General features: G+C 39.7%; 9 protein-coding genes and 1 pseudogene across 15 annotated transcripts; 7 read left to right on the forward strand and 3 right to left on the reverse strand.

The window, feature by feature from the left end:
- Nucleotides 1-216: 216 nt before the first annotated feature.
- Nucleotides 217-1570, forward strand: LOC103479348 (uncharacterized; the record flags this gene model as incomplete). Its single annotated transcript, XM_008433717.2, has 3 exons — nt 217-265; nt 453-601; nt 723-1570. Coding segments are annotated over 3 exons (858 nt in total), but the record flags the coding sequence as incomplete, so codon positions are not given.
- A 584-nt stretch (nt 1571-2154) lies between these two features.
- On the forward strand, nt 2155-10618 carry LOC103479324 (dynein, cytoplasmic 1, intermediate chain 2a-like). Of its 4 annotated transcripts, none has more exons than XM_008433690.3 (17): nt 2155-2295; nt 3326-3434; nt 3515-3638; nt 4091-4226; nt 4606-4668; nt 4896-5023; nt 5106-5195; nt 5958-6120; nt 6222-6321; nt 6800-6925; nt 7014-7160; nt 7240-7353; nt 7433-7566; nt 7659-7803; nt 7893-8033; nt 8202-8327; nt 8821-10618. In XM_008433690.3, the coding sequence occupies exons 2-17, from the start codon at nt 3327-3329 to the stop codon at nt 8920-8922; spliced, it is 1947 nt and encodes a 648-aa protein (XP_008431912.1). In that variant the 5' UTR covers nt 2155-2295; nt 3326; the 3' UTR covers nt 8923-10618. The 4 variants fall into 4 exon arrangements, with proteins under 4 accessions (XP_008431912.1, XP_008431913.1, XP_008431914.1 ...); XM_008433691.3 differs by having other exon boundaries at nt 4142-4226; XM_008433692.3 differs by lacking the exon at nt 4606-4668.
- Nucleotides 10619-10624: 6 nt separating this feature from the next.
- Nucleotides 10625-20356, reverse strand: LOC103479323 (electrogenic aspartate/glutamate antiporter SLC25A12, mitochondrial-like). The gene is made up of 18 exons (XM_008433689.3): nt 20231-20356; nt 19508-19561; nt 18088-18233; nt 17617-17732; nt 16509-16648; nt 16261-16407; nt 15722-15860; nt 15537-15630; nt 15311-15395; nt 14615-14696; nt 14371-14529; nt 14027-14079; nt 13503-13583; nt 13189-13329; nt 12939-13077; nt 12348-12506; nt 12173-12263; nt 10625-11621 (listed from the first exon to the last, which is right to left on the reverse strand). Exons 1-18 carry the CDS (start codon nt 20240-20242, stop codon nt 11408-11410), a joined length of 2052 nt encoding a protein of 683 aa, XP_008431911.1. The 5' UTR covers nt 20243-20356; the 3' UTR covers nt 10625-11407.
- A 9087-nt stretch (nt 20357-29443) lies between these two features.
- On the forward strand, nt 29444-34046 carry metap1d (methionyl aminopeptidase type 1D (mitochondrial)). The gene is made up of 10 exons (XM_008433694.3): nt 29444-29589; nt 30744-30904; nt 31269-31418; nt 31497-31645; nt 31911-31953; nt 32053-32216; nt 32319-32416; nt 32553-32600; nt 32691-32769; nt 33614-34046. Exons 1-10 carry the CDS (start codon nt 29502-29504, stop codon nt 33696-33698), a joined length of 1065 nt encoding a protein of 354 aa, XP_008431916.3. The 5' UTR covers nt 29444-29501; the 3' UTR covers nt 33699-34046.
- An 8927-nt stretch (nt 34047-42973) lies between these two features.
- On the forward strand, nt 42974-60127 carry LOC103479349 (integrin alpha-6-like). Its single transcript, XM_081598242.1, has 26 exons — nt 42974-43264; nt 50674-50801; nt 51675-51754; nt 51890-52151; nt 52373-52504; nt 52820-53033; nt 53132-53325; nt 53406-53503; nt 54173-54300; nt 54378-54467; nt 55195-55256; nt 55396-55565; nt 55642-55785; nt 55869-55984; nt 56128-56284; nt 56373-56456; nt 56540-56619; nt 56733-56810; nt 56890-56992; nt 57121-57288; nt 57639-57734; nt 57812-57922; nt 58364-58462; nt 59078-59203; nt 59368-59439; nt 59987-60127. The coding sequence occupies exons 1-25, from the start codon at nt 43083-43085 to the stop codon at nt 59434-59436; spliced, it is 3171 nt and encodes a 1056-aa protein (XP_081454368.1). The 5' UTR covers nt 42974-43082; the 3' UTR covers nt 59437-59439; nt 59987-60127.
- A 3768-nt stretch (nt 60128-63895) lies between these two features.
- Nucleotides 63896-79355, forward strand: LOC103479330 (integrin alpha-6-like; annotated as a pseudogene). The gene is made up of 26 exons (XR_014084243.1): nt 63896-64236; nt 66879-67006; nt 67129-67208; nt 67319-67574; nt 68797-68928; nt 69030-69243; nt 69342-69535; nt 69616-69713; nt 70130-70254; nt 70349-70438; nt 70841-70902; nt 71909-72063; nt 72152-72295; nt 72381-72490; nt 72599-72755; nt 72835-72912; nt 73286-73353; nt 73440-73517; nt 73594-73696; nt 74063-74233; nt 75187-75276; nt 75384-75494; nt 75862-75960; nt 77327-77452; nt 77542-77617; nt 78679-79355. The product of XR_014084243.1 is annotated as an integrin alpha-6-like (transcript).
- A 50-nt stretch (nt 79356-79405) lies between these two features.
- On the reverse strand, nt 79406-93902 carry LOC103479329 (uncharacterized). Its single transcript, XM_081598241.1, has 20 exons — nt 93547-93902; nt 93108-93181; nt 90216-92196; nt 87817-87949; nt 87594-87714; nt 87412-87516; nt 85945-86032; nt 85676-85846; nt 85026-85079; nt 84510-84610; nt 83094-83222; nt 82912-83008; nt 82759-82828; nt 82384-82514; nt 82102-82307; nt 81941-82006; nt 81533-81734; nt 81263-81361; nt 80921-81109; nt 79406-79954 (listed from the first exon to the last, which is right to left on the reverse strand). The coding sequence occupies exons 3-20, from the start codon at nt 91956-91958 to the stop codon at nt 79751-79753; spliced, it is 3909 nt and encodes a 1302-aa protein (XP_081454367.1). The 5' UTR covers nt 91959-92196; nt 93108-93181; nt 93547-93902; the 3' UTR covers nt 79406-79750.
- Nucleotides 93903-98518: 4616 nt separating this feature from the next.
- Nucleotides 98519-125390, forward strand: LOC103479350 (rap guanine nucleotide exchange factor 4-like). Of its 3 annotated transcripts, XM_081598243.1 has the most exons (30): nt 98519-98688; nt 105954-106096; nt 107442-107530; nt 109038-109184; nt 113665-113737; nt 113923-113978; nt 114710-114816; nt 114914-115035; nt 115596-115779; nt 116045-116129; nt 116495-116555; nt 117453-117529; nt 118079-118225; nt 118438-118532; nt 119080-119165; nt 119895-119973; nt 120443-120593; nt 120694-120782; nt 120863-120890; nt 120990-121065; nt 121543-121689; nt 121788-121885; nt 121970-122095; nt 122196-122374; nt 122466-122556; nt 122686-122736; nt 123404-123491; nt 123696-123760; nt 123872-123926; nt 124259-125390. In XM_081598243.1, exons 1-30 carry the CDS (start codon nt 98621-98623, stop codon nt 124384-124386), a joined length of 2991 nt encoding a protein of 996 aa, XP_081454369.1. In that variant the 5' UTR covers nt 98519-98620; the 3' UTR covers nt 124387-125390. The 3 variants fall into 3 exon arrangements, with proteins under 3 accessions (XP_081454369.1, XP_081454371.1, XP_081454370.1); XM_081598245.1 differs by lacking the exons at nt 98519-98688; nt 105954-106096; nt 107442-107530; nt 109038-109184 and adding exons at nt 111375-111894; nt 113218-113329; XM_081598244.1 differs by lacking the exons at nt 98519-98688; nt 105954-106096; nt 107442-107530; nt 109038-109184 and adding an exon at nt 111375-111894.
- A 1262-nt stretch (nt 125391-126652) lies between these two features.
- LOC103479332 (uncharacterized) lies at nt 126653-141120 on the forward strand. The gene is made up of 11 exons (XM_008433701.3): nt 126653-127421; nt 129852-129939; nt 130483-130584; nt 132703-132768; nt 132883-132911; nt 133001-133138; nt 134631-134717; nt 136425-136499; nt 136594-136700; nt 138331-138511; nt 138596-141120. Exons 1-11 carry the CDS (start codon nt 127263-127265, stop codon nt 139586-139588), a joined length of 2025 nt encoding a protein of 674 aa, XP_008431923.1. The 5' UTR covers nt 126653-127262; the 3' UTR covers nt 139589-141120.
- Nucleotides 139458-183276, reverse strand: dnah9l (dynein, axonemal, heavy polypeptide 9 like). Its single transcript, XM_081598246.1, has 92 exons — nt 183023-183276; nt 182621-182933; nt 182203-182346; nt 179792-179982; nt 178736-178931; nt 177815-177914; nt 177370-177581; nt 177054-177287; nt 176635-176802; nt 175985-176101; nt 175636-175773; nt 174934-175058; nt 173915-174110; nt 172693-172797; nt 172399-172590; nt 170446-170646; nt 169711-170046; nt 168929-169006; nt 168801-168856; nt 168594-168714; nt 168328-168497; nt 167703-167925; nt 167496-167612; nt 167216-167302; nt 166945-167103; nt 166744-166827; nt 166482-166640; nt 166226-166348; nt 165926-166048; nt 165284-165508; nt 164973-165191; nt 164632-164799; nt 164433-164558; nt 163030-163137; nt 162811-162942; nt 162567-162727; nt 161554-161710; nt 161291-161436; nt 161071-161187; nt 160850-160988; nt 160390-160482; nt 160080-160274; nt 159916-159993; nt 159571-159703; nt 159038-159165; nt 158717-158865; nt 158470-158620; nt 158249-158380; nt 157978-158151; nt 157692-157896; nt 156430-156595; nt 156221-156323; nt 155951-156088; nt 155749-155850; nt 155386-155547; nt 155141-155224; nt 154778-154887; nt 154529-154691; nt 154264-154387; nt 153825-153967; nt 153565-153726; nt 152834-152893; nt 152576-152749; nt 152344-152490; nt 151485-151598; nt 151188-151331; nt 150793-150975; nt 150458-150559; nt 149646-149780; nt 149317-149490; nt 149096-149228; nt 148886-148988; nt 147789-147911; nt 147481-147685; nt 147176-147340; nt 146218-146358; nt 145911-146081; nt 145712-145834; nt 145424-145617; nt 145124-145272; nt 144829-144956; nt 144577-144714; nt 144343-144432; nt 144053-144244; nt 143854-143973; nt 143238-143297; nt 142875-143057; nt 142519-142701; nt 142272-142387; nt 141829-141941; nt 141569-141709; nt 139458-141429 (listed from the first exon to the last, which is right to left on the reverse strand). Exons 2-92 carry the CDS (start codon nt 182921-182923, stop codon nt 141182-141184), a joined length of 13503 nt encoding a protein of 4500 aa, XP_081454372.1. The 5' UTR covers nt 182924-182933; nt 183023-183276; the 3' UTR covers nt 139458-141181.
- Between the last annotated feature and the right edge of the window lie 95190 nt (nt 183277-278466).

Below are 278466 nucleotides of genomic sequence, written 5' to 3' on the forward strand. Positions count from 1 at the left end.
TGCCTTTAAATGCATGTAAAAGATTTTAAGCATGAAAGAAAAAACAACAACTAATAAGACACAAGAATCTTTGTCCTTATTCAAGCTTAGAGTCATTTTAATGCCTTTGTTGTCTGCTTATCTTGAAGTCTTGTTCATGTAGTCACAGTGTTTACTGAATGTTTAATTTCATTTTCTTTTATTTTTGGCGCTTAATTTAAAATCCCTGTCGTCCCTTTAGGTTTCATAGGAGCATCGTCTCTGACGAAAGTAAAACCCCCTGATGGTATTTCATCTGCTACCATTTCAAGCTGTGATCAGATTCATGTGTAAAAGTGAAAATAAAAGAAATACCTTAACATGAGTACACTTCTCAAGTCCACCGAAAGATTTTATCTGTAATTTTTTTTAAAATCTGAAATCTAAACCAATTTTAATTTTGTCTTCTACAATCCTCTTTCCCCCCTCCAAAGGAAATCCTGTCAGGATCAGTTCTGCTAAAGCCAACGATTTGTTGGCGAACTTTCGACCCAAGAGGAACGTGGATCCTAAATGGTACCGAGGTGACCCCGACTTTCAGTCCTACTACAGCTTCTACAACAGCATCGGACACGTTGAAGGAGTAAGTTGACGACAAGCAGAGCCCTGATTGAAATAAGCTTGAACGATCGCTGTATTTCATGGGTTTTATCTGCGTCAATGTTACATTTTTCCTCTAATGTCCCTCTTGGTTTCTCCGTCAGCTTTATGAGATAGACCGGATCCGGATGTTGTATCAGCAGATGCGTCACCTGGAGCTGGCCTATGGGCCCGACGCTGCCAGCTACCAAAACAAAATGGGTGCTGCAACCAGCACCGCAGAACCAGCTACAAGAACTCGCCCTCCTGCACCCCCCACCGCCCCGGTTCCCACTCCAGACCCACTGGAGAACGCTGAGAAGTTCTATCTGTGCAACCCCAGGGACCCTCTGTGCAAACCTCGGGTCGTCTACCTGCCGACGGGAGCTGTCCCAATACTGTGTGACCCCAGGCTCAACCTTGCATGCAGTGCTACAGAAGAAGAGGGGGTTAGAAATATTTCTCCATCTCAACCAACACCAGCCACTCCTGCTCCTGGAAAGGCCGTCCCACCCGTCCCTCCACCGGTCACCAAGAAGGGGATGGAATACGACTGTGACCCATACTGGGATCCAGACTGCCTCGTCGACCAGCCTCCCCATCCTGCACAGGAAGCATCATCACCAGTAGCACCAGACGAAGAAACAACAGATGAAGGGAATGTTCCTGTTGTTTTAAATGTAGCTAAAAAGAAGAGGCCCAACCCTTATTTTGACCCCTATGATTTCAAAAGTGACCTGTATGACCCCTACCGTTATGCTGAGCCAGCTCCGGATCCACAATAAGAACAGACTGTCCACAAAAAGATGACAAATCGATTGACAGCCAGACCAGAACTAGAGTACGGTTCAGTAATGCAGGTTAAGCTGCAAATATTACACAATTTCTCAGATGAAAAACAATACAGTGCCTGTACAATGTGAGTGACCAATGCACAATAATCTCTGTTCACATGAAAACATAAATGAATAAAAATACCTATCAGATAAATGTTATTACAGGGGTTTTTATTTCTATCCAGTTGACAGAACATCCCTTAATATTTTGAATAGCAGTAAAATAAAACAATGTCTTAATTCTAGCAACTTCTATTTTTTCTTTCTTTTTCTTCAAATGTGTAAGATACTTCTTCTTACACATAGATTAGACAAAAAAAATCTATGTGTAACACAGGAAACTACAACTTTAATATGTTTTGCAAGGTACCGGACATCAGTGTCTCTAAGACGGTCCGTTGTGCATGAAACCATGATAATCATGGCGTAGTTTTCTTAAAGTTGTTTGGGCAAATTATCACAGCAACAGGCAGCACTCGTTATCTCCAATCTAAATGAGTTTGAGCATTTTTGCAAAGGAGAAAGTCAATCTCAAGACACGAGATTGCACGAGATTTTTAAAACCATCACAACTTTTCACTGGTGCTTTACACAAATTCCTAATAAATAAATAAACGGAAAAAAAGTGGAAAGTAATGACAAAAAAAGTGAATTAACTATTTTGGTAAGAATGCCTTTACTCCACCAGGAGAGGGCGGTAATTCTCTCCTGCTGTTTTGCGTTCAACCATTAAAGACGAAGATCGACGCAGCCTCTTCCAGCATCATCATCTCCACCCTCCATCATCTTTTCTTGGGAATAAGCGGCCACAAAACTGGATTCTTTCTTCACTTCGGCACCCAAACCTAACTTCCGACATCAGGTATTGAATTACTTCCTCGTGACTGTGGCATTTCATTCCTTTGGTCTGGAGACAGAAAACAGTTAAACTGTACCGTCGCTTTGTTGCGGTTGTAGTTAGTATTGTGACAGTAGGCCCGCAGCCGGGGCTACCATGGAGATTAGCATGCTAGCACGGCTAGCTGTCCGGTTTGGAGGTGTAGCCGCCAGCTGGATTATCAACACATTAGCCCCGCTAACCAGAGATTATGATAAAACGTGATTCAAATCAGCGAGTTATTGCAAAGAGAGACGATAAAAATGCTCACAGCTGCTACTTTTCCTGATTTGTCTGCAGTTATTTTGAGCAGTGGGTGGAGTGAGTTTAGCATATTAAATACCAGCAGGGTTAAACTTTAATAATATAATTATTTGTGGATGTTATAATATTGTTTAAGAAGCTCCCGATATTTTTTTTAATTATTATCATAGCATATTGTACTTACTATATTTTTAATAAAAAATAATACACCCCTGGTTGATCTATGGTGTTAATAAAGCAGATAAAGAGGACATTGTTTCCAACTGCAGGCAGCTTTTTCCACATGTTACCAGTGTGACAGGCCCAGGGCTACGATGTACATAAATAAAAAAGAAGAGAAAAACTGGAACAGTGACATAAGAAAAACTGGACATATAAATAAATTACGATAATTCAATTAAAATGTCATTTACCATAAAATTAGTTTTGAACCGCAGCCATCATGCTTATTTTATGTCTGATATATTTTGTGTATTTATATATTTGTGCATCACAATATCTGTTAATGATTTTTTTTTACTAATATGTGATACATTGCATTGAGTAGAAACTGAGACAACTGCAAAATTCTCTCTATTTATACATGTACCATTTGTCCATAAACCTTTTATTGAAGAATTTTCTTGAAAAAAAAAACGTGTCCAATTTTGATCAACGACCAGTTAATTGGTGCAGCATAATGTAATAAATGTATTATTTGCATGTGCTGTGGTTAGTGCTTCTTTGCTGATGGCCTTCCCCTCGTTTGCAGCATGTCTGACAAGAGCGAGCTGAAGGCTGAGCTGGAGAGGAAGAAGCAACGGATCGCCCAGATCCGCGAGGAAAAGAAGAGGAAAGAAGAGGAGAAAAAAAAGAAGGATGTGAGGGACGCCTCGTCGCTTTAGCGGCTACGTTGCGAGACGTTGCCATACTGACGGTGAGCCTGTTCCTTGCTCCGCAGGGAGAATCCAAACGTGGCGCGGAGGGAGGGCCGGCTGGCGGCGAAGACTCGGATCTGGAAAGGAAGAGGAGAGAAGCCGAGGCCCTTCTCCAGAGCGTTGGCATCACCCCCGACGTCCCGCACGGTAAATGTACAGTGTCGTCTCGCTCCTTTATCCCAAACTGTCATTTTTAACAGCTCATCTTGTTCCGGCCATTCGCTTGATGTTTTTTGCAGCGTTTTTATAAAATGTCTGTCTTAATGTTTTTCGTTTTTGTTTTGCCCAGCTTTATATCACTCTCATTTCCTCTCCACGACACACACACGCACACACAAATATGTGCACATGTTATATGTTCTGCGCATGACACCTTAAAACCTGCCTGCCATTTATTTTCATTCTCTCTTCTCTCCCCTCTGTCTGTCCTCTTGTGTTTCGTCCTCCTTGCTGCATGAAAACTCATCCACTCACACCTCCACGCGCATCCCTCCTCGTCTCCCCCCCTTCAAACATTCACTGTCTCCCTCACTCACTCACTCACTCACCCACTCACCCATCCGTTGGTCACGTACTGCGAAACGCACACGCGTTCACAGCTCAGCCCCTGAGGGTAGTAACAGAAGATACGTGTCTGTTTCACTACCTAGTCCCCGCCCCCATGTCTCCCTCCAACAAATCAGTGGGCAGCGATGCTGGAAGCCAAGATTCCGGGGATGGAAACGCAGGACCAAGGTCTGTGTGGGAGTCTGTTTGTTTGAGACATAAGAGATTGAATTTGCTGCTTTTATTTTATATAGTTTTTTTTTTTTTACAAGTACCTGCATGGAATTTTATGTGCGTGTGTGTGTGTGTAAACTTTGCAACGATACATGAAGAAATTCTGACCTTTCTCTATGTCTTCTCGCCACCATGCTAATGTTTAATGCCATTTCATTTTTGTTTCCGGGTCTTTCTCGCCCTGTTTTTTTTTATTTTTTTATTATAATTTCCCCGTCTTTCCCATTTTTAACATCTGATATGTTTTGGCCCTTCATCTTTGTTTGCGTTTCTCTTGTTTACTCTGTCCTGCATTTCTCTTTACTAACACCGTCTGGTGATTTGGCTGTATAAGGACTTTGCATTGGGATCCTGACCCCTCCACTCTGCAACTCCACTCCGACTCTGAGCTGATGGGGTACTGCTCCTCCTCTTTCCTTTAGCTCGTCTTCCGACTATTTGTGCTTTCATCTTAGATTTGTCCAAACGTGTTAGCTTTTTGCATCAAATTTGTCTGTATACCATTGTTTATGTCCATTTGAGAAAAGATTTAAAATGTAGTATATATATATATATATATATGGTTTTTTTTTATACCTACTTCCAGTCTAATAATTCAAACTTAATTTTATCCCAATCGTGTAGACGTGGAACGGTGAGACTTGGGATGTCCAAACTCATCCAGGTGGATTTTGTCCCGAAGGAAATGGTGTCCTACTCCAAGGAGACGCAGACGCCCACAGAGGCGTCGGCTCACACGGATCAGAAAGCGGGTAACTTGCCGCTGGCGTGGTGTTTCTGTTCTTGTTTCCCTTTACTCAAGTTGATTTACGGCGTTCTGCGTTCTGTGTCTAGACGAAGAGGAGGATGAGGAGATAAGCGCTCCCCCGCTGACAGAGGACTCCCAGGATGAGAAAAATGAGCAGAGCGAACAGCAGGAGGAAGGTGAGGACAGCGGGTTATGTAGGCGTACAGAAAACAAATTTGCTTGCTGACAATTGGACAATTTTCAGTTTGATCGGTTGACTGCCTGGTCCGAACCTCAAAAATCCGACCTTTTCCGATCAGAGATCGCGTTATGTTCTGCAGGATTTCTGCAGGGTATAAACAAGTCATGAGATGAATCTTAATTTTATGCGCTAATTAGGTTGAGGTTTTTCATAATAGTTTCTACCTATAGTTGGTAACATCTTGATATTCTCCATTAAATCATTCATTGCTTCTTTTTTGTTACTTTTTTGTAGAAACCAGGCATCATTTTATGTAGCAAAACAGAAACTGGTGTTGTGTTTATTAAATTGCAAAACATTCACCTTACATGTTACTAATGACTAACAAGGAGAGTTTTCCCCATTGATGTAGCTCTGAAATTGAAACGTTGAGGGTCTCAAAAGCTACGTCAAAGGAAGCCATTAGCTGCTCCTGATTCAGGCAGCTAGAGATTAAAAGAGAGTGAGACTTCTGCAGAAACAAAAAAAAAAACCTGAAAGGATTTCAGATTTTTCTTCTTTTCCTTTTCTGATTTTAACTTTGTGTCTAATTTATGTTATTATTAATTGCTACTTGTTTGAACCGTTTTCTTCTCCTACTATACGTTCCAGTCTTAACCGATCTATGACAAGCACAAAGTGTTGCCTACCAAAAAAAAAAAAAAAAGAAGCTTTTTCTGTATCTTCCTTCCCGTAACGTTTATGTATCCGTGCGCAGACACCCCTAAGGAGCTGACAGAGGAAGAGAAGCTGCAGGTCCTTCACTCTGATGAGTTCTTGTCGTTTTTCGAGCGCGGCAGCCGGATCGTGGAGCGAGCTCTGGCCGAGCAGGTGGACGTCTGCTTCGACTACAGCGGGAAGGATCTGGAGGATAAGGAAGGGTGAGGCATGAGGGCAAAGCGACCTCACAGTTGTCGAACGGTAATTTTGCTGCAGTTGTTAACATTTAAAAAATATATATATATTTTCCTGTCCTTTTCAGCGACTTGCAGGCAGGAGCAAAACTAGTTCAGAACAGACAGTTTGCAGATGAGCGCTGGACCAAGAACCGAGTGGTGACCTGCCTCGACTGGTCTCCTCAGGTGGGATGAATTCAGACAAATCACCTGTCCAATTAATTGGACTTTGTCATGACAGTGATAAATTTAAATAATTATCACGATAATTGATAAATGATATGATGAATGCCTACGGTTAGGGTTTGGCCAAACACAGCAGGAGTTTACAAATTCAGTTTCTAATTAAACAAACAACTAACTATTTTGTGTGTATCTGGATCTATAGGCAAAGCTATACATTCATGTAAAAGATTAGCCATCTTATGACTTGTGGACATAAAGAGTTTGTTTTTGGGAGGGTAGATTTTATCCCAGTCAAAAACCGACGTGTCATTTTGTAGCTGACAGACTACATATAAGAGTTTAATGTATTTTGCAGAAAATCCGAGGCGGTAGTTTGAAACGTACCTTGACGCTTTGAAAGGAACGCTGTCGGCTTTGGGGGAGAACTTGTTTTGGTCTCGCGTTAACGCCTTCCCGCTGCTCTGATTGATTGTCTCAGTACCCAGAGTTGCTGGTTGCCTCGTATAACAACAACGAGGACGCTCCGCACGAGCCGGACGGCGTGGCTCTAGTCTGGAACATGAAGTACAAGAAGGCCACGCCGGAGTACATCTTCCACTGCCAGGTACGTGCTCCGCGTGCTCTCCAAAGAGTCCCTGCAGTCTGAGAAGAAGGACGTGTTTAGAGGCTCTTTTGTGTCGCCTTACTTACAGTCTGAGGTGATGTCGGCTGGCTTCGCAAAGTTTCACCCTAACCTGGTGGTGGGCGGGACTTATTCCGGACAGATAGTCCTGTGGGACAACAGGAGCAACAAACGCACTCCTGTTCAGAGAACTCCCCTGTCGGCGTCAGCGCACACGGTAGCGCTCCGCACCGCGCCTCCCTCCGCCTCTTCAAATCTGAGCCGCTTTTATTGAAAGTTTTGTGCATTTCCTCCAGCACCCGGTCTACTGCGTGAACGTCGTCGGAACCCAGAACGCTCACAACCTGATCAGCATTTCCACCGACGGCAAGATGTGCTCCTGGAGTCTGGACATGCTCTCCCAGCCGCAGGTTTGCCACTCTTGCGCTCGCAGAGATGCTGTTGGGAGAGGATCCGAGGGGTCTAAAGCTGCCCGTGTCTGGCCCGCAGGACAGCCTGGAGCTGGTGTTCAAACAGAGCAAGGCGGTGGCCGTGACGTCCATGGCGTTTCCTCTGGGGGATGTGAATAACTTTGTGGTGGGCAGTGAGGACGGCTCGGTCTACACCGCCTGTCGTCACGGCAGGTGAGGCCTTCGGAAAAGCAGTTCCTTTATGAGCGACTGACGTCCCGGTAAGGCCCTTGTGAAGTCGTTTCCCTTTCTCGCGTGTGCTGCAGTAAGGCGGGCATCACAGAGGTGTTTGAAGGCCACCACGGTCCTGTGACTGGACTGAGCTGCCACAGTGCTGCAGGACCTGTTGATTTCTCTCACCTCTTCATCTCCTCCTCTTTTGACTGGACTGTCAAACTGTGGAGCACAAAGGTCAGACATCCCGCTGGTCACTTGAAGGTTTTGAATTTTTTGTACACAACTCCTTCGCTAAATTTCTCGTTGTGATTGTTCCGCTGCAGAGCACCCGTCCTCTGTACTCGTTCGAGGACAGCTCCGACTATGTCTACGACTCGATGTGGTCTCCGGCGCATCCCGCTCTGTTCGCCTGTGTGGACCTGTCCGGACGGCTGGATCTGTGGAACCTCAACAACGATACCGAAGTACGCACCCAGTGGTCATCCGTTTTTTTGGGCTACGAAACTTTAACCGTTTGCCTTTTTAACCCGGCGAACGCATCGCAGACACTCATGCCTGGAATGTAGTGGAATCCGCCTGCAGTGTAGTTTATGCTCCTTCTTAGTGAATGATTGTGTGTGTGTGTGTTTTAGGTTCCAACTGCGAGTGTGTGTGTGGAAGGGTCTTCGGCCCTGAACCGCGTGAGATGGTCTCACTCTGGAAAGGAGATCGCCACCGGAGACTCAGACGGACAGGTGCAGGTGTACGACGTAGGGGAGGTGAGTTTGAGTTTTCAGCCTCTTGCTGTAAAATGTTCAGGAACGGTGCTGGGAAACCGAGTTTGACTTCAGCTTTTGATTTGAAGCTTCAAATCAAAGCTGAACAATCTGGCATCGAGGTTTAAGGATTTTCCGCAGTATAAATTTGACCCATTTTGTGCTTTCTGGGTTGTTCTGGAACATCCTTGGCAATTTCTTTTCATCTGAATTTGTTACGTTTCAGGAAACCAACTAACTGAAAGGAGCACTACCATTACACACACTCTTTCTGGCCAGACTTATTCCAGAAAGCATGTGTGTGTTGCCTCTACAACTTGCGAAGGGACACTTAACCTTTCAAAATTCAATCTTCGTTGCATCATCATTGTTCTACCTGGGAGGAAGAACTATATCTAAAAGCCCCAAACTATTCTGGAAAAATCTTTCAGATGTCACTCTAGAAATCAGTTGTTATTGAGAACTTAACCAGACGTTCTTTTCTGTCTTCCAACAGCAAATCTGCGTTCCCAAAGCCGACGAGTGGACACGTTTCGTCAGGACTCTGGCTGAGATCAACGAAAACAGAGACGAGGCTGAGGAGCTGGCTAACGTCTGAACCTGCGACCACTCCCTGCTAACCATTATTAGATTCCTCTCCAGTATGTTACACATCTATAGCACATTATATAAGACACAGCCAGGGGGAGTCGCACCGTCTTCTCTGATTTCCAGCTTTTCCTTCCACCAGAACTTGGGCCTGAGGAGATGTGCTGAGCTAGACAGACAGGAGAGTTTTAGATTTAGGTTTTAGAGGAAAAAGGGGTTTAGAGTTCATGTGTAGAGGTGTGTAGTTGAGATGAATTTAGGAAGGGATACGCGAAGGTGATTTTCAGTCCGATCTGGACTTCTAGCTTCGACCGCATCCTCAGGGCTCCAGAAACTGCTCTTCTCCTGAGGCCTTGACCATTTTTTTTACATATGCAAAACCTTTCTACTCGCACCTTTTTATTGCCATTCGGGTGTTTTACATATTTTACAGACACGCTTATGCTGAAGCTGGCACACTATTGAGACAGATTTGGAAGTCTGAACATCTGAGTTGTACATCTTCGGCAGGACAGTGAATGTGCTCACACACATACACTCTCCAGGCCTGAAGAGTGTCATGCTTACATTCTAATTGCTACTCTATTTAATATTTATTACTGTGGCTGCACTTATTTAAATATTTTTATTATTCTAAAAACGTTTCTTTGTACTTGAGGAGTACAGTCCTGAATTTGGCACTACAAGCTTTTAATATGTTGGTAGTTTGAATTTAATGACGCTACAATTGTTTCTCTCTGTAACCATGGTTAGTGATTAATCCTGTGCTCTTGTACTAAAAAGCAGGATGTGTTTGTTGACTATTCTCTTGAAGAGAATTGTAAAATATGTTCTTTTAAATGAAAGTGTACCACTGAGGTTGGAAGCTTTTTCTTTTTTTTTTTTTCTAGAGATGCACCGAGAAATTTTGTCTGATTTTCAATATGATCCACTGATTGGAAAGCCAATAATGTAGCCTGGTTCTGAGTACTGAACCAGGCCAACTGTTTCCAGGTTCATTATTATAGCAACAGCCTTCAGTGTGGATGCCGTTGCTGAGCGCAGACTCAAAAGGTCAAGTGAGGCGTTTCTAAAAATGAAATTGGGACAGAGATTTAAAAATCCATCTAGAGTGTTTTATACAGCACAGTTGTGACTGCGAAACAGTGAGAGAGCGAGCCACACTTTTAGACGATAACAGGAAGGCTGTATTACAGACAAGTAGCTTTCCTTCATAGAGCATAGTGGATTTGGAAATGTCCATCTCTTGGAAAGACTGAGGCTGCCGTTTTTAATGTTGGCCACAAGTAAACATGCTACATGTAATTCTTCCTAATTTTGTCTTCACTTTAAAATGAGAAAAAAAATTAAAAAATATTTTTACCGAGACTTTTCTCACAGGGTGACTTCATGTCTGCTCCTCCTATAGTTGATTGATTCTGTAAAGAGATACTAAAATTGGCACAGACAGGGTTATAGCTTTACAAAAACAAAGGATTGAAAGTCAGTCAAAAATCTGATTGGTGCATCTTCTGCCCCTTCCTCCTCCATACAGAACCTCATCTCCATTTCCCCTCATTCATTATCCTAGAGTCTACTGAACTAACCATGCCGGATGTATTGTATATACAGGATAAGTTCTTTCCAAACACTTTCATTGTAATGATATTCCTGAAACAAGAATTGCTCTCCCCTTTTTTCATTGAAATAAAAAAAACAAAACTGAATACAGATAAAGATAAAACATATGGATTATTTATTTAAAATACAATGAATGAATCGAGATACATTTAATTTAATAATACCTAATTCTCTGCTCGTGATTCTTGTTTTAACAAGAAAACAAAAAGGAAAAGCTCTGTACATCAGTAAGAGTGATTCTCAGAGACCAGGACCAAAAGGCCCCACTGTTGCCATGGCATTACAGCTGCTGTGTAATGATACAGGCTGATCTTGTAACTTTTCCTCAGTACAGTTATACAATATATACAGTATGTAGCATCCCGTGTAAGGAGTCGCGGTGAGAAAAAAACCCCACACACTGCACACGTCAAATCGGATATATCCTATGCCCACCGCCCGAAAAGAGAAGTCCTACTCATACTGAGTATCAGACAAAAAAAGAAAAAGAAAAAAAAAATCATCTACTCATGAAAGACAGAAAGGAGTGCCCGAGGTTCAGCTTTACATAAACGTTTTGAAAGAAGGAACACAAAAAGATGGAGTTCCCAGGAGCACACAGCCACTGAAGATGCAACACATTCAGCGTTCCTCTCCTGACGCCGGCTGACCGCCTGGTGGCCTGCAGCCACTCCCGTCCGTATCCATGCCCGCAAGCTGACCGCTGACCACTGGAGCATACCGTCACCCTGGAGAGGGCAACAGGCTGGTGGTGGTTGATCCTATGGTAATGGTCCCCAACGTGTGGAGTTGTGTGTGTGTGCGTGTTTTTGCTTGTGTTTTATCTACGTGTCTGGCTCCTGGTAGTGGAGAGGCGATATGAAGCTGCTTGGCACTTATGGTGCCGTAGCTGGACTGGACACAGCTGGCTCTGGGTGATGGATGGAGGTGACGCCAGATGACTTGAATTTGGGGAGGTGGAGGCCAAACTTGTTCTCCACTCCGGCAAAAGTGGCTGCGGCCAGGCGGTAGCCTCCGATGTGTTCCTTGTTGATGGGAGGAAGATCTAGATTGGGAGACTTGGGTGACGGTTCTCTTCCCGCCGGGCGACTGCAGAAAGCAGAGATGATGAGTGGGTCACTTGTGCATTCTAATCTATATATAAGCGACGAAATCAAAATCGAAGCAGAGTATCACTTTTCAGTTCGACTCCTACGCATTTTGTGTCCAAATTCAATACTTTTCCTGATTAAAGTTTGTCCAAATAGGACGATGGGGTCTTAAAAAGTTTATCATGATTATTTGTGAGATTTATTGTACTAATGAATTAAGTTTTTTTTTTTTAAATCAATAGATTTTATGACTTTTGAGTTTTTCAGTTTGTAAAACATCAATATGCAGAGTTTATCACATGAATTACATTTTATGATAATTTAGAAAATGGGACAGAGCATTGAGAGTGAAAATACATATATGTTCCCACACTTTATCTTCTTTTATCCATACCTGAAAAATCCTTAAATTAAAAATCCAGACTTTTCCCGGGCTGGAATCCTCAATATTTTTATAACATTTCTGTCTTAATCAGCTTTGCTTTTTTAGGAAAATAACACACACAAAAAAAAACTTTAATTACAGAACAAAAATTTAAAAAAACTTACTGTCCACCAAAATCAACGTAGAACCACCGCTGCAAAAGTTCGTAAGTCACCAGAGTCACACCAAACTGAGGGGAGGACCGACACATTCGAGCTAGAGGAGGAAAAGATACGTCACATCTTAAGTGGGAAGGAAAGTTACAAGTGTGTGTGTTCAGGTGTATGGAGAGAAACGCACCTCCTGCTCCCTTCCACAAAGCGCTGAACCCTTCCTCCCTCATGATCTTTCTGAAGCAATCGATCACCCCTGAGTAGGTGGTCTGTCCTGCTCGTGCTGCGACCTGCAGACGCGTTTTAATGACATCAGCAGGTGTAACGAGGGAAGCCGCAGGGATACCTGGGGAAACAATTAAATATTTTTTTAAATATAGTTTTTATTTATATTTTCTCATTTAGTACTCAAGGACAAACAGATGTTATCAAGTTTGTTGATGAAGGAAGTATTTCTGATAACACATCCCAGCTAACACTAGTTGGCTTTTTTTTTACTTAAACCTACCCAGTTTTGAAGTAATCCTACACTGTGTTTATACACAACCTCAACTTTTGAATAATACAGCTACACAGATTAGGCCAGAGAGACAGTCAGTTCTGCAGTGCAGAGTTAAAATAGAAACCGTATTTTTAGCAATATTCCTCCAGCTAAATAACCGGCTTTGCTTGACCTGATGAAAGAACTTGTTTTAACATCATCATGAGACAAATTTTTTCTCAAGCTAAATTTAAGCACAACACTTAAGTTACTGTAACAACTGTAATTCAATGTTACCTGCGATTGCTCCAGCAGTAAGAAGCTGCAGAGGTCCTAGTCCGCCTTGTTCATCGGCAAATTGAGTCTTAAGGTGAGCGTATGCAGGGAAGTAGATGGCCGAGAAGGGAATGTCCCTTAGGAAGCAAGCTTTAGCGCCCTGAACAGACAACATTAAGATACAATGAATTCCACAGGGAAGAGGGGAGATGAAGAAACAGCGAGTGTAAATGCCAGAAGGAGGAAAATACTAAAAGATCTCTACACTGACCTTATACAAGCCGAAGAAGCCAAGGTCACGGACCACGCTCAAAGCGCTGACTCGAGGCCCAGTGGTGATCTCACCTGCGACCTGCAAGCGAATCTTCACAATCTCCAGAGGGTTGGTGAAGATTACCTGCGAGCCTCCGGCCTGAATTAAAGGAGAGTCCCGGGATTATGATTCCTTTTTATTTAAAAGAAAACGACAAGCTGTGAAGCAGTTCTTTAAAATTAAACTTCACTGAGCTCTAAGGGGAATATTGAATTTAGATGAAAGCTTTACGTCGCCTTCTAAGGCATGTAAAAAACCTGTTTGGTACTTACACAACCACCAGCCATAATCTCAGCAAAGAAAGGAATTGTGTCATCTTTGTCGGTGAATTTGTCTCTTACAAAGTCATTCACCTGTGAAAGACAAATACAAAACAGAAGATTACACTTTAATCCATTTTATTTGACATAAAACGCAATACATAACTGAAGTAGAAGGAAAAGGATTCATAGTTCTCAGAATCTGAACTGCGATGTGCGTTTCTATTCAGTAAACCCTGATCTTTTTGTTTTCACTTCACAATAATGTGCTACTGTGTGCAAAACACAATAACGTTTCTGGTTTTATCAGCACTAAATGTGAAAAAGTTAATTATTGAGCAATACCTTCACCTTGCAGCAAGAACAGCAAAACTAAACATAACTAAGCTGTACTACACACATGATGCCAGTAGAAACAGGAGGGAATAAATGCGACAGCATCTCTGACAATCTTGATTAAAGGCTCTAAATCTGGTGTCTTATCTTTAGAATAATATAAATATTTTAAAAAAAGGAAAAAAAGAGCAGACACTCACAGTGAGTTTGATAGCCTTCTCAGGCGCCACACCGATGAGCTGAGGAACCAGACCTGTGGAGTGACAGACGACGCTTAGCCCATTACCAAAAACAGAAAAAAAATAGCAGTGTAGGCGAAATTAAGAAGAAATAAAATGAATCAGTAGTTGAGAACATTGAAAGGTGAGAACAAAAAGTTGCATGGTGACATTATCTCTAACAAGATAAGGTAATAGAAATAAATGCCGACTTACTACTATAATAAATCCGTCATAAAAACACAAGCATTGAAGTTCATATGACTAAGAAAGGGACTGTAATGTGAACAAGAGATTAGATAGAAAGCACTGGCAGCACTGCCTACCTCTGTAGAAGCCAAAGAAACCTTCGTAGCGGAGAACCTTCTTTGCGCAGTCGAAGCTGTTCTTGTACATCAGCTCTCCGACAAATGATCCGGTGGATCTTTGGTTCTGCATTCGGGTCTTCACCAAGTCGATGGGATACACTGCTGTAGCTCCGGTGGCTTTGAAAGAAAAGGAAAAAGTTTTTAAGGTCAGGCGCAACTCATCCAAAGACATATTAGACTGACCGGTCCGAGGATAACCTACCGCCAGCGATGGAGCCCAGAGTGAACCTGTAGGCCGACTCTGCAACCTGGAGCCACACAGGCCTGGACAATTCCCCTTGGGACTGATGGAAATACAACAGGAATGTGACTTTACACATGAAGATCAACAACTCTGAAGTTTTTGTTTTTTTAATATATACAAAAGTATTTTGCTATCAATACTGAATGCCTTCTAAAGTGTGAGAAGCTTTGCTGCTTCAAGATATTTAAACATACCGGTAAATAACCCCTTTTTTGACCACGATGCACTTTTAAACCTTTCATGCTTTAAATTGGAATCAAATTCCAGACTGCGCAAAACACATCTCAAGTTACCTTAGCATTGTCCTGTCATACAATACTCACATGAAGTGCGGGCAAATAGGGAACAAAGAGCAAAAAAAAAAAAAAAGGCATCCAAAGAAGCATTTAGAAAATGCTAAAATGATGTCAGAAACTAATGGGTTCCTCTCTCCAAATAAATTAACTCTTATTTGTCAAAAATTGTTTTTGTTCATGAGACATCCTGTGTGAGGACAGAAGGGCCTAATTACAGGCATAGGATAAATATTTTAGCCAATAAAGATGTATACCTTTAACAGCTGACTAATGTTTTTGCAAATCAAGTAGCATCGTTTAATTAAACAGAAAAACAATCTACAGTGACAATCAGAAATGCTTGAACAGTTAATCCCACCTGTTTCTGGGATTCAACCAGATTATATGGGAGATTGCCCTCCTCTAGTGGAGCTATCCTTTCAATGTCGGCCAGGTTCAGACGTCTGAAAAACATTTGTTTTATTATTTACCTACATCACAGTAATGCACAAAGCTCAGAATATTTCCTGGAAATTCCAGTAAATTTAGTAATGGTATATTCAAGATGTAAATTTGCCAGATTACGTGAGTAGAAGAGGTTTTACCCAGAAGCAGAGTGCAGGCCTGATAACTGGTACAGAATATCAATTTCCATAGGAGTAATTTGACCAAACTTGTTGGCAGCATGAACAAATTCCTCTGCAGAAACGGAGAAAGAAGGGAATGAATGACTGCTAAACAAGATTTGTGAAATACAAAACTTTAAAAAGAGACCAATGTGGTCTCACACCTTTAGTCACTTCTGTGTCCTTCCGTGTGCCGGCCATTGTGCTGTAGATCTTACGAATCATCTCCATGTTGTTCAGGAGGGAGTTGAAGGCATTGAAGTAGGAGAAGCTGACCACGTGAGCAGTGCTGCCCCCTGCAGCCTGGAGGGAAAAAAACAAACAAACAAACAATACCACATTTAATTTATTCATTTCAAAGAGAGTGAAATTAATCTACCTGCCACATAATTGTGGGTCCTTTTGAAAAGAACAAAAAAAAAATGTTTGGTTTATTATAAAGACACGAGGTAACACATTTTAACGTGTCAAAAACTCAGGACTGATGGGGGCAGAACTTGGAGACAAGGTCTGTAGAGAACTTAAAAGACTATCGCAACAAGATTTTCTCGAGGATCTTAAGAACTTTTATCAGAAGGTTAGTGTGGGGAATTGTCGAAAAAACAAAAAAATCCTACTATGAAGTCATGGTTTCTGCTTTGACTTTTGTTCATCTGTCTTGTAGGCTTGAATGAAGACATCAGTGCACGTAAAAAACACTCACTGAGACGAGATTCTCCTCCACGAAGGATGTGAGCATGTGGTGCCGGATTGTGGACATAATGTCACTGAAGTCCAGCGCGGAGATGACGCCATTCTTCCCCTTGTCCTTCTGGGCAAACGCCTGCCGTGCGTGCTCCAGCTGCAGTTCCTGAAAACCACGTCACGAGGCCGAGTGTAAGAAAAGTGTAACGGAAACTCAATACGGACAGGGATCGAAGGTAAAAACAAGTGTGTGCACATGCGGCGAACCTGCAGGAACTGGGTGAACTCCAAGTAGCTGAGCTGTTTCTGGCGGTTGTTGCCAAAGTGGAGACGGATGAACTCGCAGTCCCAGTTGAAGGGAATATGGTGGTGCACTGTGGTCTGGCTAAAGATGTCTCGAACATTCTCTACAGCGAAAACACAAGGCACAGATAAAATTCCGCGCATCTGCAAAATGACAGAACTTTTTCAGGTTACAAATCGTCCTTAATCAGAGTTGATGGGGTGTCTCTGCGAATGTCAATTTTTCAAGACTTGCAATAGGTTTCCAGTCTCCACTTTGACTAGACCATTCTACCTTGCCCGTGTTGAGGAAAAATATGCTCACAGCATAATGCTGAATGTTTCCTAATAAAACTTTCCGGCGGCTACCGAACAGATGGATTTACACTGAGATTAAATGACACACAGATGAACTTTGTTTAGACACTAGTTGACCTCTTTCAACAATTAGTTGCACTGCGTTTTATTTAAGATTTTACCAAAAGGTACAGGACATAAATTCACAGTATATTTGTTAAAACTTTTTTTTTAATTTAATTTTTCTTCCACTTTACAATTACACACTGCTTTGTGTCGGTTTATCATATGAAATGCCAGTAAAATACATGGAAGTTTGTAGTTGTAGAATGACAAAATGTGAAAAAATTCCAAGGTGTATGAACACTTTTGCCAGGGCATCATTTTCTAATTTAACTATATTTGACTGATCTTATTAATGCCACAACAAAAAGCCTGTGTATAACACAGGAAAGTAAATAAAGTAGGAAAGAAACCGGTCATGAGAGTGATTACAAAATTCCACTCATGTGCCCACTGACTAATCTGGTTAACAATTCTATGCTGGATAATGATTTCCACAAATATATAGTCAGGTGAAAATGAAAGTTATAAAGTTTAACATAAGATAAAGGGTCACTTCACATAAAAAAGTGTATTTTCGACACCGGATGTTATATATTTTTTAATGGATACCTAGTCAGGAATCTCAAATAATTCAAGAAAACTTTAACCAAAAGCTTCAGCGATAAGAACAAGCTTAGACCAAAGCACTTCAGCGTCGTACAGTATTTTTTGTTAAGTGAAAAACACATACCAAATGAAACGGTGCCGGTTCCAGTGTTATCAAACAGCTGGAAGGCGACTATGAAGAGGGCGTCGGGCGCACACAGCACCGATTCAAAAGCAAGAAACTCCTGGAATGAGATCAGCCTACAATTGGGTGTAGGTTGAACAAAAGGAGCACAAAATCAATTATCTCATAACGGAAGGCAAAATTAAAAAAGGGAATGAACAAAGCTGGATCATACAACACTGTCAGACAAAGAACTCTCTGTTTTCACGTAGGCATATTAGCAAAAGAACACGGTTAAACAGCATGTTTCAGCCATATACAGCAACAGTGTTGCTGTATATGTAAGACACAAGGCCTGCTGCTGTGTCACAGGTAGTGCTATCTTATCTTTAAGTATAATTACTGCTACTGACCTGCAAATGTCATAAGAAATGAATTACTAATGATAAGCCAGGGGTTTTGTGTGTCTGTGCGCTGACTGCAGCAGCTTACCCGTCCTTCGTTGTGTCGGCTACCGCGGCGATGAGCTGGACCGTTTTGGGGTTGTGGTGAATCCGTGTGTGCAGTCCAAGATACTTCTGGACAAAGTCTTCCGGGGTCATGAACCTTTCGCCATCCTTGTCTTCTATACTAGCGTACTAACAAAAGAGAAAAGACGAACGACCCTTTTCAGTAATACTCAGGCATTACATTTGAAAAACTGGAGTAGCTAATACAGTATTTGTAGCGCGGCAATGACCGCACGCAACTTGGCACATCTGAAGGTTTGCAAACAAATGTGCGCTGATGCTTTTGGCTCGAGCTCTTCGTTTATCTGACCTGTTAATGTCAGGACACTAAAATCTGCTGACCCGCTTAGAGATCACACGCCGGGTCACACACTCGTCATGCAGCGGACAGCAGAGCAAGGTGTAGGCACACAAAGCAGCACCATGATTGCACAGAAAGTCTCATGGTATAATTACCGCGAATAGCAATTAAAACCAAAACATTTGAATTTGCTTTTTTTTTATAAAGTAAGGTTGCTAGAATAAAAACAACATTTTAGGAAATTGTAATCAAGTCATCTACAACATTTATTGTTGTTATGAGTTCGAAACCAAAACTGAAGCAAAAGGATGCTAAGTTTAAGAAAACATAGTAATTGGACATAACAGCATCTAATATTGCCATTCTACTTTTTATAGAGTAACATAAATGTAACAAGTTAGTCAAGAACTTTCAGGCAGCGGACGGCAGCAGGTTGGGAGGGGAAGTGCTTAAACTGCTAATTTTAGAAACAACAACGTTGATGCGGATTCTGTCACTGCCCCGTATTTGCTGTGCATTTTCTGATAAACAGCAGTTTTAGTTTGTAGTATTTTTTATTTAAACATTGCATGAGAACTGGTGTGACGTTCTTTACTGGCAGGTTTACAATTCAGAAATGATTTTTTCCCAATTTTGGATAGAGTGCCAGTTTTAAGCTATGCTTTGCAGCATTCAAGAACCAGTCAGACACTACTGTTTGATAGTATTGCATAAAAAATAAATGCATTTAAGTTATACAAACTACAAAAATCACAAATTACACTTTTCAATGGAGACTTTCAACCGATTTGTCTGCAAAGGGCACTTAGTTCAACTCAGTTTATTGATGTAGTGCTAAATTATAATCAGTGTCATCTTAATTCAAGCACAAAAATCAATCATATAGCCCTATTTATACCAGTTTGATCAAGGTCTGTTGATCATATAATGTCACAGGGTAAAAAGTTAAGGAGCTCAGTAGATTGCAACGTCATTGACTCCAAGGACAACTGGTGAAAACTTTTACTCATCTAAGAAAAGAAAGCTACTTGCAAACTGGTAATATGTCGTTTTGCACAACCGATTATAGTTTTATAGGAATAAAACCTGTTAAAGCTATTACCTTCTGGAAAATGGTCTTCAGCTCATTTGGGTCCCCACGTTTGGTAGAGTGCACCTACAAGAAAACACACAGCACGAATAAGCAACCCAACAGTGACAGTGTAGGTTGTCAGGTTTCCAAGCAAGCAAGCTGCTGATTCAGTCAGGTTTTTTTTTTTTTTTTTTACAAGGCGCTGCACTCATTGCAGCAGAAAACGAAATGAGCTAACTCCATTCAACAAAAGCAGGAAATGTCACAGGAATGTTAAAGAAAGGTGCTCGTCCTCGCCAAGCTGGAAAAGTTAGGTGGCCAAAATTATATTACACTCTACTGGCAAAGACCTAGAGATGGAGAAACCGGGTAGCAAGCTAGCATACAGAGGCAAACTGCCACGACATGTTAACGTTTACGTCCACGAAATGTGAAACGAAGAATACGAGCAAAAGCCCGAGTCTACACAAACAGTGCCACTTCTGCTGCTAACCAGGCTCTCATACAAGCGGTTTCTTATGGTTTCCGGCTAATTCTGAGTCGTTAATGTCTCATCAAGGCCAACCGCCGCAGGGACGGCAGTTAGCTCTAGTGATGCTACAGAGTCGGACTGCACCGCACCCGAGACGCCCTCCCCGGACACGACCACGCAGCGGAGCTTCAATAACTGACACGCGGCAAAAAGAGCAGAAAAGACGAACAGTCATGAGAGTAAAAGTGGGAAAATGGATAGAAGACCAATGCCCAAGTCACCTTGACCGCCATGCTGGTTTGACGTCACACGCAGTGGGCGAGCGAGCAGCGCAGACGCACCTCAGCTCCAGGTCTGAGGAGGAAAGTGAGGAGCGACCGGTAAAAAAAAAAAAAAACTTAACGCACAAATCATCACAAAATAACCAAAACAGAACAATTTCGGATTAAATGTGACTCAGGGGTCTTACTATACTTCTATAATGCGATAACACTCAAATACAGAGGAGCTTATGTGAGAAATCTTACATCACTCAAAGCGTGTGTGAACAAGTAGCGGATTGTTGCCTATTTTTTTAATACCTCGACTATTAGTCAACAATAATGACCTGCGTCACCAATACTCTACAACAAATCTGAAAGTAGATCAGCGCAACCACATTTTAGAAGAAGGTTCAAAACATTAAAATAACAAAAGTTTAAATTTAACTATATCTTGATAAAAATTATACAATGCTTGTAATGCTTAAAATCAAGTTTGACCCAGAAACACTTGGAAGACTGCCCTGCAATGTCATGAACCACTTTCTCCTTTCAATTAAATAATTAAGGAGTAAAGTATGTTCCAATATAGAGTCATAGGTCTTCTCTAGCATAGCTACATTCCTTCACAGATGTTCCTATTATAAAGTCATAACTAATTATAATCAGATTATGATTACTTAAGAGGCTGGAGACACTTTACACTTATCAAATTTAAAAAGAAAAAAATGAAAGTAAATAATTTTAATAAGCTACATTGTATTTGTAATTGAAACTGTATTCTTAGCACACAGGTTTTAGTAAAGGTTTTAAAAAATATTATTCAAGCAGAAGGCCAAAGTGTATCACTTACTAGTTAGACTAGATTTTTTTTATTCAGTTAATTAAATGTGATTTTTAAGTTTGATTTTTTATTATAACATACATTTCATTTATTAAAGTATTTTTAGGATTTCTTTTATTAAAAAAGATATTTACAACAGTTTATCTTTACTGACTGTGGCTGTGTGTTCATAGGTGATATGACTAATGTTTATTTTCACTGATAAGGCTGTGACCTTATCACAACCCCTGTGACTTACCAGGGGTTGTGTTATGTAACTTTGCTTAAAATAGAGGCAATGTCATCTAATTTTAGTTGTTTATGGTAAGGATCAACAAAATGGGTCAAATATACTACTAACCTCAAAATTTAGAATCCGGTATCACAATAGCTTAGTGTAATCTTTTAGTGTCCATACAATGTGTAGTGTATGATAAAGTCCTAGCTTTATATAGGTGATTATGTTTGATTATTTAGAAATTAAACAATCAAAACAACTAAAATAAAAAAGACATTTTATTTATTTGCTAATTAGGCAGTAGAAAAAAGGAGGAGATGGCAACTTCTAAAATCTACTCCTGTTATCCAGTGGTGGAGAAAGTACTCAAAAAATGTACTTAAATAAAAGTACTCAAGTAAAAGTAAAAGTACCACATTAACAGTTTACTTAAGTAAAAGTAAAAAAGTACTGGCTTTTAAAAATACTTAAGTATTAAAAGTAAAAGTACTTGCTGAATGCATTACCTAACCGCTAATATCATTAAGTGTACCGATCGTATTTAATTTTAATACATCAGAAATGTGCCATTTTAATGAACAATGCCACAGATAAAGCATGTTGCGTTTACTCTCTGTAACATAGTTTAGGCTTAGATATGTGATTCTATGCATCATAATTTCAGGGATGGAAACATCTTGTCTCCTGTCCTAACATAGCATGAACTTCACCTTTTTTTGCCACTACCGGCATTTATTTTGAAAGAAATCCAACTGAAAGGGTGGGCAGGGGAGGACATGGAACCAAAGAGCCACGTAGCAGAATTGTAGTCTAGACCACCGAACCCGAGACTAAATCAAGACCAAGACCAGCACCCCGCGCTACATGACACAATAAAATTAAGTGCACCTATCAAAATTGTTTCTCAAATTAATCTGAAAGATCCACATTCCCATAAAAATACTTAGATATTAAATACTTAGGGCTGAAATAAATTTAACCAGTATCAATTCAAACTCTTCTTCATTCTGTTTTGCTTTCATCTCTGTGCCACAATCCGCAGAGGTCTCCTGCCATCCCTAAAAAAAAATAACGTCCTGGGCGGTTGCCCATACTGCACATGTCAGAAACCACAACTGTCTGCAACATTAAACATAGCAATTAACGGTAAGCAAGGCTCAACTATGCACACTGTCCAAGGTGCAATAAGCAAAAAGTAACCAAGGCGAAGGAGCACCGTTTCTGTTCTCATCCTCCCTCCTGCTGTTTTCGCCACCATGACAGGTGACGAAAACAAAAAGGAATGAGCATGCTCTGTGTTCTTGTGTTCTGTTTTATTTATTCGCCAATTATATATATACATATATATATATATATATATGAAATAAAATAGCTACTGCAGTGTATTACAAGAGAACACAGAACGTCTCTCAGTGAGGCTTCAGTCCTATGAACCTTAGTAAAGATCCATCCAGAAGAATCGGATCGTTCCTGAATGTCATATTACTATATTGCACTTTGGACACAGCGTTGTCCCATATTTGCGACACCTCAGTCAACACCGCCACACAATAATTCAGCGCATGAGTGACAACTTTTTTCATGGCAGATGCAACATGTCTCTCTGTACAGCTAGCTAGCTTTGCTAGCATCACATCCACAGATCTTACCTTTCTTTAAGCTTTCCTTCCAAGTGACGCTAAAAGTTGGACTAAGTCCCCACCGTCTGTGCAAGCAAAGCGCTGCTAATTTTACATGTCACCATATCTATGATTTATGCAGCGCTATTATATTACTGACATTAGACAGACATCTTCTCCCACTCAGAGGAAACCACTCTGCGTGCGAGTAAAGGGGGAGGCGATGGGTGACAACAGACACGTAAGTCACGTTATTGCTTGGATTTTACGGCGTCACCTTAAGTCCCTGAACGTCACATTTTAACGGAAAAAAGCACAATGCGACTTGGATGTAACGAGTAACGCGACACTTTTGTAGAAATGTAGTGAAGTAGAAAGTACAGATAGCCTACTGACTGTAAAATGTAGTGGAGTAAAAGTAGAAAGTATCAATTATTAAATATACTTAAATAAAGTACAGATGCATGAAAATTGTACTTAAGTACAGTACTTCCCACCACTGGCGATGGGTGACAACAGACACGTAAGTCACGTTATTGCTTGGATTTTACGGCGCCACCTTAAGTCCTTGAACTTCACATTTTAACGGAAAAAAAGAGCAATGAGACTTGGATGTAACGAGTAAAGCGACAATTTTGTAGAAATGCAGTGAAGTAGTTGTTCTGTTCTCCGATATGTATCTTCAATAATATCTTGAGGCTACACAGAAGCACGCTTGAGCCAACTCCATCTTAGCAAGTACCTTTTATTCAGGTCCGCCCCCAAACACAATACAGCACCAAGGTTCCTACCCATAGATAGCCTGATACTACATCCCCCTTTCTGAATAGGATTTGTTATGAGGGTTTATGTAAACACATGTAGAAATGTAAACTTAAATCATACATAACAAAGATGCATTCTGTGGAATACCCAAAATTAACTCAGTATTATACTAGTACTTTTCCACAACAGAATGTGCTAGAACTTACTATAGATTTATTCTCCACTAACAGTGCACAACTTAAATCTCTTTCCAATCACAGTTCACCGTTAGAACCCAGATGTGTATAAATCTCTGAACAGTAATCTCTGTAACATTTAACTTTAACTACTAAGAGGAAGGGGTGGACTACCCAAATCCTCTACCTGAGTGTGGGGATTATTCTGCCCCATGCAGGAAACTCACTCAGTTCCTATGAACAAATATAATCATCCAGATAGGCTGGAGGTCTCCTAGTTCTCAGTGAAGCTCGACTCTCAGGTGGTGCAGTCTGATGGCTAGTCTCCTGCTGGTCTTCATCTGGATCAGGTGTGTGTGTGGAATTGTGACTATTTTCTTCAGGTAATGTCTTGTGTAGAACAGCAGTAGTTTCAGGTGGAACAACAGATGTTTCAGTTGCTCTAGGAGTGTGTGCAAGGTGGTAGCTATTCCTTCTCAGCATGCCTCTGGGTGTCTCGATGATGTAGGATCGAGGTGAACCTGCTCCAGACACTACTGTTCCTCTGGTTTGCAGATCTGTCACCCACACCTTCGCACCTGGATGTAGGAGTGACATGTTGCGGGCCCGGTGTCTACGGTTGTAGTTTTGTCTTTGTTTCTGTCTATAGTTATTCTCTGCAGTCCTCAGCTTTTCTGTATCAATATTCTTTGGCATCAGCTGCGACTGAGTAACAGGAACAGTCGTCCTTATCCTCCTTCCCATGAGAAGCTCAGTCGGACTGAATCCATTTGCCAATGGAGCGGAACGGTAGGCCATAAGAGCGAGATACGGATCCCCCGACTTCTTAAGGAGAGTCTTGATAGTTCTGACAGCTCTCTCAGCCTCACCATTGCTCTGAGGAAAATTTGGACTGGATGTTTCATGACTGAAACCCCATGCTTGTGCAAATCTTCTGAAAGAATCTGAAGCAAACTGTGGCCCATTATCAGAACGGAAACGCTCTGGTATGCCATGGCGTGCAAAAATGGACTTACAGTGGTCAATCACTCCCTCAGATGTTGTGGAGGTAAGCTTTGCTATTTCAAAAAATCTGGAGAAATAATCCACAACAATCAAATATTGTTTGTCCTTAAACTGGAAAAGATCAGCCCCCACCATGACCCATGGTCGCTGTGGAAATTCAGTTGGCAGCAGTGGTTCTTTGTGTCTAGTTCTCTCCCGACAACATGTTTCGCAGGTCTCCAACAGCTTAATCAGATCGCTACTGAGACCCGGCCACCACACTGAATGTTTGGCCCTTTCTCTGCATTTAGTTATCCCCAAGTGACCCTCATGTAGTTTTGACAGAATGTCCTTCCTGAGGGAAGCTGGAATAACTATTCTGCTACCATAAAGAAGTAGGCCATTTTGAACAGTAAGTTCACCTGAAAACGGTAGATAAGGCTGGAAACGTTTCTCAGTAGAGTGTTTATCTGGCCATCCTTCCACACAGAACGTTTTTAGCTGTTTGAGTATGTCATCGTTGTCTTGATGTCTTTGGATTTCCCTCAGTCGTGGTTCCGTGGCAGGTAAACATGCAACGACTGAGTCAACATACAAGTTGACCTCTTCTTCTTCTTGCAGACCTCCTGGCTCGCTGAAGATTGGAGCTCTGGACAAAACATCAGCTGTAGCAATAGTTTTGCCAGCCACATGGGAAATACTGTAGGAAAATCTCATGAGTCGCATTCGTAGTCGCTGTATGCGAGGAGGAAGCTCGTTTAGACTCTTTGACCCCAACAACGGGACTAATGGCTTATGATCGGTTTCAATGTGGAAACTCTTCCCAATCAGAAACTCTGCGAATCTCTCACAGGCCCATGTTGAAGCGAGAGCCTCTTTCTCAATCTGAGCATACCTCTGCTCCGTGTCGCTAAGAGACCGTGATGCATATGCCACTGGCTTCCACCCAGTATCAGTGTGTTTCTGGAGGAGAACTGCACCGAGTCCATACGACGATGCATCTGCTGACACACGTGTCTCTGCATTCGGGTCATACAATGCTAGTCCCGGTGGTGTTGTCAGATCTGTTTTAATAGCATTGAATGCTTGTTGCTGCGGTGAACCCCATGACCACATGTTTGACTTCTTCAGAAGATCTCTCAAAGGTCTGGTTTTCTCTGCCAAGTGGGGAAGGAACTTCCCAAGATGGTTCACCATACCCAGAAAGCGTCTCACCCCACTTATATTTCTGGGCTCCTCCATGGCTCTTATAGCACTGACTTTATCCGGGTCTGGACTGACCCCTGACGCATCAATGATCTGTCCCAAGAACTTTATTCTGCGTTTCGAAAACTCACATTTGTCATTTAGTGTTACGTTTGCTTCCTGGAGTCGAAACAGTGCCTTTCTCAGTCTTTCATCGTGCTCCTGCTGTGTCGTCCCCCAAATGAGGACATCATCCATCTGACAAAGAACTCCATCCAGGCCCTCCAGAATCTGTGACATGCGCTTCTGGAAGTGCTCTGGTGCTGATGAAATCCCAAAGCAGAGCCGGTTGTAGCAATAGCGCCCAAAAGGTGTAATGAAGGTGGTGAGCAGGGAAGACTTCCTCGACAGTGGAATCTGCCAGAATCCCGCATTGGCATCCAGTTTGGAGAACACTTTTGCTCCCGCTAGCTGTCCGAGTGTGTGCTCTACTGATGGGAGAGGATGTTTTTCTCTCATGACATATTTATTCAGTTCTGTGAGATCAATGCATATTCTCACCTTGCCTGAGCTCTTGGGGACAACCACCATCGGTGCACACCAGTCTGTTGGCTCCTCCACTTTGGTGATGACTCCTTCCTGCTGCATACGGTTGAGTTCCTCCTTAACCTTCGGCAGTAGGGGGAGGGATATCCGCCTCGGCGTTGACAGGGAGAAAGGCTGCGCATCTGGTGACAGAACGATGTTATACTCGCCTTCCATCAGTCCTAGTCCTGTGAAAAGTTTTGGAAACTCCTGCTTCACAGCATCAATTGAGTCTAAACTAATTTGGTTTACTCTGGCAACCAATTTTAATGCCATTGCAGCACGTCCACTCAGCAGTGATGTACATAAATCCTTCACAACATAAATGTCTTCCTTAGTACAAATGCTGTTGTTGCTGAGCGTTGCCGTAAACATGCCTTTCACCTTCAATCCAGTGCCTCCCGGTCCCTGTAAGATTTTCTTTGGTTTATCCAATTTGCCAAATTGGTACCGAGAATACAATGTTTCTGGGACAGCAGTAACATCAGCTCCTGTATCTATTTTGAATACAGTCTTATGTTTGTCCACCAGTATGTCCGTCATCCATGGATTATCTTTAACTTCTGTAGAAAGAGATCCCAGGAAAGCAATATCAATGTCTGTATCTGTGCTTTCTGTAGCGAATCCAGCATTCACTTCACATATTTTCTTATTTCTACAGACCCTTGCAAAATGTCCCTTTTTCCCACAATAATTGCAGGCTGCTTCTCTAGCAGGGCATTGCTGCATACTGTGTCCTTTCGTGTCGCCACATCTTCTGCACTGTGTCTGTTTAACCTGCGTTGCTTTTGTGACGATATGTTTGTGCGGCGCCTTCGGTTGTCTGAAGCGCGCGCTCCCGCTCGCGTGAACGCGGTCCAACTGCGCGCCAACAATGTCCGACTTGAAGTTAGCATGAAGCATTTCCTGTTGCTTTTTCACTAGCTCGCTCTGACGGGCTCTGTTTAACGCCTTCTCTAGCGTCAGTTCAGCGTCCATTTGTAGCTGTTCTGATAATCTTTTATCTCTCAGACCCACGACGAATCTGTCTCGAACCATCTCATCATGTAAAGTCTCGTATCCACAGTATTCAGCCAAACAGTGTAACGCGGTGTGAAAGCCGTCAATGGATTCACCCGTCTCCTGTTGGCGCTGATTGAATTTCGCCCGCTCAAATATAACATTCCGGCGGGCTACGAAGTGAGCATCTAGCCGTCCTCTAACAGTCTCGTACTCACTCGCTTCTTGCGGAGTTAGATGCAGGGAAACCAGTATATCTTCTGCCTCGTCCCCCATGGTGTAGATCAGCGTATTTACTTGGTTTTCGTCCGCTTGTGTCTCCAAACCAGACGCGATACGAAACCTCTCGAAACGCTTTATCCATTTCGTCCAGTCTTCAGCTCTGAACGTGAACTTCTCCGGCGGGGCGACTTGAAACTGGTTCATCTTCTTCTACTTCTAAGTAGTCTATACTTCTGACACCATGTTCTGTTCTCCGATATGTATCTTCAATAATATCTTGAGGCTACACAGAAGCACGCTTGAGCCAACTCCATCTTAGCAAGTACCTTTTATTCAGGTCCGCCCCCAAACACAATACAGCACCAAGGTTCCTACCCATAGATAGCCTGATACTACAGTAGAAAGTACAGATACTTACTGTAAAATGTAGTGGAGTAAAAGTAGAAAGTATCCATTATTAAATCTACTTAAGTAAAGTACAGATACACGAAAAATGTACGTCGTTACTTGCCACCACTGCTGTTATCTGACATTTTGGGCTAAATCTGTGCTGGTGGGTTTGACACATTTGACAGTTCCCCATAATGTTCAATAGAGGGCGCCAAAAAGGCTTAAACATTTCTGTAGCTCAATCATTTGAAAACTACAGGAGTAACAACAGACACTTAACTCTGTGGTTTGACTGAAAGATGAGAATGCATATGCCAAAAACTGAGACTGAACAATGAATTGAACTTACTGAGAGGCTGAAAGAAAAACAACCATTCAAAAGGAATGATTGTTTCAGGTTAAGTCAGTCATGTTATCATGCCAAGACAATTCAAATAAAAAGGGGCTATGTCTTGATAAATCCAGGGGCCATAGTAACAGATAATTGTAAAAATATAATGGAGGAGGTACAATACAGAAAATTGGGTCTATAAGACCTGATTTTAATGTGAGTTAATTTTCTAAGCTTTTCTCAGATAAGAAAAGATTATCAAAATCTTGATGTCATTAAGAAATCAAGATTTTGATTTCTTAATGAAATCAAAATCTAGTGTTTTTTTATGTTTAAGATTAACTAAAATTGTGGTAGTTTAATATTGTTATTATTGTTTATTCAAGTATTATACTTGGAAAAACCTTGGCCTTCTTTACCCTCCAACTTGTACATAAAAAAAAATACTTACCACTGACATGAAAAGTGGGATAAAAATACAGGGGGTCAACTGACAGCTGGTGTCTTGTTGCTGTTTGTACTTTTCAGTAGGAGTGCACCGATTGCAGTTTTCTGGCTGATTGATCACCAGTCTTTAAAAAACCTGACCTACCGATTCCTGCCGACACTGATTATTTTTGTCTGAAATGTTGCACTATTCAGTGGTGTTTTGTTGCATAGTTTTGTTCCATATGTTAACACAATACATTTTAGCTAAGAGTATAAAAAGTGATGTGAATCTGAACATTATTTGCATAAATTTATATATAAATTGTGTTTAAATTCGTAGTACAACAGACAAATACTTTTAGTATTGCAATAGAATAAGAGATAAACGCAGCATTTTAGGAATTCGACACTCAACAAGTGTTGGGACACAACAAAGCAAGCAAAACAAAAATCAACTGCAAGAAAAACCAAAGCACAAGACCTGAGTTACACAAGACTTGAGTCACGTGACAGTCGCAAAGTTAACCAGTTATGGTCACGTGACCAATGATTTTTCGATCACGTGACCACAACAGGTTATATTTAATGGCGGCCGCCGTTGCTCGCTGCTTTGTGGGGCTCTCCAGCAGGAAAGGTACTTTGTGAGCATTTTTATGAACTTCGTTTCAGCTACTTCAGTGTTAGTCGGTTAACATTAGCGGCTTAATTTAAAACAGTTACATATAATCTATGGCAACCTTTACGAAAATCCCTTTTGAATACAGTGTAAATTAATTATTTAGCTTTTTTATGAGCAGAACACTATTTTAATCTATATTTGTATTGATTGCTATGAATAAGGTAACGTAAGAACAGCTTTTATGCTACAGCCTCCAATTCTGATTTTATTACTAGTTTATGTGAGTGATACAGCGGATAATCGTAAACTGGATGGGAGAAGATGCATAGTTTTGATATCAAGTGTTTCATCCAACTTTTCTGTGAAGGATCAGGCTTATTTGTGACCAAGCAGCATTTATAAAGACCAAAATAACACAGCAGAAAGGTCACGGCTGACGGCTTTAGGTTGTAAGAGGCTGCAAGACAATTTAGACCAGGATAGAGGTTCACCTTATAGCAGAACAACAACCTTAAACAAACAACCAAAACTGCTGTGGAGCAGTTTAGATAAAAGCATATCTATGTACCACAATGGTACAGTCAAAATCCAGTCTTAAAGTGTGTTGAGTCTTTAGCAAGACTTGAAAACAAGTGTTTATAGATATTCTTCATGTACTGACTGAGCGTGGGCTCACTGTACAAAGAAGAACGGGCAGATAGTTCAGTCTGTGGATGTGTAAAGCCAGCAGAAACCTACCCCAAAAAACTTGGAGCTGTGAAAAGTTCTTCAATAAAGTATTTGACTCAGACGGACAGAATATAGACTTTTTAAAATATTTTCACATATACCAATTTGAAACCTATTGATCATTTTCCTTCCACTTCAAAATTGTGCACTCCTTTGTGTTGGCCAAAAACATAAATAATCCTGTTATAAAACACTTAGGTTTTTGATTGCGACATGACAAAAATAAAACAACAATGACCAAGGGATTTAAATAGTTTTGCATAGCACTTTATATTCGAGTTGTATACTTCCTTGTCACATGCATCATTCAGTAGTTAGAAATGTAAAGAAAGGACAAATAAGTAGGAATCTCAAAAGTCTGAACGAAGGAAACCATCTCTATTCTTTTAACAAGAGCATGAGCTTTTTATTAAGAACAATAAAAATAATGTTTTTTGTAGGAGTGGGTTGTTTCCTTCGAAGAGTTTCATCTCTCGGAAGGTGGAGTCGCTCCAAAGATCTCCTGTGTGAGCAACATCGTAGCTTTTTCTGGCGGAAGTGGAAAAGTTCTCACAACGTGGTTCGGCCTGCTACTGTTCGGCCAGCCTACGCAGTACCTAAGGTATCATTACACTCTGAAAAAAAAGATTTTTGATTCATTGATGGATCTTTTACTTCAAACTTCTGCTTAAACGTTGAAGCTTCTGAACAATAAAGCCATGCGTCAAAAAGTAAACGCAGATGAGTTGAATAGACAAAAATGAAAGTGAATGCAAGGTGAAGGACGTTTTCTCAGTTATCCATATTGTAACAACCTACATGTTTGAATTTCACATTCCTGAATCCTACTAGTCTGTTTTTTCCCTTTAGTTTTCAACTGGCTTCATTTATTTATGCTAGATTAATCTAAACAGAAACTATTTAATTTCAGAGTTCAGTTCCGTTTAATTTACATGCATCTCTTCTTATCTTCCCTCTGACTGAAGCACATCGTGCAGCCTGACTACGTCAGCACTGGGCTGGTCCCAGAATGGCCAGACTACATCGAGATCAAGAACCAAGAGCAGATCGAAGGCCTTGCTAGAGCATGCCAACTTGCCAGACACGTACTGCTACTTGCTGGAGGCAGTCTGAAAGTAGGAATAAAACCGTCTTGTTTAAGTTTATGTGTCATCAGAATAGAAACAACAACGTCTGTTATTTGTGGCTTTTAGGTTGGCATGACAACAGATGAAATAGACTTTATTGTACACCAGGAGACAATCAGGCACAATGCTTACCCCTCCCCTCTTGGATATGGAGGTTTTCCTAAGTCAGTCTGTACGTCTGTGAACAACGTGGTGTGTCATGGCATACCTGACAGGTAAGCGGTTTGAATAGTTGCTGAATTTCCTTTTAAAGTCAGGCTAAATCTTTAGATTTATTCTGTTTTCAAAGCAGTTTTTTTGTTGTTTTTTAAAAAAAAAAAACTAAACTCAGGTAACATCTTTCCACAATGTCAAATCTTTAAAGAACAAAAACAAACAAAAAAAAGTGCTGGATAAAGGGAACTTCCATGAATTCCACGCGTAACAAGGTAGCAAATGTAAGCCGTTTTAAAATGTAATGCGATACCTTCTGATCTGCAGCCGCAAACTTGAAGACGGTGACATTATCAACGTCGACGTCACAGTAAGTTTACACAGTGTTCCACGTTTTATAAATAAAACCTTATGCTGCAGATGTCAACAACACAACCCACGTTTCTTACCTCGGCTTTGTTTGGAACAGGTGTATTTGGATGGTTACCATGGTGACACCTCAGAAACCTTCTTGATTGGTCAGGTGGATGAGGTCGGGCAGCGGCTGGTAGAGACGGCGAGGCGTTGCAGAGACGAGGCCGTCGCCGTATGCAAACCAGGAGTGCAGCTCTGTGTTATAGGAAATACTATCAGGTATACTTTGCGGCGAATACACGCGTCAAATGTTTACATACAACTGGATGTTGTTCTTTTTCTGTTTGACCACTTAACGTTAAATCGGTTCTGTACCTGCAGTGAAATATCCCAGTCCGATGGCTTTCAAGTTTGTCCGTATTTCATTGGACATGGAATAGGCTCGTATTTTCATTGCCATCCTGAGATTTGGCACCACGGTAAGTTGGTCCCTAATTGCAGTAATGTGATTTAGACAATGAGATTTTTTTATTACTATGCATTTATTATTATACATTCACAAGAAAAAAACGGCTTGTATAAGTCCAGTTTGATAAAGAATGCTTCTCTTTTCAGCTAATGATAACGACATAACCATGGATGAAGGGATGTCTTTCACAATAGGTAGGATAATCCAGGGTTTGTTTTCTGTACATAAATATGCAAATGTCTGGAATCAGTGGTTGTTAACGTCTGTTAATCTCGATCTGTTAGAGCCTATAGTGATGGAGGGGTCTCCAGAGTTCAGAATCCTTAAGGACAAATGGACCGCGGTGTCGGTCGACAATAAAAGGTAAGAAGTGCTTTGCATTTGTAACGTCGTATTCCACTGAAGCTGAATGAGAGTGTTAGGAAATAGCAGTGTACTGCTGAGCTTTGTTCAACATGTGGCGTGCAGAGACTTCTGGACCATACTGAGTAAGATATGAACATTTTTAGGAGGGCTTAACTGGGGAGTAAGTTATGCTCAGCTTGTTACATTTTTTGCAGGAGGTTGTTACAAATCTGCAAATCGCCACAGAATAAACTCTGAAGTTTTTGCTCACAACATAATTTGATACACACAAAAAAGGTTGACAGCAGAATAAATAGTTTGGATTTTAGACTGAATACTGTGCCTTTGACCTTAAACACTTACGGTAATTCATGGATAGAAGCTGATGCACTATTAGTTCCATTAGTTCACCATTCATTACTTTTATGCTCATTTAGACGAAACTATATATAGGCCTAATGTAACCTTTTGAAAAATACATATACTTTAATGTATCTAAATGGATTTAGAGAACAGACAAATATACCACGTGGTGTATTTTGCTTGAAAACAACATAATTTAACTATATTAAACTAAACAAACATACTAGAATAAAGATGATTAGTCTATTTCAAAATTAAGTGCACTCATTACATTTGATAATACATAAAAAGTTTACATCACAGTTGTATTTGTGCTTTTGTAAATATAGAAAATATTTACACGTGTTAGTTTACTTGAGTACGCATATTTGATAGAAACAATCGGGTTACCCTACTTTTTACAAACATAGAATTAAGGGTGAAAGATGAGAGGAAAGGGTTATTCTGCTTAAAATTGAATTTGCTCCTTACAAAATGTTGTTTAAATTTGGTTGTACAGGTCAGCTCAGTTTGAACACACGGTGCTCATCACATCCGACGGAGTGAAGATTCTCACCAAACTACCAGAAGAAAACAATCTGTGATAGAAACGGACTGCTACCTCGAATGGTACATCAGTTGTGGGTCTAAGCTACTTTTTATGATTTTAAAAAAGAAAAACGGTTATGCTCCCAGATCTTAACGCTGAATGGCAAAGACCAAGGTTTTCGATCACTAAGCAACACAGACTTGTTCCGTGTGTTATATTGGAGCTCGAGTCTTACTGCTGAAGCTGAGCTGATTATGTAGTTGGGGTATTTCATTGTCTTACAAATTACGTTTTTCTTAAGCTAAATGCCAGTTTTCCCTCACATAAACCTTTAATGTTGTAATGTTACTATTTAAGTTACATTAAAAAAAAAATAAAATAATGTTCTTTTTTTTTTCTTTGAGTTTTACTCCCTTTGTGTGTTTAAGCTTGAAATGTATTTTTCTTGAAATACTTGGCTCTGAACTCTTCCTATCCAAATTCAGAAGATAAATGCAGCCAGGAGGTGGCAGCACAAACTCAAGACTTTGCCAATAATGTTTCACGCCCTTTCAGTCTGTTAAATAGAAGCAGCTCTACACCCCATTTGACCCTTTTGTATTTGTTTCTCATTGCAGGGGTGGGAAAAAGCCGTGTGTAAATCTGAGTTTAAGCAAGCCTGCCTCTTGACACTGAAGTCTCTATGTTGACATTAATCTAAAGCAGCTGTCATCAGTTATGCACCATCCCCAAGTTGCAGAGCCTGAAACTAATTGCTCAGAGGCTTGATAAGCACTGCAATGTAATGTCTTGACTTTATATTTTAGTTAAAATTAAAAAGGAAGGGGTTAAGTGTTTGCTCGGTGGAAGTAAAAGCAATTTATTGACTTTTCTTTACTGTGACCTGTCTCTGCATCCAGTCTTCAGATTGATGTAATGTTGAGCAAAACGCGAGAACAAGCTCAGACGAGGCTCTTAAAAGTATCTTGAGCACAACTAAGAGGTCGGCTACTGCTTTAGACGCTACACCGCTATGAATGTTTGTGTAAATGCTGATAAATCTCAAGAGGCTCGGTAATGTGCGATCCCAGCCCGTTGTAAGGGTGTGTTTTCATTTCCTGCTGGTGTGTGTGTGCGTGTGCGTGTGTGTGTGTGTGTGTGTGTGTGTGTGTGTGTGTGTGTGTGTGTGTGTGTGTGTGAGGCAGAGAGGGTATGTGTGATCATGCCAACAGTTTGTGGGCGAAGCAGGAAGGATTAATCAAATAAAGGTGGGTCGTGTTCAGCCAGGATATGATTCAAGTTTTAATATATTAAATGATTAATATCAGGTGACATAACTCACGTATGTTTTTGTAACACTTTCATTTAACGTACAGAAAAAGACCCTCCAAATTCCCAGACTCCACATTTGATCACAGTTTTAGTTATTTGTTAAAGATCTTTGATTTTCAGGGTGGGACGTGCAAACCTGAAGGAGCTTGCACTCCCTGTGAATCAGATTGTGATGACGCATACATTTTTTTTATAATCGGCCTCCTGCAAATGATTGACGAAGAGCCTAACGTTCAGCTTGAGCATGGGATTTTTATGATGATGATAGATTCAGCAAAAGTGGAGAAGTGAAGGCAGTAGAGATACTTAGAGAAGAAGTAGATAAGAGAGGGGGTAGAGGGGTACTTGAGGGAATTTTTACTGCTGTCTTTCGTTATTTTCCTGCATGTTGGGACTCAATCCCAAACCCTTCCTTTGCAGTTTTATTGTAAAATCCTCAGCCGGTGGAGAAGTGGAAATCTTAACACTGAGGAGCGTAAGATTTGTTTGTTTTTTTTTACCCAGCTTTTATAAATGTGTTGCCTAAAGATGTTCCTCCAGCCTGTTTCACATTCTAGGTGCGCATACCTGTCTCCCTGTCTTTCTGTGAGTGAAGCTGTTATATTTCACACCTTTCTGGGACTTTTCACCGTGAAGCACCACAGACATTTGTGATTTCCCTGGTGATCTGCAGCGTTGTGACATTAACAGAGTGACGCATCGTTCCCAAACCTGTGCAGGCAGATATGTCTTATACACTACAGACAAATGTTATCTGCTTATTCATACTCTGTAATGATTTGATTCATCAGTGAATCCAAGGGCTAAACTAACACCTGAGCTTTGCTGAACCAGGACATGTGGCCTCAGGCTGAACCAGACTGGGTGACGCCCAATTCCTGAGGGTTTCTACAAACTGGAGGATAAGAAAGTGGAAATAAAGACAACAAAACATTCAAACACATCTTTTTGTATTTGCATTCATTTGTCAGCCTGTATGTTTTTAGCTGAGACTAGATTTAATTGATAAGTCTTTTTAATTAATTTTGTTAACTAAACATATGTACGCATGGATTTAAAATTAGACCACATGTTCTAGCAAACAAACTGTTAAAACGTGGGTGCGTGGATATGAAAAAAAAAGTAAACAGATCTGCAGACAAGCACAGAGTGTTTTCTCTGATATTTACAAGGTTTAAAATGAACTAGACTTTGAATTTGACATTTCTGGAGTCTTAGTACAGTGTAAATCTTGCTGTGAGCTCCTGGAATAAGCAATTCATCTACTCTCCCATTGTGTTGCCATGATAACTGTTTATATCTTTTCAGTCTGTGTGAGTCTTTGTTCCTCTGAGAAATGTCTTGATCCTGAACAACCAAAGCAGCTTGCCAAACTGAACAGGAGCGCTGTGTTACATGTGTGTGTGTGTGGATGGTATGCATTGCCCGAGGCTGTTCCAAATTACGTCTTGTTTCTATTGTTTAGAGATTCACATCACTTAAATGTTCACTAGGAACACAGCACTCAGTGCAATCCTCTTTTTCTTTGGACTAGACAAAAACAGGTTTTACAGCTTGTATATATATATATATATATATATATATATATATATATATATATATATATATATATATATATATATATATATATATATATATATATATATATATATATATATATATATATATATACACACCACATTAGCAGTAACCATTTCTATTTATGGACTGATGATGCAAGGAACTGAGTACACTCTTTGGTCATATTAGATAAACCTAAAAGGAACAAAATCCTTTACCCAAACCAGACACATTTCCCTTGATTGGTTACATCATTTTACCAAGTGAAACAAACTCATTTTCAATAAAAATTGTTTTGTGGCACAAATGTACTCATGGTAAAAAGAACATGCAACCTCTCTGTTAATTTCAAAGGTTTTGTGTGATAAATGATCTGTGTGATGGTGTTGTTTTCTTTGGCTTTTGAGTTTTGGGTTTCAACTTGTACAAAATTGCAATCTATTCTGAGAAGAAATGTGTTCAAAACATGGATTAGTAAATCTCGATTTGCTGCAATATACATTAAGTTGATCTTACGATAAAGAAATGCCATGAGCTCAGATAATATAATCCTCTGTGTGATGTTTAATTTGCCTAGGTTTTTACAGTGAACAGTGGAAAGTACTGGTTTCCACCGGGGCGTGTGAAGCTGCAGTATCAAAGAAGTGATGCATCATCTTCAGACTTGTTCAGGCAGATCTCTCTCACACAAAGCTGAGTCTGACTGAATAATCCATTAAGCACGGTAGAAATCAGAGTTCCTCAGGGCCAAACAAATGGTATTGTAGCTTCTTTGATGCATGACGTCTGGGTCATGCATCAAACTTTGTGCTTTCAGCAACAAAATTGAAAAGATCCCAGTTGTAAAACAGGCGATGGCTATAAAAACGGCACTTTGGAGAGGATAAAATCCTTTTGTTTTATGTGACAGTTTGAAAAAAAAAAGAAGACAATCAGTACTGATGAGCCTGTTGTGACCGGACTTGGTCCTCATCAGTCATAATCTGCTGTGGGATATGCTCCTGTTCTGTGTTACCTTGACAAGCTGATCGCAAAAACAACTGTGCACCCAACTTACTGCTAGTCATACTGTAGCGTCACATTGTGACAAAGAAGAGAAAGAGTAGAGAAGAAATAAAACATATATACTGCAAAGCTAAAAAGTGAACAATATTTGCAAAAGGGGGAAAAAAATAAACCGCCTAGTACAAAAAAAAAATCAAAGACAGTCCCTTTCAATCACCTTGGAGAAGCGTGTCATGTCTTTACATAATATGATGCCATTTCATAGTCAGTTGTCAGAATAGCATTCCTGCTCTCCGCTACTACAAGAGCAGGTGTAATCTTTCTCTTGTCAATCCTAAAAACATCCATATGTGCATTTTAATCTGTAGATGAAATGCACATATGTATGTTTTATTTGTTTTATTTCTGCTGTATATGTCATTCAATATACTGTTCAGATTCTGAAACTGATTCAGTTATGAATGCAACAGCAAAGACTCTGATGAAGACCAAGCTCGGTGACATATTAATATCTGTATTAATATAATTGTTAATTATACAATTTGTCTGTTTTTTAGACTGGATTATACTGAGAAATTTTGATATAGAACATAGAGTAAAAAAAAAAAAAGTTACTTTTAAAATGAAAAGTGATATCCAATGGAGAATGTCTGGATTTTATGCTAATGCAAGCTGCTGTTGGCTAACAGAAACAATGTAACAAAACAAATAAAATGTTCTTCCTTTGGTTTTATGCACTTTACTCCCTGGAATATGTGATCCATCTTAAGACTGACTTACCATTGAGCTCAATAACAAGTGAAATGGTATTGCTGGTATTAATGAAAAAAAAACACACTAGTTGAGAGAAAAGTGGACATAAAAAGTGGGAACAAACTTAACCGTTTCACCCTTCTTTGCTTTCCAGCTGCCAAGTATCAGAGCTGAATGTATTATGTATGTATTATATTTAGTCAATAATGCCTTTGAACAGGGACATTTGACCTTGTAATAACATCTATCTTGATTTCTTTGACTATACAATCTTTCTGTTATAAAGCAAATTACTGCCATTTTTCAGGGTAGGGTGGACACTCATTGTGTCAGAGTAAAGCAGTAATTAAGAGAAATAACGTTAGACCTTTTGATGATGTTCTAAAACCTCTTTCACTTTAAAGGAGAGGAGAGAGCTCACTCTTTGAGGAAACTGCAACATTCATGTATGTCATTTTTGATTGGCAAGATGTCTAATAATGTGCATCTTGTGCAGATTTTAGATCATAAATGTTTCTTTTTTGAAAATCCCCCCACATTGTTCTAAATACTAGAGCACAGATCACAATAACAATATGACTTCCCTTTATAACGGTTTACCTTCTCTGAAAATGAGATAAGTTTAAAGAGCATAAATATGAGAAGATAAGGTATAAAGACAATGCACCTGACAACACATGAACCAAACATTATCTTTTCAGTAACATTGTTTCTTAGAATGTGTTTTTCCTCCACCAAATGAACCTTTTACACTTTGTGAACTGCTCAGATTACTTTTTTTTTTCTTTTTTTTTACACCTGGGCCCATTAAGATTGAGGCCCAGCCCAACAACAGCAGCTATCTCGTGTTACATCCCCTGGCCAGGCCTGGGACACACACACACACACGCACGCACGCACGCACGCACGCACGCACGCACGCACGCACGCACGCACGCACGCACGCACGCACGCACGCACGCACGCACGCACGCACACAGTTAACTCCCAAGGTAAATGTACAAAGAACTGTGCCCTGAAGGTGTTGCGGTAACCACTAGACTAGACCAGACAGCTGCAGTTACTTTATGTCAACTGTAATCAAAGCGCTCATTAAAATCTCTAGTTTAGCCTGTTTAGCTTCTACTATCATATTGAATCAATACAGTGATATGAAGCAGGATGTAAATTAGGTTTCACCTAACTGCTAATTGATAAAGCCACTTTTACTCTGTTTGATTGTACATAAGACACCCTAATCCATTCGACACAATGTTTGGTGTGGTATTAATGCCAAACATCCTGATCTGATAAGCAAATGTCAAAGCATGATTATAGAGACAAACTTTCACATGAATGCAGAAGGGATATATATTCCTAATGTACTCATGTAACAGCAGAAATGTTCCTCTGGCTTTAGAAATGTCGAAATAGGGAATACGTGTTTGCCACCTTCAGTTGGTGTTGTTCTTACAAAAACATTGCACTCTTGCTTCACTGCAAGAGTGCAATGAGCCGGCTACTGTTTTTGAACAGACACAGTTCAAAGTTTCAAGGTTTGAAACCCAGAAGAACACTCAGCTTGTCTCTGGTCAGAGCCTTGCAGTCTTATGCCAGATTTACGTATGTTCTGAAAGAGATTCATGTTCAGATATTTCAAATCTCAGGTGTTTCACTCGTTTCTTTTCCCAGATATCTCAAATACTAAGGTGAGGGAGAAGAACTCAGGCAAAGTGCTGTGTTTTAGTTTGCCTTAGTTGTGAAAGAGTCTAGATTTGGAGTTCAGTATGAGTATTTAAGTTGATAAAACAGCCCACAGTGAACTGTGCTCCACCCTCAGGGGAGTTTCTTGACTTTATTCTGAGCTGCGGCTTTAAGGACAAATAAAGGGCTATGATTCAGGCAGGTCCGGGCGCTGCCTCACTCCCCCACCCCGTCCTGTGTGCTTTGTGTGTCAGAGGATTGCTCTCACCATTACAGCTATTCTTCAGCATCTGAGGGAATGCTTGGGCGCCTCAGCTACAGAACGTGCTGTATGGAGAGGGGAGTACATGACTCCGATCTTCAGTGGAAATCAGTGGAATAATTTGCTTTTGAGTAAAATAACGAACCTTAGTTTCTATAGGAAAAGAAATGACTTGTGAATAAAGCTAGAAAATTGATCACTGTTAATGTTTTGGACTCAATCTGTCACTGTGAATATCCTGTTAATGTGGGATATTTGATCAATTCAAATGAAAGTAATAATCATCATCTTTGACATTGTCACTGTTTTTAATGATGCATCATTCTTCGGTTCCCACCAAAGAATGACGCATCAGACCTCTGACTGATCAAGAAAACAATGTCAATGGCTTGTCTGGCCCGGCTTCCATGTCCAGGCTGAAGAAAAGCCTCCCCACAACATAATACTGCCACCACTGTGTTTCACAGAGAGCATGAGGTTTTCAGGGTTCTGTTTTCTTAAGCTCACGGACTGAATGGTGATTCTTGAAATGTAGAAACCTTGGTATACTTCTTTATGACCTAACCCTGCTCAGAACTTGAATGTCTTTATCTCTGTGGTGTTGTTTGTTCACTAATGTTCTCTGATCAACCTCTAAGGCCTTCAGAGAAATGCAACATTTGTGAGATTAAATTACTCTAGAAGTAGGTAACGTCTTAAGTTGGTTATTGGCACTGGATTTTCTTTAGGGTGACTGGAGTAAAGGAAAAGCTTCAAGGGGCGTGAATACTTTTGCAAGGCAAACATGATTGAATACCAGCACAGAGTTAACAGGTAAGCGGTCTCCAGACTTTGGAATTCCACAAAAATTAGATTTTGAAATGATCAGGACATCTGTCTAATGGGGACAAGAAGAATGTGTGATTCTGATTTCATTAGTCTTCAAATATGAATCAAACGGACCTTGTTTTCCCGGAATCTAATATAAGAAGTCAGAAGTCAACTTGAAGTTGAACTTCCAACGAGTCGATACTAAATTAATCTCATCCTGTTAACGAAGACTTAAGTAGATAACAGATGTGCAGAGGGACTGCATTCCTCCTCTGACCTTTTTGTTTTCTACAGTGCCTTTTTCCACAATTATTTGGGCCTTTTATAGAACTATGTGAGGGCAGTTTCTTCCTCCCTCTCCTGTTCCTCTCGGCCCTCTTTCTCTGTGCAGACAAAGCCGGCGTTGTCCGCTGAAATTCTGTGTTGCTTTGGGTCAGTATCTAATGGAATGCCTCGGAAATCGTCTAGTGAAGGCAGTCTCTTAAACGCGTTGGTCTGTGCCCTCTTCAATATCGCACTTCTTCTGGTTCGGTGACTCACGCATCCTAAAGAGACGACATGACAGCTATGGCAATGCTTCGTTTCGAGGGATATTTCAAGGGGGATTGTTATTTCAAAGAGCGACACATTTTGAGCATTAAATATTTAAAGGGTGGTTGTTTCTTCTGCACTTCTAAATCTGATGTAAATTTGTTACAACGTTAAATCTTTGAACCGCTCTCACCTCTGTCACTTCCACTCTAGATCATTGTCTCTGCTACTGTTCTCCGGAGGAAGAGAGTACAGATTGGTATTTATGGCAAAATGAACATCTAGAGCAACATAAATGTCTGATGAGGGACATGCGGGCAACAATCAGAACAAGAAGGCAAATTATTTTTGCCAGCATTTTTCTCTGCCGTGAAACTCGTGTGTTTATGCCCGTTTCCAAGGGAGTTTAAAGGCAGCCTTTACTATGGTGTTACATGGAGGAGATTTACTGTCTGAGGGTGCCAGTGTAATCTGAAGCACCGTTTCAGTCACTGCACATGGACAATGTCTTGTCGAACTTGGACTCTTTCCCAAAGATTGTCGATGATGACTGCATGTTTTTCTCCGTTCTTTTTAGCTAAATATCTGAAGTCCAGTCAGACTGAAACTAAACAACCTTGCAACAGTAATTTTCAAGGCCAGCTGAAGAGTTTAAATTGGATTTATGTCTGGACTTTTGACATCATACAGAACAAAACAGAGTTAGATCAACACTGTATGTGTGGAATTATTTTTACTTTTTAAATCCCAAATAGTATTTTGGATGTTGTTAAAAAATTTAAAAAAAGGTTTCATTTTGGTTTCATCTGACTGGAGCAATTTCTTTCACATGTTTATAGTGTCCCAAACTCGAAGCATTAGGGTTTTTTATGGTTATCTTTTCTTCTTGCCACTCTTGAATAAAGGTCTATGACTAACCCTCTTTACGGATTATTTCAATAGACAGTTCTCCTGTCTGCTTTTCTTCATGCTCCCTTTACCTGATCTTACCTGAGGGCGATGGATTGAGCAGCTCCCTGATAGATATTTAAATCTTTCAGTACTCTATTTTAAACTCGGGAACAACTTTGCCCCTGACTTGTCTGCTGTTTTCCTTTGTCTTTAATGCTGCTGTTTCTTCATTAATATTAATACTCACACATACTTTGAGGCCTTCTTGAGAAAAACTGTATTCATACTTTAACGACACAAACGTAGATTTTGTTTAGGTGTTGTCTGAAATGAATTCATCTAGTAGTATCAGAGTTACAACATGCTTGTCACAAAGCTCAGATTTTTTTTTTTAATTTATGAAAAATAATAAAAAATGTTACTCTAAATCCTGCCGTTTCCTCCCGTTTTGTATTGCCTTGTTTTGTTGTGTTGTTGTTTTGAGGTGTGGTGGGCTGGTGAGTGTGGCAGAAAGACCAGTAGGAGGGGCTGCCTGTGGACTACACTCAGCCCTCCAAGTCCCTATCTGTCGCACTCTGCACCTTCTGCACCAAAGACTCACCTTTCTTCTCGTCGGGGAACTTGCACTCTCTCATGGAGGGCAACAACACCACCCGCGGGCTGCGGCTGCTCGCCTTGTTATTGGCATGTGGCGGGCTGCTGTCTGCGTTTAACTTGGACACCGAGGACGTCCTAAGGAGAGACGGGGACCCGGGCAGCCTGTTCGGATTCTCTCTCGCCATGCACCGGCAGCTTCATCCGGAGGACAAGAGAATGTAAGAAAACAATGTCTTGTCTTAGAGGGACACCATTGCTTGCGGCGTCCTACGAGTTTGAACTGCGTCTTTTTCTTCTTTTATTTAAAAATAACTTTAGTATCCATGTAATTAAGACGTCACTGCAGATTAGACCGCAGTTAGTTTATTTTAGGCTCTTGAAGTGTCTTCAAGGCCAATGAACTCGTTTTAAAAACGAGCCTGGGAGCCAATTAAGTTTCAACAGAGAGCTATAACACAGTAATGTGAGCTCAGGTATGTGACAGGTTGTTAAAAGTTTTTTTTCTCGCCTCAATGTCTTTAAACCCGCCGCATTCCATCGCTAATGTAGCTCCTTCTGTACATTTGAGCACCTGTCGTGAGTTAAACACCAAGTATGCACTTGTTAATATTTCCCTAGGTTACTCATTATCAGTTTTTATTGGACTTCCTCCAAAGGTTTCCAATACGCTTGCGCAAAGGATTACCCCTTTTCTGTCTTCTGATGTTGTGTTTAGATGAGGCCATTTTTTAAGTGACTATAAGCATCTTCTTAGAGAAAATTTTAAGAGTTTTGAACAGTTATTCTGCATAATCACTCAAGTTTATTTGTGTAACACATTTCAGCAACAAAGGAGTTCAGAGTGGTTTACATAATAAAAAACACAAAAGGTACAAAGTCATGAAACACATAATCAACAATCGAAGTGTGAGATTTTGTTAAATTCAACTTGCTTTCAAATAGATGCTGGATGTGACCAGAAATCACAGCAGATAATTTATTTGATCTGGACCACACTGAATATTGTATTTTATTTGTATGTTCAGTATCTGAGGAAAGCCTTCAAAGTTTGACTAAATGTGCTTCTAGTTAGGATTGAAAAATACTGTTACTAGTCAAAGTGTGCTAATTGATATTATATATTTTAATTGTCAAATATCTTGGAGTTAATTCCATTTGTCTGTGAACAGAGATCTTCATTTGGTAATGTAATACATGCAGGTTTTGAACATTTCAGACAGACTGTATTTACAGAGAGTGGTACAAACCATGTTTGAATAATGTGTAAAATGCTTTTAGTTGCTGCTTTTAATGCAGAAATGATCAATACTCAGGCTTTTCCGTCTGCTTTTTTAGAGTACAGCATCTCTCAAAAGTGGACAAACCCCTTTAATAATGCCAGGTTTTTTTTCCTTGGACTGCTAAATTCTTCAAAAACATTTTCCGCATTTAATATGACACATATCCTGTATACGTCAAATAAAAACTAACAAATCTGTTTGAAGGGAAGTGTAAAAAGTTGCAGGAACCGGGTTGCATAACTGTACACACCTTTAAACAAATACGTTGTTGAAACGCCTTTTAATCCAACTGTATCATTCAGATTTCTTGATTTCACAGTTGTCGTAAAATTCAAACTCCATTCTTTAAGGGCATCCTGCAACTTTTATGTCTCTCTGCTTCAACACATCTGGCTTCAATATTAGCTCATTAACATAACTCTGTGAAGCTTGACTGCGTGCTAGTGAGGCAGTTTAGACATTTAATTCACGTGTGTATGACAAGGAATACATCTAAATGTTGCAGGGTTTTGTTTATGTGCTTACAATGATCAGTTCTTCCAACCATCGTCCAGTTTGGACCCCGAAACTTCCAGGTATTTGCTAGAAAGCTGAAAGCGGTGAGAGGTTTCAGTTTTGGCATCACAGTGAGTCTGAGCGTACATCCAAATAGTCGAAAGATGACTGCGGGCAAGAGATATATCCTGATAATCTTAGCAGATTAGAAAACTTTCTGCAAGGTAGAGTGAGCAAATAGTAGCGAGTCAAGATGCGACATGCTGATAGACTTTTACCTCGGATACACTAGTTGGGTGAAAAGTTGCTTCAACAAAGTATCTGTTTAAGGGTGGGAACGCTTTTATTTTAAGTTGCTTCTTCACATATTCCCACTAACAGATTTCTAAATTAATCGGCAGAACTGCACAGGATAAAAGCCAAATTAAAACCTTAAAATAAATTTTAAAAAAATAATAACCCCCCCCCCATAAAACTACCCTTAGTGGAAGTCCCAAATAAGAATCTACAAATCCAAAAAATGGATAAAATAGTAGCAAATCAAATGGCAACCTCAGGCAAATACAGTGCACTGTCATATTTTCTTACCATGGTTGCACAACCTCAGGGAATACCACATTGCTATTGTGGTAATATGAATATGTACAATAGAAAAATGCAAGTGACAAAGAAAACAAACAAAAAAAACCCTTCCAACTTTCAAGTACACAGGCCACACCCCGGGCTACCCCGCCCTGGTCAGTGAGCCGCATTGCTCATATCAAAAACCGCCACTTTCTGAACAACAGAACAGATTCTCCCCCGGTGTAACTTCCTTTGACCTGTTTACATTCAGATGTGTCTAAAGCTCTCAAATTACCTCATGTCAAATGTATCATTTTTTACATTCTTTTACTGCAGCTCTCCACACCACTGCTTTTATTCCAATCTGTGTTTAAATGAAAGACACATGGTCACCAGCATGAGACCGAGGCGAACACAGAGCCCCCCCCTCCTCCTCAGGTTATAAAGTTAAATACTAAACCACTGAGCGCAGACGGATCTGCTAAATTGGAGAGAAATTAGCCAGCCGTCGGCTTGTTCTGGCATCTCACAACGGTGTTTATTATTATTGTCTGTGATGAAAATCAATCTTGGAGTTTTGTCTGGTTCTCATGAGATTTTTTTAAAAAGAGCAGTACAACTATTGTTGTTTGCTAAACTGCAAATACAACTATATGTCAGATTACTGTGGGTTGTTTTACCAAAATGGTGCATGGTGCTCATGTTACTGTTATAAAACTGTTATCTCTGATATGTGTAATTTTCTGTATCACTATAAGCTGCTTTAATGGTGAAATCGAGCACTAATGTTGCAACTGAGCACTAATCATATTTAGCAACATTTTAGACCCCTCACTGTGCTGCTTTGTGCATCCTAAGGAAAAAGAAGAGGAGAAAGTTAAATTATGCTTAATGTTAATAAAAGAAAAAAAAACAGTTTTCCCCCTGAGTGTTCTTGGAGGTCTTTTGCAACAGCATGTATGCTTAAGTGTTGGCTTGTTTTACAGCTGGGTGTGCTTGGTGAGTCACAGCCCTTTCATTGCCCGTCATTCATGGTAGCGCTTGGTCACACTTATATCCTTCACAGCCTCTTATTTCCTGAAATGATGACTTTCATTTGTACCTTCAGGATAGGAGAAAACCTGTATGGGTGCAGGGTGCTGTAAATATACGCACGTGTGTTTGATAATTAAAGGAAGATAGAAGACGAGCAAGAAGCACAAAGCACTCAGATAATGTGCTGTTAGACAGAGGAGAAAGCAACGCAGCCAGTTGTGGAAACTGGGAGGTACCGTGAATGTTTGTGCTGAGGTTAGCGTTATATGGGGAAACATGTGGTTTGTGTATTTGATAAAGAAGAAGCACGAGCATCAGATTTAGGCCTCCGTCCCTGTGGCCTCCGGTTACTTAAGGTTATCTACCATCAAAGGGGAAGGAGCTGAAGGTAACTGCTTCAGGAATGTTGAAAAGACTGTAAATCAGTTTTATATCTGGGCACCAAACCCAGATATTATTCAGCCTGTCAGATCCAGCAAACTCAATGCAGACAGAGAGGAAAGTTGGGTAACTGTTGTCATGGATTTGCGGATCTGCAACCCATTTGGTAGTTCATCGAGAGCCACAGGATGCTGCTAAGCAACACACTCTGTCCAAGAAAGCAGAAAGTCAGCTGTTATACAAACGACATACCTCTTTCATTAGGATGTTTCTCCAGTGGGCACTGGAGCCAGTCTGTGCCATGCTGCCGCCTCTGAAAGCAATCACTTTATCAGATGATACTGTCTAGTACATGCTTCTGCGTTTTTTTCAAGATTCAACGAGGTGTTTCGATGCTTTGCTTTTGGTCTTTATTGACATGAGAGCATCAAGCAATTGTGGATTTGTCTTACTCACATCCATGGTATGAAACTCCTGTTGCACTACCTTTCAAAGGTGCTCTACTGAATTGAGATTTGGTCGTGGTGGAGGGGTAGTAAACTCACTATCATGTAGGTATCAGTTTGTGATGATTAGAGCATTGTGTTATGGTGCATTAACATGGTGCATGCAGTGATTAAAAGATGAGTACACTGGTTAAAAAACCAAAAGGTTCCCAACATACGCTAAAAAAAGGGAAAAAATCTTTAAATCAAGTGCTTCACTGAAAATTTACAACCAACAATTAGGCTAAAGTTACAATTTAAAAACATAAAAATTTTAAATAAAAAATATATATGAAAAACAATTTAAAAGCAAAAAAATGGAGTAAAGTTATGACAGAAAATGGCTACATTTCATGTTGTATTCACCATTTTAAGCAAATGGATCCTCAGTTGTGTCTCAAACATCTGGAAGTAGACTGTTCCACAATGTTGGTGCACAAAATGTAAAAGAATGAAATGTAAAAAAAACCCCAAAAAGCAGCCTGAAATGTTTTTACTACGATATGCGAGTTGCTAAAACCAGCTGCCACACAGACAGTTCATTCCTGCAGGCTGCCTCTGTGATGGACACAATGAACACCTTACAGACTGAACAGTCATTTACTCCTCTGTCTAACAAAATAAGCACATTTTTATGGCCACAGTTTACATTTCTTTTTTTTCACTTTTTAACATAAAAAATGGCTGTACATACATATGCATACTATTACTTTATCCTTCATTTTATTTCCAGCTGATTCTGATTCTTGTAATGTTGATGGGTAAATGCATGGAGTGGCTGCTGTGGGATTGGCTGTATCTCTGTTAACAAGGGTGCCTCATAAAGTGGCTGGTTAGGGTTTGTGTGTGTTAGGCATGCTTTCACTTGGGCCCAAACACTCCTGATGTGGTCAAAGCCTGCCTCTCAGGGCTGCCTCTGCTGGTGGTAAATGATAAGCAACTGAGTGGCTGTCAATGGAGCAGTGGGTCAGTTTTATCACATCTTGCCAGCACTTCAACCCTTTGTCTCGAAGCCTTGCGTACTGATAAAGATGCAATGTGTCTTTTGGCATAGCCTCTGTTCCTTTTCATAAGTTATTGTTCTGAATTATACAATGACATATAAAATAATTACATGTTTATGAAGTAATTTATGACTGTAGTTGTTTTTAATCTGCATAATATTACAGCTGAAGCTTGGGAGATTTTTTAAAATATGTTGAGTCATTTTTGACATACCAAACATAATGAACAAGATTCCTGCCTATGCAGAAATAAAGTTTTTACCGCTGCTAATACCATTATTGGAAAAACTACACTCCAACTTTCATTGGCTTATAGAACCATCTTTAGCAGGAATTAGAAGTGGCTATTCCATATGACTTAATGATTCTCACACATTGCTGTGGGTAGTTTTTGCCCAGCATTGCTTCAGTTTCTTGTGGCTTGCGGGCATTTGTTTTCGCACAGCTCTCTTAAGGCCCCGCCACATCGTTTCAATCAGGTTGAAGTCTGGACTTTGACTGAGATGTTGCAATATGTCATCCCCCCCCTTTGTGTTGTCAATTTGCTGCTGTGTTTGTGATCATTATGTAAAGGAATTCAAGTTTGATTTTTGTCAATGTGAGGTTCCCAGGTTCTGTGGCTGCTAAAAAAAATAATATTTTTGCTAAACATGGTGCTGTACATTATGATCTTCAGTCTCTACTGTGGTGGATCTTGTCTTATGATTCATTCACAGGCAGCCATGCAAATCTAAGTTGCGCTGCCATAGATTTTCAGAAAGAAACAGTTTTCCATTTTGACATTTTCTTCTACTAACATGTATCTAATTTGACACTTTTTCCATTAATTATTCTCCCCTCCCATGTAGACACGGTTTGCCGTCCCACATCTCTCAGATGAATGTTTATTGTCCAGGATAATTCCTGTTTGTTTACTCAATGTGTAGAATTGTCTCCAGCCTCTGTGATATCAAATTTCAAGTCTCACACAGTTCCTGCTTCCAATTCAGAAACATGTTTGATTGGACACATGATGGGTGGATGAGGACACAAATTATAGTTGTGTGGTTCTGACACAAGGCCAAACCCATCCAGTGGTGAGAAATGGGATAAACATTGTACACTTGTCTGTTTTGCAAAAAAAAAAAGTCTGTTCCTACATGCAGTCGCTTATCTGCTGCCTAGTCTTAAAATATTAACAAATCCTAAAGTGTATATATACAAAGGGACTGTTAGCAGCATGTGAAGTGTTCCCTAAAAGGATTTATTGTTTTTGCTAACTCTTCTGAGTGTTCGGTATGTTAGCATTTATCATAATTTATGCTCTCTGAAATGTAGATAAATAGTTTCATATCTCCCAGACTGAAAAGTAGACAAGTTAGGTCTGTGTTGCAAACATGCTAATTGCATTTGGTGGGTCGCTGCTCTACAGTACAGCCATTCTCAGCAGATTCTCTGAGGATGCATTGTTTTCCAGCTAAAAACAGTTTATCTGATTTAATCTAATGAAGACAGTATGGTGCATAGACTGTATGCTGTCCATAGATTGAGAGTTGTTCATTAAGCATGTGATTTGTGTATTTGATACACATATTGTTAGCTGAAATGAGACATGGTCCAATATTATATTATATTATTTTAATTATAGTCTATGTAATAATTTTTCAAGCAGTTTTTCTGTTTGTGGAGATCCGACTGTATATATAGTCAGATGAAATGTCAAAAGGACTATGAAGTGTGTTTCGCTATCAATTATACCATTATTGCAATAATTATTACAAAATAACACTCAAAAAATGGAAACATTTTATCACGCTAGTAATGATAAGTGAATCAGGTATTAAATGCTATTTAAAAAAACTTACAGCTTTTTTAATAGCATTGATGAAAGCAGAATAAGTTTGTGAAGTCTACTTTGTAATTGTAACAATTATTACTTTTCCAACTAGCTGAAGCTACGATAGTAAGAGAGTTGCGTGGTGCTCCACTAGTTTTAATTTTGCTCATGAAATGTTTTTAATTATTTGTTTTCTTGCAAGTGAGGGAAGATTGTAGTATTTCTTTCTGGCAGCTGGTCAGTAGTGTGTAGAAGCATTTGCATTACTCTTCAGATAAAACTCAAGTCACTCGGGTGATTTTCTAGCATCTCATTAAAATCACTTGAAGTAATATCAGGACTTGCAGCTATTTAAAGCCAAAGTACACTGTATTTGACTGTTTTTGTAGTCATGAGTGGGACAGTTTTCCATACAAAGAATCCACAGGAGAGCACTGTAACACCATGGCGGCCGATGTTCTCACTCATTTGTGTTTCTTCTCCTGACTACCGTTTGAGGGGAATGCAAGAGACTGCTTTGCACTTATAAAAGAATAAACTGTATTCACGTTTATGTGTTTATTGCAGACTGCTGGTTGGAGCCCCACAAGCCAAAGCACTGAATGGTCAAAAATCTAATGTGACAGGAGGAATCTACAAATGTGAAATGAGCTCCAACTCTGATGCGTGCTCAAGAGTTGTCTTTGATAATAACGGTAAGATATAGCTTTAAATGCACGTAGGGAATTATAAATACAGACGGTTGATCGTTAAATGCATCAAAAATGTTATTAGTCTCCTTAATATATATTGGTATATTACTTTTCTCTCCCAAATCAATAAAAAATAATGAGTAAATTCACTTTGTCAATAAGCCCTCATTTTGCTCACTGATTTATAGTTTTTTGAGAATCACACTATTGGCCCTTTGACATTTTTAAAAGTAGTTACCCTAATATCTTCATGCTCTTTTATTGAGTTTTCATGTACTTCAGCTTCTTCCCACAGTTCTTAAGCTTGACCTCTGAGTTAATTGGTTGGTTGTGTGATGTGGTCTGGATCCTTTGTTGGTTTCTTTTTGTGAATTTGGAACCAAATTCTAAACGACTGAAAAAAATGAAATCTTATTACGTAATCCAGATCTGTTCTTTATTGCAGGCAAAACAAAGCCAGACTTTCTGGTACTTCATAAGTTAGATTGTGACCCTAAAAGAAAATAATAAAATGTTATACAGCCATATTTTAACTTGCCATATTTAACTGACTAATGCTAACTCTGAGTTAGCATTAGCCACCAGGTAGAAGCAGCACCATTGCAATGTTATCAGTCATGGATCAACCCCGCCGAGGGAATTAATGCCACAGCTAATAAGTTAGCCTTTTAAAAAAATACATTTTACTGTTGTTTTCTAACCCTGTTTACATTTTAAGGGTTGTAAAATAAACTGATTTTAAACGTAAACTGTACTTGACTCACAAGCTCAATCTGTGGAATCAACACATGCTATCATCAAAAGATATCCCACTTTTGGATTTGCTTTGTTAAAAACTTTTTGTCCGTCTCTCGTCTTTTTTCTCTCTTTTCATAGAGGATTCAGAAAATGAAAACAAAGAGAACCAGTGGATGGGGGTGACAGTCAACAGTCAGGGACCAGGAGGCAAAGTTTTAGTAAGAATCTAATTTCGTCATCACACTTAGACCACAGCAAGATCAACCAACTTAATGCACACACACACACAAAAAAACAGACTTCTTAAAAACGAAAACCTATCCGGCCTCACCTCTAACCCCTCTCTCTGGCAGACTTGCGCCCATCGCTACAAGCGGCAGAGAAACGTCAATTCTCCTCATGAATCTCGCGACATCATTGGCCGTTGCTATGTGCTGAGTCAGGACCTAACTATTGATCCCAGTTCAAGTGAAGATGGCGGAAGCTGGCATTTCTGCAACAACCGGAACAGAGGCCACGAAAGGTTCGGCTCCTGCCAGCAGGGCCTCTCTGCCACATTCGACAAGGACTTCCACTACTTCATCTTCGGGGCTCCCGGAGCTTACAACTGGAAAGGTAGTTCAAGTTTACAAGGCACATAAACAATGTCATAATTTTTCTTGAAGCTCAGTTTTATTGACAGATGAATTTGCTACTCACTCACATGTTGTGCCAAATGTTTGACATTATGCTTCATAAAAAAGAGCTTAGATAGAGAAATAGATAGAATTTGACTAATTTTGATTGCAAGTAAAATCATCTTTTTCTGCTTTTCTTCCTCCGCTGATTGCTTTAAGGCGTGGTACGACTGGAACAAAAGAATGACACCTTAATAGATATGGGCATCTATGATGATGGACCATTCGAGGCAGGAGATGAGACTGAGAAGAAGCCTGACCTGGTTCCCGCTCCTCCCAACAGCTACATGGGTAAAATACGCAGTTATATTAATACCTATTTAACTTTTCCACATTTTCCCATGTTTCAACCAGACACTTTTATGGAATTTTTTTAGATCCAGGAGTATCTCCTGTCCTTGCCACTCTGTGTTGGTCTATCACATTACCTACTAATAAAATAGATTAATATAATTTTTTTAAAATGGCTGTGTTGGGACAAAATGTGATAGATGAAAAGGCAGCAGTATGAATAATGCAATATGATGCTGCAACAACACCATATATGTCAATGTTACCAACTTACTTCCCTCTCATGTGAATTATTTCATAAACTGCTTGTTTTAGGTTTCTCTCTGGACTCTGGACAAGCTTTGACAAACAAGGGTCAGCTGACGGTGGTGGCAGGAGCTCCCAGAGCTTACTTCAGTGGAGCGGTGATTATGCTAAGGAAAGGTGGGGAATTAAGCAGGATCCTTGATGAGGAGTTCACCCTTAAAGGCGAGGGCCTGGCTTCCTCTTTTGGATACGACGTGACTGTGCTGGATCTCAACGGGGATGGGTAAGACTGCAGAGTTAACCAACACATCCTTAACATCTGCCCTCACTGTCCACAATTTCACTTTACTCCTCTGAGTCTGTGATCTTCTTCTTTGTTAGCTGGGACGACATAGTTGTTGGCGCCCCTCAGTACTTTGAGAAGGACTCTGAGATTGGAGGAGCTGTCTACGTTTACATCAACAAGGCTGGAAAGTGGAAGGATGTCAAACCAAAAAGAATAGATGGACCCGCATATTCTATGTTTGGCCTCGCCGTGGAGAACCTTGGCGACATCAACCAGGACGGTTACCATGGTAAGGAGGCATTATTTGTGTGTCTGTGTGTGTGTGCGTGCGTGTGTGTGTGACGTTGAAGCTTACTGCCCTGCTATCAGATTTTGCAGTGGGAGCTCCTCATGAAGACAGCGGTGCAGGCAAAGTTTACATTTACCATGGATCAGCCAGAGGAGAAATCACAGGCAAGGCATCACAGGTACGTAAAATAGTGCAATGTATTTTGTGGCAGAAGCAGCTGCACAGAATTATAAACGGTAAACACACAAAATAAAAAATAGAAAAAAACACTGAGATGAGCAGAGGTCAGACATTAGTAGTTATCAACACCATCATATTTCAGACGATATTTGTTAAAAATTGTGTTTTTATCATGACAAAATCTAACCAACATTTATTGTATCTTTATCTAAGATTGTTTCACTGTCGTTATAAGTTTACATGACGCAGTCAAATAAGTAACACTTACAAAACAAGGCAGCAAACAGCACCGTGAATTTTTTAAACCATGATGTCCATCTGTTCTTTCTGTGTTTTGGGTTTCGATATGTTTGATTCAAATGACTCTTGAGACTCTTGAAAATGTGTTCATTTTATTTGTCAGCATGTCCACATTGGTGTTTTTTTTTTTTTTTTTTACATACAATTCTTAACAAGACACGTCTGATTTGTTTCACATTTTAAAACATATTATCTTTTCCATGTTTTAATGCTGAATTACTGACTTTGCCGTTACCGTTCAACCTACAGTCGTGTCTTTAGTCTTCAAAACAACGTAGTTAGTATGTTGTTTCCATTGGACACCAAATGCAGATGTCTTTTTTTTATCCGTTAGGTAACCCACACCTTAACAAAGCTTGTGTTTTAGGTTTTGTCCAGCAACTCTGCTGGAGTGAGACAGTTTGGCTATTCATTAGCAGGCAACATGGACCTGGACAAGAACTCATATCCAGACCTGGCCGTTGGATCCCTCTCAGACTCTGTCTTTGTCTACAGGTGAGGAAGTCAAAGCTGATGCACTGATGGACTGCCGCTTAGTGTATTTTCTCAGATTGTTTGTTGTTTCTTCACAGAGCCAGACCAGTTGTAAACATCCAGAAGAAAATTACGTTTTCACCAAGTAGAATCAACCTCAGCCAGAAGAACTGTGGCAACACTTTCTGGTACGGCTGACTCGTTTGTTTCTTCTTCAGTCTGTTGAGAAACTTTACTTACCGCAAACCCCATTTCTTAAAAAAAAACGGTTGCTTTTTTAAACAAAAGCTTCAATTTCTTTATCTACTAACACAAGGAAATCTCTCTCACTAGTCAGTATGATACACAATATGGGGTTCATGAAAATCAGATGGTAAAACGGAGAATCTCCATTTCTTTTTTTTTTTTTTACAAATAGAATTTTTTTTTCCAAATTTATAGAATCTGTAGACTGGTGAGTCTTCATGTGATGTGTTTTATTTGGTTATTCGACAATCGACTTCTTGTAGCATGAGAACATTTCAGGAATCTCCCAGGAGGAGATATGTTTTTCATCTACTGGCTGTCTGGACAAAATAAGGATACTGTTTTTATATATATATATATATATATATATATATATATATATATATATATATATATATATATATATATATATATATATATATATATATATATATATATATATATATATAAGAGGAAATTATCCATGAATGTGCTTTTCATGCCAGACTCTCCTATTGTCACCTGTCAACAACTAACCTGTTGACTGTTAAAAATACCTTTGGGTCTGTGTTTGGGGTTCAAACTAGGTTTTAACTATTATGCTTTTTTATTCTTTTAAATCTTAAAAAACAATATGTTTGCCAGATGTTTGCTGGTTCTGATTGTGGTTTAACTTCTCTGTCTCTACAGCTTGAAAGTAAAGACGTGTTTCACCTACACTGCTAACCCGAGCAGTTATGCTCCAAGACTAAGTAAGCTGACAAATATTGATGCATTTAGCAGCTTTGAGCTAAATTTTATTATGTTTTTGTGCTATTTAAAAAAACAAAACAAACCTATAGTCATTTATTGATTTATCTTGCGCTCTGTACCCTCTCCTGTCCTGTACAGCGGTGGGTTACTCTCTCGAGGCGGATGCTGACCGGACGAAAACCAATCTTTTACCAAGAGCAATCTTCACAGAGCCTTCTGACTCTGATAGTGACTATATATACAAAGGGACCATTACCATGAACACAAAAGGAAGGGAACAATGTTTTACACGTCAACTTGCTATACAGGTAGGTTTACTTTCGGATGTGTGATAAAATATGTCCTGGTTTGGAAATCACTTTGCGCAATGTTTCTCTCTCGCAGGAAAATATTAAAGACAAGCTGCGGGCGATCCCCATCGATGTTTCTGTGAATATTCAAGACGCTCGCCGTAAACGCAGGCAGACCCAAACTCCTCAGCTTTCACCTGCCCTTGACGCCAGCGATGCCCAGCCAACTAGAAACAAGGTGTTTTTACAGAAACCCGTCGTGTGAAGTGAAATAATCGAATGTGGCTGTAACGTTGCACTTTGACTGTGACGTGTTTGCAGGTGGAATTTATTAAAGACGGATGTGGCAATGATAATGTGTGTCAGAGCAACCTTATGATAGAATATCGCTATGTCTACAGAACGACTGATGTCGATGAATTCACTCCTTTGAACATGTAAGCGGATATTCCCTCGTTTTTCATGTTGTCTGATTGATCTAGTGAGTGTTGCCAGAGAGAGACAATACAGTGCAATCGATGGAACTGTGTACGTCACAGGCTCATCAGAATATATATTCAAAAATGACTTTGTTTTAAAGGGAGAATGGCGTGCCAGTGTTCTCATTCACCAGCCAAAAACACATTGCCCTGGAGGTGACGGTGACCAATCCACATGGAGACGACGCATACGAAGCTTCTGTGACTGCTAACTTCCCCAGTTCGTTGACATATTCTGCTTACCGCGTCTCACCAGAGGTGTTGCATATTCTCTTAGGACTTTCTGTGTCATACAACACCAGGGTCCCAGTTTCTGGTTCTCAGTGTGCTTTATTACCAATTGCAGAAACTGCAAGTCACCTGCATAGCAAATAAAAACGGATCTATGGCTGACTGTGAGCTTGGGAACCCGTTCAAACGTGACTCTGAGGTAAGACGTTGTTTTTAAATACCTTTTAATTTCTTTTAAGCGTATCGGAAACTCTTTAACATTTTTGATGTGTGTGTTTGTAGACAACATTCTACCTTATTTTGGGTACCGCGGGCATCTCTGCCAACACTTCTGAACTGGAGGTCGAACTTGTACTGAAAACGTAAATACCTGATTCTGCCTCTCACCAAGTGTTGAACGTCTCTGACTTTGCTTCCTTATTCAGCAGTTTGCAAAAATCTGATGTTCAGCTGACCAGTGTGTGAACTTTTACAGGACGAGTACCCAGGAGAACCTAATGCCCGTGAAAGCAAAGGCTAAGGTGGCCATTGTGTTGCAGATGTCCTTATCGGGGTAAGGATTTTTGATGTGTGAGAAACTCACACACTTGTACCGAGTCAGGCTACTAACTGTGCGTCGCCGTCCACACCAGACAAGTCCAGCCATCTCAGGTTTACTTCAGTGGGAACGTCAGAGGTGAGATGGCCATGAAGACCGAAAGCGACGTTGGCAGCGCAGTCGCATTCCAGTTCAGGGTGAGTGCAGAGAAGCTGCTTCTCATGCACGCTGTGTACACAATCTGTATTTGCATCAAATTGACTTTGTAAGCTGATATTCTTTTTTGACTGGATCAGAGAGTAACGCTTTGATCAACCAATCACAGATAGTCAACTTGGGAAAGAGACTGACAGAACTCGGAACTGCCACCCTCCAAATAGAGTGGCCAAAGTCTACGAAGTATGAAAAATGGCTGCTCTACCTGATGAAGATCAGCTCCACAGGAGTGGAGCGAATACACTGCACGCCCAACGAAGAGAACCTTCTGAACTTGGTGAGTAAATATATTCAGAGATTTAGTATTCGTACACTTAAACATTTCATTATGTTACCACTATAAACTTGACAAACATTTAGAAAATAGTGCGTAGTTGATGAAGTGAAAGAAAAATATTTTCCAACATTGTTCCTGTTCCCTCCATATGCCTTTGCAGCAAATGGGAATCAAACAAACCTCTAACCGTACAGATAAAATGAAACTGCACACCGGTACTCTATTGATTAATAAAAGACTTCTAGAGGAAACTGATTTGATCAGTTTTCAAGGAGCTCTGAATACATTCTCATGCTACCCAGGTATTTTAAAATGGGCAAAAACTGATTGATCTCCTGCTTCGCTTTAAGGAACCAGTTAAAACCAGAATGAGGAGAGCAGCAGAAATCACAGGGGAAAGGATGGATTACGCTTTTTCACGCCTAGATCACAACAAGGAAACTTTGGTAATGAGACACAGCCCGTTTTTCCTACACAAGTTAAGAGTGAAAGCTTCAACTATAACTGTTCTGTGTGTGTACAGTCATGTGGCGGCACAGCAAAATGTGTGACCATCAGATGCGCTCTGGGGGGCCTGGACAGGAACGCACTCATCACTCTGAACTCCCGACTGTGGAATAGCACCTTTATAGAGGTAACCAGGATGGACCGTTCTAACTCAGCTTCTTCATGTTGATTTGAGATGAGCTGCAACATAAATACTTCTTGAAAAAAAAGAAGAAAAAAAAACATAGTTACGATTAAATAGTTTTATTTAACAAACTTAGTTGATGGTTGTAGATTTATGTTATTGCACAAGCAAAGAGTGCTAGGTTGACATACCAAACATGCCAACATAAGAAAATGTGACATAACCAAACTGAATTTAAATGTGTGTCTTTCATTAAAAGATTTCAAAGTCAAACATTTGAATTATAGTTTTCACACTTTAAGTCACATGGTAGTTGTATGAAGTTTTCATGGAGTGTGAAGACATTAACTGAATTAAAGAAACGTTTCTGTGTTCAATTATCTTGGAAATGTGTTTTTCAAACAAACACAAATCAGCGTTTCCCCCTCTTTTCTCTCGAAACAGGACTATTCCAAGTTCCATCATGTGGAGGTGGTGGTAAAGGCCTCTCTCCACGTTGGCAGCGCGACGACAAACACTATGCTGAAGAACCCCGAGACAACAGTACAAACATGTTTTATGATGCATGCAATAAAACAACCAAGAACATTATTTATTTTTCTTTTATTAAATTACATTCAGTTTTCCATAAAAAGTCTAAAATAATGTTTATATTTAAATACTCGTTTAACTAATATTGTCTTTTTGCATCGCTAGCACATGCATAGATACTGTTAAAAACCCCGTATGAATACATATTTTACCGCGTTTATACGGCACAATTCTGGCAACCACAGCTGCCGGTCCTTTCCCGTTAATTAGAGATGGGATTTTTTTTTTTATTTTTTTTTTTTACAGTGTATAGTGAAATATTTTTGAAGGGTCAAGAATTCTCCGTTCTTAGATCGTCGATTGCAAACCGCTCTGCAGTTAAATAAGATTTTACTAATATTTTACTAATATATCCGAAACAAAAAACTAAATGTCAGATGCACCACAAGTTTTCGTCAATTGGTTTAATATGAGCGGATCAGAAGACGACAAGTGGATTTTACTTGCAATGCGTAAGATTTTGAGAAAGCATAGAACAGTGTAATGTTTTAAAAAGTATCTGCTGCTTCACTACAATAATGCAGATATTTTTTTACATTTATTTATTTGTTTTGTTTTGGTTTCCAGGTGAAACTGACCGTGTTTCCAGAGAGGCGTTCTGCTCGGTACGGAGGAGTGCCTTGGTGGATCATCATGCTGTCCATCCTACTCGGCCTCTTGCTGTTGGCTTTGCTGGTTTTCCTTCTTTGGAAGGTAAAAGTGAGCTACGGTTCACGCTGTTCTAACTCGTATTAAACACATTCTGCACATGTATGTGTGATTTCAATTCTCTACACTTGTTGCACTGCTAACACCACGAGCAGAGCGACTTCAGGTAAAGTGATCAAACACGTTTCTAACGATTTGCCTCTCTCCAGTGTGGAGTCTTTGAGAAAAAGAATAAAGAGGACCCATCAGAAAAAGAGAAGCTGACATCAAATGCCTAAAAAGTGAGAGGGTAACATATTGGATCTGTGAGATATTCAACTTTTTCCATCCTGCTCCGTCTTGCTGTAAAAGCGCTTCTTTCCAGTAAATGAGGCAGTGGGTAATTCTCGCTCTGCGAAAGATATGCTAATATAGGCGCTGAATCACAATGTCTGCAAAAGAAATGATGCAAATAAGGTCTTCACACATGGTAATATGTGTACGGTTTTACTTGCATGGCCAAGGTGATGGCTGACACGCAACAACTGGGTTATCTATGGCTTTAAAGATTATCTCCACTCACTGATCTTCTCTATTTTTCCTCATTTTGTTGCCTCTGAAGATGCAGTCACTTGGTCTGCAGGTTTTTTTTTTTTGCTCTCTGTCTGAAATAACAGTGCTATTTAAATAGATCCCTTCTCCAGAAGTAGGCACAGTCAATCAACATACTTCTTAGTTAATTAATTTAATTATGCTGTGCAGCAATCTACATCTGCTTTGCTGTCTCTGGAGGTTGTCAAAAAGTATTTCTTACAAATAATTACACGATATTCTTTTGTCTGTCCGCAGTGCGGCTTTTTTAATCGTGCCAAATATGAGGACAAGGTTCCCAGTTACAGTGCTGTTCGGATCAGACGGGAGGAGAGAGCGGTACATTCTGCAAAAGACAATTGGGGCAACTTGGAAACGAAGCCATGGGTGACAACTTGGCATGACAAGGAACACTATTCCTAACAACAACAACAAAAAAATCTATCACTTAGTGATGGATCAGCAGAGTCCCATTTTTTTTTTTGCTGCCCCTGCCTTTGCACATTGAGGACTTGTAATGTTGAGATAGAAAACTAAATCATTTGGAAATAAGTCTCAAGGACTGAATCAAACACTGTCGTTAAGTGACCTCGATGTTCTTAAGCTAAATGTATAAGATGGACTTTCTCAAAGGCTGTCTCTTAAGCATTTTGAGCTTATTCGGTACATTCAGTGACGCCTAGAAATAATGGAAGTTATAAACTTTTATCATAGTGTTTTGTACATTTGAATGACTTGAACTGTTTGTATTTATTCTTGCATGGAATATTTTGGTTTTTGTTTGAAGAGGTATGCAAGGTATGCTCCCGAAAGATAACACAAAAATTATATTTTCTGTATATATATACTCCCCCCCTACCCCAGTCCTCTAAGTCTGTCCCAGTGGTTGGCCTGTTTCCTCTGCCTTTGTTTGTACATATTCTGTATCTTGAGTGCAAGCTGAAAACTGTAACCAGGCCACAACAAAAACCATGGCGCCATGGAAAGTGTGACAGGGACTTAAATGTTTTTTTTTTAAATAAATACTTTTAACTACTTTACAGCTTTTTTTTCTGCTCAGTTGTGTTCAAAATCATTGTAGCTCCCAATATCCACGATGGGAAGCTTAGAAATAGGTTTTCGCTTCAGGTGCGAGATCAAACGGGAGAATTTTTTCAGTGAGGAAAAAAAAAGATCAGCAGTTTGAACAACTGACCGCCTATACCTACAAATTGAAATGGTCACTATGTTAAAACCAGTCTTCCAGTAATTGACCAGAGGTTTTTTAACAAAGGCCTCTTGTAATAAAAAACCAAAACATAAAACCTTGATTGCGAGCACTCAGGTTAGCAACAAGACAAAACATATTGGTTTACTGAGGAGCAGAGTGTCCTAACCTAATATACTGGCCAGGGACTGTATATCTATTACTGTTTACTGAAACTTATAATTTGTCTTTGCAGACAAATGATAACAAAGGCAAACGATGGTGTTGTCATTTGTCTTTGTGGACAAATGATAAACACTACATTGGGAGACCTGGAAATGTTGGAAGGTTGAATAAGGTTGAGGAATGCATGAACTTGTCAGAGCGCATGGTGATTACTATGAAATGAGAACGTTATGACGGGTAAAAACAGGTCTGAGCATCTGAGATCTTGTTTCTCTTGAGAGCCAACGTCTGGATGCATCAGAAGTTGCCAGACAAAAAAATATATATATATATGGGTTTGACAAAAATGTAAAGACAGATTTTTGTTACAAAACCCACCCAAAGTCCAACGTAAACTGATAGATTTCAATTAGAAATACAGGAACTTGATGGGAATACTGCAAAGAAGAACCAGCTCATACACACATGTATGCATGTTAATGAATCATTGCTGTAGTTGCATAAAAACTAAGATCAGGCATTTCTTTTGATTTTAAAACTGACTGAAGAATGTGTTTTACCATGCAGGACACTGTGCTTCACTCACATGTCTCTATCCTCCAGTACTGGACCTGCAGCTTTAAAAACAAAATGGGCCGAGGCGCAGGCGAGTCCAGGCGCAGCCTCTTCAACTTCTGTGTGTCTGTGTCAGAGAACTGGCTTCACATCATATTACTGCTCTTCTTCAGCACCTCAGGGCTTGTTTCTTTTTGTTTTTAGCCACAGAACATCCAGTACACAGAGCAGTACACATGACACAACTCTTCACTTTAGTAAGATCTCATTTAATACAAATGTTTATCTGCAGATAGGACATAGTTTAGGTGTACAATAATAATGTGCTTTTTGGGAAAACCTCAAACTGAAATTCCCAATGATAAATAGAGGAGACGGTTACCTTGCAAATATAAAGTACATCACAAAATATTCATAACTTACTTTATTACATTAAATCCCCAGATTTTATTGTCTTTTTAGGGGATAGACCAGTATGACAGCAAAGAGGCCCTGAGCTGTGGACAGCACAACTACTGGCCATAAATCTTTCCTCTATGTAAAAGTGGCAAGAAGAAAGAAAGACACTGTTGAACGAATGCCATGAAATCCCAGTCAAGATTCACCACAACAAAACTCACAAATTTGTCACTTTCTGGCCTTGTGAATTAATTCTTGGTGTGATGGAAAACTTACATTGCATATAAATTGCACTACAAATTCATGCCATGCCTCTCAGATTTACATTTTTAAAGCATTTGGAGAATCTCTTCACGGTTACATGCTACTTTTTGGTGTTCTGTCACCCAACACTCAGAAACTACTGCAGTTTATTATTGTGACGTCGCTGGTTCAGTTTTTGTCAGTGAATTAATATTTTCTTTCTTTCTACACTAGATTGGAACACCTTTTCCTTTCCTAGAGCATGAGTGGACATCAATGGATTAATACTCAACCTGTGCATCTGGCTGCCCATTTGACCTTTGACCCTAAGATACCTAAAAACAAGGTAATACGGCCACTTTTTTCCCCACTTCTCTCTAAAACAAATACACATTTTGATCAGGGATCTAATCTTTGAGAGCTATGGTCCTGTAACTATTAGATGCATCCCTTCTCCATCACACCTGAATGGCTCATTATCAGGCCCATGCAGAGCAGGATGGCTTCTGATGAAGGAATGTAGCTATTTGATTCAGGTGTTTTGGTCCAGAGATGCATCTAGAAGCTGAAAAATAATACATTGAAGACAGGACCTTAGTACGCTTGGTTTTGATAGTGGAACAACAATAATAATAGTAAAATTAGCAATTTTGCTCATTTTAACTTGTACACTAATTTTAACATACAGGATGGAGTAAGTCCATGTTACTCAACATGTTTGTGACTCTCCACATGCAATTGAGCACATTGCAGCTTACTTTAGCATTGATGCTAATGTGTAGCATGGCACACTTTGGCAGGCCCTATTTAAATTTCTTCAGAAATGTTCTAGTTATTATAATAATAATAATAATAATAATAATTATAATAATTATAATTATATTAATAATAATAAAAAAATAATAATTGTTGTTGTTGTTGTTATTGTTATTGTACTACTTAAAATGGAAAGACCCATCAAGATTTCAATTTTAATTAATTTATTTAAAATGATGACTTTAAAGAAAACATCACTAAAAGACATTAAACTTATGCAACGTCAGTAATCATCAAACATAAATGAAAAGGAAATAAAAATCCAATAACATATTCAGCAGTGCAGTCAAATCATTTGCAGTCAAATAATTTGCATTCAGATTTTTGACTATTTCAAAAGCTTAGTATATTTAGTAAATAATTATGAATATTTGGCTATTTAATATATTTGTTTTTGCTCATTCGGTGAAACAAGCTCCATCAGATGGTGCTAATTCTGACACTGCAGCTCTCAGCCCTGATAATATGAAGTACACAGAGATATTTACTCATAAAGAGTAGATAAAGATTCATTAGGAACCAGCTGGTGTCTGGTTACAAGTCACATTTGCAGACATATATAACAGTTAATAGTGATTCATTAAGAATTGAAGATACCTTCACATAGGAATTAAAAATGTAGAGCTTGCAGTAATCATATAAAGACCAATTTTCTGTTGAATTTAGAGAAGCTACTTGTAATATTAGTTGTGCTAGACTATTGAATTTTTTTTGTTCATTGAAAACAGCTGCAAGTTGGTGCATTAAAAAAAAACACCCTGAGGTTATAGAATTGTAGGTGCAACTGTGAGTTAGATATGAAGCATTTAAGGTGTGGTGAAGGACGGGAGGGAGGAGCAGAACGTGAAACGGCATTTAACTCTCACCCGGTGTCTCTTGTATTGCACTCTGCAACTTCTTCCCCAAAGACTCACCTTTTTGCCTCTTAGAGGAAGATTTACACTCTAATGGAGGGCTGCACCAACAGCGGGCTGTGGCTGTTCATCTTGTTACTAGGATGTAGGCGACTCTCTGCATTCAATCTGGACACGGAAAATGTCCTCCAGAGAGATGGAAACCCGGGGAGCCTGTTCGGCTTTTCTCTCGCAATGCACCAACAACTTAGACCACAGGACAAGAGAATGTAAGAACTAAAGTAGTAGAGTTTAGATGAAACTTATATGTGGAAAGGAATTCATTTCTGTATTGTTCAAGTCTAAGTCTAAGGCTTAGGGTTTTGCACCAACTGTATTTGCTCGTGTCACTTTCTTTCCAGGTTACTAATTTTTAGACTTGCAGTTGTTTTGCTCTCTTCTTCTTTCTTTTTAAGTTGTCTTCAGGTGAGATCAGAAGAAAATATTTTTCTTTTTCATGCCACATGAAGGCAGCTTGCAATTATGTTAATAGTGTGCTTGAAAAGCTAAAATAAACTGGGGGTTATAGAGAGCCCACAAGTGGGCCAGGAAGCACCAGTTAGGAGTTGTTTAGCTCTCAGTACCTTAGATAAATTTGAAAATGGCTTGCTGGAATTCTGATGACTTTACAAGTCGTCTTTTTACTGTGCTGTCAGTTAGTTGGCTCGATGGAATGGCTACATACATGAATACATGCATACATTTGTTAGAGTTATGCATCTCTGCCACTTTTGACTTGCAGGTAAAGAGTTTGAGATCAAGTTTTTTTTTTTTCTCTTAATTTGATAATGTAGTAAAGTTTTAGATTTGCACCTCTGAAGCAGAGCAGCTGTGATAGGGCAAGTAACTTCTGGAGTGACGACTTCCTTTTCTTTGTTTTGCCCAAAGGTGCTACTGCTTACTGTTGTGTGCTTATTTGCATTTGATTAACAAAAACCTGAAGGTTATTAAAGTGTTCCCAGAGTCTTTCATTGGTAATAAGGCAAACATTGAGGTATTAACCTTTGTCACTTTGGAGAGCACCAGAGGTCAGCGTGCTGCTTGATGCACGCTTAGCTCGAAGCAAAAGAAAAGGCAGGTAATTAATTTGTCCTCGGAGTTCTCGGAGGTGTTTTTGCACCAACATGTATGCTGGCATGTTTGGATGATACAGCTGGGTGTGCACAGTGAGTCACAGCACTGTTTTTCATTCTGTTCATGCCAACCTTTAGTCAGACTTGCGCATTCCAGAGACTTTTATGTCCTGAGGGGACATTAGTTCTTGTACCGACAGGAGTGGGTGGAGACCCGTGAATGTCTGCTTGTGTTTTGGTCTCACATCCACAAGACGAGGCTGTCTCCACGAGAACGTGGAAGAGAGGTCCAACTTGGAAAGGTGTTCATAGTTGGAATGAATGTACATTTTAGAGATTTAGGAGAAGTGTGTGAGAATATGAATGTCAGTGATGCTGCTGAAAAAAGTGAAAGGAATTTGGGGAAAAAAATGGGAAGAGGAGCAACTAAAAGTAAACCACAAAAACCAAACAGTCAGTGCAAAAGCGATTCAAGACTTTACTGGGAGAAACTCCTAACATTTTATACTAAAGTTAGTTCCACTTACACTAACTTGTGCAAGCGAATATAATAGGTATATCTGAGAGAGAAACTGAATGAACATCTGTCCTAATCAAGATTTATTTTGTTCCTTCTTTCTGACCAGCCATTTAAGAACATCCATTGATTTATACCGAGTCCCAGTGCTTCATTAAAGTTCATAAAGTCACTGCCATGAATTTTCATGACTCTTGGGATTTTAGTGTTTTTTTTCTCCCCAAGTCACTGTTATGTTATTTTAGTTTTAGTTAGATTTAGTTTGTAGTTAGTATTTTATTTTGACAGTCTTCTTCAGTGCCTTTGCACTTACATCATGTTCACCGTGATATATGCCTGTTGTGTTTTTGCATCATATTGTTTCAGCTCAGAAACTGCTACTTTCCAGATGCTTCAATCTATTCAATTATTCTTCATATATTTAATATATTTAATACTTCATATGTTTAATACTTCATATGTTTTGTCCAAGCTGGCGCTTGCAATAAGCTGACCCAATATGTTGACCCAACTTTAGCTGACTCAGTTAAAATAATGTTCTGACACTTTATCTTAAATATTACATCCTCCACTATCCATTAAATCCTCTCTAGTTAGTTTTCCAGAAGTGCCTTTTTAGATCTGATTAAGTCTCATTTGCTCTGTCTGTGCTTCACCTCAATTTTTTTTGTTCCTGCATTCCCAGTGTTTTGATAATTTTACCTTTTAAATGAAAGGTGACATTCTCCAGGATTCTGCCACTAAAAGCAGTGGTTCAGTTTTTAGCACTGTTGACTCTTTGTGGTGAAAAACTGAGTTATCATGTTTGGGAAGATGCCCAGGATTACATTTGTAATCAGTGTCATTACTACAGAATTGCATTAAGTCGTTACTGTTTTCTAAAGATCTGCTGTGCTTCCAGTTTTTCTTTTTCATCTCATGTGATTTTTTTAATAAACATCCAACTGCTGAATCTTTCTGCTGCAGCAGAGAGAGACTTGATTGCTGGCAAAAGGCAACTCTTCACTCTGTTTTTTTTCTTTAGTAGATGAATCAGGAAATGTTTAGTCTGATTCATTATCAGAGAATGACATTTTAAAAGGTCGCACCTCTACTCAAATCATGGCTGATGAATGGGTAAATTTAATTTGCTACACTGGCCTTGGTTGGGGGCAGAAAAAAAAAGCCCTCAGAAAACTTCCCTACATGCTAGAAATGTTATCACAGAAGAAAAAAGGCACCTTAAGATTTTGTTGATGCCATGTGAAAGAATTGCCTTGATATGGGCGTGCTTCTGTTGCAGACTGCTAGTTGGAGCGCCGCAAGAGAAAGCGCTGAATAATCAGAAATCTAAGGTGACAGGAGGACTCTACAAGTGTGAAATCAGCCCCAACCCCAGTAATTGCCAAAGAGTTATGTTTGATAATGATGGTAAGTTATATTCTGACTGGCTTTTCTGTTTTTCTGGTTTCAATCTTTTTATTTACTAAAAAAAAAAAAATCTGAGTTTTATTGTGTTGTTTATCCTTTGACTTTTGTCTGTTCTTTCACAGAAAATGTGTCAAGCGAAAAAAAAGAAAATCAATGGATGGGGGTGTCAGTCAGCAGTCAAGGGCCAGGAGGCAAAATTATAGTGAGAATGCCGTTCCAAAAAGACATTTAGATTTTTTTTCCCCCAAACATTTATGGCCAAGTTGTCTGTCAGAATCTCTCGGTCAATATGTCCTTCTCTGTCCACGGCAGACGTGCGCCCATCGGTACCAGGAGTTGAAATCTCAAACCCGTAACATCCTCGGCCGCTGCTACGTGCTAAGCCAAGACGTAACTCTTAAAAGCTCAGCAGAAGATGGAGTGATAGATGGAGGTGACTGGCATTTTTGTAAAGGTCGGAACCCGGGCCATCAGCTGTTTGGTTCCTGCCAGCAGGGCGTCTCTGTCTCATTCGACATGGAACACCGCTACTTCATCTTTGGAGCTCCAGGAGCTTACGACTGGAAAGGTAACGTGTTTAGGTTAAACTTGCCACAGGTTGCAAGACTTTGAAACAGTTTGCTTTTAGTTAGTTTTTAAAGACCAACTTAAAGCTCTTTTGTTTCTATTGTGCTTCTTATGCTCGTTTTCATTCTTTGTATAACTTTGCTTTGTGTTGTACGGAGCGTTGTGACTTTATTTCTGTAAAAAATACTTTACTTACTTTAGGCACCAGGGCAGTTGAACAGTTGGAATTCTTTTTCCCTATAACTTATGTTTTAGACTAATTAGATATTTTTGAGAATCGATTCATTATTTTTGATTGTTTCAACCATTGAAGAATATTGCACTTAAGTAATAACAGGATGTTGCCATCATATAAACAAATTTTATGTTTTGTTTTGTTGATTTAATTGGCATTCCATCCATAAGAATGTTTTGACAAAATGCTTCTGCAAAGGCTTCAGTAAAATTGAAAAACTAGGATGGAAAGAGATGTTTTTGGCTCAACATGCACCGCTCCCAGTTCCCATGGAGACGAATAAAGTCTTATTGTTACAAAAGGATTTGTAGCAGATTAATTTTTGTGATAAAGCTGCAGTATGAAACTTTTATAAATAATAAAAAAATACATTTTTTACATATTTGTTGAAACTGCCACCATGTCATAACAGCATAATATGAGACACATGAGCTGTGAAAAGATCCAAGTCCTCCCACTGCTGCTGTTGCTGTCTTGAGAAATTCACAGCTCCAAGTCAAAAACAACCAATCAGAGTGAGGAGGCGGGTCTTAGCGTTGTCAATTAACCTCATGGGCTTGATGTGCTGGTGGAGAAACATCTGTTTACTGTTTATCTGCCGTCATCGGTGGCCAGGCTAACTAGTCACCGATGTTCGTGGCGGGCTCTGCTGACAGGAAGAAGCTGAGAGCAAGAGGGAGGGATGTGAGCAGTGTGTACACAAGCTTGATTGACTATATAAGTTACCTCCTGCCTCTGATTGGTTGTTTCTGCTTATTTAGTACTGGGAGTACAGAGAAAAGGCAGAGGAGCTAAATTTTTTTCCACAGATTATTCATATCATACCATAGTGTCACGACATCGTGGCGGTTTTAACAAATATGTAAAAAAATATTTTTTTTTTGGTAAAAGATACACTGCAGTCTTAAGAGTTTAGTAGACTTTTGCAAAACATCAACTAATCTCGTCTCCTCTCTCCTTTGGTGTACTATTTTTTTTAAAAATTAAGGCTTGGTGCACATGGAGCAAAGGAACGACACTCTTTATGACTTGGGTTTATTTGACGAGGTGACATTGGAAACGGGGGGTGAGAAGGCGAAAAATCCCAGTGAGGTTCCCACTCCTGACAACAGCTACTTGGGTAAAATACTTGTGTTTTATCATTATGCCAGTTATACATTTTTTAGTAACTATGTTAACTATGTTGACTATAACTATTAACTATGTTGAACTCTGTTTTAGGTTTCTCGATGGCCGTTGGACAAGCTTTGACCAACAAGGGTCAGCTGACGGTGGTGGCAGGAGCCCCCAGAGCTTACTTCAGTGGAGCGGTGATTCTGCTAAAGAAAGGCTCTAAGGATCGCAGAGACATGCGAGAGGAGTTCACCCTTAAAGGCGAGGGCCTGGCTTCCTCCTTTGGATACGATCTGACTGTGCTGGATCTCAATGGGGATGGGTAAGACTGCAGAGTTAACCAACACATCCTTAACATCTGCTCTCACTGTCCACAATTTCACTTTACTCCTCTGAGTCTGTGATCTTCTTCTTTGTTAGCTGGGACGACATAGTTGTTGGCGCCCCTCAGTACTTTGAGAAGGAATCTGAGATTGGAGGAGCTGTCTACGTTTACATCAACAAGGCTGGAAAGTGGAAGGATGTCACACCAACAAGAATAGATGGACCCGCAGATTCTATGTTTGGCCTCGCCGTGGAGAACCTTGGTGACATCAACCAGGACGGTTACCATGGTAAGGAGGCATTATTTGTGTGTCTGTATTTGACGCCCTTTATGTTGTAAAAATGCTCAAGCATGCTGCCTCGCTGTCAGATTTTGCAGTCGGAGCTCCTTATGAGGACAACGGGGCAGGAAAGGTCCACATTTTCCACGGGTCAGCCGCAGAAGGATTCAGGAAAAAAGCCACACAGGTTTGAAAACTAGTACAATCACTTTCTAAATCTTCCAATTTGAGACTGTCCCCCAGCGTTTTTGGTGTAGATCAAACTATTTTTTATAGGACTTTTATGTAGGAATTTCCTAATTCTCATTTAAAGTTCTATATACCTAAAATGATGTCTGGATGGGCATATTTCCGGTGGATCTGTTCTTTTTTTTAATATAGATATTTGTACTCTAGTTGATACAGAGCTATCTTTCTGTCTTTTATCTGCATTGCACATTTTCAAGATGTCTTTGAAAGTTTTGTCAAATTAAATTAAAGATTTTAAACTTCTAAAAGACAAAATAATATATTTAGTATTTTGTTTCCATTGGACACCAAATGCAGATGTCTTTTTTTTGTATCCAGTACGTAACCCACGCCTTAACAAAGCTTGTGCTTTAGGTTTTGTCCGCCAAGTCTGGAGTGAGACAGTTTGGCTATTCATTAGCAGCCAACATGGACCTGGACAAGAACTCATATCCAGACCTGGCTGTTGGATCCCTCTCAGACTCTGTCTTCATCTATAAGTGAGAAATTTAAAGCTGAGGCGCCGATGCATTGCTCTGACCTAGTGCCGCTAGCAATATTTACAGAGATGCTCACTGAAATGTTTCTTCACAGAACCCGACCAGTTGTTAGCATTAAGAAGAAAATCACTATTACGCCAGAAAAAATTGACCTCACCAAGAAGAACTGTCCTCAAGGTGTCTGGTAAGAGCACCCGTCTCATCCTTCAACATCATCCTTGCAAAGACCTAATAATTACTGACACTTCTAACTTGGTTATATAAATCTAATCTGTTAAAAAGAATTATGTACTTTTTGTTAAATCTTCCAGAAGTATTGCTAGGAATATTATTTAGTATTTCTTAAGTTTTTGTCTCCTTCCCTTTTTCACATTTTTGTGTTGCCATAATTGTAGATTTGTTCAAATCTACAATTATGATTTGAACACAAGAGGATTTCTTTTTCATGGTATTTCATACTGTTTTGTGCCATTGTATTGTATTCAATATGTGCTTTTAACTTTTAGACATGTAAAAATCTGCTCAAAAATTAACTTGCCAGAGATACTGTATGTCTGATTATAGTTTACCTTTTTTGTTCCCACAGCCTGAAAGTTGAAGCATGCTTCAGTTACACCGGTGGCGCGCAGAGCTCTTCTACCCCGCTGAGTGAGCAGAACCTCATTTTCCTTTCAAATCATTTTTTGCTAAAACAGTTTTTTTTTATTGCATTTTCACAATGTAGATAACCGCAGTATATTGTAACGAAAAAGGTGTTTGCTTCCTTGTACATTTGCACTGAGTTTGTTGTTTAGTCATGCCTAAATGTTTCATTCAACATCTCTATGGGAAGGCGAGTCTTATTATGCATGCAAACCGCAACACAGATTGGCATAATCTCTCAACCTAGAGAAATTCAAGACCACAGAATGTGTTGAATAGATCACCAAGGCTTTGGGACATCAGTGAACCACAGCAGAAGCCAGCATGTACAAATGAAACAAACAGGCTGCACAGGGGCACAGTTGGTAGCACTGTTGCCTTACAGCAAGAAGGTCCAGGGTTCGAACATGACTGGCAGATTAATTAGTCTCTCTAAACTCTCCTCAGTTTTTGTCCTATTTGTCCTGTCTGTCTGACCCCTCGAGAGATAAGTGTGTAAGATAGAGAATAGATAGATGAAAAAAAAAAACAACACACAGAACAGCACTGAATCAAGTGGCAGACCTAAACAAATTATCTACAGGGGTGCATCCACAACTTATCCAGGAAGTCACAAAGGAACCATGAGCCATGATCTCATTAGTCAAGGTCCATTATTCAACAATGAGAGAAAATGACAACTATAAGAAAGTACCAAAAGCAAAACAACATCCAAAACAACTGACCAAAAGAACCACAAAGCCTGCATCATATAAAATAGGTTATATATTTTTGATGCATCACATCAAAAGTATCTTCTTGACTCCAAAGACTTTATTGAAATTATTATCTGGTCTGAATAAACATGAGATTAACTTATTGGAAAGTATATTTTATGTTACATTTTGTTACAGTATTATTTTTCTGATGTTGTAAATTAGCCCTTACTATATAGCCTGTCATTCTTATTTTGCGTGAATTTGCACATAAGTATCTTTCTCTTGTGCTGCGTCGCCTCTTGTGTTGCATTTAGCGATGAAGTACCATTTTGAAGTGGATGCTGATCGCACAAAAAACAATCTCGAGCCCAGGGGGACATTCACAGATCTGGAAAATCCGTCCACCGGGCTCATTACCATGGATGCAAAAGAGCCGCAAAAATGTGTCACTCGTTCTCTTGTCATGAAGGTATACGTCCACGCATGTCTCTCTATTGCTTATCTAAAAATGTATTGTGTGATATGACAAATATTGTGTGACATTCCCCTCTTAAAAGGACAACATTAAGGACAAGCTGCATGGGATCCCCATTGATGTTTCTGTGAACATCCAGAATGCTAAACGCAAACGTAGACAGGCCCAAAACGCTCCGCTTGCGCCTGTCCTGGATCCCAAAGACGTAGAACCATTTCGATCAAACGTACGTTTGCATTTTCTCGCTGCAGATATGAAATAACCGCGTCTTGCTTTAATAGTGCTTCTGATGTGCATCAACTTGCTTGCAGGTGGCATTTCTGAAAGATGGATGTGGCGATGATGACGTGTGCACGAGCAACCTAATGCTGAAATATCGCTACGTCTACAAAGACGGAGATAACGTTGATTCTTTAGAAATGTAAGCGGATTTACAGATTTAGCCAAAAGGGTTGTCTTTTCTACTGAAGCAAACAAAGCTACACTGATCAGCATACGAACTGTTGCTTGTAATCCAATGTGTTTAAAGGGAAAATGGAGTACCGGTGATCTCACTAAGTGGCCAAAAAAGGGTTGCCCTGGAAGTGACAGTGACCAATCCAAAGGGAGAAGATGCATTTGAGGCTTTTGTGGTTGCTAACTTCCCCAGATCTGTGACCTACGCTACATACATGCTTAAAGCTGGAGTGAGTTTCTCTTATCCGACAGTCAGTCTCCCGCAAATGTACTTTCTGGTTCTAAATGGTGAGTTATCATTGATTGCAGCAAGTCTCCTGCAACCCAAACCAAAATGGATCTAAGGTTGACTGTGAAGTTGGGAACCCTTTCAAACGTGACTCAGAGGTGAGAAAAAGTTACTCTGAGCTTCTATTCAGCACCTATTTAAGTTTAGATAATGTAGAAATCCATTCAATAAATTTGAATTTTATTGAAAAGTCTATTTCAGGAAGTTTATTACCAAGTGAAACATAAATTTTTGAAATTAATAAAGTTCTTTATTTCCTTTAATTATTATGATTTTCCACTTACATCTAATGAAAACATTATATCTAAAATTAGAATATTAAACAAGAGCAATAAAAAAAAACAAAAAACCCCCCATGTTTTAAAGTAGGTTAAAGTTTGCTTTAACCTGCTTTAAAAGGTTCTTTTAACCTGACAAACGAGTCTCATCAGAATGCATACTGTATTTTATTTAATATCCGTTTGTTTACAGACAACCTTCTACATCCTGTTCGATATCACTGACACGACCGAAATGGAAATTGAGCTCAAGTTAAAAACGTAAGTGTATGATTCTGCTTCTGTAAACCTTTGGGTAGCTTTCAGTTCACTTCTTTTAGCATAGATGTTGTGTGCATTTTTACCAGGACAAGTACGCAGCAGAATCTGATGACTGTGAAAGCAAAGGCCACTGTGGCCGTCACACTGAAGCTGTCCTTATCGGGGTAAGGCATTTTCACATTGAAGAAGCGCAGCCACGTACTAATTCAGCCAACTGACCGCAAACTGCTTTCTTTCCAGGCAAATTGAATCATCTCAGGTCTACTACAATGGAGACGCCAAAGGTGTGACGGACGTTAAGAGTGAAAGTGACATGGGCAGTGCCATCAAACACTGGTTCACTGTGAGTATAGAAATGCGTCCACCCTGTCTGATGCCACAAGCATGTACGTTTTGCTTAAAAGACAAAACAAAATAAAAAAAAAGCTAATACAAAGCTCATACAAACAGACATTTACCCATCTGGTCACGTGTAAAAAAAAACATTCAAATAAATTGAGCTTTATTTGCAGAAATAAAAAAAGAAGAATCATTCATTTGATTATTTTAAAATCCTGTGGTCCAAAAAATTTGTCTTGACAAGAAATTGTGTGCCACAATTACAAGCTGTTCATTCTAAGCATAACTTTGCCTTTTTATTAAGTGATGTCGTCCCAAATTTTAGACTTGCATATTTCCAAGGTATGAACTGATGTCCCCATTAAAACAGATCATCAACCGAGGAAAGCGACTGAAAGACATTGGACAAGTCACCCTTTACATAAAGTGGCCAAAGATGACAGACAGAAACCATCATCTGCTCTACCTGATGAAGATTAGCTCCACAAGCCCGAAGAAGATAGAGTGCTCTCCCAAAGAGGAGATCAACCATCTTGGAAAGGTGAGGAAAAAAGTGAATCAAGCAGAAGACCACTGGACGGACCAGTTAGACCAAGTTGAGAAATGATTGTAAACCAAGTCCACAGGTGTGAACTTTCAGGTCTTGACAAAGCTCTATACAATCACAGGCCATTTAATATTTAGCATATTTAACAGCTATCAGTGTTTGGGAATTTCTGAGATCCCCCAAGAAGAGACAGACAACTTAGAAAAGTGAAGTTTGGACTCCCACCTCGGCCCGAAGAGAAAGTGAAACTTACATGGTCTTCATCTGCCTTATTGTCTGTATTTAAATGTCAAAAGATTGAAGTATGATTTTGTGTTTAATACATGGATTACACCGGGTTACAAAAAAATATTTTTTGGAAGTTGTCTATGTTTTTTTCATCTGAATTAGGACTGAATTAGGAATTAGGATTATTTTGCATGGCTGAATCCTAAAATAGTATCCACTTTTCTCAATCAGGTCAGGTTTTTATTCTAATTTGATTTAGAGAAATCCGATCTTCTGACTAAATTGATGACACTTTTGTGACATTATCACAAAAATGTCACAAAAAAATTTTTTTTAGGAGAAAAAGAAATGTTGTCTAACAGAGTGTATTACTTAAAAATTGGATTTCTTTAAAATGAGTAATAAACACCGATAAGGGTAAGTACATGTAAATTGAAAATGAAATCTTCATTGTGCAAAATTCAGGGCAAGAATTTTCGTTTCTTGCAACGCTTCGTTTGCTCGGCAGCAGGGATATCTCAACAGCGATCAGCCATCATGACTGCATCCCAAACTAATATGCAGCTTAGTTCAGAAAGTTGACCTGATTGAGCACATCAAAATTACCCTGAAACTGCCAGACTTTATTTTTGGGCTGCTTGACTAGTGAACTGACTGAATACATGTTGAGGAATACAAAGAAAAATCATAATTTATGTTTTTTTTTCTTCTTCTTTAAGAAATCGGTTAACAGAGAAAGAAGAGACATTACCAAAGAATTCAATGGGACACTTTCACGCTTAATTGGAGAAAAGAAGTACAAGTCTTTGGTATTACGACACACACACTTCCTTCTCTTCAGACTTTATTAAATACTATATTTAACTTGCACTCCCCACCAGTGACGATAACGACACAATGATCTGTTTGTGTACAGTCGTGTGGCAATGGAGCAAAATGTGTGACAATGAAGTGTCTCCTGGGGGACCTGGACTACAAGGTGACCATCACTCTGGACTCTCGCCTGTGGAATAACACTTTCATAGAGGTATGAAAGACAGATTGTTGTGTTTGTTCCACTAATAGCGGGGATTTAAGATGAGCTGCAGGTTGTCTGGTCTTTAAGAATGAAGTTTGCTTGTTTTGTGTGGATTATGTGAAATTAAAACCTTTTTGTTAGTCTTATTTGACTTACAGTTGTAGATTCTTATTGTTGAGCCTATGCTAAGCCTTATTTACTGATTTTAATCATGTTCTTCGATTGCTTTTAGAACAATTAAAGTTAAGTTTGAAAAAGCATTTGTCCTGAATCTGTGCAAGAGAAAGAAAATGCCTATATTCTGTCATAAAGTCCACATGTATGTTTGATATTATTGCAACATAAACCTGACTTTCTTCCTTCTCCTTAAAAAAAGGAATTTTCAGACTTCGATTATGTGGATGTGATGGTGGAGGCGTCGCTGCATGTTAACAGCACGACAACGATAGCAATGGAGGAGGGTGCTAAGACCCAGGTGAGGAAACACAAATGGAAAATTATCTGTGTGACACTGATGAACCCAAAACAGAGTCAGGAGAATGGACGCAGAAATGTTTTAAGCAATCCAGACACTGTAAAATGACCGAAATATTAAAATATTTTGATTATTTCTTGGTCGCTGTACTACAACTGATTTTGACTTTAATTATATACGTAGCACCTTTCAAATGTAGTCATGCCCCTTTAATTTGTAGGCATTGTAACCACAAAGCATAATGTATTTTTGGGTATTTTACATTAAGACTTTATAATTAGTCGTGTAGAGTTATAAAGTGGAACAAGTTACCTAAGTTAGTAAAAAGGTCTTTTAAATAGTAATTTATCTGTGCATCCATCTATTGTGTGTGGATTTGTTCATAGAAAGAAAAATGATTTGGAGTTTTTTTCGCCTCTGCTCAGTAAAACAAAATTTTGACAAAGCAAAAAAAAAAAAAAAGTTGTAAATCATTGTAAATCTTAAACATAGAAGATTTTTTCACATATTTAGTTTCTTAAAAGCTGCACAGTTACTTAATGTTTTAAATTTTGTTGGTGCAGAAAAAAGCTTTAGTGTTTACGGGGGAAAAATGGGATACATGTCTCAAAGTTTGTCTGAAAACATTTGCTGTATAACCACATTTAATGAGTAAGTACAGCAAAGTTGCCTGTTAATAATAATAATAATAATAATAATAATAATACATTTTATTTGTCACCGCCTTTCAAAACACCCACGGACACTTTTCAACATTGAAACATTAAGAAAAAATAAAACATAAAACAACGTTAAACAATACAAATTGGATAAGACAATTGACACCCTCAGGTGAATGGAAGAGAAAAAAACAGAACCTGACAGATGCTTTTAGTTGGACTTTCTATAAAAATTAAATGAAAGAAAAATCAAGACAAAGAAAAATTGACACTCATTGTTTTACCAATTTTTTTCTTCATTTTAAGAAAATTTTTAATTTTGTTATAAAAGTCGTATCCCCACTACATCCTATGACCGTCTCCATCTGTGATCTAAAAAAACTGAAAATGTGTGGCACATTCACAAACCTTCCAATAGATGGCGGTATGCCACACTTGACAGTCCATACAACGGCATCGTTGGTCAGAGAGGCAGACAAAACGCCCACGGTGATTCTGATGTGAAGGAGCTACAGAAATTTGGAACTCAGAATCTGCTGACAGACTTGTGATCTCTGCAAATTAGCATTTAATAACAAGCTAATCAGGACTGATAGGGAAACGCGATGCAGGTAAATACAGAGAAGTCCTGGAAAATCTGTTTGCGGCTGCAAAAGGCCAAAGTCCAGATGTGTAATTGTTCTTGCTTTTTCTGTCGTGATTTCCAGGTGAGGTTGACCGTGTTTCCAGAGAGACGTTTGGCTCGGTTGGGAGGAGTGGCCTGGTGGATCATTTTGCTGTCCATCCTGTTCATCCTGATGTTGCTGGCCCTGCTGGCTTTCCTTCTTTGGAAGGTACGAATAAGAGACTTTATCACCGTCAGCAAATGGCAGACATAAAAGCCCTTTGCAATAACGTTTTTAATCGACTTGCCTCATTTCAGTGTGGAGTCTGTCGGAAAAATAAGGAGAATCCATCAGACAAAGAGAAGCTGACGTCAAACTCATGAAAAGTCAGCGGTGAGATTTCATGGTTTTTGTCTTACGTTGGCCTTTCTTGGCACAGTCGTGCCACTTTCCGTTACAACTGCATCTCGTGTCACATGACAATGTCAAAGTTAATGCAAAAAGTGAAACAGGTTCATTGCACAGTATTTTTTTCCCCTTTAAATTCAGCTATTGTGGGCTTGCAATGAAAATGCATTCAGTTTCTCAGAAAAACTGAATACAATAAATGATTCTTTTGCTCTGGTATCTCATCTAGGTGACTAATCAATAAAGTGACAAAATGGTCAATAAAGCAGACATTGGTGTTTTAAGCATTGTTGGCTGGCGTCTCGTCCTATTGGGAAATAAAATTCACACTGTAGAATGAGCTTTATTTTAGAATCCTCTCAAATCTGCAGTTATCCATATTCGTAGAGCAATTCTTTCCTTCCATTCAACATTTCAATTAATGCAATTGGATACAGCAGTCAGTCGTGACGGTCAGCATCTTTAGTTTACCCTCCTCGTGGAGGATGTCAGCCACCATCCCGTTATGCAGGATATAACATTTCCATTTTCCTGTTCTTTTGTTCTTATGTAACATTTTTATTTTCTGAGAATTGAGCTGAATTTTGAGTCTTCGTGTGTATTTATTTGAATGATTGCTAGAATCAATCAGTCAGTCAAATTTTATTTGTATAGCACATTTCAGCAGCAAGGCATTTCAAAGTGCTTTACATAATTAAAATAAAACAGGATGTGACATTGAATCAACAGTGAGAAAGAGATTTAAAAAAAAAGATAAAAACATTAAAACCCCTTTTAGGACTTTAGTTAAATTTATTTGAATGATTGCTAGAATAAACTTTGGGTTGTTGTACGAGATAGTTTTTGACAAGAAATTATATAAAAAAAGGTTTTATTAGTAACATTAATTTAAGAGAGGGAAGAGCAGCCAAAGAGACCGGCTTATTGGTTTGAATATCAACACAGATATCTTGTAGCTCGTTCCGTTTTAGTTCAACACCAAGTGACTTGGTCTGTATGAAAGTCTTGTGTTCGTTAGAATTTAAAATGTTTTCTTTTCTCCACAGGGCGCCAAAGATGGAAGGACATTATTTTTCAAATGTTACCAAACAGAGCCCTGTTTACAACACTGGATCAGATGAAAAAAAAAAAACTTTGTGGGGGAAAAAAAAAAGTGCGGATAACGTCGCATGTCAAGAATTCTTCATGTATATAGTCATATTTTTGCTGGGGGTTTTTGTACATTGAGATGAAAATACAATGTAATTTTGAAAATTAAGGCGTTTAGGATCAAATATGAAACACAGTTGTTGGGGGTCTGGGGGGCTAAGCTGTTTTTAAGTTAAATTCATGAGAAACACTGTGCTGCATCAGAGCCAAAAGCGACGGGTTCTCGTGTGGTGCAGATAGCACCTTAGTTTGGCAGCTGTAAAGAAAGGTTTTTATATTTTTAAAGGAATTTCTTCTGCTCTTGCAAAGACTATTTTCAAGTCAACAAGCATGAAGTGTAAATACTCATGACGAAACCAAAACGCAACCTTTTTTCAGCATACAGTTTGTATTACCAGATCACGCATTTGTATTCTGCACATCAGTGCAGGTGACATTTTTGCCATAGTTTTTACTTCTAGTCAGAGTTGTGTATGTGTTGCCATACAGTAAACCTTTGTCTAATACACAGCTGACAGATATGTCGAGTTCAAATGAATGTTTTTTTATGCTTTTGAATAAAATGTTCATTTTCTTGCGTTTCCCTATTCATATTTTGTTAAGTGAGAATTTCAAGCAATGCAATGCAGTTTAAATCATTTATTAAACACACAAAAAAAGCATTTACAGCAAATTCCTGAGTGCAAAAAAAATCAGCACACATTTAAAAATTATTTGAAGAATAAATAACACTCGATTAAAAACCCATCGCTGCAAGATGGGTAATTACACACTTCCCAGTTAAATACATTTAATTTGTCTGAATCACGATGCTGGAATCAATCTGTGGTAGAGATTCAAATAAGCCCCCCATGGTGCATTTAAAAACAAGATGTGTGAAGTAGATTTATACATTTCTATTTGCACAAAACACTGGTTTCCATTCCAAAAATGCTGGTGCTGCAGGTCATTTCACCTCTCAAGCTGGTTTTACAACAGAGACTCTGTTCTTACGGTTTTGCCACACCCGCCGACATCATTTCCCGATGTGTCACTCGGCATCCTTGCTCTCTCCTCACCTTCACCCTCCTTCGGCTTCTTGTCTTCCTTCCTTTGATCCTTCTCCTCTCTTCTCATTTCCTTCAGCTTCTTCTTGAGGACAGAGCGGTCATTTTGACTTGACACGCCGAGAACCTGTTGGAGGGCGTGTGCCACAGATCAACATAAAATGTGACGAGGTGTGAAGCAATCAGACTCATTGCTGTAACTATCCAAATACACTTGTGCGCAACACTGTGCAACCGATGCATTGGCTCTGATGGAAGACCTTGCAAATGGGACTTGGGAAGGAACCCGTTTTCAGGCATCACCAAGAGTTCCTGCCCATTAGCTCTTTAGGCCCAAGCTTCAAATGTCCGCCTGGATATTTTATTTGCTTATTTTAACTGCTTGCAGTTCTTTAAATGTCCTATGAGTAAATATATTTTCCCATTTATCCATAACAACTGGAACTTTCAATATCTAGGGAGTTATTTTCGCAACTTACCGTCCATTAAAAGACCACCCCTCGGATTAATTTCACTCCCTGCTGAGGTGGGGGTTAAATTACTATAATCAAGCGATGGCAGGCTTGATTATTGGCAGGAAACGCAACGTCTCCCCTTTCAGAAACAGTTGGATTTTTACAGATGGTGCAAATGTGGTTGGAATTACGGTACTGCAAATTTGGCTGGATTACGGCGCTCCTTTCGGTCTGGGAGGGTTAATGTGCAAGTCATATGTGGCTCGCAACAATCTCACTTCTCAATCCAAACTAAGTCTGAGCAATCTTGCAAACCCTCCCCACCCCCCCTTAAAAAACTGGTGGACATTACTCCCAATTTGGAACAAGATGTGGTCCTACAGACAAATGGATGTCCCACCTTTCAGATATTTATTTGTTAAAAGCTTTGAAAAAAAAAATCTTTTTACCTCTCCTCCAAGGAACTATTTTATTAGATGATAAAATACAACGAGCTTTATGGTGGTAATGTGATGAATCTGAAGAGGTCCAAGCCACAGTGTGTAACTTGTAGATAACAAGTTACACGCAACTTGCAGCAATTTCAGAGAAGTAGATTATTGACGCTAAAAGTCGTAGGCTTCAGTGTTTTTCCTCACCTTGAGTTTCTGACTGTCCATGTTGAGCAGCTGTGTGCCATCCACCTCTCTGGCAGTGAACTCTTTGGTGTACCGATTCATGCTCATGCTGATTAGCCACAGACACACCTGTTGGTTGTTCCACTCAGAGACGGGCTGGCACTGCCAGCGATTGTTGTTGTTGTTGGGAATTGGATAGTCGTCCAACGTCTGATGGGAGATCAGAGAAGTGAGAAAGAAAAAGGAAACTGTAACAAAAGAAGCAGAGAACGTTTGCGAAAAAAAAAATGTCTAGACTAATTGCTCCACAGGGAGAGAGTGAAGGAAGAAAAAAAGGGAACAGAAGGAAGAGGACAGCCTTACCTCAGAGGAGGAAAAGGTGCAAGTGTGAGAATGTCCAGAGAGGGAGTGATCAGAAACGTGGCCCACCATGCTGGAGCTGTCCACCGGAGACCCAATGCTCTAGAACCAGAAGAAAGACTCCCAGACTACCTACGTACTTAACATCTGCATGGATGCTTATTTTAGAGAGAAACGCCATCTCTAACAAGATGTGTAGAAACGCAATTAGTCTGAAGAGCTGGGAGCATCCAGAACCAGGGAACCATTACAAAAACAGAAGATGGTCCTTACCTGATCTCTTCTGTCTGCGGTGGTCAGATAAGGCAAACTGCTGCTGGACACCGATCGCAACCTTGGCCTGTTTTGCTCCACCTGCTCCTTTTCTTTCCCTCTGTCCCCAAACCAGGGCAGGTGCAAACAGGAGGGTACAGAGTGGAACAAGCCAGATGGGGGAACGTCTGGCGGCTCGTCGATTAGATCACCACACGATCCGCTGGAGACAGTAAAGTTGTTGTTACAAGAAAACAGGGTTTTGCCTGTATCCTTTTGGCATCATTTACCTCAGATGGAGAAAAAAAAAAAAGCCCAGTTCATACCTCAGAACCGGCTTACCTAAGAAATGACTAAACTCAATTACCATTTGTAAAATAAAGATGTCCAAGATTTAGTCATTTAGGGGTCTAAAGAAAGTTTTCACACCTGCCCTTGGCTGATCTCCTGCTGCATTTTTCACTTCTCTTTTTGCCAAGCGACTTCCGAAGGCCACTGAAGAGAAGAAATCGCAGCATTCAAGCACAGTAAAGACAAATCCTATAATTACATTTGATCTAGAAGAGTTTAGAGCGTCTTAAATCTTCCACCTCAAGTTTGGAAAGATCCTTCTGGACTTTCTGGATGCCGAGGATTTGCGTGGCGAGGATGTGATGGAGTTGCGGATGTAGACGGGTGGGGCGGAGAGGGGAGTGCTGGAAGTGGAGGTACTGGACCGGTCACTTCTATTGCTTTGGGCTACAGTGGAAGTGGACAGAGACAGACTCTCCTGAGGTTTAACGACGACTTCCTCCTGCTACAACAGGAAACAGGCGGACCAGTTAGGATATAAGCAAGTTTTTAAACAGACATGTATGTTTTGGTTCTCTTACCTGTTTTTTGAAGCTCTCTCTGAGTTTGTCTCGTGACGGTGGGTTGCGCTTTGATTTCTGGGCCAGCTGAGCTCGGGCTATGTGAGCGCTGGAGTCAAGACGTCCAGTATTAGGAACCGGAAGATACCAATCTGAGAAAAACAGATTTCTTTTATTGTTTTTGGCATACAAAACTTTACTTTGATCTTTTTTAAACGCATAGCAATACTCGATACAGGTGGAAGTTTTTTACTACAAAACTACTACAAAAGAAACAAGATTATCCACCTATACGTGCATCAAACATTAACATTTATCTTATTTTAATAAAAAAAACATAAATTTGGATGCCATTATTTGATGCATTCAAACAATGGTTCCTCTTGACACACAGACCTGTGACTGAAGGGTCCACAGTGTGGTTCCTCGTTTCTAGTTCAGGCTCTTTTCCTCCAAGCTGCGCTATCTGATAAAGAGCGAGAAACGATGAACGAATCAGGAGCCATGAAGGAAATGAATCCACACAGACTTATAAAATCTCCCCCTCACCTGGGTCTGTAGCCTTTCTACAGTTTCTCTGTGCTGCTTTTCTTTCTCCTCCATGTCATTAGTCATATCTGCGAGTTTTTTGTCCATCTCATCCTCTCTGGGAGGAGAAATGAGACATTTTTGCTGCAATGAGGTACATACAGTTAAAAAAAATAAAAATAATTACTGTATTTCGATCATACCTGCTCTGGTAATCTCTGACCAGTCTCTTGGCTTTGCTGTATTTGATCTCCAGGCTCTCTGTCTGGCCCTGGGTATCGGCCAGTCGCTGACTCACGACCCTACACAGCGTTTGGGCCTCTTGCCAGTAGCTAATAATTAGAGCAAGTCTTATTACCATGTTCTCAACCAACAACATCATTCTGCCGACGACAGCCATAACATTAGACCCACGAAGGGGTACATCTTAATCTTCCTTTCGCAAGTCTCTTAACCTGATCCCAATATGTTAAGTTTTATGCCTTTTCCTCATTCTTTCCTATAATATCTCTTTAAATATGGGATATTTGTCATAAAATTGGAGTTAAAAGCATGGATACCGAGAACCACCAAGGGGAATCATTTCAACCCACTGAATATCAATATAAAATGTTGCATGTTTAGCTGTGCTGGACCAAATGGTTTGTTGCTATGGCAACACCATAAGCCATTGAGGATAATGACAATTCTTTGTCGATTTGGACAAAGAATTGTTCAAATACATGATGAAAAATGACCCCCGCTCCAAAACACCTTATTTAAAAGATCGATTCGGGTGTGTGTAAGGGGGGATGCATCTAAAAGTTGCACTTCAGGGTCAGTTCAGGGACTGGAGTTGCAAACTACAGATTAGAGGAAGTCGTTGAAACATGAACAAAGAACACATTTGAAACATGAGCACAAATGATATGGATTATGATGAATATGGGAGGAAGCTAAACAGAATGAGGTCAGTGATCAATATGAACCTGGCCGAGGATTAAAACACTGAAACTACTATGGCTCCTGAAGGTGCAAAGCGGTAACCAGAGCAATAATAATGTCCAATAAGATCTCTATAGAAAAAAAGTTATGTATGTATATATATATATATATATATATATATATATATATATATATATATATATATATATATATATATACACACATACATACACACTTGATTTAAAAGAAGTTGGCACAATATTATTGTTGCATTTCTGTATTCATAAGAATGTTTCTTAGCAAATGTGTAACTATGACGCATTTAAAGAATGAAACAAAACGTGCAAAAGGGAGATTATGATTGAAGTTGTAATTTTTTTTTTTGCCTGAGCTAAAAACAAAAGTGACAGAGGCTTTACATGTGGCATAAACAGACAATACCTCGATCCTGGTTCTCCAAAGCAACATTTAAAAACAAATAATATTTTCACTGCATCAAAAAAAAAAATCCCATGTCTTATTTTTCCTCAACCATACTCTGCTATAAAATAAAGTAAACTGCCTCTTTCAGGCTTTTATGGATCCACGTTCAAAATGAGTCCCTCTGGTGGTTCCACGGGGGATTGGCCCCGTTGGCAGTTCCAGTGTTAATCCACTCTCAGCCAAATAACATTTATGACAAACCGTCAGCATACTTCTCTAGTTTCTCTGCTTTCTCCTCTCCATCCTGCGCTCTTTGTTCCAACTCGGCTCTCAGGCTCTGCCAACGGGCTCGCTGCTCCTCCCATGCCTTTAACTTGCATAAAAACAGCAAGAAATAAAGAGACTTTAGGAAAGAAGCTTACGGTATATTACTACAACAAAGGCATTTCCTTCAGGAGAACGTATGAACTCCAAGCTGTTTCAGCAGAAATAAAAAAAAGTATTCATATAAAGCAAGATGGATAAAAGCAAGATTTTTTTTCTTCTTTTTTTTTGAAAGGCTTTCAAAACCCAGTCATATCCACAGTGGTGATTACATCAAGGCACAGGCTGGAGAGTGGGACCGACGTGGCTCAGAGTTGGAACAAGGCCCGTGTCCTAATAACTGGGCATGAGCCATCTCATACCCAGTTAAATGGGTCAGGCCGTTTCCAAATCTGGACACAAAGGTAGCGTCTTACAACGAGTGCAGCTATAGCTTTGTGTGCGAGATTCAAATCTCAGCCTACCTTCTCTTTAGCTCGGCGCAGCTGAGCTGTTCTGCTTCTCAGTTTGGACTGGAGCTGTTAAAAAGATGCACATGAATCAGTTTGGAGATAGTCATTCAAGCTGCTGCTGCGATTACAGTTTGTTATATTTCAAAATGTGGTGCAAGTACCACCACAAATAGGACTATTGGAATGCTTTAAGTGCTACTTAGAACTAAGTTTGGTTATTTTCAAGGTAAATATAAACAAAGTAATAAGAATGAACAGTGAAAAGACCAGTTCGTTGAGCATGTCAGTCTTTGTTTTACCAGAAACATGTCAGAAGTGTGGTGGAGTGGATTCAACTAAAAGGGGACAAAAGTGAGCTAGTTCTACGAGTAATGACTCTGAAGTTAGAAATCTGATCCGAGAATAACAGAATATACTCTAGATTCACATCTGAAAATCAATGTGAAATGCGATTTGCTAATTTATACTTTCAAATACTACAACGAAATGTTTACAGATTTAGGTAGTAAACACTAACCATACACGTTCTCATGTGAAGCTGTTTTAACATTTCTTTCACTAAAGTGGTTCGTGAAAAACTTAATATTTCACAAAATGTCATTTTGTGTTACTTTATCTAATCAGGATTAGATAAGGTGAATCATCTGATCAAGGAGTTGTACCTGCTGGTATTTGAGACAGAGTTGGTAGTTGTCCAGACTGGATAAAACAGACGCATCTTCCTCTTCATCCTCCTCCTCCTCCTCCTCCCCCCCTTCTTCCTCCTCAAAGATGGAGTCTCTCTCCGACACACTGCAGTCGTTGTCGTCATCTACACTGCTTCTGCTTTCTCTCTTCAAATGCAGGAAAAGCAAAAAAAATAAAAAATAAAAATCAGTATAATGAAATAGTTTATTTTTCTTAAAGAAAAAAAACATCACCCTAAAGAGACCTTTTTTGTTTTGTCCATTTCCAGACTCTCGTTGATTAGTCTCGCCACCTCGCTCTCCACCCCTTCCTTCTCTCGGCCAATCAAAAACCTGCACAGAAAAAAATCCAAAAACAAATCTGTCACGCCTGCAAAAAACGATTACTCCTTACTCTGACACACCTGTTCACACTGCATCGTGGGTTAGCCTCTTGCACCTCAAATGTGGAGCACAGGTGTTAATGACAACAATGATAGGATGCTAAACAATTAGAATGACCCAACATACATAACAGAGTCCAGATACTTGGCCTGTCATGGATTAGAGAGCATGTGTCACAATGAGTTCCTTTATAAAGTCAACTTATGTGTTCAGAATACGGCTCACAAGCTGTGAAAATAGGATCATGCCACAAACGAGTGATTCTCAGCAGGCGACAGCAGCTGAATGGGGTCAACACAACAATTTTCCTCTCTATGCCTTTATGTGTCCAATTTTACGGTTGCTATTTTCACCGTTGTCCTGGTTAAAGCACACCAGCTGCCATTTCATTCAGACTCTAGAAAAGCTGGATTTGACCCAGCAGCTGCTTATTTTAGTTTACATGTGATCCATACAAGTTTTTTTTCCCCAATCTTTGGCTTTGGGGCTGCACAGCAGCAGCTAACAAGAAGTACGTAAAGCAACGGGAACAAACTGGGACTTGACTTGCACGACAGGACATAGCGTCTCTGGTGTACTACTACGAGAGATGTCAGTAACATTGTTAATTCACGCTGAACTTTTATCCAAATGCTGTTAGAGCTGTTCTATATTTTCCCACTTGCAGATAATTTGAGTATGGTGGTTATCAAAATGGCTTTTGGAGCCCCCTCCAGACAGACGTTTAGAGCTTTAAGCTTAAATCATGTTGCTAGACAAGTTTTTATAAAAAACTGTTTATAAAAATTGCATACTGCAGCTTTAATACGTCCTTGTTTGAAAACTGACTTTGTATTTACACAATTTCTATGAAGTTACAATGTGTTGGTCTGAAACGTGTCGCAAACAACGAAAACAGAACATCTGCAAGAGAAAAATGTACTCAGTTTCTATTTAAGAAGTAATAAGATACATGACTGGATGGGTTTAAAATTTACAGACTATCAAGACGTACAGGATCTAACGTGTAAACTCACTGTAGGTATTAAGGTTTCTATTTTTACATCCTTTGTTCCTGTGGGTGCATTTCTACATCTACTAATGAAAAAAAAACATCAGGAAAGGAAGGGGGATGGAAAGTTATATTTATCTCACTTCATCTAAAAATAATATATTACAATAGACCTTAAGAAGTCTTAAAAGTCTATAGTGATTAATGTTTCAGACATTTTTTTGTTTTACACTATGTCATCAACACTGAGGGTCAGCTTGCACTGTGTTGACAAGTTTCCAAAAAGCCAACCTTTGACTGAAGAAAATCAAGTTTGCTTAATTTTTAAATGACTTACTTGACCAGGCCTGATGTGTTTTTAAGGACTGTAGCGGCGAACAGCTGGGAAACTCCAACCAGACTTACACCGTCCACTTCCACGATCTGATCGTTCACCTGAATCCTAACATGCATGGGGGAAAAATATATATATATATATTGTTTTTCATAACATGCCAAATTAATTATGTGCAATTTTACCTTCCATCCTTGTGGGTCGCTCCTCCTTCTGTGATTGTTTTAACAAAGATTCCCAGTTTTTCCAGCCCCTGGTCAGCCCCCACACCCATTCCGATGATACTAATGCCCAGTCCGTCAACTCCTGGAGGTGGCGGGAGCAAGAAAAACATCACGACCTGGCATTTTCAACTTTTCCGCCCCAGACGCTTCTACCATGGACATCAGGCACAACGTAGGCACAAACCTTTTTCTATGTCCACTTGGAAAACATCCATCCTCTCCACTCTCTTTTCCAGCTCGAACTCAGCCGAAGCAGACACCGGATCGATGTCCTCATTGTGTCTGTCGTAATCCGCGTTGGAGTATGTGCTGTACACCTGAAAATCACAATAAATGCCCAATTCAAAAACCCTATGGAGACAGAGATAAACACTGATGGAAGGAAAAAAAAAGAAAAAGGAATTGGCCTTCTGAAATAGCCGTTTTATACACTCATTTAATAAATGAGCCAACTGTAAAAAGAACCATCTGCAGTTATTGACACCACAAGACACTGTTTATGCCTGGAAAATCTGTCAATGACAGTGTGTGAGGCGAGAGACTTAGGAAGTGTTACAGAGAGCATATGGTACACGCATAATTATAGGATCGCTAAAGATCTCAGATGTCCCTACACAATACGGGACGCTACATTACTAAAGTGTCTTCTGCTACAATCATTCTTAATCCAGATTTGATGTGTAAAGAGCCTTAAAATAAATGAATCTTCTACTGTAGTAGCATAACCCCCAATGAGATTCCACCTTTAATTTGAGTGCATTTATTCACTGAACAAGAAATTACAGTTGTCATACTTGTTGGCACCCTTAGCATCCATCCATCCATCCATTTTCTTGCACCCTTTTTCCCTCAGTGGGGTTGCGAGGGGTGCTGGTGCCCATCTCCAGCCAACGTTTCGGGCGAGAGGCAGGGTACACCCTGGACAGGTCGCCAGTCTGTCGCAGGGCAACACAGAGACACACAGGACATACAACCATGCACACACACACTCATACCTAGGGGCAATTTGGAGAGGCCAATTAACCTGACAGTCATGTTTTTGGACTGTGGGAGGAAACCGGAGTACCCGGAGAAAACCCACGCATACAAGGGAGAACATGCAAACTCCATGCAGAAAGACCCCAGGCCGGGAATCGAACCCAGAACCTTCTTGCTGCAAGGCAACAGCTCTACCAACTGCGCCACTGTGCAGCCCGTTGCACCCTTAGCAATTGCTTTGAAATACATGTTAGTGAAGCAATTCATTCCGATTTAAGCTTTACTTTCATGAACGTTTCATCGGTGAGTGAGAACTTTCTGATTCCCCACGGTAAAAATATGACATGACACTGAAGCACAGTTCCTGCCACTAGACTGCGTAACCACAGATGTTCACTTATCCGCCAGGCATGGAGCAGGAGGGCACATTACATAACGTGGGTAGCACCCTCCATGAGCTTCATCAGGTTATTGGTGCAGACAGGAGGTTAGACCCAAATTTAAAAATGATGTCCAACCAACAGCTGGATCCAAGCAGTCTTTTGTGATTGCAATAGTGCACACAGTAAATACTGCGATGATGAGTGTGGATGGGTATACTGTGCAGCTCTATCTGGAGAGATGTGACAAGACGAGAAGTGAGCAGGATGGTAGGGGACGCAAAATAAAATATCCAAGGTTTACTTTTAGAGTCCAGCAACCAAGGGTATATTGAGGTAAACAAATCTCTATAGCAACCATAAGACACTATTACCATGCCAACCAGCTGTTTAGAAGTGATTCCTGGGAGAAAATAATTTCTATATTCTATTGGAATTGTAAACATGTTGGTTTTGGTTATCTTCATGGAGACTTTAATTGTATAGTTTGCCCAGATGAGAATAAAACTAAGCAGGAAATACACACAATGGACATGTAGTAAAACATATTTCCCCACTGCTAAGTAGGGTGGAGGATCCTTCAAAGGGACTGGGCACCTTGTCAGAGGGCACTGGAATCTGAAATATCAGATTTCTCACACAAATTGGCTGGGTTTTGACAATAAACTCAAAATATTCAAGAGGATGATGATGCAAAACATATCGCCTCATCTACATAGAAATGGCTCACCAGTTTTGGACTGAGATGGCCTTCTTCCATGTCCATCTCAGTCGGTGGGACCTAAATCTTACAGAAAACCTGAGGACAATCAAAAGACTGCAAAAATGTTTAGTTTCTCTGTGGTCACCACCCTTGTGGAATTCTCATTATTTAAAAAGCTCTAAAATTAAAGGCTGGATTGAGGATTCAATTTCAGGCCTTTTACATGTCTTTATTGCTGGTGGCAACAGATTTCTGTCAGTACACAGGAGTTTTAGTGCATTTATGTAAGAGCAGCTCTGAGCACGATGCTGACAGACTGAGGCATGTAGGCTCCTGCCTGTTCTCCTCCCATAATAGATAAAAAAGCATAGCTTTGGGCTACGACCTCTCCTGCATGGATTCTAACAGCTGCAGGAGCTGCCAGTTACAAACACGTAAATGAAACAATTTCCATCTCAGACAGAAAGCAAATTAAACTTAAATAGTTTGAAATTGGTGTAATATTTTCCATAATAGCATTACCTTGATTGGTGCTGTGGAGAACCTGACCTTCCTCTTAGCAGCCTCCGGTGAATCCTCAACCTGACAGTCCAGTTCAGGCACACCGGGAATCTCCTCATATTCTGCTACCAGATGGTTTTCCCCCTTCATACAGCTTTCCTGTTCTTCTTGTAGTGATGCTGAGAGCTCTGAATGGGACTGGGAGTCCTTATCACACCAAAACGCTCTGTTCTCAATCCCACAGACTCCTGCAGCTTCCGTTTGGTCATCTTTGCCTCCTTCTCCATCACCAGCATCTCTACATGAAACATGCATTGTCTTCTCAGTGACGACATTCTCTTGTATCCCTGATGTTGTGCCTTCTTCTTTGATTTCCGTTCTCTGACTGTGTCTAAAGTCTTCTTCCCCATCTTCCACCTTTCCCCCTCCTTCCTTGTCAGAAAACATCTCTTGGATCGAAACCTCTAATCCGGCAGCACTTTCTCTAAATCCACCATTAGTGATTTTCTCCTCGTCTTCACTTTCTTCTGTTTGATTCTTCTTAGTTTGTGCAGTGAAGTGTCTGTGCTGCTCCTCCTCCCTTCCGCCCTCCCATTGTTTGTTCACCTGCTGATACATGTCTCCTCTGCGTTCCCCTCCATTCCCGGTTGTTTTCCACTGCATGTCTTCTGATAACTCTGTGAGGCGTTCTGAGGAAGCGAGTAGATCATCTCTTCCTTCAGTGAACGCATGAAGACTTTCAGGTGTTTCCACAAAGACATCCTCCTCAAAGACGTCCTCATCTACCGAGACTTTCTGATCTTCCTCATCAGCTTTGTTCAGATGCATTTCGATCTCACCTTCTGGCCAGCATTTGTCCTTCTGCACTCTCTCTTCTTCGTTCTCGTCGCTTTCTGAAGAATCATTCTTTACGTTGACGAGTTCTGCCCTCAGGGTCTCCTCCGGTGCCAAGCCGACTCCCGTCTCTTCGTTTGATTGTGATGTTGCAACCTCACCAGGCCCGTTCAGTACTGAAGATTCAGAATGCCTCATCAGTGACTCAGCTTGAGGGGCCTTTGTGTTTATAGATACGTCTTTATCCGACACATCCTCTTCTTTGGTTTTCTCACTTGCCTCTTGCAGCTTTTCTACTTCTCCTTTTCCAAATGCAGCCCCCTTGCTTCCCCTGATGATCTGAGGTTTTAAAACCTGTCCTCCTTCTCCTCCTCCTCCTCTGCCAACCTCCAACATCTTACTCTCAAACAGCCTCCGGGTCACCGAAAACTTCTGAGCCAGAGCAACTCTGTCAATATCCACTTTTTTCTCTGATCTGGATGGTTTATCTTGCAGCAGTTTTTCTGTGGACGAAATACTCGCTAGACTGCTCAAAAAAGAGGGGGAGAAACTCATGACTGAATGCCTGGATTCAGGGAAAGGAGAAGTGTTGAGTTGGAAGCTGGGATGCGACGCACAAAGGAGAGGCATGGAGCCAGAACTCGAGACTGGAGCACCGTCTAGTCTTGACTGCTGGCTGTCCATTTGAAGAAAAATATTTTCTCTTATCTTGGTACCCCTGGTGCCTTGGATCCGACCTCGGCTCCCTGTGACGCCGCTGTTGGACGGGTCGTCAGAGAGCACTGCTGAACCCTGGCTGGCAGCAGCAGCTTTGGGGCCTCCTTGCAGACTAATTCCAGTGTCAAATGTGCATTTGATAGCATGAAAGTCAGATTTGTATGTTATCCGGTGAGGGGAGGCACTTCGGCCTCTGCTGTCTGTCCGCATCATCTGCAATTAGTTTACGTGAGGTTAGAGAAAATTGTAAAAAAAAAAAAAAAGAAAAGCTGTAAATGGGACAGCTCACTGAAAAGAGGGGCACCACACAAAAAATTATTTGCTGCAGTGGTTGCAAGAAGGCAAAAAAAAAATAAAAATTATTAAAATTAAAATGATTCAATTATTTTCAATATTTGTGGGGTATTTGTCAAGCTGGCTGTTTCTTCAATTCAGAAAGGCATATTTACACCTAAAAGAGAGAAAGAAAAAAGAACAATCAAATAAGAGCTTGTTGTCTCGGCTGACAGAATTAATTTGTTGAAAAAAGCTCCCAAATTTGTGCCGGATGTTCAACCTGACTAAATGTTTACCTCATCGATGCAGGCGAGGAAAAACTCACAGTTCTATTGCAAACAACGGAAGCTACCAAGCAACTTAATCGCTGCTAAAATTAAACTTTAAAGCTTTCAGGATTACTTAAACTCACTGCGCAGGTGGAAGGTTTCCAATAGTCAGAACTGTGAAGAAAACCAAACCGTGACTCGCTGCCGCGCACTGCTCGACACAGGTATCGGCAATTACTTCATTCAGCGGCCCTTATGCATAATTGTTAGGTGCACTCAAATGCGCTGTCGGTAAAGATGAGCGATTGAGGACATTTAAAGAAGCCGACGTGTGTCAAAATAAAGATTTAAAACAATAACGAAACAAACAAAAATTTAATTAATCTGCCAAAAAAAAAAAAAAAGCCACATAGATAATAAAAAGTTTGCAATGTCTACACAATACAGCCATAAATCTGTAGCTTTTGTTTGAATTCTAAATGTTAATATTTTATTACCACCTTTAAATAAATAAATTGGTCCAGGGAGCAGCTAATGAAAGTTTTATAAGGTGATCAATTGAGAGCCACCCATAAAGTTGGGATGATTCATTGCCAAAGTCCAATGGAAATAATACATATATATAAAAAATAAAATAAAATAAAAATGCCCTCCACAAATAAATACTTTTATGAGTCTTTACATTGAACATCGAAAACTAACGCGAGTGCGCAAATTTACGACAGTCTGTGAATGCAACCTCCTTCGACTAAAGTGCGCGCGCAGCTTAAAGGTCACCAGCGAAGTAAATAAAAAGAAGATTGAGGTAATTTCTTACTTTTCTCCGAACAGTTCCGTCCTAGCATTGCAGGCTTGTTTGTTTTCAGTCAGTCGGTGGTGACGGCTCCCTCTCTGGGATAAATAAACAGATGGCGACTCATGTCTCTAAATGCTGTAAATGGATTATCCCCTGGTAATCCTGTGTAAACTACTCCACTAACTGTGAACCACCAGAGCTGAGTGGGTACCAACACTGAGGTAAGTTAGTATATTGCACAGCCACTAATAGCAGATACACCCTGCAATATAAGTGCATTCAAGAAAATAGGTATTATTGTGTGATGACTACCATTTGCTGTGCTTAATATATCACGTGCATGTTAAGGCAGTGCAGGTTTTTTGTTCTGTGTGCATACGCAATAATGTCAGTCTTGGCAGCATATGCAGAGCATCTTAGATTTATACTAAGCATGCAGGTCATTGATAAATCCACTTACCTTTGTCTGTTGTTTAACTCCAACAGAGTATTTCCAGGTTTAGAGGCAAGCCATTTGCAAATATTAACCTGTGTGCATCACGCCTGCTCTGCATGAGCAAGGATGCAGCACCATCTGACTTGTGTTCCTGCCTGCCTGCCCGCGTCTGTGAGATGGCAGTGGAGGCAAAGTCTGTCTGTGAAGTGACACTGTGTTTGTAACGGAACCAGCTGGACTGGACTCCACTGGACTGGGCCGATCCACGCAGAGAAACGAGTGGTTCCGCTCGCTGTGACCTGGATCTGACTGAGGACCGTTCTCCCATGTGGCACCGGGACCTACTTGTTATAAATACAGGCCAATCAGAAAAGACTTCATCTGAATGAGGCTAACTTTTAGAGAGGGAAGGTAGGGAGGGGTTAGTGAATTAAAGCATCAAAAAATGGAAATTTTGAGGGAATGACGTCATGGTGAGAGGAAAAGCAAATATAGAGAGGTAGATGCTGTGAGTGAGGCATGGCAGAGGAAATCAAGAATGTAGGCAGAGACTCATGTTGACCTGGATAATGGAGGTGAGAAGTGAACTAAAGAATGGATGATAAAACAAGAAGAGTAGAAATTGCGAGATCCTTGCGTTTGCTGGGATGATGCTTGATTTTTTTATTTATTTTATTTTACATTTTATCACATCCCAACCACAAGTTTGAAAGTATTTTATGAAGATGTTACAGGGAATACCAACATTACGTAATAGTGCCATGAAAGAAGAGACGATATGGGATTTTAAAAACAGTTTACAGGCAAAAATCTGAAAGGTTTGTTGTGCATTTGTATATCTGTGGCCTCTGACTTCATGCTTCATCTTTTGCTTCAATTACACCTGCAAATAATCCCGAAGCATGACGCTCACATCACCATATATTTCATTGTGAGAAATAATGTGTTCATGGTATTTAAGTTAGTTTTCCTCCATCAATAGTTTATTTTTGTATTTTATCCAGTGTTGATCTTATGCGACAATGGGACCTTTGCTTAAATGCAAATTGGTTTCCTTCTGGCTTTTTTTTTTTTTCCTCGACAATGACGTTTTTCTTCTCTAACAAGCCTCGTAGACCTTTACAGAATGGCCATTTTCATGCTGAGGTTGAATCAGTCATGGGTGGACTGTGCTAATTAGGCGACTACTGAAGCCAGTGTATAGTTGTACTATATATACAGAGTTTAAAGACTCAGATTTGTTATTCACAAACATGTTTTCCTTCCACTGCCTGGTGATTATGTTGAAATCCTGCTGTTATTGGCTGTGATGAGCAGAATTAAGCTAATAATGTTGAAAGGCTTCACACTCTGTAGTTCTGCAATTCTGCAGTTGAACCAGCAGGGAGCGCTCTTAACATTACAGCCTATACATCAACAGTCCTGACGTCTTTTTAACTGGATACTAGTTGACACAGTGGAAAGTTAGAAAGGTTATGTTCTTGTGTACATTTATCAATTTTTTTATTACTGTGATGTGTTGGGAAGAGATTAATTATCAATTATAGTTTAAGAAGATTGAGATTTATTTTTTATTTTAAAGTGACATCATTCTGTGCATTTATCAAAACTGGGTAATACTGATACTCTGATGTGGCTCTAAACAGAGTATGTGTTTTTCGTTTCATAGTTCATCACCGAGCGTCCAGATTGTGACATCGGCAGCATTTTTAAATGCCCTCCATGGCAGGACAACCATATTTAGAGTTTCCCTCATTTGCAAGGGGGAATTACATTCACTCTCCACTTGTTTTCACTAACTGAGCCTCAGCTGGGTTGAACACTCAAGATGGCAATTTTAATGAGCGACACACACTCTTCTGCTGCTCTGCAGTGAAACAGTTTACCGAATACGCTGTGCTTGAATCAGGGTTTAAGTGGCAGCTGTGTTACTTACAGTGTTGATCCAGATATTAAGTTATTTATGCGATGGCGCAGCTTCTTGTGTCTAGATATTTGCGCGGAGCATGTAAAGCAACACGTCGATCTCGTGTAGAGTATTGTATTACTTTCATTCAGACGTTTGCATACACTAAGATTTCTATGCCTTTAGACAATTTATAAAAGCCTAGGCAATAATATCATGCCTCTGTGAGCTTCTAATAGGTTAAATCACAACATTTGATTTAAATTGAGGCACACGTGGGTTCAATGCAACAGCTCAAACCTAGTGCTTCCTTGTGTGACGACATGGGACAATCCAAAGAAATCACCAGGAGGAGAACTGAGGGCCTCCAAAAGTTTGGCTCATCCTTTGTGTAATTCTGAGATGCCTGAAGATTTTATGTCATCTGATGAAACTGAAACGAAAGCTTGAGATTATAATCCAAACTGTGAAGCACAGAGGTGGCAGCATCTTGTTGTTTGGTCTTTTTTTCTTTTAAAGTACATAACAAATAGCATGATAAGAAAAAAACACATTATGTGTAAATATTACAGCATCATCTCAATATATCAGACAGAAAGTCAAATTTTGGGGCCAAATCATTAAAAGTGACCTAGCCACAACAAACTCAAAGCCCTGATCTTAGTCTTATAAAATTTTGGAAATTTCTAGGAGAGAACAAAAAAGTCGTATGTGAACAAGTCAGCCAACAAACCTGACTCAGATACAGCAGCTCTGTCAAGAGGAAAGAAGCAAATTTCCAGCAATCCATCGTCAGAATTGGGGAGAGATGCCCAACATATTTTAGCTGAGAACTGCAGTTCAGAAAACAGGTTTAGCCTAATTTATGGTGAGAGAGTGAAGAAAACATGGCTATGCTCCTTTTTTAAATTTTTTTTATTTTTTTTACTACAGCTTAAGGAAATCTGCCTATGTGTGTAAGTTCACACACCATTTTATGCATTTTCCAAAAGACATATTGCACAACAATGGACTTCAGGCCAAATCTGCTGTTAGCTTCCACTTTGTTGTATCAGTCTGCTGAATTTCTCCTCACTTACCCTCCAGTGTTTCAGCCATGTGGGTTAAAGTGCCATTTCAAACAAGTGCAGTGAGGCAGATGTCGGCGTATACACAAACACAACTGCAGCAGGTGCACACATCCACACATTGCAACTCACTTTTATGTAGAGGAACAAATAACATAAATGTCGTCAGGGGTGTGAGTTAACAGAATCTGTAATGCTACAGTTATTGTACAATCTCCCACTTAGTACATCCAACCTAACAACCTGCGCTTCTCCTGTGCAGATGCTGACTCGTCAGTCTTCAACGACTTTTGGGGTCCTTCTGTTTCACTATAGGTAATCCCGTTGTAAGTGAATGGGACACAATGGCATGCTGTTTTTCGGTGTCAAATCCCCTGAGAACTCATGTTTCACTCATCCTTTCTCTGCTTCACCGGTCTGTCTCATTCAGGCGACTTCCTGCATTTTTGCCAGTGCCGGCTTTCTAATAAGCGGTTTAAATGGAAAGTGGTGGCACTGCTGCATTTCTGCTGTGGGTTTTGTATGTGGCAGCACTGGCATCCTGCAGAGATTTCTGCTTAGTAACATCAAAGGAGAAACACAAAAAGCTTACCTCCTCATATATTTATTCCACATTGCCTAATGCCTAGTTAATCCTGACCATGTTCTATTTTGAGGCCTCATCTGCTTTTTCCCCCCTCTGGGATCACTTTTGGTGATCCTAGATCACCAAAAGTGATCTAGGAATTGCTTTTGATGATATATTGACATGTAATTCACAATAAAAAATATAATTTTGTGTCAATATTGTGCTTTTGTAAAGTAAATTGGGGCCACGTTCGCTTTCAGTCAAAACATTTTAATGCAACGTTGGATGTTTATCAGTTTCCTATTGCATCATGTTAGCCTGGTGAGCTGACATGCTGGAATTTGTTGCATTTTTTTGTGTTTGTGCTCTAGTAAACATGCTACTTGTTTTAGTTGTTGACTCTGCATAGTTTTTGTTTACGATTATCTATAACAAAGTGGTGAAAGAGTTGCTTGGTACATCATGATGCCCTGGTTTTAGGTGTCCCTTTAATACTGTTGACACCAACTCAAATCTGTCCTTCCTCCCTTTTCAGGCTTTATCCAACCATGGAGGGTAACTTGTCCCAGAAAAACTGAATAGGTATATTTTTAGTGCCTACTATCACTTAATATTTGGGAGGTTTTTGAAATGGCTCGCTTTCCACACACCATCAAAACTTTCACTTATTGAGAAAAAAACATCTGGAATATTATTTTTATTTTTTTCTGTGCTTGTACTGTTTCTACAAGCAGTAGAGACCTGAATGGAAGTATAAAAATATGTAGAATATCCGCATCACAAGCTGGTTATGTTCTATTGAGCATTCATTCCTTTTGAGTTTTTAAAAAATGTTTTTATCTTACTTACTGTGACTTAAAACTATTCAATCAACCTAAGCTACATAACCGCTACAGATGCCAACTCTCAATTGATTACTCGAGCACAAAAACAAATACATTTTTATAGCACAGCTGAGAGAGTCAGCTCCACCCCTTTCTGGTCCTGCCCTGGGTAACCGCCAATATCAGCAAAGGGTGGATACTTTGTCACCTTGTTTTGCAATTATAAGTGAGTTGTATATGTTTGCAGGTATTATACTCTCTATTGATCATGTTTCCGGATTACATCACACCCCTGAATGCTCCTGCATTCAACTGGTGATAATTTTACTCTATAGTAGCAGCCTCATTAAAAATATTAATAAAAAGTCTAAAAGGAGTTAAGTATCTAAATATGAACAAGAGTCATTTCTTAATTTATTAGAAGGTAACTCCTCAGACATATAGTTGTATTCTGTTTTCGAGGAAATTATTAAATAGAATTTTTATTTATTTTTTTTAATGCATGGGACTCATTTCTGTTCTTTCTGTCGCACCATTTGTGATCGCCGGGTTTGGCTTCAGTACGAGTCATCTGCACTTCACAAAGTCAGCAGCCTGTAGTCGTGTGAGGCGGAGATGCGGGTATGGGAGGGAGGGAGAGGGGGGGGCGCAGCCGGAGCTCACGTTCATTAACGACCACCGATAACCGGGAATCTTCCTCCGGCAGCATCACAGCGACACGCAGCCGGGGAAGATGGTCGCAGTGCAGACGTCCATGAATTCGTCTCCATCGGCGGAGTGGATCTGTTGTCTGGATAAAAGGTGGGTCATTTAAAAGAAAGGAAGAAAAAAAAAAAACAAAAAAAAAACATCCGACTCACGGCCACGCCGTCGCCTGTCTCATCTATTCATTCATTCATCTGCTTTTGCATGATTAATCGTAACCGGTGACGGATGCGTGTGCGGTGTGACAGCGCAGTGACAGCGTGATGTTCCTCGTTTTTCGGCGTTTTGCGTGTTTTCAATGAAAGTAGGATGTGGTGTGTCTGTGTGTGACACTGCACAGTCTACGTGAAAGAAAATCCCGGTTTTGTCTGTGTTCGGTCAAAAAGGCGTTGGTGGCCTGAAGGTTCAGTGGGGTGTTGCTGCACTGTGTGGACTGTGATAGACGGGGTGGATGAGCGCCACATGGGTTTTATCTGAGGCCGATAGTTATGTTCAGAATGGAGCAGTGAACTGATTGCCTCGGGATATAGAGGAGAAGAATCGCAGCGTTTGAGTTCATTCATTTGTTACACTGGGCATTGTCACATTGCTGCATGCAAAAACTGCCTATTCTGACTGAACAGATTAGCTGATCAGCCAATTCGCACTGTGACCAACTTCAGCTGGAATTAACATCCTAGCCTCTTTATGGGTCCATGAAACTAAAATCTTACTGCGTTAAAAAAAAAAAACCAACAACGTCTAAAGGAAATACTATGAAGCTGAGGATCTCACTAATTACTGTCTCTGATGGACAAACCCCGATCTGTGGGACCTGCACCCCACTGCTCACACACCCACGCATACTGCGCACACCTCTCAGACACATTGTCACGTTACCAATGGCAACCTGAAGCTACCATCTTGTCCTCTCATCCACACCTGGAAGGAGACCTGGGGCGTTTTGTAGAGTACTTTCACTGAGCTGTATTTCATCGCATTTAGTGGAAATAAGAACCAACATTGACTTTTTTTCAACATTTAGTCTTTTGAGGGTAATGAAAGACTGTTTTAGTGTGTGGAATAATTTATCGCCAATTAGTGGGAATAAGGCCAGCTTAACCCTTTCACCCCATTTTTAGTCCTCATTCTGTTTTTTTCTAAGGGGTAGAGTCCCCAAATTGTTTTGGGGTGCAGAAGGAGGAGAGGGCATGACTCTTTAAACCCTATAAGGTCAGATGATTGTTTACTCAACACTCTTGGCCGTATGTCATATGTTTACATATTACAAAACAGTGAGAACCGATGATGTGTCTGCCTTTTGAAGGAGTTTCAAATGCAGTGAGACTGCAGTGCTGGGTGGGAGTCACTAATGAATGAACCGATGGACAGGACAGGATTTTATTGTGGCGCACTCAGCACTCTCCTTCCACTCCTCTGATTCAGTAAATGTCCGGCTCTCACATGTGACTGTGAGTTTGAGAGCTTCGAGTTACAGAAACTGTTGATGTGAAGAAGTGAGGAGAGTGGAAGGAAGGTGGTGATGTCAAGACAGGGAAAATTGTTTAATGCAATTTTCCGAAGACTTTTATCGAGAGGGAAACATGCCAACTAAAGGTCGCCCAAGTCCGGCCTTTAAGAGCTGCAACATTTCGATGCATGCATCCCTTCTCGAACACACCTCAAATCAGACCATTGGGCTGATTCGCTGCCACTGAAGGACTAAGATAAAGATTATTTAAAAATAATAAATGTTTTTAAATAACACTGATTTGTTTTATACAATGCTGATAAGGGAATTCTCCTGCGTCAGGCGTGTGCTGGATACATTTGCTTTGATTTGTTTGTTGTTGCACCAGGCACATTGTATATGGCCCAATCCAGAAGAACATTTAGATAAAATGTCTGACTGAAGCACCAAAATCTTTACCAAAATATAATCACTAAAGACACTATAATATAATCACTATAAATTAATTATAGTCTTTGTAGGTATTATTATTATTACAGCTATCTAGATGTAAAATATTGCAAGATGTAGACATCGTCTGTTATTCTATCTTGCTGTTTATTTTAAGAGAACAAGCTCAAGTGACCTGAGTTTTCTGTTGCTGTGCACTGCCAGTAAGTTGTCTGAAAGCTGCTATGCTTTAACCCCGTTTCCAAGAAAAACTATTTCAGCTGTTTGAAAATACCTTTATTTGCCAAAAATATGGACAGTCATAGCTGGAAAAACAATGAATATAATGAATTGTCCTATTATTGTTGAATACTGCGCAAACAGTATAACTGGCAAATAAACCTCATTTTCCTAACTCTTCTGTTTATTTTCCATCATCTTGATGTTCCTGAAATTTTCTATGAGTTTTTCCACACACTGTTCATAAAATCTGTATCAAATTTAGGCATCAGTAGTTTGAGACGTCTGTCCAACTGGTTAAATATATTATTTTTATGGCTCTTTAAACATAGAAACACAACAAAAATTCAAATATTAACCATCCAAGCAGCCCCATACGCATATGATTGCAAGTTTCACATGCAAATATAGTGACGACTCTTTTGATTCGGTCTGTTTAGAGTTGCTTCTGAAACGGGACACTGACCAACATATTCGACATGTATTGATCATTTGGATGATGGCACTCGTCAAAATGAAATGTTTGTCTCAATTGTTGACTATGCTGTTTTTATGATGTAAAGCATTTTGAACTGCTGAAATGTGCTATATAAATAAACTTGATTGATTGCAGCGCTACTGTTAAGAAAAAGCTTAATGTGTGGGTGTCAATCTATGCGGAGCAGAACAGCAAAGACCTATAATTTCCTACGCAAACGATTAAATCTTACTACTAATTTGCAGAATATATCTTCCATTGCTTCGGTCAACAATTAACTAACAACTGAATGCTTTAGACATTAGTATTATAATCCTAGTATTAATCAATAGGACATACAATGGAGTAGAAATTATTACCACTTCTCTTGCCTATAAAAGCTGCAATAAATTAGTTTTATTTTTGTGATAATACTGGTATACAGTGAAAGGCTTGATGTTACAACAACAATCGAATACTATATTGTCTAGAAGCTTTATTCATAGCTGCAGTTGATAAATGCAGGTGTGCGTTTGCTGGTTAATAGCTGATGTTTAACAGGTTCCCAGGCTGTACGTGTTGTAGACGAATGTTGAAGCAGCTTTAAACATGCAAGTGAAAAATCTCTGTTGCACTAACGTAAAACCAGAGAGCACAGAAAATGCTCTCTGGTTTTACATTTTTTTGGACCTGACGTAGTGAAACCATGATTTATTTACTATTTTTTTTCACCCAAATCGATTTCCCAAAACAGTCTGCAGAACATTGAAAGGTGTCTCTCAGTCTTCTCTTTAGAGGTTGCTTTGTATATGGATGTATGTGTGCGTGGGTGTGTGCGTGTGCATGTGTGTGTGCGACGCGTGTGCATGCGTGTGTGTGTGTGCAGTATAATTTGTGGCTGAAAGCTGAGATCTCTGCTGACATTAGCATCAGGCTGGGAAGGCTGAGAAAAGAGACATTCTGGAAAAGAGAGGAAGCAAAGATGGAGGGGTGGGGGGGAAAGTGAAGCAAGGTGAACACCTCTCAGGTCACATTCATGTCAAACTATGAGGTACACACATTTCTCCTGGCAGGCTTGCAGGCAGGAAGCTTGGGGCGCATAAAAGGACAAAGAATGAATGAGGAGTTAAAGGATTGTTGCAGACAGAATTAACAGTTTTGCTGTAGACATGTAGAGCGCCACAGTCCTACATAGTTAACCTTTCTGTCTCTTCCTGCTGTAACGCGTGGGAGTCCACCTGTCGAAATCATTAACCCAGACTAGACTGGGCTATGATGCTCTGTCTGAGCTGTGGGGGCCAGTACGTAGGCAGACGACTGATGATGAGTCAGAGAGTAGAAGCAGAGAGAACGTGGAAGAGATTTAAGTAGGAGGAGGCTTTTCTGTCAATTATAGGAAAAAAAAATGAATGAAGCTGCCACATTATTAGGCACACCTGGTCTAGTGCTTGTTTACGCAAATAGTGAGTCTCTAGATGGATTCAGACATCTTCATCTTCAGACATCCACAGCCTCCACACACTCATATAGAGGAAAGCATTGTCTGTATAGGAGGCAATGCAACTTCTGAGTGTCTGGTACAATAAACGGCTGTAATAGGCAAGCAAATTAGTTTTGTTAGTATAATGCGTCACTGCTTCAGTCTGCTGATTTTGACAACATAACTGATTAGATGCCACATCATATATTTGTTTGCTTTGATACTGAAACTTACCAAAGCCATTGTCTGCTTATTTTGAGCTTTTATCGCATCAAATTCTTAAGAAGTTGCAAACCTTAATGTTCAGTTTCTTTAAATGAGGTGCAGTCACTTGTAGGAAAACGAAATGATGTTGAATCCATCTGTACAACGACGGGCTGAAGTTCAAATTGAAGTTTCTGAATGAGACGGAGAGCAAATTGAAGTTACTTTGAACTCAACGTTTTTGTTGGTAATAACAGAGTGTTTTTGAAACAGCTGATGTGCTGGGATTTTTTTTAGTTTTTTTTTTTACATTAATCTCAGACTTTTAGAGAATGGTCTGGCAAGGAGAAAGCATCAAGTAAATGGTGGACATCTGGGTAAACATTAATGCCTTGTGATCAGTGGTTAGAAGAGAATAAGCAGACTGGTTTGAGATGACAGACAGGCAGCAGTAGAGCGAATTAAACACGTTGCAGATTGGCTACAGCAGCAGACGACCACTGGGTAACAGATTGGGAAAAACAGTCCCGTCCAAGTGTTGGGACCAAGTAACGTCTTGAATCGAATCCCAAGTTCAGCTGAAACATTCACATGGCAGGATCAGGATTTGGAGTAAATAAAATAAAAGCACACGTTCATTCTGACTTTTATTGGTGGTTGAGGCGGGTGGTGGCATTTTAATGGCATCCAATATATTTTTTTGCTGACAAAACTACCGAATGTATTGTTGCTGACCATGTCCACCGCTTCATCACAGTGTCACCTGTGATAAAGAGCAGATCAGTATGAACCATAATTTCCGAGGGAGGTTTCGGTTACTTTCATAAATGTATTAAATCAGCTCTGCGGGCCAAAAAGGGTCCAAGGCAATACTAGTGTTGCGTACGAAATAATACAGCTGTTATGTGAGTGCTGGTGACAACAAATCTTTGTCAGTAATGGCAAGAAGCGATTTTGTTTGCTGATATAATCACAGAGGCATCTATACTGTTTTGTCTTGCAAGCCATGCTGTGAGGGAAACACAACGGTATAGACAGGCAGAGAAAAATAGATGCTGACTGAAGAAAATTGTATATCAGGAGGAAGACGAAGACAAAAAGTGCCGGGGGGTTGAGGGAAGATGTTAGAGCTGAAGAGGGGAAAGACATTCTCTCATCAGTGAATGAAGGAGCTCTTTTAGTGCATTAGCTCTTCTGTATGAGGAAATCACACACGCATACACCCGCAGACACACACACACAAGGATGAGTCACTTGCAAAGAAAAAAATAAGTGAATGAGCGCTTTCTAACTGCAGCATGTTTTCCTGCGAGACGTTTTGGCGCCGTAGTTTTTCTCCAGTGCGCCACTGAGCAGAAGGTTTTATCCGTCAGATCATACTTTCTGTGTGTTCGCTGCTCACCCTCGTAGATTTCACAAGCAGGAAATGTGGGTGTGCTCAGTGAGATTAGAAGTCTATTAGAAAATAGCACAAGGACTTACATCAACACCCAGTGGGGGGGCCTGTTCAGAAAGAGATGGCGCATGCAGCCCTCTTCTGCTAATGCTAGGAGCGTAGGCAGAACAATGAAGCGGCGTGCTTGCACACACACACACACACGCACGCACTATACACACACACACACACATACACACACAAGCTCACAAAATTCCTAGGATAATGTAACAAAAGGACTGTCTTAAGACATAGCACTACTGGCTCATTTAATTATTTAGGTCAAGACTGCTGGTCGCTTTCATTAAGCTATAGCTAATCACAGCATGCTGCAAGGCTCAGATAGACGAGCCTCATCTAGGAAGTGGACTTTTATGAGCCCCTTCTCCCCCACTGCTACTTATATATTTTTGCACCTTGTTACAATACACAATAATCATGTAAAGCATTGATGCATTTCAACCATTCTTTTCCAGGGACAAATGACTGTACAAGCAACCACTTTATTGAATTTTATATACAAGAAATAGGTGCACCAGTTTGAATTTCATGCATATGTAATGCAGAGTCAAATTTACACATACAGACTCAAATGCATAACTAATATTTGGCTAAATGTCTCTTAGCAAGTTGCAGAGAAACCACGCCTTATCAACGTTCAATACGTTTGAGCTTAGAGCAATTCTAACAGCTTCTTGTTTCCCTGCTTCATCCATTTCATAACCAGCTCTGATGTGTGTTTGGGATCTTTATGTCGTTAGGTTAGAAGATCTAATTGTGCCTAAAGTTCAGCCGTCTGACGCATAAGCTCACCTTCTGATTTAAGAAGTATATTCAAGAGCAACCCAGAGCTCCTCCTACAATGGAAGATGCTGAAGTGCCTCTGTAAAGTGAGTTTAATATCTCATTAACTAAGAAAGGAGTCCCTGCTCCAAAACCGATGCCTTCAAGTATGACTGAACTCCACAGTTGTTCACATGGGAATATCACGTGCCTTTGGGAGAGAAGGTTAAAAAAAATCTGCCATTTGGCCGCAGTGACAAGTACAATGTGTGGTGTTGTCAAGCTAAGGCTTTTTAAGAACACAGTACGGACTGTCAAGCACGGTGGTGTCGGCATTGTGCTGTGGGTCTGTTTCCAGTGCATTGTGCTAAGTTGGTGGAATGATGAAGATGCAAATCTGTCCCCAGATTCTGCGCCTTCAACTTGATAGTTTTTAATTCATGCCCAACTGGGTGTCCGAACAGGATTATGATTCCAAAAATCAAAAAATCAAAACTGGTTTTGAAATGGCTTAGAAGTTACTATGTTGTAATGCAAAACAGATTAATGTGAGCGAGCTTAACTGTTTCTGTTAAGGGACCTTTAGCCAAAGTAAATTGGTCGTACGTACAAATAACGAAAACATTTTTGCACCAATTTCTTGATTTTTATGTTGCATTTTCTGTCCACTATCAGAAAATGGCTAAAATTAATAAAAAAATCCCATAATTACAGTAATTTATTGTAGTGATGAATCTGAGTATGATTCTCACTAGCACTATAGCTCAATGACTGCTGATTGCAGCTCTACTAAGCAACAAATAAACACAGTAATAAGAAAGGTTTGGGTATTGTTGTGCCTTATTCAAATAGATAACTTTAAATGTTGATCCTCTTTGCACAGGCCCTCCGAGCGTTCAGGGGAGGATGTGGACATCATACTGACGAGGCTGAGAGGAGTCAAGACATTCCAGAGGTTTCCGCCTCCACTCCTGCTCCAGATCTGTACCTGCGCCTTTTATGAATGCCTGGAGAAAGGCATTACATGTACGTACGCTAACACCAACTAGCATGCAATAATGTGGGCTGGTTCCGAAATTAGAGTAATTGTGCTATATTGTCTTCCCCTGGTCCTGCAACTCGTTTGTATGATGATGTGCTGTGTGTAGAGTAAAATACAGAGTAAATATTCTTTATTTTATCAAAACACACACCTGCATATCTAACCAATATTTTTCTTGCAAAGCAGTGCAAAAAACAGTTATTGATAATTAGTGATCAAAAAGGGACCATCATTGGGAAACAAGACATTTTTCATTTCTGTTCATTTCGAAATAGACATCTGCAAAAGAGAACTTCCTTTCTATAAACTTTGTACAGTTTCTAAAGCCTGTTTGCAAACAAATTGGCATCAGAACACAATTGTGTACAAAATCTTACAGAAAGAAGATAAAACAACTGTTACATTTTAGGAAATATTCAAACTATACACACCCGATAGCAAAAGCAATACAAATAAAATCTTTAGAACTCTGTGTAAAAAAAATTTGATGGTTTAGCCAATTAAGCTAAGTTTCGTTGATGAACAAATTTGTAGTGTCAAAACAAGCACGGGGAAAACAGAGAAATGAAAAGTCGCAGTTAAAACTCTGATTGCTAATGCTGGCGGACAGTTTAGCTGATCTCGATGAGCAGTTGTCATATGTGGCTGACCCGGCTGGAGGCAATCTGATATTGTCCCTGTCGTGTTACTCTGCTGCTGCAGATGCACAGTTGTGGAAAGATTGACATTCATTTGCATGGATGGATTTTTTTTTCTGCCAGCATTAAGCTGATCAGCTGCTCTGTTAGCTTTTGCAGTCTGGTCAGCTTCAAGCAAGTATGAGAACAATTTTATTTTTTAAGTCTTTTATTTTCATGTGTTGGGGGTCTCACTGCTGGAAGAAGCCACAATGTTCCAGCTTCAACTAAATAAACCTGAAAAAAAAAAAAAACACAGAAAAAAACACCCAACTACCAGCATCCCTATAAATACTGCTCCAGATTTTTTTTTTAATTTAAAAAACTTTGCTTATTTTGTCAAATACCCTACTCTTAAAAGTGATCCCATTTATTTTAGGAACTTTATCACTAAGTGAAACATATTACATAGAATAATTACACATAGATGGATGTTTCAGTGCCTTTGTTTTTGTTACACTTCATGAAAACATGACATTTACATTTTGTATATTACATCAGACTATTAAAAAAAACCATATTTAACAGAAATGTGGTTTTTATTAAAAGCATGCCACCTGTTTAAATTAAAGGTTGTTATTTTTAAAAGGTGCTTTCACTCATCTGAATGCATATTCTAATTTATTGGATGTGTCTCTATTGCTGTCTGCAGTGTTTCGACAAGGAGACATAGGCACTAGCTGGTATGCTGTTCTGTCTGGCTCCCTGGACGTCAAAGTGTCGGAAACGGCTAATCATCAGGTAAAACCAAGCCTATCAACTGAAGCGGTTCATGTGGTTTGTGCTGTGCGTCCATCGTGTAAGCCCCCAAATTATAATTTTTATCATTTTGTATTGATATAACCTATTCCGTCTTATTCTCTCGGTGTCCATTCAGCTGTAAACGTGTCCCCAGTCTCAGAGAGCCGGTCGTTTTCTGACTCCCCTCAATGCCGACACTGTTCTGGTGCACTGCTCTGTCCCCCGTGGAAATATTCAGAAAGCGAAACTGCCACAGCACAGAAAACAAATCCCCAGAGAATGGAGCTTTCTGATGGACTGGATATCCACTTTGCTTGGAAAAACTGTGGAAATGGGGTTCTGGTGTACAGGCAGAGGAGAAGAGTGGCATGTGGGACAGAGGATTTGTTCCAATTGAAAGAAGGAGATAAGAAGCTCCTGTGGTGCAAATCGTCCTATTCACGCTCGAAGCGCTAAAGGGCTATTGGTGGCCTAGTTTCTGTAGCTATATTTGAAATGTCAGTTTAGTTTGGTCGACTGAGAAGGTTTATTTAGTTCATTGAAAAATGTTTTCTAAACAAGTGAAAATAATGACACATGATTAAGTGTGTGTGTATTCTTCACCCAGACCTCAGCTATGTGCTATGTGTTACAAATGTGTTACTTTGAAAAAGTTATGACACGACCTTGTCGTCACGTCGTAAGTTTTTTAAATTTTATTTGAAATTCTTAAAAAAAAGGAAATAGTGAGGCTGGAGGTAAGCAAATGGTTTTCAAAAGATTTTACAAACAAAACTCTCAAAAGTGCGGTGTGCCTGTTCTGAGGAAAAAACTTTTCACTAAAGTCACATCTTCAAGTCTTTTGTTATATCTCTGTCGACTTGGCACAAATGGAAACAGAAGATTAAATTAAAATTGATTTTTTTCTATCCACTGGAGGGCTTATAGCAAACTGGACTTCGTTGGGCTTTTTTGTATCAGTGGCAACACTTCCATAAAGGCCGAATTTGAGGAGGACAAGCACAACTGATAACTGCCTGTCAACAAGCATTTCCACCTGAGCGGTAGACCTCGGTAACTCCCGCTGAGTTGCCATGTTGGTTGCCTGTCTGAATAACACTCTCTTTCTCTGCCTGTTTGATGATATGGTTCCCATTTTGGATTGACAGAAAGCCTAAAGAAGGGAGGGTTGCTTTATAACATAACACATTTCTCAAGACAATTAATCGCACCAGTTTTTAAATAGGAGTGGCAGAGAAAAACGAGGGATCGAACTCATTTGCCTACTGAACATTTTTTGAAAAAAAAAAAAAAAAGTTTAAAACAACTTTTTCAAAAAGCTGCTTTGTGTTGGTGTCACGTAAAACCCCAGCAAGCTACTCTAAGGTTTTGCGGTTGTAATGTGAGGAAATATGTATCACCTTCCTTTTGTATTAACTTCTGTATTGGTCTTGTAAAGTTTATAAAGAAACCTAATTTAAGCATACACTGCTCGTTGCCTGTTAATCATGTCTGTCCGTGTGTTCAGGATGCAGTCACAATCTGCACCCTGGGGATCGGGACGGCCTTCGGGGAGTCCATCCTGGACAACACGCCTCGCCACGCTACCATTGTCAGCAGAGAGACCAGCGAGCTTCTCCGGATCGAGCAGAGGGAATTCAAAACCTTGTGGGAGGTGAGATGGAGCAGTCAACAGATAATAAAATTAAAAAACCCAGTCTATAAATGAAGATCTAAGCAGGTCGAGTTTTGACGTTTTTTTTTTTTTTATTTTGTACTTTTTTCCAAAACAGCTTTCTGTTGCAATTCCCCCCTTGACCACAAGAGGGCTGTCCACCATTGTGGCCTCTGTTGTTGCTCCTAATAGATGAACTCAGGCAACACAACAATGGGCTATTTTAAGAACAGAGGGAGACAAAGGCGGGCATGTTCCGCATATGCCTGAGTTGCTTCTTTATCATAGCCGATATCGGTTTATTTGTATTTTACATTTTCCATTATTTGACACAAAGCTACATGTGAGTGTTATTAATAAAATAATCCACAGTTACAGTATGATGATCAAAAAAAAAGAAGAGACTAAACAACAACATATTGGATATTTGGAAATAGATTGCTTGATTTCCTCCAGTAATAAATCCAATTGTGTTTGTTAAAATATGTTAGACAGGTTAGCACTGCAAGACAACAGAGTGTTGTACTGTAAAGGCTCAGTTTTTCCTTTATAAAAAAGAGAGCATGTAGGTGATGATCATAATTAGACAATGTACAGAGATCCTACGGAGGAAGGCAATGTGTCGTGGTACTCTGGCTAATTCGCCTGTCTCTCTCTCTGTTGATTTGTTTTAGATTGCTGGCACAAACAAAATATAATTTAAACAGAATGGTCTTTATGCTGGATTGCACTTGTAGAGTTGGCTTTGTAGTAGCTGCTTTTGTGAGGGTCATTCTCTTGTTGAGGTTACTGACTCCATTCACAAAGTCCCACTCAGGAGGTCCTGGCAGCGAAGCGGATCACTTCACTTTGGCTTCACAGTCGTCACCCGGTAACTACTTCGACCTGCTGTCTGCCAGGGACTCGAGTCCTGACGAATCCAAGTTTTCTAAAGATTTTGTCTTGCATATATTACTTTTTTTATGTTTGTAAATGTTTCTTTTCAGTTTTTGTTTAACTTTGCTCACGTAAAATCTGCTGTTCTGTGTAGTGCATGAAACACTCGAGCTCCTCAAAGTGTTGAAACGAACAGGTTTCTCTCTGAGAACGACTCGTAAACGGTTGGTTAAGATGACCAGCCTCTTTAATATCACCCACAACAAGCATTGTTAATTATTTTTCTCTGCTAGAAAATAAAATCCTCTCTCATATTAGAAAATAATATCCTTATGATTGTTTTAATTTTAATTATATTCACTTAACACTTTTTAGGTTTAATTGTGTTTTCCAAACATCGCAAGACAACTTATTTTCTTTTCACTTGATTGTTATGGATTATTTTTTTGAGGGTGTGTGAACTAACAAAATATATTGCTAATAACACAGAAGTCTGTGTTTTATAATGTGAAAAAAATGATAAAATATTTGATCATTTGGCTGGAGGTGTAGATTTGCTCGATCTAGAGGGATGTTTGAATGGAAATGATCTTTTTAGTGGTTATATTATTGCATCTGAAATGTGTAGTTGTTTGTAATGCTACTGCTTTCCCATAAAAAGGATATTACCTTACATAAGTATGCAATAACAGATACACAACAGAAAATTTCTTATTTTTTTCTGTCTAAATTAATCCCCAAAAGACCAGCATGGATTTTATTTTATTTTTTTTAGAACTATCGCCACTGAAAACACATTTTTCTCTATCATTAAAAAAAAAAAAAAAACCTTCCCAGTTGTATAACTGCATGAATAAAAATTAGATTCACCGAAACGTGGCATCTCCATTTAATGCCGCAGGGACACGTTAGAGTAAGATAAGACAATAATTGGTAATTAAAGCGCGCGCCGTCTTTTTGGGCTTGTGGTGTGTTTGCTTGCTCACTAAGTGCACTCTGGGTCCCTATCAGCCGTCTATTTTAGGACAGTGGACACAAAGCGGAACACGCCGCCTGAGGTCGTTCTCCTCTCAGTCTTATCCGGCTCGTCGTACGAGGCGCTTTGAGTTTCATTCGTGGGCTAATTTGTGCGCACGTGCACTTTGAGCACTAGAAAGCTGCAAGATGAATGCAGCCGTGCGTTTGATGGAAGGATGAAAGAAGAGGAAGTGCCGCTTCGCAGTTCTATCAGCAAATAAAATCGGGATAAACATATATATATATATATATTTTTTTTTTTTACAAATGCAAATAAAGTTGCATCTAGGAGCTGCTCTTGATGATTCCCTGGTTCCCTGTTCCCCCTGCTGTTCTTTCTGCTTTTGTCTCTTTTTACTCCTATGCCCACTTCCCTTCGCCTTCATTGAACTATTTTACAAGCCTTCTTGTTCTGGTTCGCCTGCCCTCCTCCTCCTCCTCCTCCTCCCTCTCTTCCTCCTGCTCCAGCCTCACCCTTTACTACTCCTGTCTCTGCTGAGCTGCTTTCTCACCACCTACTCCTCCACTGGAGTAGCTCTGTAATACAGGCTCACATCACCCTGGTAACCTGCGAGAGAAAAGTGCTCTGGCTCTTGGCTTGATTGCAGTGAGGGAGGGCAGGCGAGAGACAGAGACGGACACTGGGGCAACTGTGTGCCAGGGGAAGAGAGGAAGAGGGAAGTGGAAAGAAAGGAGGAGAGCAGCTTGTTTTGGGCAGGATGCTATCCGGTGGTGTGTGTGTGAATTGTAAAGGAGGAGAGGGCAGCTCGCCGGGATTTCAGTCCCTTCAGCTTTAGTTTGCCGAGTGTTACTCCAGGTGAGTCTGACTCTTTGGCTATAGCACTTTTAGGCAAGTCGGTCTTTACTTCATACTTAATTTAAAAAAAAACAAAAAAAAACCTAATACTATCTCTATGTTTCCACTGTTTGTTTTTATCGTTTGGATGTAGCGTATTGCTCTGTTCTTTTCTGTGATGGTACCCCGTGTATTTTTTATTTTTTAATTTGTGGACAGCGAAGGGTTTGTGTCCTCAGGTCAAACAGATGCTCTCTGTTTCCATCTCTGTCAGTATGTGTGTTTGTGGCCATCCCCACAAATCCTGGGTTGCCAGATAATGACCTCCCAGTAAAGCATTCTTACATCCAAGCCTCTGCTCCAAAAAAAAAGAAAAAAGAAAAACAAATTGGCAAAGAAAATCAATCATAATTTAATGTTAACAGATGTAAGAACAGCATCTGTGCTCGCCAAGTAGCTTAACTGTGCTTTAAGTGCAGCTGCTCTGTGTGTGTGTGTGTGCGTGTGTGTGCGTGTGTATGCGTGTGTGCGCGAGTGTGTGTATTATATAATGTTGGATGTTCTGCATATAAATGATCTTGGTTGTACAAAAGGCTTTGTTTTGAAAGGCTCTTGAGGTTCTGTGTTCAAATAACATTGTAGGCCGTCAGGAGAGACATGGCTTTAATGGGATTTGATGTTTAATGAATCCCATAATATTCAAAGCCACAAGCTCTAATCTTGTTTTAGTAGCGTAGTAAAACAGGTCTGCGTGCCTTTGAAATAACACGCACACACACACACACACACAAGCACAGTTTCCTACTCTAACAGAAACTCCAGTTGTCCTTTTTCATACCCGCTTTGCTAATTTCTGGAGATGTGGCAATCAGTTCCCCAGAATGCTACAATTTTCCCTTGATCAGCTCTGAACGACAATCAGTAGGTCAATCTCTTTAAAATCCATAGTTAAATCCACAAACCAGTTCATTGAATGCATCCAAACTCAAACCTGCCACCACTTTGCTCCTAAAAGGAAATGTCTTTTTTGTCGCACTTATTGGAGTTGAGTAAAAATAAGCAGGCTTCGATCCAAGCGGGGACGTGTACTTGGATCGAAATCTTGTAATTATTTATTTTTTTCTCATGGATTCTAAAAGATTCCCATATCAAATAACTTGCACCCCTCCTCATTTTTTATATGTCTATAGCACATGAAAATGAAAATCAGAATACACTTAATTATTTAGAAATTTAATTGTAATGAACAGGTTTGGTCATAACAGGTTTTTAAGATGACGTTTTTTTGCCCTGGCACATGCATTGGCGTTAAGCATAGTATTGATAGTTTTGATATGTCTTTAGGATCATCATCCAGTTTGTCTGACCCAAACCGTTACCTTTGAGATTGGTTCGGATCTCTAAGAACCAACCAGAAATCACCACCGCTGCAAGAAGTTTGTTTGGAGACTGGAAGGTGAGGCTCTCAAGCACGGTGGTGGCAGCATCATTCTTCAGATTCATCGGCAGCGGTAGCTTGTGTTGCATCACACAAAGTGTCATGGTTGAACCTTAAACCCTTTTGGGTCTTCCAACAAAACAACGAGCCCAAAAACACACCAGAACCTGGTACATAGGAGAAAAGAAACAAAACCACAAAGTTTTTAAAACTATATCAAGTTGTTATCTTTTCATATCATCCCATTAAACAACAAAAAAAAACAGTTGAAGTGCACAATTGAAAGACTCCAATTAGTGCTTCATCAGACTGGCATTTTAAGTGGTCTTTGGTCTGATTTGTTTTCCCAACAGAAGTATCGTCAGAGCTTGGCTGGATTGTTGGCCCCACCTTATGGAGCCATGGAGAGTGGATCCAACAACGACAGTACGTATAGAAAGGAACTGGAAGAAGCATGTGCAGAGTCAACGAGTCCATATCTGTCCAAAAACGGCACGAGGGCCGAGTTGCTTATCTAAATCGCGTTGAAACACATTAGTGGCACAGACACAGGATGGGCTTTGCTTGGCTTTTCTTAAATCAACCATTCTAAAGATAGTTTTTCTCCTCAGGACTGACAGACAAAGACAACATGAACTCAGACTCTGGAAACAAGGCTCATAACAAGGTAAATGTTTCCAGTAGTTCCCAGTTTGGCCTTCAAGGTTTTGTAATAACTGAAAAACAAAAGAAAACTACACTTGTTTTGCCTTCAATTCTTTGTTTGCTGCAGTATTGGTGTGACACAAAACTGAACTGAGAAACATATTTTTTGCTGTTATAGATCTCTCTCTCTCGGGCAGATCATTAACATGAACATTTTATTAATGCTTCCATTCATATTTGAGCTTGAAGGTTCTCCATATATCTGAGCAAACTTGTCTCCTATATTCTGCAATCCAGTTTTTGTTTTTTTTTTAATGCAAACTTTTATGTGTTGTTGAATGAACCAGAATAGTAAAATAGATTGTCACAGTGATGACTCATAGTTTTGTAGATATGCTAATGCTAGCTAATGGATGCACATCGAAGAAAGATCCCATCTGCCCAATTAACATGCCTTCCTTTGTTGTTTTCAGTAGCAATTCTTCGTGCGTGTGCATGTGTATGCACAGCTCTCTTATATTCCTCTCTGTTTAAGAAACGGGTTCGGTTTTTTAAAATACGTCTCTGGTTTTATGGTTACACCACATCGCTCATGATAATCTAACGGGCAAACGTTCAAATGGCAAGCTCTAATCTCATCAGATGAAAACAAACTATTTAGCTCTCCGGTTTAGATTAAAATTGGAAATGTGGGTTCCTCCTACGCTTCTTGAACACAACAGCATTTCTGGAGCTCTTCTGTGGGTTCTGCAGGTTCCCTCCGAGAAGCTGCAGAGAGCAGGGAAGGTCCTACGCAACGCCATCCTGTCCAGAGCGCCGCACATGATTCGCGACAGAAAATATCACCTCAAAACATACAGGTGCGCTCTGCAGATGAACCCGTTTGGCTCTGAATGCTTTAGTTCAGATCGTCTCTCTCCGGTGTTTGAAGCATGCGTTCACACACGTGTGTTGCAGACAATGCTGTGTTGGGACGGAGCTGGTGGACTGGCTGGTGATGCAGAGCGCCTGTGTGCTCACTCGCTCCCATGCTGTTGGGATGTGGCAGGCGCTGCTAGAAGAAGGAGTGCTTAATCATGGTAACTTAAACTCGCTTCATTGTGTTTCAGCATGCATGTCAGATGGACTTACAACATGTGAAAAAGCATGTTTTTGTTCTATACATTTTCTATAACTCAACATCTTTTACAAGAAAAATAGAAGTTTGTTTTTTTTTCTACAAAAATCAACCAAAGAAAAGTTGAAAATCAGGAAATATCTCGCAACGACTACTTTATCACTTTTAGTACTCCAATGTTGTAATTCTGCAAGATAAGTAAACTTTAAATTCTAATAAATATTTAATACTGGAACTGGAAAACATTTTAAATAACAAATAAAATGAATTTTGAAGTCTTTATAAACAAAACTGTCCTGGAAAAAAAGGGGCTAGTTGAGACCAAATCACCAAACTGATAACTGGACAATAAATTATAAATCAGGCCAATGAAAATCATTGAGTTTGTTTTAATTTATTGTGTGATTAATTTGATTTGCTGATTATCGTGATATAATAGTGTCTGGATTATTATACCCAGAGATTTAAAAACTGACACTATACACTGTGTATTAAACTGTGCACATTTTCTGTGCTGCTCAGTGGACCAGGAACTGGGCTTCCACGACAAGTACCTGTTCTATCGATTCCTTGATGACGAGGAGGAGGACACGCCGCTGCCCAGTGAGGAAGAGAAGAGGGAGAGTGAGGAAGAGCTGCCGGAGACCATCCTGTTTCTGGCTCAGATCGGCCCGGACGCTCTGCTGCGCATGATCTTAAGGAAGCCGTAAGAAACCATTTTGCATCATTTACTGCACTGTAAACGTGGCCGAGAGAGTCTGGTGGAGTGATTCCATTTTTTAGGAATTTCTAAAGATTATGTGTGACATTAACTGTACAGATCGGAACACATCAACATTTCCAGAGTGGTACTGTTGGGTTTATTCTGACGAAGCTTCTGTGTGTGTGCGTGCGTGCGTGTGTGCGTGCGTGTGTGTGTGTGTGTGTGTGTGTGTGTGTGTGTGTGTGTGTGTGCGTGTGTGTGTGTGTAGGCCAGGGCAGAGGACAGCAGATGACCTGGAGATCATCTACGATGAGCTGCTTCACATCAAGGCCTTATCTCACCTCTCCAACACTGTGAGTCTGCTGCCTCGCTTTTGGTTTTCCTTAGTAGCATCAGATAACGAGTTCTCCTCAGAACAGCTTGACACAGATTTCTCAATCCTTGTAGGAAAGTGTCGAAATTCAAGTCGGCTCATGAAGGTTTCGTTTTGTGCTACTGTACGTGGTTTGATGAATCAAACTGAAAATTTTGGTCGTAATCAGATCAAAACGCCACCATTTATATTAATATCATCTAGTCTTCTGTTAAGATTAAAGGCCTGCATGTGAGGCCCTTGTGAAGAAAACATTGATGGTTTTCATTCAACCCTGGCATATGAACAGAGGTGGTATAGATTTACGGTTTTTGTTTTGTTTCTGTATTTTTTTTTTGCTTGCAGGTGAAGAGGGAACTGGCAAGCGTTGTGATTTTTGAATCGCATGCAAAAGCTGGAACTGTGTGTAAGTTTTATGTTACTGGCCTGTATTGTAAAAAATGCTGCTCAAAATGGACTTTCATTTAAATTTGTTCCTTTTCTTCTGTAGTTTTAGTGAATCCTGTACCGATAATGCAATTAAGTTGGTGTTAAAAGTTTGACTTTATGAATTTTATTGTCCCTGTGAAGAGAGGCGCTGTGTAATCAGTGGATTTGGTGGACAGACTTATGTAATAGACAAAAGTTGTTCATGCATTTAAATTGGAATTGAAAGGAGATGTAATCTTTCAAAAAAATTTTCCAAATAAAAATCAGAAAATTCGGTTTAAATTTCTATAAATTTTATACTGAGACCACTGAATAAAATGTGATGCAACCAATTTTCTTCAAAAAAAAAGCCAGCTGTTTGTAGTTCAATCATAAATACAGCTTTTTTTGTGAAGTTTTGTTTGACAACATCAGTGAACAGCATCATGAAGAACAGGGAACACACCAAATAGTTCAGGAGGAAAGTTGAGGAAGGTTTTAAATCAGTTTTTTTTATTTTTATAAAACAACATGCCAAGCTTTGGACACAGCGAACATGTGGGGAAAAAGGAGGTCTGGTCAGACGACACAAAATTAGCTTTTTGGCCCAACATGCAAAACACAGTTTGTGTCACAAAGATGCAAATGCCATCCCCACAAAGATGGGGACATGGCAGCATCATGCTGTGGGGTTGCTTTTCTTTAGCATGAACAATTCAGCTGCTACTAGAGTCTGTTAGTCTATCACCTAAAATTACAATAAAACATGTTACACTTACCAGTTTGTGCTTTAACAAAATAAAATGTAAAAAATATATAAAATGCATTTCCCTACATGACAGCGTAAAGATGATTATATATGGCTGATATGTGTGTGTGTGTTTTTATTGTCCAGTGTTCAACCAAGGAGAGGAGGGCACCTCTTGGTACATCATCCAGAAGGGCTCTGTAAACGTGGTCATCTACGGCAAGGTGCGTCTGGATGCATTCCTCCGCTAGCTGGACATCAGCTGGTGTGTTTTCGTTGTTTGGATTTTCACACGTGAGCCTCTTTATGGTTTACCACTTCATCCGAAAGCATTTCATCTGTCTGTAATGGACGAGACCGCAGAAGTTATCACATCTGACCTGAACGCACAAGAGCATTTGTGCCATCTGGAGACGGGGAAACCCCGGCAACGCAGTTTGGCAAAAACATCCGCGACCCGGCTTGACTCATCCCAGTGACTAACCGGCCTGATGGATTGCACGCACAGGCAAAAAAAAAATAAAAATAAAATCCCACCACGCAACTTGTGTGCAAACAAATGCCGCGGATGCACGCTGCGATCGCACATTTATATTTATAATTGGCTCTATGCAAACGAACAGGCGGACTCTGGTGATTCACCGCTGCCCCTGTTTGCGCTCCTGTCTGGTGTCTCTTCTGCGCTCCGGATGACGCTCCGGCTGCCTTCGTGTCGGAGTTTGTTTGTGTCTGACTGCGACCTTCTCTCTGTGTTCGTTTTATGGATGTTTTAGGGAGTGGTGTGCACACTCCATGAGGGGGATGACTTTGGCAAGCTAGCCCTGGTCACAGATTCACCTCGCGCCGCCTCCATTGTCCTGAGAGAGGACAACTGCCACTTCCTCCGTGTGGATAAGGATGACTTCAACAGGATACTCAGGGTTGGACCCTTATTTAAAAAAATTTTTTACAGACACTTCAAAACATTTAGTTGCCTATTTTAAAATATTGCTGGGAGTTTTTTTTTTTTTTTTTTTTGATTAGATACAATAAACGTTGTTGCTTAGACTTTGTCTCCCTCCTGTGTCGGGTCGGCTGTACTGCACCGCAGAGCCTGTATTTACACTGATGCTGCTCTAAATATATTTCGTAGGATGTGGAAGCCAACACGGTGCGTTTGAAAGAGCATGAACAGGCTGTGCTGGTTTTAGAAAAAAGCCACAGGGCCTCCACGTTGGGAAGCATCAAGTAAGTGATACGTGTGGATCCTAAAATAATACCCATGATGGTCTTAATTATTTTTAGAGAATTAGATCAGATCACCCCGATCCTGGGATCTGCCTCCCACAGTAGATCATCATGTGTTTGAAATGATTTTCAGCACGGAGTAAACATTTACTTACATAAGTCTGTTTGAAGCCATAAATACACAGCAGTTAAAAATTAGAGTCAAATTGTCCAAATTGAGAAGATGAAAACTCACAGATCTGTTATGTTTTTTTAATTTACATATTTGGGGCTAGTGGGTCATTACCCTAATTTTTGGAGCATGCAGATCGCTTAACAAGTCTTATAATAAAAATGTAAACAAATACAAATTTAATGCAGAAATGTAATGTTTCAATTGTTGACTTTGAACTGTCTTGTTGCTGAAATGTGCTGATTTGATATGTATTACTTTATGATTGATTATTTAACTTGCGTTTTATGTTCCTAAAAAAATTTCCCCAAAATAGACAACATGATACTTTCTCTAAGTGTCAATGTTTTTATTTTTATTTCTCATTTCTTGCAGATACACTGTGATATCAGGAACGCCAGAGAAGATTCTTGAGCACTTCCTGGAGACTATGAGACTGGACATTCATCACAACGAACCAGGTAACGGCACAGAAAAACAAATACGAAATACAGGAGGTTTGTCAACTTTTCATTGATTGAAAAGATACTCTAAAAAGAACTGAAAGTTAAACAGATGACCCAGCTGTGATATGTTTCAAAGTACAATTAGAAATAAAAAGTTTAAAGCAATCAGTAACTGCAAACAGTAACCTTCTTATTTGATATGTATAGGCCTACATATCAAATAAGAAGAAAAAAAATTTAACAATACCTAAAGCTAAAAACAAATAATTGTCCTAACCATCAAAAACACTGAGAACAGCAGCAGTGCGTTTTGGTTTATGCTCTTGTGTTCAAAATGTGTTGTTTTTCTAGTGAAATATCATTACAATGCTACGATGAAAATGATTGGTCTAAAGTAGTTGCTGTGGAGATTAACCAATCAGATGCTAGCAGCAGTTTTTCAGTGCTGCTGAAAGAGCTGCAGCACAGAAACCTTGATGACTGCACATTTTAATTAATTCATTTCTAATTTAATGTTGACTGAATGATTTGATGTACTGAATGACATGTTTAATGGATTATGGACCTTTTGGGCCTTTGTATGTCGTCTGTCTAGTAGGAAGGATTGGTACAGTGAGCTTCATCACCATTACCTTTTGAAACGTTTTGTGTGTGTGTGTGTGTGTGTGTGCGTGTGTGTGTTGTGCTTCACTATGCTCTTCTTATCCGTCCCCTGACTGTTCTGTTGTTTCTCTTACCTTTTAGACCCAGCAGTGGATGATTTTGTTCTCATGCACTGTGTCTTCATGCCAAACAGCCAACTATGCCCTCTACTAATGGCACAATATCCTTTTTATCTTGCTCTTCAAACGTTTCATGTGTCAGGGTTAGTGTTATTGTTACGTCCTATTAATGTAATGCATGCAAAACAGTTTGCGTTGTATTAACTTTTGTACTGACAGCTTATTAGCTCTCATCATTAACACACAGACAGCCAGAGCCTTAGTTACTTTCTGAATTGTATGAAATCCCCCTTTTTTTCTTTTTTTTTTACCAGAATCAAATCAAAACTCCTGGTCTTTTTCGTTTTTTGTCTTGGAATACCTATAATACATATTCACTGACATATCTTTAATTAATGCATGCAATAACTCATAAGTGAAGTCTTTGACTGCAAGAGAAATATCTTGAATCCAGATTGATTCTGTATCAGTTCAACCTAAAAAAAAATCAGATATAAAAATCAACATCTTAGATAAAATAAAATCTTTAAGTTCAGTTTACTTGTTGTTCTCCTTAAACCCTGGGTGTACCTACCACGTGGTCTCTCCACCGGGCTCTGAGCAGGAGAGGCTGGAGTACACGCTCAACAACAAAAGGAGGGCCCTCATTCTGACCCTGCGCTGGGCGAACACACACACCTACCTGCTACAGGAGGAGCCTGCTGCAATCTCTTTCCTGGAGGTTAATATAGCATGGTTTTATTTATTTATTATTTTTTAAGGAAGCCAGGTACTTGGCTGCCTCTGGAGCTCTGCGCGCTCTGACTTGTTGTTCCCTGAAGGAGCTGTACGGAAGCGTGTCCAATGATTCTCGGACACTGAGAGGTCTCAAAGACTTGGTGCCTGACCTGGAGAAAGTGGTGAAGCTACAGTACGCATCGGATTCTCAATTTAAATCATTGAGTGTGATTTCTGTAAACCTGAAGTTATATTTGGCGGTTTTCTTTGCAGCTCAGAGGAAGTCAAATCAACAAAAAAGGTTTGCAAAGAGCAGCGCTGAGTATTACTGTTCACCGTTTGTGCTAGGCTTATGCCAAATGCATCGCAGTGACCTGGGTAATGTCATGTGATCCAACAGAAGACCCTGATTCGACAGTTCAGCAACGGGGAGGAGCGGCTGCAGAAGAAACAGCCAATTAGGAATCAAGATGACAGTAAGTCGCCCTGTAATCATTTGACACCGACAGCTTCTTAGTAGATCGTTATGAAATTTACTGGCTAGAAAAATGCGTCATAATTCAAATTCAGTAAATATTGAGTGATAAGACGGTTGTTTTTTTTCCACATCTAAGTGTGAGGCCGTGATAAGAAGACAGAAGCAGAATTCTCTTTTGGAATTTTTAAAAATACATTTCAGGCCAATTTTATTTTGGTAAAGATGTCTAAAAAAAACCCATTGAAATAACTCGTATCTTACAGGCCGAGTTGAACCTGAAAAGTGCTACAAAACCCATCAGGAATTCGGGGATTTATTTCAAGGCTTGTTGACCGTTGCAGTAAACGCTGGCCAGCGTGATAACTGAATAAAATATCTTATAGGATTTAAGATAAAAGCTAAATCTGACGTCGCAGTTTAGGAGCTGGCTAACTCTTAACCTCGGTTCTCCAATCGTCTTTCTACCTGGGTGAAGTCCTCTTGAAGGTCTACTGCAGCGACCACACCTACACCACCATCAGGATCCCAGTGGCAGCGACCGGGAAGGAGGTCATCAGCGCCGTGTCGGACAAACTCGGCACCACCGAGGAGCTGCTGCTGGTCCACTTCAGCTCTGCCGGTGGTGAGAGAAAAGAACGCGGAGCGTCTTGAAATTTATTTTAACATAGCAGCGTTGATATGATACGATTTTCCCCCCTCCCCCTCCTTTGTCTGTGACAGAGAAGCAGCTGTTGAAACCTAATGACGTGTCGGTGTTTTCTACGTTGAGCATAAACGGTCGCCTGTTCGCCTGTCCTCGAGAGCAACTCAGCGGTCTGGTGAGCGACTGACGTGGCCGCCGTTCTCTCGTCTCGGCCCGCCAATTTATAAAGACGCAAACGTGTTGTTCCTGTTTGCGTCAGGCTCCTCTCCCGGACCAGGAAGGCCCGTCTGCCGGCTCCATGTCAACCTTTGAGTTGATGAGCTCCAAGGACCTGGCCTATCAGATGACCATGTTCGACTGGGAGCTGTTCAGCTGCGTACATGAGGTGTCATGTGCTGAAAATCTCGAGTTTCTCTGTAAGATGACGAAGACATTAAAGAGGTTTTATGACTGTGTGGGTTTTTTCTCCCTGTGCTTTTCCTCAGCATGAGCTGCTCTACCACACGTTTGGACGGCACAGCTTCAGAAGGACCACGGCTAATCTGGACTTGTTCCTGAGGAGATTCAACCAGGTTCAGCTGTGGGTGGTCACCGAGGTCTGCCTCTGCACTCAGCTCAGCAAGAGAGTGCAGCTTCTCAAGAAATTCATCAAGATAGCTGCACAGTGAGCACATTTAGTGAACGTAAAAGATTTGAGCAGATATCAACAAGAAACTCAGGCTTTTACTACACGCGTTCCCTTTTGTCGTCTGCAGCTGTCGAGAATTTAAGAACCTCAATTCATTCTTTGCCATCATTATGGGGATGAGCAACCCTGCTGTCAGCAGGCTGAGCCAGACATGGGAGGTAAAGCTTTCAGCAAAACCAACTAATCCACGAGTTAATCTACTGTAAACCTAATCTACATAAGAACTGTAGAAAAATCTCCTGTCATATATACATTCTGTTTTTGTTTTTTGTTTTTGTCCTTGACAGAAACTCCCCACCAAGTTTAAGAAGTTTTATGCCGAGTTTGAGAGCATGATGGTGAGCTTTGCGTTGAAATGCCTTATTAACATCGTCTTACCGTTACATTTTTTTTTATTTAATCCAATGTTTTATACATGTTTGAGATTTATTCAGTAAGATCAGAGTAACAAAGATCATATTTTCTTGCTTAGTCTTGTTTTTCTTTATAGTAATATAAAAAAAAACCAAAAAACTGTTTTGCACTGAAATATACAGTGACCACAGTTAGTGGCACCCGTGGAAAAATGTGTTGAAATGTGTAGAAACTAAATCAGGACTGAAAATACTTGATTTGACCAAACATTAATGAGCAATGGAAGTGTTAGATTTAACATTATATTTGCATTTTTAATGTTTGTCCTTTTTGTTTTATTGGAAAAGATGCCAGGAATGCCTGGCGCACCTTTAATTGTACTACTTTTGATTTTGTTAAACACAATTATTCCATACATAAATATTCTCAATTTTTATTAAAAAAAAAAAGTTGAATGTTATGCTATTTGAATGAAAAAAAGAAAAAAATTCCCACATCTTTACCAGGGGTTGTCAGTAATTGAGGCTGGTACGAAAACCAAGGAAGAAATTATACACTGGACATACTTTTTATTTTATTTAGAGAATTTAAATGAGAGATTTGACCTTTATATATTTTTTAAATTAACCTCATGTATCTGTTTTACAACAGGACCCGTCGAGAAACCACCGATCTTACAGACTCACTGTCACCAAGCTGGAGCCTCCAATCATCCCCTTCATGCCGCTGCTTCTCAAAGGTGCGACTCAGAGCCACCGTGTCGTCTCTGATAGTTTAAAAAAAAAATACACACAAACACAGACTGAGCTAGCCTTTTAAACAAGGAAAACTTCAAGACACAAATTGTCTCCAGAGAGCTCCAGTTCTCCATTCATGTACTCCAAATATGCAACACGTTTCTCTTTTTGTTGCTAACAGATGATCTTTGCCGCCTTCTTTACAGATATGACTTTTACACACGAGGGCAACAAGACTTTTCTTGACAATATGGTCAATTTTGAGAAAATGGTGAGTTCCTTTGATCTTAAAAGAAAAAGTCAGAGAAATACTTTTTCCGACTGCATCAAAGTTCCTCCTGTTCAGACATAACAATCTAACACGCTGGTATCGTTTCATCAGCGTATTATAGCAAACACAATTCGACAAGTGAGACACTGTCGAAGCCAACCATTCAGTAAGTTTGTACATTATTCAGCAGCAGTGCTATTGGTATTTTTGCTCCCTTTTTTTCACATATTGTCACATTGCAACAACCAAATTCCAGTTTTTGGCACGTAGGGACGCTAGTGGGGCTGCGTAGCATAATATATTTTGCTACTTCTGGATGCAAATTGCTTTATTAGAGCATCAGCATAAATAATGGTAATGCATGCTGCATAACCTCTGTGACGCCAAATCTCATAAAATCCATATAAATACACTAAAGTTTGTGGTTGCAACTTGACAAATGTGGGAAAACGTGGAAGGGAAGGATCCGGTACCAAATGTTTCTCTGTACTCCGTCAGATCCCGAAATTTGCCAGCCAAACAAGAACCAGGCAGAGGTGCGGGGCTACGTCAGGAAACTCTGCGTGATCGACAACCAGAGGGCGCTGACGCAGCTCTCCTACAGGCTGGAGCCTCGGCGGACATGAGCCGCAAGCCCTCCACCGCCGACGCCTTCGCTCCGTGACGTTGGCATAAAGTACACAAACGCGTCACCGGTTTGACGCAGCCCAACAAGTGGACTTGTAGTAGCAAATCACAGCAGTGATTCCTAGATCTGTGACGGGCTCAAGGACTCGTACTGTGCCGTTAAAAACGGCGCCTCCCGCTGCTGGACTGAAGGGAAACCGTGTCAGCTGCTCTCCCGTTGCTCTGTCTTAAATCCTTGACCGATTGTTTATATCGTACCAGTTAGTACTGTTTCTACAGACCCGCTAGATAGATCTGTGGTGTATAGAACGTGAATCAAATATCCTGCATGGTTTTGAACTTCATAGGCTTTGTGTTCTATACAGTGGATTTCTATCAGAGTGTCCTGTATTGTTGTGTTAAACCCAGAGGAAGCAGAGTTTACAACGAAAGACTGAACCTGCCTGTTGAACCAACTTCCCACTTACCGACGTTAGTGCTTTAGACTTTATTTTAATATCCTATTATATACAGAAATCTGAGAGTACATATTTGCCTAATAATCTAAATTATTCTAATCAAAGTATTTAAAATCCGTAGGATTATACGTGTTACATTTAAAATGATTCAACAAGAGTATTAGTTTGATCCGAGCCCTGAAGGTGTTTAAAACGGACGCTAAAGTATTACATTTTATGTCAAAGAGATGAGAAGTAGCATCTCTTGGAAAATGCAAATTGCCTGATTGGATCTCTGTAGATCTGTAGGGATTTTATTTAGTTGACCTTTTAAAGGGAACCCCCAGTCTTATCTACCAGTTGTGTTCAGTCTGTGTGGTTTTTATTTTTGTATGTGTACATTCGGAGTGCGTGCCGTTCATTTTTTTTCGTTTGATCTCAGGATCTTTTGCTGTGATGATGTGTTGAGAAATTCAGTAGCTTTTTTCCCCCAAAAAAGCTGCCTGTAAGGTGTATTGTATGTGTAGTCTGCCTTGTATATAAAAAATAAATGAATAGCAAATTTATCAGTGTTGACGACTTGATAATACTGCAATTTCTGAACAGGATCTAGCTCATGTAAGCTAACAAATGATTAAGTTTATAGAAAAGTCTGGCTTGTAGAATCTGGTGAGCAGGTTTATCGACTTCATCACTGAGAACGTGGGCAGATGTACGCGCCATTCATTTGCAGTTCTTATCTGGATCAGTTGGTTTAAAACTGCTTAATGAGGGATTGTCCATAGTTAGGGATGCATCCTGTAAGAGGATTTTGGAAATTGTTTTAAGTCAACTGCTGATCGCTGACTAAAGGGCAGAAACGTAAATCCCTACAAACCGCTCCGGTACACGTTGTGAGCTCCTGAAGTTGTCGCTCCTTTAAACGTAGCTGAAAGGAATAATGAGACATTTTAAATTTACTGTCTGTGTGTGGTGACCTGGAGTCTTTCTTTCCAAGGAGGCACATTTGCAACTGGACATGACTTCCATGGAGACCAGAAAAGGGCAAAGGGCAATGTGGGAGACGAGTCATATTATCCAGCAAATAAGCAAAACACAGTCTGAAGTCAACCAGTCAGCAGGAGGTCTTCCACTGTGACTTCTCAGTCATATTTCTACAGAATATTTTCCTTTCTATCTTTAAGACTATCTCCTAATGGTTGTTTTGTAAACAAAAGTTTTTTTCAAAAACATAATTGTTTAATCGGATAAAAGTGTCATACTCAGAATTTTGACATAGTGGTCCTTTAGCATTTAACCTTACCGTAGCTAACTTCTATTTAAACTATGTTTACGGATTAGTTTACGTAAAATTTAATAAAGTGCTCAACATTCTTGTTTTTTGTTTAGTCTCATAAAATAATCTTGTCCAGCTTGATGTGACTTGATGCACAAAACCGCAGCTTGAAATAGAGTTATGAGAGGAGAACCTAAAGCTGTGCAAAGGATGCTTTATTTATTAAATGCTTATCTACACTGAATAAGAAAATGGAAACCCTTTAGAACAAAAGGTGAAGGTTCACGCATAGCACACGGGCTTTCACAGCAGCTTCTAGGAATTACCAGCAGATGTTTTTCTGTTTTTTTTTTTTTCTGTAAAGTTATTGATGTGTTGTAATTTCCCAAAGCTGATCCCACCTGTCCCTAAACGGTGATGTCAGCATGACTTCCCTGCTGATGGCGTCACCAGGTCCTTCCTGTCCGGGTGAGTAACACCCCGTCCCGCTCTGGCCTCCGCGCTCTTCTGTGCGTTTTTAGCTGCAGCGCATGCTGGGGGCTTTGGACTGGGGGTGTCTGCGGCAGCCAGTGCTGTTACTAACAGATCTACTATGTCAAACACACTATAGGTTGGAGCTCTGTGTCTGTTTGGAGTATATGAAGAGCTTTATATAGCCACATCCATCCAGGAAGAAGGAATGCCCCTGGATGCCAGTGACCATATTTGCAGAGCGTCTGCTCCAGACACACTGCACACACCGACTAAATGTTCTTATGCAAACCTGCTCATCCGTCTCCCCTCTCATACGCGAGTGTGAGCGAACACACATTCACACACTGCTGCAGTTCCACCGGATCACCACCGTCAGGCAATGCAGCTCCTCGTCTGGCTGTGACAGTCGACCTGCTCTGACTCACTGAGAGGAAAAACTTCTCCCTCTCTTTCCAGCACTTTCTGGTTTTCTCTTCTTGACACTCTGTTCATCCGACCGACAGCGTCCTATGCCGAACCGGCCGAGGAGATCTTCTGTGCTTCACTTTATCTCTTCCTGCTCTGATCTGGGACTGTAGACTGAGGTTGGACTTGAAGGGTTCTTTACTTTTCCTTTTATTTTTTATTTTTTTTAACCCTCCCTGGTATTGTCCATGACTGTGTTTGAGTGTCCGTGAGTCAGTATGCCATGTCGTCCCCTGGCTCGTCGTTTGTACAGATAAAGCATGAGGATTTGCTTTTTTACGAAAACTGTGGAGGAGGCAGCTTTGGGAGTGTCTACAGGGCCCTCTGGATATCCCAAGACAAGGAGGTGGCTGTGAAAAAGCTTCTCAAGATCGACAAAGAGGTAAAAGAGGAGAGAGACGAGTGCAACACGCAAAGAGTCATCATTCATTTCTTAGGTAGAAGCGGCACTAATATGAACCCCACATTCAGCATCATTTATTTATGGGCTCCTGAATTCAACAAGAATCCATTTTCATCTAATTTCCTATAGGCTCTTCCTCTTCTTCTTCCTCTCCCTCCCTGCCTGACGTTGAACGTATTTATCTTGCACATACCTTTTCCTGTCCACCTTCTCCTATTAGTTTACTTTATTATGCTTTTGCTACACTGTTGTGCTCCTACTGGAAGCTTTGAGGCTCACTTCACTGCAGTCCAGCAGCTCTCCATCACCCACACTGTGCCTTAAACATGACTTCCTGTCATGTTATCAGCACAGAGCTGGCAGTTGTGGCTCTTGAAAGCTTATTTCCTGGAAAGTCTTAGCCACATTTGGACATAACCTCCCTCCCCCTCAGTTTATACATTTTACAGCCGATCTGGAGAAAGTTTCAACTAAAGGCTAATAAATGGCTGTGTCATGATCATGAGCTAAAACTCAAGCCAATTAATTTATAACATGAGTAATTTTATTTTATTTTTTTTAAGGGAGGGAAGTTTTTTAAGGGAGCCTAAAGTTTATGAGGAAAAGCTGGAAAATGATTTATGATCCAGAGTTATTGACGGCACAATTTTACAGATCTCTATAAAGACGTGCAAAATTATATTTTCCTATGGTTTTTACAGATATTTAAAACTTAAAAAAAAAAAAATGTCTCATTGGGATTCAACGTCAGAATCCAACAAAAGGCAGTGCATGACTAAGAAGCAGAAGGATTTTCTTCTAGTAAAAATAAGTCTAAAAATGTGTCGTGGATTTGTATTCAACTCCTTTTGAATCTGACACCCCTAAATAAAATCCAGTGCAACCTACCAAACTAATACATAGAATGCACCTGTGTGTGTAGCTTAATCTCAGTATAAATACAGCTGTTCTGTGACGGCTTCAGAGATGTGTTAGCAGACAAGTCAAGGATAGAGCTGTGGAGAAATTTAAAACAGGATTAGATTCAAACAATAGCCCAAGCATTGAATATTTTACAGAGATCTGCTCCATCCATCAAGTTAAAATGAAAGGAGTAAAACCTTAGGGTAAGATGACAGTAGGGTGATCACAGCTAATAGATGAATGGAGGTAAAAGCAGGGCGATCCTAGTAGAGTTTGTTAGAAGCTGCAGAAGATTTGAAACGGGGCGGAAGGTTTACTGTCATTTAGGATTGCAGTCCTAAGCATTCAACCAGAGATACGCTGGAATTATTTCAATCAATTCACATGCATGTACTAGACTGGCCTAGTCAAAGAGCAAACCTAAATCCAGCTTGGACTTTGCAGAGGGTATCTAATTCGTCCCTTTGTGAGGAGGAATTGGCAGAAATTTCAGTTTCTAGATATGGAAAGCTGAGAGAAACATGGAGGTATACAAATGTATACCAGACATTTAAAATGGTTATTAAAAAAAAAAGTTAAACACCTTGTTTCCTTCCTGTCCTCCCACAGTTCCGGCGGCATGGGCGGGCACTGGGGGGCATTGCCCACCCAAGGAGTCAGCCGTGCCTCCCCTGGCCTGGAAGCAGTTTGTTGTTTTTACCATAAAGTGGCCAATTCTCTGTTATTCCTATGTCGATTTGATACAGTAGTGACTTCCGCACTTCCCATATATGTCCCTTCGGTCACTTTTTTCAGGAGTTAAAAATGTTTAATCCGCTGTTAATACGCCGTAAAGCGTTTTTCCGAGCCGCCTTTAAACGCAACATGAGCGCTAAGACGCTCGCGCTGGGTTCACACCTGTGCGGAAGTGAAGGAGACCTGCTGCTGCTGTGCAGAGCTGCACAGGTGCATGCTAGAGTCATGGCAGTAAACCAGCAAAATGCAAAGAACTTTTCACAGTTTCCCCCCCCCAAACTAACCGACTGAGTTGAGTAAAGCTGCTGGACGCAGGTAATGTTAGCTAAAAGATGACTAGCTAATATCAATACAGCACCTTACTTGTGGCTACTTGTGTTGTCTATGTTCAGCTACGCATATTCATTTTGCCCCCCCCCTTTACAATAATGCACTATTTGTGTTCATCCATCACCTTAAGTCCCGACACTGTACGCTGAAGTATGTGTTAGCTTGACAGAAATTAAGATCTGGAGCATACGTCAACTCTGATGAATGGCATGTTTGTCACCGTGCTGCACAAACTCTCTGGAGACTCGGAATGAAAAACATTCAGCCCTCGGCTGTTACAAATGACTAACATTTAGTTGTTTCTTTTCTTCCCTCCCCCCCCACCTTTCAACTTAAAGACGGCTTGTTTTATATCAGTGCCAGATACTGGAAAACTTAGGGAGTTTCCCAATGAAAGTGTTTATGTTTCTCAGTCTGTCTTTGCCTTGTCTCCCCATCCAGGCCGAGATTCTCAGCGTACTGAGTCATAAGAACATCATTCAGTTTTATGGAGCTGTGCTGGAACCTCCCAACTATGGCATTGTCACAGGTCAGACCCCACATCCCGTGTCTTCTCCGTGACACTCATGCTACCATTTAGAAGGCGCGCAGTAACTTAAAGCTCAATAGGTTGCTGCAGACGCGAAATATTAAGTGTAGATGCAGTGATTTACTAGACAATTTGCAAGAGTAACACCAGGTAATTCCAGAGCGATTGGACACGTTGTCTTGTAGAAATATACAAGCCTGCGATTGTGTCCATTAGTTTCCTGCATTTGACCTGAGATGGACAAAGTTACACACATATTACATCACATGCTCTGATAGCTGTATCTGTATGGATGATTAGAGGATTTTTTCTCCATTTCCTGGCACAAAGTTTGCAACGAGTCCAGAACGTTTGGCCTGTAATCCTGAATATTGCTGTAGAGTTGGAATAACATTTAAACCCAAAAGTGCAGCTTTGTCCAATGTTGGAGTTACTACACTTAGAAAAGTGCAATCAGAAGACGGTGTTTATTTTAAGTCATATATAGACGTTAATATATATGCTGGAGTTGGTCAACTTTTGCTTGTGTGTATTGCTTTACAGAATATGCGAGTGGAGGGTCTCTGTATGATTACATTTCCAGTGAGCAGAGTGAAGAAATGGACATGGAGCAGATCATGACGTGGGCCATTCAAATAGCCAAAGGTAAACTTTACGCATTGCTGTAACTATTTAGAGAGCCACAGAGCTGGAATCGTCCGGTTTACGGTTGGTCTGAAACTCAGATGTCAAGGCCAGCAGGTGAAATCTGTAATTAATTAAATGAATAAGTCGAAATGCTTCGCTATTTATCTGATTTTTAATTTGTGACAGATCCATCAAAAAAGGATTTTACTGAACAAATTGATCATACGGTTGCTTGTACATAAACCCTTTAGGTTTTCCTCAAATATCTCATGCTACAATCACAATATATTTTACGAGGGGACAGTATCAATTTCTTCCTTCAATACTTGAACACGCAGCAGTAATTTGATCAATAATTAGACATATTTAGGAATAGACAGAAAATGTTCTTATTCTAAAGAAAATAGTTTATAAATATTCATTGTATTATCAGTGACCTCCTGTTGTTAAAGTTCTAAAAAAAAAAACGGTTTTTAAAAAAAGTATTTTGGTATTTAAAAACAAGAGTCTCTAAATTTGTTGATCCCACTCTTTAATGATTTAAAAAACAAAATGAGAAGACCAGATTCATCGGCAGGTGGCTTTATTGATTTTAATTACTCCTGTTTTTGATTTTTGTCTTTTATAAAGCTCCACCTTTAAATCCCTATTACTGTTACAAACCTAAACCAAGAGCAAGAACAGAATTTAAGAAGTTGATCGTTTTTAGATCATTTTCAGCCGTGGATGTTGTAGAAGAAAATGATTCTGATCAATAAATCTGGATAATCTGGTTCTTGAAGAACTTTAAAACAACCGACATATTTTATTCTGCGTGCTTGTTAAGGTTGAAAAACAGAACTGTGACCAATAATCGAAGCAAATGTTTCGACCCTGTGTAACAAAACTAACTAGAAAAAAAAAAAAACAGTCATTCAGCGTTCAGTGATACTCCCACCAGACCAGAACGCTTTCTGGCCTGATTACTTTTTTCCATTACAGACTTATATCAGAACTGGTTTCCATGTAGTTTCGATAAAGAAAACAAACAAGAATACACAAAACGGTTCACGACGACACAGTGAAAAGATGCTTTCAGAAATCTGTCCACAGCCTTGGCACTCTTCTTCTTTGGTATTTACTACAGCTCTTCTTTGCCGATCCTTTTATGCTCAGTCTGCTTGACATTTTTAGTTTAGTTTTTTTTCCCAGAGATGCTCAAGTGGATATGAATCACAGCTTTGGCTGAGCCAACAAAATAAATGGCCAGACTGGCTCTGCAGCCACTTCTTTGTTATTTTGGCTGGGTGCTTCTTCAGGTTGCTGTTGTTGTGTTGGAAGGCGAAGCGGGTTTTCTATAAGAATCTCTCTACATTTGGCTGCTGTAATCCTCTGTGTGCAGAGTAATCATTGAGCTGATGTTAGGCAGGTGATGAGCAGTGGCTAATTACTTACTGAGGTCTGGGGGCTACATTTATGAAGTAAGTGGTTCCAAACTTCTTCAATTTCTAAACAATGGAGACCACAGAGATTCTGGGGATGGAAAGAAGAGTTCTTCTTCTTCTTCTTCTTCTCTTTTTCCACCAGTATTCAGCGCACCTCATCTGTCCTTGTTTAGCCTTGACCTCTGCATCCTCTACACACACACACGCACACGCACACGCACACACACACACACACACCGACTAACATGAGGCCCTCTTTCACCAGATTTCATTTAGTATAAGTTTTCAGCATAGTAAAATGTGTAAAAAGTGAAAATGTATGAGTGCTTTCTGGTGCCACCGCATCCACGTGTGATCCTACGAATCCTCTACACTTTACTTGCTCACAGTTTATGATCTCAACAAAAAAAAAATGTGGTTCTGCCAAAATTATCAATTGCAGGGATAATTTTGATTTCAAGTCCACTTTGCTTTAAGCTAATACAATTTTCAAATCTTGTTGCTTCTTATATAATTTTTTCTGCCTTCGTCTTTGTAATCTAGTTCATAAAAAAGACTCACGTTAATTAGAAGTGGTTGACTTTGTAGTTTGAGGCCACAAACATGATTTTTATACTAGATTTGGTACACTGCTACATCATTGTAAAAAAAACCCAATGGATCGGAAAGTCTAAAACATGTCGTTTTTCCTTCTGACTTCACTTCCTGCCAGGGATGCATTACCTCCACTCAGAGGCTCCAGTCAAAGTGATACACAGAGACCTCAAATCGCGAAACGGTAACATGATCCTTTGTTCAGCTTCAGTCTTGCGATGCATTTGCTTTTGAGCAACAGCAGCAAACTGCATGTTGCTAAGCTCTGACCGGGGCTTTGTTTTTTTTCTGGTTACAGTGGTAATGACTGCAGATAAAGTGCTAAAGGTATGCAGCAACGGTCTTATCATTTATTTATAAAGATACACTACACATTTGTAACAGGATACTTTCACGTTCTCATGTTGGGCTTTCAGATATGTGACTTTGGAGCCTCTAAGTTTCTATCTCACACCACCCATATGACGGTGGTGGGCACTTTTCCCTGGATGGCTCCTGAGGTTATTCAGAGTCTGCCCGTCTCTGAGACCTGTGACACCTACTCATACGGTGTGGTAAGTCGATCACACGTGTAATCAAAATGTCACAATCTGTGGCTTTGAAAGTTTTTTTTTTTGTTTTTTTAATTAAATGTATCTACACATTTAGTTGTAAATTTGCATCTAAAAACTTAAGAAAATTAAGATGAAAGTAAATTATTTAAGCAAAGCAGTTCAACAATAACTCTTACACACAGTGATTTAAATTCCGAAAAGTCCATTTTCAACAAATCAATATTATTGAAAAGTGTATTTAAGTTACGCAGTGAAACAAGTAGGTTAATCCCACTCAGACTGATTGAAAAAAAAAGATAATTTTTAGCTTACATTTAATAAAAACCTTAAATTTTGTATATTAATTGCCTATTTATGCAACTTTTGGTTGAGGCTCCTTTTGCATGAATTATCAAACAAATGCAGCGTAGCATGCAGGCGCTGTTGAGCCGATAAGGAAGCGACGTCTGCCTTCAGCTCATCTGCATTGTTTGGTCTGACAGCACAGCTGCTCTATGGGGTTTTGGTTTGGTCAGTTTGCTGGCCAAAACTGACCAATGGGCTACAAATCTGAATGTGAGATCTGTAGCCCATTTCTGGGCACAGCGGTCACACCACGGTCATTAAACAAGTTACTGATACTTCCACCCAAACTGTGTCTCATAAAGCTCGTCAGCAGAAGAAAGAATGAGGCGCTCTTTTTATTAGATGGCTGCTCTGATTACAGATTTGATAAAACGCAGTAGACCGGCACCAGCAGAAGACATAACACCCCAAATCATTAAAGACAATGACGTCACACTGGACCTCAAGCAGATTGGATCATGTGGTTCCCTGTTCTTTTTTCCAGACTCTGGGACCTTGATTGTCAAATAAATGAAACACATTTATTTTAAACGGAACAGAGGTATTTGGACCACCGGGGAACAGCCCATTAATTTCTCTCCTCAGCCATGTTATTATTTTTGCTTGACTAAAATGAATGTGAGATCTGTAGCCCATTTCTGGGGCTACATCTCCTCATGGTGGCTCTTAACACACCGTCAGCCTCGGTTTCTCCTTGTGAACTTTTAAACAGGGTCTTTGCCTCACCGTCCTCTTGAGACCGTGGTCATTCCTGTTGCTTTTTTCTACCACATTTTATTCTTCCACTCAACTTTCCGTAGTTAAAAACAGTAAACATCCAGCTTTTTTTTTTTTTTTTTTTTGTGTATGCTGCCCTCCCTGCAGAGTCTCGCTGACTTGCTGCTGTACGACTGTCAAGTCAGCAGTCTGTCCTGGGTTGTAACATAAACATACCATTACTACATTTGCACTTATTTTTTATCGTTCATATACAATATTCTAATTATCTGAGGAACTGAATCATTAGTTATAAGTGCTAGTAATAAAAATTCAAAGAAGTAAACACTTAAAATCTACTTGGTGTGAGTTTATTTAAATAAAGCACATAATTTCCTCACTTTTGGGCCAGATTGTCTCTTTGTAAATAATCCTAATGCCTTGTCGCCAGGTGCTGTGGGAGATGCTGACTCGTGAGGTTCCTTTCAAAGGTTTCGAGGGGCTTCAGGTTGCGTGGCTGGTGGTGGAAAAGCAAGAGGTACTCCACGCACCTTCACTAACCCGCCGCTAGCATGCTGACCCATCAGAGTCCCGGACAGCCAAAGGCACAATGCGATGCTCTCATGGTTTCCACTGCGAGCGCTTTTGACAGAGTATTTATAGGCGTGATGTCAGGTCTGTGTTCATGTAAGGCCTGGATACAGAGCAGTGGAGCCCGACCAGGCTTTCTCCAGGCTAGAGGCTTTACAAGCACGAGTGAGAGAGGGAAAGGGAAAAATGTAGTGATGGGAGGGTTGATTTTAGAGGTTTACAAGTGGTAGGCTATGGTGGTTACACAAGGTCTGTGTTTCAGCTAATGACCTCAGCAGCCACACATTTACACACACACACACACGGACACTGGTGGTCAACAAACAACCAGGAGAACATGATTCCGGCATAACTACTGGCTAATCTCCAAATACTCTCCCTAAATAACTCAGGGCTGTCTCTCTCTCTTCCTCTTCCCCAGTCTGTCTTATTTCCCCTCACCATAGCTACACATCTCTTCCTGACCCCTCAACTCGCCCTCTCTCCACTCTGAGTCGCAGATATTTTAGGATTAATCCCCAATGAAAAAAAAAAAACCGTTTCCATTTACTGCCCTGGGTTATGGTGCTGTTTTGGCTTATTGTGACCTATGATTATGCCACAGGGGTTTTTAAATCTATAAGTCAACCGAATTGAGTTTCTGCTGATTATTAGAATATACTTTGACATTTTCTGCAAATGTTTGAAAGGATGATTTTTTTTAAGTTTTAAATTAACTGAGCTCAGCTGTGCTTTCAGTTAAAGATCCACGTTTTAAAGTACTGCACTTATTTGAAAGGACACACAAAAAAAGCAGCTTCTGTACTACTGCTCTAGTATAATTTTGTCTTGTATTGAACAAGTCTTCATGTCTCCATTACCTTGTCATGTTACAACCACAAATGTCCTTCAGATGGAAAACTTTCAATTTCCACACCAGCTCAACCTATTGCCTTCAGAAGTCCCCTTACGTTTGAGCAAACTCCGCTGTATATAAATAACAAAAGTTTGGCCACGGAGAGCGTTAGCCAAAAAAGGTGCTAACACACCAGTGGTAGCTCTGGAGGAGCTGCAGGTGGGAGAATCCTCTGAAAAGACAATATTAGTCGGACACTACAATAATACGAGTCTGAGTTTTATGGAAGAATCTAAAGAAGAAAGTCAAAACAAATCACTGAAAAAGGCTGTAATGTGGAACATTTCATTTTTGAGGAATTTAGCTGGAAGTGTATCAGAAGAAGTACAATGATTAAGTTCTGGCAGGATGTTTGGGGGGAAGAGCACAAACTGTTCCCAGATGGATAAAAAAGCAGTAAATCTAAATTACTTGACTGGACAATTTTTTTAAAGAAATCATGACTGATTACTGGATCGAAAAGGGCAGCTCTTCCACAGTCCCAATGATGCCGTTCAAAACCCATCTTGTCATTTAGTTGTAATTGCGACTGCTGACAAATGACAGCAAGCTAATGTGCTAAGCTAAGATGGCAGGTCTGGCAAACGTACCTGCTGAGTATTAGCGTGCCTGGATTGTCACCACAATGTTGTGATCCACCAAAATAGGAGGAAGTGCTGCCTCACAGGGCCCGTTTACTCATCTGCTCTTCTTGAATGCCACTGTTGCATATTTGGTCACAGATAGTTTCTTTGTATGCGTGTGTGTGTGTGTATCTAGAGGCTAACCATCCCCACCAGCTGCCCTGCGAGTTTTGCAGAGTTGATGCGGAAATGTTGGCAAGCAGATCCAAAGGTAAGACAAACTGCCTGTGGGGAAAAGTGAAACATTTTGTTTCCCTCAGTGGAAAAAGGAAGTTTTCACATTCTATTCTCGGTCTAATCTGCAGGAACGACCGCAATTCAAGCAGGTGCTGCTAACCTTGGAGTCCATGGCGAACGACAGCAGGCTGCCAGACCAGTGCAACTCCTTCCTACATAACAAGGACCAGTGGAGGTACATGCGCATAAATACACAGACTGGCGCAAAAATGAAAGATGACGCATAAAAACCACTGAATGATCAGAAGCACTCGACGATTTACTGTGTACGCACAGCATATTCAACAACACCGCACACATGCGTACATGCAAAAGTCTGTGTGAATCTGAAACGCAGAAGAGAAGCTGCATAAGTGACCCTGTACTCAGCTTGGGTCTATATTAAGCTCCCTGGAAAGTGTCCATGGAAGAGATTCCTCTACTCCTTCACAGGGGAAGAGGAGGAGGAGGAGGGGGGGGGGTACACAGAAAAGTTGTGGGGTGGAGGAGGGTGGATGTGGGACATAGAGAAAAAACATCACGTGTAAGTCAAAGCGAAGAAGTTTAGGGAGGAACAGTAAACGTAGTGTGTGAGAAATCTGAAATGTGGAGAAAGAGAGAAACAAACGAGGATGGAAGCAAAAACAAGGGCGGACTGACGAAAGGAGGGAAGGAGATGTGGGCATTGGGCCAGAGGAAGGATGGTGTGAGATTCTGTGCATATTTAACATGAGCACAGCGAAGGCAATCATTTCTGAGTGAAGGTTTGGGCATGGGTGGAAAAACTTGGACACAGAGGTGGCTTTGGGGGGGGGAGGCAAAGCGCAGAAGGTGAAGGGGTGGGATGGACGCGTGGGGAAGTGGTGCACTGAAGGGACACAGGAGGTATGGCCGTGCATCCAGGCTCGGCCTATATTTAGCTGCCGAGGTGATTGTTTGTGAGAGCGTGCTTAAAGATCACAGGCAGGCACTCGCTCCAACAGTGACCTTTTGTGGAAGCAGAAGGTACTGCAGCAAAGACATGCTACGTCGTTCTGTTTTTGTGATTTTACAGGGGAGTTGTAAAAGCACTCCTGCAAGGAATCTGTGGATAGATGTCAATGAATTTGTTTCATATCTGTTCTCAGTTTTCATTGATGGGACTTCCTGCTTTTGGAGATCTTTCATTCTTCTTTATCTGGTCAGACAGGCCTCTCGAAAGTGATTTTTTTTTCTTGCTGCAGGTCAGATGGTAATCAGACCTGTGTGTAGTGTGGCGTGAAATTTAACCCTCCCTCATTTTTTTTAGAACAATTAAGATAAAACCAGATTGAGTCAGTTTTTCTTTTTCTTTAAACTTTTTTTTTAAAATGCTTTTTGTAAATTTACCGACATGATCTTTGATATAAATAAGGAAAAACCAAAGTAATCTGAGTGGGGATAAATACTCTTTTGCAGCTTAGTATATGGGATATTAGTCTTGCCAATAGCTTTAAATTGATATTTTGGAAATAAAATAAGTACATTTTGCCTTAAGAAATGTTAAAAAAAATAGTTGAGATGCTGTTATTCACATTTTTTAAAACAAAATACAAAATAGATTCTGAAATGGAAACAAATCTCAGATGGCTTGCCTTCCGAAACTCAAAGTCTAAATGTGTTTTCTTTCAGCGTGCAAGATGTAGATTTTTCTTTTTCTAAAAGTGTGTAATAAAAGCAGCTCAGCACATTAAAACAGCCGATTTGGCATTTCATAGATTTCCTTATTTTGAGAGGCTTTTGGTGTGCAGTCTGGTTAGTCATCACTAATATTTTATCGACATGCATTTTTGCGTTGACTTTGACAGATGTGAAATTGAATCAACTCTTGAACGCCTCCGGAAGCTGGAGAGGGAGCTGTACTCCAAGGAGAAGGAGCTGGAAGAGAGAGAGAGGAGGCTCAAACTGTGGGAGGAGAGGCTGATGGAGAGGTCCAACATGACTCCCAGTCCGACCTCTTTACTCATGGACCGCTCAAACATTTCCCCGGTAAGAACGAGCCATAAAATACCGTTAAAACTAGATGCGTTGGGAGAGCTTTTCCATCACTTCGTCTTGTCCTCTTTTGATCAGTTCTTCACACCAATGTCCATCGGCTCCTCTGGCTCCTTCTTCCGCTCACACTCCCAGGACTCCAACAGCGCCAGCCTCAGCAGCGCCGGGGTCAGTAGCGCCGGTGTCAGCTGTCTCCTCCGCACACTCAGCAACGGAGACACAGAACGAGGGAGCAGCGCCGTCATGGAGAGGGGCTTGGGTTCTCTCGACGGCGGCAGGCTGCACGTCATGCTCCGAGGGTTACAGGGGAGGTTCGAAGAAGACAGGGAAGACGAAGGTACTATTGAGGAGAAAGATTGGGGGCATAAGGAGCAAAATGATAGCGGGAGTCTGGAGGGGGGGAGGGTGCAGGTAACACTCAGGAGCTTCCCGGGAGGCGTCGTCGAGAGAGAGGAGAGAACCTGGGAGGAAGGGGACAGGGAGCGAGGCGGCATGCAGAGAAGCAGAGTGACCACGATAGTTCGAGGGTACTCAGGAGGATTCGGCGAAACAGAGGAGCAGGGTGAGAAGGATGGGGGGTGGGAGACAGAAAAATTAGGGGATAAATTAGAGGAGAGAGGGGTGGAGGGAGGGATTGAGGGAAGCAGGCTGCCGTCCATGTTTAAGGGTCTCCGAGGGAGTTTTGGTAGCTTGGGGGACATGCTGTCCTTAGACATGGATGAGATGGGGGACATGGACAGACTTGGCGACATGGACATGAATGTGAACATGGGCGAGCTGGGAGTGATGAAGGTGAGGGGCCAGGGCGTCAGGAGCGAGGTGGGCGTCAGAGGTCGCAGGAGTGACATGGGGGTTGTGGTCCAGGGAGTCAGGGGTGACCTCAGCGAGGCCATCAGCCAGAAGATAAGAGGCGAAGTCGGGGTTGTCGGTCGCTCCGGGATGCAGGTGAGCATGCGGGCGACTTCCAATCAGAACTCTGTGAAGAGCTGCAGCGTGCGACACGGAACAAAGATCAACATGGCGACCTCTGCCATGGACATGATGGAGCTCGACTGGTCCGACAGCGACTAGGAAGCACATGGGTACTTACGGTCACGGCAAAGGAGAAACGGAAAAACGGTTTAACTTGTTCGCACAGACAGCATGTGACCTACGGGTTGTGTCGCAGCCTTTAGATGAGGCAGATGCAAATCATTTTTAACGAAGTTTAATAATGCACCCATGTGTTTCAGGACAAAGCACAACAATCCGAGCCCCTTTCAGACATCAGCTTTTTAACACGACAACTGCAACGACAACGGCGGTCAGTTTTCAAAGGCCACTTTTACATGTCTCGTATATCTTCTACACATGGAGATATATGAATTCATTCATTATAGAGATTAAATTAGCCGTCGACAAGAATTTTGAATCCAAAGTATGTTTGATTTTCAGCTTGCCTGGTCTGACCAGTCAGACTGAATGCACCTTGCATAACACCTTGTGTATACCTACTGTTTATGTCCTCATAAACAGTGTCTCGCCGCAGAAGCGCACACATTGTCTGCAGAGCGACTGTTGTCGTTTCAGCCAATCGCACATTTCAAATTTTGCAACAGTTCCTGCACAGTGGGAGTAGTGCTAACCAAAAATGAAGAACATCAAGTAGAAACATTGGATTTTACAACAAAATGCTCAGTTTGCAAAGTGTCACATTGACTTATAGAAACAGCTAAAATGTAACACTTATAAGGTCAAGCTTTGTAGCTGGAAGTCTTTACGCCAAGGAATGCACTCGCTCTATAGATTCTTCTTCTGCATTCATTTGCTGAACGCATGCAGATTTGATCTGCAGTGACATCTGTTGCTTGAAATAGGTACTGCAGTGAATGCCTAAAGCAAGGGTAAAAAAAACCAAAGGGACATTCTTACACCTAAACTCTTTTGTGATGCTTAATAAGTCAAGGTGTCCCAGCATAATGGATCGTTGCAACATAAACTCTCTTTAGTGTGGTTGCTGTTCCTGTGGAAGTCAAGACACAAAGTTAGCAACTTTCTGGATTAAAATGGAGTCAGACAAAGCACGAAAGATAGATCAGGTTTCTGGACAGGAACCTATTTTCAGACATTCAGACATGTCTGCAGTTCTTTCACACTCCAAGACTTGTGCCAGATAAAGGGAACAAGGCCTTAACTTTCAGAAAGAATATGTTTTCAAGGTGTGTAAAAGTGACCTTTGTGCTCATTCTGACATGTTCTGTCAGCATCAGATAAACACAAACAAGCGTGTCTGAAAGGGGCGACGTGTGTTGTCCCGACAAGTCCTCAAACTGACTTCACCTGTGTAGTTTAAATAACTTTTAAACTGCTGCATAACATACTGTAAGAGGTACAAGTGTGACAAAACGATGCACTTGAATGCCACACTAATAAGGCAGCACTGTCGTTTTTTGTTTTTTTTTCTCCTCCTGCTTTTAAGGTATTTTGTAGTTTGTGGATTTGATTTGTTAAACATGCTTAGACTTCATCAGTTCTAACTGTGATCTAGTGTGAGAATTTTTGGCATTTTCCCCCCTCTGTATATTGTATCATTTTTCAATAAAAAGAAAATCTGTTTGATTCCACTGCAGCAACGGTGCTTTAGTTTAGTGTAAAAGCAAACAAGATGAAATTGGCTTAAGCTATTCAGACACTGAGCAGCAGGGCCACTCCTGCCAGCACCCACTTGGCCGGACGCTCCCTGGTTTTCAGACTAAAAGTCCACACATATGTCGGCCCTCTGATCTTGGTCTTGTAAAGCGGACATTCGTAGATGTTTCTGGTCTCCTGACGGTCGTTGGGTACGGCTCGGACTGAGATCACGGGCATGGCCGGGGTCAGCTCTTTCAGGCGAGCCTCGGCTATCGCTCCAGTCTGAGTGTCCCACCTGGCACCTGGGAGGCAGTCAGAAAATGGATGAACGAGGCAGGATTTTCACACCGGATATAGTTACAGATGCCATCCAAGCCCACAAAATGGGTCATTTTGTTATTCCAAAGCTGCAGCATGAAAGTACAAAACAACAGTATCTACCTTCCATGTACAATCCATACACATATGCACCCTCTCTGGCAGGTTGGTTGAATTCTTCCTTGTATTTCTTCGTTACATCTACGGTAAGGTTCACTTTATCCAGAGGCCACTCATTTTTACGCGCCAGAGACTGCATCACAGCTAGAAGACGGGGACGAGTCGAAGACATCTGCTCGTGATAATGTTCTTCCAGGGAAAACGGTCATGTAGAACTCAAGAGAAGCTGTTATATGTCTCAGTAAAGTTTTAGCCTGTGTTACCAGTCAGGAAGGACTGCGGGTTGAACAGTCCAGCCAGCCAGACCACGCTGGGGAGAGACAGGTCCTGGGTCCAGCTGTCCAGCTCTTTACAGCGCTGCATCACGTCGTTGTACCTGTTGATAATTAGTTACGAATTTTAATATTTACGCATTTTAGCTGTGTATTTTCAGTTTTACTTGTATTCTTTCATCTTTTTCTTGTTTTCACTTTAACTTTTTAATACTCAGCGTTCTCTTGTAGACACAGAACACTCCCATGAAGCATTTTCCTACACAGAATCTAATGCAAAACACACTATGACTGATCGATCGGAAATTGTGTCGGTCACAGATACGTGCCAGCCTTTTGAGTTGCATCAGACGTGATGCTAAATTATCCTTGATACCTAAAGGTACCTTCTAAAGGAGCATTCACAAATACTCCAATATAGCTGAAACACATACCATACAGCCAAGCCGTAGGTTGAAGGGTAGGCCAGTTTGGTCCAAGTATCGGGGACGTTGTCGAAGAACAAGGCTGTCTGCAGCTTCTCCATCTCAGAGGATATGGCCAGTTCACCCTTTACATAAACAACTATATTATGTCACTGTGCACATGGAAATGGGAAAGTCTATCTAGCATCAGGAAGACTTTAGGACACAAGAGGTCCAATAATGAAACTGCTGTTCATTAATCCGTCTTTCTACGTACTTTGAGTCCGAGGTCGAGCTCCTTCAGTGAGCGGCGGATCTCGAAAATGAGCATGTTCATCCGCTCGCATTCCTGGAAGCAGACCAGGATGTACGGCGACCGCTCAGCTGTTTTGGATGTTATGTCCGACATATTGTATTCCTCTGGCAGCTTCTCCAGAATTTCATCTAAAATAGTTTTCACCTGCAAGTGGAAGTTTTTTTTTTTAATTCATCAACACACAGGAAAAAAAAACTGTTAATGACATTAGGCTCGCTGATGCATTCTTGTGAGAATCTGAGGAGAAGTTCTGGTTTTGTTACTAGTAGAATATTTTTGTTGGTTTTAGTTTTTGCTTTAGGACAGATGATATCCACCTTTTCCTCCAGCGTCTGTGAAGCTCCCTCTCCCATCACAGCATCGGGAGATTGCAGTTCTAGCAGAGTGTGAAAAAGATTATCCGACGTCACGGTGAGAAACTCGATTTCTGCATTTGGGTGCAGTCCGTAATGAACTGGGCTTTCGTGGGGCAGCATCTCGTCTATGAATTCGTGGTAGCCCTGAGATGAATCAAATGCAATTAGTGGGCGAATGCGTCTGACGTACTATCAGAAACATGCATGTAAAATGTCAAAATATGCCTTGTAGGCAGTGAGGCTCTCAGGGTTAGTTCAGCAATAAATACTGCAGCAAAAAACTAGGATAATTAAACTGCTTTAGCAATATTTGCTTTAACTTACCTGATAATCCAGATTGGAGGGAACAACAAAACCCGGTGCCAAGGAAAGCTTGCGATCAAACTGGAAAAAATAAATAAATAAATAAATTACTACTCTTTAGATTAATGGTTTGTACAAAGCATTAACATGTCTCTCATAGTGGCTGATGGACTTCTGATCAGCTTGATTATCAGGAGTCAAAGTGAAACAAATTCTTAGGCCGAAATGGAAATTCACTTTCAATATGGCCTCCATATAGTGGTGGGATTTCTTCTCTTTTTTTTTTTTTTATCTCACTAGTTTTCAGATTATAAATTTTGTCTCAGACTAAAATAACCTAAATATAAAATTCAATTTCTAAACAATGATTTTATTAGCCAAGGGAAAAAATGTCCAAACAAAAATTTCTTCTACGTGAAAAAGTGATTTTTCTCCTAAACCTAGGAACTGATTGTCGGTCTTCCTCCATCAGTATATTCTAGTAAGGAGTGCAATTCAGGGTTCCAATAAAGTCGTCCATAAATGATAAAAAAATAAAGTCTCACAGCATATAACTGTTAACATCAAGTTTGTCCTTAGTCAATTGCTTCTTCGGCAGAATACACCCAAATGTTCTCACCTATTTTTAAGAACCAACCTGGTTGGGCTGCATATATTCTTCCAGGTACGTCCTGCAGAGTCGCCTGTCCCAGTCATCGGTGATGTGACCTCCATACATAATCTCCCCAAACAGATACTTCAGGTCCTCCCATGGAACCTTTGTCAGTATAATTTCAATTCAATAACTACTAAATGCAAGTACCACCGCAAACAATCCCAATAAAGACGCACTGCACCTGTGCATTAGCCTCCAGGTAGTTATAGAGAACATTGACCGATATGGTAAGGTCTCCGGTGTTGAACGGATATTTCCTGTTCCAGCCCTGCGGTCCAAACTTTCTCCTCTCTGCCACACAGGCATGAAAGTAGCACAAAGAGAAAAGGATAGTCTTGAACTCCTGCTCGCGGCTGCACTGGTCCAGAATGTCCTGCAAAGAAACCAGAACGTGAGTAATAAAGTATGCAACAAGAAAACATTTAATAAAACTATTACTATAAATCCGTATGTTTTGTAAAAATCAGAGACCTGGTCAAAGTTATCCAAAGCTGCATGCAAATTAGCGTGCATGCCTGTAGGAGGTTCATTGGTGATCTTGATGGCATTTTCCAGAATGCCCTAAGCAACACATGCAAAAAAAAAATTTAAATACCTACATAGGCATTTAGCATTTTAGGCACATTATTCTGTAAATGGTTCAGAGAGACAGTGCATGAAGAGAGAGAGAGAAAAAAGACACTGCTGCATATAAACAACATTCACCTGTGGTATAATGTGTTCTTGGGGAGTTGATGTTGGCTCTGCGCTCATAAACACTCTGTAGTCTGGATGGCTGTCCTCACAGCAGCACTCCAGAAGCTTTTCAAGCTTGCCCAGCCAGCGAGCAACCAGGTGGATGTTCTGTAATCAAAAAGCCTTTGTACCATACTTAAAACTCAGCTTAGTGTAAACACCAAAACCATGAATATGCACAAAATTGGGTTTTATCCATTTTTTTCTGGCAAGCTAGCAGACCTGCAGTATGACCCAGTGACCCTCCTTGGCAGCCATCTCCATGGCGATCTCAGCCACACTCTCCTGTCCTTGACCCAAAGACACATTGTGAAGCTTTCCCAGGTCTATAGTGAAACCCAGCTTTCTTCCTGGGAACACACATGGATAAATTTAAAGATTAAAATTGAATAAAAAAATAAATAAATAAAATAACGATCAGGCAATTCTGTGTAGAACACAATGCTACTGTCCCCAGTAGGTATGTGTCACGTTTTGGTAGCTGATTTGTGCATGCATGCTTCTTTGTGTTTATTACCCAACGATTCCACGTCTTTTAGTGGATCCACTCCAGGTGAGAGAATGAAAAACACGGGAAAAGCAGGACCACTTTCTCTAAACGATTTAGCAAATTCAGACTTTCGACCCTCTGTGTACTTCACCCCCAGCTTCTCCTCCACAAAGTTCCTACAATGTGCAACAAAGACATGTACAAAAGGCTCATTCTTTTAAGAATAGATGCAAAAAAAGTGAGAACCATATACATCAATTTCATATTCATGCAAACACGTAGCAATATCTAAAAAAGGGAAGAAAATAAAAATAAAACCCAGATCACCTAAGAGCATATGTCATCCGGTCTGGTCTCAGGGCTCTCATCATGATCAGTTTCTGAAGGGAGCTTTTCCCTTTCCATTCCTGGGGAAACTTCTCCTTCTCCGGACACTCCGACTCAACCAGTTTCTTCCAGCGCTTGGGTGAACCTTCGACGTCTCGATCCAGACCCCGAAACTCATCGGTAAAACTCATGACCTTGGCACAAACAGGCAGCAGCATACGAAGCCGATTAAGCTGCGGTTTATTCGCAGACGGCACAAACAAGCCCGGTACGTCTGCAGATGTGAACCTTGATGGCGCTCCACGCCGAGTTGGAGAGGAAGTCAAGGGGACTGACGTAGTTGTGGTCAATGTTGAAGCGCAGCAGGAAGTCGAGTTCTCGCACATCTATCTCCTTGCTCATCAGGAGCAGCTGGGAAAAAGGAAAACACAGGCATAGAGAGTAAAAAGAAAAAAGAGATACCTTATATTGACTTATATACACACACCTGGAAGGTTAGCTGAGCTGTAAACGTGAGCTTGTCTCTCTCAAACAATCCCCTGCTGATATAGTTGAAGGTGGAGTACGTAACGCACTCGATGAGCGTGTTCACTCTGCTCTTTACGTCCTCGCAGGCCTCTGCCATCTCCACTGCCTTGTGGAAAACAATGTTGAAAGCCTGAGAGCACAAAACATGTGGAGGCGGTTGTTACTGCGGTTCATTCATCAGACCACAGCCGTCTGTTTCTCATGCATCTTATCAGATTTATTAGATTAGAACAGTGAGTCAGCTCCCATCCCTGCCCTCTGGCTACCTTAAGGCTGAACTGGTACATGGGGTTGATCTTGTTAAGATCATTCATGATGAAGTAGAGCAGAGAAGCTCTGACGGCAACAGGGCGATAGTGCTCTCTGGCTTCATTTATTTTTACTTCGTTAACTTTAGCTTCCAGCACCTAAGAGAGAGGGATTTCAAAAAGCACGAAGAAAGGTAAGATAAATACAATATAAAGTAAACAACACGCAGTTGGGAAATTTACATGCATACATCATAGAGGTAAGCTTTGATAGACTTTGACCTTTCAATAATGCATTCAAGCCATTTTCTAGCAATGGAATAATATGATACAACAAACTGCTGCTGTTCTTTTTTCTTCTTTTTTAAACAAAAACAGGAACTTTGTGTCCAAATTGGAATGTGTTGGATTTTTTCTCATCCACATGGGGCAAATTATACATGCATGTTCATCTATACTAGCAATATCTGGAATAAAAGGAGTCTCTCTTTATAAGCTATCAACAACCTATTAGCACAATTTGTGGTAGATAATTGGCCACTAGTATAATTAGAGATAATAAAATCGGTTATTTCTGTGTTAGGACCGGATATATCTGTTTGGATGAAGCTCACATCACTGATGACTGGGACAGTTGGTTATTTTTTCGGGAATGGACTAAACCTTAAAGCATTTTCCCTAAATTTCCAACAAACCGGTTAGCCTAATTTATTTGTTCCAAATATCAGCTTGGATGCGAGTTTAAGATATTTTATTGTTGAAACACTCAAATGTATTCCAAGGTTCAACCATCTGCCGTAAACCGTCACCCTCAGATAAAGTAAATGGGTAACAAACTTCAGCAACAAGCCAGACTCGAGCCCAAGTCAAACATTTTCTGTCTCGTCTCCTCAGTCATGCTACATACGAAACAAAATGGCTTTTGCATTAAATACATCAACCTCTGGAATCACCAGCTAAACAATTGTCCATTTACTTTCATTTCAATCTCGGCAGCAGTGTGTTTTGTCGTCTCGAGTTTCTCCACCAGCACGTTGTCACCGAGAAAGTTGCTCTCTGCTGCAGAGAGTCTGGTCAGCAGCTCGTCCTCCAGGAGCTTCAGTTCGATCTTAAACATGTTCTGCTGTATTGTAAGTTCGCTCTGCAGAGGAAAAAAAATAAATAAAAGCTCATTAAAAGAAGCTCTGACTATGCTAATTGTAAATTACTTTGAAAGGTTTCTTCTAAACCCAATTGAAACTGGCCAATTGTAAAGCAAAAGGACTCTCTGTTTTAGCCCACCTTCAGCCGCTCCAGGTCTGGTCTCTCCTGGTTCACCACCTGGGCCAGGAGCTGGTCTTCCAGCCCGTCTCTGGTCACTGTAAAGTTAATGAGGGTGGTCTGGGCCTGGATCTCTGGCTTGTAGTGCGGGTTGGCAAGTTTCGTGTGAAGAATCAGTCTGAACCCTGGGTGGAAGAAACACTCTTTGTCCCCCACCTTTATGCAGCTGCAGCAGAGAAGGGAGAAAATGAGAGGAGATTTTCTTTACAAGTGAAAGAAACTAAAGCTTCTTATAAACATGTATTCTCACGTTGGTATCGGTCCGTTACCTGCCCTTCTTTATTGTGTGTCGCCCCAGTAGGGGGTCGATGACTGGGTCAATAGTTTCCTCCAGGTTTTCAATAAGCACAGTGTCACCTGCCACTACAGCCTGCTCAATAACGTCTACATACCTGAAGAATAAATGAACATCATGAGGGAATATTGCACAAATGCACCTTTGAGGGGAAGGAAATGTGTTGAACGTTGCTCTACAGAGCAATGATAAGTCTTGTGCACTTCCTTTACAAGCGTCTTTCAAGATGGGTTAATACGCTTTAAGCTTTTTCATACCTAGCGACAATGTATTTTGTTAGGATATTAAGTGATGGACAAGACGGTGCGTGATTGTGAAGGGAAAACTAAATTATATGAGAACAAAAGAAAGCCATTGTTGAAGTCTTTTGAACAAGTTTTCCATGCGGCCATGAAGACGACACAGCAGACATGCCTGATTGGATGAGATGAAAATAAATATGTTCACCTGCTTACAAAATGGAGAAATACTAATGCCACACATTATCCTGAAAACACCATGAACATGGTGCTGTGTAGGTACTGTATACCTAATTTCTTCTCAAAAATTTGTAATTAAGGTACATGAGCCAAATTCAGAATATTGTTGTTGACACATAATCAAACTGGGCTGCACAGTGGCGCAGTTGGTAGAGCTGTTGCCTTGCAGCAAGAAGGTTCTGGGTTCGATTCCCGGCCTGGGGTCTTTCTGCATGGAGTTTGCATGTTCTCCCAGTGCATGCATGGGTTCTCTCCGGGTACTCCGGTTTCCTCCCACAGTCCAAAAACATGACTGTTAGGTTAATTGGCCTCACCAAATTGCCCCTAGGTGTGAGTGTGTGTGTGCATGGTTGTGTGTCCTGTGTGTCTCTGTGTTGCCCTGTGACAGACTGGCGACCTGTCCAGGGTGTACCCTGCCTCTCGCCCGAAACGATAGCTGGAGATAGGCATCAGCAACCCTCCCGACCCCACTAAGGGACAAGGGTGCAAGAAGATGGATGGATGGATGGATGGACATAATCAAACTGTCATTGATGCAGAGATCCACCACTAAACACTAGACTTAAAGTACAGTAAAAATGAAACTACTCACCCTCTCTGCCCCAGACTGACTACCTTCAGAGTGTTGCCGTAGCGACTCTTGATCCACTTGATGCCCTGCAGCTGAGGATCAATGAGAAGAGGCCAACGTTCGCCTGCAGCAAAGCACACGTCACCTGGAGTTGCTCAGTTCTGTTTGCGCTGAAACAGAAAAGCAATCACTGTGATCAGATGATGGAGAACGTCTTAAACCTCTACTCACAGTTGATGAGAATGGTGGCATTCTGAGTGGACATTTTGTCTCCTGGTAAGCCTTCATTGTTCCACTGGGCCACTGTTGCGTCATCAGTCAGCATCAACACTGGATCTAAGCCCCCTGCCATTGGGATGGGCACCTGGTGAAATGACAAAAGAGGGGAGTATTCAAAACAAGATGATTAACTTTCTGTGACCATGCAGCACTTGTAAGAGGACACCCAGGACCTTCTGACTGCGCAGGAATGGCATCCAGAGGTTGTCCAGCAACTCCTGCCTGTATTTTTTAGAGAAAGAGCCGGCATAGGAGATGGACGCTGCGGTTAGCAGGACGTCCCCGCAGAGGGTTTCCTCCTGTTCGTGATACTGAGCTACTGAGTGGGCCCAGCGCACGTTCTCACTCTGGAACACACACACAAAAACATAAACCAAACTTGCACTCAAACTGTACGGCTTTCGAAAGTATTCGATTGATTAATAATGAATAATGGAGTATTCATTATTAAAATGTCTGTTTCATAGTCGAGATGCATGGACGTTATTAGATGCGTGCCCACCTCTAAGCCCTTGACAAGCCGATTTGCCAGCTCTATCGTCTTGTTGGTGCGGTTCACCTCTTCTTGAAAACGTAGTTTCTCTGCTGTGGCTTTCTCAAAAGCTGTTGTCAGTGTTTCCAAGTTACCATCCAGCTCCTACAGACAAACATATTTATCTGAAATATTTTAATATGGCAAAAATATATATATAGTCCCTTTCCTAAAGTATTCACAAGATTTTTTAAATTGTTTTGTCAACTTGCAGCCAGAAAATATTGAAGTGCTCTTTTATACTGACCAACATACAGAGGTGCATAACATAAGCTTTAATATTTCACAAATAAACATGGGCGAATAGTGGCGCATGATGTATTCAATCCCTTTTAATATACTATATCAACATAAGATATAGTGTAAAACACTAACAATCAGTAAATAGTTTGCAACTTGGTGTTAGCATTAATATATCTGAGCAGTGGAAGACATTGTAAGACAAGAATCAGAAGAAACGCCATAAGTCATGTAGCAAAGATGATCTGGTCAGATGAGAAATAAAGAAATAAAGTATATGTATGATTTATGTTCACAGCTCTCCATCCGGTCTGACTCTGAGTGTTTGGAAAGAAGCATGGGAAAATTCTTATTTCCCAGTGAGTAAACCTGAAGGAGACACCAAGAGACTTGCATGATACAGAAAATAAGGAACCAAGTAAAATATGCTGCACTTCTGCAAATAAAAACAATTTGTGCTTGAATGTTTTTGGTTCTGGTTTAGTTAGCCCAACATTTAAACACGAGTCAAAAAAAAAAGAAAAAAAGAGAAAGGAACTCACTGAAAGTTTTTTCCTGATGACTTCTAGTTTCTCAGCAGCTTCTACTAAATCGGCATTAGCCTGAGAAAGACACATCCTCTTCATCTCCACCTGACAGGATACCTGGACAAACACACATACTTCATATCTTATCGAGTAAAATGAACCTCAAGCGCAATAATCTTCACCGTGAATAAAATATAAACTAGAGAAGGTGATGCACTTACAAAGATCTATCCAAGGCAGCACAAAATTTAGGGAGAAGCACATCTGTCAATAACAACTCAAGCCCATCACCTTTCACTTAGCTTTGGGGGAAAGGAAATATTTGTTGCAGCTGGGGTTTCTGTGTGCACCTCATGGAAGTGGATGATGTTGATCACCCAGGCGCAGAGGCCAGCAGCGGCTGAGGACTTCTGTCGCACAAACTCTGGGTTGAACTCTGGGTCTTTGAGGTAGTCGTCTCTTACGCTCCTCACAGTGGCCTCAGGGATGTGCTCTTTGTCAAAGTTCACCAAAGCCTGCAGGAAGTCATCGATCTGGACAGCGACATATTTCACAGATCAGAACAACAACAACGCAGTTCTGCACAGATTCTATTCTGATTCCTGCATGCGCTATTTTTTTTTTTAATCAAACTTAACGAGGCTCATGAGGAATCAGACGATATGAAGGAGGCTCAAACTTTAGTAACTGCCACTTGATGCCCTCTTATACGTTTCGGCTCGACGGACACCATGCAATGCTTCACCTTGCTCATGACCATCTTGGAGGCCTTCCAGCTGCGATCTTTGGGGATTCGGCCCTGAGGGGACAGCAGCACCAGGACGGCTGCCGAGACGTTGGCGACAATAGCTGGAGGGTTGGGAAACGTCCTGAGCTCCGTCAGATTCAACTGGTCACACAGATATACAAGAACACATATGCTTGTGACTTCGTCTTTTGCCTTTTTAAACTGAAAGATATCAAATAATTTATTAACAACATGACATTTGATAAATGCATCAATTACAGAGTGAGGGAAGCTGAGTTTATTTGGATTTACTACCCTATTGAGCGTGTTCAGAGCTGTGTTAGCTGCTTGTAGAGCGGGTTCAGCTTTGGCCAAGTCGTCCTCTGTTTCCTGTTGCTGCTTTGTCACACTAGCTTGAATTGCTTCCACCTAAATAATTATGAAAAATTACAGATTTTATGTAGTGCCACTCTGCTTCCCCTTCACTGCAGACATGAAGTAGCTACATATATAATCTGGTGCAAGTCATCAATTTTAAACTGAAGCAAAAGTGAAATGTTTTTACCTTCTTAGAGAAAAAAAGTGATATTAAATAAACATTATACTGTGTTGTACTAATAATAATTAGCTGGTGCCAAATTGTCAGCTGTTTTAACCCTTTCATGCATAGTGGTCGCTACAGTGGACGGCTGTCTAAAATACATTTTTTTGTGCTTCTTGTGGATTTTTATGTTATAAATGCACACAGACCACTGAAGTGGACACTAATGCATCATAAAATACACCATCAACTACTGGCTGCAAATGCAAGAAATTATTTTTGTTAAATCCAATATGGCTGACAGACAAAAACGTATGCCGACCGACCCGGTCCCTCATTCTACTGTAGACGACTCTGGTAGGTAAAAATATATATATATATATTTATTGAGACATCAGATAACCCCTAAAGAACACTGATGTATTCTTCAAATAACAACTTTGTATTTGGAGAAAATTACAATTGATCACATAAAAATAAATAAATAAAAAAACCTTTTTTTTTTACAAATTTTTTTTCCTACAAAGGATCATAATTCATGCATGAAAGGGTTAAATAAGCATAAATAGGATTCACAACAACTAGGAAACAGCTTGAAGGCTCATAAAGACCATTATGTCACACATTATAGACCTTTTGCTCCTCAGCGTCAGCCACAGCCCTCTCTTGGTTAAGCTTGTCAGTCTGCTGTCCTATCTTGGCAATCAGAGCTTCGATATCCGAGTTCCTTTGCCACAGCTCTACTTCCTGCACCGCTAACTTCGCCTTGAGATCCTCCACCTAGCAAATATAAATACTTTAAACAATTAAAAAGGAGCAGATAACTTATTTTAGTATTTTATCTGTATCATGCACATTTTCTGACCTGTGACGCAGTATTCTTGAGTTTCTGTAGTCCGTTCTCGAGCCTGTCCATTTTCTGTGACAGCTCCCTGCGTTTCTTCCCCAGCAGGTTGTCGTACAGCTTCATGAACTCGAGGAAACTCTTCGGAGTGGTGTAGTTGAAGTGCTTCTCATTCTGCTGGTACTTAACACTCACCTTTCAAAGACACAACCGGTAAATCACGCTCATAAAAGGATATGGAGATCGATCATCTCTAATGAGCTTTGCTGTTTTTCTCACCTCATTGACACTCGTATGAGCGTAGGAGATGAAGTCACTGATGGAGACCCTTATTTCAGGCTGTGCAGAATGAGCATGGAAAGTAATTACAAACAGTATCAAACCTAAATTATGTTTTGGTTTGCCAAAAAATGAGCATACAACTCTTCTACCATATTTTATGTGAACTTTCTTACATATTAACATAAAGCAACCCAAAATTTCAGTTTGTTCTATGTTGTTTTTTTAGGTCACAAACCAGCATAAAACTACAGCATAACTAAAGATCAAAACTGGAAGAATGGTAGGAAGAAAGCTATTGTTGAATCAAAGTTATATTCGGTTCCATATACAGTTTAGCCACAAATCATGAAGGAAGGGGACAGCAGTGTGTAGAAATCAATTCTCTGCTCATATGAGAGAAATTAAGATTCAATGTTGCCAGTGAAGGAGAGCTAAAACATCACAACCACCTGCTGATGGTAGTTTCACGCTGTGGGGATCGAGGGAATAAACTAAATGGTTTAAAATTTCTTGTAGTCATTATTGTTGTTAAAGGCATTTTAAATATTGACTTATGGGGCTTGAAGACAAGAATGTTCCTCACTTTATGCACGATAATGTGTTAGCCAACCATATAAAATCCCACTAATTAATTCTGATTTTACTAATTGTAGTTTAACAAAATGTGAAAAAGGTCATTTGTTATTACCGCTTTTTGGAGGCGTTACTGCATTTTAATATGTTCTCACCTCCAGTCCCGGTATCTTATCTATGAACGTAGTGCTGACGGACTGCAGAGCAAGTTGAGGCCAGGGGTGGAACCAGTCGATTGCGGTGCAGTTAACCAGAGCTGGAAACTTGCGCGCGCGTGTACGCAACGTGAATCCAACTGGTGAGAAACATAAGACCACCTGAAGAAAACAAACGACTTGAAAACATTAGTTAAAGAAGAGTAAACAAGAACTGGTGAGATGTGAAGTAATTAAATTGAATGGACGGGATTTTAGACCTTGAGCTGTCTTCTTATTCGCTCGATAAAGAAGCTCCAGCAATTGTCTCTGCTGTCTATGAGTCCTAATCCCCTTAGCTCCATGCGGATCGATGCTACAATCATATCCACTTCCTCATCGTTGAACAGGTCAGGAATGTCTCCTGAAACACACATATATATGCAAAGAACCTATTTTTCCCTACTATTGCCTAAAACATAAAATAAATAACCTGTTGTGATCGAAAAAGTCGCCTGAATCAAAAATCATAAAATAGTTTATAGCTATCGAAAAATGGTCCAGTTCTGAGATTTTTAAAAAATTTTGTTTTACCGTCTAGCCTTATTTAAAGAACCTTGCTATGCTGAACATTATAAAAAAATTATCACTAGGCTAAAAATCCAAATATAGCTGATCACATCTGACGACCTTGGTGCCTTAAAAGAACAGTAAACCAACCTGAGGCCAGCATATCATTGATGAGCACCAGGAAGCGTTCATCTGGAATCTGGGCATCGGTATGTAAGAATACCGTTCCGATGTTTTTCACTCCCACTTTTATGTACAAGGCAGCTATATCGCTCTGCAGATTGTTCAAACATAGAGACATTAAATAAAAGTGAGAAAGACAATGAAAATATTGTTACTTTCTGACATGGTTGTAAGAAAAGAAGCTCAAAAATGGGCGACAGACTTTGATGTGTTTTGTTTTTGGTGTGTTCACCTTCAGGTCATTGATGCCATATCCTTTCCGTAGTGTGATCTGAAAGACCTCCAGCGAGCTGAGAAAAGCAGCCAGTCGACACAGACTCTGCTTTCCGCTGCCGCCTACCCCCACCAGCAGGGCGTTACCATAAGGGGCCTCCAGGATGCGACTGATCCGACAACTGAATCAAAACAGAAGAATTGAACACTAATTGCCTGGCTGGTATTGGTCGATAGCTAAAGCTGACACGCTGTGCAAGTTTCTTACATATGTTGGACGGCTTCCTCAAACAGCACTAAGTCCATGACGGCATGAAGCTCGTTATAATGCTCCAAAGCATCAGCCAGTGTCTTCTGGAGCTTCTCCCAGTCTGAAGCCTGACAATCGAAAAAACAACAAAGTTGCTTAAAAACAGCAGTTGGTTACAATTTTAAAGAGAAAGTTATTCAGTTAGCAAATTATGATGAGGAGGGACATGACGGCATCATTTTAGCCCTAAGATCTCAGAGTGATGGCAAACTGTTCTCGCTTAGGAGTCTGTTAGAAACTACCTCATTGGTTTGCATGAGCTTTACAAAGTGCAGATCGAAGAGTTTTATGACACACATGAGTTAATAATGTCATGAATACCTGGTGATAACGTGGCTCTCCAACTCCCTGGAAAAAGTGAGAGTAAACCAAAGGCTGATGGATAAACATGGAGTCATCTATTCCCTGTAAAGAAAAGAAATGAGAGTAGGATTGAAACTAAAAGAGTGGAAATAGAAATATATTTTCCATAGTCTGTTTTCTTATCTTTGAAAATACTGAAATTTCCAGAATATTTCATGACCGTGCAGAAATCTTAGTATAAAGATAAAAGCATTCGTCTTTACCTCAAAGTATCTTTTCCCAGTGTCCAGCAATATTTTATTAAAGAGTTCAACATCCTTCTCCTCCATCAGCTTGTCAGAGTAGACTCTGGAGCTCTCATGGAGCCACAGATGGACCAGGTCCGTGGGATAACGGATACATTCTGGTAGGGCAAAGAGGATACCCTATGCAAAAAGAAATCATGGAAAAAACATCAGATTACATTTAATAAAAAAAACTAATTTTGCTGAATGAACTGAGCAAACTAAATCTCCAGGTATTTGTTTTTTTCTTAATTTTTACACACAGTTTAAAGTTTCCTTTGAATAAACAACATAGTTGTTTCGTTTGGTAGAGGATCAAATAACGGTGTTATTATTTTCTACCTGGAATATATTGGAGAGGTCTCTCAGGTTGAAGATATAATGGAAACGTATGGCTGTTGGGAGGAAGTTCTGGCTGATCTTTTGATGAAGACAGATAGCTGCCTAGATGAGAAAACAACAACAACAACAACAACAAAACTAAAGATTTGTCTACTGAAACATGAATAAGTAGACAAATGTTGCTCTGAAGCCGTCGGTGAACCTGAATGAGAGTTCCAACCGAACGAGAGACTCCAAAGCTGAATCCTCCTTGAACGAAGTGAGCCGACAGGATGCTGGAGAAGATGGTAGCCAATGCATCAGCACCAGGGAAATGTACTGCAAACACTGCAAAATGTCTCTGGAAAAGAAAAAAAGAAGCATATTTCTGTTACAACTATTACAAATGTTCAACTTTTTAAACTAAAATCTTTCAAACTGCCAATATAATGGTGAATAAAGGATTCAGTAAGAAGTCTGTGACCGACTGTACCTGCAATCTGGGGTTGATGGAGAAGCTTCCAGCTGTCGGGTTCATGCAGGTGATATACTGGCAGTTGTGAATTTCCTTCAGGACCAGCCTCTGTCTGTCATACCTAAGACGGTTCAGTAATTTGGATTTAGATAAACCACCACACTCTGGATTGAACTGTAGCTATAAATTTAAACAGTGACGCTCTTTGACTGTCTTGCAATACTTACCAGTGACTATAGTCAAGATGCTGGCGAATGAGTGTGTGTGGTTGGACAGTGCCGTAGGCGTCCACCTCAGGCATGTTGAGGTCATCTATGAAGTAGATGAGCCTCTTAGCGGTAGGAGGAGCAAATTTACGACCAGCTTTTTTCTCCAGAGGTTTCTCCAGAACACCTGAAGGACATGGAGAGACTAAGAAAATAAGCCATCATTTGGTACATATCACAATTTAGCCACCAACATGTGAAGGGAATGAGCTGCAACACTGTAATGTATTTTCTGGGATTTTATGTGATTGACCAACACAAAGTATTATATAACTTTCAACTGGAAATAAAATAACATCCTTTCATTTCTTTTACACATTTAAGATCTAAAAAGTGTGGCCTGCAATGTTTTCAAAACCTTTTTATTTTGATAATCCAGTGCAACCAAATGATTATTCAAAATAAAATAAAATAAAGCAGCTAAGGGGATTGTTGTAACTAGAGGAATGGAAGATCCACAATTAATGTGTGAGGATTTGCTAACAGTTCACTATTTGTTGTGGACTAAACAAACACATAGTGACCTTTTTGGAAGACTAGCAAATAAAAGATGTTGGAAAAAAAAGGTAGTTTCACATAGAGTTTGCAACAGCAGGCCATTAAGGGACAAAGCAAGCATTAAGAAAATGTACATCATCCTTACAGTCACAATCACCATGGCAACAAAGAATAGGGAAGTTGGAAAAAGGTGATAGGAATCTGGAAGGAGCTACCTGAAGGTCAGTCCTGGAAGAAAACATGTTACAACGAACAAAAGATTTATAACAGAGGCAAAGGTTCATCTTTAAAACTGAACATGCAGCTTATTAAAGTTTTTTAACAAGGCTTGAAACTTAATGGTCAGATACCATCCATCCAATCTGTCTGGGAAAAAAAAATTAGCAAAGCTTTCAGTAATTAGATGTACAAGGTTGGAAGAGGCAAACCATCAAAGACTTGCAGCTGTAATTGCAGCAAAAAGTGGCTCTATAATGTGAATAAGTGAAAACTATGTAGAATTCTTCTCTCTATGTCACAATTATGCACTAATTCTTAATAGACTACCGCTTGAAAATCAATTAACATACATTAAAGTCTGTAGCTAACAAGAAAATATTTAGGGAGTTTGAATACTTCTGCAAGGCGCTGTAATTCTTAACCCTCCATCATACTTCTAATCTCGGTTTCAGTTTGATAATCCAGTATTGTCTTGTAACCATTTCTAGTTTTGTAGCGGTTCTTACGTTGCAGCATGGCTGATGTGGTGTAATAATTGAAGGGCACTTTTGCCACCATGAAGTCTTCTTTCAGTTTGGTGACCTTATCAGACACCAGGATGGTTTTGCCCACGCCTGCGTTGCCCACCAACATGACAGGTTTTCCTTTTTGCAGCAGCAAGTCCATGAAGTACGTGAGACAGATGGTTTCTGGGGTGTGAACCAGCACTGTCTGAAAACAGATGGTACATGTTACCCTAAATCGATGACTTTGATACCGACACGTAGAGTATTTGTAATCACAATCACAAACCTGCAGCGGGACATCAGGTTCCAGCTCAAACGGCACCATTTTCTCACTCCAAGGTGTAAACTTTTTTGTCTCAGAATCGATGTAATAATCAAAGACTGAGCCTTGAGAAGGAAACTTTACAGCTCTCATCTCTTTAGACCACCAGCGGCTGAACTCAGTGCGGTAATCATTCAGCTGAAATGGATATAATTGAAACACAATTGTGTAAAGTGGTTTAATAATGTGTACTGATGTCAGTTCATGATCATGCGATTACTTGATCACTACGCACATGATCCTGAAAGAGAGCGCCTCCGAAGGCCCAGACACAGGCGAAGACAAAGTAGATCTCATACAGTTCTCGGGGGGAGTCTGGTGGAGTGTTGTCCTCTGTCAACAGGCAGTCCAGCAAGGAGCAGAGAGTCTGATTGACCAAAATATAGAGATGCTACAGTGTACTTGAAGAGAGAACAAAAAAAGAGCCTTTGACTTGGTGTTATTGAGAAGACCAACCTGCACCATGCTGTTTTCTGGAATGGGGGTGATGGTTTTCAGGTTACAGCGGACTTGCTCCAAGCAGTAAGGCACATACTTATCAAACAGAATGGTGAGGTTGGCCCGCTCTGATTGGGCCTGTCGGGTATCTATCCAACTTGCCACATACCTGTGAAATGCGCTGTGTAAATCAAAAACCGAAAGCCCGAAAAACAACCAATGCATACTTTACGGTGTGAGTGTAGGGTTATCCCTGGAGTCTTACGAGCTCCAGCCAAGGTCCTGTGGGTTGACGAAGAGTATTCCTGCCCTGGACACCGTGGCTGGGGTAGCCGCCCTCAGATGGGAGATCTCAAAGAGCAGACGCATGGAGGAAGACAAACTGATCCGTTCATTACTGGCCAGAGTCAGAACCTGAGGAGTAAGAGGACTGGAAGTATAAGGATGTATAAGCTGAAAAAACACCATCCCAATTCAGTGACTTGGAATGAAATATAAATAAAAACATGCCTAAAATGTACAAGGTGGTTTTCTCTAACTACTGTAAACATATATTGTAGCAAATTAACAAGGAATGATATCTCACTTTATTGTCATCCATAACTGTGTTGAGAGACTCAATCCACATGGGGTCAATGTCCCCATCTAAAACTATCCATTTTGGTCCATCTTGGGTCACTGAGGTCAACTCTCTCATGGTATTGGAGAAAAGACCTAATGAAAGAAATAAGTTTTATATGGAGCAAAATCTATTAACTATCAAACAACAAAACCCCCTAATGTTTGTATCATGTTTCAGTAATTCTCAAAGGTTTAGGAATTTACTGTGCTATGAACCGGAATAACTCAAATTTAACGGGTGGGGCTAATTTGATCTTTTTTAATCTTTCTTATTTTTTTCAAAATCTTTCTCTTTTTACTGTTTATTCAATATCACATGCTGTTTTTATTTTTTCTGTAATTATGTAAAGCACCTTGAAATTCCTTACTGCTGAAATGTGCTATACAAATACAATTTGATTGATTGACTGATTGATTGATTTAATGGGATCACTGTTTATTTTGACTATGATCTGTGTTTATTAAATTCTTTGTAAAAAAAGTGTTTATGCTTCTCACCATCTTTCCACTCTCTGGTAGCAGGATGCAGATATCCAAACAACTCATCTGTGGTTACAGCTTTGGGGTTGATATCAGTCCATACTGACTTCTTCTTCATGATAGAATATGTCCTGTGGAGGGTCTTCAAGATCTACAAAATAAACACAAAACAAAAGCCAAAAATGTAATAACACCATAACACATAAAGAAAACAACTCTTCCATCACTGTTAATTTAATAAAATAACATGTCAACAGATACGTTGACTAGGTACAAGGTAAGAAGTTAAAACACTTGAAAAGTCTTTAAAAATGAAAACAAAAATCTTGTTTTGTTTTTATTGCCATTGATGAAGTTATTAACCTGACTTTTTCCAGTTCCAGGGCCCCCCACGACAAACACAGAATGCCTTACAGCAAGCAGCTCCTCCAGCTGAGTCACCTGAACACACACAGTTAAACAAACACAGTCCGATATAACTTCAGTCATTCCATCAGAAGTGGAAACAGTATGGTTCAACTGCAAACCTTAAGGATAAAATTTTCTTCAGCTTGGAGACGCAGCTCACTGACTGACTGACGAACGGCGTTTTCCAGAGTGGGATCTTTCTTCCTGGGCACATCCAACTGAGGAAACAAGTCACTGATCAGTCCGAGGAATATGGGCACATCGCTGGTCACTATCTTCGGCAGGTTAAAGTCCCTCAGAGCTCGCATCAGCACCTGAAGAGAAAGTGTTGAAGCTTGAATTTGTCAGCATTGTAAAACACTCGAAGAAAAAAATATCACTATGTAAATTATAGGAGCTGTTTCAGTCAGAAACAGAAGTGAGACTCGCCTGTTCTTCAGGTCTGTTACGTTCCTCACGCTTCAGGGAGCCAGCTACAACCAGGACTGATTTTATAGCTCTTAAACCCCAATCATAATGATCCTAAAAAAACAAGGAAATGTAACGCTGTGTAAGTCAAAAACAATTAACAATTAGACTACTAATAGGTGTATTTTGTTATGTCAGTAATACTCTCACATTAAATGGATAACAGTGATAATAGTATTCACAGTAACTTGCTACTTCTTTATTTTAGTTTATCACGTGGGGAAACAGAGAGAGTTGGAATATAAACACAACAGGTACCAGGATATACAGTAGGTAAGCTGATAGCTGATAAATTAAACAAAAAAAACTTAAATAATGACAGTCATAAAATAATCTTCACATGCAACTTTTTAAGAGCATGCCAAGCCATTTTTCAAATACATTGTAGTTCATGACATTTTACATATTTTTATGTGCGTACCTGTTTTGACAACAGCTCTTTGCACAGAGTGTAGAGACTGATGAACTTGCGTGCCAGCAGACGAGCATCGATGAACCCTTCAGCCACCAGCATGATTTCACAGATCAGTTCAAAGTCTGGGATCACCATTGCACAGGGCCTGCATTTTAGGCAAGAGATAAGAAATTACTGGTGTATATGAACCTTTGTACTGAAAGCCTCCATTTATCTCGATATCAGACCTGAACAGAGCCTTAAGGTTTTCTGGGAGCTCCGCCCTTCCAGCGTAGCCCGGGTTCAGAGTGATGAAGATCCCCACTGTTGGTTTCAGCTCAATTTCCTCACCCAGAAACTGAAACCTGCAAGAACAAACTAATTAATGCGGGCAAAAAAAATGTTACCCCAACATTACAAAGCCAATAAAAAAAAAATACAATGCACCCGTGATAGATACATGCATACCTCTGTTTTCTGTTGCGCACAGCATCTTGAATAGTCTTGACCTGCACAGCTACCACAGACAGGACATCCACTGAGATCCTGTTGAATTCATCAAAGCAGCCCCACACTCCTGTTTGAGCCAGACCCTTATAAATATTACCTATGGACTGAAGACGCAGAATGGAGAAGGATGCAGAATACACAGCATCCCTCATTTCAGATAAGTGAAGGAAAAAAACTGGCACAGCAGAAATTGGGAAGAGCACGTTTGATGTTAGCGATACCTTATAATCCATTTGCTCTGAACAGTTGAACACATACACCATGATGCCAAGGGAGCGTCCCAGATCTTTAGTCGTCTCTGTTTTACCGGTGCCAGCCGGGCCTGATGGGGCGCCACTCATAGTCAGATGAAGGGACTGGGTCAGGGTTATGTAACACCTGATTGTGGTGGTGTTGGGATTTAAAATTGATACAGAAAGCAAAGTCAAAAACCAGGATCCTAACTATGTGGATTTTAACCACTGGGGCATTACAATACTGAATATCCATCGATATTAATCATAGCAGGAAAATGTACCAACATTAACTTGCCAAAGTAATTATACCACTTAGGCTTTTTCACATGTTGTCATGTTACACAACCATTTTATTTTTAATATTTAATGTGATGTACAAATGGAAAAAGAAGCTGGTGAGAATTGTCGTTACAATGGATAGAAAAGGAAAAACTTGAGACTGGGGTTAAGGTTTATCGTCCAGCAAGACAACAGCTGTAAAAACGGCAAGAGCAAAATGAAGCATTTTAGATTGGTCCAGACAAAGGCCAGACCAAAGTATAACTGAGAATATCAGGCAAGACGTTAAGATGTATGTTCTCTGCTACTTTCTACCCAAAATATTCGAGTTTGAGCAGTTAATTGGTAAAGATTTCACTAGCTAAATCTGCAAAGGATTTAAAGACATACCCCCCCCAAAAAATTATCATGCTCTTCTTTTTCTGGTATATCTCACAAAATCCCTATAAAATACATAAAGATTTATGGTTGCATCATCATAAATGTGAAAAAGGTTTGGAACATATGACTACTTTTGCAAGGCATTGCAGGAAAATCAAGAACACTTTTCTATTTCAAGGCAATATGTATTTCAATGTGGACTCTTTCTACTTTTTAATAAGCCTGCAGTGTGAGCCCATTATTAATACCTCCTTCAGGTCTAAAATCCGCTCTCCATAAAATAAATATCATTAGGTATGAGAATGTCATGAGTGGAGCTCACAGCAGTGGCTTACTACCTATCAGTAAGTGGGGTGATAACCAGTCTGTTTGTGTTTCCCAGGTACTCATAGCTGAACTGGAACTGAGCGTCACAAATGTGGACACAACAGTGACCCGTTTCTTCATCCCAGCGATGGCGGAGCTGAGACAGCCACGCGAATGCCTGTCCGTTCGTCACCTAACAGGGGAACACAGTGAAACCAACGGTAAACTCCAACAACTCGTACGTCTTACCATTCAAATAAGACCTTTTTCAGATACCTTTTGAGTGATGAGACTGCCAACCACATCTCGAGCGTGGACGTCAATGGTGCAGATGGTCATTATTTTTTGTCTGTCTCCAGGACTTAAATCCCCAAGTAACATATGAATCAGTGAGTTGAGCTGTGTGATCTTGACAAATTGACAAAAAAACACTTATTAAAAGTGCCACTTTGTTGACCCACCAGTAGGGAAAAAAGTCTGACTTTCTTACCCTACCTGTTTTTTGTTGTAGTCCTTGAGGGCCGTCTCAAATCCTTCCTCCACCCTCTCAAAAGCGATACCCACATCTGTGGCCCACCACACCTGACTACCAGTTAATGACACCTATTTATGGGGAAAAAGAAAACAGAACAAGCAACAATAGGGTCTTACTTCTCTGTCGTTTAATAAAGGTCCGACAGAGGAATGGGTTTGCAAATTAGCCTGTGGATTGAACACCTGTGTGGAAAACAACAATGTAACATTGTTTAATGTTGCGTTGAATAGAACTAACCTTGTCAAATGTGCATAAAGCACAAAATGAAGATAGAGTTACTTCTACATGAATTGCAAGGATTATCATTTTTATTTTATTATGGGTTAAATTTGATAAAGGATTTTTCTATGGAAATTTGCCTTTAAGATTATGGGGGCTGATTGCATAACAGGATATTGGGTTTAATATAGTAGATGCAGTAAATTGAAGTTTAATGGGACATTTTTAACATAAATTATAATTAACTGATTTGACAAATCAGAAGATTATAGAAAAAAGTAAGTTTCTAAAATAGGAAATATTTATAGACAGTTCTTACTGAGTTCAGGTCTTCAGATGCAAATGTTCTGCACTCAAAACAATTGTTATCGCATGAATTTGGGTTGTGTTTTTTTATTAATTGCAAACAGTTTAGGTAGAAAATTAAATACTTCAAGACCATGTTTAGGAGATTGAAACAGCCTGCATGAAGGATAAAGAAGAGGAGCAAGGCTTTTTTGAATCAGACTGTTTTGTATCATCAAATTATTGCTAAATCAAGAACTCCATTTGACATGGTGTCTGCAGCTTTCAGGGAGTTACATGTCAGACTTTTAAAAAACCATTTTCATTTAACTTTAAGTCAAACATGCATAATAAAAAATAACATCATTTATTCAGCTTGTATTAGGCTTACTTGATAGGACACTTCAGCAATACTTACAAATTATATCTAACTATTACACTCTACGTTTTCAAGCCACACTGCTCCATATATCAGACTCAGTGTGACACCTGATCCAGGACTTTTGTTTTGTGAATGTAAAACACTTATATTTGGAAAATATTATGTTAAAAATAATAAGCTACTATACAACATTTGCGAGGATTTGAAAATTCATTCATTCATGGCTCAAATTCTGCAGGAGTGGCTGCTGAAAATAAAAAAAAGTGTATGGGACATAAATCATGACTGCCTCAAGCTGTCAACCCCCTTTATCCATCTTAATCTTCAGATGCTGACACTGGTCAGTATAGGTGTGGTTTTAAATATCAAATGAGGAACTTCTCCAACCATAATTTCTTTACTCAAATCCACATCTGTTTTCGATGGAAAGAGAACCAATCCGTGTTTCAAAATCTACAAATACGCAAAAACACAAACCTGTGCAGGATAATCAAAAAGCCACTGATCTCGAGGTTTGTCCTCATAGGCACCAACAGCCTCCTGTATCTCTTTCCTGACTGTACAGCGCATGCTGCTCTCCAGGGCATTTAACCAACACTCTGCCTGGAGAACAAAAGGTTACATATATTGATAGACATGTATATATATTTATATATAAGCTCTGTTTATAGTTTACCTGTCCTTCACAGATACACGGCTCTGAGAAAGAAACATATTCACTCTCCCGGCTGTACATCCCAATAGCAACCGCCCCTCCATCGTCATCCTCTCCTCCGGTCTCGTCTGAGTCTTTGAAGCGAAGGTCTGCTATGTTGTCAAACAACTTCAATAAATGGCGGGTCACCTGAAAATTACACACATGCGTATAAAACCGATCAGTTTTCTTCCTTTAAATCTAGATGAAGCACACTCAGTACTCCACACACATACCGAGTCAAAATACATTATTTATGAATGCCCTGTGGTAACATTTTATGGATGGGCTGGTTTTAAAACAATACCAATAAAATGTGACACCTGTTTGGGCTGTGTTCCCTTCGACACAATCTCCAACAAATCTGAAGCTGAGACAAAGTAAAATCTGGGGAATGTGAGTCTCTTTGTTTCCAAATACTCAGCCAGAGCCTTCTCACACACAGACAGCCTCTGCTGTAAGGTTTCCAGGCTGTCCAGGAAGCCAGGCTTGTTGGTTACATTCACCACATTGCTGTCCTGCACCACTTCAATCATCAAACTCTAAAAAAAAAAAATCAGACAAAAAAACAAGATGAGAGGATTAAAAAAAAAAAAGAAGAAAAGTATGGACGCGTGTTAGGCTGGGTGTTAACCTGAAGGTCAGTGTGAATTCGTTGAAAGCTCTCTGCAACGTTGGCCAGCTGGCAGCGAATGTCATCGCTGTTGGTGAAGATGCTGTTCAGGTGAGCCCAAGTCCTCTGAACGGACATCCAGGTTGAGATAACTAGGTCAGCCACCATTAACTTCCTCTGCCATCCACTCACTTCTTCCTGGAAATACTCCACGTATTTGCTCATCAGGATGTTCTGGAGTTGCAGCTGAAGGTAAGGGAATATGGCAGATTCACAGCTCTTGTAGGAAGCTGCTCTTATGTAGTCGCACATTTCAGCATCTTCTGCTTGTTATTTTATTTTTTTAATTTTTTATTTTTTTTGTTGATTGGATAACTGATTTGAAAGAGTGACCAAAGAGATCAAATTGTGTTTGAGCATAGTTTAACAGAAATGCAAAGTAAAATTATGTATTGTCTTAGAAATGTATTTATACCTTTGAAACTTTTGCTGCAGAGGTATGAATAGAGGCTGACGCTTTAAGCCTTTTGAAAAATAGAAAGCTCTGAAGATGTGAAGAAACGGGAGGTTGCATTCTACTTAATCACTTAGGATCATCAAGTCTTGTATGTCTGAGAATCTCCGCCAGCACGATGCTGTAATGAATCTATTTAACGAACTGACCTGGTTGTCCTCCAACGTTTCAATTAGATTCTCATCGGCTTTGAGCAAAGGTGTTCCAGTGCTGTTATGAGTCTCATATGACAGCGACATAACACTCCAGGTCTGCGTTATCTCTGCCAGAACCTATATTTCAAATGGATATAGTTCAATAGGGATAAAACAGCAATTTTTAAAGCATTTTCCAATTGATTTTCCTATTAATTTCTTTGAAGCAAGGCAGTCTCAACATGGGACTTTTCTTTAAGTTTATATTTGGCAACTTCTTATCTATTCAAACAGCATCGATTCCCTGCTTCCTACCTTCTCAATGCCCATTTCTTTTACAGCTTTGTCCACTATGTTTTTAACTTCGTCCTCCACGCGGTGTAGCTGTAATTCTAACAGGTCCCCCAAGGTGGTGCCGTCTCCCATCACAAACCGTACCTGAGCATCATAAAGGAGATTTGCTGTGCTGTGGTTGTGATCAGAATATTTGAACCCAGAGAGAAGTCTGCAGAACAGCTGCATGCAAAGCATGCAGAAACACAGCACAGCGGGAGCGCATTAGTTCTCATACTCCTGTGGTGTTCATAAGCTGCTGCCAGTGTCTCTCTCTGATGGCAGAGTTCTGCAACTCGTTGACAGCTCTCAGAGAGGTCAGCAGGTTTTTCACGGTTGATTCCAGACCCAGATAAACGTCCCACGCTCGCACTTCCTTTTCTAGCATCTTCATCTCCTGCAACGAGAAGCAGCCGCGTAGTGAGAGCACGAAAGTGAACACGTTTTTCACCACCACAAGTTGAAACAGGTCTGTCTTCTTGAATATATGCATCACGTACTTTAGCGAAACGTCGGAGCTCCATGTCCATCAGCTCAACGTTTATCTCTTTCCATGGAGTTTTTGTCCACTCTTCTATACTTGTCTAGTATTGAAAAGTTGTTTTTGGGGGGGGCAAATTTAAGAACATTTTTCTAAACCACAGTATTAAAATGTTATTTTAAAAACTATTAGAATATCTTTTATGTCTAATAAATTGTACCTTTACAAAAATGATCATGTCCCAGACTGCTTTGACAAGAATGATATCAGAGCGACACTGGCGCAGCTGTTTGTACTCTGGGAAGCTGACCTCAAATAAATCAGCCGTGTCCTGCAGGTTCTTCATTTCCATCTCAATCCCTGCAACTGACTGATGACACTAGAGAGAAAGTTGGTGGTTCAGATGCTGCTAGACCTCTGCTACTGTGTAAAGTTTCATTTTTATAACAGTTTTCCTAATATGTTGCAAAGGAACCTTTTCCTTGGCTTACCTTATCAAGAAGGTCATATGGCTCCTCCACATTGATCTTGAAGATCGATTCAGTACGAAATCGCTCCCTGAACTCGTGCTGCTTCACCTAGAATGTGAACATTTGGAAAATCTATGATGCATGTAAATCTGCTTCGATTTCAAAGTCTATAAACGTGCGGACCCTGGTAGCTGGATCACATAAAAAGGAAGGACAAAAGTCGATATAGGTATATCAGATATCAAGCTCTTTGCGGGTGGTTTGCAGACCAACATCTGACCTTGCTCACACCTAGCCTCACCTCAAACCGAACACATTTTCTGCGTATCACCGAAACTTCGTTTGACTGCAGTGGTGCAACTTCGTGTTTGACCGTGAAGGCAATTTTTCGGACACTTTTCCAATTCTCAGGCAGCTCCTATGTTTTTGGAGAATAGGAGTGAAGAACGTCATGCGCCGATGGCCGCACAAAGCCCTTCCTGTAAACAGACTTTGCGCTGGAACAAACCTCCAGCTGTGTGTAGACCCTCTCCGGAAGTTGCTGTCCGTAGGACTTGAGTAGCTCTGCAGTTGACTTGAGTGGTTTGAAGTGCTGTTCATTACTGAGCTGTCTATCTCGGATGGCCATGAGGTGTCCCATTATGCTCACCAACCCTGCATAATCCCCATCTGATACTTTGGTAGAGAGACCTCCAGCTGTGTCCTCGAGAAAATGGGACAGCTCCTTCACACTGTGAAATAATAAAGGTTGTAAAACAAGTATTTCATGAGTTATCATATAGAATAAGGTAAGCTGAGACACTGAAGATAAAAAACGGAGATAAAACCCTTGCTGGAGCAGATTGTTAAGGCTGACATGCCAAAACTCTGGTTGGGTCAAAATATTTGTTGATATGGAAAAGGAAGAAAGACTGCAGTAAATGTATACGTGTATAAAAATTTAGACCTTGAAAACTTATCAGGGTTTTGGGACAAAAGGAATCTGGATTGTCATATCTAAAGTCTGGATTTTTGGCAATGGTTCAAATTACGCCCATTACATTAAATATTCAAAACCTATTTCTACAACTATTTTGTACTTCTGCAAATGATTTCTGTGGTGAATAAGAAGTCCTTGTGTGTGTTGGTCTCACCTTTGATTTACATGGTTCAGAAGGTGCTCTTTGAACATCCAGCTCCACTTTTTGATGACGTTCATGAGTGTGTGCTTGAAGGGACGGATGTCCAGCTGCAGCCAGCCACAAAATACCATCCTGTCCTCCATTTTGCTCACCCGAACATACAGAGACTCAAAAAGATTAATCTAGACGAGGAAATTATCCAGTTACAGTTGCATTATTCAGATCTCTGAATGCTAGAATAACAATATGAACAATTAAGTCACATAAGTGGAACACACTTGATCTTTAAAGTTTTCCAAGGTGGGTGGGTTCTTTTTCAGCTCATAGTCAGCATACAGCTCGGCTTCCTCTGTGCTCAACACGTGACCATAAAGCAGAAACTGCCTCATAAATTCAGACCTGAAAGGGCGAGATAAAAATAGAGGACAAAATAAATAAGTACAGATCTTTGCAAAGAGGAAATTTCATAAAACAAATCATCTGACCTGTCATCAGTCCAAAGGTAGCGGTAGCTAGAAAATGATGCCTGATACTCCCTGACCTGAAAATCAACACAATGTTTACGGTTGTGTACTAAATAAATAATACATAAGTCTGTAGAAAAGAGAATTACCTTGGCAACCGCGCCTCGTGCCCGTGAGCGGATAATATGACACATTTCTGACAAATCCTCCATTTCATCTATGTCAACCTAAAGGATGAGAACTCAGGGTAATATAGGGCTTTACAAAGCTTTACATACACAGAAACTATTTCAGTTTTGTTACTTTACAACCACAAATATGTATCTTTTTTTTTTGCCATTTTAGGTCATACATTAACTGTGACTAACACAAAACAATTCATTAGTGCAGTCTTGAAAATGTTCTGAAAAACGGACTTTTCTTACTATTTGTCTTCATAATTCTGACATTAAATAACTGTCAAAATCGAGGTCTACCATCGAAACATCACACAATATTAAAAAAGGTCTGCATAGTTGTAAGAAAAGGCCTTTGATGTGAAGTGTTTTTGAAACTACAGGTGGTAAGAAACTAACCTGCAATTAGGCTAGTTTAAAAGGTTAGTTATCCAAGCAGAAAAGGTGTAGCCTTGAAACCTTGGAATATCATTTTAAAAACTAACAGTGCTTCAAACTTCTTTACAAATTTACTCCTGACCCGTCTCCTGTGTTTCTTGGTCTTTATCATGTCATCATTTGTTCTGCAATGTTCTCCAACAAACATTTGGGGAATGTTTGCATGATTAAATGTTGATCTCTCATATTAAATACAGATAATAACTCTCTCAGACACTTGCCACAAATTTTATATTTTGAAAGATTTGAAAATCAGATGAATATTTCTGTAAGACAGTGCACTTTCACAGTGAATACACAATCTAAATGCATAATACCTGATAATTATCCATCTGCTTGTGTTTTGCCACCCTGTGTATGAAGGACGCCATACTTGCAATGTTGGTCACCATTTTGTCCACAATATCGTAGAAGTTTCCATCGTGACTCAAGTCCAGTGAAGGGTCAAAGGTCATTTCATTGCTGTTGAGTATCAGTTTTATTTCAAAGAGGGGGGTGATGCGCTGAGCTGCGTCTGTGTTGTCCACGAAGTACTGCAGGGAGCAGCGTACTGCGTTGGAGAAGCCAGTCACGATCATCCAGTCCACGTACTCGGTGTACGCACGCCATTCACAGCTGCTTTGATCCGTCACACCTAGCAGAGACTGGTTCTCCTGGATCACAGTGAACAAAAAACGTTATTGGTTAAATTAAATATAATGCTTAGCAAGAGTATTTAAACCCATTTTAATGTTTTGGAGATTTTACATGATAGAGCAACAAGAAGTAGTACATAAATATACATTGGAAAGAAAGTAAAAGTGCTTTTTCAATGTTTTCCTAAAGAAAAATCTACATGTGTTCTGGATATTTATATATATTCAGCACCCTCTGCCATGATACTCTTTCAAAAAAAATCCAATGCATCTCCACCGTGAAACACGATCCCGGCAGCATCGAGCTCTGGGAATCCATTTCTCCAGAGATAGGGAAAGTGCTCAGAGTTAACGTGAAGATGCATGGAGCTTTTTGTGACCCTTATTTTATGCTCCAGAACACAAACGTGAGCATACCAGCAGCAGCTTGTGTATCTGCTCCCCTGTGCTGCTGATGAGCGCCTGTTGTTTGGAAACACTGTCTTCAATATCGGAGATGTTGAGAAGAGAGGAATCACGGCTCTTTCTGGTGATGAAAGCCTGACTGCTGAATTTAACCATGAGGGCCTGAATGGCTTCAACGTTAGCTTTGCTGTTCTGGACTCGAGTAGAAATACTCTAACAACAGAAAAAGAGACGAACACAGAGTAAATACAGTTCTTTCTCAAAAGATTTGCATACTGTGATAAAGTTCATTATTTTCCAAAATGTAATGATAAAAATTAAACTGTCATATATTTTAGATTCATTGCACACCAACTGAGATATTTCAGGCCTTTTATTGTTTTAATACTGATGATTTTGGCATACAGCTCATGAAAACCCAAAATTTCTATCTCAAAAAATTAGCATATCATGAAAAGGTTCTCTGAACAGCAGTTAACCTCATCATCTGAATCAACAAAGTAACTCTAAACACCTGCAAAAGATTCATGAGGCTTTTAAAAACTCCCAGCCTGGTTCTTTACTCAAAACCACAATCATGGGTAAGACTGCTGACCTGACTGCTGGCCAGAAGGCCATCATTGACGCCCTCAAGCAAGAGGGTAAGACACAGAAAGAAATTGCTGAACGAATAGGCTGTTCCCAGATTGCTGTATCAAGGCACCTCAGTGGGAAGTCTGTGGAAAGAAAAAAAGTGTGGCAGAAAACGCTGTACAACGAGAAGAGGTGGCCCTGAGGAAGATTGTGGAGAAGGGCTGATTCCAGACCTTGGGGGACCTGCAGAAGCAGTGGATTGAGTCTGGAGTAGAAACATCCAGAGCCACAGTGCACAGGCGTGTGCAGGAAATGGGCTACAGGTGCTGCATTACCCAGGTCAAAGGTCAAGCCACTGTTGAACCAGAAACAGCGGCAGAAGCGTCTGACCTGGGCTACAGAGAAGCAGCACTGGACTGTTGCTCAGTGGTCCAAAGTACTTTTATCGGATGAAAGCAAATTTTGCATGTCATTCGGAAATCAAGGTGCCAGAGTCTGGAGGAAGACTGGGGAGAAGGAAATGCCAAAAGGCCAGAAGTCCAGTGTCAAGGACCCACAGTCAGTGATGGTCTGGGGAGCCATGTCAGCTGCTGGTGTTGGTCCACTGTGTTTTATCAAGGGCAGGGTCAATGCAGCAGCTATCAGGAGGTTTTGGAGCCCTTCATGCTTCCATCTGCTGAAAAGCTTTATGGAGATGAAGATTTAATTTTTCAACACAACCTGGCACCTGCTCACAGTGCCAAAACCACTGGTATTACTGTGCTCAATTGGCCTGCCAACTCTCCTGACCTGAACCCCATAGAGAATCTGTGGGATATTATGAAGAGAAAGTTGAGAGACGCAAGACCCAAAACTCTGGATGAGCTTAAGGCCGCCATCGAAGCATCCTGGGCCTCCTTAACACCTCAGCAGAGCCACAGGCTGATTGCCTCCATGCCACGCCGCACTGAAGCAGTCATTTCTGCAAAAGGATTCCTGACCAAGTATTGAGTGCATAAATGTACATAATTATTTGAAGGTTGACTTTTTTGGTATTAAAAACACTTTTCTTTTATTGGTCGGATAAAATATACTAATTTTTTGAGACAGGGATTTTGGGTTTTCATGAGCTGTATGCCAAAATCATCAGTATTAAAACGATAAAAGACCTGAAATATTCAGTTGGTGTGCAATGAATCTAAAATATATGACAGTTTAATTTTTATCTTTACATTATGGAAAATAATTAACTTTATCACAATATGCAAATTTTTTGAGAAGGACCTGTATGTTCAACAGTTTTCAAGCAGTTCCTAAGGAAGGAAAGCAGAACATCTTCATGTTCTGCTTTTAGCTCCTCCTCTGATGACGGATTGATGAATGTCCTTGAAATCTGATGGAAATATTATCTACCTTGACCACTTGTTGTGTACTCTGAATGAAGTCCCAAAGGTCATCCTGAGCCCATGTCAGTTCCTTAAGGGCTGGTTCCAGTTGTCGTCCCACCCCGTCCATTTCATCTTTCACCAAGCCCAGCTCTACTGCCAAGATGGTGCTTTTTAGCTTGTTGTACCATTGGGTCACTAAGGTCAGTGTCTGTGTGTACTACATGACAGAAAGAAGCACAGACATAGATTTTACATTGAAATATTTAACCTCAATAGCTGCCATGATGTCCATTTTGATGTCAGGATGCTATTAACCCACCAGGTATAATCTCTCCTGCTTAGAATAGAGATGAAGAGCTGCTTTAGGAATGTTTTGGACTTTCAGGATGCTCAGATATTTCACCTCCTTTAGCACAGACATCAGCTGGGAAAGCAATGTTAAAATGACGTTAAACATTTCAACGTTATGAAAACGTATAAAGCATTTTTTGTGCTGCGTAGAATTGCTAAAGTGAGTCACCATTGAGAGCAAAAAGTAGCTGATATTTTAAGTCGGGTGTCCTACAATCCAGGACTTGAGGGTTGGCGTCCTATATCTTTAATTAAGAAGAAAACTTACAATTGCTAGTCAGCTTTTCTGCTTGGATAACCAATCTGCAAACTAACCTAATTGCTAGATAGTTTCTTACCACCTGTAGTTTCAAAAACACTTCACATCAAAGGCCTTTTCTTAAAACTGTGCAGACCTTTTTTAATATTGTGTGATGTTTTGATGGTAGACCTCGATTTTGACAGTTATTTAATTATTGGTGTCATAGTTTTCTTTTAAAAAATTAACAAAAACATGAAGAGGATATGGGTAGACAAACACCACACTACAATTGCTGAAGAAGAGCTACATAGAATGAACAAATAGAATAAATGACTTAAAGACCTAAAGGTCAATAAAATGGTAAAAGGGCTACCTACGGTGGGCATAACAAGATTGGGTTTAATTCCAGGAATAATACAGATGACCACAAATCATTATAAGGTTGATTTGACAGGTGTTGATGGGAGTGGTAAAACAAATGTCATGACATAAAAAACAAGAAAACAAACAAAAAATGTGCGTTTGGTAGATGCTAATGAACAATTCACACATTATTCTAGCAAAGAACATTTGTTTACATAATTATATTATTCATAATGCATTTGCTGTCAAAACTGAAGACATGTCTTCACTTCATTCTTGTTCATTTATGAACACCCAGCTCCTAATTTAGATTGTATTCTTTTAGTTTATGAAATTTCTGGAGCTGGGAATATTTTCAAACTGGCATATTTTCCCATTTTCCAACCAAGAAACACAAATTAACATTTTTTAAAAATACAAGATTACTAAACCACAGAGTTAGTTGTAGTTTAATGTGTTTGATAATCCTAACTGTATTGTTCTCTGAATTTATACAAAGTATCTACATTTGGCAGATTTTTCAATTTATTGTTTGCTTGGCCAGTGTAATTTAAAACAATATGCTCTGATTGTTATTTGTGCTTACAGCAGGACTGAAGTTGACTTGGAAATGGCCCGTGTCAGCATCCAGTGTCAATAGTGGCTCTTTGAGATGTAGTTGGCAGATATCCTCCAGCCCCTCGGTCCACTCGGTCAACAGCTCCTCATCATGCTTTTCCAAAATCTCCAGAGCATGTTCACACTTCCTGAGCACCTCGTCTGCATCTGCACTCCCAACAGGCCTGTGAAATACAAGAGGAACAACTTTGTTATCCATATATAGTTTTAAAACCCAATCACAAAATGTTTTAGAACAGAACAGAATCTTTATTGCCATTGTAACAATAAAACATTGTCCAAAAGAATTTTGGTGCAGTTCTCCAGATAAAAACAAGATTCTCATAGACAATAAAACAATCACATTATAATATTGTACTTATCCTTTGGTAAAAAAAAAATTAAATTGCTTAAAACTAAACATAGTAATCAATCTGAAAATACATCAGGTCAAATTGACCACTTAGCAGTGTTCAGCCTGATGATGGCTAGTGGGTAAAAACTGTGTCTAAGTCTGTTGGTTTTAGTCTTTAGGGATCCAAAACGTCTGCCTGAAGACAGGCGTCCAGCAGTACATGTCCTGGATGTGATGTGTCCTGAAGGACTTTTATCATGTTTCTGAAACAGCAGGAATTATGCAGCTCTGGTAGTAGAGGACTTCTGATTTTCCTCAGGGCAACTTTAATTACCATATGGAGCTCTTTTTCTGCTCTGCTCTGTAGTTGGAAAACCATGCAGAGACACAGTGAGTCAGGACTCTCCACAGTGCAGCGATAAAAGGACACCAGCAGTCTCTAAGGGATGCGGCTCCTTCTGAGAACCCTCCGGAAGTACAGCCTTTATTATGTTAATCAGTTCGCAGAGAAGTCCTCTAAAGCTTTAAACAGTCTCTGCAATAGCGTATGCAGATGCAAAGAGATGCAACTGCTGCATAAATGCTAAACATTGAGAGGCGTTTTAGGTTTATGTGTTTTGTCTGAGCCTGGTAGGTATAGAGTCGCTTCGTACGTGTGAGGCAGCTGGCAGAAGTTGCTTCTGTTCGTGAGGATGCGGCTCCGAAGTTCTTGCGACCATTTGAGATTCCCAGCCACAGAGGGCATGTTCTTTCCAAGAACTGCACAGTCAGACTGCAGCTGAAATAAAATTCAGTATTATTAATATGGCTGATGAATTCTGCTTATAGTCAGCAGTAAAAATTTTCCTTGCGTGACTGTAGAGCAAATATTTAAATCTGACCACATTTTCAGTTTTAGGTCAGTCAAGTTTGCCAAAATTTGTCATTTTTCAACTTTCTATATGTCTTTTTTTTTACCTTTGAAGAAGGCTTGTAATCCAAACCAACAGTGACACTTTTGTTTAATTAAGAGTGAAAAAGGAAATATCTTACTGAGCATGTTAATATCTGGTTTCAACATTAAACCTTTCGGGGTGTCCAGCTCCAGCCCTCACTGGTCAAAGTGCTGGATGTATGAGTTTTGCTCTACAGCATGTGATCTAAATTACTTAATGGGTTCCTCAACAGGACATCAAGGTTTGCCAGAGCCTTGAACAGGTTGACATCTAAAACATGCAGGGGAATGTATGTTTGCATTGCTCTGCTTTAGAGACTTCAGTGTTAAAAGCATAAAGTGCTCGAATATAAAAATAAATCAATAAGCAAAGAAAAAAATTGAAAACCCTTCATAAGAATATTTTAGTTTGGCCTCTCACCTTTTCTCTGTGTTGATCGAGTATGAAATGACAGTGGTCTATTTCCTGGTTGAACAAGGCCAGCAACACGTTGTAATTAGGAGAAAACAACTCTTGGATTCTGGGTCTCTCCAGAAGACTGCCAAATATTTTCAACAGCTGGATGAAAAAAAAAAAAGTGTTAAGTTTTAGTTCCATGAACTATAAAAACAAGACTCGAGAGACAAATTCTAAACATGACAAATGACATACAAATGGCTGCAAACATGTTAGATCTTGTGTTCTTTTTAACATAAAATCCTGAAAATGCAATATTGCATGCTGTGGTTGGATTTTTCTAGATGTTTAAAAAGAAAAAGAATAGTCCTACCTTAAAGACTGAATTGAGGTTTTTGGAGTGGTGAAAGGCCAAATTGAGGACAGTCCCCAGCCTCTGGTCAAAATCTTTGTTCTGCTCCACAAAGCGTCTGTGATGACGCACAAAATCCTGCGAACAAAAGGGCAGCAGAAAAAGAAATGATGGACATAGCCACTTCATGCGTTATTTAAAGAAGGTTCAGATTTAACCTACATTTCTATGCAATTTTTTATTCCATTAAAACTTCAGTGGATGCTTTCAAGCTCTCCTTAGCTGAGTTAATCAGTTTTGGCTGCAATGACTTGTACTTGAGAAAAATTTATTCTGACACAAATCAATTTCAGATTGAGTTTCTGTTCCGAGTCACACTGGAAGCTGTTGTAAAATAATATTTACATGTAGTAAATTAAATATTGATGCCCTGATTAATAATGACTCCAGTCATTGGTTCTTGTGTGTTGCTTAGCAACTACTTTGCCTTACTAGCTTTCAATTAGTGCACCGCTGGACAGAAAAATAACATCTAATTACTATTTTTCATTATTTGGCCAGGCCTGTCAATGCCACATATAAATGACTGTGAATAACAACCCGTTGAGGCCTAATGAATAAATAGCAGTGCGACATCAAGGACAAACAGCAACAGCCCAGCCACATCTCACATCATTAACGTAGTCAAAGGGGTCGTATTTGCTCTCTCTCAGACTCCGCCAGTGGTCATGAAACTCCTCGCTCATGCTGAACACCATCTCACTTAAGATTTTTCCTCTCGATCCACCAAGTTCAACCTTTTCCAGCTTCAGAAAGTCCAAAGCTGTTGCAAAAATGTCCTATTCGAGAGATGGGGAAAAGTAGCTGTTGAATAACACTGACGAACCGATAAATAAATGTAAACATAAGATGGTTTACTTAAAAAATAAAAAATATGATAAATGTATTTCAATAGCCCCTTCGCCATACTTTCAGACACACATAAAGCTCTTATGCGTATGTATGTATGTATGTTTTTTGGGACCGAAACCTACACTCTTGCCTTCCTGCCACAAACACAAAGCAGAGCTGTGACTATGAACGCACACACCTCAATCATAAGCAGCCTTTCCAAGATGCAGTCGGAACGCTTGAAGACGAGTGTTACAGGAAAGTCCCACAACTTGATGTTCTTCTCGTGCTTGTAGTAAGCAGGTATCTGTTGACGGTAAACGTGAAACAGCTTCTTGAAGGAACGCAGAACTGAGACACTTATTTGTACTCTCTCCATCCCCTCCTCAAGTTCCATCTTAAACAGTTCTTCAGGAATCAGGTATCCGAAGGCCTGTGAGACACATGCAGTCTGGTTCAATTTCTGACCTTTTATTCTAACGTCTTGTGCACATGTACGGTAATGGTCCGCGTACCTTTTCTATGATCAGATTACAGAACTCTTGCAAGAGGACCACCATTCGCTGTGGGGTGCAGTAGTACTCGGAATGACTCCAGATGAGACAGAGCGTGTGAAAAAGAGGAGGCAGTAGAGGTTCCACCTGTGGAAAACTCCTCTCTTCCAAGTTACTGATCTGTCTCCTCAGAGGTCGCAGGTACAGATCTATGTCTTCTGCTTCAAGCACAGCTGCAGTAGTAGTGTATACATTTTAAGTAAATAAATTAGTGTTGTAAAATGACAGTGCCCTCTGCAAAAGCAATTAAGTCCCCCGATCTTTTCCCCATTTTAACCACAAACCTTTACATGTCACATTTGGCTGTCATGTGTTCTAAAGTGACAGAGTTTTATAAAGGTTTAAAAGGAATAAATACTTTTGCAAGACATGGATAAGTTACAACCCTAGAATAAAAGTTATGCACCCTTATCGACTTTGACACAGACGTCTTTAAAGGCGGAGTAGTAACTGCTCTTCACTCTTCTCAGGATCTCCATGATTTGCTCCACTTTGGAGCTCTGGATCTGAAAACAATATAAAAAACTGATGATTTATATGCTTTGACTGTTTCCATTCACATTATTAGGGCAGTACCAACGCAAACATAAAAAATAAATAAATAAAAGACTTACAGACAGGTTAAACTAATATTGGTAACACATTGCTTTACTTGGTTTTTAAAAAATGTGGAAATACATTTTCTGATTGCTGCAGAAATGCTATTCCAAAACATTATCTAGGCCAACAATTTTTTCAACAACAACAAAAAATAAAATAAATTCTAAAAAATGATTCTAGTCCCTGTCACAGGACTGCTATTTTATAAAATTTACAATTTACAGAAGGTGGGGTCTCAACATTTCCTTATGACATATCTTCAATCACTCACCCAGTTTAAATTTTATTTATTTCCAGTCAGGCACTTTAATATTCATTATGTCTTTTCATGTCCGTAATTCACTCAGGGACCCATTAGCAAAATATAAAATTCTGATTAATAGCAAAAGAACAGGGACATTATTCATTTATAATTACTGCAGTGCTCAAAAAGGCACACAACACAGCTAACATACTAAGCAGCTGGGTTATATTCCAAGATAGTGCACTGTTAACTTCCCTTTGATTATGTCAAACTTGAGTTATTGTCAGCTAAGCAAAATAACATTTTTGTCTTAGTAAAGTAGGTAAATAAAAATAAAAACACTTAGTAAAGTAGGTAAATCAAGAACAGTAGGTTAAGGATTTTAGCAAAATTTGTCTTGTATCTCTGTGAACACTGCTAGAGTTCAAGTTTAGTTACATTTTGTGTAAAAGCCCGGTATCAGCCTCTGAGTTAATGTCATACCTGTGACTGGATGCCCAGTAGGTTTTCCTTCTGAGTTGCCCAAAACTGGAGCTCCACGTTGGGGCCTGGGTGGTCTCCCTGAAGCAGAAGCATGCCAGAGTCTTTCTTAAGCACATTCCAGATCTGGCCAGACCACTGAACGATCAAGGTTTCAATAGAGTATAACAAGCCATGATCCAGTGGCCACCCAGTTGGACTGCGAGAGAAAGACAGGCAGTGAGAGTAAAAAATAAAGTTGAGCTATGGAGCATAAAAAACACTGTTTGGCAAACTTCAGGAATTCTTTACTTTAGTAAGTTGGGTGTCAAGTTGTAAATATTTTAGCACGTTCAAGTTGCTCAATAACAATTAACTGCAAACTTGAAGTTTTCTGTTTTACTTCTGATGTAGCCAAAATAAATAAACCTCTGCTACACCACTCTTAACTTATTTTAGTTTGGTAAGCTGATTGAGACATTTAAAGTAAAAGTTTATTAGCTAATGTACTTTAGCTAACAATGACTCTGTTTCTCCAAACTACGACAACTTTCAGAGCAAACATTTATATCTATATTGGAAGTATTTTGAACATGCTAAAATTGTAGTATTTGGACTTTTGATCTGAGCTGTGATGTAGTGGGCCATAGTAAACCAAGAGCAAGAGACATGGTTCAATTAGCTCTGCAGTCAGAACTTGGATCTAAAATGGAATTAAACTCATTTAAGGACATGTCAAGGTTGAAAACCTTTTGGATTCTTGTTTTTTACACGTTAGTAATGTATTCCTATTTATATTGTGGATACTCTGGAGCAACATGCTCATTAAAGTAACTCACATAGCACAATGTATTACTGCTATAATACGATTTTAATATGTCATTCAGGAACCATAGACTCTGTAAATGGATGCAATTCTAAACTTAGCAATGATTCATTTTCAGTCTTTTTAATTAATAAACCTATTGATTTAAAAGATGCCTCACCGGCAGTACAATGACAAATAAAATTGTGTCGAGGCTGAAAACAAAAAAAATGTCTACACTTAGTGGTGGAAGTAAATCAGAGGGACATTCTAACCTAAAGCTAATATCTTGGGGTTGTGCTCTCTCCACACATAGTGGAAGAGGCAGCAGAGTTCTTCCCTCTGCATGGCCTCTCAGAGTCACCACTTTGCTCCTGAGTCTTTCCAGGTGGTGATGGATGTCATCAGAAACCACCCGCGGCCAGTCCTCATGGTTAAGCCCATTGGATAGCACACACACCAGCACCTGAATGGAGACACGGACTGTTTTTAAGACATGGACTGCTCATTTTGGACAGATTTATTCCACATACACTCCATATATTCTTGTGCTTTTTGTTTTTTTTACTAGCATACAGTGCAGGTCTGAAAAGCGTACTGTGCAAGTATTCATTACCCCCTGAACTTAACATTTTGTTACATCACTAAGCTTTCATTCTTTAATTGGGATTTCATGTTATCTATGTTACAAAATTGTGGATAATTAGACAGTAGATGAAAAGAGATAAATGGTTTACACAATTTATCTCAATTTGTATTCTGACATTGTAGAACCATTTCTTGTTGCAATTAACACTGCAAGTCTTGTGTTAGTGTTTACCATCAATACATATCTGAAGAATGAAGTTGTTACCAATTATTTTGAACAAAAATCTTAAACTCAATGAGAATCCATAGATGCATCCATACACATACATTTTTTAAGTCTTGTCACAGATTTTAAATTGAAATGAAGACTTTGACTGGACTTGCTTACATCTTTGTTACAAGTATTTGTCTTGCAGCACTGGCTGTATATTTAGGATGGTTTTCCTGCAGGAACGTGAACCTCTACCACAGTCTCAATTTTACAGGTTGAAGCTCTTTTCTTGCACGATGTCCCTGTTTTTAGCTCCACCCATCAACCCTGACCGTTTCCATGGATCTTTCAAAGACAATCGTTCACTCAGCATGTGGCTGCCATCACCATAGTTATCAGAGGAAATGACTGGTAAGGTTAGTTTTCTACATGTACCTTAAATCAGATGTATTTCAGGATCTCCTTCCACATGGTTATTCCTTGTGGCTCAAATGGCTAATTAGGTGTGTAAGGCTACATTTCTATCGACAATATCTGGTAACACAAGACCAAACAAATATAGCTTTTGCTGTACACATACCAAACTAGTGCGCAATTGTAGCGCAACTTAAAAAAAGAGAGGACTTCCGTCTATCACTACTATTGTGGAACATTAAAGTTTCTTATTCAGCTACATTATGGAGAAAGAGATGGACCAAACCCAAGCTTTACCTCTGTATTTTTAAACTGCGATAGTCATATAGGCTACAGCTTGCTCTATGCTGAATTTAATGACAAACTTAAAATGACTTAAAGGCGAACGTAACATCAGAGTACAAAATGTACAAAAATAAGCCGAAGTCCATTTTGGTTACCTGTAGCTAGCTAGCTATCAGCAGCTGCGCGTGCTGCATTCAGGTACGGTGGGAAACTAGGTTGTCTAAATAACAAATAGTCAAGGTGATTTAAATATGTTTTATTCCCCAAAATCGACGTAATCATATTTAAAAATTCCTAAGCATAAAATGAATATGTACATTATTTTTGAATCGACTCAAACATACCTAAAACTTACTAAACCATGACTTTTTTCCCCTAAAACACCCCTACTATTAGTATTTAGATGACCTCTGATGAAGGCTAGTTGAACCTAGGTTTTATTTCAGGATATTGGAGTAACAGGAGGCACAATTTGAATTATCACTGCACTTTGACAAATTTTATTTATAAAAAATCCATCCATCCATTTTCTTAACACCCTTATCCCTTGGTGGGGTTGGGAGGGTTGCTGGTGCCTATCTCCAGCTAACGTTCTGGAAGCAGGGTCACCCTGGACAGGTTGCCAGTCTGTCACAGGGCAACACAGAGACACACAGGACAAACAACCATGCACACACACACACTCACACCTAGGGGCAATTTAGACAGACCAGTTAACCTCACAGTCATGTTTTTGGACTGTGGGAGGAAGTCGGAGTACCCATAGAAAACCCATGCATGCACAGGGAAAACATGCAAACTCCATGCAGAGAGACCGGGGCCAGGAATCGAACCCAGAACCTTCGTGCTGCAAGGCAACAGCTCTACCAACTGCGCCACTGTGCAGCCCGATTTATAAAAAAATTATAAAATTTTTATGAAAAAATATAAAATGCAAAAGTTGGATATGTAAAATTGTTGAGTCCAAATTGAAAAAAAATGTGAAAAAGTTCTATGGATATGAATACTTTCACAAGGCAGTGGAATGCGTAATAGTTCAGTTCCATAAGTTGTCTTGGTAAGCCCTGAGTTTACACTGCATAAAAGTGGGACCTGCTCTAAGACATTTTTATAGTGTAAGATTACCATCACATGCATTAAGAATCATCATGTATCCTATCGGGATCAGAAATGCATATACTGTCCAACCTCAGAGATGACTACAGGAAGGTGCTCCATTGGGTATCCAGGTACTTCTCCCAGTCTGATCTGGTGCCTGAAGTCTTGATGGGCAATTCTCTTTACTCCTTTCTTTAGCACACACAACAGCTTGCTCTTCCATGGTGGAGACGTCTTCACGGGGGCAAAAACAGTGGGAATGCTTTCAACAGCATTGAAAGCACCAGAAATAAGTAGCGACTTATTTCAAAAAGTGGGGGCATTAGATAGATCATAAACATGAATATTTACTAATTGTTTTTGCAGCTTGGATATCTTTTTCGTAGTATTAAATATTTTAAATTACTGTCTGTGCAAAGAGGATTGTAAATTGGATTTCTAAAACAATGCATTTATGCATTTTCTATATTCAAGACTACTTTATCTGTTGCATGTGTGTATTTCTTACTTGAGCATCCCCAGCATGCAGTGTTCCACCAGGTCCAGTAAAAAGTAGCAGCCTGTGCATAAAGATGTGGTCCAGAAAATCCAGTATAATCTTTTGATTCTCCTCCGCTGCAATAAAGCGGTTCCACTTATCCGTCTTCACTCGTAGCACACAGAAAGCCTGCTCTCTAAGGAAGTCAACTCTTTCATCTGACAGCACCACTCCTGTCTTTAGAGAGGGTTCCTGCGGGACACGTACTCCTCCTGCAACCCCGGTGGTCATACCGCCGCTGTTACCTCTACTTGTGCCCCCAGCCTCAGCCATGAAGACTCAGCTGGTGGAAAGGACAGAGAAATAATGTGCAAGGGAATGTGAAACCTGAGAAGAGGTTCAAGTGGAGCAAGATAACAGGTGCTAACTTACTTGAGTCCTGCTTGATAAGATCGATGGATCTCCCTGTAAACTTAACAATGTCCTTCTGCTTTTGTCCAAACTTGGTGTTCTTTCTTTTCTTTAGCCACCTAGAAAAGCTATTCACAACTGGATAGACAGTTGTCTGTGTCACTGTGACAATGTGTGTGGGATGGCTTCATTACACTAAATGGCAGCGTCTGTTTGTGGAGCTTATAAAGCTTGTAACTCAATCTAGGTAACCCGAACTCTCAGAGTAGACTTACAGAGAGTCCCAGAGGACAGGCAAAATTATAGCAAGTAAAATGTCCACGAACATTAAGTTTTTATTAAGACAGTGCTTTGCAAAAGAATTATTAGCCCATTCAAATTTTAACATTTTTGTCCTATCACGACCTAACCCACCTGATATATAGTATATATAGTCCATCTGTAAGTAACTTAATCTAAATTGAAATTTGCTTAAGGACATTAGTCACTAAATGTCATTATAAAGACCAATGAACATACTAGACATGTCGGGGATCCTATTATGGGGGAGTCTGCTCTCTAAAGCACTTTGAATTTTCTTGAATGATGTTGTTGATACATGATTAAAGAAGCAAAACGGCAAACTTTGGCCCGAGCATCCAAAAAGGGAAAGAGTATAGTACAACTGTAAACCCACCATGGATTTCTATTTAAGCTGACTGACTGGGCAAGGAGAGTATTAATCAGAGCAGCATCAAAGACACTCATGGTAACTGAAGGAGATGCAGAGATCCACGACTCTGTTGGGGAAACGGCAAACATGTGGAAGAAGGTAACTTGTATCACCATAGTATATCTTTTTGTCTATGGCCATATAACAATAATTCAAGGAACATGGCCATCTAAGAGCCACCTTGAGACATTTGTTATGCTAACCTTTTGACACAAAGGCAGCTCTGACCAGATCTCAGGCTGACTAAAGAACATCTGTTGTATCTCAAGTATCCAATGTGGACAATTGTCTCAATGGGTATTATAGATGGGGATTGTTTTTTGGTTTCACCTGAAGTGAAATTCCTATAGATTTGTATTGAGGTTGAACAAGTTAGATTCCACATAATGTTATTGAACCCATTGCTTTCTTTATTTTTCTGGGGCCCATTTCTGTCCTTACAGGGCATCTAACTGAAGCTTGTGTTTGTGATGTTTTGACTGAGCCACAAAAAATTTAACATAGTTGGCAAATTACAAAGAAATTGCATGTTCCTGAACACAACAAAGTAGCATGCCAGAGGTCACAATGCTTGGACTAAATAATATCTGTTTGCAATTGTTTTCATCTTATGTCCTTTATATTGGATTTTTGCCCCCAAAACAGTTGTTAATCCCTTAGTAGTGCAATGTGTAGCATCACCACATGAGGGCAGCTGGGTACAGTGCTCCAGACAGCATCCTTCAGCTGTAATCCAAAGTGACCCTAACCATGACATCCTATTACGAATGTTATGCCATTTATGTAAAAATGTAGAAAAATGGGACATTTTTCTAACTGTATTACTTAAAATACCACAGCAATGATTACCCTTATAAAGATCCTTCAGTCTGTGAGTTTAACATCAGGACATAGACATAATCCTCTCCAAATTTTTAAATATATGAGCTGGAGAACCCAAAGCCTCTCTGGGATGCCTGACATTTAAGTGCATTGCTAACCTTATAGTCATACATTTAATCCATATTTGTGACAAATCAATAAAACAGTGCACAATAATTTCTAAAAATGGATGACATACACATTCCTTCCACAGAGGGTGTTTAGTAGCCAAATGTTTATTGGTGGAGGAAAGTCCTGTATTTCTTGACGGAGTGAACATAAGGTTTAATCGTTCTCCATGTTATGACAAAGAATTCTTGTTCAGTAAGAATCTTTTCAGCAATTACACACATTTCATTCACTTGTAAAGTGAAATGTAGTTGTTAGTGGTGATGTTTTTGTTTCTAAATACCAACAAAATGACAGATGTTTTTTATTACTTTCTTGAAAGTAATGAAAGGCGAAGTTTAAACACCTTTCTGTAACCATAGCAATTTTGTCTTTGATTTTAATATTTTTGTCTTTGATATTAATCATGACAATTTTTTCTTTGATCGTAGCATTTTTGTGTTTGATCTTACCAGTTTTGTCTTTGATCTTAGTCACAGAATTTTTGTCTTTGATTGTAGCATTTTTGTCTGATCTTAGCAGTATTACATTTGATCTTACCACTTTTGTCCTTGATTTTAATCATAATTATTTTTTCTTTGATCGTAGCATTTTTGTTTTTTGATCATAGCATTTGTCATTGATTATAGGCTTTTTTGTTTGATCATAGAAATTTTGACTTTGTTAATAGCAGTTTTGTCTTTTGTATTAATCACAGCCGTTTTTCTTTGATCAAACAATTTTTTGTCTTTGATCTTAACCATAGCCTTTCTGTCTTTTCTCAAAAACAATAGCCGTTTTGTCTTTTACCTTAACATTTTCTCTTTGATCTTGGCATTTTTGCATTTGATCTTAACACTTCTGTCTTTGATCTTACCAGTTTTTCCTTTGATGTTAATACTTTTGCCTTTGATCTTACTTACTACTTTTGTCTATGTTCTTGGCAGTTTTGCCTTTGATCTTACCAGTTTTGTCTTTAATCTTAGTGTTTTTGTCTTTGATCTTAGCATTTTCTCTTTGATGTTACCATTTTTTCCTTTGATCTTACCAGTTTTGTCTTTGATCTTAATCATGGCATGTTTTTCTTTGATAATATAATTTTCTGTCTTTATTTTACTATGTTTCTCTTTGATCTTAGCAAATTTACCTTTGATTTTACAATTTTTGCCTTGATCTTACCACTTTTGTCTTTGATCTTACCAGTTTTGCCTTTGATCTTACTTACCACTTTTGTCTTTGTTCTTGACAGTTTTGCCTTTGATCTTACCAGTTTTGTCTTTGATCTCAGTGTTTTTGCCTTTGATCTTGCCAGTTTTGTCTTTGATCTTAATCACGGCATCTTTTTCTTTGATAATATAATTTTTGTCTTTATTTTACTATGTTTCTCTTTGATCTTAGCAAATTATCCTTTGATTTTACAATTTTTACAATTTTACAATTTTGTAAGTTTTGTCTTTGATCTTACTTACCACATTTGTCTTTGATGTTGGCAGTTTGCCTTTGATCTTACCAGTTTGGTCTTGGATCTTAATCATGGCAAGTTTTTCTTTGACAGCCTAATTTTTGTCTTTATTTTACTGTTTCTTTTTTATCTTAGCAAATCTTCCTTTGATTTTACCACTTATGCCTCTGATGTTATCACTTTTGTCCTTGATCTTGACAGTTTCACCTTTGATCTCACCAGTTTTGTCTGTGATCTTAGTGTTTTTGCCTTTGATCTTACCATATTTGTCTTTGATCTTAGCAGTTTTGTCTTTGATCTAAGTCATAGAATTTTTGTCTTTGATTACAGCAATTTTGTCTTGAGTATTAGCCATATAATTTTCTCCTTTGATCATAATATTTTTGTCTTTGATGTTTGCAGTTTTGCTTTTGATCTTACCAGTTATGTCTCTGATCTAAATCATAGGAATTTTTGTCTTTGATTATAACATTTTTATCAACATGCTATGATCAAGATCGAAGGCAACACTGCTAACATCAAAGTCATAAAAATTATAGTTAAGACCAAAGACAAAACTGGTTAATAAGAAAATTGCAGCATATTTAGACCACCATGTGTGTGCTGGCATGTGTTCAACTAATCCTGGATCTGTTTGGCACAGACTTTAATATTTCGATTTCTCAAGGATGTTCTTTCCTCATAATGCCGTTTCCTTTTAGAAGTACATCTGTCCTTTCCCCAGCATAACTCCTCAAAACATGACTCTACCAGCTCATTAACTTTACAGTTGGGATATTTTGAGGCTTACATGCTTCCCCTCTCTTCTTCTAAATCTAACAATGGTCATTACAGCCCAGCACAGCACTGAAAATGTCTTTGATTTAGGGTGTTTGTTGCTGTGTGCATTCATAAACTAAAATCTGGGGTTTCTCGCACAGATTTGGGGAAAATGGTTTTCCCCCCAACGAGTGGCATTTCATACCATGTCAGAACATGTCTCGTTTTAATATGGATAATAAGACTCTTCTCATCATTTTCACAAGGTGGGTGATTCGGGGGTTGATTCAGAAATGTAAAAGTATAACTTGTCTCATTCCTGTCCTTCCTGAGTGATGTAATTGGACGTTTCTATGGTGCTCATACTTGTGCATAGTTTTTCAAACAGATAGCTTCAAGTATCTGGATATTGTACGAAATGATGCACCACACCTATTGAGGTCCATCATTTGTACACTGAAATCTTGCATGATTTATGGGTGTCCTTCTATTGAGTCACAAAAGGAAGGTTATGAAATGTTTTGAGTTACGCTACAAGAATCCTTGCAAACCTATCATATCATAAGCTGGGCTTTTTCAATTTGTTTAGTTGAAAGGCATGGTAAAGTAAGTGTATGTAAACTTCAGAATATAAATGTGGTTACACAAAATTCTCAACATTCTGGCATCCAACAAATAGACATAATCTATATAATTTTGACTGACCTTAAACAGGAAGTTTTGACTAATTAAATGTCAGACAGAGGAGGGAAAAAAAGATTATCTGTCTGTTTATACATAGTGCATGAATATCTCTTTTTGTATGTATAATACGTCTTTACCTTTTCATCAGTTATACTCAGTACTCACAGAAGTTCATTCTTTATGGAATAATCAGAATATTTAGCAATTACCAAAGAAGTTGGTTTTAATGGTAGCTGATGTGTGGCTGAATGTGCAGGACTTTGTGTTTGTATGACCATCCAGAACCCAAGTCTGGTGAGGGTGTCCCGTGGGTGTCTCCTCACGCTGTATCTAAGCCCATTTGAGCTTGCTGACAGAAGGAGCATGACTGCCCATCTCTCTGACCTCATGCCCAATGTCAGCTCTGCTCTGCAGGGATGGAGGGATGGTTGGAAAAAGAGGCCCTAGGACAAGTGGGGAAGGGCCGATGGGGAGAGAAAGAGTGAAGAAATTTGAGGGTGTGTGCTGGCATGGAGAATGAGAAGAGGGGCTGAGCTTGCTGAATACAAATGAAAGAGAATGGAGAGGTGAAGGGAACAGAGCAACAGTGAAACAGAGATCTGAACTTGGTGATAAATATTTAAGTGCGTTATTGAACAATGCTGAGTAATCCACACAGGATAAGTGAGGACATGTGGAAAAATGGATCCTAAGACAATATTTAATCTCCTAGCTCGTGACTAGAACTGCAATATCACCAGGAAGTGGATGTAATCTTCCTCCAATGTGGCACAGCAAAGGACTTACTAAACTGTTTGTAGCCTCTCAGAAATATTGCTTTAACCCAAAGCAACTTCATTGATTTGTTTTTTTCTTGCTCTATTTCTGTGCTTCTTTCTCCTTCCTCTCCCTCTTTTTTCTCCATTTGTTGTTGCTATGACTACGTTTTGCTTGACAATCAAGCTGCTGTTCTTGAGTTCTGAGCTTCTGCCTGGCATGCTCTCCAACTCGCTCCTCAACCACTCCTCTACTTCTCTCCTTGTCAGCCCTTTCTTGTCCATTGGAAAGCTAGAAATTACCATGCAGATTAACTTGAGGTCTAATCTTCTGTCAGATACACATGCACACACACTACTGTGCCTTACAAAAGTATTTGTATCTAACAAAGTTATTCCCATTTCTCTATTTTACAAACACAACCTTTGATATATTTTATTAGGGTTTTATGTGACAGATCAACATAAAGCAGTGCATTTATTCGTGATGCAAACTCAGCTGCTCTGTGAAGGCCTCAGATGTTTCTATGAAGAACATTAGTCAATGAAACAGCATTAAGAAGACCAAGGCGGACAACAGAAAGGCCAGGGATAGTGCCATGGAGAAGTTCAAAGCATGTCAATGGTACTAAAACATCATTCTAAGTTGTGAACATAATAGCAGAGAACTAATGAATCCATCATCTAAGAATGGAAATAATGGCACAGCTGCAAGCCTACACACATGGGCACCCACCTAAATTGGCAGTATGGGAAATGAGAGCAGCATAATGGCGTCTGTGGCTCTGTGGGTAGAGTAGTCGTCTTGCGATAGGAAGGTTGTAGGTTCGATTCCAGCTTCCTCCTGCCACGTGTCGATGTGCCCCTGGGCAAGGCACTTAACCCCAAGTTGCCCACCGAGCTGTGCATTGGTGTATAAATGTGTGAGCGTTTGTGAGTGTGAATGGGTGAATGTGACTCTAGTGTAAAGTGCTTTGAGTGGTCAAAATGATCGGATAATCGCTATGGATAACAGTTGATACCATAATGGTAAATGGACTGAACTTATATAGCGCATATAAGTTCAGTCCATTTACCATTATGGTATCAACTGTTATCCATAGCGTGACATGAAGAGATAAATCACTGAAAGTTTGAAGTTGGTAACAATAAATGCAGGAGACAAAGCAAATAGTGTGATCACATGAGGTCAGGGTAGAACTTTTTAGCCTAAGTGGAACCTGGTCAGAGTTAATGGACAGAAGGACGGAGTTAAGTTCAGGGTAATCCTGGACGAAAATGCCTGAGAAATAAACAATTGGGATTGAGGTAGAGGTTTACATGAAAGCTATCGTGCTACCAATGCTGATGGACATTCTACAAGTAATCTAAACGGGCTTATTTTGCAGTGTGGAAAGTTTTGTCTACAGATGTGCAAAGCTGGTAAAAACATACCATAAAAGAATAGCAGCTGTAACGGGCATTAATAGGCAGCTCTAAAATGTGTTGACTCACAGGAGCTTAATACAAACACACTCCAATCTTTTCAGTTTTATTTGGTTAAAAAAAAAAAAAAAGAAAGCCATAAATAATTTTTTTCCTCAATTTTCTTTCAACTGCTTATCTATTCTAAATTGACAATATGACAAAATTGTATGAAAATTGTTCATGTCTACTGGACATAGAGACAAAAATAAGATAAAAAGATGTCAGATAACGAGTGGAAAAGCAAAAGGGAAAATAGTGACACAGTTGCCAGGTGTGTACGGCACCCCCCCCCTCCCACCCCCCCACACACACACACATGAAAAGACCCTTCAAAGCCTGCCTCCTCTCACTGGCAGACTATGCTTGAAACCCCACCACGCTGGGTGGATACCATGTCTGGCTGCATGTGTCTTTTTCTGTCCAGATGGTGCTGACCAACCGTCCCTCCTTGGGTAGGGGAAGTAAATGGAGCGATTACAGTAATGACCAACACGCACATCTGTCCCATACCTCTGCATTGCTGCCAGCAATTTTGGACTCTTAGCCTCAAAGAGAGAAAAAAAAAAAAGCCACTGAGATCTGTGGAATTGGCCAGAGCAAGCAAACCACATGATTATGTGAAGTTTCTCTGGCCAGTCCAGTTTTGCAGATTAATTAATAAAACTACAAGCTGCCTGTTGATCTGCTTTCCACCTTTTAAAAGAGAGTCACCTTGGAGGAAATATGATAACTCTTGTTGAGATTACTTTGATTTATCCCTCTGCACTCCTCAATCTGACCTTGTGTTACTATCCTTGTTCCCCTTCAACTCTGCATCTTTTCATCCCTTCAGTATGAACCACTTCAAAAAGCAGTCCCCTCCTTTGTCCTTCAGTTTCTCTGTTTTGGCATCTTTGATGTGTTTTTCCCCCCCTCAAACCTAAAAGTGAATCAGGAGAAAGGGACAATTTGAACCAACTGGCAAAGGCAGGTGGCCTCTTTGTAGCTTGAAGAAAAGGCAGAGTGTCACCAGCAGGCTCTTCCTTTTCGTGCTTTTTGCTTTGTTCCGGAAAGGTCTTCCTCCCAGTCTGTACTCGGTGATATTTGAGAGGAAAATCCAAGCACACAGGAAGAGGTTAGAGTGCGCGGGCCAGTCTCCCAGGTCGCGTGTGTCGGTATATTTAAGTCCTTAGCTTGTTCTCCCCGGTGTATTCATGTTTCTTACTCTGGTTAAGGAGAATCCGGCACTCTGTAGTCAGAAACGCTGATTCCATGCTGACCACTTCCAAAATACTGTTCACCGAGCCAGTTCTGTGAAAGAGAACACCCTTATTTCTCTGGCAAACTACACTGCAGTGTTTTCAACAAAATCTGCAGATACAGTGTTTTTGAGGGTAAAAAAAAAAAAAAACATGCAGCATTGTTCTCTGCTGTGGCAGACACAGGTAGTTTCCTCTTACAGCAAGTTCACCTGGGCGTGCTCTCGGGAGACTCATTAGAGTTTGCTGACACAAAGAGATGCAGTGGAGTTTAGTGGGTACCTCACAGACAGAGTGGGGTTTGTCTTGGTTTTTAGTCACGCTTGTATCCTGCAGATGGGGCTGTTTCTCCATCTGGCTCCACGCAAAATTCAAAGCGAGGTTTTTTTTTTTCCTATTGTTGCTTTTAAATTTCCACTAAGAAGGTGAATTATGTGTGCTTCTTGTCAATAACTAAATTGGATATTGCATAAATCCCCTCCAGGTATAAAATAAACACGAGATGGTGGAATAAAAAAAAAAAAGTATAATACAGTAAAATTGTGTTTGAACCCACTTGTACTTAGTGTTTCTGTATTGATTTAGCATCACCTGCTTTTCCTCAGTGATATTGAGCATACAAAAGGAAGAAATGAATCTATGTGGGAAAAAGCCCTTAGCACAAACTTGTTTGTTTTGCTGTCAACTTTGGGAGCGGGTGCGTCTTAAGAGCAAGGGAGCTGGGAGAAATGTAGAATAGGTATCCACTTCTTTATAGTGCCCATTTAATAGTATTCACACCTTTGGATTTTATCCACTTCAGTATTTTATACCACAGACCATCAGAAAGGAGAGCATAAATTTCAAGAATTAAACTGTTATAATGTTTTCTAAATATAAGTTAAACTCTAGAATCCGGTAAAACCACTTCTATGCAGTATACCGATGTTCAGCTCAATTCACCTCAGTTCATTCATATAGCGCCAACTTTCAATTAATTGTGTCTACAAGCATTTTACAAGACAAACGGACCTGATTTATGTAGAGAAATATACTAGCCTAATAAATCTATCATACAGACAGAATTAGTCATTTACATACTTTCCAATCAACTATTATGTAAAGTGATAGATTTTCTGTCCAAGAAAACGCAGCACATTGCGTTGAGTGACGAACTGCAGAGATCCTCCTGATCAAACCTTGTGCAACAGTGGACAGTTGCAAAAGGCTAGTTTCTTTGTAGAAGTTTCTGAGCATGCATGTGGCAACAGTGGAAGGAAAAGACTAAACGGTTAGGAACTAAAAGGTGTTATAGAAAATCATGGAAGAAACAGTTTCATGAAGACCAAGAAATGTTCCCAACAGGTTGGGAATTAGGTTATCAAGAAGTTTACAAACAGATCGAGGTTGTAAACCTACCACCAGCTTCTAAGATCACATGGAAATGCTATTTTATCTGAAAATGTAAAGAGCACAACTTCAAACAACCATCGACATAATCTGACATGCTGGGCAAAGAGAGCTGCAATCCCAGTATCAGCTTAAATCAACATGGTAACTCTGGAGGAGCTGCAGAGATTATTGATCATACCGATTATGATTTTTCTTTTCTGCAGTGACAGGAAGGTTTGTTGATGGGGAGATGAGTGGAGCTTGCACAGTAACAGAGTAAGAAAACCTGAGAGGCTGCAAAAATAAAAAATAAAACAGGGGCAGAGATTCACCTTCCAACATTATAATAACCTCAAAGCCAGAGATGCAAATAACTTTAGAATAAAGCTTTATTGTGCTTTTCATTCATTTGTTGCTCTGTTAGATACTCGGTTAGGGTGATGTGAGTTTTCTCAATGTTAACTGCATGTTGCATGACTGCTTTACTTACCATATTTACACAATGTGGTTTTGGAGTACACTCTTTAGGCTTTTCTATTTATTTATTTTTTTCGTAAGCTCCCCCGTCATGTGATTATGTAAAGGGCACCGTGTGGTACCCTGCAAAATTTTATAACTCAGCAGTTAAGCCAAATGAGGTGAAAAAGTGTTTCAAAGTGGTTCCATAAAAAATCATATCTGAATAAAGAAGAAAATTAGCTAGACTTAAACACTGGCTGTACCACCATCTGACTTTTAAATGACTGTACTGCGTTCACTGATTGGCTGCCACTGCTCTGCCATTACATGAGAAGATTTACTAATGAATGTAGACTGTGGGGAAATAGCAGACTGAGGTTTCACTCTTTTCAGTGTAATTGTAGAGCACAGAGTCTGATTGTCTACGACTTGGTGACTTATTACAGTCACAACTGTTACTGTGACCAACAGCGCAATGCAGCAAGCAGGTTAAATACAACCCTCCTCCTATTAGCACAAACACACTCATTCTTCTTTTGCTATTATGCTGGAAGTATGCAGGGTTTCATTAAAATGCTTGGGGAATGCACTCAGTTATTGGCCGAGTTCATGCCACAGGCTTGTTTAGCTGGTCAGAGCAGCTATAATGTGATGTTTGTTGTCTAAAGCAAGTACTATTTGGATATTTTTAGCTTTCCTTTTTTATTTGGTGATGTTTGATAACCAAAGGGGTAGTATTTACCAAAATAGAACAAATCTAACATGTGCTGGTTTCATTTTTGACCCTAATTATGAGCTACGAGAACTTTGTCGCTGTCTCCACTCTCACCAGACGTAATCATGCCTGCAGTTTGAGTTTAATCAGGATTTATTGCTTAATTGAGCGAAAAAATATTAGGGCGGCTTTATAGAAAAATTTAAATTGACACGATGCATAAAATCACACCCCGTCACAAAACAAACAAATAGATGAGTCATTGATCAGGGTTGAGCCTTGATCTCTGTGTGACAGCATGCCTCGGCCGATCGATAACTTTAATTCAACCTCAAGTGTGTGTTTGCACGAATCAGCCCACCACATTTCTCCAACCAGGGAGTTTGCAAACCGTACGCAGAAACGCTGACACAGAGTCATATTCTTTTTTTTTTTGTTTTTTTTTTCAAGCCCTCACAAAATTAAACGCACAAACACAGCACCCTGATTAGGTGAGCCACAGGGGTTAGGTCTAATGACAAACAAACTCAGCGTGTGCACAAACATTTCAGCTCCACAGATGAAATATAGATTTTCCCGCCGTCCCAAAAGCTGATGGGTATTAGGTGAGGGCATGTTTGTGTGTATTTGAGTGTGAGCGATCTTGCTTTTCTTGTTTGTGTTATATGGCAGCCCTCCCGCCCAAAAAAAAGACATGGGTAAAAAGCATGTAAGTGATTGGATGCTACTTTGTTACTGTTAAAGACCCTCTCTCCAGGGAAAAAAAGGGGGTTAAGCTGAAATGTGTTAATGTCCCTACGTCTGAATGTCTGTCTGAGGTAAAGATTGTTCGTTGATGCACCGTAATGCCTCATTCTGAAACGGGAACGACATCCTTTTTTTTTAAATTCCAGTTAAGATACAATGTGGTTCTAGGGTACAAATTTAAAATTTACCTTTTTTCTGATCGCAAAATCAGCAGCATAGTTAAAAATACACAACAATAAAACAGAAATCATTAGCGTAAGGTATGTTCCAAAAAATAAATTCTGTAAGCGCAACCTATGCATGTAAATGTGAAACAACAAATTTGACATTGCTGTGGACAGCATACCATATTGTAACATGTTACTGACACGTGCTGGGAATCAAAGTTGTTAAATTTTGCATGTCGGCATTAGCATCAGCTAAATGTGTTTGCTATATTGTACTGAGGTTCTAAGTTAACAAAACTATAACTGTTTAGTATAAGGAAGCGGGTTTCCCCATCTGGAAATAATGCACTCACTTAAGACTGAATTTTAAAATCCCCGTCCTTTTACCTGGTGCCTCCAAAAGATTGCTTGAATTACCAGCCAACTTTTAAGGCTTAAATGTCTGCGCAGCCGCTCTCAATACACACAAGTCTGTATGAGATGCAGAGTTTAGTAACCTTGAGTAAAAATATCACAGTTCATTGTTACAGAAATATTTCAAATAAAATTCTTCCAGTTTTACTTAAAACAGAAAAGCTGCAATTAATCACAATTTGGAAACGTTGCCAAGCAGCTAATTTGTTGTTGTCATAAGAGAAAAACAATGAAAAGCTTTTGCAGTTTTAATGTCCATATCTTTATAAACCTGTAACCCGCTGTCAGTTTGCTTTGAGTCACACAAGCCTTCGAACACCTGATATCAGATCAGGAAGACCGGATCGGATTCAACAAACTACAAACAATAAACTTTAACTGCACTGAAGGAACTTCAAGTCATTTAATTTATGCTATCCCAATTATATGCTCATCAAATTGTTAAATGATTGCATCATCAAAACTGTAGCAGTTTTTGCAAGAAAAGATGTTAACATGACTCAGAACTTTAATTGCAATCTGTAATCAGATTTACATTCGTGCCAACATGAATATATGTTTAAGTCTAATGTTGGGATATCTAATTGTTCCTTAGCGTTCAGAGTTAACGATGTGACATATGTAACAACATGCTCAGTTCCGTCAGGCTTTGACTTGGTGACCGTCGGGCACAAGCATCCTTTGATCATCTTTATTTTATCTCTAACCGACCGTTTCTCCGTTCTCTCTCCTCAAAACCCACACTCCCGCGTCTCCTGCCAAAAAGCTAATCTTTCTGTGCTGATGAAGGTTATTGGGTATCCTAACAGGCTTTTAAAGGAAGGTGATGGATTGAGCGATAGCTGGATAAATGGATGGATGGAGGGAGGAGAGAAAGGACGTGACAATAAGTGGCAGGGGAGGTGGTGTCAATAAGCACATCAACCTGATCCCTTACGGACTGTGAGGTAGGCTCACACAGCCAGAGTTTGCATTCATACTCATGCGCCCACTCGCATCTGTGGCTGCTCATAAATCTCAGAGAAAGCATAAAAAGGAGTCTTTTGGTGCCAATAAGCTGTGAGATGGATTGCAGGAGATGTCTCCACCTTGACCAGCTTTGTGACAAATGCCTCGAGGTGCAAATGTGTACACTCCCATGTAATGCTTCAGTCGAGAGCTTTGGGTCTGGGCAGAATGCTGAAACAGTGTTTGTGTTTCGGAGAAGAATACGTCGTGACATTTTCACCATTTCCAGGATAAAGGGTAGAGATAGAGCTGCATTACAACAAACCGGACCTGCAACAAAAGTGTACTTTAATTAATACAGAGTTGTGTATTTTGACAGTCTCAGATCAGCGACATGTGAGATTAAAGTTGAAAATATGAATAATGTATGAAGGAAATTTTTTTTTTTAGGCTTTCATTTTTTTTCTTTACCTCATCACATTCTTCCTCTGAAACAGTCAAGACGTGTCATGGGGGGTCCTGAGTCTCTACTCACCCACTCTTTCCACCTTTCTACTAAAACTGGTAATCATTTGTTTCCCAATCACATTAGCATGCCAGTAATGAGAGGGGTAAGTCAACCATTAGAATATGATCCATAATTCATTGTTGACTCCCGTTCATTACCCCAAACTCCCTTGGATGAATCTTTAATTTTGTGTGTGTGTGCGTGCGTGTGCGTGCATGTGTGTGTGTGGATGTGTGTGTGTGTGTGTGTGCACTCTGTGTAACTTTACATCTGTGTTTGTCATCTGGGGTGCGGACCAGCATCAGCCTCTGGGCTGATGGAAATTTACATGACTTACTAAGTAATCTACCTACTTCCACATGCATTATGTAACTTAGCAACGATGTAAGCAATAAGTTTAATTGGAAACGTATGTGGAAGGGTACATTGCTGTGCATCTGTTTGGGTGTGTAGGTGTCTCTGTCTCCCAATTTCTGTCTCTGTCTCTCTTGTGAGTGGAGTCGACAGCTGTTATCAGTCACTGACAGAATCCTCCCATCAACCGCCTCCTTCTGCTGTCAATCACAAAACATTGTCATCAAGTCTCTATTTTAATAGCCATTCTACTCTATTTGGCGGAAAAAAAAAAAGTGAGGTGTGACGTGGATTTTGGCTTCTCCAGTAAAGACGTTTAAAAATTCTCAAAATAAATGTGCCTTTTATTGCAGTACAGTAATCTTACACAATAAAATCTGAATAAATACAACCTTTAATTTTAGTACCGTATTTTCCGGACTATAGCCCACCATATTATAAGCCGCAGCTACAGATTTAAAAAAAAACTGGAAACGTACATGAGCTGCACCGGGCAAAAAGCCGCTGGTATCTCCGCCGCTCTCGATTTTTCATAAGGACCCAGCAGAGGGCATCAGAGAGCTGCGTCCTACTTATGAGTTTGAAGAAATTTCTCCACCGTGCCTGCTGCTATAGCATGTGCTTGTTCTTAATGAAAATTAGTGCTTTCTTCTTTGATTTCCAATTTTGACTTTCAATGATTTACTTCCTGCTAAAGAGCCCCCTGGTGGTTGAAGAAAAATCAACAGAAAAGCCGCACCGAGCTACAAACAGCATGGTTCAAAGTGCAGGAAAAAAGTAGCAGCTTCTAGTCCAAAAAATGCCGTACACTTTTTCAGTGAGAGAGAATTATTGTTATTATTTCTTACAAATACCCCAGTAGCATTTTGGAATAATTTCTTTAAAACATAGATGTGATAGAAATTTTTTTATGTTTTTAAATTTGCTTTGCTGGCCAATCGAGCACAGCATTACCATGTTCCCTGAGCCACCTGTTGGTACCTTCGGCAGTGTGGGCAGGTGAGTCCTGCTGGCAGAAGAAAGCATAAAGTGTTTCAAAATGTCCTGGTAGACAACTGTATTAAATGTGTGCCTCTCTGGTTCAGGAATGCTTGACACAAAGAATGTGACTTTCGTAGCCCATGTTTAGGATTCATCTGTGTGTAGTGGCTTCGGCCCTAGTCCACTCTTTATGAAGCTTCCCAAAATTCATGAATGGTTTTTGCTTGACGATCCTCTCAAGGCCATGGTTATTCCTGTTGGTGAGGCATCTTTTCTGACCACACTCTGTTCTTCCAGTAAACTTTCTATAAATATACTTGGACAGAGCACTCACTCTGAAAACAACCACCTTCTTGAGCAATAACCTTTTGTGGCTTACCCTTCCTGAAGGGATTGCCATTGATTGTCTTCTGGCCGACTATCGAGTCGACACTCTTCCCCATGACACTGTAGCCTGCTGATCCAGAATGAGAGACAATTTAGAGGGTCAGGAAGCCATTGCAGGTGTTTTGTGTTAATTAGCTGATGTTGGTGTGACACCATGAGTTTCCAATATTGAACTGTTTTACAATATCTTACATTTCTGAGACACAAAATATTGGGGTTTCATCATTACACATGAACAAAGGTTTGAAATATTTAATTCTGTGTAATTAATCTATGTTACATATGAGCTTCACTTTCTAAAATTGGGTTACAAACAATATTACACTTTTTTTATGATATTCAAGATGCATCTGTGACACAAAATAAACCTTGCCCCTTTACCATCTCAGTCTCCAGACATAAATACTATAGAAAAGCTGCGGTTCGAGGCGATCGAAAATGAATGTGGCAGGAACAAGGAGCAAAGAATAAACGCCAACCATTCCTCTCAGTATGTGCTTCAATTATTTCTTAATGGATTCTTTTATCCACTAAACAAATGCTAATAAAATAGAAGTCGAATGTCTAAATATTTCAATGTAAGAGTAAGCTCCTGCGATAAAACATGAATTTATTTTAAGGCTTTTTTTTTTCTTTTTTGCATATCTTTGCCAAGAGTTACCCTTTCCTTCTTTCCTCGATTTATGCATGAGAATTCCCCGAACACCTTCATTAGATTCTCTACATGACAGAATTACTCCCTTAATAAATAAATAGTAGTTAAAGCCAGCTGGAACATCATTAATGTCCGGCTCAGAGCCAGAGAAGAGCCACTTCAGGTCCGGGGCGTGTGTGTCCTTTGGCAGCTGCCTAATGAGATGCCTATGTTTACTGCCATTAGTACTTTATTAGATGGCATGGGTCGCTGAGGTTTGGGAAATACAGTGAGCTTCATTTAACCCATTTGGCACTACGGGGACAAAGAAGGCTTTAGGGGATCTTCAGGATCAAGACCATCTTAGAGCTCAGGATGTAAATTAGCTGACCGCTATCATCAAGGCCTTCAGCAAAGCATTTTCCTCATTAGGCTTTCTTGTAGATGCTGATGACTGACTGTGATGAATGAACTGTTAATTTCTGTTTTTTTGCTGCTTATGAAATCAAGCTATTTTCTATTTTTTTCCTTTTAAACAGAGCTATCATTGTTGTGGATGCCAGAGATAATTGGTCAAACAATGACCAACAAAGTGTTTTCATCAACACCTTAAAGCTTTATTTACATTTGCCACATTAAATCCACAACATTTGTATCAATCCAGTGCAAGTCAATATTTGAAATGGAAAAAATAACCATAGTCTGTCATTATGGCTACAGATTTTTTTTTTGCAAATATTTTCCAGATTTGTACATTTAGATATTTAATTTTCACCCATTTTCTGAAAAATAGTTAAAGCTATTTTTTTAAATGATATTCAGTTAGTTAGTTACCACAAATTCAGTTGGATTTAGATATTAAGTTTGACAGTGCCATTCTAACGCATTCAGGTTTTGGTCTAAAGCATTTTATTGTAGTTGTATTTTGAGGGTTTGAGTCCCGATGGAAGTTGTACTTCCATTACTTTTAACAGGTTTTCTTCCAATAGTACCGTATTTTTTGGACTATAAGACGCTACTTTTTTCTTACACTTTGAACCTTGCGGCTTGTAGCCCGGTGCGGTTTTTCTGTGGATTTATACTTCAACCACCAGGGGGCTCTTTAGCAGGAAGTGACTCATTGGAAGTCAAAATTGGAAATCAAAGAAGAAAGTGCTGATTTTCATTTAGAACAAGCACATGCTAGCAACAGGCATGACGGAGAAATGTCTTCAAACTCATACCTGCTCATCATGGAAACAACACGAAGAAGTTTATATGATGCTGCTTTTAAGTTGAAGGCTTTTACGTTATTCTGTATTTAGCTATAACTATCTTTCATCTGACCAATTCATCCATATCCCCACAGCATTATACTGCGCACAGAGAAGTTTGTTAAGTTGAACAATGCTCATTAAGGTCTGTAACTTAACCCTGCTTTAATTTTTTTTCACCATTGTATCACTAGTAATCTAGAGCAGTGGTCCCCAACCTTTTTATTACCGCGGACCGATCAAGACTTGGAAATTTTGCTGCTGCTAGGGGATGGGGGGAGGGAGGCGTGAACCGTCAGATAAGGCTTCTGCATGTTGGTGTCCCGCTAAAACCTGAATATACCCAATTTGGTTGTCTTAGCCCTTTGATCGCAGCCTGTAGGGTTTTCCCTGACTGGGAACGAAAACACAACCTGCTGAATGTGACAGGTAGCCAATCAGAAAGCGCGGTGACGTAAGAACAGAGGGGAATCCTAAACAGCTGACATATCGCGCAACTGAGAGACGGGTGGATATCGGAGATGATATGTGGAAATGTTTATTATTATATGTAAAGGTCATTATTATATATGTTTATTCAGTTAAAAACGTTAACTATGAAAAAACACAGTCGCCTCCAAATCATAGTGCAGCGAATAGAGCGGCTGCTCCCGTCGTCTTTTATCCACCGCCTTTTCTTTTTGTTGCGTCTTTTATCTCTTAAAATGAGTCCACAAACTATCACTATTGCTTGTACATTGTCATCGGTGTTTGGTTATTCCAAATTCCCGTATGCTATGTTGGGGGTTTTACTGGATTATCCTCTGGAATCGGGATGTTTGTGACTGGAATTGGTTCGTGTTGCTCCTGCCGTATGACTGAACATGAACCGATCGAACCTGTTGTACTTTTATCAGCTCTGTGGTCCCAGAGGTTTGGAGAATCGGCCGACAATTCTTGAATCGTGCCGTCTAAGACTCACAAGCTCTACTCATCTCCTCTCGACCACTGCCCAAACGGTCTCTGACTCTGGTCGCTATGGTAACGTTTACATATCCCTTCAAAATAAGATACAGATGTGCCACAAAAACGAACATTGTACTTATGTGAACATTTTAACTCACGATAACGACTAACGGGAGCCCTGAGCTTGTTTCTCTGCAAGGAGACGGTCCCATCTGGGAGTGATGGGAGACAATGACAACCGAAGTGTTGCTTATATCCACAGCCTGCTTGGTCTTTACGTGGCAAAGCAGTTTGAAGCTTCATTGCCTCATTAGCAGCCGGACGCCGCATGTTATGCAGAGCGGCTTGTAATGTGGGACTCACCTACCAGTCCAGGATAAATCCATTCTCCTGTCTCTTCTCTGGGCCTTTTCCCCTTTGCAAAGAAACTTTCCAAAGACATCTGATCTGTTTCTTACTCATTTTGCTGCTTGTGGGCTCAGTGTTGGCGCGCAAATAACCGAGAGAATCCGGTTAAAGGATTTTCAAAATAAAAGATCCTCCAGACTCAAATAATACATAAAACGGAAATATTTTATTATTTCTTGCACGGCCCGGTACCAATTGGTCCACGGACTGGGGGTTGGGGACCACTGATCTAGAATGTTCCCCGGTCTTCACTAGTTCCCTAGCAAACCTCTAAGGCCTTCACAGAAGAGTTGTGTTTATACTGAGATTAAATTGGACTCTATTGTATAGTTAGTGATTTCTAAAGGCAATTTAATTTTATGTACAGGTAAAAGAAAATGTACAAATACTACTTTTTCCAGACCAATATTAAAAAAAAATAATAGTAATTCTTTCCACTCCAAAGTGATTCATTACTTTCTGTTGGTCTTTCATATAAAATCTCCTTGAAATATATTGAATATTGTCCCTGTAACATAACAAGTGTGAAATTTAAAAGTATTACTTTTACAAGGCACTTTGCTTTTGCTCTCTGTTCTCAATTGTGGCAAAAGAAGAAGTGCTTTTTAAAAATCTGAAATATGACTATAATCTAGCGCTCTGTGCTCATTGACCTTCAAATGTTAAAAATGTCAGTGTTGTCTTAGTTACAATAACCTCATGGCAATAGATCTAATTTCTTATTTTCAACAGTCTGCAGAGGAATGAAAAACACTCTTATTTTCTTATTAGACCTCCCCCATCCACACCCTAACACACACACACATGCGCACGCAAACACACCATCATTTGTTGCTAGTTGGTAAGTGACAGGGTCATTTTCTTCCCCATTCATGCAGCCTTTTCTGTCTGGGGCTATCAAAGGTCACTCAGTCAGACCTGATTTACTGTATCACCATGGTGCTTTGCTCCCCTCTGTTGCTGCCCCTTTTCCAGCCTATTAACGGCTTTCTGTATATTAAGCCTTTTTTAAGCAAGCAGGAACAAGGGAAGAAGAAACTGAATATGCAAGTATAGAATTTCACAGAGGTACAATGAAGGACATACACTTAGTTTCACTTCAGTTTTGCGTCTCTGGACTTGTGTCTGCTGGACAAAAAAAAATTTAAACATGATTTATATCAAGTAAATCCTGTTAGGTTCCTACAGAGCCGAATGTGTGAATTAAAACTGATTATTTAGGCAGCTTTTTAAACAGATTAGCAAACTCAAAAAACCCTGACATTTTAACAATTGCCCATTTAAGAAATGCATGAATTTGATTATTTTAAAATCAGTTGTATGTCTTATTGTAAATAGATTCAGATGATAGAAATATTGTCTAATTAAAGTGAAAACGGTACCAAGAAACAAATCTGAAGAACATAAGAGAGAAAACTATGCTCAAATATATGGTTTGATCTGTTAGATAGTAAGAAAATAATATAAATCTTCTAATCCTGAGGATTAGTATGAGGTAAATTCAGAGTTCAGATCAATTCAGGTTTTTAGTGCCAGTTTAAAACTTATGTCGTTTTGGAGGTACTTTACAACTCATATCCAGTAATATGGATTCTCCTTTCAGCCAAACACAATCCAAGTTATTGCATTGCAGACCAATCATATAGTGAGATCAAGGATCTATTTACATCCAGGCCAGTTTAGCCTATTTTCTAATACAGTCACATTTGGTTGACTAGTCAAAAATCTTCACTAGTCAAAGTGCAGATTTTAGGAATGCGTCACAATATTTGTACTTTATAGTGAATCTGAAATCAACTGGAAGAAAGATGGAGATGATAAAGAGCTGTGTTGAGACTAAATAATGAAATGGAACAGGGGGCAGAGACAGGATTTCTAAGCAACCATTTGTAAGTGTATTGGTTGATAAATGCCACTGTGAATACTTCACTGTGCTGTTAATGAAAAAATTAGAAAATCAGAAAGCTCATGTGTGCTCTGTGATTTCTGCTATGCAGGCTGTCGGAATATGACAAGAATAAGGTTTGCACCTGAAGAACCATCCGCGGAAGAAAGAGGAGATAATTTATGACACGACAATTTATGCCAAAGCTGCAGAGTAGAATGGATGTGTCCTTTTAGATGCCATTGGACAGGCTAGACAATGGATGTTTTCATCACTGATGTCTGGGTTAAACTGAATTGAAAGCTCTAGCTTCACCAAAGAACAAACAAATCATATCATGATAATTTGACCAAAGATTAGTTCTGATGTTGTGAGAACATAAACGACAAATGTCCATGGTAACACATGAAACGACACGTGAGAGGGACAAGAGAGAGTCGTGCTTTTATTTACCATCCACTAAGCCATAGCAGTATATCTGTTTCAGGTGACGAGGGAAAATGCAAAAATCTCACCCCAAGTTGATGGAGAGGTGTTTGCACTTTGAGAGAATGGAAGGAAGCTAGATAGTGGATGGAGGATAGGAATAAATTTAGCATTATTCATCCTTTAGAGCCTTTTGTCTCTCCATTGCGCTGCCTTCTCTGAAGTCATGCATCTTTGCATCTCATCTGCATCCACTCATGTGCCATTTGTCTCTTCTGACTCCTCTCTGAGGTTTGCTTGCGTCATGCATCCTTGCACTTTTCTTCTTAATATCCTATTTCATCACATATTACTCTTCACCTGCATTTGTGTGTGTGCGTGTGCGTGTGTGTGTGTGTGTGTGTGTGTGTGTGTGTGTGTGTGTGTGTGTGTGTGTGTGTGTGCGTGTGTGTGTGTGTGTGTGTGTGTTTGCCGACCATTCCTGACCTGCTGAATTGATGCGGTTCCCACAAGAAAAAAAAAAAAGTGTTCCTAGGTTTGTCGTACCCAGAGAATTGCAGGTGATTCTAGACGGTGATCAAAACTTTTTAATGAAAATAAGACATGGACAAATATTATTCATAAGTAAGTTTATCAATTAAATGCCTCTGTTTTGATTTTAAAAAGCTATCTTTTCAGTGATTTCCAATCACAGTACTGAGACTGTATTAAAGTTAAATGCTTGCAAGAATCATTTAGATGTTACTTGGAAGACCTGAACTATTTTTGTGCCATTTGGGAATTACAAGTCTAAATAAATGAAGAAAGAGAAACAGTGGAGTTCCTCAAGGCTCTCTTCTTGGGCCAGGCGTATTCAACCCATGTGTGATGTTTTTTTTTTTTTTATCATGTCTTAGCTAGTCATTTTCTTCAAACATTTCTTGTTTTTGACGTGAGCACTAAAGTTTACTATTATTCTCCAAACATTTTTCTTGCCCTACTGATGTAATGTCCTTCACCTCTTGTTGTTTGCATTTTTTCCTGTAAAGCATTGTGAATTACTTTGTATGAACGGTGCTAACCAAATAAACTTGCCTTGCCATTGTGTAAATGTTGCTGAGTGTGAGTTTTAATCTACCTAATTAACCTGGTGCCTCATTCCCTCCAATGATGTGCAATTGTGAGACAAACACCTCATTTTACATAATTTGGATATGTGTGAACAGTGTCAAATTTAAACACTTTCGCTGGACTTTATTGGTAAAACCAGTCTTCACTTAGCATATTGATTCATCACTCCAATCTTTACACGCCAAGTCTGCCACTTTGTTTATAGCATATTTTAACATTTACTGTAGGCAGTTTCATTTGCGATTGTGTAAAGATGTGGGTGTGCATGGCGGAGTGTGACTCTGTGCATTGCTATGAGAAGATAAGCCCATCAAAATATATTATGCTGTGTGGCATTTCGAGAGAACAGTAGCAAATGTTAGGCGATGTTGTTGATGCTTCCCGAGAGCAAACATTGGATGTGCTGTGTATTTTGCTTTATGAAATGTTCAGCATGTAAAATCACTTGCTGATATTTCCATTTCCTGCTCATTTCTTTTGTCGTCTCCTCTTGCAGTGTTGCTGGAAGGTGACAGCTAAAACTTGAGTGCCCTTTTTTTTAATTCTGTAGGCACGTACAAGTGCTCTGAATTTAACCTCTGTTGTTCATTAAAACAAGATGTGTGTGACATTTATAAAGAGCTCAAATACTTAGCAGGCAGCTGTACTCCCAAGTCCTCCCTGCCCATGAGTTATTATCCCCTGTGGGTCGAAGTAAGTATGTGAAAAGGCGATATAGCAGAAACGCTGTATTACACCGTTTTAGGCGTGATACATTTACGCTTAATCTATGAGACAGTTTAATGTGGGACATGTCCCATAAATAACTATCAATACTTCTGTTAATTAAAATGATTATTACTGCAAGCATTTCTTGGCAGGATGCTGCCTTTGCTGAAGCAACGCCACAAGGGAGCGAAGGACAATCAGTCTCTCTACGCACTGGTCTCCAGGGATTCTGTAAAAACAGCACAATTTAATAAAATGCAAATACTATATGTAGTTCAGGGTGAAGAAAATGTTGGAAACGCCTTCATTTAGCGGCATTAAGTGAAAAATGCGATACTATAAATCAGGCAAAGTGTCACATTGAAATACTGCTGAGCCTCTATGTCCTCTAGAAATTACACGTCTGCAGAATAAAATTGTTTTCCTCATTACATGCGAGGTAATAGCCGACTAGGTTACTTTCAAAGTCATCTGACATTTTCTCTGAGAAATGGAAATGCATTACTGAACTATGTTGGAATTAACAGGACTTAGATGAGCTGGATGACAATGTGAAGACTCTCACCTCGATTTGAGTAAGGTTGGGAATATTTTTTAAAGAAAATATTATTAGAGAAGAAAAATGCTCCTGTCTTTATGTAGACTTTGTTTACCAGCTGGGATGAAAAATAAAAGGATGTGGAAGATCCATGTTCAGGTTTTGTATTTATTGAACATTTGTTTCCTATGTACTTCAGTTTTATGTTCTCCACCATTTTTTTCTAATTGTCCTTACTGAATTTTTTTTAAAGTTTCCTGTATAGATTAGACATATGTTGCTTGAAGATTCATTACAATGAATTGGATGAAAAAAAAAATCTGATATTCTCTGTATCATGGTTTCAATAAACACTTTAGACATGCATATATTCATAACTTACTTAAAAAACATTGACAACATACAATGAAGATAGACTTACTGAATTATTAGGATTTGTCTTGGTACTGACCTTCTCACTTCAAGTCTTTTTGACAGTGAAGCCAAAGAGTGAATGAAGTTATTCTAAATTTTTTAACTCCGTTTCTACGTCTGTTTCCATCTGTTCTCTGGCTATGTTTTGCTAACCACCTGCAGCTGTAAGTCAAGTGTTTCTAATCATGCTGAAAATTACCTGACGCATTACCTGCCTGTAATGTATCAGCAGACATTGCCAAAGGTTGCAGCTTTTCATCATGCTTTGCTGCAAACTCCCAGTAGTACTCTCCTGTGAGTAATTTGATCTTCAATCACAAACTGCACAGAAATCCTTTGCATATTGAAGGTGCGCAATTCCACAAAAAACAAACGGGTAATTCAGAACTTTGCTGACATTATACATGAAGTTATTTGTGGTGTTTTTTTTAAAGTGAAACTAGCATCTGCTAAGGAGAAGCCGGCTGATGATTCATATTGTCAAACTGAACATTGCAACAGTTAAAGCCGAGGTGTATAAATTTTATTTAAAAAGTTTTTTTTTTTTACATATCTCTTAAAATATTCACTATGTCGTTGTAGTATAACAAGAAACAGAATATCTATGAAAAAAATGGAGCTCCTCTGCCTCCTCCCTGCTGTCCTTCTGCCATCTGTAGAATCACAATGCTCACAGTCAGAAATAACCAATCAGAGCTTCGCACTATGCATCTGCTGCAGCTGTGCTTCAAAGATGATCTGTCTCATATCATTGTGATAGGAGTCAGGACTTGATAATAGTTTTTAGAAATGGGAAAAATGGGTAAAAAAAAGATAAAAAAAAAAAAACCCCTCAAAAATTAGATGATAAATCTCAAGGGGTTATTCTTGTAACAAAAGAAAAAAAAAACATATCTTTATGAAAATTACCCACTGCAGCTTTAAGACAAATCCAGTTAATTAATCCAGCAGACTAGAATACTGGGAAACATTTTGCATTCACTTTAATTCAGTTGAACAATACTTTAGTAAAGAGAAATTATTTCTCTTTGCCATTACTAACAAATTTTTTTTTATGTCAGTTACATTTATTGCGCGACTATCATGCTTATGAGCTTAGTGAAGGAGCTATGCAAGTAGTAGCAGTATGCGTGTTAATACAAAGTAGCTTTGAGACTTTGGTCTGTCAGCCAAAGTCAAGGTAGGAGGTTGGAGTGACTTGTCCTGTGCATTTGTGAATATTGAGACTTATTTAGCTCCATACATGAGCATCTCCAAAACAAAGTAATTTAAAAAAATATATTTTAAGCCACTGACTCTGATGTTGCTATCTAGACAGATGACAGGTGTAGTCACAAATTATGCAGATACATTTTTAAAAAGTAGATTAATGTGAAAAAGTTTGATATTTTCGTCACATTTCCAAAAGTGAATCTCACACATAATACTGATTCATTCAAACAGAGTGAAAAATGTCAAGTCTTTATTTCTTATTTTCATGATTATGGCTTATGGAAACAAACAAAATGTCATATCTCAGAACATTAAAATATTGTAAAAAAAACAAACAAACAAAAAACCGTATGGTGCCACATCATAACCACCAACAAAGACGTTCTGAACCTCTAGAGGCTTTCAGTAGGCATGGTGGAAACACCTGCTTTTTAATAAGCTGATGGAAAAGTTGCCCCATGTGGTGAATATGGCTTAATGGAAGGCATCAATAGTCCGGATTTATTTTTGTGAACCTCCTGTGTCATCCATGAGAATACATTTGTTTGTTCGTCTCTCATTAGTAGATCTTTGTAGTGATGACACTGAAGGTTACTCTACCTCCCTTTAAAATAACTTTTACCTTCCAACTAGTGTCTTGCTAAATAATTGGGCTCTCATTTGTTTTTTGTGAAAAGTCATGACTTAAGGAAAATTCATACCCAAACAATCCTCCCTACTGTCCGTGATATAAACGTTATCTGTTGTGCAGGTGAGTGTACCAGTATGGCTCAATGTCTGCTGATACGTGCATCTGTTGAACATTCATAAACCATAAAAGCTGCATCCATTTTAGGGCTAAAAGCTTTTTTTCTTCCCAAGTACAGAACTTCAATCTATACCATTTTGCGGAATAGATAAGTGTTTTTAGCATGCGGATCAATAAGTGCTGTAATGGGTTTAAGATATTGCATCAGTCTCTGATCGGGAGATGCAGAGAAAACCCCGAGGTGACATCATCCTGTCTCACGTTCACACTACTGTTGTTTTGAGGTTAATTTTAAGGTCAACACTTTTCTCTCTCTGCTGTTCTGTTGTCCTTTCAGGTTGTCTTTCTCTTTCTCCTCTACCTTCACTTCACTTCTGTCTCAGATCAATGGACTGTGTGACTGGAGAAAATCTTAATGGTCAGAGTGCATGTGACAAAGTTTAGATGTGTGTGCGTGTGTGTGTGTGTACACGGAGTGCTGCTGAAGTATTGCTCACTCAGCACTGTCCTGCCCTCTTGGGTACTACCACACGCCTGCCTGCCTGCCTCCTGTCCAGCCACAATCAATTTAACTGTACCACACACACACACACACACACACGCACACACACACACACACACACACACACACACACACACACACACACACACCCACATACACCCCCCCCACACACACACGCACACACACACTTATGTGTCTACACATACACAGAAATATTCAAATGGACTGTAAGAAGCAGATTTACTGAAACTAAGGTTCTAGATTGTACATAAACCCTAAAATAAAACCAGAATACATGTTATGGAAATGATGCTAATGCAAAAGATTTAATAAAATTTTGAGTTGAAAGAAAAAAAATACAACAAATAAAAAGCCATAGATTGCCTTCATTCATTATAAGTCCTCTCTATTTATTAACTTAAGGTTTGTTTTTGTAGTTGTTCATGGTCCTCGTTGTCTGTGCATCTATGGACAATAATACAGACTTTTCTTTTGAAAGATTTCAGTGTAGATGATGCATCATTTATTATCCACTTTTCTTGTGACCTACAGGCAGATTCTGCTTTAACTTAATTGGGTAAATGTTATTTTTCCACAGAAGATCAGCTTTTTTTTCTCACCAAAATGATGCAAAGCGCTTATTTAACACAATATTTATTGAAAATGGTTTTCAGATTTGTGCTTGAGTCCATCGCTGTTTACCTGGATTGTTGATGGTATATTACATAATGTAGATAATGAAGCTTTGTAAATAATTAAACTTTACCCTCAGTTTTTTTTCTTCAATTTTTCAATTTACTTCTGAAGCTATATCCTCTGCAAAGCAAATTTTTGAAAAATGCTATCATATCTAAATAAAATTTAATTGGGTTAAATGAACAACTAAGATCCAGCCCGTGCTGACTGGTGCCACATACAAACTTTTGAGTTTAATATTTCTTCTGACGTGTGAGTATGGGAGTTTATGGCACAGCAGCTGCAGCGTCGCGTCTCTTGATTTTCTGATTACCACATTTCATGTTTCCTGCACATAATTGCAGACGATGCCTTTGCATATCCATATTGGCCTGCAAGTGCACTCGGCATGAGTCCTTGCTCCAATCAGCGAATGATTTCAGTGTAGACAGATCTTTAACGCTCGCTCAAGAAAAAAAGAGAAAAAAAAAAAAAAGAGCTCGACGAAGGGTAAACGCTCTTCATCCTCGGAACGAGAGAAGTTGAGTGGGAGAAACCCCGCTGTGTTTGGATGGCGTGGGCCAGGTGGTGTGAGATGAGTCAAGCGGGAATGTGTATGTGTGAGCGTGAGGTGGGGCTGGGGGTGGCATTCAGCGAGCACCTGGTGCTGACAGGCTCTCATTTAAACTTTAAGATCCAATTCAGATTCAGCACTTATATTCCCTCCCCCCCTGTGCGGCTCTGAAGGGCCTTGTGACAGCTCCTCTCCTCCATCCTCTCCGCTCTCCTCTCCTGTTTTGGGGTTCCCATTATTACCTGCTGATTACAGACCTGTCACTCCTGACAAGCCTGCTGATTGGAATGAGTGTGTGTGGGTGTGTGTGCTCATTTAGTTTGCTCATGCCCATGAAAAATTCTCCTTTTGAGCACATGTGTGCTTACCCATCTGTGTGGGAACCATCGTGCACCCAAGTCTTACTCTGATTATGGTCGTAACAAGAGGGCGAGTTGGTCTTCTACAAGCTGATTAAAAAAATACTCAAATGAAAAACAAAACAAAACAAAACAAAAAAAAACACATGAGAGGAAGTGAACCTTTTGTTCTTTTGAGATCAACATTTGGGAATAGTGCTGCACCTGAGCTCTTGCACTGTGGCGTCTAGTTTTTCTATTTATACAAGTCTTTCACATCAGTATTCCATCATGAATTATAAATGAACTGCTTTGCAGTTCAATTACTGTACACTTGTTGTTCATCCTGCTCAACATGTGTTGATTATGGAGAATGACAGATTAGACATTGTTTTAAAATAAATATTGGACCTGGCATCTTAGTAGCAAATATGCTAAAGGTATGAGTTGAACAGACTTTAGTGATTCATGTGCCAACAGGGTTTACCGGTGAATATCTGTAAATCAAAAATATTTTATAAGTAATTTTTTTTCAGTAATTCCATTAAGAAAATGAACCTCATATTATATAGTGTCATTAAACTCAGAGTGTCAGGGGTTTTTGTCCATTTTATTGATTTTGACTTGTAGCTAATAAAAATCTAAAGTTCAATTAAAACAACATATAAGAACAATACAAAAAGGGAGTTGTTATACAATTGTCAATTGTTTTGGGGTTTTAAAGTAGTTTTGTTCAAGCCCCAATTTCGTTTTTGATTCAGATTTTCTCAGAAAGGTAATACAAAATTGAAAATGGGTAATACATTTTAAAATGCTTACTTTAATGTTCTCTTTCTGTTGAAAAAATAACTTTAAACATTATTATACCCTTCATGATAAACATCGTTACGACAATTAAACCCTTTCACTGGTATTTTGATGGTTTATCTTTGATAATGAGATTCATGTCTTTAAGGTTGAAAGACCTCCTTGCCATCACTCTAGTCTTTAGCTCTAGACATGAAATAGTCCATGCTAGACTGAGTGTTGTACTATGTCACTATTGTTACAAGTTTTAAAAATGGCGACAACTACGATGACACCATTTATGGTAACATTTCAATTGATTACTTATTTTTCTTTTGCTTTTTTCAAAAGCAATGCAATGTTTGTTGTGGTTGTCACTTATAACCACAACAAACATGAAAGCAATCAGGATACATTTTCACACTGTTGCATTCGTGCACAATGCCTTGTAAGTGCAAACCTTGACGTTAAATGTAAATGCAACATTGAGTATCTCTCACAAAGATTCATCATGTGCTCACGTGATCAGTGTGTGCCACAGCAGGGTCATTAAAATGTGTCAGTCTGGGGGAAGTGCCCTGATTGCCTCTTTGACCTTTAAAGGGTAATTGCCACTTTCAAGAAACTAATAAAGACTCTGAGCGACTTAAATGAAACCAAACCAGCTTTACTGGAAACAATAACCCCAAACAATATAGGTATGTTTCTCAATAAAAAGATTCATTGGAAAATGGCTCTCAAAAGTGCATCTTGTGCCGTTTCCATGTACTCCTATCTATCTTGAACTCTTAAAAGATTTGAATCACATAAAGTCAACCATCGTCATGGTGTAATGCGCAGTGTTCTTGTTAACGACATAGATTGGTTCACATTTTGTAGAAGTTGAAAAGCTTTCTTCAGTTAAAAACCTCTGTTTTTAAAGTTTAATATCAGGTTCTCTCCTGTGTGATCATAAAGAAATGGATGATTAACATAAAAAAGAAAAACAAAAAAAACTTTGACAATTCATTTGGCTTCAAAGTTGAAATGTGTCCTCCCAAGTTTCTCTTGGGCTTGCAAGCCTCAGAAATGTCACTTTGGTCTCATCTTACCAGAGCAACTTCTTCCAGATTTTTGCTTGTGTCCTCTGCATGGATCACAGCAAACTGAAATAGGACTTCTTTCTTCTTCTTTCTTTTAACGCTGGATTTTTTTTTGTCACTCTACAATGACAGGAGTTGTGTAGTGTACAACTTATTGTTCTTGTTGTTTTCTCCAAATTAAAAATTTTGTGCCAGTTTTTGTGGTAATTGTAGTGTTAGGAAATGTGAAAAGGTTGAAAGGCTTTTAATGTTTTTACATGACACCGTGGGTGGATGGATAAAGAAGGAACCCCTTGACGTTAATTCTCATATTTAAACAAAAAAATCCATTAAATATCTTAAGAGTTGGAGTCGTCAAACATTTGTGGTTTAATTGTACTGTCTTCCCTGCTTTTGACCTGTGGTCCACCAGCAACCTGTCCATGGTGTTCCCCCTACAATTTCCAGAGTCTGGTGAGGTTGAGCAGAATAATAAGAATCTTAAAAAATAAATAAATAAAATCAATCAATGAAAGTTTGGGGGGGGGGTCTGATTTGTTGAAACACATCAAGTCCTTCAGGAAATAGACATATCGGCAAATTTCAAGATATAAAGAAGCAAAAAAGCCACAGAAAGGTCAAACAATACACTGAGAAGAGCTGACAAGATAATAGTCCTCTTGTCAAGCCTCAGTGAACAAGGACAGATAAGGACACGATAAAAACGGGAGGGTTAAAGGCTTGACAACAAAGCCTCTACACGAGGAAAACAAATGGGGAAACTAAACAGGAGAAAATGAGAGTAAAGCTGGCATTTCCGGCGTGCTGGGTGACGGTTGCCCACACCAGAACCAGCAAGGCACCTCGGCATCGTCACCGTGCCGGTGCAATAATTACTGCCTAAGCGATTCTCCTTAAGTGCGTCCATGACAAACAACATGACCATTCACAGATACCGCCATCACCAGAGGCAGCAGCAGACCCCCCACGGTGGTGATTCAACATCATTTGTGAAGATGACTGGCTGTGGGCATTAGAGACGCAACATTACATCACACCATGCCTATTACTAATGATGTGGAAAACTAGATACCATCTCTTCTGCTTCCATCCTTCACTCAACGAGGCCTGTGGAGGGGGGTACGGAGTGGGGTGGGGTGGGGGGTAAAAAGTAAAAACACAAGCAGGAAAAAGTGACAAACAGCGTCTTCCAGAAACGGTACGCTGTATTTGTCTTGACTTTTGAGATCAAAACAAAAAAAAAAGATAATACAGAACAAGTAAACAACATATGCCTTGTGGTAAAGGTAAACGTAAAAACATTTAGTCTTCAGATTATTTTTCCTGCAATATGTCTCCCTCAAGGCCTGACTTTGTGATGTTCTGCTCCCTCCTCCTCAGTCGTGATGCATTGCTGTGAGGTATAGCCCCCCACGGAGAGACTCTGTGAGCTCCACAGCAATAGGAATAGTTGGTGTGCTTATCTGTCGGATCTCTCTTTAAACGTGACTTCTCTCTGTCACTAGAAGTTACATCTCTGGAATGGGGGAAATAACAGAAAATGCTTTTTTTTGGTTTTAAGAAGGCATTGGAGCTAAGCTCACCTATCTGTGAGGATGCTGCAAATGCATTAAACTGTTTTTTTTTATGTGCTCACGTGACGCCGTCTGGAGGAATTTGCGATCTCAGCCTGAAGACACCTCGTCCCATTCGGTTGTGTGTGTGATCCTTGGCAGCACTGAGTAAGCCCTCCCACATCAAGGCTATCATCATCTTACCTCTTGCTATTATCAGCGTTTCCGACAGCCCACTCCTGACTAAATTAATTTCTCCCTCGTTTCGAGTGCTCACCTCATCTCACCTGCTAAAATCTCTTCCGCTTACCATCAACACCCTGACCAACGCGTTTCCTCTGCATTTGTCCACGTCTTTGTTCCTTTTCTTGTTGTTTCTCCCCCGCCCCAACTCGTCTGTGTCTAACAGTGCAAGGAAAAGTCAGTTTTCCACTTCCTTTTTTTAAAATGTACACCTCCTAAGAAGGTTGCGACAACCGACTGAGATGGATCTGCGGTTCGTACGCTGACACACGGCGGACATGCCAATCGTCCACAGCCGTGAACAAAGGGGAAGAAATAAGACAGATAAAAGAAGGAAATTAGAAGGGAGCGAGTGAGGTTGTTTAGAAACCAATGGGTTGTCTTAGCGTTGCAGAAATCCATTTGCACATGATTTCCATCATAAAAACCAGACAAAGACTCGGACGGTGGCAGCACAGTGGCTCGAGCATCTGTAATTTACATGTGTTCAAAAAACTCTCTGGAATAGCGTTTCATTTCTGTCACCGGCATATTCGATTGGGGAAAAAACCCACTTAAGCTGGTCGCAGATGCAATTCTTAAATAAAATTAAGAAATCCAGTTCTGACAATTGGACGCGCCATCTGGCCTGCCATCCAAACGTTTCCCCGTGTGACCGGGGGCAAATGCCAGCCGAGTGTTTTAAGTAAATGTCACCACTCTTTGGTGTGTTCTAGAAATAATCTGATCGTAATTAAATGAGTCGTATTCACTAATACGTTTATGTAAAAGAGAGTCCATTTGGTTACGTTTAACGAGAAGGGCAGCACGATACATTAGTTGACTGAAGCCAAGTCATATGCTCCAGTCACAGCAGAAAGTGCAGTAAAGTACACAAAACAACAACAGCCCTGAATTGCAATGAGGGTGCGCTCATTTGCCTTCTGCTCACAGTGGAAGCTCTGGGCAACGCAAGCTACGTCTCCTTCTGTCTCCGACTTTATTTTCAGGCACTTCTTGTTCTGAGATGCAGCTCGTCGTTCGGTTTTATGCCAGCAAAGTAATATTAACTTGAGGCACAACTAGGATGTTTTAAAACATTTTTCCTTAAGTCCTTTCTCTATCTTTAGGAATCAAGTTGTTGTGAAGAAAATTGCATGTGGAATTTAAGGAGGTACTATTCTAGACGCTTTCTGCAACGTTCTTTTGTCGAGGTGAATTGCTGTCCCCCTGCTGATCGGCACATGCTTTCCTGCCTGCAGCCAAGATAGAAAAGCACAAAATGCAATTGTGACTAACTGCAGAACAATAAAGCTGATAACTGTTCTTAGAAGTGTTCACAGCTGAACAAAAATGGTGACTGGAGTTTCAGACTTGGACTCTTTTTTTTTTTAACACGAGTTGCAAATTACAAAGACTCAAGACTCAGTTACGACTAGTAGTCTGGGACTCGAGTCTCACAGACGATCCGAACATAATGTAATCGTAAGTGAAAGCTAGCCAGTGTAGCATACTGCAGCTCTGACAGATGACGGCCTGCATGGACATATTTTCCTAGAAAAGGTTGTGTTTGAGTTAGTAGCCAGCAGAATGTGATTGTAGATTACAACAGTCTGTTAGATAGCTGTGCCGTTACAAAGACACATACGCTTACCAATGTAAAATCACTTCATGTTCTGTCTATTCGGAAATGTAACATTCTCTGAAATTTTCTCGCTACTCTCACTCATCAGGATGCAATTTAGATAAAACATTGGGAGATATTATATATTTATATACTACATATTATAAAGGGTATAGATTGAGAATGCTATAATATTAATCTCTTACCAATCTTTTTAAATTCTCAGAAATTTTAATTAAACTGGTATTCACCACTTATTATTTGTCTCTTTGCATAAATGCATATTTGGATTTCTAATAGGTACAATTTGTGCTTTATCAATAAAAACCTAAGCAGTTCAATAACAAGTTCTTAAATGTCGAATTAGATAATAAAAGATTTTTTAAAATAATTGGTAAATGTTAGTGTGCTGAAATAGACCTAAGTCGAACTGTAGGGAATCTAAATTCTTCAAACGTGCATAAATCAGTTCATATTCCTGAGTGAAGTTTGATTTCCTTGCATGCTCTCCATTTGAAACTAAATATTCTGCTTTTGGTGCCCCAGTTAGGTGTGGATGACATACAGATCCACTGTTAAAAACATTTAACACTTAACAAAGGTCATAAGTAGAGAAAAGGACGGATGGTGTGGCCAAAATTATCTGTAAAATACATTCAAAACTTGCTCGTTAGCATTTTGTTTTTTTAGAGATTGGGTTTAATTGACTGGTCAATTTGTTCAAACCATCACATCCACCAGCCATCATTGTAAACATTACTTGAATTTTTTCTGTTGTTTTGTACAGTATGGTTCTGTTACATATCTCGACACAAAAGAACGTGGACTTCCTTTAAAAAGAGACAACAATATAGATTATTGTTGCCTGTGATGAACAGCAAATGATACAGTTTGTACTTCTTTTGAATCCTGTGAATTCCTCTGCTTTCTTCAGGCATTTGTGTTTGTTTCTCTTCCTCTCTCTTTCCCTATGAACGTTTCTTTCACCTTTTTTTCCTCCCGGCTTCCATCACAGCATGCTCAACTGGGATGAATTAACCTTTCAGAGGAACAAAGCCATTACAAGCATGGGTGCATCCTACCATTCAAGCAAGTACGTTCGTGTTAGTTAGAGTCCACCCGCGTGTGTTGTGTGCGTGTGTGACTAATAGCGGCCGTAAGCGCACCGCTTTCCTCTGGGGGAAACATGGGATACAGCCTTTTGTTTTTGCTTTTGCTTCAGATTACAGTTTGTTTTATTAATGCTATGGTAATCTGTTTCTCCCTCCTCCTCTGGACGCTGTGCTTCCCGAAATGGAGGGAAGCCCAGAGGAGACCCATTGATCTAAGCGGCTCCAGAGACCCCATGCCTCTCAGCCAGTTTCTACCGTGTCTGTCTTTTATAAATGCGGGTGGAGGAGGGCGGCCGCTGGGGAGCAGCCACAGACACGATGCTTAAAACAAAGGGCTGGAAATGTGCCAGAGCCACCGGTGGAACGGCCCAACCCTTGTGTGGCAGCGTCACCAACTTATTTTCCATTAGGCTCATATTTGTGCTGCCGAGTCATTGATTGACTCGAAACGCTTGCGGCTAAGCATGTAGCCGAATTAGCTACGGGGAAAAAAAACATAGCAAGCGTATCTTCATCACGAGTTAATTTGCATCCTTTTTTTTACACTTTTGTATCACTTGAAAAGAGAGGAACTCTTGTCATTTCAGCTCATTTTTGGCACATTTGAAGCTTCTGCATTTTTAAAACTAAATAGAACAATCTGTGGTTGTCCCTTTCTCTCCCTTTTTTGTCCTTAGATTTGTGTAGTAAATCTGTTATTTGTCTTCACCTGCAGCAGACAGCCTATGAATTATTAATTACATTGCACTATCAAGAGTATGTGCCCTGCCTACTGAGGAGCTCCTATATGTGTGAGCATATGTGCCCATCTTGAGGCTTGTGCTCTGCCTTCTAATGGCCGTTGTTTTCGAGACCTCTTGGCCTTTCCTCTCTTGTTTTGTCTCCCTCTTCTGCTCCTCTCACCCTTAATCCCAAGCCTCACTCTCATGGTTTTTACTTGGACACCATTTCTCTGCTTTCCAAACCTACATATCAGCCTCATCACTAACGCTGAGAGTTCTTACCACTTTGATGCAAAAAATTTATCTTTTTCCCTTTTGCTGGTCATCTCTTTATTTTTACATTGGTTTAAATGTAGGCATTTTTAAAATGCAGGAGGCATTTTTTAAATGCTTTTTACACATTTGTTAAAACTGTCACTCTGTTGTGACAGTAAAATATGAGAAAGATAATCTATAAAATGAATCAAGTTGCTATCCCTCCTCCCCGAGTTCCTACCCATGGCTCGTTCAGTAACAACCAATCAGACCTAGGAGGAGGGTCTTGGCACTGTCAGTCATCCTCATGTACGCCTCGCTCATGTACGCCATCCTCATGTACGCCTCTTGATCTCAGCTACAGTACAGCTCCTTTCCCACAGCAGAGCTTTAAATGAATACACAGGCTTGTAAGCATGGCCACTGATGACAGCGGATTAAAAGTTTTCCTGAAACAGTAAGTTGTTTCTTCCCCATTGGCGAAGTTTCAGCAAACCGGCAATCTTGAGCGACCTGCTTATATGCAGTTCCCACATGGTCCCCGCCCCCATGTAAGGCAAAATATTTTGAAAAATAAACTATCTCCAATTAGATTAGTTTAATCCAAACACATTGCAACATATACTTCTGTTGCAATTTCTGTCTGATTTTGGAAAAACTTACAAATTGACATGAACTTCCATGGAAAATAACATGGCTGCCTGCATAGTGACAAAAATCCATATGCAGTGTTGATATCCCTGTAGGAGCCTAGCTTAGAGGAAGACTGCATCACAAATGTATATTGTTTAACAGGCCACCAAGCCCTATTAAGGCAAGCAGTTTCCACATGTATGCCAATGTAAAGTGGTGATACTTTCTCAATAGGAAACTCTCAGGACAAATATATTACAAAATGTTTGCTTAGTGTAGTATATATATATATATATATATATATATAAACACATAAACACCAAAATACACAGTTTTAGAACTTAGACAGCATCACAATTTTCCAGCAGAATAACTTCTGTAACATAAAAAAATAACATCTATTCTTCCACATTAATCTTATTTTTATTTACTCTTCACTTCATTGTGACTTGTTACAACTAGGTCACCACACCACTTGTCAAGGGGTTTTGTTTGTTTTTGTCTATCCTTTGGTGGCTATTGTTTTATATGCATTTGTCATTTTACTCTATCTGAACCGACAGTATGCACTTTTGCCCTAACCCTAACCATTTATTTGCCATGCAACGTCATTTCATCTGACAGGTTGACACCATGTCCTTTATTTTACTCTCTCAACACTTGATGAGTCAAATGGCATAAAGTGACACACAAAAATATTTAAAAATGTTTATTAATTCAGTCAAATCTAAAATTTCATTACTCTGCTTTTCATCATTGCTCCGTTTTGAAGAATAACTCTTTAAAAGCTCTCCAAAGTGGGACTGTGTGAAGGATGGTCTTTCTGTGTTGCAGAAATTCTCATCCGGGCATTCATGTAATCACACACATTTGAGAGAATTAAAATGGAACTACAAAATAACTACTCATGTATGGTAAATGATTTTCAAATGCATTTTCACTTGGCCTGAAATGTTTAAATGGTTTGAGCATCTGCAAAAGAAAGAAAGGGAATGATGATTTTGTAGCGGTGTAACATTTGCTTCACAAACAAAAATGTGTTGCCCTTCAAGCCGGTGGTGCCAACAATTCCCCTGGGCTCATGTTAAACTCAGGGTCACTAAACTGTGGCGACAAATAACTGTTGTGTGTGTGTGAATGTGTGTGTGCGTGCGTGCGTGTGTGTGTGTGTGGCCTTGTCTTTGCTACCTTGTAAGGACCAATTTCCTAACAAATACCACATTGTGGGGATTTGTTCCTTATGTGGCACAAAGCCTTTCTTCTTTAGACTTTTCTTTAGTGGAAAACAGATTTCATGGACTCCCTGAAGAAGGAAAGCATCCCCATATCATCACACTACTACCAAAAGATATACCGAAGGGGAAGGGGAACACTTTTACCCCTGAGTTTAAATTGTAGAATATATGCTTACAATATGCCCTTTGTCATTTGGGTTTAAAGTAACCCAATAAATGAACATGTTTCTTTAGTTTCTTCTAAAGTTCTAAAGCTGCTTTTCCACTGTCAGAAGCAACACGTTCACCTGGACACAGTCTCTGCACGGCTTTAGTCAAACACAGCAGGGTTCTTGTTGGACTGACGCAGAGGTGTCTCAGTGATGGGCTGCCCTGGAGCGTTTTTCTGCCATTACCACTGTACTGAGTCAGAGAGAATTACACAGGTGGCTGTTAGGTTGTCTCTCTGTTTACAACTGAACCTAGCAATTGAGAAAAATGAAGTCTACTTCTGACCCAGTTAGGGAGCGACTGACGGAGATGGATCTCTTAGGGGCACGGCGTTGTAAAGGGTTTAGCACGGTTCCTTTCTCAGCACAAAATGAAAAGTGCTGAAACAGACTCTCATATTCACATACTACTGTGCGCACGTTTGGAACATAGCAAGTCCATGTTTAAGTCATAAGGCTCCAGAGTCTCTTTAGTCTGCTCAATAAACAAATGGCTGAAATACAAATCCAGTTCACCCTTGCCACACCTTGTTTAGGATTGGACAAAACAGACAATTATTATTTTTTTGTTATGGTTAAAATATTTAATGAGAAGAGAAAAAAAAAGGATTACCCAAAATGTCCACCATTCCAAGAAATAAAATAATATAAATCATCAAATTCTTACAATATTTGCGACTGTTTATCAGAATGCCTTTAGCCATGGTACAGAAGAACAACAAAACGTTACTGAAATGTAATAGAAAGTTAAAGAAGGTAATCATTATGACTTTGTTGAGATGCAGCATATACTTGTAGTATAAATTTCATTTCTCAGTATGGATTTTTTTTTGTTCTTCATACAATCTTATCAGTCAGCACCCACAAACTGATCTAAAAGTAGCTAAATAGCATTTTTGCAAACCCAGCTGATTTCTCATCATATACAAAAATGTTAGCAGAGATAAGTACATGCCCACTTATCAGCTGCTTGTTTATCTCTAGGTAATATGAGGAGAAGGTGTAGCGGTAAGTCCCATTTTCCCTTTTCCTGGCCATATGGAGTGAGCTCTTGTAATCCTGTTGCTGAAGTTTAGTGTTTACACTAGCAGAAGTAAACCTAGTGTAAACACTAGGCTGTTTACACATAAATAAGGAGTATGTGTTGTCAAATATTTTGAATGAGCTCTAAATGGAAACTGAAGAATGCAATATCATTTATTGTGAGCGTATAAGTAGAATTTGAAGGTATCGCTATAATACATGTTTTTTTGTCTTGTGGATTTGGATTTTCATTTGTGTTTGTATTTTTGATCATTTTACTATTTTATAATTGTTTGAAAAACGTTGCTGTTTATCTGTCTTCTTTGTAGTTTTATTCTTTTCACATTGTACTTTTAATGTATAGATCAGTGATTTGTAGCTGCTATGTTTGCCTTCCCACAGTCTCCCTGTTTGCTCTCCTCCACAGCTGCTCTACATCCCCCTAATTAAGCTCACCTGAATCCAATATCATTCTCAAACCTTAACTCAGAATATAAGCTCCCTGATTTTTATCGTCTTCACTGGTTAATTCTTGTGATCCTTGTAAATTATCTTAATTACTTTGTAATTAAAACTTTGTTTATTTTAGCCACTGTCAGTCTCTTTACAAACCGCATCATAAAACCATGAAACCTTGTTCAATGAGGAATTATTTCATCCTCTCTTCTTTAAATCTCCGGACATACGGCAATATGATTGCTTTTCACTCTGACTTGATTCCTATCTGCTTCCCTTGGGCTAATTTTCTTGTAAGTCTGCCAACTATTGTTTATTAATCAATACCCATGCATGCCTGAGCCATTTTAAAACTCAATAAAGGAGAGTTTTGAAACATTCTCATACAAAATGAAGAGCTGTAAACCATCTAACAACCAGTTTTGCTGTTTTACTTAATTTCTTCCTCGCTTCCCTACGGATTGTTGAAAGAGCTGTACCGAAGCAGCTCTTGTTACAGAACAAGCTGCTGCACTGAGACAGCTCTACTGCCAGTGACAGAGTACCTTAAAGCAAATCGAGGTGCAGCACAGGGTCAGTCTTATCTTAATCGGCCTTTCTCCAGCTTTTTTACAAAGTCAGTCATGACAACCCTAATAACTACACAGCTATGTGGATTTCCCTTCACCTTTCCACAGGGTCGCCCCCGAGATAAGTTTCTCTTTGCAGATTTGCAAAAGTGTGCAGAAGTGTGTAACACTTTTTATGCTATGTCATCTGCCTGCATGGCTCCACGTCAGAGTTCAGCACCGACGGAGTATCATTGCAAAGAAAATGATTATCACGACTCTATCAGTGGCTTGACTGTAAACACTGTATCCTCCTCACTAAGGTCAACATACAGTAGGACTTAAAGAAAAAGGGTTGGTGAAATGTTAGCGGCTAGAATTTTCACACCTTTATATGACCGGAGTATGTCTTATGCTCTGGGTGAATACTGAGTGTTTCATTTGCAGCCACGTCATGTAGCTTCACCGCGGCAGACGATGATAGAGTCACAAGACTCTTAGCAAAGTCCGCTTTAAGGAGTGTTTATTTCTACATTTTCTAAAGTGATACTTAATGTGAGAATATGAAGTGTTGGAGAAACTTGAATAAAAAAAAAAAAAACGCTCAAGTCTACTATCCAGCTATGTAAAAATATCAACCTCATCTTTTGTGGAATTACTTCTTCAGAATACTGCACTAATGTATGTTAATACGCAAGCTAGCTTATCTTTAGCTTTGACCGTGCTGACTCTGCTATTTTCGTGCTCAGACTGTGGAGTACTTTGGGAGACGTCTAATAATATTAGATAAGCCTCCTGCTCTCACATGTCCCACCTGTCAAGCAGGAACGATTGATTTCAAGGCTTTATTCCATATTACATCCCGGCTGAATCCACATTTCTTCCTGTGGCCTGTTGTTGTTACACAGCAGTGTCAGCCTGAAAATGCTGATCCACAGCGGTCTGTTTGAAGATGTTTCAATGTGAGCAAAATTACTCGCAGCCCACAATGCAGCTAGTGAAACTAAAGCAAGGAAAATGTGGTTAGTGTTAGTTAACTCACAAGAGGTTTAATTTTATATAGAGCAAGGTTGGTATGGATATTTACCTAATGCACCATTTAAAAATATGTATATTTTTTGTGTTCGATTAAGTTATCTTTGTCTAATGTTCAAAACGAAACATGAAAGTGCGAAGAAAAGCTAAATCGTAAGCAATCTGCAAGGGGACAAATAATTTTTCACGACGCTGTTCATTTCATGTTCACATTTGATGTGTCTCTTACCTGTGGAACGTCGTGATTAGAAAATGTTGCTCCTGCTCCGGGCAGGACTTGATAACCTACTCAGTAATTGGATAGATACTATGTATGTATACACTCTGATCTGCATCTGTAACAATAAGCTGGATAATATTGGCTTGTCAGACAGCAGATAAAAATAAAAAATCCTGTTTTGTATACTGCAAGTTGAACCAATTATGTAAATAAGTCAATTTCGATCAGTTATTGGCTAAATAAGTTGTCATTTAACAGGTCTGCTCGGATGGCTTACCGACTGAGATCTTCAGGGTTTGTTTTTCCAAATGACATTTATGTGGCATGCAGACATAAAGCAGCAAGCTGATTAGCCTTTCCCAGTTGGTGCACATACAACTACACAAACACACACACATCCAGACTGGGGGAGGATTAGGTTTTCGGTCAGAAGCCACTGATTACAATATGTTTATTACTCTGCAAGCCAACTCCAGGGCTCTTATCAAACATGCACACACGAACCCAGTTTTTTTTTTTTTTTTTGCGCTACTTGTGAACTGCAGAGTTCTTATTAAAAATTGATCTGCAAGCTGTTGTGTGTTGCTGCTTCGCTGAGGAATTCATTACCTCTTTGCCATGCTCCGCTTGTATCTGGCGCGCGCGCACGCAGCCTCACGCACAGCATGCCCGCGAGCAATTTCAACCTGTCGAATAAAACAACACCCTTTCATTTAGTATATTTGAGATGCAAACAAACAAATGGTCCGGTGGGAGAGAGACAGCCGGGAAGAAAATGAGAACGACAGGCAAGAGCGGCTGTGAAGGGTAGCGGGAATCAAACGGGGATCAAGATGGTGTCACGTTGATAAGGAGGAAGGTAAGACGACAACAACATATTGAGTTGAAGGTGGAGAACAGAAGGATTCCCTCTGCATCAGAATAACAGGCTGAGAAACGGGAGGCGTTTTTGCCGGGTAACAACTGAAGATGTTCCGTCTCTCCATTTCCTGCGTCTCCACCTTTTTGCTCTCGTACTTTGGCCTTTCACCTCCTCAAACCCTGCACTTTGGCAAATCATTACTTTTCCATTATTTTCCTCTCACTATCTTTCTTTTAGTCATGTTGCAATCCATCCTCTGTCTTTGCCGCGATGGCATCTCCTTCCATCACTCACATGTATCTCAGTCTTTCTTTTTTATGTTATTTTATATTCATAGATGTATGTATTAATAGCTGAGATAGCGAACAAACACGGCGTGAGAGGCAGAAATTGAATTCCGGCCGGGTGATTTACTCACCCTTTACCTTCGCTCCTTGTGTGTTAACTAAGGCGGTGGGAATTGAAATTCAGCCCCATCCGTTGCGAACCTGCCAAGTGTCCCTGAAACCTTTGCTCAGGAGTTGAGTGCAGTGGGAGACACCCTGAAAGATAAGGAGAAACACAGGAAATGAGAAGAGAGAAACCCATCACTTTGTCTATTTTGTCATAATCACCCCTCCACATAATCAGAGCATCTCGGAGAACACTCACCTCTCGACTCTGTCAGTTTCTTTGTGATTCGCCCAACCTTTCCTGCCTGTCATTTGCACTTCTTGGCTGTCCCAGCTTCATTTGTCTCCGTAAGTTATTATCCATTCTGTCCTTCGATGAGCCCTCTGCTCCCTTATTATAAGGCCACATCATATCTCTGCGTCTGTGTAATTGTATTCCCTTCCATCTCTCTGTTATTTCAGATGCTGCTCCGTCTCACCACTTTGCTCACCCTCTGCCGTCTTGTGAAGTTCATTTGCGACTTAATGAAATTTTATGACTTTTATGTCCAAGCGTTTACATTTAAGAAGTCGATTTGAGAAACAACTGGCTATTCGTTTCGTGTCTCGGACCAACGCAGAAGGATCATTACCTCTCTCATATCCTCTTTTTGATGCATGAAGTTTCAACCTGGAGATTGTTAGCTAGGCATATAGCAGGAATCAGTTTTTCTAAAAGTTACTAAATTCACGTATCACCTGCTTTATTTAGGCAAGGGCCATAGACACCTTAACACCTGAGCAGATGGAGCTTTTTGACAAAAGAAACCTGATCACATCCCGCAGTTTAAAACACTTTTCGATAGGTTATTTGTTTGCCATCCTAATGTATTACATGCGATGACATAAATGCTTCCTAAATAATTGCACAAAGTTTCTCAGCTGGAGACTGCGCCTCCATAGAGGGCTTTGTGGAAATATTCAAGTGTTTAAGCACCCCGAACGGTTGCCATGGGAGATTCAAGGACTCCTCAAACATCCATGAAACAATCAAATCAGCACTCCAGGTATGTTTTTGATGAGGGAATACCACAATGACATGATATGAAGCTCAAAAAGTGAAGCTTACATAATAATCTCCTTCAGAAGATATCAATTGTGGGTTGCACGACAACAAATGACCCTTTCACCTAAGATCATGTTTGCTGTGTAAATGTATTAAGCTACAAGATAAGCTGAATGGAAATTGATCAAAAGCAATCCCCCAAACTCTTAGCAGAGTTTCCCTGCATGCTTTCAACTCGGAGCTGATTGAAAGAATATGAAAGAGTCGATGAGGCCATTTTTCTCAGCTTTATTTTTGACAGTGATCTAAAGTTCTGGCTGCATAACAAACTGCTGCTTATCTACAAGCCCACAGCGTGGGAAAAATCTACCGTCAATCTCCAGCTGACTTACATTTGTAGTGGAAACGTCCAAGTGCTACTTAGAATAGCAACCAGTTCAGTAAAGCTTTAAGTGCCATAATAACCTATTACACATCATAAGTCATCAAGAGGTTCTTCTTGCTGCATGTTCTTATTTTTTTAGTCTAAGAAAAATGTCTCTGCTTGGGCCTAATTATAACCATTATTGCAAGAAATATGGCCAACATATTACATTTTCTGATTGAAAATCCGATATGTATTCAACTCACCCACCCCAAGGGGAAAAATGTGTGAAATGTAAATGTACCACGTTTTTTTTTTTAAACTTGTGTGTCCGAACAACTTGGATGATTTTAATTTCACAGAGTATGAAATGTTATTAAGGCTCTTTGAGGTCAGAAGAAGAAATACTATGCTAGGCCTTGGTGTCTTTGGTGAGAAAAAATATTTTGAACCTCTCCTCTGTCTATTAAAGGAAGATAGAAATCACCCAGAGGAGAAGCCCCTACTATATAAAGATAATAGAATATGAGTTTGTCTGGTTGTTGATTTTTGGTCCCTAAAGAGAGAAAAACCTGCTTCACTAAACACTTCTGCTTTCTTTCCCTCATGAAATATGGATTTGTGTACAGGCAGGCACAAATGCTAATCATTGTGAAAATGTGTAAGTGGGTTTGTGTATCCCGTCTTGTGTTTTTGTAATTTCTGGTGGCTTTGTGTTAAGTATGTGTATTCGCGGGGACACGCACATGTATGTGTGTATTCTGCCCAGGCCGAATTAGATTTGGGTTGCGAGGCGAGAAAGAGAAGAGACGCATGGAAGAATTTAGCTATGAGGCTCATAAATAGTTTAGCCACCCAGAGCAGATTCATCAAGAATCGTGAGGCATAAATCATACCCCGCCTCCAAGTTCGCTACCCCTCCTCCCTTATCCCTGCCACCTTCCTCACCCTCAGGAGAGAGTTTTTTTTTTTTAAAGATGTTTGATTGTAATTCTTAGACTTTAGAGCGCCAAACTTCTGCTGATACTTGTTCTACTGTTGAACTGAATCTGTAGACTACGTTTCAGTTTGCGTTCCTATTATATGAAATTAAAATATTTATTACAGATCACAGTGTTGATATCTTGAGGCATCAACACTGCATTCAGCAACAAAATAATTGCTTTCGTTGTATTTGTAACCAATGTATTTGCAATCAAAATCAGCAGACCAGACTTTAAATAAAACTGGAAAAGTCTGATTTGTGCATCACCCCTATGTGTAGTTCTTAGGCAGATTCAATTCGATTTGTTTCCTGCAAATCAATTTGAAGGTGCAAAACCTTTAAGCATCTCAAAGGAAGATGACAGCTACCAACAGTTCGCATCCATAGATGGTAAAAAAAAAAAAGAAAAAAAGGTGCCACGCTGGTACAAAGACTGTGTCTTTAGATGCTTTTCAACATCTTAAACAAATATATATAATCCTTAAAGCTTTACAAGTAATCAACTAACTAAAAAGTCTCTGATTTTAGTTTTGGTGTTGGGTGAAACAAGCATTATTAGAGCTGTTTTTGGTCACGGTTTTGAGTAAACCAATAAAAAATACTTTACCAGGTACGTTTAAATGTTCTTCTCTACATCATCCCAAAGCTGATGTATTGGATCAAGACCCAGGTTCACCTCCACTGACTCCATTGGCATGAACAAAAATAACTACTGGAGAGGGTCAGAACTTTGTAACATGCTACCTTATGCTGCTGGAAGAGGCTTGCTGAAAATGAGTGCCCTGGTCTTGAGGGAATTTACTTGGTCAGCAACAATACAGAGGTAAGTTGGTACGGCTGGGTGAAAGTGTCCCTATTCTGATCTGACAGGGGGGCATCTGTTCTTCTGTAGCTGCAGACCATCAGCTTCAAGACTCGATGTAAAATGTGCTCAGAAATTGTATTTTGTGTTCATTTATTTTGATCAATTTATTTCCAAGGAAGTCTCTTGAGATATAAATTATTTTAATTTATTATAATTGATTTATATAATTTATTTTCAGTGTATTTTCAGTGTGGCAAGAGCCACACTGGTGTACTGTCATATTCTGCCTTTCCGTTCTCCTCTGGCATCATCAAAAGATGTTCTTACATGCAGCTACTGCATGCTGGATATTTTTGATGCTTTGGGACATTCTTTATAACCTCTGTGATTGTCTTCGACACCATCAACGGATGAGTCTTTTTTTTTTTACCATACTGAGATTTCTAAATTTATTGACTTCCTACCTTTAGATTGGATGAATTACTATGTATGTCAACAAACATTTGAACAAGTTTCCTTGCAAGGTTGCCGGAGAGTATACACTGTTGGCTATGATGATGGAATTTTTGCTCATAATTTCTTTCAATTGTATATATATTTACAACAGTGATAGTGGCATAAAATACTAGATCAGACAGATTCAGAAAGTTACGTTTCTAAATTGTATTTGCAGTGATGGCTGGGGTACAACAAACTCCAGAATGTAATGGTATTATAAAAAAAAAACATTAACTCTGTGGCCTTAGGGGGCTTAATAACTTCACTGCTGGAGGGCCTTTTCATTATTGAGAGATTTTGAAAATTCAGAGTAAAATTTAAAAATGATTCTTGCATAAACCTTTCAGATCATTTCTCATCTTTATTTCAGTGTTTTCAGGAATCTTTTATTTATATTTTTTACTAGAGACAACCACACCTGTAAATGCCAAGAATGCAACCGGCTCCATAGGCACATGTTGCATATTTACTATCGAAAGTAAGCAGATCGATGCTTCTTCTCGCCTTGTCCGTCTCTGTCATGTGAATGGGCTCAGACAGTATTGACAGCTAAGAAATAGTACCATCAGCATGTAGGTTAATAAGCCGGAGCTTCTTCGTCACATATACAACAGTGGAGCTGACATGGTGATTTCACACAGCACTACCTTCCTATGAGCCATGTCACGTAAAACCAGTTCAATCGATTTTGCTCTGTAGCTCTGAATTGTCCACTGACGTGACAAATATCCGGTTAGGCTGCTGCGAGCAACAATTTCCCCCAAATTGAAAGGCCCTGAGGCCCTTCAGGCTCCGGTGTTATTTGGCTTCTGCTTTCCCCTCATGGCCATCCATAGAGGATGAACCTCTATATATCATCTCTGTCTCTCCTGATTGAGCCAAAACTCCATCACCATAGCCATGGGTCTTTAGCCTACACCCCAAGAGATGTAGTCATTTCACAGATTGCCTGAAAGAATGAGATTGTGTGTGCATGTGTGTGTGTGTGTGTGCGTGTGCTGGCTTTCAGAGGTTTTAAAATAGTTGTGTGTGTGTTTATAGATGTGGATCTGTGTTCCTTCTGGTGTCACCTCCATTTGTCAGTATGAATTATAGATCATGGTTGCCGTGGGATTTATGATACGTATGGAAGAGGGAGCCAGTCTGACACCTGAGCCCAGATGTCCATTTCCAAGAAAGAAGACACAACTTCAAGACAACTTGTTCCACAACAAACGTGTACAGATGGCCACCCAGCTTCACTTTCAAACAGTCCGTCTCTTTCCCTCGGCCCTTCTCTACCTCTTCCTTAATGTGTCTTTAATGCAGATATCTTTCAATACATTATCGGTTTCGTCTTTCCAGTATCTTGCCTCAGTAACCCACAGTGTAGTGTCCCTGCCTGCATTGGTGCTTTGTCTTCTGTCCTCCAGAGACAAGCATTTTGCTACACAGCCAGCTGTTTACTCCTTCATTACTTCATTGCCTTCCTCTGTCGTTCTTCTCCCGCTCTCTCTTTCTCTCTGTGTCTCTCAAAGGAGGGCCACGGTGGGATTTCATTACACCACTGGTCAGTCTTCATTGCTCTGTCCTCTGTGTGCTCTTATTGGCTCAAATGCACACACATATACATGCATACAGGTGTACTTCACCTAGTGGATAGTGGATGCTATTTCAAGTCAAACAAAACGTGAAAGAAAAATGGCTTTTCCGTCACTCAGCAATTCATTTTTTTTCTTAACACTATACCCAATATTTTTTCACTTTGTGATTCCCTCTGGGCTCGCGCCTCTTGTGCAATAAACATCAAAGTGGGTCCTGGAGAATGTGGATCCTCCTCAAGTATCACTCATTTGCAGTACTTAACTTCTTTTTTTTTGCTGCACTTACAGTTAAAGATATATATTTATTGTATGTCATACTCCTTTGTTCAAATGTACTTTGTTTTTATTGAGATTTTATGTGACAGGAAAACAGAATGAGCACATCGTTGCAAAAAGAAGAAATGCAAAAAAAATATAAAGTAATTTGGGGCATTTCCTTTCATCCCCACCCGTTTACTCTTATACCCATTGGTCGGACGGACGGATGGAAATCTCAAGGCGTTCCCAGGGCAACCGAGAAAATTAGTACCTCCATAGTTTCCTGGGTCATCCTCTGGTCCTTCCAGGCACTGGTCTGGTATACCTCGCCATGGAGGCATTCAAAAGGCATTTTAACCAGACGCATGAGCCACTTCCTCCGGGGAATCTGGTTACCCTAACTCTAACCCATCATTGTGCTGAAACACATCTACTGAAGCTTGTTGCCAGGTGAGGCTGTGAACAGAACTGCTGCAGTATTAATGTTAGTCTGAATGTCACACACAAGCTCTCACCATTCACCCTCACAAGTCATCAGTTATCTAATTAAGAGAAGACGGTTACCCACTGGATCAAAGATGTTAAAATCGGTCAGTAATGTGTGTTTATGTATTGTAGCCTATTGTAAGCTGGAGCCACTTCTGCAGCACTGAAAAATGATTGTGCATCCTGTTACTCTTATTTATTTACCTTTGAACCAGAGCAGATTAATACTTGTAATTAGAAGAAAATCGTTTAATACAGGACAGCATTCTGGGCAAAACTTTTCTACTTTTGCCTGAAGGGTTAACTTTGGAAGTTCACTCTTTCATTTTCTATTGGTTGGAATCACTATATTGTGAGCAATTACTATTTTACCTCATTAGTCTTGGTTTGCTTGCTTTTTTGTTTGAGCTGCAAGGATGTGCTCTTCCTATATTGATAGAAATGTACAGTCTTCAAATCACATTTGATCTTTCATATAATCTTCTAATAACATTTATGTAAATGACACTGTCTAACTTACCCAAGTATAAGAACACAAATTTGAGCAGCATTATTCTATATTTCAGTGACCGTGGCATTATGGCTGAAACTATTGTGCGTGTAAAACTGGTTTATTTGCATAACAATTTTGAAACATTCATATTTGTCACTTTGTCTTTCTTTGCACAGACTATCAAGCAACTACACAAAGGGAGGAGTGAAAGTCTTGCAAGTCCCTCCAAATGTTTTGAGCACAGCAGTGGAGCTGAGGTCGTACAGCTCAGAGCAGACTGAACAAAAAAAAAGCACAAACACGCACACATGAATGCGTGCACGTGTGTGTGTGCATCTACGTTATGCACCCTTGTTTAGAATCTTCAGAGAAGGGACTGTCTAGTAGTTTACACTTGAGACTGGATCTTGTTTAGCATTTAGATTGACTTCATCAACCACTACCCAGATTGTATGTATTTGTACATGTGTGTGTGTTGGCAGTATGTATGCATATGTGAAACCCGATACCTTGTCTTTGTGCACATGTGTGTGCACTGTGTGTATACCTTGTGTGCATCCATTTCTACTTGTGGCTCAATGGATGTCTCCTCCTTTGTGCTGTGTGTGTGTGTGTGTGTGTGTGTGCGCTTGCACATGTGTGTGATGAGCCATGGCTAACAGCTCTTGGTGAACACTCCAGGGCCAAGGTTACCAATGAGCCAGTGAGTCAGGGTCATACAAAGTTGCACATTAATCTTTTAGAGGGAACCCTGCCATAGCCACCATAGTCTCCTGCAATGTTCCCTATGGATAATGTAAGAAATTCTGCAAGTGCCGTATTGTTATAAAGTTGTGTGTACAACTATAAAAACTCTAAGCCAAAAAATAGACTAGAACAGGTTTTCCAAACTGCTTTCGCATTTGTTACCAATGTATATCATTTGTCTTATGAGAATGGAAACTACAGTGTTCCATAATTTATAGATAATTTCAAACATGCCATCAGTTAGAGTGGCTTTAGGAATGGGAGATGAGAAAAGGTTAATGCGATTCTGACCGTAAGCAGAAATGTCGAGTCCACAAATAAAGTGTCTCAGTGAATGTTTTTCATGCTCTGTGGGTTTACATCAGGATCATATAATTCGATGTGTAGGATTTGTTTCTTGCTGGACGGATGTATCCGCCAGCTGATCACTCGGTATTTATTGTGCTTGCTCATTGTTTATGAATGTATCCCTGTGCAGTTTACTGTCTCTTACCTCTTCTTCAACCTCAAGTTCAAACAGAGTTCACTGTCTCCCCTACGCCTCTTACAGTAACGTGTGTAATGGGGAAGAGACTGTGTGTGTGGGTGTGTGTCTTCAGTTCACAGCCTCGAGTCTCCCCAAAAGCCACTTAGACTCTCGTAGAGTAAAAAGCGTGTGCACAGAGACAATTAGTCTCTTCATGTCGATGTTATTGTCGCCTGAATGTACATGTGTCCTTCTGTGACAGAAGTTCATCTCCTGAACTTGGGGTTTTTACAATATCTCTTTCTCTAAGCTTCTTATTTTCATGCCCAGTGCAGCATTACATTTTCAGTAATATTTCCCGCTAATACAGTTCAACCATACATACAGTTGAAACCTGACATTTACATACTTTGGATAAAAAAGATAAAAATCAATTTTTTTCCTCACACACACTGACACTGAATCAGTTTAATTTTACTCTATGATAGGTCTATTTCTAATAAAGCTTTTTGTGTTTGTCCCTATGGTGGTGCTCCTAAAATAGTGCGGTAGCTACTAAATATATCTCGTAATAAAAAACGAAACAAAGTTGTTTACATTTGTCTGTGCCTAAACAACGGCACAGAAAAAGGCTTTTTAGGGAATTATTCTTTATTTAAAGATTTTAGTTTTCTTTCTTCAAATTCATCACCATGTCTTTAAGCAATAATGATGACATTGAGGCTTTCTAATCTTCAAATGTGTGGTGTAATTTGAAGAATACGCCAGACATTCCTAATTTTAGTCAAGAACCTTCCCAAGTTTGATACATCCTTGGGTGCATTTTACCGATTTAGATAATAATTACGATTTCAACTAAATGACATCATGTCAATGTACAGCTCTCACTCTGTTCACAGATGAAACGCATTCTGTGTCCCAGAAACGATGCAAAATGTGGGAATCAGCACCATAGAAGAAAATCTAAAGGTTTTGGGAATATGTGCTGTGTAGGTAGATTTTTGCAGGAGGGATTAATTCACTTAAAAAAAAATAGACAACACAAGACAAAAATACTTAATGTGGAAATATAAACGAAACATCTCAGGGCTTCAGCTAGACGGCTGAAACTTGGACACAAATTGGTCTTCACAATGAATAATAACCCTCATCCAACTCCCAGATTTCTTAACGTTTTGCCATGATCACCCCAATCTCAGCACCATAAAAAATGTATGGAAAGGTTTGTAAGGCAGACTGCTTACTCCTCGCTTACTTAGTCACAAGATCTGTCTGCAGGAATAGGCCAAAATTCCAGCAAACAATTGTGATAAGCTTGTTAAAGGGTAAAAAACTTTTTTTAACCCAATCTGAAGTTTTCTGAATCTCCAAAAAAATGTATTTTGTTATTTTTGAAAATTAGCTAATAAATTATTTTTCTAATCCTGACTAAAAAAACTTGAAACATTTGAATACAAGGCATTTAAACATCTGGTTTCAACTGCACATGTTTTTTTTTTTTGAAGGAGTTTCTTTCCCTGCCACTGCTTCACCATGCAGGCTGTTAACTTTGCAGAAATTACACTTTTTCCTCCCTCCTGTTCATAGACGCTGATGCGAGCAACACAAAAAATATGGGTGTAATGCAATTACCCTGTGCACAAATATGTGTGTGTGTATGTATGTGTATATTGGGCATACATAATTCAGCCTGGAGGTGTTGTGCTGGTAATGGTGCACCGAAAGTGAGTAATCTGTCTTTTAGTGAGAGAGGGAGAGAGAGAGAGAGAGAGAGAGAGAGAGAGAGAGAGAGAAATCACACCTAACCTCAGTCACAAAGATGCACACCTGTTGAAGTCTGTGGGGAAACGGCGTGTGTGTGGTGACATGAATGTGTGTGTGCCACGGCAGCACTGTGCAGACAGGACGGCGAACTGAAGCAGATTTGACAGGCTGTCGTTGGCACTAACACAGCAAATGGCTGCCTGGATGGAAATATCTTCATCATCTCCAAACAGATAGGCTGTCACTCAGTGCTCTGAACTCCTGTTGACAGATTTCTTGTCTCTCCGTCTTGGAGCCTCTCACTTGTTCAAGGCTAACTTGTTTAGTTTTTGTTACTATTTTGGTTTTTGTTTCTCTGGACAGAGAGAAAAGCAGAGATATCTATATCTCTGTCTCTCGCTGGATAGATAGATAGATAGATAGATAGATAGATAGATAGATAGATAGATAGATAGATAGATAGATAGATAGATAGATAGATAGATAGATAGATAGATAGATAGATAGATAGATAGATAGATAGATAGATAGATAGATAGATAGATAGATAGATAGATAGATAGATAGATAGATAGATAGATAGATAGATAGATGCCTGTGTGAAAATAAGTGCATGTGTGAGGAATATTGTGAAAGAGTTAGACAAGTGGCCTTTGTTTGAAATATGACACTGCTCTCAGCTGTAGGATATTACAGCAATAGAACAGCAATCAGACATTAATTGAATTTTGGTTATGACTTTTCTGTGTTCTTGCTGAGCTGAGTGTCTACCCCACTTTTCGTATCTGTCCTTCTTCCCTTTCTTTTTCCTTTGAGGCTCCTACTTTTGTATATTTTCCTCACTGGCAACAAACCCTTAGATTTTCCCCTTAGTGTTGGTCTATGCTCGCCTGTATACATACAGACACTTGCAAAAGTATTGAAATGTTTTGAAATTTCTTTGCAATTTAGTCACATCACAGTTACACATATATATATTTTTTGGTGTCTCATTTGATATATTCATTGAAACAAGGCTAACTTTTATTTATGTAATAACATGTCTTGTCTGAAATTGTAGCAGACAAGACATGTTTTGTGCATATATATATATATATATATATATATATATATATATATATATATATATATATATATATATATATATATATATATATATATATATATATACACTGCTAAAAAAAAGGGAACACTTAAACAACACAATATAACTCCAAGTAAATCAAACTTCTGTGAAATCAAACTGTCCACTTAGGAAGCAACACTGATTGACAACGGGGACCCTTGTCAGGTCAATAATAATAAAATGTATAAATAATATATACAATCAATTTCAAATTATACCATAACGTATGTTGTATTCACAACATATACATAAAAACCAATGGAACTAAACAAAAATGTGAAAAACCTCAACACAAACAAACAACCTAAAATTTATCCAGATTTTAGCGGTGCAACTTGAATATACAACATAAAAAAAGTTAATAAAAATACTTCAGGGCAATTCAAAAATTGTGAATATTTTCAAAAAAGAAGTCGGTTTGAAAGCATTTTTTTCCGTCCTTTTATCAATCGCTACATGTGTAACATGTTTTGTTTGCTGAGGAACGATCATAAATGGCAGAGAACAGACTCGAGGAGGCAAGCAGTTTTCTTGCCTCATGGCAGGGGGCGCTCATGATCCCAGACATTGTGACTCCACAACTGGAGAGTAAGAGACAGTAAGAACGAGCTAGCAATACAGTCAAGTGCAGCAATATATTTATAGTTTTCTTCTCGTATCACAGCAATCACTTATTAATAATTGCTAAATAAACAATAAGCCTAAAACCATACACAACTGACTGAATGTTCTGCTCTTTGTTTAAGAAATATTTCAGTGTTTTTAGTGGCGTTGTTGCTATGACAACGAGTCTGCGTGTAACCTGGCTAGTGCATAGAGCGAGAAAGACGTGGTTTTGAGATGTACTTCAACAGTTTTTTCCTTTTGCTGCGGAGCATTACGCGAAATTAATAATTCCTAAACTTCCAAGTTTAATTGAGTTGACGGAATTATTCTACCGCGGCAGCGCGGCTGTGGATGGCATGTAAAAGAATTCTTTTCGTCCTACAGCGTTGTCCGCATGCGCGAAATTTCCTTATGTAAGCAATAACATGCAGGTGGTTTACATTTGTATACCTGATTATGATTCAGTGCCTCACCAGCTTTGCACCTCACCACAGCTTGCAGGAATTCAGGAGATTCTATTTACTGCCATTCATGTTCCATTTGTAGTCCAATGGTAAAATGTCACCATCCTTGCTGCCCTTTGACTCAGGACATTGACTCTTAAATTTGTAGGATGTATTTTTGCATTTCGGTTTTCGCTTTGAATGTGTCCTTGCTGCTACACACCTATTGCTTTTTGCTCTGTGCGGTCCGTCTTCCATTCTGATAAGGAGAATACTAAGTTTTCTAATTACATCACAATGTGTGTGTGTGTGTGTGCGTGTGTGTGTAGTGTATGTGTGCAGGGGTGTGTGTGTGTGTGTGTTTTCTCCTCGCAAAAATGGGTGACTATCTATGCAGCCTGACCTTTCCTTTAATTGCTTGGTTTGGGCTCCGTCTGTGCTCATTTTAGAAGCAGCGGTCTCCCTGAAGTGACTGCAGACTCCCAATTGTCTTTGGCTAAAAACACCACAGTAACTGTCGCAGGAAACCACCCAAATACCCACATTTGTAAAATTCATTTCACTCTGAGTTTAAAAAACACATGAAAACATGTGCACCAGAGGTTGCCAGGGAAACCAGAAAGTAAAAGCAATTTTTTGATTGATTGATTCAGGGCCACACTGAACTGATTGTTCAGTGTGGCCACATATTTTATGAAAATAAACATATTTTATTTTCATAAGTGATGCCATTATGTCCTTCCATTCATGGAAAGTATTTTTCTGGAATTAGTAACTTATCAAGTGATGTTTGTCATGTCAACAGTCATGTTTTATTGTTTCCTTGCTAGACTTGGAGCGAAAAAAAACAACAAATACACATATTTTAAGCACAGAATCAGTATTTGACCCTCAAAGTGCTTTATGAGGTAGAAGCTGACTGTTCTGTGCAACTCTAGTAGGCATATTGAGGTTGCTGCAGCACACCCTAGTGGCTGTAAAAAAAAAAAATATATATATATATATATATATATATATATATATATATATATATATATATATATATATATATATATATATATATATATATATATAAATAAATACTTACATCCATAAAAACAATTTGTTGCAGTTAATCTGGCAGGGTATGTTCATATCCTTATGTTACTTTAATATTAATGCAATTTTAACAGATCCCATCCTCTTTATGTTCACACATTTGATATTTGACCTAATGAGAAACAATTAAGACCAAATACAAAAAGAAAAAAAAAAAGATTTGTAAACATTTCCAATAAAAAATAAAACCAACAGAATTTTCAAGGTAATGTGCTGCAGTCATGGCATAATTACCTACTGTCCATATAGTTAAAAATGGGACCTAGCTATACCCTCGGTAGCTAAGGATTCAATTTTTTTGATGAAGCGTTTAAGATGAACATGGTCTGGTAAAAATATAATTATTATTTTTTTCCAATAAAATTGGACTGGATGAGGACAGAACATATTACAGGAAGAATACCTGCCCCAAAAAGTTCTCTTACTTTTGGAGATTCCCTATCGGTTCTTTTTCTAATATTGTTTGCAGTGACAAACAACAATTTCCAGTTCAACCGTCACTTTTACCTTGCTAAAAATTGTATTTACAAGCACTGAGTAGAAAAGAAGAGCAGATCACCACTAGCCGCTGAAGTTTTCTGGGTACATCAGGCAAATAATAAATGGGTTGCTCATATATCAGATAGATCAGCTAATTCCAAGAAATAACTAAATGAATTAGATTTTTCCTTCTATTTTCTCTGCTAATCTCAGTTTGTTTATTCATCCTGATCGTGTTTTGTCTGCCTGTAGTATCGCTGCGCTTTCAACCTGAGCAGCCAGCTATTATGTTCCCATTCAAATGATCTCTAATGAAGTGAACCTGACCTATTCTAAATTGTCACTAATTAGCTTCCAAATTTATTGGTTTTATTAGGTGCACCTGCAGCCATTTGCTTCCAGCTCCAGCTACTGACGCCAACCCCAAAGCCTCTTTCAGATTTGAGTTGTAATTGATGGTTATCAAGTAAAACCCGCTAATCTGGCAGTGCCAAAGAAAAACTATTGCGGGAACAATCAATAGTTTTCAATTAGTGTAGATTTAGATTCAGGTAATGCTGACATGTTTTTCAGTCACTGCAACATGATTTGAATAAATTAAGTGAAATAAAAATACTAGAATTTGACCTCCCCAGATAAACCAGATTGATTCGAAAGCCTAACATATGCTGCATATAGTCTGCCCCGTGGCTCACTCCTTTTAAATGAGCATTCCGGCGCTGCCAGGTTACCTGAGCTGTCTTCACTATCTCATCTCTCCTCCCTTCCTCTTTCTAGCTGACAGTCTAATTGTCATGTGGGTAGCCTCTGCTGCATGGATTTAGTGTCCCGCTTGCCTTAATTTAATTGAAAAGCTGGAGAAAGGAAGGAGGAGGGAACGGAGGGAGGGGATGAAAACAGATAAATAAAAAGTGGAACCAATCTTTGCTGGGTGCGCAGGGCGGTAAAATGGCTGTGTGCGGTGAATAATGCATGGAGGAGATGGATAGGTCTGTGTGGTTAGAGCCCAGGACTGCCGGGGCTTCATTACTGCGGTGTTTGTATGCTGATGCTGTGATGCTGCTTCCTTCACTTTGTGACAGAACGGTGGCTGCAGAGGGGGCACCTTCCTAAGCAACTGCAATTTTTTTTTTTTCATTCATTTGCTCTTTGAAGCTCTTCATTATTTTTGTTCACGTGCTGCTCTAAATTTAAACACCAACTGCTCTTCCTTATCTCTGTGTGTATATTTGTTTGGCTTTATCCGTTCTGAACTTGGGAAAAACGCACAAAAAGATGGTATTTAAGCTGTGCCAACAACAAATGCAGGCACACTGAAGGCAAGTTTACTGTCGGCGCAAAAAAATAAAAAATCTTAGTCCCAGTTGGGAGAGTGGGTTTTTTGTTTCTCTTGTTTGTGCACATCCTTATTTTTTACAAGGTGGTTGTAAAAATAACTGTGAAATGCACTGGCCTATCAAAAAGAGCACCAGGCTGGAGTCTGAAATATTCCTTCACGATTTAATGAATGAATATTTATTTTAATAGATGTTACAAGAATCTCAAAATCACATAAAAGTAACTGGAAATCCAAAAGTGTAATGGATCTACATCCTTTCGTTAAGGGATTTTAAGCTCCACTCATCAAGGACCATTAACCTTGCACCTTTTAGATGTGTCCCAAATCAAATAATCAAGTTATTAGCGGTAAGGTAAACTGCAAAGCATTAAGTATGTAAAACTTATCTAGTTGTGTCTTAGAGTTATTAATAGTTATTATAGCATCTTGCTTTTATCTCATATCATTCCAAGCGCAACACAAAAGCTGGTAACCGTGCTTTATCCCATGTTGAACTTGTCCTTTTCAACAAATGTTTGCTTTAGTTTTTCATATCTACAAAATATTATTCCTCCTCCTTTCTGTGTCTAAGCCTATTTATAAATGTTTAGTAGTGTTTGTTTGGGACTTAAACTCTGATTTAGTTCTGCTGAACTACTGACTGATATAAAAAAAGTGTGCATCCTCAGCAGAAGATAGGTATTACTAATAAAATACTTAACTTTTTTGTGTCTTTGACAAAGACGTATTAAATGTAGAGGTCCACTAGCTAGTAGTAAGATGTAGAAGGCAAGCTATTTAAATCTGACTGAAAATACCGCTGTTGCTAAAATTTACGTCAGACTTTCCTAATCCAACACCTTTATATCGCAAATACCAGTTTATCTCAATACATTGCCTTAAATCTCTCAGACATAATATGTAGTAGTGAGGGCCTTTTCTCAGTTCTTTGTAAACTAATAAAAATCAGATTGAACTGAAATCCAGGTTACTGTATGTGTGTTGCAAATGTTCTCAGCACTGCTGAATATCAACGGGGACATCTGCAAGTGTTCCCAGGCGTACAAGGTAAACAAACACACACACAACATCCACACTCTTCTCTTGTTTTACTTTAAAAATGCAGAAGACAGGGTGAGACTGTCACTGCTGTAGATCTGTCATATTACCTTTTCTTTCATTTCATGTAAGAAGGGAACTAAAAGCATTTTTTTTTTTTTTTAGAAAGAGTTACTTTTTCTTTGAAAGTCTCTCTTTGAAACTTTACTGGGAAAAAAGGGGGTTTTAATCATCTTGAGTATTGTATTATATTTTGCAGCTGTTAATAAATGGAAGTTTGGAAATGTTCCCCTGCAGCTTCTCCTGGGTGTAGAAACAACGGTGCAGGATGATCACAGGACCCCGGGCTCGCTCATATGAACCAGTAAAGACCAAGTGAAGGCAGGATGAGTAAATTCTCCCCTGTTACGTTGGTGGAATTTCATATGAAGCTTTTGGTGTTTCATGCGGGAGCAGCAGGTCTCTTCAACGGCCCAGGCCTGTGGCGCCCTGCATCGCGTAATGTATTCCATTTCATTATAGTCAACCTCCCTGCCTGCTCTCATCAGAGGATCAGGAGTGCGCTGTCTCGCGGGCACACGCTGAGATATAATTACTTTACAACTCGCAAATAACAGAGAACAAAAGTGGCAAGAAAACATAGAGAGAGTTAAGGAAAGAACAATGAAGTTTAATTATTCTTTATGGCAACAATTACAGGGAGAAAACAGAAAGTCGACAGGCAGAAACGTTCTCTCATTTTCCCTGCTGAAGTGGACTGAGATTTGATCGGGGTTTTAGGTAGTGCCTAGAGAGACACGAGATGAAACGTAGAAAACAAGTAAAAGATTTTATTGAAGTAAAATGAAGCTGAAGCATCTTGAAATCAGACTTTTCTTGCTCTCAAATTTCTTTGTCACTCCTCTTGGCTAATTGCAAGCTATTTGAATAATCAGGGGAGTACAGAGGACTCCACTTGTAGTCTCTCTGCCTTAATAATTGCCGATCTGCTTCTAGAGGTCACTGATCAGAGCTCTACATGCTACAGCCAAACTTTGCCAGGCATTTTGCTTCCAACCACCCAGCAGCGGAGTGTCTGGATCGGTGATTTTCACTAGCCGCAAACACACACATCGGCGTACACAAGCCACCATGAAATCTCACAGAGACAAACACCAGCTTAATCAAGGACAGATTAATTAAAGGGAACAGTCTAATTAGCATCATTAAGGAAGGAATAATAGAGAGGCTTGTTCACGGGGATAAAAACCGAGGTAAGCTGTCAGTATACACACAATCAGATGCACATCTCCTTATCCTTGATGTGAAGAGTTTATCAGTGTATTTAAGAATAAATATGTATTGCATTATTGGAGAGTTTTTAACAGTGCTGAATCAACATGTCGCACAACAAGAAGCACATTGTGGGGTGTGTTGTCCGTGATCACGACTTTTTACGTTGCGCCAGATCACAAGAAGATGGACACAGCTGAGTTGTCGCGAGCAACGAGCCATCACAGTTACCTGGAAATTTTCAATTGCTCAAAAAAAAAGCCTTGTGTGAATTATTACAAGAGAGAGCAAAATGCCTGATCAGTAACGGGTCTAACCACATGCATGCAATTGTATATTTATGATTGTACACACACATATTCACACACACTGGAGCTCAGGTTTCAAGAGCCAAAATTTAAACAAAAGTGAGCCCTTTATGAGAAAACCTCTGAACTCTCTCTTCTCTTTCTTCCCCCTCTCGCTCACACAGCTAGACACACACAAACAGAACTTCTTACACACTCTCAAGACATACACCTACTTGATTTTCTGCTAGAGGCTGCATAAATATGAATCAGGGGTGACAATGGCGTGCAGAGTAGAGCCCCGTGCATCCTATTTTCATCATTTACCTCAGGCTAAATGGATTTGGAACACTGCTGGATGGCTCACCTTTCACACCGCTTTGCCAACTTAAATATGAAAAATGCCAAAGTTCTAAACTCAGCTTCACTTTCTTTCATTTTCAAACCACCCCTACACCACCCACCCCTGACCTGTCATCCCAGGTCCTCCTCCACTTCCCCTAACCTAGCCATCAGTCTAAAGTCTTTGTGAAAAGTGGACCAGGAGATTACAAAGATATTACCGTCACAGTAAGGGTTCATATGGATGGAAGTGGTTGAATTGCACACTTTACTTGCAAAAAGAGACAATAAAGAGAAAAAGCACCAATTGCCACAATTTTCCACATTGATTTTCTATTTATTTAGTTAATGTTTGAACTTTTATGTGTTTGGCCTGCCTTATTCCCTTCTTTCCTACATTTATGTGCCATACAACAAAACGTCACAATAGGATCTGGCAAAAATGATGGAGCTAGCAGGAGAGACCCTCAGAGTGCACTGACGTTCTGTCAGGCCAGGTAAGTTAAAAGCCTTGACAAAAGGTGAGAAAAAGTGGGGCTCTAGACTGGCCTTTAGGCTTTGAGTGGGAGGTCTGCTCCAATTGAACTTCATCTTTGGTCTATGAAGTTCCAAGTACCAATGCCTTTTCCATCTCCGCGAGTGACTGCCAGTGCCTCTTCAACCTCCAGTGGTCCAAACACTAATACCTCTTCAGTGTCTGAGGAATCTTACTCCATGCATTACATCCAAAGTCTATGTCTCCTCATGCCTCGTGTTGTGGCTGTTCTCACAGCAGCAGTCTCTGGACTCCACATTGTCAGCTTCCAAATAATCACCCAAGATGTCACATGGTCACAGACTCAGCTGTCTCCTCAGCCAAAGCCACTGCCACAAAAACCTGAACTCGAGCTGCTTCATGAAGATCTTCACCACCACAACCACAGCCGAAGGGCCCATATAATACCTTCACTCTAAGCAGCTGTCAATCCTGAGGTTCTGTTCCAGGTTCTCCCTCTTTTTATAAAGACAACATGCCTCTCTGTGTTGCCTCGTAATTCCTCCTCGTTGATGTGCATTGCTTCTGGAACGCCAGCCAAACCTCTCTCACTCGTCAGGTTGTCCTCCATGCTGTCAAGTTTTGGTATTTCATTTCTGACCTCTCACTGAAACTAAGTCGCTTACTTATCATCAGCAGCAGATCGGCTTACAGTGTGCCTACTTTTACTTTATCAATATGTAGCGTTTTGGTCAGGCTTTGAAGTATTTTGTATTAACGTCCATGTTTACCTAAATCTTTAGATGATTAAATAAACCTACGGAAACATATGTAGTTAGTGGTGACTCCAAATGTCTGCACATATTTTCAGTGACTGAGGATTACCACTCCACACATTACCTCCATGGTCTATATGCCTCTTTATGTTATGCCCGTTGCCACTCATCCAGCCTCAACGGTACTTTAGGTAATAGCTTCAGAGACAGGCTCAAGGGCTTGTGTAATCTCCGTATTTCCGATAGCCCCAACCCCGTGTTTAGAAGCGCACACCTCCAAAGACTGTCTCCGAATTTCTGATGACTCCAGACTTATAACAAGACCACAGAACTTCAGGACTGTCTAAAGCTACCTCAGCTTTTTCTAAAGCCTTCATAATCTCATCTCAAGATCTGGCCTCAAACTGTCACAATTTGAGCCCAGGCAAGATCACCACCAAAGCCAGAGACCTTCACAACTGCTGAGTTTTATGCAAATTTATATACCAGGTCATATTCCAGCATCTCAGACTGTTACAGGAGTCCAATGCTTTATTTCCACTATGCAATATGCGTCAGGGTTAGTATGCAATATTGTCTGTGTCTATTGTAAACTGCCTTTTGGGTACCATCAGGTAGTGTAAATGTTCTCCTTAATATAGCAGAATAACAAAGTAGCATGGGCACAGCGATGGTGCAGGAGTAAAGTACAGATCACAGGTTTGAGTCCCGGCTCGTTGACCTTTCCTGCACGTCAGAGGTGTCAAGGCGTCGATGCATAAGCTACCTGCCAAGTGTCCGTATTGGTCTGTGCAGCTTCATTGGTCAGGGTTGTTAGCTACACATCTGCCAAGAGTGACACTTTCTCTACATTTATCTAGTTGGTCTGAACTCCAGGTATTTGGTATTGAATTTTTTTTCACTTTTTTTATTCTTACATGATTCGTTAGATGATTAGTTATACTTAAGCTAACATAAGGACTTGTTCACAATTCCTGTGCAATTATTTTTAACATTACCCATCTTATTTCTTTCTGCTTTCCAGACTGAATTCTGACACACATAAACATAGACATAAAAAATATCACTACAGCAGCGGTAATCCTTTACAAGTTAAATCAGAGTTGACTTTTAGCATGGACAGCCTTTGCCTTGATTTTGTGGAGTAAAAGAATGCTAAGCTAATGTCAAGAGTACTAAAAATACTAACAAAGCTTTACTGTCATCCACCACTTAGTAATTTGTCGAACTCTCTGCGTCCTCCTTGATCTCTTTGCTCTTCTTTTACACCTCTGTCCTAACTGTGTGCCCTTTCTCCCAGGACCTCTGACTCTCTCCACATCTCCTTCAGTCCCTCCTGATGGCAACATGTTTATCCATTATTGATATTCTGACTGGGCTCACTTCCCGCCCTCCTGTCGCCCCACTTTCCTCCAGCCTGCCCTACTTCAAATAGAGTCCCTTATGAGGCACACACATGCACACACACATGCACACTCGCACGTACACGCATGTGCAAGTTGGGTGTGACCAAAGTTGTGATAACCTTGAGTGTTTAGTGATATGTTTGTGTCTGTGTGTCTTTGAGTCAGTCAGACATAAAGGGAGAGACTAAGAGAGAGTCCACCCACAGAAAGAGAAGAGTTCCTATATTTAGATCCATATAAGAGTATGTTCCCAGCATCCAGCTGCGCATATGCAGGGTTCAGCAATACATTTCAGACTTTCAGGCATTCGGTCGCCAGAACATAAAGTTCACTGTCTCTGTGTACCTGCGCACACGTGCAGTACACGTGCCTTAAGAAAACTGGCTATTTAAGAATGAAGTTTTGATAGGTGTTTATGCTGTTTATCATGTATTGCTTAAGTTGCATGAAGCAAGACAATTATTGGTTTTTATACGATGTCATATGAAAATATTTTCCATTGAAGCTGCTGGAACATCAGGTGTAAATGTTGGTTTGTTGTTACTTACTCCAATTAAGATTTAAGGAATTCCACTCGAGTCTTCCGGCATTTCGTACTCAGATGAGGACGTGTGGCTTTTTTGTGTGTGTGTGCATGTGATGCTATTGGGACATAAGCTCAGACATAAATATATATGCACACGGGGATGCACAGGCATGCACAACATTTCTGCATTTTCAAATTCCTTATGAATTTCTGGACGATTTTACTGCATGATCCTTTGAGTAGAAAACATCAAAATATTTGTTGTGCTTGGAATGAAGGTCTGCCTTTTTGCAGTGACTTGATTTGATTCCATAGGCCCACCCTGTATTAACATGATATGAAACTTTTATCAACTCACACTTATCATCCTCTTTCCCTACTTCATTGTCAGATCAGCTTTACATTTTTACAATTTTCCCTTTACAGTTATGTTCAGCTTTGCATCTCATATTGGCTACTATAATTTCCTCCACAGAAATCAAGAAAAAATGTATGAGAGAAAAATGTCTGGAATGCCAAACCATGACACGAAAGAAAGGATAACATAATACCCACCCCAAATTTAAGTAGTGATAGTAAAGTTTGCAGCTCAGATCTGAGTTCAATAAGTTAACTTTTATATGGAGATTTACCTTTGGAGAGAAGATAGTTGGGAGTTATGTTGTCTGATGGGAGATCTACCAAACCAGCACCCTAGGAGGAAATCTGAAAGTGTTCTGTCCTTCTGACAACAAATATGACTCAAAACATTCACATTCTTGTCATATTCAATTCTGATCTCATGTGAACAAGTTTTCACCAACAACGCTACCAGAATAGCCCACTTTATATATTAGCATTTCAAGGGTTGTGAGGACTCACTTTTCTCCTTACGATCAGCATCAGTATCCATTTAACTTGCTGGGAATTAACTTCAACGCATTGATTATCTGTCAACATGTTTTTCCAAACTATGTCTGCATTTAGTTCACCCCCAACAGCATAATGAAGTCAATTCAAGGTAAATATATTAAAGTATCAGTGCACAATCAAACCATGTGCTTAAGGATGTAGAAAATATCTACCGGAGAGAGCAAATTAATCTTGTACTGATAGAGGCAAACAACAAGTAAAACCACCTCAAAAGAATATCAGATGTATTTTTTCAATTTCTTTGTTTTTGAAAGGTTTTGCTACTAGGGCTTTAATTCATTTAATTGTGGAGTAAATGCTCAGCACATTACTCATGTGCTTGGAAAAATCAAAAATGATTTTATGCTTCATGCTTTCAATATTTGTAGGCTTTATACCTCTTCAATGTGATACTTGCCTCTTACGCTCTGTGGAACCGTCGTTCACTTCTATGTGCTTGTGTGCAAATCTGTTCTTTTGTCCATTTCTCCTTGAGTTTCCATTGTATGAGCACGTTGCCTCATGCATGTGAGTGGAATATGCCATTCACGTCTGTCCTACGGTACTCGTGTAATTTATGTATGGTTATGCCTTTGTGTGCATGAGGGGATTCATATTAGTGCCTGTAGATTTCTTCTTCTTTTTTTTTTTTTTTTTCTTGTGTTGACTTTTAATTGTTCTGTTCTTTTGAGGCAGCATGTTTAGTTTAGTCTACAGCAATTGATCTGGAGAATATTGATTGGAAGAGAATCCCATGTCTCCAGAACCACTGTCTGAAACTCCTTGTAATTACCTTAGGGAACATGGGCAATGAAGGCAGAATAAGAGGAATAGCAATAATATGTGAGCAGAGTATGAGGCCTAATTCTTGGCAGTGAAAAATACCTCTAGTGCCAAAGAGGAACACAGGGCTTCGTTTGCCATCATAGATAAAGCATGATTTTTTTTCCTGAATGACAAAAATGCGCAGGTTTTGTTCATTGCTAAGTATTTAGTGTTTTATGTACAGTGGACGGTACAGTGGACAAACTCATTGATTGATTCAAGGCAAAAACAAAATCACAGCTGACATAAATAAATACTTGAATTATGTTGCTACACACTTGATTAAACTGTGCAACACTCAAGTGTACGAGCGTTACATTTTGGTTACATCAACTATCCTGTAAAGCCTGATAAGCAAGTATAATTTGTGCGTCATAAAGAACTCCTTTGTTTACATTAATGACTTACAGATTTATTCTGTATATGAGTAGAGACTGGAAGACAAAACATTTTAAAGATTTGGAGTCCTTCCCATTGGTTGTTAAGCTGTTGGCAGAAGGTCAGCCGAGCTGGTGTGCATGTGTGTGTGCATGTGTCTGTGTGCGTGTGTGTTGTGATTCAGCAATCAGGAAACATGTTCATACAGAGCAAAAGGCCAGACACAAATCCACATCCTTCAGACTCGCAGCGCTAACAAGAACAAGGGTGCAGCGAGCTCCCAGCACACCAGCTTCTTTGGCAAATCATTTATAGCCATTATTTTCTTCTGACTCCCCGAACCTGTCATTTTGATTGTGCAGTACAATCTTGAATTGATCCAAATCTAGAAGATAAAGGAGAAAATTGAATCGCTGTTTATACGATTGTACTTAGTTTTGGGTAAATAAAGGAACACGAATGAACAAGCATGCACAAGTACACAAACATTTTCCTGAAAACAGAGAGATAAGCGTCGAGTTGCTCCGTCAATGTAGCAAATAGCAGTGTGTCTATGTTGAGGTTCTTTCTTTGCACATCCACAGAACGATTACATCGGAAACGGCGTGCCGACAGGACCAGGGAGCAAGAGAGCATGGGGAATAAGAGATGGCAGGAGGGACGACGGCAAAATGAAAACAGGAGATTACCAATCAATGGGGAACCCTGAATGAATATTTGATTTAGCCTTTTGTGTTGTTTTCTTATCTGAAATCACACAGCATATTTCTATCTTGTGTTAGGGAAAAGCAGGATTGGAGATAAATGCTGGATTTCCAGGTGGAGCATAAAAGCCAGCTCCTGCCAACGTTACGGGGCGTTTTGGAGTCTTATCCTAAATGCATTTCTTCATTAATGGAAAAACCTCATCGATTTTGGTGTCAGTTTACACTAAATCCTTTGAAGTACAAGACATTATCCAGATGTATTAAAGCAATTGCTAATGTCTGGAATTTTTGCAGAAAGTTTAATAACTACCATAGCGCCATAAAAAAAAAAAAAAAAAAGTTTAGCCCCTTTAAACTTCTTCTGTAAAGTTTAGAGTTTAAAGTTCTAGAGTTTGGTGCAAAACATTTTTTTAGAAACATGTTCAAGGAAGCATAGTAAGTCACCTTTAAGGAAAGTTGTTAAGATACGAAGACAGGAGGAGGAAGAGTTTAATTGATACATCATTTCTTCCAAGTTTGAGTCACTACATTACTGGTGCAGTTTCAGCAGCCACCAATCATGACGAGTCACTGATTGCTGCCAGTGAAATGGCACCACTCATCAAGGTGGGCATAAGAGAACCCACAACTCCAACCGAAGAACTGATGGCCTCACTTGCATCACTTAGGATCAGCATTCATTGACTTAACATCAACGAAGACTGAGCAAAAACGGGAAAGTTTATTTATTTATTTATTATTTTATGTATTATTTTATTTCGAACAGACAGAAAAGACAATCAAGAAAAAAGAAAACAAAATAAATTAGAATGAAACAAACATAAGAAATAAAAAGGTAAAACCAATTATTCTGCCCGTGTGACATGCAAATTTTATATTTTCTGTTTGAAAAGGAGCAGGTAGAAGATATAATATCTTATAATGTCCTACCCCTTTCCTACTTGTCAATTTATAATCAATTAACTTTCAGAACATCAAAAATTTAAACCAAAAATTATTACTGACCTAAAAGAACACACAGAGCCATTTCATATTTCTCAAAAATAAGCACAACAAAAACAAACAAAAAACATCATTAGGGGGAAAATATTAGGAACATATTCTGTTGATTTATTAGAGTAATAATATGGTCTGTGGCTGAAATCTTCATGTCCACCTGATGATGGATCAAAAAAAACTAAAGCTTGACAAGTGGTCAAGTTTGTGAAGTCCATACTTGAATCTGATCAAAATTCAGTAGGATATCCTTAAACAAGTGACTCAATGGTTCCAGTTGCACCAGTGAAGCTGAATTAAAATAAGTCTACAAAGAAGAGTTGGTCAAAATTGCTTCACGGCAATAAATAAAAACAAAAAAAATAAAATAATTGCTGATCGCATGGAGGCAGTCGTTGCTGCCAATTGTGGCTTAAACAGTTAGGGTTTTGGCTCCAATTACTTTTTCGCAGAAGGCTCAGTTGGCTTGGATAGCTTTTTCTTTTAATAAATAAAATCACATTTTCGGAATTGATTTTTGTACTTACTCAAGCTGTGTTTGGTAGAAAAAAAAAATGTTGTGATCTGAAACTTCAATTTGTGACAGCGCAGCAGAAAACTGAAGGGAACCAGCAGTCAACACTGTGTGTGTGTGTGTGTGTGTGTGTGTCTGTGAGTGTGGCACTATTTCAGAAGAACTCTATCACCGTTCATGTGAGAATTAAAGCACTAATGTTTTATTGGCTCCTAGATAAGGATTACGTCCTTGTACTGAAGATCATCAGTAAGCAGCGGTGCATGTCCAAGGGGCGATAACATTTTAAAAATGGATGCGACTTTGAAAATAACACATTAGTAGTTTAATGGCTTTGAGAGGTAGAGGCTGGCAGGTGTGTTTGCGTATACACACACACACACATGCACACACACACACCAGCTAGTCATTCCTGCCCTTGTAATTGCTCCTCATATTGCCCAGAAGCAACGTGATCTGGCATATAAGCTCCGTAATAAAGCATATTATGCGGGCTGGTAATGCGTTTCTGCCTCTTCGTGCCTGATGACAGGCCAAATTGAGCTCTGCATGTTGCAGAAGGTGATCCATACTAAATTCCTTCAGGCAGCTTGGAGCACCATGTCACATTGCTGACCTTCCTCTGACAACTAGCATAATGAGTTTTGGAATAGCACTGTCTTTTGTGAATGAACAGGGTTGCTGTTTTAGGTTTTACTTCGAAGTCCTCACACTCTTGGACTTCAGTCCATCGCTGTCTGTTTATCTTCATGCAGCTTTTCCCTCTGCTCCCCGAGTTTGTCCAAGACAACCAGTAATCTGAAGATTATCTTTCAGCTGTATTATAAAAAAAAAGTCTAAGTTGATAGAAGTCGAGCCGTCTCGAAATAGTGACGCAGTTTTTTTTTTTCATCCACTCCATTTTCCAGCCAACTTTATTCCAAAGTGGATTTCAGGAATGTGGTTATTGCCAAAGCCATGCCAAATTTCCTGAAGTTTAGACTGTAGAAACCACGCTGCTTCTGAATAACAATCTCTTGCAAAAGAGGGATTGTAAAAAGTCTGTATTTTATAGTTTTATGGGAAAGAATACTTTTATTTATGCCATTCAAGTTCAAACAAGTTTAGTCTATTTACTAATTCAATGACTTCTGAAGGCAGTTCACTGGATTTCTTTTTTTAGTAGAATACAGCTAAAAAAGTTTAATTACACTTTATTTTAAGGGGAGGTTAATAAGACTGTCATGACACTGTCTTAAACATGACATACCACATGTCATGAACATGAATAAGCCTTCATGAATATTTATGACTGTTGTGATAAAGCGTCATTCGGTAATAATTATTACCGAATGACGCTTATTCGGTCATTCTACCGCCTCACTCCCTTTTGCCATCTGACTCCTTCCTGGCAGCAGACCTCCACCGCTAAGTGCGGTACAACTGATAACGTCAACCGTGCTGTGTGAATACAGCTAAAAAAGTAATAAAGTAAACACACATCCATTTTTAAAATTTTATCGCCCCTTGGACATGCAGCGCTGCTTTCTGATGATCTTCACCATGTCACATTGCTGACCTTCCTCTGACAACTAGCATAATGAGTTTTGGAATAGCACTGTAGACATTTTCCAGCCAACAAGTTTAGTCTATTTACTAATTCAATGACTTCTGAAGGCAGTTCACTGCATTTCTTTTTTTAGTTGAATACAGCTAAAAAAGTTTAATTACACTTTATTTGAAGGGGGGTGAGTAAGACTATTCTATTATTTGGTTATTATTATTTGGTGAATAAGATAATAGTAGTAGAGTAGAGTCAGGAAATCTGAGTTGGCTGGAAAATGGAGTGGATGAAGTACATGAACATTAAGATAATCGATAAGTTATCGGTAAATTATTATAATAATTTAACAAATGACGCTTTATGACAACAGTCATAAATATTCATGAAGGCTTATTCGTGTTCATGACATGTGTTATGACATGTTCATGACAGTGTCATGACAGTCTTATTCACCCCCTTCAAATAAAGTGCTACCATTCTTTTTGTATCCATGAGTTTTCGTTTTTGAACAGTTTGTGTGTTTGTTAGCATATTGACTGTGACAGAATGAAAATAAAGATAACCACTTTTACTTTTGCCACACCACAGGTATTGTGATAAAACTGCACACCACCCATCTACAGTCCTCTGTGGAACCAGTACGTCCCACTTTTTCCATCAGCTGTCCTCGTCAGTAGAAGCAGAAGAGGCATCCTGACAAACATCTCCTGTCAGGGAAGTCTCCGTGTCTAGATCATCCGCCACAGACAAATCAGCAGCTCGGTAGGCGAACGCAAACTTGCCTTCGATTACATCTGTTGCGCACAACATCTGCCCGATAAACAAACAAACGCAATCCACTTTTCCTCTCATCTACGCATTACCTCAGAATCCATCTTTTTAAGTCGATAAGGGAGCCAAAGTGAAAATGTGCCGTCACTCATCCCAGCCGCTCTCTTTGTTAACAGATGTGCTGCTTTGAAACGACTCAGGGCTTCTCCAGCTGAAACATCGGTCTGCATTCTTTGATCTGAATGAAAGATTGTGTTTTTTTTGTTGTTTTTTTTGTGACAGCTGGAGATGATTTGGGAGTGTAGGACTGTGAGACAAGTGATGCCAGAAACAATGTCAAACACCTGCAGCAGTGCCATTTTTGCTCCTTCGCTGTAATTACATGAAGCATCCATGCTGTAGGAAGTATTTGAGAATGTTGTTTTTTTTTTTTGTTTTTTTTTTAGGTTACCATTAAATGGTAATAAAACAGCCCGATCTGGAAAATGTGTAACGGCACAGCGCCACATTGGTGTTGACTGAGTTTTGGAGATAATGTCACTGTTACCTAAAGGTTTCTCAATTTAGATTTATTGGTTTTCCATGGATAAAAATGTAGAGGTCTTGACCTTAATATTTTTAAGTGAACAGAGAGGATTGTTGGATTAGACACTTAATACCTGAATTTAATTTAATAATTCTAATAAAATCCGCAGATTGCACTCATTTATCGAATACACAACACGCACTTTATTTAATTTGTCTTCTTTAATTAGTTTATTTAGTTGTCAATGGTAATTGGTTTAATTATTTTCATGTTTTTACCTTTGCTCAACCAGAGAACAAAGATAAATAGTTTAGCAAATTTTTGAAGTCAATCCCAATTATACCAGGCAATCATTAACTGTGGTAAAAGTGCTATAACTCTGCAAATATAAGTTGTTTTGTCTTGTACATTTAATTTCCCTTGTCCCAACACATGCGCAGTATGAAAAATGTTTACATCATAAACATCTCAAGTGCTTTCACAAAATGTGCTTCTTCACTTTTATACCTATGTAAAATGAGTCTTTAGATAAAACAACATATGTGGGAAGATCACTGTGATGGCAGCTGCAGTCTCAAATGAAAAAGACCAATTATGGCAGGGGTGTCCAAACTTTTTGGGCCAAAAGCATCAAGTCAGAAGTCCCTATGGGCCAAAAAATAACACAAAAAACCAAAACTCAAGCAAATGTAGTTAAGGGATGTTGTTCGTTGTAGATCCAAAAATTTAAAAAGGGTTTTGCAGGTTTGCTGTTATTGAAAAAAATGCATGTAGTTTTCACATTTATTTTGGCTGAACTAAACACATTTTATGCAGGATTTGGGTCACTTTCTTTCAAAATAGTTGCTATATTTAACCAAGTTTAAAAAAAATTAGATTAACACTGTTTTGGGTGCAGCAAAGTTGCCACTTCAGTAAAAACTTGGTTATACAAACACTCAGGGGCAGATCTAGAAATATTTATGGGGTGGCAAGAGGGGGGCAGGGATTTATATATATATACATACACACATATATGTGGGGCTGCACAGTGGTGCAGTTGGTAGAGCTGTTGCCTTGCAGCAAGAAGTTTCTGGGTTTGATTCCCGGCCCCGGTCTTTCTGCATAGAGTTTGCATGTTCTCCCTGTGCATGTGTGGGTTTTCTCCGGGTACTCCGGTTTCCTCCCACAGTCCAAAAACATGACTGTCAGGTTAATTGGCCTCTCCAAATTGCCCCTAGGTGTGAGTGTGTGTGTGCGAGCGTGCATGGTTGTTTGTCCTGTGTGTCTCTGTTGCCCTGCGACAGACTGGTGACCTGTCCAGGGTGAAGCCCGCCTCTCGCCCGGAATGTTAGCTGGAGATAGGCACCAGCAACCCTCCCGACCCCACTAAGGGACAAGGGTGCAAGAAAAAAAAAATATATATATATATATATATATTGATTAACTCACCCGTATTATATCAGCAATTCTAATATTACATGCTGAAGCCTATTTGTATTTAGTCAGATATTAAATGTAGATAGAGTGTTTATTGGTCATCTCACTGGTAATACTTAGCATACTGCCAGTTTCCAGGGTTTGCAAAAATAATCTATTTGGGTTTATCACCAACAACGCTAGATGTCTAATTTTTATTGCAATATTTGTTCTAAATGCTACACACCTTGCATACAATTACAGCAGTTGCACAATACTTCACATATTCACTTTCATTATTTTACCATACAGTCTAGTAAGAAGTCAGTTTTAAGCAAAAAAGCACTGGCAGAATGAATCTGAAGCAGGTCTGTAAATGGCAGATTTATTTAAGTGTGCACAATCTTTGCACGCGTCTGTCCGTCTCTGATCGGAATGATGGCTGCTTTATTGGGAAAATGGATAACCAAGTATCAGTTGAGCAAAGGTTTTTCAGATGCAGACTGAGCCAGGGAGCTCAGAGATAAAGAGACGTTTTGACTAGGTTTCAAGTCCCACAAGAGACAAAACAGGCACACATTCAAGAGGAGCCAGTGGCTAAAGGCTGTACAGGACAGGGGCCAGAGAGAGATGAGCTGGGTATTGATCTGCAGAGTTTGAGTTTCTTTGTGAAACAGGATCTGAGGACACAAGTGAGAGCCTTATTTAAGACTCCCCATTCACATCCATATCTATTGATCCATGCGCACTTTTATTCAGTTTTAAGTAACTTCTTTGCTGCCTCCCCCCCCAGCCCCCCTTACATCTTTATTTTTCCTCTCTTTTCCTGTCATTCTCTTTTAGATGCTCAAACTCAAGGAGCTTGGTTTTTTCTTCTTCTTCTTCTTATTATTATTATTATTTCTTTTCCTTTCATTATTTTCTCCAGTTTCTGTTCAGGAGCATATCTCTTAATCATGCGTCCATGCAATTCATCTCTGAGTGATTGAAACCACTTCTTTTATGGATGTTTATTTTCTTAATGTGCTTCCAATAAAAGTCTTCTCCTCCTCAAGATCTTATCACCGACGGCAATAACTCGAGCAGATAGACTTATTGTACCACAATCACATTTGGCAATGACAAGCGGGTTTCAATGCACACACACATATGCACACGCACACACACACACAAAAAAAGATTATAAATAGCATCTTTGTTCTGTGGTAGATTCGATTCTTGCTGTTCGTTGGCAGGCGTAATAGATGGCTGTCATTACTGCGTGCTGTCATAACTTGCCTTGTAAATCTCTAACTGAGACGGAAGAGGAAGAAAAAAGGCTTAGGAACCATCTTCAGAATCTTCTTGTTTACTAGGGACGCAAAGAGGACTTGTGGCGATGCAACGTCTGAATAATTCTCATCAAGGATTAAATGTGTTTAAAATGTACCTTTAACGTGGAATGCATATTAAAGGTATTTAGTTAAAAGAGGAAATATTTTTAGTGAGTCACAAATCTTTGAGACTCTTGGGCATCAAAGAGGAATAACTAATTGGCTTTTTTCAGATTGTTTGGAGTTAATTACAAAGTCTGTAATTGATTAATCACAATTAATTGCATTTTAATAAAAAAATCATATTTAAACAAAATAAGAAACATTTTCAAATCAAAAATCCTGTCTGCTGCTAAGTTATTGAATACAAATAGACACGTTAGCTCTAACAACAAACATATTCATTGTATTTAATCTGTTATTCAGATTACCTGACCATCAGATTGATGCAAAGTGTCATTATACCTATTGAGCTTTGAAGTGTTTTATTAGCTCCTGATTATTCATGTTACTTCTTGGACTGTGGGTGCTGACATTATTGCTGAGGAGGTCTGCGCTTTCTGTAATATATTTTGCAATGAAATGATATTTTAGACTTGAAGAGCTTCAGTGATTGACTAACTCCCTCTTGCAAAACCTGCACACAAATATAACCGCTCCATCGTCCCATCAGATTGTTGTTGTTTTTTCAAACAAAATGTAATCCCCATTGGGACAAGAGAAGAAGCTGTGTCTTGTGTGTTTGAGCAGGTCGCTTGTTGTGTGTCAGATTTATTGGCGTTATCAGAAACACGTAAATACAAAAGTTCCGGCTGGAACCTTTTCTATACAGCCAGAAAATGTGAAAAAAAGCGCTTAATTTTCTACAAGCACTTAATGAATTAAAATCTGTGTACTTAATTAATTGTAATTATTTTTGTTAAAGTCCTGGCCCTAGTTTAAACCTTTAGTAGCTTTTCCTAAGAACAACCTCTATGCACTAATAACTAAAATGACGTACATCCAAACCCAACAAAAAGCAGACCACCACCACCACCACCGTCCTTTTTGAAACGTATTTCTCTGAATCGACACAAGCCAAAGGAACAAAATGATTCCAAGCTGCATGGACACGCAGCTACGGTCCCTTAAGCTGAAAATGAAACGGGAGTTGGGCCCAACAGGCACCACTCTCACTTGTGCTGATGCACATGTGAATATGGGCAGATCCTTTGGGTGTTTGTCTCATGAGAACTTTTTCCCAAGTTCTTCTCCCTCAAAATGTCTGTGCTGAGATGCCTGCTTAGATCTTCTATTCAATTCTCCTCTGGATATTTGAGAATTAAACAAATGTGTGATATCTCTTAGGGTTTCAGTATGCTTAGTTTTTACTTAAAAAAGAGCTTAAATTCCACTTTGACTTTCAATCAATCACGGTGTCACGTCTAAACCAGCCTTTGTTTTTATCATTTCCATTCTCTTAGCAAGCTTAGCTTTACCAGTCATAAGACGACATTGATTAACATTAGCCCACGAGGTGTTTTCTCCTTTCTGAATGCTGTGTAAAATTCTCACAGAAAAAAATTTAGGATTCAGCTTCAGACAACATTATTCTCATTGACAGGTCCATGAAACATACATTTATTTTGATAGCATTAAAATGATTTAATCTGAGTCAAATTTACATGCTGACTTTCATTCTCGCATTATTATTCCTCTGCCCTCAGTCATCGTGTTTTATTTAGTCCGTCCTAAAACCTTCTTTGCCCTCACTCTCACCATTTCAATTTATATTTCTACCCCACAAGCCCCCCCAGCACCACCACCGCCTCCCTCTCTCACTCCCTTTTGCCATCTGACTCCTTCCCGGCAGCAGACCTCCACCGCTAAGCGCGGTACAACTGATAACGTCAACCGTGCTGTCTGTGACTGACAGCTGGGTAAAATGGCTGTGGCAGCACACAGAGGCATGGAGAATCCTTTTCCAGGCTGCACCAGTGTCAGTACCTGCGCCCATCTGTCAGCCAAAAAAACATCAGCACGAGCTATCGGTCCCAGCTGACCCGCAAGTCGGCCGAGGAAAGGGGGATCGGGGAGGAGAGAGGCTCCATGCAAACCAAATGAGCATGAAGATCAACAGATGGCTGTTCTGTCAGTCATTCTCTTTCTTTTAGCTCAATCTCTCACGACGCCTCTTTTACTTCTACTTAAGTCACTTTTAAGTTATTGGTATTCTTATGCGCTCCATTTCATTTTATCCGTCTCCGTGTGCAACGCAGGGTGACAGGAAGAAACTTTGGCTTGTCACCCCACGCAGCTTAGATTGCCATCATTACACTCAGTCCATGCTATTTCACTCCTACTATAATTGGTAGTGCGGGGAATGAAAGTAAGGCCCATGATTTCATACTTTGAAGAGACAGACAGCCAGCAGAGCGCTCGTCAAGCTGAGCCACACGTGTCTGCGAGAGCGGCGTGGAATCCAAAACGGCAACCGCCGCGTTAAAGAGAGACTAAGGTAAGCGGATTGCGCGTGCGAGTGCAGCAGATATCTGGATAATTATGGCAAGAACAGGTTTATTCACAGTCATACTCCATGCCCCTCCTCAGCGAGCTACAACAAGGCCCTGACACGGTTTCGCTCCGTGGCATCTCTTCTCTCAGCTCTGAAAGTGCAAAGCATAACGTCTGGCACCTTGTTAATGATTTGCGAGTTAAGCGCAAGAGACAAGAGGAAGCAGAAAATCTGCTGGATGTGGAAACACTATCATGTTCTTTGTGGTTACAGTTAAATTCAGTTAGATGTGAAACCATAATTCACCTGACAAAAAAAAAAAGACTTCCTGTAATGAGAAAAAAAAAAAAACCTACATGGCGATTTAATTTAGTGTAGAATGAACACTTTTATATATTACTGTACAAGATGCAAATGAGATTTCTTCCCTTGAATAATCATCCATCTAAAAGGCTAAACCTCACTGGGAGGTAATTACACTGCTCTCATCATTAAATAACCTCTGCTCTCTTTTACAATCCTATCTCTCTCTCTCTCTCTGCAAGTCCCCCAAAGCCTCTCTCTTGTATTCACTGACAATACACCTCCAGGCCAGTTTAAAACGAGGTGCAATGGTAAAACTCACAGAACATAAATGCACACTCTCCTCCCAACAGCAAGGAAAAAAATATTTAAACCAGCCTCTCTTATATATAAATATGCATAATGTCTTTTTTTTTTCTTACACCTTTCATCCTTATTATGCATTATTGTGCTCCCGTTGATAATAATGAGGCCTGGTGAATCCAGCAGAGATGTGAGCATGCTGTGATGAACTATCTTGTTTGTTCTTCACGTAGTCTGGCGGTAGGTAGAGATAGGAATATCTTATACTGCGCCATTTTTGTTAAACCAGCTCCTTGGTTCCCTTAGATCAGGGGTGTCTTAAGTGCGGCCTGGTTGGCCATTTGTGACCCTTGGACTGATTTTGTGCAGGCCCCAAAAATGCAATTCAAGGACGATACAAATTTGTCCCGTCCAATACAAAGGGTTGATCCAGATGAAGGCTTTTTATTTGGGATAAGAGTAAAGTTTTAACCAATGTGCTTTTCTGATAATGTAAAGTGTTAAGCACAAGAAAAAGTATCCGTGCTTGCAGGGGCGGATCTACTGGGGTGGCAGGGGGTGGCAGTTGCCACCCCAAACGAGAGCCTCGCCACCCCTGTTGCCACCCCAGCTAGCGACAATGAATTCAATAAATAGTTAAGGCAAATCGGACATTAAGCATATAAAACTCTTTTTTCCGACAACACTGAATGCAACACAATGTAACCTTACACCCATTGCTAAGAAGCGGGAACTGCGAGAGAAGGACAAAGCGAGAGGCAGCAGCATTGATGGATATATACATGTCTATGGATATATATGCTACTGGACTGGACATTACATGATTTATCGTAAATCACACATGAGCCATTGCTGTCCATTGAGTCAGAAATATTGGTTGACAGGAAAATACTACAATCACTCAAAGAATCAGAACAACGCATGCAATGTTTAGCAGTTAATTCAGCTATAGATAATGGTAATAAGGGCTTCAGATTTCACAGGTGAGGAAAACGTTTTAATTTAAAGAAAAGATTAAACAAGTGAGCAGTGGGTCAGTTATGCTAGCCTAACTGTTGCTAGCCTTCTATTGACTTTGATAACCTTAGCATGTGTTGCGCAATTCGGTGTGTTTTGGCTCTGTTAGCAATAAACAACCCGCCTACCACGTCATCAGTAGAGCAGCTGTTTAAATCAACTAATCAACCGCCGCTATGCTCAGGCGAAAACGTATTAATAATCATAATATAGACATTAAGCCTAACAGCAGTGGTGGTACGTCGTTACTGTACTTAAGTAGAGTTTTCGTGTATCTCTACTTTACTTAAGTAGATTTAATAATGGGTACTTTCTACTTTTACTCCACTACATTTTACAGTAAGTATCTGTACTTTCTACTTCACTACATTTCTACAAAACTGTCGCGTTACTCGTTACATCCAAGTCGCATAGTGGGTTTTTTTTCAGTTAAAATGTGAAGTTCAGGGATTTAAGGTGGCGCCGTAAAATCCAAGCAATAACGTGACTTAGTGTCTGTTGTCACCCATCGGCTCCACCTTTAGTCGCACGCGGAGCTCCAAGACATGCGCAGTGGTTTCCTCTGAGCGTCAGTAATATAATAGTACAGATGTGCTACATAAATCATAAGATATGGCGACATGTAAATCAGCAGCGCTTCGCTTTCACAGACGGTATGGACTTGGTCCAATTTTTAACGTCACTTGGAAGGAAAGATTAAAGAAAGGTAAGCTCCGTGGACGTGATGCTAGCAAAGCTAGCTGTATTGACTGAGACACATGTTGCATCTGCGATGACTGACATGTCGCAGATATGAGACAATGCTGTGACCAAAGTGCAATATTACAATTAGAAGTGGTTCTGTCTAGTTTGGTTCTTCACCTGTTTATCAGCTTTATTGTACCTTTATTGTGGCGCACTGCAGCCGCTGCTATTCCTAAAATAAGTGACAAAAACTGAGCTAATCCCGTGTTCGCAAAACGTGGTGATATTTATAACCACGTTAAACTACGGCTCCTACAGCATATTTAAAATAAAACGATTGACCAATATAAATAGATATTCACCCCTTCTCGCATCTTGACAGAACTAACAGAAACTAAACTGTTTATAGATTTGTATCATGGAGAATTTATCAAACATCAGTTTTCTAATCTTTATTTTAAGTCGTATTTAATAGATGTATCTAATAACAAGTGATGGCGCTACTAATATTTTCGTGACAGATTTCTTCCTGTCCTGTATTGGGATAAAATGGTTTTCTGGGTTTTCTGGACACAATGAATCCCATAGCAACCAATAGGCGCTGACCAGTCCAGTAATATATATCAATTAGCAAGAAATTATATTTAAGCCTCGGGGCTACATGAAGCTCATTTTGAGACAATGCAAGTTAAAACAATATTTTGTGTATATATATATATATATATATATATATATATGGTGAAAATGGTGGATAGGCCCAGATAAACCAGTAAGAACCAGTCAAAATCAGTAAAAACCAGTTAGAACCACTCAGATCCAGTAAAAACCAGTTAGAACCAGTCAGAACCAAAAACCAGTTAGAACCAGTAAAACCAGTTAGAACCAGTCAGAACCAGCCAAGCCAAGAGCTATTGTGAAAAATTGCTTTTTTGCCCATTTTTGTACATCTATTTTAATTTCTACTGCCTCTTGACAGCAAAAGATAGCTACCAACCCTTCCAGATGGATGGATGGATCGTTTGCAACATAGACTGTACATGTATTGGAATGCTTTCATCTTACATTCTTCTCTTCTAAGGCGTTTCTTAACCTTTTCATCAGTTAGTTAAAGAGTAAGATGATCATTGTGTGAAGCATATTGCTTCTAACACATGGTTTTAATATTCCTGACCATTTACGATAAATAATTGAAAGCCCAGGGACATCTGTTATTGAGAGTCGGCAAGACTGCCAATAGGCATACCAGACCGGGACAAAGCTGGAGCTTGAATGAGTTACAATAGCCTGTGGTCAAGACTGTGTCAACAGGCAGAGAATACTGCTCCAATCTTCGTTGATGAGATTTTTTGAAATTTGTCTTTGGAAAGCTTTGCATTAATACACAGCTATGCACAACCGTTTTTCTTTGTGACTTGCTTTAAGTAATGATTCATTTTAATTGTCAAATTTCTGACACAGGCTGAGATTACATCCCCATGTCTGGCAGACTCTGCTCACACCCTGCTTTTGGTTTCTTTTCATTAGCAAAATGCTGTGTCCAATGGTTCCGACTGTGCAAATGTCACCAAAGTCCTCCTCTCTGTGTCACCTCTTTGTGTTCCCCGCCGCTCCTTGTAACACCTCCGGGAGCCTCTCTGCTCTTTCTCTGACTAGGAGCCATGGTGATCTGGGTACATGGTGACCTCCTCCCCCCAACACACACAAAACAAAAGTGTGTGCAGACAAAGAAGGCGGTCCCCGAGGTACAAAGATTATCCTAATAGATGACAGAGTTGGATAAAAACCAGTGTGCCTTTGGACTTTTGCATTGTGTAAATAAATTGCAAACTCTCCACTAAGCAGTTATGCATATAATTCAGCACAATTCTTATTTTATTGTTATTTTTCTTTCTTTGTATTAGACTCAGTTGAATGTGTGGGTATCAATCTCTATAATATATTTTATTCACTATGGCAACATTAATCAAAAGCTGTTCAGAAGTTAGTTTTTATGTCATCAAAGTGTCACATTTTATAAGGAACATGAAAAGGCATTTCATGTTGCATATAGTGGAGATAGTTAAGTGCAAACATGCTTATTTCTATTGGGGTAATTCTCATAATACTCACACATAAACTAATATTCAACTGATTTATCATGTAGTAATGTGAAAAGTTATCCAAGAGCCTTGAACCACTCAAGAAAACATTAACAAAGGAATGCAATAAAGACAGTTTTTCAGCTAAAAATGAATTAAATGATTTGTTTGCCAAACTTTATTTTGGCAAAGAAAGAAAAAAATCACCACCTCTTTTGTGCAAAAATAAAAATATAAATCCATTTAAGCAAAAAAAGAGACATCGGTCATTATGTTGGGAAGGTGGCAAAATATTAAAGAGAAAAAAAAATCTGTAAAAGAGAAGAACTAATCAATAGAAAGATACTCACAATGTGCCTTTGCACATTGTGAGTATCATGTAGGAAGCATCAAGTAGGAAGCATCAGAGGAAGCAGATTTGTCTATTTTCCAAATATAGTTTTATTTTTTAGTTATGAGGCTTTAAAGCTTTATAACACCCACAGTAAATGAAAATGACACTCCTTATGTTGCGTGGCAATAATAATGGAGACACCCACAGCAGCTTCAGAAAGGCATAACGGATCCTTACAACAGGAAGTGTTATGCTGATGAAGAGGGCCGAATAGGAACAGAGAACAAACACCTAAAAATACTCTAAATTAACAAAACAAATGCATGTCTTATTAGAGTACCCATTTTAGCTTTTTGCACATACAACACTTCAAAATGTGAAAAAACAGAAGCTACTGACAGTATTTTTTTTAGATATGTATATGACGTATCTAAAAAAAACACATGATTTTTGAAAATATGATGTTGGATTTATCAGGAAGTTATCGAGCACACGGCTTTGTACTCTGACGTCTCCTACAAGCTGAAGATACGTGTTTTATCCAGGGAGCAGATCAAAGGCTGGCTGCTGGGCAGAATGGCCCCACTGAAGTAGCCTGGATTTGCCTTCCGTCTTGTTCGTCTCTTAGTAAGGCTGCTGCTTAGGGCGAAGTACAAAAGACGAGGAAGACCGAAGGGAAAACCAGCGAGAAGATTAAGACGTCAACTGCAGCGAGTTAAGTGTGGAAGAGCATGAGGAGACCGGGTTTTTTTTGGCTGTAAAACATCCATCCATCCATCCATCCATCCATCCATCCATCCATCCATCCATCCATCCATCCATCCATCCATCCATCCATCCATCCATCCATCCATCCATCCATCCATCCATCCATCCATCCATCCATCCATCCATCCATCCATCCATCCATCCATCCATCCATTTTCTATACACCCTTGTCCCTTAGTGGGGTCGGGAGGTGCTGGTGCCTATCTCCAGCTAACGTTCCGGGCGAACTGTGAAATATGACACAGGGCATTTTAAACTAATGTAAATGAACAGCAGAAACTGTGCCTTGAAGAACTTTTTTTTTTTTTTTTACTTTTTCAGTTATAATTTGGCAAGGTCTAAAATGGCAAAAATATCTACCGTATTAGGGACAGCATCTTGCCTTTTACCATTTAATTGTGCAGCATTTTGCAGCGCAGACCGTTTCAGCGGACAGAGTGAGTTTGAAGAGAGTTCAAGTGTGTGTTGTGGAGTAATTAGTCACGTCATCCCTCTGTATCAGGGACCTTTGTCGATAGTCTCTCACTTTGCTCTACCATGAGGGAGAAAACCCATCTGCCTTTGGCAAAGCAGTGCAGCCATGTCCGTTTATGCCACAGCATCCACACAGAAAAGCATTTAGGCTTTTACACTGATAGGTGATTGGAGTTTGATTTTGAGATCACTGAATAAGAAATCTAATTGTCTGATGTTTCGTGTTGCAGTAGAAAGTCTGAGTAGTTTGTTTTTTTCTAATACTGCAACCAGACACACTGCAGTAACGCCACTTACTTCTTTCATTTCTGTTATGCATTTTCTAGTGTATACAGCTGCAGGCTCTTCACAATCCCATGATCACACGGATCAAATGGCACTGACACCATTTTTGTGATGTTTTATTTGGTAAGAGCAAACAAAAATAAGACAGGCATGCAAGCTATCGCCCTCACTTCAAAGTTCAGTGTTGCTTTTTAAATCAATCAGCTTCTTTTTTAAATATTAGAGACATTAATGTGGTTGTTAAAACTGCCATTTGGATCATGGTAACCTTGATGAAAATCTAAGGTGTTATTTCCTGTACTTTAAAGCTGCACACGCAGAAGCACAAAACTCTGGGCAAATTCTGAAATGACGAGTATTGTGGACAAAGAATCCTGATGGCCAAATTTCTACAATAGATCTTTGTAAACATTTAGTATGCTGCTAAACAAAAACAGAAAAATCCCATAATAAGGCTGATATGTCAAATAGTAAATACTTACATTTCGCCCTTAAACACCCAACCGCAGACAGTAGGAGCTACCACTCTTTAATCATTTTCTCTTATGGTGAGCTGTCCGTCCAACTGTGATATGTAATTAAAAGTTGTAATTAAAAATGACAGGTTTACATTTTTTTGTAAAAATACAGAGACTCTTCAACATGACAGAATGTGCATGGAAAATTCTGAGAACTTTTCACCCAATCCAATACTGACAAAACTATTTATAACATTACCAGGGCAAAGACACACCAAACACCAAATCAGTTCTCCTGCTTTATATCATGTTGTTACTCCATGTAGTCAAAATACTTGATGTTCCCTCTTACTTCATCAATCTATTAGGCAATCACTTTTTATTGATTTCTCTCCTACAATTGAAGCTCCTGTGAAATTACCACTGTAAAAACTTAAAAAAAAAAAACCCTGGTAACTGTTGGTTGGTTGAATTGAGGTCAATTATTCTGTGGACGGTGAACATAAAGAAAAATGGGACAAAAGGGGACTGCGCTATCAGAGTTTAATGGTGTATTAAGATTTTATATAAGTCATTTAACCTTTAACCTCCTTGCAATTATGAATTTCCTTGCCATGTTTCATCAATGGCGTCGATCACTGTTGTTAGTTTTCTGTTAATTGGACTTATCAGAAGCCATAATCCTGGTCACCACGTGACCACGTGTGAACAAGAGAGGTTATCATCAGCTATCGGCATGGAATGGTAATGAGGGCGAACGGACGCCAGAGATAAAACCGGAGGCTCTGTGTGCGCAGCTGCTGTGTTGTCCTTTCGGGTGTGTACGTGTGGCAGGTTAGGGCGTCTGGAATGTTAATGGTGACACCACAAACAATGGAGAAAACCTTTATTCACAACAACAGATCTTTTACTTTCACCTCATGTGCGCGTGTTGACTAATTGCTCTGTGCAGAAGTATTTTCAGACTTGTAAACAAGAAGATGGCCACCACAAGGTGAACCCCCAGCAAAATGCACTGACAGAAAAGGCACTGAACAGTCAACATAGGCCTGAACTTGTAATTATTTCCTTGAAGATAAATATCATTTTTCATGTAGACAGGTTTTTTTTTTTTTTTTTCAGGCAATGTAGAAAGTTTAGTTTCTGAATACAGAGCCTCATTTTATTGTTATGATAATAGTGGAGCACTATGGATCAAAACTTGTTACTATCATTAGAGATTAACAGACACTTTTCTGGAAGCCAGATTTTGTCTTGACTGTTACTGATGTTCATTCTTATCAGAACAATGCAACAATTAAATATAAATCCAGTCAAAAAAGACGCCGTAGATCAGTGCTTACAGGTCTTACTGTAACAACACTCTTCAGAGTGATAGCTATTACTGAGTAAAGAAGACTTGGACTTGGATATTTTCAGTGTCAGTAAAGTGTTTAAAACTGAAGTCAAGCTGGGCAAGCTATTTGAAATGTAAATGTATTTTTACAAGACATTTTGAGGGAAATCTGCAGTGTATTAAGTTCTGAGGAGACACAAAGAAAAAGACCCAGGACATGCTGGAGGGTCGGCGTATTTAGCTGCCCTGGGATCGCCCTGGAGGAACTGGCTCAAGTGACTGGGAAGAGGGAAGTCTGGTCTCCTGTGCTTAAACTGCAGCCCCTACAAAATGAAATCAGATTAAGTAAAACAAAGAAAGACAGAGGGGAAAAGAAGAAAAGAAACAAACAAAGAAAGAGAGCAAGAATAGACAGATAGATGGATAATAAAAACTGTAAAGAATATATTTAAAACTTATTTCTAATATTCCCAAAAGTAGAATTGAGTTTTTTTTTATTATTATTATTTAAACTTTGATTTAAAATAATTACATTATTTGTCAGCAGGTACATTTGGATTAATCATCCCTGAGATGAGCCTAGATCTTTATTGGATCTCACCAATGTCAAACTGAATTGATTAGGTTTAAACATTAAAAAAATAACAACAACAAAAAAATGAATCACAAAGTACAAAGACTTCCCTGAAGGCAGATAAAACTGCGGTGGATCATGAATCACTGCATGAGTATAAAACCATTTTTAGAGCTCTGAGTGCTCCCCAGAGTCCTGTGGCCTCATTAATTGTTAAATGGAAGCATTTTCTAATTACAAGGTGTTGATTTGACCAAAGAGAGCAACTGAAGAAAAAGGAAATGTATGGCACTGGGGTTTTAGTTTGATATGGAGTGTTTAAAAGGACATAAAAGATTCACTTAATACGAATTAAATATTTTTTCTGATGCTTTTTAGCAGCTAGGTTAGCTATGGATGCTAACTAAAGAGAAGGGAAGTAAACAAATATCAAATTTTCTTCAAATTGCATGAAAGACGCAACACACAAGTGACTTTTGAAGGAGCCTCTGACGACACCTTTTAGACAAGAGAGTGGCTCGTTCTCTGATAAATGGATAAATGCAGCAGTTCAAGGTCTACAAAGCTTGCGGAAGCTGAAATCAACTGTGTGTCGTTTCCTGCAGGTTGGACTTCAATTGCTGAAGTTTAGGACTTGAGGAAATAAATGCATCGTTCCGTCTGTCAAAACAAAAACGTCGGAATATTGAGGGAAACTCCTCACATGTGCGGAACAGATGCAGTGTTGACTAGGAGCATATATGGCCTGTTGTGTTATTGCCTCTCCACTCATGTGCAGCCTCCACTGGAGTGGAGACATAGAAAGCAACATGAGCACAAACACATAAAAATGCAAGTAAATTGATTTTCTTTTTCAGTTGTTCTTAGTTATGAATGAGTGCAGCACATGGAACAAATCCATGGCCAAATTCAGGGTCAGAGGAATTGCTTTTGTTGTGAGTTTTATCTGTTACATCAAAGTAATTGTTTTATTTTTTTATTTATTTTTTAAGTTTCCCTTACATAAAGGAAGAAGACGCTTGGATGATTTATTGGGCAGACAGAATAAAGAAAACATCCAGAAAATCACATGATATGATTTTTAAATTTTATTTCTTGAAGTAAGTATTGGATCACGTACCAATCATGAATTCCAGCTTTTCTTTTTTAAAGCCCTCCTATCATCCACTCATTTCCTTTATGAATAGCAGCTATTTGAACTCATTACCTGTATAAAGACACCTTTCCACACATTCAGTCAATCAGACCAAATTTCCTGCTATGGTGTCACAAATGTGAACAAAGCTTTCAACCAAATATTATATACACGAAATAATACCTATTTCGTGTAATAAAATGCAAATCAACTGCTAAAATATCAAACTAGGTGGTTTCATTTTTTTTTCTTTTTTTAGATTTTGCCCCTGCAGTGAAAATTATTAAATTTCTCCATTCTTTTTAAGTGAGAAAACATAAAAAAATGGCAGCACGTCAAGGCTTTATCACTTTAATAAGTTAAATTACCCTAAAACAAATTAGCTAAAGATACAGAAGTGTGAATTGTTCCTCTCTAATAAATGTTTCTGTCATTATAAGTAGATTTCGGCCGGTTTTTCCATCCTGTTGATCCCGTCTTTGAACGGTACCTCCAGGCTTCGATTCAAAATGTATTGTGAGCCTGTAAAGGTTTGAACATGTCTCAAAAAATTACCTTCAGCTCTATTGTTGTACGCTCAACTATTCGCATTTAATTTGAGAGGTGATAAAGAAATGCGTTCTAGCTGAAGTCTCTCTAATTTTCTGGAGCTGGATGTGGACCACAGAAGGAATGCCAGTCATCCTCTTAAGAGTTCAGCATCATAGTCTTTTGCTGTTTTAATTTGGGGAGGGGGGAAGTGGAAAAGATTCGAGGGATGTGAATACTTTTCCAGTACACCTTACAGTCTTGCACCATTTTTCAGAGCTCTTAAATCCCTGCATTCTGCTGTGAGAGATCTAATGCCATCCTCAGTTCCTGTTGTGTGGCTCTGACATCAGCGCTTACCATTCATCAAGCTAAACAGCACATCACACCTTCCAGGCTCACAGCAGAAAAATATGCAGATATGGTGGAAATCCTTTGTCAGCTGTGAAGGGCGGGAGAGTAATAAAAAAAGAAAATCATGAAGAGGAATGCAGGGAGGATGGGAGGAATAAAGGGGGAAAAAAACGAGGGAAAGGGAGGGGGGGGGGAAGAAAAAAAGCCTCAACCTTTTCTAATCAATATCCATTCCCTGGAGCTGTCATGTCGCTGCACAAATGGCTGTTGCATTACCAAACAGAGAGCGTCTGATCCTAAATAAAATATCACCTTCAGTCCAATCCATCTCATTCATCTTCATTTAGCAAACGCTCAGCTTTTGGCAATACCTTTTTATATTCCCGCTCCTCCATAGACAGAATGAATATGTCAGAATGACAAGTCCTGGCACCCGAATATGGGAACGCTTCTCCTCAGAAAAGACACATGTCTGTAAGCGTCATTGTTCCACTGAGCACTGCAGACGAGCAATTCCACGGGGACGGATTGCAAACGTTGCGGTTTAATTTGCAGTTTATGACTCATGGCCTTGTGAGTTGTAAACTGCACGAGGAAAGATTTCAGAACACGCAGACGTGAAATAAATCTAAAGAGAACGAGCACAATGCAGCAAACACTTTCTGTGTAATACAGAGAGTGGGAGTACGCTGGCGTTTATGTTCAGTGGAACCCCCCCTTCCCCCCCCTTTCCCCCTCCGGTTTGACACAAGCACACTTCCTCGTACTTGTGCTCGTGTCTGCTGTAATCTTGCTAAATCAGCTTCGCTGTGAGGCTTCGCATTCAGCCGTGCACGTGTCTGTTTGTGCATATTCATCCCCTTAAACAAGTGCAGACTGACAGCTGACCTTATCAGCAGAAAGCAGCACCTAATTTGTGCAATGATAAGTCAGTGGAAAAAAATATGTGAACGCAGAAAGCGGCCATCTTTTTGTCCTCCCTCGCTACATCCCCTTTTGGCTGTTTTTTGTTATTATTTCCCTTTGCCTCTTCTTTTCATCCTCATCTTTGCGTCTGTCACGAGTAAACAGACAGCATTAATTAAATTATCTCTGCCTATGAAACAAAAAGAATAACAGGAATATCATTGCATTCCTTCTACTGGCTTCTAATGTCTCAATGCTCTCTGTCAGTGGACAGCCACGCAAAAAAGAGCAGATCTCATGTAAAGAGGAAAATATTTAGCCCATAATTAACACTGAGTGTTACATCTGTGGGGGAAAAAAACATTTTTTGCATCTGAGAAGGTCAGAAAAAAGTAATTTGGAACTTTTTATTACCTCTGTTCTCTTGCTGATTAATTATAAAACAGCGAATTGCAAATCTATTAAATCTCCTTGATGTTTCTCACATTTTGTCACGGTACAGTCACTTGTACTTGCACATGATGGTGGACCTATAACAAAGTAATGCATAGTTGTGAAGTGGAAAAAAATACAATGTTTTCTCCCCCCAAATAACCATAAAAAGTGTAGCATGTTTGTATTCAGCCTCGTTTAGAAGGATTCCCCTGCATATTTTTGACTTGATTGCTGTCAGTATTCTACAAACTGGTAAAACTAACTATGCATTTAATTCACATTGCCATAAATACAACTGTTCTCTGGAGGTTTTGGAGATTGTAAGAAGCTTAAAGCAAATATTTAGCTTTTATTTAACAACTGAGGGTAAATAGATATTTGATAGCACTATGTGATGAAGCTATGTGCCTGGGGAATAATACTGCCTCTTTAATAAAATAAAAAAACAATGAGAAATTCTGTTTGTAGTTTGGTCATTGCAATTATTTGCATTTGTTCCAATTCAGCCTACTAAAGGTCAAAACTGGGGACCACGAATTCACCTAGAACATGGATGGAATAGTTCGATCAGAGCTTATTCGTGTGTTTGAATGGTCTAGTTAAAGTTTAGAACAAAATCCAGTTAAGAATCTGTTGACTTACAAATTTGAATTCATAGAAGTTCTACCTAACCTGTGCATAAGTTAAGATGCATAAAACTTCTATTTTGTATTAAGTCTCCATGTAGTTAGATTAATTTGATTACTCAACTTTAACGCATTAATCCTTGATTGCAGCGTCTATCTCAGATTGTCCTGAATAAGTCACGGGGTCACACGGAGACGCATCGGACAAACTGTTTTCACGCAGAATCAAGTCAAACGAATAAACTAGGAAAGAAAAATGATATGAAAAGGAAGTGGTGAAAGGTCTACTGTCATCCCATTTGCCTGTCTTTGACCTTTCTTCTCTCTCACGGCTTTCTGCTGCCCGGCGCTCTGATCAGTGGCGCGGTGACAGGATCCCGATCCTCAGAGCTGCTTCTCCACTTCCGAGTGCCAAGCCAAATGACCCGATGCCGCACCAGGAGAGCAGCGCGAGCCGGGCCATCATACGCATGCACACACGACGGCGCACACACAAAGCCTGCAGCCTGTGTGAGGGCTCGGGATGTCTCTGCTGCTCCTTTGGGTCCGCTTGAGATGTCGTGTTTTTTAAGCAGCTGCTAGCAGTCTGCTCCGGCCACTAACCCTGCCTGTTTTGGGCCAACACCTTACAGAGGAGCACTAACGATCTCTCTCCTTCTTTCTGTCTTGTTCGCTCTTCCATTCATCTCTCGTAGTCCCCCCCACCCCCACTGCCTTTATTGCTGTTTATCTATCTCATTTATACTGCACCCTCTCCCTCGGTTTACTACGTTTCCTTTTGATTGCATGCATTTATAATCCCGCCCGTCAGTACCTGCACCTGCTCATTATTTTTTGTTTGTGAACACGTGTTGCTTGTAATCGCGCGTGCCACTTTGTATTCGCGGCTGGGCATATCTGTGTTAACCCACTGTCCATTAACATTGTGTTTACTGCCTCTGTATCATTAAGAAGCACAGACAAGTGTCCTAGTAAAAGACTGGGACATAAACTGAAGTGATGCAGCTCCGGTCAGACTCACATTATTCTCTGTTCTATTTCCATGGCTGCCTGGAAGCCTAAAAGCCCTCATAAATTACACCGTTATTTGGGTCAAACCTCTGTTAGTAAGCACGGGCTTGATTTAGAGGCTCGGTTTCCACCGTTATTTGTGAATTTGTGCTGTGCATGTTGTATGACCTGCACACCACACGCATGCACCGGCCGATGCCCGGTTTGCGGTAAAACAAACAATAAACATTTATTCACATCCCACTGAGTGCAGCATATAGACGCAGTCAAACAGAAGAGGCTTAAATGGGTTTTATTATTTGCAGATAGACCACAAGAGGGGTTGCGCAGTCTTTCTAAAATGCATCTTGTGTGGTCAAACATCAGCTATCACAGCGTGCGTGCGCTCATTGCATGCGGTTCTTCTGTGCATGTCAGCAAGGAAATATGTTGCTAAAACATCAGAGCTAAAGTCGCAGTCGTATACAATCAGCAGCATGACCCACTCATGTATGTTTTTACCAAATACAAAACATAACAAAAGACACTGCAAAATTTCCTTAGGCCTCAGCCGGTCAATGTGAAGAAGCAACACCCACTGGTCAATGGCAGTCATTATGTGGGTGGTAGTTAAAGCCGGAGGAGGAAGTGGCGTTACAGTGGATCAGTGGTGTTGGTGGGAATTTCACATTCCTCCTTTGACATTAGGTAGGTGGGTTTGGAGGATGATCCGATGACGGTTGACCAACAATTTTGCTGAAATCCCTTTCAAGAACAATTTGTGCTTTTCCAGAGGCTCTTCAGATTATCTCCTCAAATAATGAAATGATGTGCTTTTGAAGAAACCACTTATCGTTAGGTACTTTCGAATACTTTTTCTTTATAGTATTTGTCTCCACGTGTCGTGTCCCTTAAAGTATCGTGGCCATTAAAGTCCTGGGCCTTACAATAAATAGCACAATGTTAAGATAACTTATTTTTGGAAGCAACACTGTTCCAGGAAAACTTGTCTAGGTGTTTAAAATACTTTTGCTGACATTTAATATTTGTTGTAAGTACATTGTAGAGAATGCATAGGTGTAAAAACAATTGCCTTTTTCATAATTTTATAGTTAATACTGGAAATGATTAAATATTGAAATGTAACCAGGAGTTTCACACAAATTTGCAGTAAAAAAACAAACAAACAAAAGAAAAAATCAAGTAAAACTATAGTCAAAGCCAAAACTTTGAAAAAGTGCTCACAAGATTGGTCATGGAACTAAGACCGGCCTTGATTACCACACATAACCGTGATCTAAACTTCTCCAGAACGGCACCACTGCCTATTGTTTTTCTCGGTCTTTGCAGTTGTTCTCTAACCCAGTGGTTTTCAATCTCCAGACCCATTGACCTTCATGTTCTAGATGTTTAACTGCTACCGTACGCCTGAATCAAATGAATACATTACCTCCTCAGCATGCCAGTAAGTGCTGCAGAGGCCTGGTAATCACCCATTTATTTAGGTCAGGTGTGTGTAGGCAGGGAAACACCAAAAACATGCAGATCAGTGGATCGTGAGGACCAGGACTGAAAAGTACTGACGCAACCAACTCTAAAGTCTTCACAAAACAGCTGTAATTATACTGAGATTAAATAACACTCAGGTGGACTAATTGACAATTAGATGACTCCTGAAAACTTTGATTTCACTTTAGATTGAAATGTGAGTAAAATGCATGCCACACTTTTCAGGTTTTTATTTAGCAAATTGTCAAAAACTAAGCACCGTTTTTTTTTTTTAGATTCACAATTATTTTTAACTCACAGGGATGTTTGTGCTTGTAATTTAACAAATTCTAGATTAGATACATTTTTTCTTTTGCGAGGCACTGTGAACAGCTGAATTTGTAAATGAGGGCAGAGATCTTCAAACGTGAACGGATTTGCACTGGGCAAAAAAACAGCACTGTTTTTGAGGAATTTAAATTATATATATATAGAGAGAGAGAAAGAGACATCTACTCCAACGTAACTTTCATTAACTGAACTCAAAATACGTATATTTAGAAAATATTTTGCGACCCTAGTCAACCAACCGAGCCCACACGAGCGCGAGCCATTAGCATCATTACTTTAGCCTGGTGCTATCCGGCTTCACATTCAGCTCGGCAGTTCAGTTCTGTTGAAGCACCTTTTTTCTGCTAGAAGGTGCTTATCAGAGGCTACTAGCGTTATAAGCTATACATATTATTTATGACTCATCTCATCTGTGAACAGAAAGCACAGCGATTATAGTAGCTGCTCCTAAAATCTGCTGTAAACTGTTTTGTTAGCAATGGCGGACTTCTTCAGCCTGCTACAGCGTCAACTGCTGTTGCATACGGCGCTGAGCGCCCTCTGATGGCGAAATTCATACATTGTTAGGTATAATAAATTCTAAATTTTTCATCGTAAGTAACCTTTAGCATAAAAATAAAATATGGGGGCTACAATTTTCACGCCTTGTTCTCTTTCATAATGCCACACAAAGGATGAAATGGAAGAACCGAAAAATCATTGCAGTCTGTATATTAGGGCAATATAAAACAAATAGCACCCAAGCTTCTTAAAGGCATCATTCCAGCAGGAATTGGATTCCTCAAAGATAACTGGAATCTCCTCTTTCTGCCTTTGTTTAGTTAGCATTTTTAACAGAGAGTTTGGATATTGGTTTCTGCTGCAAATACAATTCCTGTATTTTTCCTATTTGTTTTTAATATTTTCACAAATGTACGGGTGTAATCCGAGACAGGAGCATTGGGAAGCCATCAGCAGTTTAACAGCTCTGTACTGCTGGAGAGCGCATGAATATGGCGTCTTTACTTCTCATTCTCTCCAAATGAGAAACAAAAGAAGTTAAGATGACTGAAACAGGAACAAAAATATGAAGCAGTCAAGCTGCAGCTTGTTTTTATTGCATATACAATTGAGAAAAAGATAAGCCAAAGAAACAAAAAATTGCAAAGTAATTTCATACATGCTGCAGTTCTAAACCTCACCACTGTACTTGTGGCTGCAGTTTTAGTCTCATGATTCTGCTGGAACGGGTTTTCTTTATGAGACGCTTATATTCAGTGATAATCCTGTTATGCTATCCAAAGCATGATACTGCTACCACCAAAGTGTTTTTGATCTCTTTAGATACTTTTTCTGTGTTTCTTTAAGAGGCTGATTTCTTTTGAGACGTCTTTAAAGCTCTTAAGAGAATCCTGAGCTTTGGCAATTTTTTTTCTGAATCCTCAGAATAATATTAAACAACCATATGTTAGAAAAACAGGACATCATTCTGACACTATGTTCCTCACATTTGAGTCTATTTACTAATAAGATGATTTCAGAAGGAAACTGCTTGTACTTGTTCATTAATAATGTAGTTTTTGGCATTGGAACTGAAACACTTCAATTGTTTTTATTAATTGCAGGAAACAGGTTAATTAACGGATAAAGGTGATTTCTCTGGAAATACAGTTTTTCCGATAACACTAAACAGTCCAAGGACACGGCTGCAGCCCGAGCTGTGAGAAATCTGTGCTTCCTTTGACAAGCTGATGGGAAGTCCCATGTTTACGTAACTGGTGAGCAGTAAAAGCTATGCACTGAGAAAATGAGACTCCCTGACTAGTACTAGAGTACTAGAGTACTAGTCAGGGAGTCTCATTTTCTCTGCTTGGCCATTGCATAAATAATAATAATCAAAATGCATTTTGATTCGTTCTTGATTGACTCAGTGGTTCCCCATAAATAGGATTTATTCATCTCCATAACATCAGTTAATTGCTTTCTCAAACCTAATTGATCTTGGTCGGGATTGAGAGAATATTCAAGGTATTGGTTGAATTAAAATTTGTTGCCCTGAATGAGACATCGTAATTAAAGCTGTGTAAAAACAAAAACAAAAAAACAACTTTATATTAAACTTTTTTATTATTATTATTATGCAAATCAAGAAAAAATGGTTTTAATTTCCAATAATTAAAAATTTCCCTCTGTATTTTATTTTATGCAACTTTCCGCACCTGAGACACAGAAAACCTCTTCCCAGCCAATCTTCCATCAAGTTTCACACTCTGCTCTTCAGGATTTCTGTTTTTTTTTTTTTACTTTACCTTTGACTAACTATACACGACTCCACTAAACTCAACCAATCTGCTATCGATTTGACACTAAAACAAATGCCAGAAATTTTTTCCACACACAATCAGACCCAGGTGTATTATCTCTGATGCTATTTGAACATTCTTCACCACTGTCTGACTTTTCTGCCCCAACAAAAAAAAAAAAAAACTCACATGAATCAAATCTCAACCCTGTCAGCATCCATTTTCCCGTTCCACTGCATCCTCATGAGGACACACAGCGACCGCGATTCAGACGTGCACCCGGGGTGGCGTCTCATTCCTGCGGCTGATGAGAGCCGGCATGATGGGAGTGAGGCATATAATGTGATTTATGGAGCTCGGCTCACTTTTCAAATTCAATCAGGAACTTTGATTACTGATGAAAATTTGAGACAGGAAATCGCTTTGATAGCAAACGAAAACCTCATGAGACACAAGAGTACTGATGTGTGCAAGTGTGCACTGGCAAACAAACACTGAGCCCATCTGAACCTGACCAAATCTGATTAGGGGGAACACACGCAATGTAATCATAATCGACAAAGCAGGAAATCCTGAAAATCTAGCCAATAACTGATGAAACCTCTCCTCTGCTTCAGATCAGGGTGTCGGTAGACACAAAGCCAAACTGAGGCACGGTATCTGAATATAAATCAAGTCCAAACTGACGTTTCCATTTTTGTATATAGATACATAAACCATGCCTCCATCAGCTCTGATGAACTTTTCTGTCCCTGTTGAGGAAAAAGATCCCCACACCATGACACCGCCACCACCAGCTTGTACGGGGGAGTTGATGTGAACTTTTCACATGGGAAACATCCTTTCCTGTTTAATCTTTTGCTCAGCTTGAACTCATTGAGAGCAAGAACGCTTTCTTTGTACATCTTTTTCTTCCGTCCAAGAGATTTCAGCAACAGCGGGCCAACCCATGCGTCTTTCTGCCCAACCCAAACCGTCGGCGAGTATCGTAGGAAATTAAAAATGCGAGAAAAATGATCCAAGCCGATTTACTGATGCATGTGCACCAGTAAAGTAGTTTTCAGATAAAATATATGGTTTTCAAATTTCTGCGTTGGTGACATGTAAATAAAAGATGCCATGTTTGTGGATGAACTGCTGTAGGGCCGTTTGCACACTGTTACTTCCACGTGAAGCAGACAACTGCGATGAGTGAGAGTGAAAATAAATAGTGAAAGACTTGAGACTCGTCAGTCCACAGCAATTTAGTTAAGAAAGATGAACCCATTATGGGACATTTGAGTTAAATTTGGTACCGGACAAAGGTACAGCTTTACATGTAGTATTCTGAAGTGACATAAGAATCTCTATCTTTATTATTATTATTTTACTTAAAAAACAACAACCCATTTCTAACCACTGTTAAGATTAATTACTGTCATGACTTATATTTATTTAACAGTAAGACTGTTAATGTCTTATTTAAAGGCAGTTATTAACCCTTTGGTATGTGATGACACTTGTCTTCAGAAAGTGCCCCACTCTGTCACGATGGACGTCGAAACGACTTATGCTTGCATTAACTCCTGTACAGCTAAAAGCAGACAGTCGGTAGCCTGATACTGCTTTTGTTTAATTGATTTCACTGTGAAACGGGTCAAAGGGTGCTGTGCAATTGGGTGCACAAACAGACTTCTGGCTTTGTTAACGATGTGGTCCTAACATAAAACATGACTGCACAAGAAAGAAATTAGCAGCAGGGATTAACATGTAGAAAAAGAAACAAAATGTATCTTTTGCAAAAGAGAAATCCTATTCAGAGTTTATCATTTGTTTTTTTTTACTCAAACTTTTTACTCAAAAGATTGCCAAATCTTCTGCAAAAACAAGCCATTCTTTGCACTTAAATGTTTAGCTTTTGCATTTTCTTGTATTGTTTTTTTTTTTTTAAAGTGCATTTTTGCACACTTCAGTTTAGGAAATAAAATGTTCTGTTGAAAACATATCTGTAATTCAACAGGCTCGCAGACGATGCATTCTGGTCCAGTAAATTGGAGCTGGTGATGGGTGAGATTCAGATTCTGCTTCGCGCGCTCTAACACACGCAATAGTTTCGGAAACCCAAGCATCACATCCACACCGACGCAACTATCACACGACTCGCAGGCGTCCACATATGTGCCCGACTCTATGACAGAAGTTCTGGTTGATCTATGGCTGTTTGGTCTCTTGTGTTATTATAATGACTGCACATGAGGGGGACACTCAGAAATACACCCGACAGCATGACAGAGGGGCCCAATTACCTTTCCCCAGAGAAGAGTGCGTGTCACACACACGGAGAAAGAGCAGAGCGGAGGAACAGATAGAAAAGTGAAGGTAGAAAATGAGAGGCGCACTGCTTGTGCATGTATTGCGGCAGAATCACGACAGGCTCATCAGTCACCAATGGCCTTTTAAAGCGTTTTCTGTGGGGACATCTGACCTTTTCACTTGATGTCAATAGCAGCTGCATGATGAATCAATCGCCTAAGCCTGTGGCTCCTGGAAGCCCCTCTTATCCAAAGTAAACATGTGAGATGACATTCCGCCTGTTGAGACACCCGCAGACAAAAGCCGGAGGTAATGGATCGGCTTTTAATGGAGAAAAGGACCGAAGTGGTGCCGGCCAGCAGACCGAACTGCGCCGTAATCCTCGTGGAGGAAAACCTTTGGACGTATGGCTCAATGTAAAGAGCTACAACTGCACATCGAGCACAAAGCGAGGCAAATGAGATAATGACGCAGTCAAGGTCAGAGAAGACTCTGCAACCTTTACTGTCTGTCTGCACAGGATGGATAGGAAAGGGGAGGAAAAAATGGAACAGAACGAGGCCAGGGGAAAGATAAAGAGGAGGGCAAGAGGATGAGATAGATACTGTGGAAATGGAGAACAGCAGGGCCTGGATTTTTTTGGATGCCGAGCTGTGTGTGTGCGTGTGTGTGTTTGCCGAGGAGCCTAGGAGTGAGCAATAGGGGAATATGAAGCCTAATATGATGGGCCAAATGAGGTGGAATGGCGGTAACATAGAGTGACAGCAACTGAGCCAGTGCATTAATGGGTTAACCAAGGCCAGGAGTCAATGACCTCCCTCCTCCCCTGAGACCGAATTATCTTTCAGTATAAAACACACACACACACGCACACACACACACTGATAATGAAGATGTGGTTGCCAGACCACTATATTTTATCAATCAAGACTATTATGATAATTTCATCCTTGCTAAAGCTATT

This window comes from Poecilia reticulata, chromosome 17 (genome assembly GCF_904066995.2).
Source record: "Poecilia reticulata chromosome 17, P_reticulata-male-v2, whole genome shotgun sequence".
Taxonomy (NCBI): domain Eukaryota; kingdom Metazoa; phylum Chordata; class Actinopteri; order Cyprinodontiformes; family Poeciliidae; genus Poecilia; species Poecilia reticulata.

Coding starts and splice junctions, on each gene's coding strand:
- LOC103479324 (XM_008433690.3), top strand. CDS start 3,327: ATGTCTGACAAGAGCGAGCTGAAGGCTGAGCTGGAGAGGAAGAAGCAA. Junction 4,669..4,895: donor TCCGACTCTGAGCTGATGGG/GTACTGCTCCTC, acceptor CCAATCGTGTAG/ACGTGGAACGGTGAGACTTG. Junction 7,567..7,658: donor ACCGCCTGTCGTCACGGCAG/GTGAGGCCTTCG, acceptor CGTGTGCTGCAG/TAAGGCGGGCATCACAGAGG.
- LOC103479349 (XM_081598242.1), top strand. CDS start 43,083: ATGGAGGGCAACAACACCACCCGCGGGCTGCGGCTGCTCGCCTTGTTA. Junction 53,034..53,131: donor CTGGATCTCAACGGGGATGG/GTAAGACTGCAG, acceptor CTTCTTTGTTAG/CTGGGACGACATAGTTGTTG. Junction 53,326..53,405: donor CAACCAGGACGGTTACCATG/GTAAGGAGGCAT, acceptor CCCTGCTATCAG/ATTTTGCAGTGGGAGCTCCT.
- metap1d (XM_008433694.3), top strand. CDS start 29,502: ATGATTTTTCGATCACGTGACCACAACAGGTTATATTTAATGGCGGCC. Junction 31,954..32,052: donor TTATCAACGTCGACGTCACA/GTAAGTTTACAC, acceptor TGTTTGGAACAG/GTGTATTTGGATGGTTACCA. Junction 32,417..32,552: donor TCCTGAGATTTGGCACCACG/GTAAGTTGGTCC, acceptor TTCTCTTTTCAG/CTAATGATAACGACATAACC.
- LOC103479323 (XM_008433689.3), bottom strand. Junction 15,861..16,260: donor TGGAGGAGAATCTCGTCTCA/GTGAGTGTTTTT, acceptor TTTTCCCTCCAG/GCTGCAGGGGGCAGCACTGC. Junction 14,080..14,370: donor TTTCTTTGGCTTCTACAGAG/GTAGGCAGTGCT, acceptor GTCACTCCACAG/GTCTGGTTCCTCAGCTCATC.
- LOC103479332 (XM_008433701.3), top strand. CDS start 127,263: ATGTCGTCCCCTGGCTCGTCGTTTGTACAGATAAAGCATGAGGATTTG. Junction 130,585..132,702: donor GGCCATTCAAATAGCCAAAG/GTAAACTTTACG, acceptor ACTTCCTGCCAG/GGATGCATTACCTCCACTCA. Junction 136,701..138,330: donor CATAACAAGGACCAGTGGAG/GTACATGCGCAT, acceptor TGACTTTGACAG/ATGTGAAATTGAATCAACTC.
- dnah9l (XM_081598246.1), bottom strand. CDS start 182,923: ATGGCTGAGGCTGGGGGCACAAGTAGAGGTAACAGCGGCGGTATGACC. Junction 167,303..167,495: donor GAAAATGTGTTCGGTTTGAG/GTGAGGCTAGGT, acceptor TTCACATTCTAG/GTGAAGCAGCACGAGTTCAG. Junction 147,341..147,480: donor CAGACCTGGAGCGGCTGAAG/GTGGGCTAAAAC, acceptor TTTCCTCTGCAG/AGCGAACTTACAATACAGCA.
- LOC103479350 (XM_081598243.1), top strand. CDS start 98,621: ATGGTCGCAGTGCAGACGTCCATGAATTCGTCTCCATCGGCGGAGTGG. Junction 109,185..113,664: donor AATTCAAAACCTTGTGGGAG/GTGAGATGGAGC, acceptor TTTTCCCAACAG/AAGTATCGTCAGAGCTTGGC. Junction 117,530..118,078: donor ACGTGGTCATCTACGGCAAG/GTGCGTCTGGAT, acceptor TGGATGTTTTAG/GGAGTGGTGTGCACACTCCA.
- LOC103479329 (XM_081598241.1), bottom strand. CDS start 91,958: ATGATGCGGACAGACAGCAGAGGCCGAAGTGCCTCCCCTCACCGGATA. Junction 87,715..87,816: donor CCAAGTGGACATAGAAAAAG/GTTTGTGCCTAC, acceptor CGCCACCTCCAG/GAGTTGACGGACTGGGCATT. Junction 85,847..85,944: donor AAATGGACAAAACAAAAAAG/GTCTCTTTAGGG, acceptor CTGCATTTGAAG/AGAGAAAGCAGAAGCAGTGT.